The sequence below is a fragment of the Anser anser genome, assembly GCF_964211835.1.
Source record: "Anser anser genome assembly, chromosome: 5".
Classification (NCBI taxonomy): Eukaryota; Metazoa; Chordata; class Aves; order Anseriformes; family Anatidae; genus Anser; species Anser anser.
In genome coordinates this window covers 46,168,929-46,457,286 of record NC_139725.1, presented here as the reverse complement: position 1 = coordinate 46,457,286, position 288,358 = coordinate 46,168,929, and the positions used below count along the sequence as shown (strand labels likewise).

Below are 288,358 nucleotides of genomic sequence, written 5' to 3'. Positions count from 1 at the left end.
GGACAAATTAAGAAATAATGAAGTGTTTAGAAGCTAAGCTATAAGTGACTGATGTATTTCTGGTAACACTCTAAACCTCCTCAACCCTTTTTCTTTCCCCCTCCCAATTTCTCAACAGTGAATTGAGAAGAAAAAAAAAAAAAAAGGAAAAAAAAAGAAAAAAAAAGTGTCCTCTACAGAGATGAATCAAATATCAGTATTAATACTGTTTTAAAGTATTTTAAGTAAGTGTTTTAAGCTAAATAAACGTGGTGGATTTGTTTGTTTGTTTGTTTTAATTTGGGATCTTTCACACAGTGAGGACATAGATAAGGAAATTAATTCCTCCTTCCCATTGCTAGTAAGTAATGTTCTGGAAAATGAAGACCACAAGTTCTAGAAACAGTGAGTAAGTTCAATTTGAAAAGAACATGAAAAACAAACAAACAAACAAACAAACAAAAAAACAACATACTTAAACTCATGAAAGAAAATTTGTTTTCATCAGTCAAGAAGACAGCATTTCCCAGCTCCTTAAATAATAGAGTAGTAGAATAAGCTAAAGTTTTGAAATGCCCAAATATTTATAACTTTAGATTGTCTAACCATTATATTACACCAGATATCTGAAACAGCAGGGTAACACCTTCAGCCTATTCCATCCTATTTTTCTCTACAGATCTCCCACCTATAGGTGAGGAAAAGTCTTCATGCTTCCTTTAAAGCCTTCAGAGTAAATAGGTCAGTTGCTCATAATCAGATCATGCATGTGTCTGAGCCCTGACTCAGAATTAACTCTTGAGGCAGCACATTGTCGCTAGGCTGAAAGTGACTCAACCAAGCTGGTGCTGCTAAAAGAGCACCTGAAAAAAAAAAAAAAATCATCAGGAAATTGCTATTGGATTGGGGTTTACATAAAGCAGTCTTGTAACTAAAACAGTAGTTTTTAAGTGGTGTATAGTTGAAAGCCCCCAAGGTCAAGCCACAAATATCTGATAAAATATTGAGTTTTTAAATCCAATCTTCACCTGTCAGAAAAAAAAAAAAAGAAAAAAAAAAAAAGGTATGTACAGTATGGCCATGGGACAGCCACTGGTCCTGATGAAGTGAGAAATAGCCACCAATCAAGATGTCACTTTCTCTGTGTCAGTTGTCTGCTCAGACCTCACTTGCTAGAAATCAAAGGAAGAGAGAAGTCATTTTATTGGTACCTCTATTCAAGAAATAATACAAGCCAGTCTCATCCAATATTTGTAGTGTTATTCTCAATCTATGACACCTCCAGACAGACATAATTTAGAGTGTTAATAGTACAGCACTTACTATTGCTATTAATCTGCCCATAACGATGTCATGACATAATCAATACACACAGAAATTACACCAGTTACACAGTTTTGTGATGTGAACTCTAAACAAGTTAAATAAAGCTGTCTTTAGATTTTGATTCATGCCCTTTTCATTTATTATTAGGTTTTGAGACAGTTTAAAACATTTTAAAAGTAATAGGAGGGACAAACCTTGTGATGTTCTCTGTGATTATATAGATGGACAGGAGAACATGCTCTAGAGAGTTGGTACCAATTTGTATGAACTGCAACAATGAATTGATGCAGAGATACATTACCTACCATATATTGCTGAAGCACTAATAATTATTCAAGCAGATTTACTGAAGTTTAAAGACCATGTAATAATAGTACCTGTATATTTTATATGCATCTGTTGTTACACCTCATTAAATGGGCTGGTAGATGATCCACTGCTATTTAATTAATATACAATGAATGTGGTATTAAATCTAACATGTAAATTAAAACTCAGCTTGAGTCACTTAAATTTGAAGTGAGCAGGAAAACTTCCTTGGACCTGTAGGGCTTTCTTTTACTTGGCTCTTTTCTGCTGTTCAACTGGTGTTCAGCAGATTCTAGAGAGACAAAGGAGGAAAATTTTATGAAAGTAATTTCAGTACAGCAAATTAAAACTAGCCTTACCCCTGGCATTAAGTGCTGGGCAGAAATTTGGCCAAATCCCAAACATCCAAATATTTCAGAGTGATCATGCTCATCATTCAAGCTCATCTCTAATTCAGAAAGTACCAACAAGATAAACATATAATCAAATGTGACAGATCTTTGGAAATAAAATATCCAAATGCATCTGTCTTGGTCATTATCATTTATTTTCCCAAGTGACTCAAAACTTTAATCACAAGTATATAAATAAGATTAAAAACGAAAACAGTCAGAGGGGCTTATAACTGTTCAAAGGGCAAAGAACTGTTCAGCACTGAATGTTGAACCCATTATTCTTCATAAAAATATATATTCTTTAATTATAACAAAATCAGAAGTAGTAATATTAAGGGATGCTATTACAAGTAAATCATTGTAAACAATGTAAGCAAAGTGACATGAATCATAAGGTCCACTCATCATGGTTAAACATACTGAAAACTAGGGAATTAAATAAGAGAATGAATTACATCTCTTTTTAACCTTAGTTGGATCTATGTAAGTGTTGAACACACCCCAAAACACCTCTACACTAAATATCCTAAACTACATTCATAGGGATTACTTTGTGGAAAGATTGTGCATGAGCTGAGTGCTTTTACAGCATTTTAAAGAAGATTTCATAAGGTTACACAATAAAGTCCTTTAGCCTGTACTGTTTATCCATTTATCTCTGGTATTTTTTTCTATGGAAAGACAGATCTGCCATACACAGCCCCATAAAAAGCTATCGATGACAGTGATAATACAAGGTACTAGTTTTGATCCTTTCTTAGTAGTATTAACAATCCAGATTAATTTGCTAGAATTCAGCAGTGGATCCTATCATTTCTACCTACTATTCCTAAGTAATAAGAATTTTTCAGTCAGAAAAACAACACCACAACTTTATTCAGCTTTAATAATTTTTACTGAATGTAATAATATATATTAACAATAACTGAGGTATCAGAATGCAAGTCTTCTATAAAGAGTGTAATTTGGATCCAAATGCCCATGCCCTGAGTAGAGTGTATGTTGACAAGGCAAAAACTATTACATATATTTGGGGCAGTTCTGTGATACAAGCTGCAAAAGTCATAGCACTGTTAATCAGAAGTCTTGTGTCCTTGCACACTGAAATGTGATTACATCCTAGAAAGATAGTCATGGAAAGGGGAATCAGGAGGTGAGTTTTTTTGTTTGATTTTGTTTGCTTGTTTGTTTGTTTGTTTGTTCATTTTGTATTGTTTTAATTTTGTAGCAGATATCAGCTTTTCTAAAACCATAAGTTGCTAAGCAAACCTTACATATGTGTTTAGAAGGAAACAGCTGCTTTCCAGAGTTAAAATCTAACCATTAAATTCAATTCACTAGAGCTAAATATTACAATTCTAAAATCCTTTACATGGAAGGAAAGACTTGGAGCTGCAACAGGGAAGGTTCAGACTGGATATCAAGAAAAGGTTCTTCAGTGAGAGGGTGGCTGGGTACTGGAACAAGATCCACAGGGAAGTAGTCACGGCATCAAGCCTGCCAGAGTTCAAGAAGCAATTGGGCGATGCTCTCAGCCACATGGTCTGATTTTTTGTGTGGTCCTTTGGGGACCCAGGAGTTGGACTCAACAATCCTTGTAGGTTCCTCCAACTCAAATATTCTATGACTCTATGACATCTGAACTCGTTTCTCAAGCAAAAGCAGTCTTTCAAAAATGTTTGTCTAAACTGCTTAATAGAAGCATCCACTTTTACAATGCAGCTTTTTCTTTCTTCTGCTTCATTTTGGCTCTGATCTTAGTCATCTTCATTACCTAAAAAACTTGCAATTGTATCACAGTTTGTTAGAAAATCATTTCCTTGAAACAAAACCACCCACAATTCTCTGTTTATGGAGTGTGGTAGCTGATGGTCTGTCTGCAACCCTGAATCTCAACGTCAAAAGAGACAGACAGTAGCTTTTTGGTGGAATCAATATCTTAAAACAACTAATGGCAATATTTTCCAGACAAAATAAAGTTTTTTCTAATATTTGAAAGACAATGATTACCATTATTTTACACAAGATTAAGTTGAGCCACAGAGGGCTTTATGATGAAAGTCACACAGCAAGTAAGACATAAAATGGGATCAAGATCCATATGCACTGTAAACATTGGATTGCGCTGCTTAACCTATTAGACAATTTTCAACTTTCCAATAAGCCCATATGAAACAATTCCAGTAAGCATCTTAATTAAAGTGCTTGGCACCAGAAACACTATCCACCACCAGAAGCAGCATCTGTCCTGTGTCATCACTGGTGGCTGCAGGCAGAGCTGAGAATTCTCTGCCTGGGTTCAGCATGGCCAGACATGAACCATACCCAGCTGGACGCCATGCTAGATGCAGCAACGGATCAAACACTTATGCCTCTGCACATCAGTGGTAAAACAGGCTCCAATTGTCCCCTGTAGGAGATCCATCTGTCATTTCTGCATCAGTAATATTCAGCAAACTATTGTTTCTCTACTGACATTCTAGTTTACATTTGCTTCTGACAGTAACAGGGTATCATGTCGTTAAACATATTACCACCGCGGATCTAAAATACTGATAAAACTCTTTAGCTCATTCTATTGCTGATGTCAGCTTGCAAAATTTTCTTTGTTCACCTGTCCTTCAGACCATTTACATCATTGTATTTCTGTCTTTGCTGCCACTCAACCATTCCACGTCTTCCTTTGTCACATGCTGTAATACCCTCATGTGCTTCGTCATTCCTCTACAACATATCTGCTTCATATGGAAATGATTCAAAATAAAAGTAGGAACTACTCAATAAAAAGTAAAATAAATAAAAACCTAAATAAATCTGTCAGCCATTCCCTTCCTAGAGGTATTTTCTAAGGTCTAACTCCAACACTGTATTAAGAGAAACCAATCTTGAGAGATGACAACTGTCTGCAATTTCTTTGAGGTTTAGTCAGATTTGCTGTCAGAAGACAATGTTTACTAATTTGTTGAATTAAGTTAACTGTGTACATACGTTACCTCAAATTTAGTATGATTCAAGAAAACTTGCTTTTACTTATAGAATCCTTTCTACTACTTTCTAGTTGCTTAATCCAGTTATCCTCCTGAATAACAGAAATGGGAGATTCTCAATGTACTCCTGTACACTTCAAAAGAAGTGAGGAAGAGAGGAGGTAAAAATTAACTAATTAATCCGTTCAATTGTACATGAAGACTAGTTAACCCAACTGTAACAATTTTCCACCTTCTAGAATACTATGTTTTACCCAATCAATCCGTTACTGAAATTGACTAAAATATAATAATAATTCTTAAGGCATCATGGAATATAAAAGTGTAACAAGCAGCAGTTCAAGAATAAGGAGACGGTAGTAATATGTTTCAAAAGTTCTTTTTGGAGCTGTTACCATTAGCCAACTTACAGTCAAAATCATCACTCATCAGTTGATCTGTGGCTGCTGTCAGGATCCAAAGGATCAGCAATATCAAATATTTAGACATCTCAACACATAAATCAAAAATGGAATACATAAATCAGAACTTTAATTACTTGCCTGCCTGGTGAGTTCAGTCCTTATATAAATAAATAAATAAACTAATTAATTAATTAATTAATTAAAAAAAGTGAAATCTGGAGGGGCCAAAACAGCGTAAGAAAGAATCATCATACAATCATAGCAGTATTGTGCGACCTACCCTCAGTCTCTCTCTAAACCACATTTATGTCCCCTTTTCCAGTCCCTATTCCATATATATGTGTGTATCCTTGCACACAGAACTGCTTCTTTCCCAGTGCACACAAGTATTAGCAGTCTCTGAAAGGCCACTAGGCTGGCTGATCATTGTTGAAGGACAGCATGTTTCATCCATACTCCTGACTTTCCTCACATGTCCCAAGTGTGTTTCTGCTGCACACAGGCAAAGGGAATCCCCATTTGCTGTTATACATTATTGTTTTTTCAGATGAGAGTGTCAAGAATTTGGAAAAAAGTCCTACAACCAATATTCCCAAATCATATAATGATATCTCCTTAGTTATTGCTATTTGTAATAATATTGAAAACTCATTAAAGTCCAGTTCTTCTATTAATATTTTCATTTCAGTGTGGCTAGATATTTCTAAAGTAATGAAATAGCATAGCCTATTGGTTTTGAATGATTAATTCTTCTTCTTCTGTCCTGAAGCATAAAAAAATCTGTTTTCCCCGAAAAAAAAAAAAAAGATTATTTCCATTCCTCTTCTCCCTGTCAAACTGTTCTTCCTTCTCCCTCTCCCCTCCCTCTCCACACAAATTTCCCAATACTTATGTCAGCTACTATTAATTATTTTGCAATGTGCAGATCAAAATCACAATTGTCTCTTGACTTGCATTTTGTGTTAAAACAGAAAATGAAAAATAAATATAGTGCACAAAAGTTAAAACAAGTGATTGAGATGCAGCTTGTAAAGTTGATGACAGATTATTTTTCAGAATGTAAATGAATTACTTAAATGTAAGTATCTAATTGTTTCATTGCCTTTCACTATCAGCAGTCATTAACTGCCTCTCAAAGTTAGAACAGAGCAGTCAAATCAGATCATGAGCATTTTTGGTATCTTTAATACTCACCTTCCACAGTATAAATGATGCCCACTAGAAGAGCAGAAATCCAAATCTACATAATACCTCAAATAAACCATGTAAGTATCTTCCCAGGAGCTCCAGTTAGATTTACTTTTTTGTCTTTCAACACATTCACCTTATTATTTCTGTTCTTCTCATTTACAAAATATTTCTTTTAACTATTTTAGTGATTTTTTTTTCCTCCTTCTCCCATACTCAGACCTTCAACTCGGGGTTTCAAATTTTTGGCCTTGCGTAGTATAGAAATTATTAGTAAAAACATATAGATATTTTTTCCCTGTTTGAACACACCTGTGCTGTCCCTAAATTAGAATAGCATTCTTAAAAGGTAAGAGAGACTTAAGGACTTGAAACATCTGAAATTAAGAAAAGCCCTGCAGATTCTGCTTAGTTCCTACCATAACAAGTTCACCTTTTGTCAACTTTATATATGAAATAAATGCAACTTTGAAGGCAGTCAGCAGTTTTAGCAATATTTTACTTTTTTGTTGTTGTTGAGCCTAGTATATCTATTAGATTACCAAGATCTTGGGCCAGAAAATTAACTCACATGTTTATGCAATTGGGAAAAAATAATAAAAGGTTAACCATCTACGCTTAAACAAATAAATTTATGCAAGCTCTTTTTTCAGGAGGTACATTTTCCATTAAACAAGCAATTTCAAGACACTTATAAAAGTGCAATTCCATAAATTAATGGAAATACAGTAACAAAGAGCTGTATAAATTGTGTCCTGAGCCATAAAGGGAAATTAAAGGTTATAAATCCAGATCAAGTGTGAAACATAATAGTGATTTTTAAAGGTAGTTACATATGGAATGGGACATATATTTTGACTGACGACATTGCCATAAAGTGAATGTTGCGCTTGTCCATTACTGATACCAGAAGCAATATGTATCAGCAATGGATTGGAAAAATACCAAATACACAAAATAGATGTGTGAGCACTACTTGTTTTGCTATTGTTATAAATAGACACTTATAATCAATCATTGATCTGCTTCTCATACAAGCTTGAGAAAAAAAATGTTATTTTTATTTCCATGCTCAAATATGTAACAAAAGATTTCATGGTTGGGCTAACCTGTACATTCCAAATTATTTGCTCGTATTATCATATATATAATTATACACCTCATCTGATGGTTGCAGATCCTGTTGACAATTTTGAACATGCATGTTCACTTACTCAGATGAGCTTCCATATTTTGTGTGTACAGTTCAAAATAAATGAACTTCAATGTTGAGTTGCTCTACCTTTATTGAAAAGCGATATGGTTGGCATCTAGAAGGTAGATACTGACACAGAGTTAATGATTAATTGCTCCTTTCTGTGCATTGGTATCTCCATTTGCAAAAGCGAGGGATGAGTTTCACCTTTGGAAGGAAATTTAAAAGCTATGGATGAGGAATTGTGCGGAAGTTCAATAAGAACAAAAAATAAAATTCAGAATTGCCATTCACTAATGGCAACTTAATCCACAGAATGATAATATGTACATATGAGGTACGTGAGGACAGTACATTTACATTCTGCTTTTGGAATATTGATAAAATCATCAACACAATATGAAAGCTGCAGTTATTAGAGGACTCTTCCATTAGATTCTCTGGTAAAGAACAGTCCGTTCTGGAAATAAGTGGGGGAATTTTTCACTGAAATAAATAATTGCTTCTTCAGGGTTTTATTCAGCTTAACTTAAAAGGTTCAATGTTACTGAAAATCATTGCTACTACTGCAGAAATATAGGATATAATTGTCCAGAGACATGCTACAAGACCATCAATCCATCAATTTCATATGGATAACTGAATGATGGAACATGATTTTTACTCTCAGTCTTATTAGATGATCACCTCTGCTCAAGCTGTACCTGCTTACTGGAAGAAAGTATGTGTTTTCTGAGTTGGACAAATAGAGAGGAATTTCACTGACATTGCTTTAAGTTCATACTGTTCAAGGAAATAAAGTTTTTCATTTTCACTATTCTAAAAGTGACTTTTTCAGACAACTGTGTAAACAGACAATATTTTTTGCTTGCTTATATTTTTGTCAAATTAGAAATTTCAGCTAGCTGGCTAAAGCCCAGAGAGATTTGCAGCTGTACGTGCAGAGATGTGTTTATAAATGCTTGAATCTTTAAGGCTAGCAGTATTGTGGCATCAATAATTAAAGAAGTGCAAAACATGCTTAGCATCATTAATTTTGTTCCAAAGTTTAACTTTATCTCTGTGATCCCCTTTTGTTTAGCCAAAGGTAAATGACCATTCTTTAAGTGGGAACGTTTCAATCAGTGTTCATTAGTTAATGAGAAGAAATCTATTTTCTTCTCATTTTTCTAAAAAACAGGATGATAAATGCACACTTAAACCTACAAAACACACAGCTTAAGATGCTAGTCAGGAGTAATTGAGTTCATAATTTTCACATTGTTTGAATTGGTTTCTCATGGACATTGTAAGGCTTTCAAGAGCACCCAGACCAATGACAGTCAGGAATTTCAGCCTTGTTCTAGCTTCAGTGATAAACGTTCTGTAATGATTTCAGTCTGTGTTTTCTGTTATGAGTAGGAACTGGTCTGTCTCCTAATCTCTATGTGAAATTAAAATGAAATGAAATGAAATGAATTGAAAATAAATGAAATGAAATGAAATGAAAATAAATAAAATAAAATAAAATAAAATAAAATAAAATAAATAAAATAAAATAAAATAAAATAATAAAATAAAATAAAATAAAATAAAATAAAATAAAATAAAATAAAATAAAATAAAATAAAATAAAATAAAATAAAATAAATAAAATAAAATAAAATAAAATAAAATAAAATAAATAAAGCTTTGTTTAGTAGAGAAGAGCAAGATGTAAAACAGTGTAAAAAGAGCATCAAAAGGTGCAGAACACAACATGCTTGAATCCATAAAATAAGAGCTGATGATTGATAGTCACATTTTTCATTCATAATTACATTTCACATTTTTAAGATGTCATTAACAAAAAGAAAATTCATCCAAGTTATGTCTTTTTCATGATGTTTCTGGAAAGCAGCTGCAGGAGTAGGTCAATGTTTTCCTATAGAAGGACCTTCAAACAGAACTTCCATTTCAGGAGAGCAAATCAGCCAAGACTTAACAAACTGTGCCTTACAGCAGCAAACCTGTACTGCCAAACATTTCCACCTTTGGAAAAAACAAAAGTCGTGTTTTGATCCTATGCACGACTCAAACAACCATGTGGATTCAACTACTTGGTGTCTGTTTGAACTGCTAAGGTGGCTGTTCTGAGTTCTCCTTACCTGAAGCAGGATAGCTGTATCAGTCTAAATTGAAAAAAGTTAATTAGGAAGAAAAGTGTGACTATAGGAATTCATTTGGGAAATGGATGCAAAGAAACACACCTTGAAAAATACTGATGTACTAACAGAGGCATACTTAAGTATCTATAGACTATGGAAGGCTTTGCTATTGAATCCATTCAGCTTCCCAACTGATTAAGTCTCCTTTAAATGTATCCTGTGCTTTCCAGTTCATTGACACCTTACACTTTTCATTTCCACTGCAGAAAATGTGGATGTTTTCCAGCAAATTGCAACAGGCTTTCTAAGTCATCCATTGTTTATATAAAGCCTTTTGGTAATTTAGATCCAACATGTCCAAGCACCATGAAACAATGACTTCAACATTATCTGCTCAGTGACAAATACAAATGTGTTGAGCAATACCTTCACCACTGTGTGGATATTAGAATTTATTTCCCCAGAGAAGAAATACTGGTACTGGTATGTATGCAGGAATTAATATCCATTCTTTATTAAAAGTTCCCCTAGATTGTTTTCTTCCACTTCAGCAATTCCCCAGATAGACATACTTTGCTTTTCTTTCCAACAATTTGAAATACATCAAAATAGAAATGATTGTGACACTGGGAAATGATGGGACATTCTTTTTCTTCATAGAAAAAAAAAATGATTCATTAAAAATGAAACATTTTAAAAGCAGAAAAATGGTTTAAAAATAATCAGCAAGGGACTTCAGACATGACATAGAATTGTTTTCTCAGATGTGAGAGGTGACCTAACTTGAAGTCAAATACTATTACCCCTACCAACTACCACCATTACCACAAGTTTAGGTGTCTTTATAAACAGATTTGCATTAGAGACTAATAATTAATTACCTAACATCTGAGACAACATTGTTAACACTTTACTGTAGAGTGAAAGACAGTTTGGACCAGTGAATGTTTGGTCTCTAAAAGTAAAGTTGTTTCCATAGCATACCTGTCTTCAACCTAGACAAAGAATACTGCTGGAGAAGTTCCAGACTGAACCTATTCCTTGGAGCCTGCAAAACAGGAATTTTAATTTTTTAATTTCTTTGGATTGTCCTGGGTAACGTTGTACTCAACAATCTTTATTTGTTACTCTGTAATCCCTATTTGTTTTGTGTTTCTTTGGTTTGGGTTTTCAGACTATATTGTTTTGATTTTAGCTTCTTCCCCTCACCCCACCCCCTCCACCTCTACCCCCAAAGAAACATAAAAAAAAAAAAGAAAAAAAAATCTTTTTTTTCTGAGTGGAATGAAAATTAATTCCTTTAGGTGAAAGGAAGATTTTATTTTCCAGTGATTATTCCAGTTATTAGGACAAAATGGAATGGCCTCAGTTTGCGTCAGGGGAGGTTTAGGTTGGAAATTAGGAGAAATTTCTTCTCAGAAAGGTATTAGATATGGGTTTCCTATGGAGGTGGTGGTATTCCTGGGCGTGTTTAAGGAAAGGCTGGATGTGATACATGTGGGACATGGTTTAGTAGGTAATATTGGTGGTAGGGGGATGGTGGGACCAGATGATCTTGCAGTTCTTTTCCAACTTTAGTGTGTCACATTAAGGGGTGTAGCTGATTAACCGTTACGGGTCCGGTCAGATTCAGAGCACTGAACTACCACGGTCACGGATTCACCAGTAACGTATAACTGCCCTTACTCTAATCACGTTCAATGAGAACTATCACATCTAGGAACAATGCTGGTAAGTGCAATTTATTACAGCAACAGGTACACAGGTTCTTTGGATTGCTGGCGATAGTTACTGTCTGCAAAAGCAAACTAGCATGCATGAAATGCACAGGTGCGCAGCCCGGAAATTAACGCTTTAAAAGGCACAAAGACTCTATAGAGATTTCTAAGTTTCTGCGGAGACACACAGTATAACCAAGTGTTCAAATTTCACCCAAAGGCGTCCCGATGGGGGGGAAGAGAGGCTCAGCCCGTCGACTGATCCCAGGAGTCAGGAGGTCCTTGGGATGGTGTATTCCCTCGGGATGGTATCTCCCCTGACGGTGATATCTTCCCTGACATCCCCTCTCTCTTAGGCCAATTTATATTATTTTCTATCTTTTAGGTGGAGCTTGAGAGACTCTAGTCAAGCATATCTTAGTTACGATTGGTGAAAAGTTTTCCCATCTCTGTGCAAAGGAATAGGCTCCGAGAAATTCAGAGCACGTGCTCAGTGAGGGGTGGTCGCACTTCGGAGGCGGGTAGCTTTTGGATGGAGGTGTGTTTTGGTATTATAATGATATTATAATGAGCAAAAGTACACTAGAGTACGGCATTTGTCACAACACGACAGGTCGTTGGCTCAGGGTAGCAAAACGTGCGGCTTATCGGTCTCGGTGTGCACAAGAACAATCAAGTCCCCACCTGGTCACAGAGCCTAGCTGTGGTGTCTCCACTCCACTTTACGCTCCATACTATTCCTTAGAGCCAGCACACCAGGTTCCCCCAGTGTGATAGCATCTAAGGTTGGAAGCCTAGGGAACGCCCAGGTAATGCAGCTACACCCTACCCTGAAAGCCTCTTCAATGCTGTACATTTTCTTTAAAATGTGAATGTTAGTTTTATTTTCCTAGTTACTTTAGGCAATTGCACCATGTAGTGATTCTATGATTCTTGAGTTTATATCTGAGATGCACCTTTTTGCACTTTTAATACATTCAATGTCTTTTTAGCTGTTTTTTTGTTTGTTTGTTTTTGTTTTTTAAACAGGAAGCTTAACTAATAAGAACACCCTTTATAAACATTAGTGACAGTGACCAGTATGGAACTTTTGTCTTTGTACTAAATTTACTATGTCTAGTTCAGACATGTTTTAGCCTGCTAAGGGTTAGTCGATTTTCAGAAATGTATGCAGTTTTGCCAGCGCCAACCCCACCATTTTCAGGCCAGAATGTGGTTTTGTTTGCTGAATTCCTTTTCATAAAACTTGTCCATACTCAAAAATGCAGATTAATCACCCGAAAGGATTTGATTGGAAGAGAGGGTTATTATGTTTCTTGGAAAACCTGTATAAGACCTTATCAGACCTATTAATGTGCCTGTTCCTTATTTGTGGACACATGATCATAATGCATTGAGTCCCTAATTTAACACAACCAAGAGCTGAAATTCAAAGGAAAACACCTAATCTCTTAGGAGTGTATTTTTGTTTTGGAAATACAAACTCAAAACTTATTACATTTTTCTTTTTTTTCCCACTGTCCCCCATATAAAGACTAGGACAATATGTAATATTGTAATTCTGTTTCTGGATTGTTGGATTCATGTACAAAAGAAATGTATGTTGAGTTTAGCATAATGACATTTTCAGGTCACATGAGAAGCCCCAGGGGGACCTCCATATCAGGATAATATTTGGCGATGCGTCAGACTTCCCTGCATTCTGGTGTATACATGAAGGCAATCTGGGCAGTACCTTAAAGAACAGCCACGGGCTGCTTCGGGCAGTGCCACGTTTGGACACCAGGTCTGTATGATGCACAATGTGCCTGGCTAGAGATGACTCATCATGACCTGAAATTGTCATTACTCCATGCAGACTACAAATATGACTTGTTCCCCAGAGGATAACCTCTTTCTAAATGGACAGCTCATGGTCACTACCTGAAAAAAAAAAGAATGACTGGGGGGGAAATGGGATACAGAACAATGGTAAACCATTGACGCCAACCTAGGACAAGATCACTATGGAACAGTGAAGACAACTGTAAGAGCAATTAAAGGCCTATGTGTTTAGAAAAAAAAAAAAATATATATATATATAGTTAATAACTCAACTGTTAGAAGAGTCCACAGACTAAGCAGATGGCACACAGGCACAAGAGAGCATCTTGATAACATCACAGCTAAACAACCACCAAACAACAAAGGAGGCTGAGCTATAAATTTTTCATAGGACAAAGTAAGGTCACACACTGATATGGATATAGATTAATGTTGGTAAAAATACAGGCAAAATCCTTTGTTGCAAAAAGTCAAGGAGGTCTGAAAATCATTCTTAATAGTAGGTGAGGGTTTGCAACATTTTACCTATTGCTCTACACCTAGTGGTCTCTTCTTTTAAAGACTACTGAACTCATTCACAGGAGGAATATGAAAACAAAATCCACCTTCTGAGAATTTCTTATTTTCTTCATAAAGCCTCATTGTCTAACCCTTATTTGGATTAGTGAGACACAAGGTCTGTCCGTTGAACTCTGCTTGGAAACAAATATCTCTCACAGTTAAGCCAAGTGAGAGCATGTGATAGAACATGCTATTCTTTTAGTTTTAATAAACCTTAAGTTTTATTTAACCCACTTAATGTAATTTTACAGCAGTTCCAAATTGGCAATGATTTATTTAAATGCCAGGCTTGCTTTTCTTCTCTGGATATAGCAATTGTCAGGATCATAGCCAGCTTTAAACATTATTTAAGTGAAGAATCTATGTTGTTTTTTGGCCTTTCATTTGAAAGTCTCATACAATGGTTTTACTCAGTTATGACTTTTCATTACTACAGAAGACATCTCAAGCTCTCTAATAATGAATTCAAGGAAAGGGAGAAAGTATGAGTGTGAGATATCTTGTAAAAGATGCGCAAAATAAAGTAACAGTTTTACCTTCAGCCACTATCCCACATTGTAAGTTCGGCTAAATTTAATTTGGGTTACTGACATGGTAATTTGCATTGTTACCCATCATGCTTTTCTGCCTTTTATAAAGCATTTCCTTTTCAAATTGACATGACCTATATACATGTATCATTTTGTCCCTGTGGCTAGCATTTGGTTGAAGTAATAGATTCACTGTGAAATTCCTGTAATTATTATTTCATTCTTATCTAGCTGATTATAGAAGCACTTTCAGGGCCTTTTTTAAAGTATGTCATTGACTCTATTCGTTTTGATGATATCTCAAGACTGCTTATCTATAATGGCTTATAAATTGGCAACTTAAACCATACTTCCTTTATTCCTTGTTATATATCTTTAATGTCCAGTTAACTCTAATGAGTGAAAACAGAGCAGCTAAAGCAGAGACACTTGAAGAAGATAAAAGAACTGGGACAATACTGATTGGTCTAGATGCATGACCTACAGGATAAACTCTTATACTGCACATAGATTAGCAATGAAACATAATTTAGAATGAGATCTTCTAGGAAAGGGTATAAAAATGTTTCAGAGAAACAAACAAACAAAAAAAAACAGAACTCTTTGATTTTTCACCAGCTAGATGGAGTCTATTTCCTCATGTGAGATATTATTGTCTCAGAGACAATGTTAGAGATACAAATAAGTGCTGAGGAAAGCACTTACTGTCTGAATTTGAAAGCTCCATGTGTGCTTAACCGTTTAGCAAGGTTGGACTATTTGGAATTTACCAAAGTGCCCTTCAGACAATGAGTTTTTTGATGATATTCCATACTGTATATCTTAAGAGGCTGTTGGCAACAAGAAGTTGTTCATGAAGAAAAATATCTCAGAATGACTATAAGTCAACTCCATGCTTACTATTTCAAAGTGAATATACAATTCCAATTAGAACACGACAGAAGGGTTTGGATTATTTTGCTGGTTTGGTTGGTTGATTGGTTGGTTCATTGTGTTTTTTGTTTTATTTTCATTTTTAACCAAAAATATTGATGCACCAAAATAAAACTTTGGAGAAAAACTTTTGAAAATAAGTTTTGCAGAAAAGTCCCTTAGATCCAGCAAAATTTTGAGAGCATGAATAATGACTCACTTATGACTAGGACATGTACCCAATTTACACTAGAGGAAAAGAAAGTTTTGAAATTTTGGAAAGCTTTTCAGGACAGCAAAACATCTTCTGAACGGTTTTGTTTCCCAGTATTCATTTTTTCTTATGTGCATTAAGAATATATAAGAATATATATGTATTATATATATATTATGTATTATATATTATATATTATAATATATATTATATATTACATATATTATATATATTATATATATAATATAGTCTTATATATATAATATATATAAGAATATATATTTCTTATATAGCATTAAGAATAAAAACCCTTTCCTGTGAATATACATGATGCAGAGATGACTATACTATATATTAGAGGCAGTCAGAACCCTTGGAACTGGTCTATACCATTCAGTCACAGTTTAAGCATCTAAGAGATGCTAGTCTTGATCATCTCTTGTGGAAAAGGTGAAAAGCTTTACTTATGTATATACGAAGGCTGTCCATTAAGGCTTAGAGGTACAGTTTTCTGGAATTCATAATCTGAATGTGATCTAGCTGTTTGAATTCTCTGGGGGAGAAAATAAACAAATAAATAAAATTAAAATTAAAATTAAAATTAATTAAAATTGAATTAGAGAAAACTTGTCCAGGACAGAAATTATGCATCTAGTTTACTATGGAATAATTCCTATTCTGAAAGTGCCTGTTTGTCTTCGTTGTCTATAAAGTGAGTATAAAAGTTTGTTCAAATGTAGACACATATATTCTGTCAGATAAACTATAAATTTTTCATTTACTCTTGAAAAGAAAGAACCAAAACTGATTGGTCAAGAAAAGAAGTCTTGACAAGGCCAATATGTTAGAGGAGAACAACTGTGCATGTGGAGAAAGAAGCTCATATTAAGATTAGCTCATCAGTAATATATGTTCTTGTGATAAACATATCAACATGTATACATATCAGCAGGTAGTGAGAAGAACGCTACCCGTGCTCCTGAGATATCACTGTGGACCCAATTCAATTTTGCAATCCAATTCTTCTGTGAAAAATATTTCTCTATTTGTAGAATTACACCACTAAAGTCAGTCACTTACACCTGCATAACTAAGAAAAGAAAATAAAGTCTGGATATTATTTATGCACAAGTCTGGCACAAAGACTATATCCCTCAAAAATAATGTAAAGGATTATTGTCTTCATATTGTTCTTGTATTGATAATCAAAACAATTGTTACACGTTTTGAACTGCTTGACTGAAATGCAGTAAGATTCACAACTTAGACTCACCGTGTTTTGCAGAATGGAAAGATTTGTTTATCTGGTGTTCTCCATTATATTTCATTCCACCAAAATGTTGACGTAGAACAGAAAACAAAATTAAAATAAAGGGAGTGTAATAAAAGAATGCATGTGATGGAACAGTCCCATGATGTACAGACTGGATCCTGACTGGTGAGGTAGAGACTCCATAGAAAAGGACATAGGGTCCTGGTGCACAACAGGCTCAGCATGAGTCATTGACATACTACTGGAGTGATTATGTCTCGTGCACAAGGACTATTTCAGTGGCAAACAGTGAAAGGATGAGAGGAAATATTTGCATGTTGCAGCATGGGATATTCTAAGTGGACACCAGGAAGGGGAATTTTTGCTAGAAGTGTGATCAAACACACTCCAGCCTCTTAATGAGTTTGTGGAATCTCACTTTTTGGAGTAGACTTGCCTGCACAATGCTCTGAGCAATCCAACAAAACTTCATAGATAGCCTTACTTATAACAGGAGGTTGAATTAGATGACCTCTTGTATGTTATTCCCACACAGTATTTTTTATAATTCTATAACATCAGATTTGAACTCTAATCCCTAAAAAAGTTACAGATAAAATAATTATATATGTAATAACAATGTGATAATTGCTGCAGAAATAATTAAAATAATTATTATAAATATGGACCAACTTAGCAAAACACAAAACTGCCTGCTGCAAATTATCAAACCTAATGTACTTAACTGTAAAAACAAATAAATACAAATTTAGAATCAATCACATATTTCTCTTGCCCATATCCTCTCTCCTTTTCCCTCAGTATGTAGCATAATTCAATCCAGTTGCTTTTGACAGCAACCTTTAAGGTGGTGATTCTTTAGAGGAATTAACTTTGAGAAAATAATTTCATTCTCCAGATATCTTGGCTTCAGGCATTTGTCATCATTTAGAAAAGTAGTTGAAATGTTACCAGAGGATGGGAACCATAAGAGGGTGAATGGATGCTAAATTTGCTCTGAGTCTGTGCTTTTCCCATCATATTGGGAACTGTAGATCTTTTTTAGTCTCCACAGCTATATTCAACATTTATCCATTAATATAGGAACAACTCAATTAGTGGCTCTGTAGGTATCAGAGCATAGCCCTACTATCCACAATTTAATAGCTACCATACATCATCAAGATCTAATTCCCAGGTCGAATAGGATGTAAATGGCAGTAGCCCATAGACACATTTTTTAAAATCTTGAAATTTTTGTGGCTTATTACTCTTCCCCAAGCTCACTTGTATTGTGACTGCAATTTTTCCTACATTTCACACCTGGCATCCTGCAGATTAATGCTGCTGACTGTTCTGTGGTTACATTATCTGATTTCTTGATATATTATTAACATGAACAGGAATTATTTGCCAGCTAGAATTTGTTTGCATTATCAGAGATTCATTGTCCCAGAAAAGTAATGGTTTGAGACTTCGAATGCCCTGTTTTGTGTTCTCAGTGATTTTCCACAGTATTATTTGCTCTTTGGTTCTATGTTCATTTCAGAAAAAGTTGCTGGCAACTACTTACTGAAGTTCAGGATCAGTAATGTAACCTCTTGGATCCAGGGGAACTCTCTTACTCTTATTTATTTATTTATTTATTTTAATTTAGTTCAAGGTAAAAAATAGACTATGCACCATTATGTAGTAGAAGTGCAAGAATTTCTATATTTGTTCAGAAGCATAGCCCAACAACTGTAATCTTGATTATCCTGATTTAGGCTGGATGTCAATCATAATGATCAGCTCATGTGCAACTGAGTAATTTGGGAATGGGAGAATTAAGCCACACATCCAAACTGAGGTCTATTCAATGTATCATATACACGTTTGGCCTCAGCAGGAAGGATAAACAATAGTTTTAAACTCTGACTCTGCTTGCTTTTTCAGAAACCTTGTAGAGGGCTAAAATTCTTTGAGGTAGATGTTGAAACATTAATAAGGAAGTGCAGATGAATTGTATAAACTCTAACAGATTCCATAAACCCATTCTGACATTAAAAAAATAAATAATAAGTAATAAAAAATATATAAAAAATGGGATGGGAAAGTTGTTGAGGAAAAAGGAAAGACACCAATACACTAAATCTTTATGAAAGCCACAGCCCTCAGTACAGCTTCAGCATGCAAGGCAGGACAAGGCAGGACAAGGTGCAGCAAGGTGAAGCGAGGCAAGGAGAGGCAAGGCAAGGCAACACAACGAAAGAAAGGAAAAGCAAGGGTCAAGGCAAGGCAAGGCAAAGGAAAGAAAAGGCAAGGAAAAGCAAGAAAGGCAAGGCAAGGCACCCCCTCAGGATATGTACATAAAGGACACAAGCAATATTTCTCCCATTCTACTGCTCTTGACACAAACAATATTAAAACTTTAACTCAAGTGCTGTAGTTAGTCCAGGACTTTGAATTTCAAAATATATATATATATATAAAATAAATAAATAAATAAATAAAAAGAAGAATCTACTGGATTCTATGATTTTATGTGTGTTCCCTTCTCACGGTTACAATAGGAATCAGGAAAAGTCCAAACACAATTACATTTGAAGAATGATTGAACAAACTGAATAATAAGAGGAAGATTGAAATAAAATATAAGTGTTTAAAAGTTAAAAGGTTGACATAAAAGCAAATGCATAATATTTCTTTTTCAAAATAGAAAGAAGAAAAGCATCTGGGAAAATAGGTACTATCCATTCTCTGGAAGAATCCTGGGACAGTAACAATACAGATACTTGATACTTAAGCATTAGACAGTTGCCATACAAGCTAAAAATAAAACATTGTTGGAGGCTTTTAATAAAAGGTAGCTCACTGGAATGGCTTAAATGTGGCTGAAACACTATTACTCTCCAGTCCAGAAATGAGCTTTCACTGTGAGATTTGGAACAGATACAGATTCTGATTTCTCCATCAAATCCCTTTGGCTAGACTATAACAATAAGGTTGGTTTATTTATTTATTTTATTTCTTTCTTTTCCATTACTTTTTCCCCTCTTATTTTTTCTTTCTGCTTCTGCACTGAAAACTTTGGTTTTGGAAACATTAGGAAGCGGATAGCCTGTGTTCTATAAATAAAATTAATATTAGTATTATTAGTAACAAGTTTTTTTTTTTTTTTTTTATTTTTTACCACAGGGCTTTTAAAAATTTCCTGCTAATAACTATAACCACATCAAGCACAGTTCATTTACTGGCAAATAATATCCTGGAGGTAGAAAAAGAAAAAAAGCAGAAATTTGCAAAATACAGAAAGGCTGTTATGTAAGACCCACTCGGAAACAAAAGGTAGGATCATGAAAGCCACCTTGTATCTCCACACTACCTGAGCTGCTTCAAATCCCACCAATTACACTTCTCAGCAGTGCAACTTCCCAGCTGTGTGACTCCCCATACTACACCTGAACAAATGCCACCTAAAAGACAAAAAATGTCTGTCTACAAGTTATCTTTTGTGCATTTAATGGAGAACCTTTTTCTGTTGGTTTGTTCCTTATCTCTGTTGTTTTCCAAGACCTCAGGAAAACAGACAGCTGCATTTATCAAAATTTATTTTAGAGAAGAGTCATCTGTATTATCCCGCTGGTATTTTGCCAGCTCTTAGAAAGCCTCATCATGGCTGCAACTTGGATGCCAAAGGAAGAATGACTTCTTCAGGGTAACAGCGTTTCAGATCTTGGCATTATTACATTTTGCTTTGTGTACTCCAGCTTATTCTACCACCACATTCATTGGTTCTCACCTAATGGAACAATTTTTAGGACTCCATCAGTTTCATTCCTGAAAATTCACAACTCCTTGTCCATCTTCTCATGGGAATCTTCACATACAAAAAAATCTGTAAGAAGAACAGATGATGAGAGGAAGCATACTGAAAGCTTTTAGCTCTTCTAGAAGTTTTTAAGGCCTGTGGGAAATGGGCATGAGCAGAAAACAGCTGTAATTATGGATGTGGGAAATTACTGCTTGATCATTGGAATATGTGGAACAAATATAACACTTCCACATACTGCTTGACCTGCTGCCTGTGCTCAGTTTGTGTACAACAAGACTGATTGTACTGAACATGCACAGTGAATCCAGTTGTGTGACAGAAGTTGGTGGTATAAGGAAGAACACAGAAAGAATAGATTATGCTTGAACATCTAGTTAAATTGGATGCCATCATCACAGACAATCATTAAAAAATATTAAATGGATGCTTTGCTACACAAAGTCCCTAATTCTGTGGAAAATATTTACATGCATAATCTTTTAACATTATCCTTTCCTATTTCTTGTGTTGTTGATTCAGAAGTTCACAGACCACCCCATCCATTCATGACTATATTTCTCAATAGTCTCAATTTCTCAAACCATAAATAATGAATACTAACAAATGCCCTTACAAGAGAGAAACTTATGCTGCAATGCTATTGACATCTGAAACATTATTGTACAAATATCAAATGTTATATCTGAAGTAGGGAAGCAAAATTGGGACTGTATTTCATACGATACTCATCAGCAGCATGGCTCCAATTCTTTAACTCAGTACAGCATGTGGAATCATTTTTCTGTACATAATTTTCTGTTCCCTATTGGAACAAAGATATATATGTCCACATCTCATATTTCAGACTCTAAATTCTACTTCTACATTCATTACTCTAATATTTCCAGCTGGTTTGATTTGTTACCTACTAAAAGTATCAAGTAATTAGTGTTGTTGATTGGCATAAAGTAAGTTGCAAATTCTGCAATACTGTATTCTACATATTGACATTTCATGTGACATAATCATATTTTTCTCCTTTGTATTATTTACTTTCAGTTGTAGCATATACTCTGGAAAATAATTTGTAGCCAGTTAGATCCCAAAATCACACAATCACAAAATGCTTGAGGTTGGAAGGGATGTCTGGAGGTCATCTTTTCTAAACACCCTACTCAAGCAGGAACACCTAGAGTAGGTTGCCCAGGGCCATGTCCAGATGGCTTTTGCATATCTCCAAGGAGAGAGACTCCACACCCCCTCTGAGAAATCTTTGCTAGGGCTCAGTCACCCACATTTTAATCAAAAATAATTACATTAATTGCTTTGCACATTTTAAAAATCAGAAATTTTATAAACAAGAAGCCTAAGTAGCAAATTACCTTTATTCTCTAGTGTTAGCCAATATTTCTGTGTGCAGAAATCCCTCTCTGCACAACATTATCCACAGCTTTCATTCTTAGTGTCCTTTCATTAGGTCTAAGGTTTCTGTTCACCAGAAAGGTCTGTGAAATGGTATATCACTGTTAGATGTGCAATGAATATCCGATGCTTGGACAAAGTGTTTTTTAAATACTTAATAAGTATTTAATAGTGTTACCAAATGGGTTCCAAAATACATCTTAAAAGAATTTCTCTGAATGGTGTGAGTTATCACAGGACACCTAAAGTACGCAAATTAAGGACTGAAAAATCACAGAAGTGTATGCATACCTGCAAGACAACAGAAAACACAGCAAATGCAAAGCAAGAAGTCAGTCATTAAATCTTAGTCCCATTGAAGTGAATTGCAAAACTGCAATTAATTTTTTGAGGGTACCAGGCTTGTGCTGCAAGCACAGATGGAAAAAAAAGTGTGATTTCCAGATCCCCAAAGCCATTTGCGTAGGTGATGCCATTTGTACACAATGCCAACTCATTTTTCCATATTAAAACTAATGATCCATAATTGTTTCTGGAGTGGCAGACCATAATATGTGTTGTAGTGAGCAAATCTGAAAATGACTGGTTCAGTTTCATGTCCAAATTTCTCATATAATACTTCTCTGGAAACCATGAGGTTAGAAACAGAAGTGTTAAAATGTGTTTTTTTCCTTGTTACGTATAATGTTTGAGTAGTTTATTTAGTGCCTCGAGGAGTTACTTATTACATGCAGCAGGATTTAAAAGCTCCTCCAGTTTCCAGGAGCAAAGTGTGTTCCCTTGATGCGTCCTATTCCCTTTCAAAGTAAAATCCCAACATTCATTATGCTTTCCTGATGCAAGATGGAGATCAAGCATGTGGATCAGAAACTATTGCACTTTCTGTCCAGGTTCCAGTGTGAGTTCTTGAGAGATATTTTGAACCTGAAATATGACCACACAATTCAAATATACACGGAATCTGGTAAGATATTTTCATTTGTGACTTTTTTTTCTTTTAGAAAATCTTTTTCCAAGACTGGTATATCAGAATTATCGTAGTATGTCTCAGAGAAATATCAAAAGGTGGGGGGGGGGGGGGGGGAAGAGAGAGAGAAGCAAAATACATCCAAAATATGACTATTCCATTTTTACAAGAAATATATGTGTGCTTTAAGGTCAGAGGTTCTATTCCAAGCAGACAAGTTACTGCCTGGTTCAGTTTTCACCAGTACTATCTTATTTGGTATATCAACTGGAAAACCTTCCTCTGAGCTAAGAAATAACAATAATAACACTAATAATAATTCTAATAATATTGGTAGCAATTCAAATCATATTGGTGTCAATGATAATCTTCTGATCTATTTAAATGAGCTTGACTAGGGACTGTGGGCAGCTTAGAGAGGTAAAATATACATCTTTTACCTTCTTTAATTATACTACTTTTATACATGAAATACATATTTACTTTTGTGATTACTTATTCAAAATGCACAAATGTAACTTTCCTATGAGAAAAGGCCCACAGAGCACTAAACTGCTCAAGTACCTTTGTTCTCAGCTTCATAATTGTTCTGAATTCAGCACACAGAAAACAAGTATTCATTGCATTTTAAGCAATAATTGCTACCAAATAATTTGCCTTCAAAATGCTACAGATAGTGCAGAGACTACAGATACTTATAACCTAGTAAATTACAGCTAAACCTTATGTGTGCCAAGTACCTTGCATAAGATAAATTGGATAATATCAGGCCACTCACATTATAAAGATCAAACGCAAGGAGAAAAGACATAAAATTTCCTTATGTATCAATGTATCCTCAACTCAGCAGTTGCTGATTATTTAACGGGCATGTAAACAGATGCACCTAATCCTGTTATGAGACCTATTCAGGGAGATAGAAAAAGGAAAAAAAAAAAAAAGAAGAAGAAAAAAAACACTATCCACAGCAGAGAAAAAAATAAAGGGTATAACTTATAAACTCCTGACCAGTCTCAGCTCCTTCTGACTTCAGTGATTACACAGCAACAGACAGACAAGTACATGGGCACGAAATATTATTCTGCCAATTTCCCCACCCTTTTTCTATAAAACATGTCTTGCTATACCAACTCAGAACATGGAATGTCACCAATTCCTTTACTTAAAATAAAAGACAAAGGACTTCCCATTGTTTTAGGTCCACATCCTTACTGTAGGCTTGCTTATAAAATGTGATTTCCACAATAGATTGAAATTTGTCGATTTGGAAATATTTGTGTTATTGCAAACAATACATGGTCAATTTGAATTTATTTTTATCAAGTAATTTATAATTTTCTGTGGCGTAATGACTACACAGACACCAGGGTTCTTTTAGGATCAGTAACTGCTGGCCAAACCTATCTTCATGACGTGATCAATGTCCCTGTTCCTGTCTTGGTTCCTGTTCTGCAAGCCTGTCTCTGTTCATTCCTTTCTTGGTTTTGTCTCTGTTCTGTTAGCCTGCCCTTGTTCCTGTTCTTCATGTCCCTGTTTGTTTTCTTCAGGTCCCTGTTTCGGCGCCATTTGTGGTGTAATGACCACACGAACACCAAGGTTCTTTTAGGATCAGTAACTGCTGCTACTTTATTGATGACATAACTTCATTATTTCATGTTGCATCCCATATTCAGGACAGGCTCCCTTCTTCCATTCGCCCCACAGCAGTACTTTTCCACTAACCATTCATTGGTCAAAAACTTTGCCCGGCAACAGCAAGCACCCAGCAACTTCCATGCCTTAATGGCTGGAAAACAAGCAACCCAAGATGTCTAGGCGTCTCCTGAATCACCCTTTTTTGTTCCCTCTGAACTCTTTACATTCCTGAAGGCCTCATCCTTAAGAGTCCGATGTTATCACCAACCATGAGACTTGTCAAGACCCATGGCCGCACTCCCACACTTCTCCATCACCAAAGTTTTATTATTATTTTGCAACTCCTTCAGGTGTCCACAAGGAATTTTGACCCCCACTCCAAAAAAAAAAAAAAAGAAAGACATTGTGGCATAGAGATATAATTTCAGTTCACACCAGAAGACATTCTTCTCACTGAAGCACAGTTAAGCCCCACAAAGTGCCAAAAAACCTGCCAAAAAGTAATGTATTTACAAGTTAATTTTACATGTTGGCATTATTTACATGTCTGGTCTTGCATTCAGGGCTTGATCTATCTGGGGGAGAACATGTAGTGCCGCGAAAGGTTGTTTGGTTGTATGACTGACAACATGACTTTAAAATTTTGAGCTGTTTGTATAGAAGCAAAATAAAGAAGAGTACACTATCCCCAAGGGAAACATAGAAACTACCTGTTGCTTCTCAGATTTAAAGTTAAAAGGTGTAAGCATCTGTTAAGGTGTAAGAAAAAGTGTAATCAGCTGTTTGAGTACAATTCTTACGTATACGTGAACATTTTCCTCTCCAATTTCCAAACTGGAGTGCAACATTTCTCATCATACTCTTAGATCAGGATTCTGATTCTAACAATGGTTCCTAGTGCAGATTTCCAGAGAAGAGAGAAGCAAACCAGTCCTGACTGCTTTGAGTGAGATGGAGATAGCAAACAAATGTAAATGAAGAAAATAAACCTGTAGGAATGTTTTCAAATAGTTGTCGTTGTCCAAAAGCTTTAAATTGGTTGAATCCTGGAAAGTTAATTAATGTAAACTCAGGTTGCATCACTGAATTTGAAGTAGTAAGATAGACTTGCACCATTGCAGAGCCTCAGTCACGGTTTAAATCGGCACTGCCTCTAACTTCACAAGAATGAGAGAGAAAAGCAAATCTTTCTACCTTGTCAGCTACTGGCAGACCTAGAGAAAGAAAGAACAAAAGTTGTTAGAACTAAACAGTAATGCTTTTTTAGGACATTTCACCGAATATGTAATATTGAGTAGTAACCAGACAACAAATGAAAGGGAAGATGAAACAGTAGAAGGTACTTCCGTGGCCTTAATTTACATGGCAATTGACAACAACCACAATCTGCAATGATTTATAAGTGCCTTACACCATTCACCCTTGAGACAGAAAAACGGGATTCCCATATTATGTAAGGGGAGTGCAATCCCTCTCAAAATACAGGAGTCTGGAGTATGCGACTGAGTACCGACAATCTAAAGACTAGGCAGCACTGAAGTCAATAGAGAAGGGAGGATGAGTCTCTCTGGATGTTCACGTAACAGAAAGGAAACTCAGATTTTAGCCCTAAGCAACTATTGTTAGAGACAGGCTGGGAACTGGTTCTTTTCAAGCCAGGGACCATTTCAGCATCCTCAAAGCAAAAGAAACATTCAACTGCTCTGTCGAACCATGTTCCTAGCAAAAAAATTCTGGGGACCAGGTCTGGGGACCACAGTTCAATACAGGACCATGGCCAAGAACACGGTTCGACAGTGCACAGTCCAAACGCTTCTTAAACTCCAAGAGGCTTGGTGCAGTGACTACTTCCCTGGGGAGCCTATTTCAGTATGCGACCACCCTCGCAGTGAAGAACTTCTTCCTGATGTCTAGCCTAAACCTCCCCTGCCTCAGCTTGACACCATTCCCATGGGCCCTATCACTGGTGACTAAAGAGAATAGATCGATGCCTGTCCCTCCACTCCCCCTCGTGAGGAAGCTGTAGACCGCGATGAGGTCTCCCCTCAGCCTCCTCTTTTCCAGGCTGAACAGGCCAAGTGACCTCAGAAGCTCCTCATACGTCTTCTCCTGTAGGCCCTTCACCATCTTTGTAGCCCAATATCTTACTGACTTGAAGAAGGAAACTTTAATCTATCCTGGCTTGTTTACTAATGAAGGAGCACGAAAAAGACGCATGTCCTTGTCTCTGAAGAGGAGGTGAAGGAACAGCTAGTGCAAGGAACACAAAAATCAGTTGCGCCAGACTAATATGTGGTTGTATCTGAGCTTGGAGACTGCAAACCTCTTCAAACTTCCAGATCTAGAGGAACACTGGCTGCAGCCTAAAAGGCACGTGTACATAAGCTCCCCCAAGCCAGCCAATCTTCTTCCCATGACCTACCAGTAAACAACAATGTAGGCATGTAACCAAATTAAAGCCCAAACCTTCAGCCCAGTCCTTGGCCTGAATAGTGAGTGAGGATCTGGATCCTGGCATTTATACGTGATAGTTTATATGCAGCCGAAGTAAATAGTGTAGTCAGAGGTCATGGGGCTAGATTTTGAAAAGTCCTACATAAAGAAGAGATCTCAGAAAAGCAAATTTAAATAACATTAATGTCAAGAAAAGGAATTCTGATTGCCATATTCTTTATCTGTTGTCACTAAACATATGAAAATCTATGATAGCAATTTTGCCTTTAAGGTCATTTTCTTTTTTCTTTTATTTCTTTTATTCATTTATTTATTTATTTTAACAGGCTCTATACTAATTTTCCTCACAGAATGACTAACAGAAATATGACCCTTGTGCACCTTTTGTAGTTAATTCATTACGTCAACTCTAACCACTAAGTCCCTTGTCAGGTTATTTCTCTTAGTGACAAGGAGCAATTGACCTTAAAAGACTGAAGCCAGGTAGATGAGCCTATTCCACAAGGTCTCTTGGCTCCACCCCTGTTAAGTGAAATCTGCCAGGTATGGATCATTTGACCTTTGCTATATAGGAAGCATGAGGACTTATGGGGCATTGCCTCACTAGGGGAGTTTGAGGCTCAGGTTATCTAGGGTGCTTTTCTACCATGGTGAAATGGACTCAGTGTTCCCTAGTAGGCTGCTTTTTCTTCATGTTTTCTACTATCTCTGTGAAATAGTTTTAGTGACTCTATGAGCTAGCTATGTTGGTGGTGCCTTCTCAGTACAGTAAAGCCCTGGTGGTACAACTTCACTATGAAGTAGTTTGGAAGTGACTCAAGTACAGAAGCTGGCAGGTAAGTGTTCCTGGGTTCTACAGTTGTTTAATGGTGAGGAGTTTGAGTACTTCCTTCACCTTCTCTGTTTTTAGTGAAATTACTTACGTGGATTCTAAGCTCCCTTTCCAGCCCTTAAAAATAAAATAAAATAAAACTTAAAAAAATAAATAAAAATAAAAACACCTCAGAAGCTGAAGTGCTTACAGGTAAACCTGACTTTGAAGAATGTTCTTAAGTATTTGTTAAGATTGAACAACAGCCTGTTGTTCAAAGGTGCCTTAATGTGAACTCAAATTATTCCTTGTGGTAAGTAGAAACAGATTTGGATAAATACCGGTGGTATTATTGTTACTTTCACTAAGTGGAAATTGTGAGAATGTGCTGTTCATAAAAGAAATACTGTTTTCACAATATGCAAGTCAAAAAGCCTTTAGATTACCAGAAGTTATAGCTTCAAGGAGATAACTTTAAAGAAAGAAACTATTGTTGGACACTTCCCCCTGACCTGTCTGTAGATTGGCTTCCTGAAGAAAAAGCATGAAAGGTATAGTTCTTAATAGTTTCTGAGGTAGGGTCAGAGGAAGGTGTTTTTTCCCACTTGTTCACGCTGCCTTTCTTCACCTTCAGGAGTGTTATGGTAGCTTTCCAAAACTTTGACTATCCTTCGGATGTTCAGACCAGCATGTTCTTATTGTTATGTCTCCTGAATACACTTCAGGTTTTGTCTAAAGTTAAACAAATACTTCAGAGTGTCATCCAGAGATCTGTCCTGAGGTGAGACAGGAGTGGCAGATAGAGTGGGAGGCTATGGGCCGGCATCTAGAGCTGTGGCACCTCCACTGGAAAGACCATTAGGAACCCATAGTGGATGAATTGGCTAAACAACCCTGGCAGTACGAAGAAAGTCTCTCCTCTTCCCTACAGGCCTGCATCTCGGCTGTGGAGAAACTTTTGGAAGAGGTCCACCAACTTAGAGAATTTATCTTCCTTCCCCACCTGTACAAACCAGTGTCTGATGTATCAGGCCTTAGTGTCCTTCTGTGCAAGGAAGACAAGAGAGTGGATACACAACTCATGCCACACTGTGGTTCTACCAACGTGACCATGGAGACATAAGGTAAAAGGATGGAAAATCTATGTCAACATTAGAGGCACGGGTACATGAGTTGCAAATAAAAATAAAAAAAAATTGGGGAAAAAAGGGGTTCTGGGAGAAACCTGCTGCTCCAAATGGCAGTGGACAGTCTTCGGTCCCCAGACCTGGTCCCCAGAATTTTTTTGCTAGGAACATGGTTCGACAGAGCAGTTGAATGTTTCTTTTGCTTTGAGGATGCTGAAATGGTCCCTGGCTTGAAAAGAACCAGTTCCCAGCCTGTCTCTAACAATAGTTGCTTAGGGCTAAAATCTGAGTTTCCTTTCTGTTACGTGAACATCCAGAGAGACTCATCCTCCCTTCTCTATTGACTTCAGTGCTGCCTAGTCTTTAGATTGTCGGTACTCAGTCGCATACTCCAGACTCCTGTATTTTGAGAGGGATTGCACTCCCCTTACATAATATGGGAATCCCGTTTTTCTGTCTCAAGGGTGAATGGTGTAAGGCACTTATAAATCATTGCAGATTGTGGTTGTTGTCAATTGCCATGTAAATTAAGGCCACGGAAGTACCTTCTACTGTTTCATCTTCCCTTTCATTTGTTGTCTGGTTACTACTCAATATTACATATTCGGTGAAATGTCCTAAAAAAGCATTACTGTTTAGTTCTAACAACTTTTGTTCTTTCTTTCTCTAGGTCTGCCAGTAGCTGACAAGGTAGAAAGATTTGCTTTTCTCTCTCATTCTTGTGAAGTTAGAGGCAGTGCCGATTTAAACCGTGACTGAGGCTCTGCAATGGTGCAAGTCTATCTTACTACTTCAAATTCAGTGATGCAACCTGAGTTTACATTAATTAACTTTCCAGGATTCAACCAATTTAAAGCTTTTGGACAACGACAACTATTTGAAAACATTCCTACAGGTTTATTTTCTTCATTTACATTTGTTTGCTATCTCCATCTCACTCAAAGCAGTCAGGACTGGTTTGCTTCTCTCTTCTCTGGAAATCTGCACTAGGAACCATTGTTAGAATCAGAATCCTGATCTAAGAGTATGATGAGAAATGTTGCACTCCAGTTTGGAAATTGGAGAGGAAAATGTTCACGTATACGTAAGAATTGTACTCAAACAGCTGATTACACTTTTTCTTACACCTTAACAGATGCTTACACCTTTTAACTTTAAATCTGAGAAGCAACAGGTAGTTTCTATGTTTCCCTTGGGGATAGTGTACTCTTCTTTATTTTGCTTCTATACAAACAGCTCAAAATTTTAAAGTCATGTTGTCAGTCATACAACCAAACAACCTTTCGCGGCACTACATGTTCTCCCCCAGATAGATCAAGCCCTGAATGCAAGACCAGACATGTAAATAATGCCAACATGTAAAATTAACTTGTAAATACATTACTTTTTGGCAGGTTTTTTGGCACTTTGTGGGGCTTAACTGTGCTTCAGTGAGACGAATGTCTTCTGGTGTGAACTGAAATTATATCTCTATGCCACAATGTCTTTCTTTTTTTTTTTTTTTGGAGTGGGGGTCAAAATTCCTTGTGGACACCTGAAGGAGTTGCAAAATAATAATAAAACTTTGGTGATGGAGAAGTGTGGGAGTGCGGCCATGGGTCTTGACAAGTCTCATGGTTGGTGATAACATCGGACTCTTAAGGATGAGGCCTTCAGGAATGTAAAGAGTTCAGAGGGAACAAAAAAGGGTGATTCAGGAGACGCCTAGACATCTTGGGTTGCTTGTTTTCCAGCCATTAAGGCATGGAAGTTGCTGGGTGCTTGCTGTTGCCGGGCAAAGTTTTTGACCAATGAATGGTTAGTGGAAAAGTACTGCTGTGGGGCGAATGGAAGAAGGGAGCCTGTCCTGAATATGGGATGCAACATGAAATAATGAAGTTATGTCATCAATAAAGTAGCAGCAGTTACTGATCCTAAAAGAACCTTGGTGTTCGTGTGGTCATTACACCACAAATGGCGCCGAAACAGGGACCTGAAGAAAACAAACAGGGACATGAAGAACAGGAACAAGGGCAGGCTAACAGAACAGAGACAAAACCAAGAAAGGAATGAACAGGGACAGGCTTGCAGAACAGGAACCAAGACAGGAACAGGGACATTGATCACGTCATGAAGATAGGTTTGGCCAAACTCAACAAACCACTCAAAGAAGCTTCTATTGAAAATTGCTGGAAAGAGGCACACCGGAGCTGGAAAGAGTCTCATAGTGAAAGTTGCTGGTAATAGGCACACCGGAGCTGGAAAGAGGCTCAAGCTGAGATAAGCAGACCCGTGCGCACAACTGCCCCTCACTGGCCGAAGGTAAGCACTTGTGCACTATGGGGAACCATATGTCCTTAGAAACAAAGAATGTCCTGGTAACCTTCCAGCTTATTCCCTTTATTATGAATCAGTTTATGATCCTGAAACACGGGACCAAATTGAGTTCAAGGTTTGGGGCTCTGCTACTAAAAAAAACAAGGTGCAGTGGGATTGCTCAGCACCTGGTGAGCAATATCTGAGGCCTTAAAGAGCCATGTGCAACCACAATCAGAAACATGTGGTTTGCCAGACAGTGAGGGAGCTGCAGGCTCATCCACTGATCCACCTGCTACGCCATCGCCCCCCCCCCACCGGTACTGCCGTCGCAGGCCTTTGCTGTTATGCCCCCTGGTGACCTGGATGTTCCTTTTGATCCAGGCCCTATGGGCCCTGAAAAGGAGCCGGATCTGTTTCCCTTCGATCCAGGAGGGATAGGATACATAAGGCCCAAAGGCTGAGTGGCTTAACAACTTCAAGCGAGACATATTGTTCCTATGACTAGCCCTGGAACTCTCTGGTGTTTGTAATCAAGAAAAGGAATGGAAAATTGAGATTGTTATCTGAGAAAAATTAATGAAGTCATGGAAGATATGGGAGCACTTCAGCTGGGATTGCCATCTCCAACTGTGCTCCCCCTGTCATGGACATTAATAGTAATAGACTTAAAGGATTGTTTGTTAAACACTTGCCAGAATTCAGAAAATTTTGCTATTTTTACGTTTCAACTGATACTTTTTCTGATTATATTTTTGCATCTGTTCATGCAGGAGAAAAGGCAAAGGATGTGTGTAAACATCTTCTGTCAGCTTTTGCAAAATTAGGAGTTCCAAAAATGATTAAAACAGATAATGGTCCAGGATATGCGGCCCATGCAACCCACCTTTTTTTCAACAGTAGGGTATTCAACATCTGACGGGTATACCTCATTCTCCCCATGGGTCAAGCAACTATTGAACAGGCCCATGGTACCCTAAAAGCTAAGCTTCTAAAACAAAAAACGGGGACTGGGAGTGTGACCCCCAGGAAAAGATAGCTAAAGCATGCTATGTTATTAAATTTTTTAATCGATGGACAGAGGAAGGCCCTTGCATCTGTCCACGCAGGAGAAAAGGTGACAGAGATCTGGGAGACAGATCTGGGAGAAACTCAGTTAAAGAAAGGGCACAAGTCTTGGTAAAAAATTAAAGCACCATTCATTGGGAAGGGCCCTTTGCTCTAATAACTTGGGGCTGAGGTTGTGCTTGTGTTTTAACAGGAGCCGGTCCTAGATGGGTGTCAGCACGATGGGTCCATCCGGCTGTCTCATCATCTGCCTTAACACGATCCCAGCGCTCTCCTCCACAGTTTGGACTCCAGCTCAAACAAAAAAGAACGTATGGGAGGGTTCCACTGGCATATGCAGGACCAACAAACCAGGACTCCAGGAGTTGGAGGGGCAGCCAAAGCTGGGCAGCACTCAGTGCCTACCTCTCCTGGGGATGTGGTTACAAAGTTTGTTAAAGATAGAATTAGTATGCCTGGTAGTTTTTCTCTGTGTTTTAGTTTGTGTTAATCGTGCTTTCTTAATTCGTGTTAATCGTGCTTTTTTATGTTAATAAAGAAGGGGGAGATGTGGGAGTGTGGCCATGGGGGTCGACAAGCCCCATGGTTGGTGATAACATCGGACTCTTAAGGATGAGGCCATCAGCAATATAAAGAGTTTAGAGGGAACAAAGAAGGGTGATTCAGGAGACACTCTGTTGTCTCTGCTTGCTTGTTCTCCAGCCATTAAGGCATGGAAGTTGCTGGGTGTTTGCTGTTGCCAGGCAAAGTTTTTGACCAATGAATAGTTAGTGGAAAAGGACAGCTGTGGGGTGAATAGTATAAGAAGGGAGCCTGTCCTCAATATGGGAATGTAACAATAATAATGAAGTTATGTCATCAATAAAGTAGCAGCAGTTACTGATCCTAAAAGAACCCTGGTGTTTGTGTGGTCATTAAACCACAATTTTCTGTCATGATAAATTGGACGCTGGGTATTCCAGCAGTCTCCTTTCAAAAACAATAAAGTAAGTCTTTGAAAATAACAAACTTAAGGGAACTGCCAAATTCAACAGCAAAATTCTACTGATAATCACACTCTTGTATAGTATTATCCTGAAACAAGAACGCAATCTGTAGAAGACTTAGTTCAAACTTGAAGGCTGATTCAAGCCACTTTTTTTTTTTGTCTGTTTATTTCCATAGTGACTGGTTTAGTCTCACATAAAGCTCCTACATCAGACTTCTGTAAGCCTACTGCAGTGTAAACTTGTGGCACTTCCACTGCCATCCCACTGTATTGTGTTTACGTGGCAAGGTTTTGGTACAGAGGGCTTCAGGGGTGGCCTCTATGAGAAGAATCTAGAAGCTGCCCCATGTTAGATAAGGGCCAGTTTCAGCTGGCTCCAAAGGGGCCTGCCACTGGCCAGAGCTGAGCAAGTAAGAGATGTTGTTTGTGCCTCTGGGAGAGCAGATTTAAGAAAGGGAAAAAAAATGCTGTGCAACAGCAGCTGGGATAGTGAGGAGTTAAAAACAGCCCTGCAGACCCCAAGGTCAATGCAGAAAGAGGGCAGGAGGTGCTCCAGGCATGGAGCAAAAGTTCGCCTGTGGAGAGGCCCATCATGGAGCAGGCTGTCCCCCTGCAGCCCATGGGTCCCACGGCGGAGCAGATCTCCACGCTGCAGCCCGTGGAGGAGCCCCCGATGGAGCAGGTGGATGTGGCCTGGAGGAGGCTGCGGCCCATGGAGAGCCCCCGCAGGAGCAGGCCCCAGGCCGGAGCTGCAGCCCGTGGAGAGGAGCCCACGCAGGAGCAGGGGGTCTGGGGGGAGCTGCCACCCGTGGGGGACCTGTGCTGGAGCAGTTTGCTCCTGACGGGTGGACCCCGTGGTAAGGACCCACATTGGAGCAGTTCTTGAAGAGCTGCTGCATGTGGGAAGGCCACGCAGATGAAGCGTTAGGGACTGACCACAGCCCCCATTCCACATTCCCCTGCACTGCTTGGGGGGAGGAGGTAGAAGAGGGTGGATGGGGAGGAAGGTGTTTTTAGTTTGCCTTTAGTTTTTCATTGCTCTGGCTTGTTAGTAATAGGTAATAAATTATATTAATTTCCCTATACTGAGACTGTTTGCCTCTGACGATAGATGTTGAGTGATTTCCCTGGCCGTATGTCAACCTTTCAGCCCTTATCATTGTATTTTCTCTCCCTTTCCCTTTGAGGAGGGGGAGTGAGCGCGGTTGTGGTGGGGTTCAGCTGCCCAGCAAGATAAAACCACCACACCCACCTTTGTACATCTTGACATTTTTTGCAGCCACTCGCCAAGGCGATCGGCTCCAGGGCAGACGCGTGCTGCAGCACAGCCAGGGGTTGGCATTTTTTTCTGGCATCGAGGCCACTTGAGGCGGCTGAGGGAACTACCAGGACCCGGCAGCCCTTGGGAGGGAGGCTGACGTGCAGGCGGAGCCAGCAGTGGCACTGGCGGCCATTTAAAGATGACATGCAGTGCTACAGGCTTGGGGCAGAGTGGCTGGAAAGCTGTGCAGAGGAAAAGGATCTGGGGGTGTTGGTTGATGCTCACCTGAACATGAGCTGGCACTGTGCCCAGGTGGCCAAGAAGGCCAATGGCATCCTGGCTTGTGTCAGGAATAGTGTAGCCAGCAGGAACAGGGAGGTGATCATACCCCTGTACTCAGCTTTGGTGAGGCCGAGCTGAGTACCTCGAGTGCTGTGTTCAGTTTTGGGCCCCTCACTACAAGAAAGACATTGAGGCCCTGGAGCGTGTCCAGAGAAGGGCTACAAAGCTGGTGAGGGTTCTGGAACACAAGTCTTATGAACAGTGGCTGAGAGACCTGGGGTTGTATAGTCTGGAGAAGAGGAGGCTCAGGGGAGACCTTATTGCTCTCTACCACTATCTGAAAGGAAGGTGTGGGGAGCCAGGGGTTGTCCTCTTCTCTCAGATAGCTAACTATAGGACAAGAGGAAATGGCCTCAAGTTGCACCAGGGGAGGTTCAGGTTGGAAATTCAAAGAAATTTCTTATCAGAAAGAGTAGTTAGGCATTGAAATGGGTTGCCCAGGGAGGTGGTGGAGTACCCGTCCCAGGGGGCGTTTAAGGAAAGGTTGGACGTGGTGCTTAGAGACATGGTTTAGTGGGTAATTGTTGTTGTTTAACCCAGCCGGCAGCTAAGCACCACACAGCCATTCGCTCACCCTCCCCCCTCCCTCTCTGGGATGGGGGAGAGAATCAGGAAAATGAAGCCTGTGGGTTGAAATAGAGACAGTTTATTAGGACAGAAAAGAAAGGAAAATAATAATAATAATAATAATAATAATAATAATAATAATAATAATGTGTACAAAACAAATGATGCATAATGCAATTGCTCACCACCAGCTGACCGATGCCCAGCCTATCCCCGAGCAGCCGGTCCCCCCACCCCAGCCAGCCACCCCATATAATTGCTCACCATGACAGAATGGAATGGAATGGAATGGAATGAAATGGAATACCCCTTTGGCCAATTTGGGTCAGCTGTCCTGGGTCTGTCCCCTCCCAGCTCCTGCTGCACCCCTAGCCTGCCCACTGGCAGGACAGTGTGAGAAGCTGAAAAGTCCTTCGCTTAGAGTAAGCACTGCTCTGCATCGATTAAAACATCAGTGGGTTATCACCATTATTCCCATCCAAAATCCAGAACACATCACCATACTAGCTACCAGGAGGAAAATTAACTGTATTCTAGCTGAAACCAGGACAGTAATGTTGGTGGATGGGGGACAGTTGGATTAGATTATCTTGGAGGTTTTTCCAACCTTAACGATTCTATGATTCTATGTATACATAGGATTACTCTTTGCATTATATGAAATCAAGCATTCAGAATTTTTGAATGAAGAAAAATGGTTGGATTGCACATTATACAGAATGTTAATTTTAAGGAATTAGTCCTAGCAATGTACAACTGGTAGTCGTGGAAACTTAGTCTATCACAGGAGAAAGCAAATTGATTTTCTGTGCCCTGATAATTCATGGTTTCCTTGGACTTTTCAAACTGCTGCCTGAACTAAGGAAATTTTAATTTGAGGTAATTGTATAGTGCTTCTATAGATGGTTTATTTTATTTCTGACTTAGTACTGTATAGATGCAAACTGTAAGAAAGGAGTCTGTGCCACTGAGTAAATATGTTCAATTTAATGCTAAGTGTAGACATTACATCTTTTTCCTCTCAGAAGCAGGGCTTATGTAGTACAAAATGTCCTTGTATGGATCTGTATATCATGGCTAAATTTTTCCTCTTTACTGTTAGTCTGTATTGATGTTGCTGACCCCTCATCTACATTCACTTAGAACTTCAATAAGGCAAACTTGCAGCATTTATGAAACTAAATAAACATAAGTTAAACCTCAAATCTACTTTACAATAACCACTGCTCTTAGCTTTGATGGGAATGTGTTTCTCTGAATCCTATTTTACCAGGGAATGTGATAAGAAGCTAAATCTCTATTTTGATTGCTTTACTCTGTCAAGTCCATTCATCATTTCGTTCTTTAATTACTACCCTTGTAAATAGTATATTGTGCTCTGGCCAGGAGCCAGGTTGCTTTGCTCAATTAGCAGGTTGCCAATATGACACTAGTATCTTTCCCTATACAGAGAAGAAGCTATTCAGTTAATTTAACCAATTCCATTTTAATAGTCACACTTTTATGACTGGAATTTACTAGCTACTCAGAGCCTTTTTTTTTTTTTTCTTAGCTGTGTCCAGAAAAACAATACAATATTATGGCCCATCTTCAGGACTTGAAGATAGAAATGTATGGAAAGTTTGGGGTAATATTGTGACTCAGTGCCCAATGTGTTCATACAGTTGCTGTGGATAGAGAATAGAGATGGTTGAGATGACCAAGGAATTTCTTGTACAATATAGCATTTATATCACCTGAACCACAAGTCTTTCACAGAGTTGCTAGTTATTTTTTGACATTTATTTTGCCCAAGTGTCTAATGTAACTCCCTGCTTATGTCAACAGCTGCTCCAAAATCCAAATCCATAACAGTAAGATAAACTAGGTATTTGTAGTGGAATGGGTGGGAGTTTCTGTCTTCATATTGTTAAATACATATATATGTGTACGTACCTACAAAAAAAATAATCTCAGTGAACTCCAAGGAAGCTGCTTTCAACTAATTATGATTAGCTGTAAATCTTACTTTTGCATGTTTAACAGCAGGCATAAGAAATTTAGATCATGTCTTTACATTTCAGATCCATCCCACACATTGATGGTCTCTGACAAAGTCTATTGCTTTTTTAACAAAATAGTGCCTTAAGCACATAAATGAACAGAATTGTAAAATAATTGATCAACTTACTTCAGAATTACTCAAAGCAGAAGGCACAACAGTAAAAAGCGTGTAATATGCAAGCCTATTAAAAATAATTCAATGTCTACTTGTATAGCTGTTTTAATAAAATTTTTTGTAAAATAAATTTTAGCAAGATGGTATCTAAACCAGTTCTTGATACAAAACCAAAAAAAAAAAAAAAACAACAAACAAAATGGTTATGAAATTAGTTCTTGTCAAAGAGACAAATAGATCAGTTTTTTAAAGAATGTGACAGGAGAACAAATGGGAAAGAGAACTTCTGAATTTTGACATAAAGACACATGAATACTTAGGATGCAGCCTCTCTATGAGCTTTCCCTAGAGGAAAATGGCATTCAAATTTTCAAAGGTTTCTGACATTATATTTACATGGTTAAAATAAATAAATAAATAAATAAAACTTGCAGAATAAGCAGGTGTGACTGATGTCTGAACTGAATGGAAACACAGCACCTCACATTTCTTTCATGTAATTTGTTTGGGACTATTCTACATAACTCTGGACATCTGTAGTGTGGATATCCACATCCCAGTTCCATTTCAGGATTCTGTTATAGTCAGTGGGTAGAAGCATGCACTTTAAGGCACTCTAGGCACTAATAATAGTAATCATCATCATCATCATCATCATCATCATCATCTCTATAGAGGTAACCAAAACCGCTAAAGTCAGACCCCTACACATAAAAGGCAAAACATAAAGGGTATCCACTCTTCCAAAATGACTAGGGCTTTTTAACCTGACAAAATTTATAATAAACTGTACTGTCCAGTGATGGTCTAAACTTTCAAATGTCTATGAAATGCTTTCTGCTAGTATCTGCAGAGTATTTAATTCTCAGTCACTATCACCACCTACACTCTCAGATTTCCTCCTGAACCTGGACTCAGTCTGCAAATGAGGCTGTCTCCCAGCTGCAAACTCATGAGATTTCTGTAATTTTTATTTCTGGTAGGTTATTATGGGAATGGATATACCAATGCAAATGGCTCTTCAAATCTGCTTACAGTCCTATCCATAAACCAGGTGGGTTATTCTCAATGCAAGTTAATCTGTTTTGGGAGGAAGAAGGATGGAAGGGTGAGTCATGGCAGTGGAATAAGATAGGGTTTTATATGTTTATAGATTTCTGATTTTATGGTCCATTTCATCAGTCTAAGTTAAAGCAACAGGAGTTAAAGCAACAAAAGGGCTGCTCAAAATTCTACTTAAATGTGGCATCTAAAAATCTATTTTACAATAAAAGGCTGGGTGGCAGAACCAACTAAATCAGTAGGGTCTCTCATGTCTTTCTGATGTCTGATCTCTCATCAAGATGCGAACATCCATACAGGGTTTGGCTCTGCAAAGGCAGCAAAGTTTGTTTGTTTGTTTGTTTGTTTGTTTGTTTGTTTTCCTGGGGGAATAATCAACTAACAAATTAAGGACAGAATATAGAAACCCGAAAGAGATGAAAGGTCAGACTTCACACAAGAATCTGTTACTATAAGCATGGAAACTGAAGTGAAAATGAGTAGCTATAAAAAGTGTATCCCAACCTTTCTAATTTTTGTTTTGGGCAAAAGTTGAGGTACTGCAGTGCTTCAAAATAAAAAGGACCTAACAAATTGACATTCTGGAGGTCAAATTGAGTGAAAAGCTTGGTGGGAACTGAAAAAATCTGCACAATGGATGTAATCAGAAGTTAAACTGAAAATGGAGTGTCAGTAATGGAACCAGACTTTACACACACAGATACAACTAACTCTTACCGTTTGTCAGTGATGGAAACTTACACTAATTTCATTAAGGTAGTCATTACAAATAACATCTAACAAATCTTTTGATGGTTGACTTGTACATTCAATCAGTAGATGATTCAAGATAACATGTGCAGCAGACAGACCAAACAAAATTAATCAAGGGAGATATTAAGACAAAATAAGTTCAGTTAGAAAGAAGTGCTTCTATAGATTTTATATTAACTATCTTGAAAGTGTACCACAAGATTGTTACAAATCTTATCATGATCTAATTTCTATTTATGTAGGTTAACAGAACTTAGCTGTAGTACAAATACACTGGAGTAGAAATGAACTTCCTTATATATCTATACTGTGCTCTACAAAATTAAGGTATCTTGAATTAAATATACATCATTAAATAATGATGTATATATTTTGAGTGGTCTTCTATATAGAGAATTATTATTTTTATTTATCATTGTATTATGAATAAACAAATACACCAAAGCAACATGAGTTTGTTTCACCTAAAAATTCACTCACAATACTTAATGATCCCATTTAACACTACTATATTTCTGATCATATTTCTGCGGTTTTATCCATCTCTCTTATTTCTTTCTCATAAGAAAAAAATGTTCCTTGTAGCTGCAGTAGAGAACCAAACCTGAACAAGAGCAAGAAAGTCATGAACATTTCCGAAGAACATGATCTTGGGAGAATGGACTACTCAGCCAAAATGTCAAGATTATTCTCTGTCTTTCAAAAAAATATATTCTACATAAGTCAATTTGTCACAACATCTCACAAATTCTGCTCTGCTTCCACAGACATCACGGATTCTTGCTGGTTCTGTAGCAATGTCAAGTCAGGAATTCAGTGCTGCTGATCCAGTAGTACATCACAGGGAAGTCACATACACACCTTCACCATCGCAAGGGCAGCTTGATCCTGCTCTGCATATTCACTTACATAAGTTGCAACATTTCTAAAAAAGGAGTCAAAAACAGAGACTTCTAACTACTCCTCTATCTAACCCTCTCCTGGTTTTGGCTGGGATAGAGTTAATTTTCTTCCTAGTAGCTGATACGATGCTGTGTTCTGGATTTAGGGTGAGAATAATGTTGATAACACACCAAAGTTTTAGTTGTTGCAGAGCAGTTCTTGCCCTAAGTCAAGGACTTGGTGACTTTCTTCTGTCTTTACGATTGCCTAGCAGCAATTTAATATTCTTCCAAAGAAATTCCTGCTGGTAAATCTATTTACTGAATTCACCTTTAGTATACAAATAATAATAATAATAATAATAATAGTAAGGATTATCAATAATCTCATGCTAAAGTTCTGAGAATTTATCTAAAGAAAATTTATTAACAATGGAAATAAATTCAAAAGAGTTGTTGGATTATTACTCAGCTCTAGCTGAGACATACCCAGGACATGTGGGTTTTGAAAAGCCAAACACATCAAGCCATGCTTTGCTGCTAATAGTAACAATTACATCACACATCTCCTTTCAAGCATCAGGCTTCTTTAATATACTAAGCAACAGATTTTATTCCAGGGTGAAATACTCAACCTATTAGTATTGCTTTAGATATACAGCTGCAATAGCAACTCAGGCATGAATTTTATTAAGTCTCGTGTATTTTCTGTCACTTCCTGGAGCTGTAGATTTATACCCAATCTTTGTATTCAGACCCACTTAAAAATGAAATATCATTTTAAAAACACATTATTCCTGAAATATGCAATTAATATATGAACCAACATACACTGATCTGGCAAGGATAGAAATGTTCTAAAAATCACTCAACAGCTCAAAGTAAATGTTAACTAAAGAGTCTGTCCTTACTGATTATGTCCCTGAGCTGGTTTGCTTTCAAAATTTTTTAATACCTTACATATTATCAAAACACAGAGAAATGCTTTCCTGATTTATAATCTTTGCTATCATTTTAATTAAAATGGTGTTTTTCTTTTCATTTAATTATTCAAACATAAAGTGGGTGCTGCTTGTGAATGCGCTTGGAAAGTGAGGAGGTGTTTGGCTAAAATGTAGTTTGATAATTCAGTGTGAACTAACTGATTTGATAAAAAAAAATCAGAGAATCAATCAGAGAAAATCAGAGCAGATAATAAAAAAAAAAAAAAGAGAAACTAATGAGAAACTAATCAAAGAATAAGGAATGTGATAAGGAATATGCTTTCCTTTTGGATAGACTAGAGTAACCCATGACATATTCTTCATCTTAACTTTTTAAGGTAAGACAATATCTTGACATTTGTGAAGTATTTAAAGATTAAAAAAAATCAAAAAATAATCATAATTAAAACATAATTTAATCACAGTCTGAAGAATGACTACTGAATCTGGATCAAATTTGCAAAAATTTTGCAGACCTCCCACAAAAAAAAAAAAAAAAAGATGTGAAACCCTTAAACATAACTAAACTCATGCTTACTTTTAAAATGTTCAGAACGTAATGGTTCAATAATTAATTTTGAAATTATATTTGAAAATTGATTTGTCAGTTTAATTTAAAAGGACAGAATAACTGAAAGTTAAAATAAAAAAAAACATTAAATTGTGAAACAAAGTTTGACAGCTTTGTGAACACCGATGTTTTTACGTTAAGCTAAAAAAAAAAGGAAATATTTTCATATTTATTTATTTATTTGTTTATTTTTAAGCCACTGATTTGCCTCTATCTAAATGTTTTGATACATTTAGAAGGGAAGGGAAGGGAAGGGAAGGGAAGGGAAGGGAAGGGAAGGGAAGGGAAGGGAAGGGAAGGGAAGGGAAGGGAAGGGAAGGGAAGGGAAGGGAAGGGAAGGGAAGGGAAGGGAAGGGAAGGGAAGGGAAGGGAAGGGAAGGGAAGGGAAGGGAAGGGAAGGGAAGGGAAGGGAAGGGAAGGGAAGGGAAGGGAAGGGAAGGGAAGAAAAGAGAAGAAAAGAGAAGAAAAGAGAAGAAAGGAAAGGAAAGGAAAGGAAAGGAAAGGAAAGGAAAGGAAAGGAAAGGAAAGGAAAGGAAAGGAAAGGAAAGGAAAGGAAAGGAAAGGAAAGGAAAGGAAAGGAAAGGAAAGGAAAGGAAAGGAGGAAAGGAAAGGAAAGGAAAGGAAAGGAAAGGAAAGGAAAGGAAAGGAAAGGAAAGGAAAGGAAAGGAAAGGAAAGGAAAGGAAAGGAAAGGAAAGGAAAGGAAAGGAAAGGGAAAAGGCAAGGGAAAAGGCAAGGGAAAAGGCAAGGGAAAAGGCAAGGGAAAAGGCAAGGCAAGGGAAAAGGCAAGGCAAGGGAAAAGGCAAGGCAAGGGAAAAGGCAAGGCAAGGGAAAAGGCAAGGCAAGGGAAAAGGCAAGGCAAGGGAAAAGGCAAGGCAAGGGAAAAGGCAAGGCAAGGGAAAAGGCAAGGCAAGGGAAAAGGCAAGGCAAGGGAAAAGGCAAGGCAAGGGAAAAGGCAAGGCAAGGGAAAAGGCAAGGCAAGGGAAAAGGCAAGGCAAGGGAAAAGGCAAGGCAAGGGAAAAGGCAAGGCAAGGGAAAAGGCAAGGCAAGGGAAAAGGCAAGGCAAGGGAAAAGGCAAGGCAAGGGAAAAGGCAAGGCAAGGGAAAAGGCAAGGCAAGGGAAAAGGCAAGGCAAGGGAAAAGGCAAGGCAAGGGAAAAGGCAAGGCAAGGGAAAAGGCAAGGCAAGGGAAAAGGCAAGGCAAGGGAAAAGGCAAGGCAAGGGAAAAGGCAAGGCAAGGGAAAAGGCAAGGCAAGGGAAAAGGCAAGGCAAGGGAAAAGGCAAGGCAAGGGAAAAGGCAAGGCAAGGGAAAAGGCAAGGCAAGGGAAAAGGCAAGGCAAGGGAAAAGGCAAGGCAAGGGAAAAGGCAAGGCAAGGGAAAAGGCAAGGCAAGGGAAAAGGCAAGGCAAGGGAAAAGGCAAGGCAAGGGAAAAGGCAAGGCAAGGGAAAAGGCAAGGCAAGGGAAAAGGCAAGGCAAGGGAAAAGGCAAGGCAAGGGAAAAGGCAAGGCAAGGGAAAAGGCAAGGCAAGGGAAAAGGCAAGGCAAGGGAAAAGGCAAGGCAAGGGAAAAGGCAAGGCAAGGGAAAAGGCAAGGCAAGGGAAAAGGCAAGGCAAGGGAAAAGGCAAGGCAAGGGAAAAGGCAAGGCAAGGGAAAAGGCAAGGCAAGGGAAAAGGCAAGGCAAGGGAAAAGGCAAGGCAAGGGAAAGGCAAGGCAAGGGAAAGGCAAGGCAGGGAAAGGCAAGGCAGGGAAAGGCAAGGAAAGGAAAGGCAAGGAAAGGAAAGGCAAGGAAAGGAAAGGCAAGGAAAGGAAAGGCAAGGAAAGGAAAGGCAAGGCAAGGAAAGGAAAGGCAAGGAAAGGAAAGGCAAGGAAAGGAAAGGCAAGGAAAGGAAAGGCAAGGAAAGGAAAGGCAAGGAAAGGAAAGGCAAGGAAAGGAAAGGCAAGGAAAGGAAAGGCAAGGAAAGGAAAGGCAAGGAAAGGAAAGGCAAGGAATGGAAAGGCAAGGAAAGGAAAGGCAAGGAAAGGAAAGGAAAGGAAAGGAAAGGAAAGGAAAGGAAAGGAAAGGAAAGGAAAGGAAAGGAAAGGAAAGGAAAGGAAAGGAAAGGAAAGGAAAGGAAAGGAAAGGAAAGGAAAGGAAAGGAAAGGAAAGGAAAGGAAAGGAAAGGAAAGGAAAGGAAAGGAAAGGAAAGGAAAGGAAAGGAAAGGAAAGGAAAGGAAAGGAAAGGAAAGGAAAGGAAAGGAAAGGAAAGGAAAGGAAAGGAAAGGAAGGGAAAGGAAAGGAAGGGAAAGGAAAGGAAGGGAAAGGAAAGGAAAGAAAAAAGTGCTAACTGGCTTATTGTACTGTTTTCGTGAAAGGAATTTGATCTTCAGCATAATGATATTTATTTTGAACACCAAAGTAATCTATAAAAGCTGAACAGAGAGGTGAGCAGCTACATACTTTCATGTCTCCTGAGGAGCAGGGTACAAATCAACAATGCAAATGACATAGGATGAAGGGACAGTCTGAAAAAAAAAATAAAAGAAACCTCAAAGAATGCAGCTGAACTTTGTATACTATCACAATGTGCTGAAAGACCATTCTTACTCTTGCTCTCTTACATGGCTATAAATCTGACAGAAATCCACTGCTTGTCCTGTGTTTTGTTTGTTTGTTTGTTTGTTTTGTTTTGTTTTGTTTTGTTTTATTTTGGTGTGGCTATATAACAGACAATTTCAACAGATAGACCAAGATCAATATAAGAGACTCTTAATGCCCTTCCTGTCCTTATACCAAAGAAACCCAATACTAGGAAAGGAACTTCTGGCTCTCTCAGAGCCCTGTCCAGCAGATTTCTATAAGTGCCCAGTACAGTCTTCCCACACAGCTCTCTACACAACAACAGCATGAGTAGGTGCAGAAACCTACAAATGCTTCTACCTTTTACAAAGGCTTTCTACCTAAAAGTCTTTAAGTGTGAACCATTTCAGTCCAAAAATGGGGATCAAAGGTACAAATGCTGACCTGAACTCTATCTCAGCTGCAGTGCCATTTGACTTTCAGGGCAAACTCACGGCATTTATTCCATCTGCCTGTGAAAGACAGTGTGAGAAAGGAATAATTGAAATATATAGGAATCCTAACATTGGAGAGATTTATTTTATTTGAACACAGAAGAAAACAGTTTGATTATTTTAGATATCAAAATTTGAAGGTATTAATATATATTTCAAATGTATACAGTTATGATATGGTCTTTGGTTTCAAACAAAATAGCATAACTCAGCACCATTTCATCTAACAACTTCTAAAGGAAAGAATGCTCCTTCTTTTAGATTCAGATGTTCAAATTAACACTATTTAAACTAATATATGTGCCCTTCATTAAATTGTTTTTGTATGGAGAAAAGTGTTATATAGCACACCAGAGCTGACAAATTTGCAGAAAAGTTTATCACAAGAGCATGATGTTCACATAGAAATATCCTATTTTCTTCTTCTTAAGTATTACTTTTCAGCTGATCCTCTTGTGATTTCTAAAAAGCATCAAGTACCCAACAATTCCCACAGATAGATAATGCTGAATGTGCAGCACTTGTGCAAATCAGGCTATTCATGTGGATCTCTAAAAATAAAATGTTACATGGTAGAAGTGTTTTGGCTTTGTTTTTTTGGGAGGGGGAAGTTGTTTGACGTTTTAGTCTCTAAAAGTTCATAGCAAAATGTCTTTAAGATAGAAATAGCCCAAAAGCTGATGACAAAGGTCACTCACAAGATTAACAGAAATGTGTCAATTTTGAATAATTTTCTTGGGGGGAGAAGATATGTGATAAATTGCAGACATCATGCAGAAAAAATCCATGTTAATGTTTTTAAGAAAAGAACTTTCTAACATTCATAGTGGTATGATGCTTTCAGTTTTATTATACCTTTTTAAACATCAATATCAACATTAATTGCTTCTGCTCTACTAAAATAAAACATTTGTAATTATCTGAAATTTTAAATACTTTTATTTCAAAAGAAACATCAGAGTGTTTGATTTCTTTTCACTGCATAGGAAGAAGAAAACAAGTAAGTTCAAGATGTTTCCACACAAAGAGGAAATCTGCTTCCCTCCCAGAATTGTTATGACTATATAAATTTTAAAATCAAAATTAAATAATATACATATGCAAGCACAATGTAGAAGACAGAACCCTGTGTTTTGACAGCACTTTGCAAAAATGTATACGTCTTTTTTTAATTCAAAGGGCGGAATCTGAATATTCTTGTTTATCTTTTCATATGCGATTTGTCATTGGCTCTCATTAACATAGACACACATTCAAAATTTATTAATTAAATAGAAAAATTTGTGTCTAATTAAACACTAAATTTTTTGTATTGTAAAAATATCATTCAGAACTGTGAAACGTGGAATGGAGGCAGCTCACAGGACTGTATTATCTTGAACATAATTATATTTCATGTATTTCAGTTCTGGAACACCTTTTCTTGAATGAAATACCAGTGTAACCCTTTTTTTTTTTTTTTTTTTAAGTTGGGGACTAAGAACAGCCTTTAGTTGTGCTCACTCTAGTGGAACTACTCATAAAGACCCATATAAATACCTTAATCAATAAATATCTTAACACCAGCTCCAAAACTTAGTTCATGTCTCAATTGGAATTATAGATGGGTACATCAGAATTCATGTATGGAATTAATTCTGATTTTTACGCTAATGTTCATTACTATGCATGCATTAATTAATTAGAGGACAAATAGAGGTTACTGGTAAAACTGTCACTATAGGCCAACCAACACGTCTTAAACTAATTCTATACCTAGGATTGCTGCCTAGAAAGACTGTTTTCTGTTGCGTATTTAACCTTTGCGTATTTATTTGCGTATTTAACCTTTGGATCTGTCAATCTACCTTATACTTCACCCACCTTGCGATTCAGCAGATGTTATCAGAGAGGGTTTCTAGCTGAAAAAATGTATAAAAAAATAAGCAAAATTCAAAAAAGATGCTTTTTTTTTTTTTTCAGTTCTCATTGGATGTAATGGTAGTTCCATCACCTACATTGTCATTAGCCTTGGAGGTGTTATATTTGATGCAAGGGTAAAAGAATCTTCTCCTACAAAGAGAGGCTGAGGAGTTGGAGTTGTTCAGCCTGGAGAAAAGAAGGCTCCAGGGAGACCTTATAGAAGCCTTCTAGTGGTTAAAGGGGGCCTACATGAAAGCTGGGGCTTCCCACGCTATTTGTCAGGGAGTATAGTGATAGGACAAGGGCTAATGGCTTTAAACTAAAAGAGGGTAAGTTTAAATTAGATATTAGGAAGAAATTATTTACTCTGAGCTTGGTGAGGCACTGGAACGGGTTGCCTAGGGAAGCTGTGGATGCCCCATCCCTGGATGTGTTCAAAGCCAGATTGGATGGGGCTTTGAGCAACCCAATCTAAAGGGAAGTCGATCCTCAGTCAGCTGATTGACCTCATCTAGTGGGAGGTGTCCATGACCATGGCAGGTGGGATGGAATTAGATGATCTTTAAGGTCTCTTCCAAACCAAACCAGTCTATGATTCTATTAATCTGCAAGAAAAGTTGAGCAAGCCCCTATGTGTGTAGAATTTTGCACTTCCCCCAGCTCATGTACTTCTGCTCACCTCACTTGGCAGGTTGCACAGTGCATGTCAGGGTCCTGGAGGCACCAATTTACTTTGATGTCCCAGCCATTCCCCCTGCTTCCACCACCACACCTGTCCCAGGCCTCCATTTCAGCATGGGTCTGGCCTGAGCTGTAACATGGGACAATACGGAGTCACCATTAGTGCCAGATTAAAAACTAAGGTGAGTAGGTGTAAATTTTTAACCAGTGGGTTTGGTTTATTTCACCTTCAGTTTTCAGTTGCTGTTTTGGCAAATCTGAAAAGTTGAGAAAAGGAAAAGCAATTGATAAGTAAAGGCATGTTGAAAGCAAGTGAGGAAAAGCAAATTAATTACTTATGTGATTAATTGTGCCCTTGCTATTCACTGGGAATTTTGTGAAACATTCAAAAAAATGTTCCCAGATCATGTTAAATGCTTGCAAAGGATTTAGAATCATGTCAAATAAGAAGCTTTTTGTATTTTTTCTCTCATTATTAATACTAAGTACAAAATGTCACATCACACCTCCCAAGATTTTTTTCCTCATGGAATAAGTATTACATCCCATTAGAAAAGCACCTCTACTCAGAATGTCAAAATGGACATTTTAGATGTTTTCTAGCTGCCAAGATAAAGATGTCCTCATAAGTATGGGCAAATGTCTGGGAATTACATTTGGCAAAGAGATGCTGTAATAGAAATACAAGCATAATTGAGACATTTAAGCTGCCCCAGTGCAAGAAAACCTCTCTGTACATCTGTGCTTCCTGGAACCTTAAACACCAGGGACTTCATTTGCTTAATACCATGCTTCTGCCAGTAATGATGTCTAAGAATTACACTGTTAATCTTTCCAATGTCAATTTCATAGAGAGTGGTCATCACCACTCTATTACATTTCTCCAGGTAAATTCATTTTGCAGGAAAATCCTGCACTGAGTAGACATTACCGTGAACAGAAACTGCACATAGCTAATAAACTCTTCCAGGGCAAGTGCCATAGCATCTCCCCTACAGGTGTGTTGCTCTGTCACACAAGCATATATGAATGAACCAAAGGACCTGAGTGATAACTCTGTTTGTTCACAGAATGGCTGTGGTTGAGTGGGACCTCTGAAGGTCATCTTGTCCAATCACTTTGCTCAGGCATGTACACCTATATCCGCTTGCCCATGACCGTGTCCAGACAACATCTGAATATCTCCAAGGGAGACTCTGCAATATCTCTGGGCAGTCTGTTCCAGTGGTCAGCCACTCACAAAGTGTTTCCTGATGTTTAGATGGAACCTCCTGTGCTTCAGGCTGTGCCCATATTGACAGGTATATCTAAAACAGAAAGTTGCTCAAGGCATTGGGGAAATTCACAGACAATTCCACCACTGGAAGCAAGCCAGTGTTTTGACAACAGTCAAAATTATCAGGAAAACCATTTACACAAAAACTATAAATCCTGCAGTGATAGCATACTAGCTGGTCTGAAGAAGAACTCTACATTTTTGCAGCAATAAAACAGGCACTTTGCCTTCTGGCTAACTACTGGAGTCCAACAGCATGAGATTCCTATATGATATGCGTTTTGCCATCAGCAGTAGAAGTGCTGTCCTGCCTCAGTTAAGACTCAGTGATCTGGGTCTGCAGACCTAATGGTGCAAATCACTTGGGTACATGCCTGACTTCAGATACGTTGAACTCAGCGGAATCATTCATTCACCTAAAATCCCTTAGGGACAAATGATAACTAACTGTCATTATTGTTATTTTCTTCATAAATACTAAAATGACTGGGATTTTTATTTTTTCTTAAATTGTATTGGGGAGGGGCATGGGCTGTTTGATTGGTTGGTTGTTGTTTTTTTTTAAAGTGTCGATATTCATTTCCATTTTTCTGGCTAGATTCCAACTTGTTTTACTAAAATTTCCCCTGTGATATCCTTGCATACATTACTTCCATTCATTTTTGCACTAAATTGTGGTATACTGCTGTGTCCCACTAAAACACTATTATTTTTCTACCCACAGACAATATATTTCTGGTGCAGGGTGGGATCACAAACACCACAATGGGTTTGCTTTGTCAGATAGAGTTCTTGGTCTATAAGGCTTTCTACGTAAGCATGTATATGCATCATCAGTTGTCATTATAACCCATTTTAAAGCATTCAGTATTTTCTAAATTGTTTGCCTTTTAAAAATATTATAAGTGATTAAATTTATATATATCTCACATAAATGTGACTGAGATCACCCAGCATAAGTGTGCCAGTTTATTTTCTGTCTTCTATTTCAGTGACATCTTATAACAAAGCTCTCTTTGTTTTATAGGAAAGCTTTTGAGAAAAAGAAAATGGAAATGCGTGGAAGAAATTAACTGCCTGTCACAAACCTGGCAACCAACAGGGACCAACTACATAGTTCCAACATGAGCACTTAGCCTGACAATATCTGTTTCCTGTCAGTCATATAAATAAACTGAAATTTTCTTACACTTTTATTTTCACAGATACCTTTTTATTAATGCTACTAAGCATTCTTCTGCTAGGGGTCCAAAAGACAGAATGGTGCAGGGAGACATGATAACTCCATCTCACATGAACCAGTTGGCAGCAACCTCAGTCCCAGCTGCTACGGAAAAGAGTATAGATGGATAGCTCATGAGGTCATATGTTGCATTTTCTTGATTAAAGTAAAGAATGAATGCCCAGATACAGGCCATTACTTGAGTATTTTTTAGCTTCGTCTACCCCAAATTATACTGTTTATTGTAAGATAGTTTCTGTCAGTGCTGCTCATTTGGAATATCTTCCACTTTCCTCACTAGAGGAGCTAACATCCATGAGGATTTCAGCTTTGTCTCCATTGAAATTGAAATAAGCCAGACCTTACGTGGACCCTAAGCAAGATGCTCTGTTAAACTTTGGGAAACAAATTAAAAACGCTGTATAGGCACACATGTACCTGCATCACTGTATTTGTCACCATCAAAATAAGTGCAAAAACTGATCATAAATTATTTAGCAGTTTCATGTAAAGGGAATATTATCCAAATGCAAATACTGAATTAGTATAGACTCCGATAGGCAAGTGAAGCTACTCAGCACCAAAATAAACTAAGCTCATAATTCCTGTGTTAGAATCAGTAAGAATGTGGCTAGATATCTGAAGTTTCTTCTTCACAGACATTCTTGCTGTGAATCAGCTTTTTTATAAACCATCTTCCCTGGCTGAAAACACTCAGGGCTAGACAGTAAAGTATATAGTTATTTTCTACTGAGAATTGCCATATTTGCTTGTCACAAGGAAGGAAGTAGCTGAAGCAATTCACTGCTCCGAGGATGTACAAATGCAACCAGCTTTTTCTACCAGGATCTTTTGTGTTTTGGAGAACATGTGACTTCATCACCATGCTTCAGGGCACTACTTACAAGACCTGCATGAAGTGATGATCTTCAATCCTCTACCTAAATACAGCTTCATTGTCATGCGACAGGAAGAGAAATGTAAATTATCAGCTAATGACACTCTAATTATTTATTATTATTTAAAACTTACTCCTTTTGTTGGTGTTTTGTGTGTGTGTGTGTTTGCTGGTGGTTTTTTTTTTTTTTGTAATCTGTAAGAAAATGCAAAAAAATTATTTTTGAGGTGGCTCAAAAAAATGAGAAGTGGTTGATAAAGACAATACATAGAGTGATTCTGATTTCACCTGTACAGACAACTGTACAGACAGCATAAACTTTGATGAAGCAAACGTAAGGTAATATGGGAATTAAGATCATGAGCCAGGCACACAGGACAGAGAACTCTATCCTCAGAAGCAATGGGCAAAATATTCTCAAATCTTGGTAGTTAATGCTGTGATGAAATAAGATAAAGGTTTCTTTACCTGAAAAGCAGGAAGGCCAAAAATTAAATGAAAGGTAACTGATTACATAACACACATATAAAATCTGTTGAGTTTTCTCCTTTTCTTCAATCCTCCGCCAAAAGTATTTTGACTATTTGTCATAGCTTCCCTTCCAGATTATATGAAAATCCTTTATATGTATTAGGGATATTTCATATAAGAGAGACAGGAACATAAAATAAATAAATAAATAATACACCTTAAAATTAAAGATAATGCTAGTGATTTTATTTCTGAAAAGAAAGACTAAAACTTTAGTCAATAATTAGGAAATTAATGTTGAAAAGAGTGGTGTTTTTTTTTTTTCAACCTAATATACAAATGTAAAAAGATCCAAAAGGTGGAATTTATAACTAGATAAAAGCAGATAAGACATTAGATATACATATAGGAAGAAGAAAAAGCATTGCACTAAGTATATTTTATAACTAATCCTGGATATTTCTTTAAAAAGAAAAATAGCTGTAGCTCAACTCCAACGATTACATTTGTAGCATGTAACAACCTGCTCATTAGGTGCCCAGCTTAAATTTCAAACTGACCAACTTATAATGAGTCTAGTCAACTCCTTTAATATTTGCAGTTCTCTAGTATTGGATTTCTCCCTTGACTCTGAAATGTCTCCAATTTTCCAAGCTATTTATTAAAATTAATATCAATGATCTGGATAAATTCTTAGGAAATGTCTTTCTGTTGTTAACAGAGGTGCAATTATTTTAAACTATCTAATCTCATATAGTTATCAATCCTGTGGCCCTGTTTTTGCACTAATTTTTGCAAAGAATTCATAATCACTGTCATCAGTAATGAAGATGTTGTCTCTATTCTGTTTGCATTCAAGATGGACACACACTATTAATTTTCATAGTATTGTGGATACTCCACATCTTTCTGATAAATTAAAAATAATTTTATTCCTATAGGATATACATTACATTCTCTCACTAATTCCCACAACAACTGCTCTATTGTAATGAATAGTGATAATTATTATTTTTTAATTATTACAAATACAGTGATGATACCCAGAAAAAAAAAAATATTGAGCATACATATATTTTTTTATTATGGCAAGATGAAAGATACTTGAAGCATCTCGTAGAAAAGGATATGGACAGCACATTGTTAATTCTCAGCTGAGTGGAGATCTACTGCAAGATAAGATCAAACAGTTAGGTGCTAAAAAAGGTTACTGTCGTGCCCCTTTTAAAATTTTTAGGGAGTAAACATGAAAGCATTTGAGCAGAAACCAATGACTCATCTAGTGATTTTCACTTTGAACAGATCAACAATTCAAATCAAATTCATCATTCCAGCTACAGCAACAGAAAAACTTAAAGCAGAACAGGTCATGAGTTATGCAGTAACAAAGGATCACAGAGGTATTCTCTGACAGCACAATTAACATTAAGAAATTATATTTGGGACATAATAAAATACATTCATCTACAATACATTCATCTCAGTGAAATCTGTTCAATGAACAGGGAATGACTCTGGTTCCAATTACACATCAAAATGCAGTGCTTTTAGATTACTGAACAACTTTATTCCATAGAACTTTAATGTAAGTGAACCTAATACATTCATGAATACATAAAGAAAAACAAACAAAAAAAATGTATTTTCCATTATGTTACTGCCATTAGCTATGGTGAGATTCAGCCCAGAAGAATTCATTATTAATATTTGGGATTACATTTTTGTGCTGTTAGTTTGATTTGGCTTTGGAATTTTGTTTTCTGCTTGGTTTTATCCTTGGTTCTGTGCACTTAATCAGCATTGCTCTAGCATTTGGGTAAGATGTTAGAAAAGCTGGGAACTCAGACACTATTTGTCCCAAGTGCAAGTACATTGTCCTTTCAAAGTACACATGCACAATTAACTCTACTTATTACCCTGGTTCTGTACAAATAGAGTACAGTACTCTCAGCTGTGGATCACAGAATCACAGAATGGCTGAGGTTGGAAGAGACCTACAAAGATCATCTAGCCTAACCCCCCTGCCGAGCAGGATCACCTACAGCACATTGTGCAGGACGGCATCCAGGTGGGTTTTGAATATCTCCAGAGGAGACTCCACAACCTCTCTGGCCAACCTATTCCAGAGCTCTGTCACCCTCACAGGAAAGAAGTGACCTCTCATATTCAGCTGGAACATTTTAAATATTTGAGAAAACAATAATATCAAAAATACATGGCAAAGGAACAGTGATAGTTAACATTCATAATAAATTTCAAGAAAAGTGGTTTGTGTTTGTTTTTTGTTGTTGTTGTTCTTGTTCTTTTCTTTTCCTTGTGTGAATATATGGGACTGTAAAAGTGTATTAGTGTTACTGTGGGCAATTATATACATACCATTACCTGAACATGTACATGCTTAGATTGATAAAATTACATATATCAAAAAAGTATTTGATTCTCACTGTTTGGATCATCTTATGTAACTTCTTAGCAAGGGGCTGGCACCTATCAGATCTTTCTCAATGACTGTATTGTTCTCAAGATCAGTATTGCCTTAGAGTCCAGCCTCTAAAATTGTTCAGTCTACTAAACTTTTATATTTGTTTCTTAGCTGAGATTTATTAGCATGGTTTTCTTTACCGTCTTTGGTCCACTCTGTCAAGGAAAATTCTTATTCCTCTTTTGTATTTGGGTTTATTATTTTCAATATTTCAGTATGTTTTAATCAAAGTATTTGATTACTTCAATCTACTAGCTCCTAAATATGAAGCAGAAGATAATGAATGGAAGGAGTTGGAGAATTCAGCTTCCAAAGTCTGACTCACTGTGAGATCATTATTTCAGGCAGTCAGATTAAAAGCCATCCACTCTCTACATAGTACTGTGAAAATTAGCAAGGTAACAGGTCACTGAAAGATACCTTACATATGTGTCTCTATCGGGTTTATAAGGCTAACTGTAATTCTGGTATCAGCAGCAGGATTAAGACTACAGTACTTACCAGAAAAATGGCATTTAATTTCAGTCTCTCTGATTCTAGCACACCATCCCTTAGCTCATCACCGGCGTAATCTTGTTTACTTCTGGTGGAATCAATCTCTGTCTCTCTGTACCTCTTTGAAATTTTTAGAATTTTAATTCCAAGGGATGTTGCAAAGGCAACTTCCTGGAAGACAAAGGTACTCTCACATGTTCTTTTTAGTATAGTTAATTGACTAATTGAAGGATAAGTATCTTTTGTCATATGTTGTTGTGGTTTAACCCGGCTGGCAGCTAAACACCACACAGCCGTTCGCTCACCCTCCCCCCTCCCTCTCTGGGATGGGGGAGAGAAACGGGAAAGTGAAGCCTGTGAGTTGAGATAAAGACAGTTTATTAAGACAGGAAAATAATAATAACAATAATAATAATAATAGTGATAATGGTAATAGTATTAACAATAATAATGTGTAAGAAACAAGTGATGCACAATGCAATTGCTCACCACCCGCTGACCGATGCCCAGCCTATTCCCGAGCAGCCGGCCCCCCCACCCCGGCCAGCCACCCCTATATATTGTTTAGCATGACGTCAGATGGTATGGAATACCCCTTTGGCCAGTTTGGGTCAGCTGTCCTGGGTCTGTCCCCTCCCAGCTCCTGCTGCACCCCCAGCCTGCTCGCTGGCAGGACAGAGCAAGAAGCCGAAAAGTCCTTGGCCTGGTGTAAACACTGCTCTGCAACAATTAAAACATCAGCATGTTATCAGCGCTCTTCTCATCCTAATCCAAAACATAGCACCCTACCAGCTACTATGAGCTACTTAACTCTGTCCTAACTGGAACCAGGACAGATATCCACCCCTTATTCCATACCATTTATGTCATGCTCAGGTTACACTCTGTCCAATACATTCTAATTAATCACCATTTTCATCTATGATATATAGCAATCATGGTAGTGATGACATACATTATTATATAATAATTAACATACTACAATTCAACTCATGGGCTATTCTCACCCAGTATCAAATCCCCTTGAGGTACACACCGGACCTCCCCATTCTTTTGCATTACCCACCAAGTGCATCCAGGTCCCTGAGCAAAAGCAATTCCACGAATGGGTTTGCCTTTTCCTGAGGCAGGAGTAGCCCAGACTGTTTTACCCAGCATGTTTCTTACGTGCACTACAGGAACTTTATCCCCTTCTACAGTGCGTAACAGGTTTGATTGGGCAGGTCCAGCTCGGTTGGCAGATCCCCTGGTATTGACTAACCAGGTGGCCTTTGCCAAATGTGTATCCCAATTTTTGAATGTCCCAGCACCCATTGCTTTCAGTGTAGTCTTCAACAGTCCATTGTATCGTTCAACTTTTCCAGAGGCTGGTGCATGATAGGGGATGTGATACACCCACTCAATACCATGTTCTTTGGCCCAAGTGTCTATAAGGTTGTTTCGGAAATGAGTCCCGTTGTCTGACTCAATTCTCTCTGGGGTGCCATGTCGCCATAAGACTTGCTTTTCAAGGCCCAGGATAGTGTTCCGGGCGGTGGCATGGGGCACAGGATATGTTTCCAGCCATCCGGTGGTTGCTTCCACCATTGTAAGTACGTGGCGCTTGCCGTTGCGGGTTTGAGGGAGTGTGATGTAATCAATCTGCCAGGCCTCTCCATATTTATATTTCAGCCATCGTCCTCCATACCAAAGAGGTTTTGACCGTTTGGCTTGCTTGATTGCAGCACATGTTTCACAGTCATGAATAACCTGTGCTATAGTGTCCATGGTCAGGTCCACCCCTCGATCACGAGCCCATCTGTAGGTTGCATCTCTACCTTGATGGCCTGAGGTGTCATGGGCCCATCGGGCTATAAATAATTCACCTTTATGTTGCCAGTCCAGGTCCACCTGAGCCACTTCAATCTTAGCAGCCTGATCCACCTGCTGGTTGTTTTGGTGTTCTTCAGTAGCCCGATTCTTGGGCACATGAGCATCTACATGGCGTACCTTTACAACCAGGTTCTCTACCCGGGCAGCAATATCTTGCCACAATGCCGCAGCCCAGATGGGCTTGCCCCTGCGCTGCCAGTTGTTCTGCTTCCATTGCTGTAACCACCCCCACAGGGCATTTGCTACCATCCATGAATCAGTATAGAGATAGAGAACTGGCCACTTTTCTCGTTCAGCAATATCTAAAGCCAGCTGAATGGCTTTTACTTCTGCAAACTGACTCGATTCACCTTCTCCCTCAGCAGCTTCTGCAACTCGTCGTGTAGGACTCCATACAGCAGCTTTCCATCTCCGATGCTTTCCCACAATACGACAGGACCCGTCAGTGAACAAGGCATATTTCTTCTCATTTTCTGGTAGCTTGTTGTACAGGGGGGCTTCTTCAGCACGAACCACCTCCTCCTCTGGTGATATCCCAAAGTATTTGCCTTCTGGCCAGTCCATAATCACCTCCAAGATTCCTGGGCGACTGGGGTTTCCTATTCGAGCCCGCTGAGTAATCAGTGCAACCCACTTGCTCCATGTAGCATCAGTTGCATGATGCGTAGAGGGGACCCTTCCTTTGAACATCCAGCCTAGTACCGGCAGTCGGGGTGCCAGGAGGAGCTGCGCTTCAGTACCGACCACTTCCGAAGCAGATCGAACTCCTTCATATGCTGCCAATATCTCCTTTTCAGTTGGAGTATAGCGGGCTTCAGATCCTCTGTATCCCCGACTCCAAAACCCCAGGGGTCGACCTCGAGTTTCCCCAGGTTCTTTCTGCCAGAGGCTCCAGGTGGGACCATTCTCTCCGGCTGCGGTGTAGAGCACATTCTTTACATCTGGTCCTGTTCGGACTGGCCCGAGGGCTACTGCATGAACTATTTCCTGCTTAATTTGTTCAAAGGCTTGTCGTTGCTCAGGGCCCCATTCAAAAGCATTCTTCTTACGGGTTACTTTGTAGAGCGGGTTTACAATCAGACTGTAATTTGGAATATGCATTCTCCAAAACCCCACGACACCTAGGAAAGTTTGTGTTTCTTTTTTGCTAGTTGGTGGAGACATAGCTGTTATTTTGTTGATCACATCCATTGGGATTTGACGGCGTCCATCTTGCCATTTTATTCCTAAAAACTGGATCTCTCGTGCAGGTCCTTTAACTTTATTCTGTTTTATGGCAAAACCAGCCTTCAGAAGGATTTGGACTATTTTCTTCCCTTTCTCGAAAACTTCTTCTGCAGTGTCACCCCACACAATGATGTCATCGATGTACTGCAGGTGTTCAGGAGCTTCCCCCTGCTCCAGCGCAGACTGGATCAGTCCATGGCAAATGGTAGGGCTGTGTTTCCACCCCTGGGGCAGCCGATTCCAAGTATATTGGACTCCCCTCCAAGTGAAAGCAAACTGTGGCCTGCACTGTGCTGCTAGAGGGATGGAGAAAAATGCATTAGCGATATCAATTGTGGCATACCACTTGGCTGCCTTTGATTCCAGTTCATACTGGAGTTCTAGCATGTCCGGCACTGCAGCACTCAGTGGTGGCGTGACTTCGTTCAGGCCACGATAGTCCACTGTTAGTCTCCACTCACCATTAGACTTTCGCACTGGCCATATGGGACTATTAAAAGGTGAATGAGTCTTGCTGATCACTCCTTGGCTCTCCAGTTGACGAATTAGCTTATGGATGGGACTCAGGGAGTCTCGGTTGGTGCGATATTGCCGCCGGTGCACCGTTGTGGTAGCGATCGGCACTTGCTGTTCTTCAACCCTCAGCAACCCCACAACAGAAGGGTCCTCTGAGAGACCAGGCAAGGTAGACAACTGTTTAATGTCCTCTGTCTCCAAAGCAGCTATGCCAAAAGCCCAGCGGAACCCTTTTGGGTCCTTGAAATATCCTCTTCTAAGATAGTCTATGCCAAGGATGCACGGAGCATCTGGGCCAGTCACAATACGGTGCTTTTGCCACTCATTACCGGTTAGACTCACTTCAGCCTCCAATACAGTTAACTGCTGGGATCCCCCCGTCACACCATAAATACAGATGGGCTCTGGCCCTTTATAGCTTGATGGCATTAGAGTACATTGTGCACCGGTGTCTACCAAAGCCTTATTATTTCCACAAATTTCCCAATTCCCTAAAATTTTCAGTACTTTGTTCTCAGTGTCTATCCCAAAAACAAACTGAAGCCATTAAAGACACACACACACAAGCCTGCCCTATTCTCACTGCAGTCTTGAATAGATGTGGCTTCTAAGATTGTTATTGCAGTTAAAAGGATTATAAATTTCATACGTTCTGATTATGGACTTGTATTTCTTTTTATTGATCCTTTAGGGGAGACTAATTCAATAACCTAGATGAGGATGTATCCACATTTGTTTGGAAAATTTGTTCAGAGTTATGAAAATGACGTTGTGAAATGGCCTGACTGGTCCTTTGCCAACATGCTTCCCATCAGGATGTAAGAAGTAGCATAAGAGAGACCTCAGAATTGTTGCGCAAGGACAAAATAGCAGGTAACCATGTTGTATGGTTTTGCCTTTAAAAGTCTGTCAATATACAGGTTTTTTTTTTCTTTTTTTTTTTTTTCTAATGTTATCATACATTATAAGGCTAACTTTTCAGGACATTAATTTAAAGGGGATGTCAGCATCCAAGACTATTGAGTCTGTAGTTTGTTTTCTTGCAGGTTGTTATATTGAGTTTAATGCAATACAGCATGTGAGAGGATACACTGTCAGCATATGAAAAACTTCTGGAACCAAGTAAATCTGTGAGAGTGTGCTCTGTTCAGATCTGGCTTTTGTTCCCTGCTTTGCCGTTTGAGCTCTGTCCTACCTTTGGCACATCCCTTAATGCTAAGCCAGAAATTACATAGCTGTTTAAATCCAAAACCAATATTCTCAAAGCCCTCAGCCAGGGCTCACTGTAATGTTGAAATTTCCAAAGGTACCTCAAGATGGCCTCTGGACAGGCCTAGCATCACATCAGTTCTATCCCAGTTGAGCAGCTACAGCCTATACATCCCCCTTCTCCAAACAAAGATAATACAACTAGCTCCCTTGAAAAGCAATCTGAAGCAACAGCAGGAAAGATCGAGACACTACTTTTTCTCTCCAGCGTAAGTTGGTCTGGATGACATGAGTTTGGAAAAAGGCAAAAAAGGGTAATGAATCAAGTATTTGTATGAGCGATCTAACAATAAATTTACCGCACAAGAAGAAACTAAGCAACTCTCTCCTCTGACTGTGCCTGCCCACTGTTTCTTACTGGAAAGACTTAGGAACTTGGTAAGGAGATGAAGCTGTCAATCCTATTCACAGAGCACTGGACTACAAAGTCCACTATAAACTACAAAGGACATTGGCCAGTTTTATACTTTCTTCCTTGATTATCTCGCCTATTAAAACAAACAGAAGAACACCCTCTAATTGTGAATTCATGTATGTGGCAAATAAAGTAATTTAAAGCATTCATCTTTCTTAGCAATAATAATTACAGAAACTGGAAGTTTTGTTTCAATTAAATGAACTTATCCTAGAGTACCCATAACTCACAGCCTCATGAGGTAATGCATTTCAGCTGTTCTCATTAATTAGTCCCACCAGGCACAAGTTGCTCTCACTGAGCCCTGCACTGTCTCTACTGCTCAGTGGGAACCTTACACCTTTCTTAGTTGACTGCTGGTTGGAGACATTTAGAATTTAAATCACTAAGATAAAACATTGCATTCTTCAGTTCCACCAAACAACCTTAATATGGACTAGCTCTGAAGCCAAATCAAACTTTTGTGTTGTGAGTGGAAGCTTTTCATAAAGCTATTCAAAAACATTTCCCTCCCTCATCTCTTCTCCCAAAGTATTTGTTTCTAACCATTTTTTTGTTTTGTTTTGTTAAAGGTAACACAATAGAGCCAAAAAAGAAATTAAGGGGTCTAGGGAAGCTTTAGGAAGAACTGGGAAATTTACATGAAAAAGTTAACCGTATAAATCCTAGCTGCAACTCAGTACTCATCTTGTTTCTAACTTTCATGTTCTAAAAGTCACTTTTGTGACTCCAAGGTCACAAATCTTTATGGACCCCCAAAATGTCCCATTTTAAAGAACTAATAAGCTCCTTACCTAATTCACATTGAAATCATTTCAGAATCACAGAATGGATGAGGTTGGAAGTGACCTCTGAAGATCATCTAGTCCAACCCCACTGCTGAGCAGGATCACACAGAGCACATTGTGCAGGATGGCATCCAGCTAGGTTTTGATATCTCCAGAGGAGACTCCACAACCTCTCTGGCCAACCTGTTTCAGTGCTCTTTTACCCTCACAGGAAAGAAATGCCCTCTCATATTCAGATGAACCCTCCTGTGCTACAGTTTGTGCCCGTTGCCTCTCATCCTGTCACTTTTCACAACTGAAAAAAGACTGGCTCCACCCTCTCGACACCCTCCCCTTAGATATTTATACACACTGGCGAGTTCTCCCCTCAGACTCTTTTCCAGGCTAAACAGGCCCAGCTCTCTCAGCCTGTCCTCATACAATAGGTGCTCCAGTCCCCTAATCGTCTTAGTAGTCCTCCTCTGGGGGGCTCCACGTCCCTCTTGCACTGGGGAGCCCAGAACTGGACACAATACTCCAGGTGAGGCCTCACTGGGGCAGAGCAGAGGGGGAGGATCTCCTGCTGGCAACGCTCTTCTGAATGCACCCCAGGATACCGTTGGCCTTGGCCACACGGGCACATTGCTGACTCATGGTCAGCCTGCTGTCCACCCGGACTCCCAGGTCCATCTCTGCAGAGCTGCTCTCCAGCAGGTCAGCCCCCAGCCTGTACTGGTGCTTGGGGTTATTCCTCACAAGGTTCAGGACCCTGCACTTGCCTTTACTGAACTTCATGAGGTTCCTCTCGGCCCAACCCTGCAGCCTGTCGAGGTCCCTCTGAATGGCAGCAGGGCCCCCTGAGGTATCAGTCACTCCTCCCAGCTTTGTGTTGTCAGCAAACTTGCTGAGGGTGCACTCCATTTCATTGTCCAGCTCATGATAAGTTGAACAAGACTGGACCCAGTACTGACCTCTGGGGGACACCGCTAGCTACAGGCCTCCAACTAGACTGCACCACTGAGCACAGTCCTCTGAGCTGTGCCATCCAGCTAATTATCAATCCACTTCACTGTCCACTCATCTAGGCTGTACTTCCTGAACTTGTTTATGACGATGTTATGGGAGACAGTGTCAAAAGCCTTGCTGAAGTCAAGGTAGACCACATTCACTGTTCTCCCCTTCCATTTAGGCCTTGGAAGTCTTGCCTTTGGATTTCATAAGGGCCTGGAACTGATCCCACAAAAGTCTGGACGTTTTTCTAAGGATGCTTAGCATGCACATAAGGCTGAAGTGCCTAGACAGTTTGTTGTGAATTGTGAAGTTTTTCAGAGATGGTTCTGTTTTAAACCAATAGCAATGATACTTCCTTTTCTATAAACTAGATTAGAGCTAGTGTTTGCACCTGAGAGGGAGATTTATTCCCCTCTTTCTAAATTGAGCTGAGTGGTTCTAAACTTGTAATTCTTACTTCACATGTATTCACATATATATATATATTTTTTTTCAGTGGAGCATTTCCAGAATTAATGAGTACTTTGAATTGGAATTTTAAGACTTAGTAAATTCTAAGGTCATTATGTTATGCGTATTTTTCCAGATTCCTTTATAGCCCTTTGCCACAGTAGCAAGCTGAAATGCAAAGCAGTTCTGTTTCCTTGAACTTCTGATTTAGCAACCTTCCTATCTACCCCTGCCCTTTTAAGTATATTACATTCCCATTCCATTACCATATATATACATATATATATATATTTAGGAATAAAAATATTTTTCCTTTATCTTTATATTCTTAATACAATGTCCTCTTTCAGAATTTTCTAAGAATTACAGCATTTATTGATACATACATATAATATTGTGGGTATACATTAGATAAGAATTAAGATTATAAAGACCAGTGCAGAGGAATTTCCTAGATGCTGTTCAGAGACATTTTATCTGCCTACCTAGCTCTGGTGTTATTTACAATGGCACAGCAGCTCAACAATTACATTCTGGGAGAAATATGTTCTATGTCTGCTGCAGGAAGGTTTTGGTTTGATTCTAGCTGCTTTTCCTAGCTGTCAGCCAGCTTCTCTGCTTTTTCCCTTGCATGGATGCAGCAAATCCTTACAAATCTAATTAAAAATGAGTTGGTCACAGCTGTCAGACCTGTAAAAAGACAGATAAGGGTGTACATTTGAAATCTGGTGGCTTAAGTGTAAGTGCACCTAGTGCTTGGACTAAATGAGATAACACAGGTAACACTGTTCAGGTTCCATCTTCTTTCCATACTTGAATGAGATCTAACTATTTCACAGTGATATGAGACTGTGTATGTCTGTTGGTATTTCTAATGCTAAAAACCATTCCATTCCTCAAAACTTTATTTGGAGCAACAAAACCTTCACTGTGTCACAAATATTGGTGTGGGGTATCTACAAGTTGTATCTTTCACAGTGTATTTTCTTAGCATCATTATATCAAACTGATCAACAGGACAGGATGTATCACCAAAGGCTCGATATTGTATTTACACAGTTAATGGAGTAGAAATGAGCAAAGCATGGAGGCCATAAACAAACAAACGATTTGCCCACTCTCATTAATAAAACTGTGCCCCCTTCAAAGCTAATGAAAACCCTAAACATTTGTATCCTTTCTAAAATATGCTTTAAAATTCCCTAAGCCCTTACACATTTCAAAAAGCTTTGCCCTTAGACTAAATAAAAGCAATATATTTTATAGGGTTTTCCACAACAGCCATCAGGAGATTAAAAAATAAAATAATAATAAAAATACAAAATTACTCTCTCATCTATAATTTGTATTACAATGTTATAGGTATGTATTACAGTAAATTCATAAACGAATAGATACCAGGATGCAAGTCCCTCGATGCACACAAATTATTCCAGTAACTGCTAATGAAAGCTGTTTCCTCTACCCAGAGATAAAAAAACAAAACACTCTCTTGGTTCTGACGGATCTTTGTCTTCTGTAAACCATAAGATATTTACATGCCCAAACAGGTTCAGGCTCCACTAGACAGCTGATCGTAGAACTTCTTAAACATGGTAGGCAAAGAGATTGTTGATAAAACTAGTTAGTTCGGAGATACTGGGCAATTTCAAAATACATATATGATTACTCAGTGCTTTATAACATTTGCAATAAGCAATCACAGAGTGATTTAGCTATATTTTTACTACCTCTCTACACATTATGAGGTCCCATATAATTTAATTTTTCTGAATGGATAATTTGTAATTTGAATACAACACATTGTCTTTTTGTTCTTCATAAAAGTAATGCAATCAAACCAAATCACCATCTACAAGGAGTGATATTGATAATAATATTAGGTCTGTGTTTTTTTTATTACAATTATTGCATTCAAGCTGAGATCAAGAGGTTAAGTCTCAATGTGTTCCACAATTGTTCACAATTTCAGCCTATTGACTGAGCTATAGATCAAGGCAGCAGTTTCTCTCTGGCTAAAAAGAAGAGAGTTTTACTTATTTCCTCATCATTGATTAATCCCAAGTGAAATTAATGTTCAATAGCTGCATTGTTCCAGTACATGTACATTTTGACCTCTCTGTTAAAATAAACATGTATTTCAATGCCATTATCAATATCACTTACTTGAAGAATCTTCTTGGGGATAAGGACTGTGTCTCTATTCGCTAACAAATGATTTTTTTTTTATCTCTACCAAAGTAGTTTTTGTGCCTCTGTAAGTACAGCTTTATTATTTATTTAGCAGTTCCCATCAGTACACAAGGAGAAAGAAATGCCACTTCTACATACGAATAAGTAAGAAAAATAATAATGATGTTTGTGTAGTAGTAGAAATTTAAGTATTAATGCATACACAATCTAGAAGAAGGTACAAAATTCTTTAGCATCTCCAAGTCTCAAATAAAATGAAGTAGGTGACCTTCAGCATGCTGAACGACACCAACATTTGGAATTAGTATTGCTCTTCAGCAGCTGGACCCATCACTTCCTCTAGGGTTTGATGAAAACAGGTGAAATCTCTCACAGACAGGACAGCAATGCTAATATCTCACGCTGTCAATAAGAGGCTGTCCTTGGCTGGGACTATGTATGTGCAATGAGTTTAGAAGTTATCTAAAGACATATGAAAGGATCTAAAGACATATGATCAGGATTTCAAAAAGTGACTTTAGACACAGAGCTCAAGATGTCTGAGAAGACAAGGCAGCCAGTATTGTACCATTTATGATGAGAAGAAATTTGTTCTTAATGACAGATTGGATCAGTCTTCCAGAAAGTATATCATACAGAGCAGAATGTAATGAAAGCTGTGGCAATGTAAACTAGGCTCCATCCATTTCTAAAATGATTATTCCAGCTAAGAAGAAACCTGTCTCCCTGTCTGTTCAGCTAGCCCAATATTGCAAGCACAGGTGGCACTTGGAACAGAAGCTAGGTAAAATGTAGCGATGAATCTGTTTCCTCCTGAAGCTCTGGACTAAACTTACCAGCACACTTCGCATCTCTCCCTAATTGTCGTTGCTTTCTCCACAAGCTTGGAAGCAGTCACCTTGGGTGGGAATGAGAAGAGCAGGGTCTGCAAAGCTCTTAGCCCTCCAGTTAGAGCAGGATGATGAAAAATATTTCCAAGCTAGCACAAATGCAGGTCCATTACTGCAGGCATGAGTTTTGCTGTTCCTTCTGTCTTGTAGGAACAGGGCAAAAGCAAATACAAACACCTTCAGAAAACAGTTGGAACAAGTGTTACCTCTGACTTTCCTCCTGGATTTGTTTCTAGGGGTTCAGTCATAAAGGTTTGTTATCACCAAGATATTTTCCTTTTGTGAACTATACATGCTTTATAAATCTATTATTCCTGAAACACTACCACAATCTTAGGAGGTAATTGTGATTGTTCCCATACTACAGATGGAAAATGATGCATAGCTACTGTAATTGACTTTGCCCAGGTCAGGAAATGATTTAGTGGCAGAGCTCAAAATAGCAAATTCCAAGTCCTCTGTTGTAACCACTAATCTCCATTTCCTCTGTTCTGCTATTGCCTCTGGGAGAAAAGAAGATTTGAGGATGTAGGGAAAGGATACATATGAATTTTATAGTCAATACGGATGAAATCAAGTAAAATTCTTTACTCACAGTGCTCTATATGGGTTAGAAAACTTGCTGTGCTTCTCTAGCTGTAATCATCATCTAACATTTATTTCTGGCAATATCTTCTGTCACCTTTCTACTGACAAAGCCTTTATTTCTTATTATTACATTACTTATAATGTGTGTTGCCATCCCACCCAGCATGCTTCTTAATTAGTTACAAGTTGTAATATGTTTCTGGTAGCAGAGACAAAGAACTCTCCTGCTACCAGCAGGAGATTAGCAATCTCTTTCATTAGCAATTGTAAAGAATATTCTATTAATATTAATTATATTTTTATTACTGTTGTTATTATTATTTAACAGCATGCTACACGCATCAGCAAGTTTGAGATGGAAGGACTAATGTTTTCATAGCCTGAGTCGTGAGATAAGAGCATTTCAATGACGGGTGAACATCCCGGTACTTAATACTATCTATTCAGATACATAGATGTACTCTCCACAGCGCTCTGTGAGCACTTAACAACTGCATTCTCTGTGAAGAGCACTTTATCACATACCAATAGCTCCTTTTATTTCCAGGAATATTCTCTCACACCCAGACACACCCCTCTTTTTTATGTATTAATATTTTTGTTTGTTTGTTCCATCTGCAATCCACTTATTTGTAGAACTATAGAATCATAGAATTCTTTGCTCTTTGACAAATTCCACCAAAGACATGAGTTTGCACTTTTCTGTATTTTGTCACCTATGGGTGCTGCAGAAGAGGAGGATGGACTTCAAAAGAGCTTGTTGAAAGATCAAGTTGTCTCCTATTGTTACTACACACCATTGTCACTGAGGGCAGAGTTGCAAAGGCTTTCTTTCTTTGACAGAATAACAACTTGTAGTAGCTACCCACAGAGTCTGTATGCAATTGTAATTCACTCTCAGGGCTGATCATAGCCAGTTCTGAACTGAGGACTGTCATCAAAAAAGTCCTGTGGAGAGAATTGCAACCTTGTATGTGTAGTTAGAGGCCACCTCTTATTTCAGTGTCAAAGGTTTCCTAGAGCTCTGCTTCAGCTGCGAAATTCCTTTACACTCCTCAACAAAGATAGAACAAGGCATATTTGTTTAATATTACGACACTAGATCCTAAAAATTTTCATCACAATTAGGCCCCATTTTCATAAATCCCTCTACCGAACCCTAAAGCAACAGGGCCTATCAGAAGAGGGATATTTACAGAGCTGGATACAGACATAACTAGGGTCCTCTGCCTGTAGTTTGCATGTTGGACACAACACTTCTGATCTAGAAACTCTGTACACCCACCCACAGCAATAGAGATATTTATTTTTATATTTATATCTACTATAGAAACATATGGAGTTTCTATGTACTATAGAAACAGATGGAGTATACAGAACCATGTTACAAAATGTTACAATTTAATAAAATGGGTTTGAGAACACAATACAAATTTAATTGATGAAGATGGAAATCATGATGTTTAACAGACACAGAAGATCCTTAAATGGCTATTAATGGGAGCTAGTTTGTGATGATGGTGATTATGGTTCCAACAGTTGTGGTTGCAATGATTAGAATCTCTTTTCAAAGTGTGGGATCTGAGATAAAGATCGCAAGCAGACACCCAGCAGGAGCAGTAGGAACAGCGTGATAGAAACAGCTGTAAGAGAAACAAAACACTGTAGATACATGAGCTATATTGGATAACCATCTAATCCCAGAGCAACTGTCTTTGGAAAGGATTGTTCATTTGTTTATTTACAAGGTTTTGATTTGATTATCTATCTTTGGTTGATTTCATGGGAATAAGCACAAAAGCAAATCCTGTGATAGAGAATACAATTATTTTCAATGCAGAAATCTGTATTCAGCTTATTAAGTTTTACTATATACAAAGCACTTTGGAAAAGACAGTTTGGAATTTTTGCAATAACAGCAAAGTCACGTCCAATCAGTCTCATTATTCCTCTTTGTTGAGGGTAACCCATGCAAAGTAAAGGGTCAGTCTAGCACCCACAAGCCCCTTAGTCAGAATCTAGGCATAAGAGTTATCAAGACACTTCAGGAAAATTCTCCAAGAGATGTTAGATTTGCAAAGCTTACCCACAGAAACAACATTCTCCAGTATTTTAAAGAAGTGAACATGCTCTGCTACTGAAAAAATTCTGTCACTGCTGAAAGAAGTGAGAAGCTAAGAGGGAAAGAAAAGGTAGGACAACTTCTTTTATTAGCACTGGGGGCCCAAGACAACTTAAAGTGTTTGTGGACAACCACTATCAAAACTTGTAGAGATGAAAAACCTTTCTTCCTAAAGAGTTCAGCATACTCCAGATCTGTTTGACCGCTTTAAGGAGGCCTCGTATATGCAAGCAGAGCTAAGGGACAAGGACCAGAATCTTGGGGTAAGATGGTGGACAAGCACCTCACCAGCTTCTGTGGGAGCACCTGTCACATCATGCAATCTTCAGGAACACCTCCAGTTTGTCAACAGTCTGGTCTCAGGTAAGACAACAGTAAGTCTCTCCTCGATTTCCCCATCACCTGCAAAAAGGGAATGGTAACACCTGCTTACCACATACTGTGTATTTGCTTCTCTTTAGGATTTCATTTATCAGTTAATGGCTACAAAGCATATAGGAGATGTTAACGAATATTCACAGCAATTCAGAGGTGTAAATTGGTGTTTTCTAATAGAATTTTCTCACTGTGCAACACTTTGCTTACTGAAGTCTATCACCTGATGCTATTACAGCTGATAATTGAGTCAGTCTCACCAGGAGTGCTTGAGTGTTTTGGACAGGCTTCCTTGGGAGTCTTTTCATGCTGATATGTTATTTCAAATGTTGCTGGTGAGGCATTTTTTAATCTTTGTATTTCCTAGGTAGTCAAATCATTCAGCAAAGTCTCTTTTGAGCTCAAAGGAGACACTAGCCTAGGCTTCAGATTTTCTGTTTTTAAGTTTTCGTGATGCTAGAAACCTAAATCAAGACTATACTTTGTCACATACATAATTTCCTGCTCCTCGGACCTTATGAGATGATTGATGCAATTTATTTTGTTATTAAATCCTTCTGTATTTTGTGATGCATGCATTAGAACATGGCTATTCCCTCTTCTTACTACAAGGCCAACCAAATTGATTATTGAATCATTCTAACTTTCTCTGTTATGCAAGAAGAAAAAACATGTAATTAATCCTTACAAGTAGCAGCAGAGTCATCAGGGGAAACTGAGTGAGCTCTTTTTAGAATTACGCTGCACTCTTCTAGAAAAATTGTCTTGAGTATCTAAAAATTTTGTGCTACAGAAGATATTTGAACCTCAGTCTGATTGCAGGTTCAGAGGCTTTTTTTATTACCTCATTTTTGTTACATGTACATTTAGAAAATATCTCCTAGATTAGGAATCCAGAGTTCATGAGTATTTTGAATGTTTGTATGGTAAACCATCAAGTTTTTGCCAAGACTCTATAGATAGAGAGTCTCATTAATGAAGAGAAGTAACTCATAGAATCATTAAGGTTGGAAAAGACTTCCAAGATCATCTGGTCCAACTGTCCCCCAACCACCAATATTACCCACTAAACCATGTCTTAAAGCACCACATCCAACATTTCCTTAAACACCCCAGTGCGGTGACTCCATCACCTCCCTGAGCAACCCTAACCACTCTTTCTGAGAAGACATTTCTCCTAATTTCCAACCTGAACCTCCCCTGGTGCAATTTGAGGGCATTCCCTCTAGTCCTATCACTAGTTTTTGGCGAGAAGAGGCCGACTCCCAGCTCCACCCACCTTCCTTTTCAAACGTTGTAAAGAGCAATAAAGTTTCCCTGAGCTTCCTCTTCTTCAGACTAAAAGCACAAGGTGAAAAGGGTTTTAAAAACTTAAATTTGTGAAGTCATGTTCTTACAATGCAGACTATTTTGTGCCACTGCAACGTGAAGGTGCTACTGCTCTCATGTGAAACTCACCTTCTTGTCAGCTTTTTTTTTTTTTTTTTTTTATAAGGGACCTCATTGTAAATCAGAGAGAGGCTGGCTCTCCCTTGAAAAGAAAATGAAACAGTTTATATGTTTTCTGTAAGTCAGAGGATTTTCCCACTCTAGTTCATTACATTGCCCTTCAGACTGTTGTTTCGGTACATGTAGGATACCCAGAATTAATAGACAATGCTGCCGGAGAATACTTTGTCATACTGAGCTATGGTCTAAATCTTCTTGGGAATACAGTTTAAAAAAACTTGCCTAAGACATCTCACAGCATCTTTACAGGCTCCAAGACATGGAACTGATTCTTACTGATTCAAATGTCAGACATTATTCTAATTATTGATCTAGCTTTCCTCTGCATAAAACCATTTATAATAATATCACCAATTATCACAATTTGATTCTAAATGCCATGTTATTAGTGGAATAAATTTCTATCTTATATCCCCAAGATATATTTCCAGTCCTCACTTTTGTGTAGAAGTAATAATTAATAAATAATAGCAATAGCAATAGCAATAGCAATAGTAATAGTAATAGTAATAGTAATAATAATAATAATAAAACAGCTTGGAAATGAAAAAGCAGAATACACTTAGAAAGAGCCCAAATATGTATGCAGCCACTATGGTCTGAAGAAGTTGAAATTTGGAGGGATAGGTGTTGCCTATGGTTTATAACAGATATATTCAAAATCTTGGAACATTTCAGTGTTTGCAATGTTATGCTAGAGCCATTGACGCTCATATTGGTTGGCAACAGCTCAGAACTTCACATAAGCTCAAAGCACTGCTTTTTAGACCTTCTGCAATTATGTCTTCTGCAGCTCTGCAGCACCCAGGGTCAATTCTAACCTTGATTTCACCCTTGTCTTCTCTCCCTATCCTGCAATAAAATGTTTCATCCTATTCACAAAAGGTGTTTTCTTTTCTTTTTTTTTCTTTCTTTCTATATACAATGAATTATATGTGTCCTTCTGGCAGTAAAAATCCCTTTCCTCCAGCCATGTGACTGTGGCCATTAAAAATCATATGTTCCTGAGAAGATAATGTACTTACATTGTTTTAGCGTGAAAATACCAATTGTACCTCAGGTACGTAATACAATCTGCTCTATAGTTTGAAGCCAAAAGACCTTGTTTTCAGGTATTCAGTGCCCATTACACTGATTACCTTCTGCCTCTTTTGTTGTTTCCGTTGATTGTCCTCATCTGTCTAAATTACAAGTGTGGCTATAAAGTTCCTAGGAAATCCTATCTGGATCCTAGCACAGAATTTATTAACATATACTAGCAAGACTGCTGTGAGAAAATCTGATGATACAGGTATGGATTGAAATAGTACTGCATGAACACCCTTCAACATGCTCAGTTTTCTAAACCACTCTAAATTTAGAGTCCCAAAGCTTTGATTTAAAGAGTTGTCTGTGACTGGGGATGCAAGTTTAACCAAAGGAGCTTTAGTTATTGTGCTGGGTCTGGCTGGAAAGGAGTTAATTATATTCTTAGCTCCCTACTCAGCAAGTAGGCTAGGAGTGGGAAAGAACCTGGGAGAGGATATAGCTTGGATATCTGACCTAAAGAGATATTCCATACCATATAATGTCATGCTCAGCAATAAAAATTGAGGCAGAAAAGTGGGTACATTGGCAGGTAGCCACTGCTCGGAGACTGACAGGGCATCAGTCTGCTTGTGAGAACTGGTAAGTGATTGTCTTTGGATCACTTTTTTTCCCTCCTCTTTCCTTCACTTATTAAACTGTCTTTATCTTGCCCCATGAGTTGGTTTTGCCTTTTACTATTCTCTCCTGTATGTAGAGCTTATCTGCTTGCCAGGGTCAACCCACCAAAGTTATATCTGAGAGGCCAGGAAAATAACAATAATAAGGAATTGAAGCCCTTTTCAATCTCCACAAAAATATCAAATTACTTTGTCCATAGCCAGCATTGTTCATAAATGTACATATTATCTCTCTGTAGTGTCCATTGCTAAAATTACATTTAACACAGTTCTGAAAACTAATTCTCTAAGACTGTACATCCCCACACAATGCAGATAAAGTAAAGCAAATATTCATTTGAAAACAGAGAAAAAAATCCTCATGATATTCTATGTTAATCCTCCTCGGTTTTTAAACTATTCAGTCACAATACTGAAGGTTGAAGGGTGCCATCACCCTTCAACCCTCCAGCTCCAACCGTCCTCTTGTTGCCCAGATCCTCATAGGAAGTTTGTGCTCATCTGAGGAACTCTACCACAAATGAGTCTTCTCTGGTGGGCTAAAATCTGTTACTAGATTTTCTTGTCTTCCTTTATTTTACATGCTGTGACTGATCTACTTCAGCAGTATTCAGAGTTTCACACAGAATGAACAGCTTTTTATCCCTAAGATATCCCTTTTTATCCCTAAGATCTGCTCTTTTATGTGGCTTTGGAAATCATTTACAACTCAGACGGTTAGTTTTAATATTTCAACTGTCTATTCAGTTACGCCTGTAGGACTCACTGAGGCATCAAATATCTCTAGGGAGAATCCAGAAGAGGTGAAGTGAGTCAGCAAGAGATAAGCAGGTCCACAACCTTAAAGTCTTCTTTGTCTTCTTTTACAAAAATAAATAAAAAAATAAATAAATAGATCCTCCTAGTATCACAAGGACTTATATATATATATATATATATATATATATATATATTTCTTCCATGAATGGGATAATCCACAGTTATTAGTTAGAAGAAACAGATTTAACATTCAAACCTCTCTTATCTTACAGACTTCCACACCGGGGTTTGAAGATGAACAGTTAAAGGGCTACCCACCATCAACATCTAAATTAAAACAATGCAAGTTTTATTACTAAACACTTATTTGCATAATATGCTAATCCATAGTTATATAATTATCTTTCCTAGCATATACCACTGTTTTGTACAGCATAATCAGCCTCAGATTCTGATTTAATGGGAATAATAATAATTATAGATAAGCAAAACTGGAAACATGGCTCATACATGCAAGTATGTACAAAGTTGGACTGAACAATAATTGAGTTCTGAGAGTTTGCTTATTTGCAGGCTTGTCTAAAAAACTTCTCAAATTCTGTCTAATAACCACAAGACTTATTTAGACCTGCTGTTCCACCATCAGAACATCACTCTTCTTTGACTTATAGCATCCCCTCACTCAGCATTGCATTCTGACATGCAGGATAAAATACAAAAACAATTATTCACGTGACTCTCTGTAAATCTTCATATAAGCTAGAAGTTAACAGATAACAGGGCATTAGAGTGTTGTGACCTACGAGAATACAAAATCAGGTTTTACACTTCTGAATTTTATTCCCAAATTCTCTGGGAGTTTTCAGAAGCTTCATTTACCCAATGGAATAAACAATCCAAAGACTGTCCCCAAGCCCTGAGGCCATATGTCAAGGCTAGACTCACAACAACATATCTACAATTTTCTGCTCCCAGAACTGGGTGGCTGTATGCAAACTGAACAGTAGGAGTAGTCATTGACACACACATCCCATGAAATAAACCTAGTCATTGTCTGTGAGGATAACAGTTTATACAAGCCAAAAATGTATCATGGAATATGTGTAGGAAGTGATTAGGTCATATGCACAGCTGTGTATCAGGGCTTCAGTCTGATCACTGGCTCTTCTTATTTACTTGTAGGAAGAAGTTCATTATAAGACTTGAGGCAATTTGTGTTGTAAGTCCAAACGTTCTGAAGCTAAAGGTACTTGGATACTCAGTACTTACTATCTAGTGAGGTTCTGTTGTGTAATGTGGACATCAAAGCTTGCAACTAACTGTTGGGAGAACTGTACTCTGATGCTACATTCTCATCAACTCTAATGTGTCTTTGGCTATTATTGCCCTCTTTTCTTGTTATTAGTCTTATTATGGAAACTGTTTTCAGAAGAAAAACTGAATTGAGTTTGAGCCAAAAAAAAATTTACAACAGTGTAACTACTGATCTGCATGGAGTTAGATAAGAATCAAGCCCAGGAAGTCAGTGTTGTGGTTATCTAAATCACCTTGCCTGTTATATTACTGTCATTTTCTTTTGCTTATTTATGTGACATTCTTTATCGTTCAAGAATGTTGAACAATTTCTTGTTTGTGTGCAATTCACTACTGAATTATAATATTGTTTCCTAAAAAGTAAGTGTGTGACTAATCCATTGAGGATGTTGCAATACTGTGGAATTAGATTGGGTATTAGCACAAGGAAATAGCAAGGACAATTTAATGGAAGTGTCACAGACATAGAATGTCATATGCATGTGGCTATGGTCAAAGCAAAGAAGAAATGGGAAAAATACAACTCCCATAGTTAACCACTGAGATCACTCTGGGGACTAGATACCCCCTTCTAGAGGAAGGAGTGACAGGAATCTGAGGTTTTGCAGAACACATATGACATTCTTCAAAGTATTTTCTGCTTTGCTTTTTGGAAGAGCTCTGTTGGCTTTTCTGATGCCAAAGGCATGTGATACAGTATAGTTGTTCAGTCTGAGGTTCTCATTCAGTCGTAATTACCTCTCTGTGTGCTCTTCTCTTGGACAAATTTATTCAGAATTTTTTCCCCAGGATTCACTCTCAATAACATATTATTATATATTTAATACACAGACAAGCCAAATGCCTTTGGTCATTGCAAAGTATCACACTGAATTATATAACCAATTTTTTTATTGAGGATTCACATATCACTTTCACCATAGCTCTGCACAAATCTGTCGACTTTCTCCTCATGCTTTCTTATTATCTAAGCTTTTATTTCCTTTCTTACTTTCTTCCTGAATTGCCGTTATTTTTCTAACTTGTTTATTTTACAAATGTTCCTTGTTCATTTGTTTGAAGAATGTCGATTGGTGATAACAGAGCAATATAAAGCTGGGGAAGTTACATTGTCAGATGCTTTTGATTCAGCCCAGGACTGAGCAAGAAGGTGCTTCATTTAATGAGAATGACTTCACTCAGAAAAAGACAGAAGAACAGATTGCAACACCAGGAGGGAAAAGAGCTGTCAGTTATAACACAGGAGGTAAATGAAATGTTTCCCTTGTCTACTGGTAAGACAGTCTGCACGTATGGTTCTGGGATGAATAGAGCCTAATTGCAGACATTTGTTCTTCCTATGCCCCTAAACTCATTCTGCTTTTGGAGAGTCTGTTCTGGTGAGATCTCATTCCCTGAAGAGCATGAACAAGAGGGATGTGCATGTAGTTTACATGCACTACAGCACATGTAGTTTATACAATCCTCATTCACCCTAATGCTGTAAATATACATCTTGGCATGTATGCCCATGTATTATATATGTACATGTGTTTGTACATGCATGGATATTGTGGTGGGTTAGCTTTGGAAATTCCTGCCCAGGCACTCACTCACTCTCCCTCAGTGGGGTGGGGGAGAAGATAAGGAGAACAGGAGCAAGAAAACTTGTGGGTAGAGATAAAGACAGGGTGATTGTTTACCAGTTACTGTTGTAAGTGACAGACCCAACTTGGGGAAAATGAACTAAATAGACAATTAAACACAAAAAGACAAATATGAAAACATCTTGCCTTCCTCTTTCCCAGACTCAATTTCACTCATGTACTACACAGTAGTTTCTCTTTGCCACCTCATCCCTCTCACACTTTTCCTTTGCTCTGGTGCAGGCTCTATATGGCTACAGTTCTTTCAGGAACCTACTCCACTATGGGATCCTCCACGGGCCACAGTGGATACCTGCTCTGCCACAGAGCATCTCCTCCTCCTCTGAGGTTGGTGTTTCCTCTGATGTTCACCACTCTTTCTGTTCCCTCCTCTTTCTCTCTCTCCCTGTGGCATTTTCTGACCTTTCCTAAACGTGTTTTCACGGAGGAGCGAGCCACAAGCTTCTCTGATGGGTTCAGCTGCACCCTACAGTGGAGCTGTTGGAACCAGCTAAAAACAGCTGGAACCAGCTGTGTCTGGCACAGGGCAGGCCCTGATGTCTTCCCTCCCACAGAGGTGGCCCCTGCACCTCCAACCCTGTGGCCACCACATGGACACACAAACCCAATACATACATACATATGTTTTAAACATAAATATACGTGCATGACTATATCTAACATTTACCCGTCCAAATGTTGTACCTCTGTTTCAACTGCGTATATGAACAAACAGTAAAATCACACAGTCGAGCTGCAGGCAGAGCAGTCCACAGAGCACCTATAACACACAAAGGACCAGCATGCTGGGGAAACAAACACACTTCATAGGCAAGCAAAGACCTGTCATTCTCACAAACTTCTGAAGGACTCATTCTCCTCAGTTCACAGCTCTGGCAAATGAGGTTGCTGCCACCATACCTTAAAATCTATTTATTATCTTATGCACACGCTTTTCTTTTAAAAGGTGCTGTGGAGATGAAGAGGGCTATTCATGTATCTTTCTCAGTTAATTCCTTTTTTTTTTTTTCATTTTTTCTCAGTGCATTTTGATTGTTTTCTATTCCTCAAAGGCCAAAATTCAATATGTAAAAATGCTTTTTAAAAGATGAATCAACTTCTAATGTCAAATTCAATAAGCTCAGCTTCCACATTCATATCCCATTACTGTAAAAAGAGAAAAGGCAATGATGCCCCAAATTTCTACTATTTTCAGAGATGCTCCGAATTAAAAATTAAGGGTAAGTTATTGAAGTGCTTAGAAACTAAATTGATATTCAGAAAATGGACCTCACATAATGATTTTTCCATCCAGTTTATTTATTCTGAATCCAATAGCCATTAATACACTCTAAACTCTGGGGAACTGAAGGCACAAATGTAAAGTTATTTTCCTTATCTTGTTTGCAGGGAAAAGCTGAATTTCAAGTCATCAGAAAGTAGCATAATTAGTTACTGTAGAGCTGCTTCTTGCCATAGCCTTAGTACATTGTATGTATATATGGCCCGGAGTGAGGGTCTGCTTGCAGGCGACACCTCTGGGAAGCACTGTCTCTATAATGCAGAGAGGTTCCTCCTCAGGTTCTTCATAACTCAGAAGATGGCTGCAACAACCCTGACCCCATGAGGATTTCAGTGCTGCACAAGCACTCTGCTCTGTTGGTGGCATGTTCCACCCCAGAGATGGCTGGCTGTAATCCTTTACAGGTGAGAAGATCCATCCAGTCTCAATATTACACCCTTGTCAATAAACCAAGGCAAGCAATGAAAGAAAAAGTTCTGAGTGAATTGGAATGGGTTGTAGGTGGAGAAATTGAGAGAAGGAGTTTCGATAAAATGAAGACGGATTAATCTGAGGCTGTCATTCTGTTCTATTTTCAGAATTAATTCATTTAATTTAAGAAGGAGATTGTTTTTTAAACAAAACAAGATCTAATTTTGAAAAAAAAAATCTACAGTTCTTTTTTTTTTTTTTCTCTGTGTTTCCAAAATGAAATTATTCAGGAAGGATTAAATTCTCTGTGCTTTAGACTTAAAAAGATACATGTTAAATACTAAGCTTATAAATGTGCTCATTTTGGGACTAAGAGGATTTGTGAATAAAGTGCTATCTACAAATAATAATAATAATAATAATAATAATAATTTTAAATGTCAAAGGGCAGGATTCATCTAAGTCTAAGTTAGTCTAGAGAAATAGCCTCTTTAGCCACCTGATTTAGAAGGTGATGGATTTTTCTCTAGAGTTCTCTATTTCTTTCTTCAGTGTGTAAAAGGGGAGCCTAGAGTGCAGTACTCTTAAACATGTAGCTGTAAGACATCTTTGTTAGGACAGGTGGTTTCCAGTCCTCAGGATTTCAATATTATTTTCCTTTTTTTTCTAGCATACATTGTTTGCAGCATTTAAATGTTACTTTGTTCGCCTGAATCCCATTTGTAATATATTTGACTTTCCTCGAAAGATGAGTTCATTTTCTCATCTGATGCAGTGAAGCTGTAAGCATCTGTTTAAGTCAAATATTGTGAATATTTCTACTCAAGGAATTTATTAAGTACTGATACTTAATAAAAGGAAATAATAAAAAGGAAATAAAAAGGAAAATAGTCCACATAGTTCATATGTTACGTATACTTTATTCAGCTGTTGCTCTCATATTCTTTATTAATTACCTAACTTGTAGCTTCTTTATGTGTACTGTTCTTTCCTGTAGTGGATACATATTTAGTGCCCCAAAACAGGATGAAGATTCAGTTTGAGAACAAATCATCCAGGCACGAGTTTTGTAAATAATGTCCTTATAACTTTAGAAATAGGTTTTATTTCACTTTCTCAATATATAACCAATATTCCTAATTTGATTGGTCCGAAGTTCTGACTTCATATGAACATGAAAAGTATGAAAAGAATAAAACATAACTATTGTATGCCATAGCAAGAAAAGTTCAGACTAGCCACAGTCCACGCATTTTCTCTGCAAGGAATAGTAGTTTTGTATTCATGTATTCATTTTTTCAGTTCTCCCATTGTTTGACATTTTAAAAAGGGACAGTGTCTACTTTATAGTAGAAAGTCAGAGTTGTTTTTCGTTCATTTGTTTGTTTGTTTTCTCTAATGTATAACATGATAATTGAGCTAATAATGGTTTAGAATGAATCTCCACTAGTCACTTGAGCCTGTCCATTACATATCTTCCTTCATTAATTTTTCAAAATTAATTTTTTTTGTTTAATGAAATAATCAATGTTACAGAACTATGTCCAATCCTTGGGAAATTGCTATTTCCATATCAGCATGTTTGAGCTCAGTGAAAGTCCTACTTCCCCTTGTATTTTTGATTTTAGTGTTTTAGTAGCAGATGTCTTGACAGAGGTAAAGAATTATACAGAGGAAGATCAAATGCTGTAGACAATCAATACAATCCCAGTTTGATTGTTTAAGAGAACATAGACTAAGGCTGAAAATTATGCAAATGATAAATCATCTGGTCATGTAATTAAGTCAGAATTACAATGACAGTAAAGTACAGTTAAATTCTTATTGATACATTAAATTGTGACAAATGTTAATATATTTAATTGGCATTTAACAAGATAGCTGAAGCAAGTTAATTAGATATAAATTTACACACTTCATAAATGTCAGCATTTTTGAAACGAAGCCCACATTTAGAATACAGTTCAATCTTGGATATTCCTGAATACAACAGGTGTGACTGGTAGCACTAGCTATATTAAGGTTATTGTCACTTCTGCTTCTAAGACTTCCCTTGCAGATACTTGTATCATGGTCAGGATGAAATTAGTTAGAATGAAATTGCCTTTCTCCTTCCCTCCAACCACCTTTCCTGTTCTGTCCTCTCCCTTCTTCCTCTTCCCCTGCCCTATTCTCTCCTTCAGCTCCTTCCCCTTTACCCTTCCATTTTCCCCTCCCCTCCCCTCCCCTCCCCTCCCTTCCCCTCCCTTCCCTTCCTTTCCCTTCCCTTCCTCTTTCCACATTAAGTATCAGTACTTAATACATACCAAGTAACTGGTTCCCAAATCTGACACACTGGTAGCTACTGGATGATTTTAATGTCAATATCTCTGTGCCTCACCTTCGCATCTCTGTAATACAGATAACATTTATGTTGATGGTTTACAAATGAAGTTACATATTCACAATGATTATGACTTCATCTGGTAACTCTGTTAGCTCATGATGCTACAAAGGACCAACCAGGGAAATTGAACCCAGAAAATGTGAACCTTTAACCAACCACCATACATAAAAAAGTAAGAATTTAAAAAGTTATGCATAGCAACTTAAAAGAGTCACTTTAAAAAGTCAGTTGCAAGCAGAAAATGTCATAATAGTTTGCCAAGTAAGTTTTGTAATACTTCTTCATTTTCAAAAGTTTCTTAATTATAAGGATGCCTAAAAAAATGGCTATGATTATAAGTGGATCTGACTTTTTTTTTTCTTCTCCCAGACACTAAGATAAAAGAGAAGGCTGACAAGGTTTTTCAAGATGCCATTAAATGAAGAGTGGTGATGATTCTCTTAGATTTGCTTTGATGAAAGTGTTATATAACCTCTGGAATTACAGTGAGAAAGATAAAGACCCTTGGGCAGGAAGATTGGCAGATGGAATGGGAGACAAGGAACAGAGGAAGGCTAAGATGGGGGACAGTTCTCAATTAGTCCCATATTTTTTCTTTTGATTTATTCTCATGTGCCCTATTTGTCTTCCAGAGATGTTCGATATTATGGGCACGATTTCCAGAACTGTAAGTAACTAGATCTATTTGAGATTTTAGTGAAAAGATAGCTAAAGATTTTAAAATAGTATTGTGAAAATATACAAAGTAATTGTCTGCATGTTTCCAATAAGAAAGCTCTTTCATTTATTCTGATATTTTACCTGACCAATCAGAGCCTGTTTTCATTATGCTTGCCTGGTCTGCTTCCAGGAAATATGTCTGCTTCTGGAAAGGATGTGCTCTACCACCCACAGGAGTGCACTGTGCTCCTCTCTAGAGTTTCTAGAATGGCCTCTTGGAGTCATTGTCCTGCTTGGCAAGCAGTTAATGCTGATGAGCATTCAGGAATAGGGGATAAAACTGATTTACTTTGGCATACAGGTGACTCACCAGATGTCTGAAACAAAGCCCAAACACTGTATCTTTTCCAGTAGAATATTTCCAGTAGGCTTCCACTGGCTTTCGCATGTAGACTATTTGGCAACCTAAAGCTGAATTTACAGGATTTATGAGACTAGTAAGATAAAGCACCATGCATATAAATCACTCAGGACACCATATATAATAAACAGTATTCATCTCAGTAGTACTTTCAAAAGCAAAGAAAATGACAACATTTTACTGAAAGTTTCCCAAAGTTCTTTCAGTTTTGCAAGTGTTTTTAAAATCAGATAAACAAATTTCAACAACAGCATTTACTAACATTATGCCAACTACATTCTAATTTTCTGCTTTTGTCTGTTTTGTTTAGCCCCTAGTGTCCCAATGGCTATTTCCCCACTTTCCCTTGGAAAGTATTCTACACACAGACAAATTCCAGCTTTAAGAAACTTCACCTGCTACTTCTTGCATATTTTTTCACTGTTAAGTTACTCAAATGAAAGTGATGGCTCAATTTCTGCTTGGAACATACACTACACTACACCCTTCCTCTACTAAACATTTAGAGACTAAAAATGTTACCAAATAAGCATCATCCTTTCCTGCAGCTGTGTTGTAATAACACCGAGCATGTTGATTTCTGTTAATCTTTCTTTAATGGTTCCCTCAGGCTCATAATAATCTTTAATGTTCTTTCACAAATTTCTCCAGTCTTTCAGTATCATTTATGTATCACAGAAATGACAGAAATTACTATTTGCATTTTAGAAAGTCAAACGAATTCTACTTTCATCTAGAAATCTATACATCTGAACAGAAAGTTATTTACTTTTTGGATTTAGTCCAAATTAAAGCCAGTGTAATTGAGAACAGAATTGCCCCCTAAAACACAACGGAGATAAACAAGAAGTAAATGTACTATATTTCTGTTATTTTTATGCACGACAGTACCAGTTACATTTTCTAAGACAAATTTTAAAACAGCAAAGTCATCAAAACTTTGATATTTTCTTTCCTAAGAAACACCTAAAAATGCCCAGAAGAAAAAGAATTATTTATGGTTTCTAAATTTCATTAGTAAACATTCAGTATAGACTAATTTATACCTAATTCAGAAGAGTGGCATGTTATATATATACATAAACATATGTATTCTTATGTATCTATTTAACGTTTCTAATCCATAAACAGACTTCAAAGGACTTGTGATTGGTGAAGATACCAATTAGACATTAATCTGCATGAAGAATTGGCCCTACGTTTTTCCACCTGTTCAGGTAGGCATGCTGTGCTGTGACTATGGAACTTGAACAAGTGTAAAGTCTAATGCTTTAGGGAAAGTATGGGAACTTGAATACACAAGTGATTCCATGTAGTCTGATGTATCTTTAGAGCACTCAAGAGATCATTTGCCATTGAAAAGTATAGGCAACAAAAAGTTGTAATTTGATGCATGGAAAAAAAAAAAAAAGAAAAAAAAAACAGTATCTGTAGACCAGTATAAATATTTGGCCTTAATTAAAAGAAATACCTCAGAATATTGTCTCTGGAGATTATGTTTGTTTTAGCTATATTTTTCCTTGCACTTTGGAAACAATAGGTGCTTTCAATTACACAGTTTTCTGTAAATTCAGAGGACAACGAGAAAAAGAAAAACAAAAGGTAATCTACAGAGGACAGTTTGTGAGTTCATTCTGAGCTTGTGTGTCATGAGACCTAAAATATATTCTGGAACAAACTGTGGGATAATGGAAGTCTTTAAGAATCTTCCTATTTATTACACTGGAGCTGTAGGTGAACCCAGCAACCTAATAACTAAGAGCTTTTAGAAATATACTGATTAGCTGCACAAGAAACAAAAAGATTCTGTGCCTTGATCCTGTTTGAATTTGTGGGTGTCTAATAATATTGCTGACAAAATGCCTTCCCAAGGTGAATTTTGACTGTCCTGTCCATTGACAGAATAGTTCATATAGCAGAAATTGTCCAATAGACTCAAAAGTTATTGGGCCAGAGAAGAATCTGTCAGATGGGTACACAGCTTGGAGATAGGAAGAAACAACATTTCTGTTCCTGACCATGTATAAAAGACAAGAAAATATTTATGAAACAACAGTACTTATTTACGGCATTCACTGAATCAAAATATTTCACAAGATCACACTGACTAAGGAGATAGTTCTTTATGATGAGGTGTTTATTTAGTTTTTCTTTTTCCTGTGTGCCAGAGAAATAAAATCTTGGGTGTAAATTAGTTAATGAAGTGAGATCAGCATCTTGGGAGAATGAGTAACATCTTAGGCAGAGTCATCAGATTCCCTCCGTTTCCTCCAGTACAGGGAGCTAATAACCAACCAACATACTAAGTTTTTACAGCTAAGTGAAGAGGGATGAGGCTGGGCCAGTAAGCAGGGAAACCACAAGACTGACAGCTTCTCAAGAGCTTTTTCTGCAAAAGTTCCTGGGTCCACTGTAATTTTCCAGGTTCACAGCCTGCAGGTGAGGCAAAAAGTACTTGTTCCACTCTTCAGAAATACATTTAGTTTTCTTACTAAAGTAAAATGGTTTAAAACATTGTTCAATTATGTTGAATAATTGTTTAATAACATTCAACTTATTCATCAATGACCTGGACAATGAAATGGAGTGCACCCTCAGCAAGCTTGCTGACAACACAAAGCTGGGAGGAGTGGCTGATACCCCAGGGGGCTCTGCTGTCATTCAGAGGGACCACAACAGGCTGCAGGGTTGGGCTTCTTGGCAGCAAGAAGCATTCAAAATTCTTGGAGTTTTCTGAGACTACTAGCCAAGACTCTGATGTGATAAGGTTACCATAAAAGCTTTCACTAGTACATTTTTCCTCTCAGATAGCAAGCACTAGCTGTATAGAAATATTGAGAAATCTTCCTCTAAACAATTTAACCCTGAGGAGACCCGGAGACCTTTCATTTTTTATTAGGTGACTTAACTTATTTGGTGGAGAAACCTTCCCCCCCCCAGCCCCCCCCCCCCCAGTTCCTTAATCCCTTTTATGCAACCTCTGTTTTCAGAAAATTCACTTCTGGGAGGGAGAAAAATGCGCATTAGAACTGTTACTACTGTATGCTTCAACTCACTTCTAATGTTCTGATTAAATTTATTATTTTTTCTAATTTGCTTCTAGATTTTTATTTACCATTATTCTATTCACATCACATTAGTAAGTAGAATGAATTATCCACTTTCCAACCCTAATTGGAGAATGGATTAAGAGTTTTGATCTGGTGCCATCAGCATAATTTGAAACCAGGTGGTATTAAACCAATTAGATTTCTTTTAATTGATTTTTGCATTTTATGCAGTAAGGGAAATTCATTGATATTCATTTTTGGAAAAGAGATAACAATGACTTCTGAAACGTTGCCAAAATTTTAAATGACTTTACAAAAATTTAAGTCAATATCAATTCTTTAGGAAATTAATGGGACTGATTTTATTGTAAATAGCTAATAATTGTGCAGCTGGCAGCCCTGAGTTAGTGGTTGTTCAAAGAGCATCACATTAAAGTTCTGAAAGTAACAGAAAAGTTCTGAAATAAATAGAATTTTTAATCAAGCGTTTTATACTGTACTTGCAAGTAAAACATTTTTCACCTTACAAAGAAGTGTGTTACAATGCTTTTATCATATAAGTATGAAAGAGTTTATATTAGAGCTAGTCTAGTCTTTAAATGGAGGCCTAAATACATTTGAATGAGCAACTCTATCTTGGATTGCAAAAAGAAAATTATTTCAGGTTGCTGTCAAATACTCTTTCTTTCCATTTTTTCACACTGGAATGAAGAGCTCTTTAAATTAAATGTTTGAATGAACAGTTTATTTCAAGCTGATAAATAATGCTTTAGTTTGAACTTTTTTGTCTTTTGCAAACAAAGATTTTGTTCTCCTTATTAAACTGAGGTGCATTTGCATTAAAACATCATTTTGACATGCCAAGTCAAAACTCCTAGTGTTTTTCTGATTTTCCACCCTTTTTTTTTTAGCTTAAACGCTGTGAGAAATTTAAAATGAAATTGTGATTTGTTTCCGGCAGAAGCATTTTTCACTAAGAAAAGCTTTTGCCTGGAGTTTCCTTCAGCTACAGTCCTGAATAATACATTGTAGGTAGCTTTGCGCATAAGAGCATAGAAACAATTGTATATTTCACAGATGCTCCTCAGGATACAATCCCTCCAGAGCTCTCTTGAGAAGGAAAACCCACTTTTAGCCTTTAGAAAACCTACCAGATTCTGATTCATCACTGTGTCCAGCTGCTGCACTAGGGAACGACTGAAAGCAAGGCTCTATCTATTCCCTAGTGATTCTTAACCTGTTGTCAATAGCACATATTAGCATGAACAAAATATAACAGAGCTATTCAGCCTCCAATTCTAAACTAGAGTTTTTCCATCCAGCATGACATATTGTTATAAAAACCTGATTCTGCCTCACTTCTCTCTTATAAGCATTGAAAAGTAGTTGAAAGGAAGAAAAATAACGTCAGGAATTTGAAGCAGTGCCCTTCTTACTGCATTTATTTTAATGCATTCATCTGGGGGGTCTCAAATCCTCCTTCCCACCCAAGCCTGGCCAACTCAAGTAGCATCCATTCCAGTGCTTTAATGAAGCTCAGTCATTATCTTTGAAATTTTGTTTGGGTTTGTCCCCTGTGTAATCTGTATCTCATCTTTTTTTCAGAGGATGTGTACAAGTGAAGGCACAATTTAGCTTTTTGATTTGCCTCACATTTCAAAAACTCTTCTGCAGCATGATTGTTATTCTAAAGCAAATGCTTACAAAACTACATAAGACAATCCTGTACAAAGAAAAAAAAAACCAAAAACAAACAAAAAAAACTACACACACATACACAAAAACAACCCTCCATGCATTGAAAAACAACTTATCAAATACTGTAGGGTTATTTATTTGATTGTTGCAACATTGAAATGCTTGCAAAAATAATATTTTTTGATCTATCAAAAAAGAAAAGGTTTAGAAAAGGATAAAGTTGGTATTAATATTTTGAATTCTTCCATTTATCAGTTTTCAGTTCTTAAACATGAAAATATACAATATAGCTAGATTTCTATTCAGTGCCAAGTACCAAACCACCTTATATGTAGGACCTTTTACTTCTAGCACCATACATATTTTTTTCATGTGCCTAAATCTCATTTAGCATCCTCTAGACTGTTCATTAGGTCAGCTTAACCTTAAAACCAAACATAGAATCCACAGCATTAGGTTTCTATCTCAGATCAGCGTTGAAATGTTTTAAAGGCTTTGAGCCCATACACTCAATATGTAGACTACTCCTCCTGAACAACAGAGTGTGTTTTATGTTCCACTTTATTTAGAAAGGGTGTCATGGAGCTGCATTGAAAGGGTTACTACAGAAAGCTGATGGGTGACAGGAAATTCAAGATTTTCCAGCCACATCAAGAATATTGACTTTCTGAAGCTGACTAGATGATGTGAGCTACTTCCAACAATTCAATCTACTCCATTCAGAGTACAGTTAGTTTATAAAGGCATGCAATCTGTAGAGGACTGTTTCAGGGTCACTGTGCTACAGCCCTCTTGACACAGCCAAAAGAAAGTCCTGAATAGAGGATGAGAAGTCTGATTACTGATTAGCTTCAGTAGCTTCAATGTTATTTCAATCAATTCCCAGAAGGAAGTTAGCAATCTGCCCAGCATCCAACAAAAGATTGCTATTAAAGGGCTATTATGATGGGAACACTCAACTCAAAAAGGTAGGGTTTTTGGTGGTGGTGGTGGTGGGTTTTTTTGTTTGTTGGTTGTGGTTTTTTTTATTGTTATTACAATCTGGAGTTCTATATTTAGGACTTCTTTATTGTAAAAATCACTTGTTGAATTTATGCCCAAAAAGCACCTTTGTTTCACTTATATTTATCGTGTCAAACTTTATACTCAAAATAATTGTCTCAGAGGCAGTCCTCCTCCCACAGATCAGGTGATTCTAAATTCATTTAATTAGTGAACGTTAGTGATTTCTTTTTAAGATGAAAGATCACTGAAGTATTTTATCTGTTTTTATGGTAACACAAAGTATATTAAATTGAACATTTTCATAACAGTCCAGGTGTTCCTCACCATTTCAATACACAAAGAAACAAAATCTTCAAATTGAATATATATGTATATATATACACACACCTGAAAAAAGGAATTACAAAAGGATGGACTAACAATTAGATTGTTAATATAGAACATGAAATATGAAGGAAATATTTTGCAATGCATTTTGTTTAACCTTAACGAAAATACTTAATATGTCAGTCTTGTTATTCTCCCAGGAAAATGAAGAGATGTTATTTTCCTTCCCAGGAGTATGATGAGGATTAACACACTAATACGTCAATAACTGAGGCACTCAGATGCTGTGCTAATATAAAAAATGTCTTCCATGATTAGAAAGATTTACAACTTCAAAAATATAACAAAACCTACTAAATATGTAAATGAATTCAGTGTGTGCATAGTCTTAAATGTGTTAATTTGTATGGTTTGTTATTCAGTTTCTCATAGTTACTTTTGGATCAATTTGCACTTTTCAAAAGTAAGAAGTTGACTTCCTAATTATCAGTGATGCAGACCTACCCTGATGGCATCTGAATAGCTACCACACTGGTGATGACTCTGAAATCACTGTTAGTATAAACTCCAATTGAAACACAGTAAATAATTTTGTCAGTGATGTCTATAGCCGCTTTAACAGGTGGTAAGGGCTCTGAGCAGCAAAAAATTTCAATTTAGTTTTTGCCAATACAGGAAGTAACTCTGACTTGAAAGCAGGGGAGCAAATTACATTGAGCTAGAAAGTGCTCTCTTTCCACCACTTCTCTGTTTCAGTTTTTCAATTTTTACTGCTTTTAGCAAGAAAGAAGAATATATGGTCAAACAAGAAAAAAAATGAGAGTACACTGCATGGAGAGAAAGGAGTTTAAGGGGAGCTGCAGTATGAATGTCAATGTATACAGATGAGTTACAGTCATAACTGAGTATCATTGCATATAAATTGCACCACTGAGCCGCAGTGTCTTTTCTACACATTAGTCAGAGAAAAATGCTGTCCCAGGAGGGATGCCTGGCTGTAGGCTCTGTGGAGTCTTGTCCACCTCTAAGCATAGTCAGAAGAGGTATTTGGATGGTTAATGAGTTTTAGTGGTGGTAAAGTGAGTACGATAAGATTTTAAGCACATCCAACACCAGGAAAGAGTTTTTAGTATCTGAATTATGCACATAAGTGCCCAGAAGGGCTAGTAACCCGTATGTGTATCCTTTCCTCCTGTTCAGGCTGTGCAGATGTTAATTTGCACCCAGGAAATATATTCTACGTAGAATGGATAGAGCTTTCTTGGCGGAAAACTAAGGTACATTTGCAACAATAGTTCAATAGTTTTCACTGAGATCTGCACCCTATTGGCAATATAAACATGACTTTGTCAGTCTAGCTCCACAAACATTTCTGTTTCAGTCTTTTCATTTGTCATACAGAAATACTTATTTTTTACTTATAAGACCATAACAAAATTTTGTTCGTTAATATCTGCAGTCTGGTTAGATACCAAGAGTAAAAGTACTAAAACCCCAAATTTTTGAGCCCAAATAAAAAAATATTTCACTATAAATCATTTACAGTAAGTTTTCCATGTTGTTATGGTCAAGAATGGTAAGAGTATTTCTTAATAGCCAAATTTAACAGCTAACTGTCAGATAACAGAAAAATGTCCCCTTGAGGCTTGTCATACTGAGGTCTGTGACAAACCAACACAAAAAGCAGGTATCAAAGCTGTGGGATCCCTTGTTGTAAATGCTGTGGGCATGTGTTTGGAGATATTTTTACATTCCAGAGATTTGTATTATTAATGCTTATTCATCAATAACTGCCAGAAATCTACTTGTTGGGAACATTATGAGCAAGCCAGTATTTGAAAAAATAAAAGCTATTCTTTGTTAATAGTTCATATGAGTTATTCCTCTGGACATAAAGGGTTTGGGAAGGTATTGAAGGTTAATTATAAATTACGCATAAAATTATGTAAAAATGAGTATAAAACTACAATTTAAATTACAATTGAGTAGTATGTTCAAACTGTTTGTTTGAACATCACATGGCTGATTTAGCTACTCCCATTTATGTTCAAATGTAGGTTGTTATATGAAGAAGGGAAAAATTACAGTGGCTTTGGACTGTGTGTTTGGATCAAAAAGAGCATCACAGTCAGTAGGGGAATGAAAGCTGCATCTTCAGTATCTTGCTGTTACTGATTACTCTGGCAATTATGCCACTGCCAAATTAAAATACTCAGACTCTTCATTGTAATTAACACATCTCTGGCGTGTGATAAGTGCTTTGAGAGGAAGAACTTTTAAAACTGGGGAGTTTCACACTTAAGAAAGTGAACTATCATTCTGCTGTCTAGAATTGAGCGCAGTGTAGCAGAGGAAATAATTCTGCCAGTGCCCCAGAAGATCTCAGTGTTACCTCTCCTTCAGAAGAGCAGCAGGTCAAATCTTTTGTAAAGGCACTCTCATTTATCTGGAGAAGAGCTTTAAAGATCAAGGTCACGTTTGTTATCCAATCCTGGCAGCCTTCCAGTAAGCTTTTTCAACTCGTCTCCATCCTGAATTACACCACTGCACATTTAGGATCTCCCTTACAGATTTCAACTGATCTCTGCACACATATTCTATAGTCTCACCATACTTTATAAATCTGAGATATCAGGAGATTGCACACCTAGGAGCTCACAAGGAAATAGAAATACGTAATAAAAATACTATTGTGGACAAAACCATTTTATATTTAATTGAAGAAGCGGATAGCAATCCATTATTTAGAACAACAACAACAAAAAAAGTAATTAGATGCTTTGGGAAAACTGTACTCAAAAACTAAGGTATGCCTAAATCAGCTTTCAACGTTAGTCAATACCAGTTTAGTCAGAAGTGTCACTCTATAGACACTTCTAGTGTCTATAGACTCTCTATAGAGAGGTCATTTTTTCAGACATAATGGCATAACTCTCTAAGCAGTTCTATGCAGAAGAGAGAAAGATAGGTAATCAGAATGGTAGTTTGACAGGGACTGAAAAAAAAAAGAGGTAAGAGAAAGCAAAGAATGAGACTTGCCAGGACTGACATCTGGAAGGAAAGAAGTTTACAACTGTGGCAAAAGTAACTGCAGCCCGCCGTTTTATTTCTTCCCTGTTTACAGAAACTATTTTATATCTTCTTTGAAAATAAATAGTATGATAACAGATACATTCCTGCCTCTGTCATCATTTTATCCCCATGAAATAAACAGTCCATATTTTCTGTTGTTTAGCTATTACCATCAAAATGGTAAATGATACTAAATAAATCTCATGTAGACTGTTTATCCACTGTAAGTGCCTCATGTTCTAGTTTAATTCATGCAGATGACATTTCCCACACTTTAAATGGAATTTTTAAATATTAGTAATTTCAATAAAAATATTTCACTAATTAAAACAATCAAATCTTACTGTAAATGAAAGGATATATTGGACACTTCTCCACATTTAACTATTGAAACTTCAGTAATAAGGACAATTTGTCTACAGTATACATTAAGAAATTATCCCATTTGATAGAAAGTCAATATATAGATAACCAGATGGCTTTCTTTATCTAACACTTGACAACTACGTATGAACATGTGCAGTTAAGGGATAAATTATGTGTTCAGCAGTGTTTCCATAGTATTCTTATTGAGAAACCATTATGTCTGTCAATATTTTTCTTCAGTGCTAAACATGGGGACACGAGCATTGAGTTGCCTTCATTAATAAATCAATGTCTTTCTCAGTTCCTTTTTCTTTGTCTCTATATGTAAAGAACATATGGTCTAACTAGAAATCATCTACTCTCTTTTGGATTTATCATTCTTGGTAATAGTAAAGCTGAGAAAAATGCAGTTTTGCAAATGTGCTGAAGTCTTATAGACAGTAACTTGGTTATTAAGGCCTTCTCATCCATGATATGACTAGAAAGTGATATACATTCTTACTAATTTAAAGAGATAGGACAAGTCATTAGTATAATTTATGGAAATCAAATTGCGTTTGTATACCTATGTACATTTTTGGTTTAATGCCAGTAATAAAGGAAAAAAATCGTTTGATTGTTTGTTTTTAACAGACACCCTTAGGGTTTTGTTTTGTTATTTTAAAGTTTCATTTATTAATAATTGTTGAGTTTAGTTATGAGGATCCAGAACTTCATTAGATGTTTAACATGCCCTTCAGACGGTATTCAGTTAAATACAAGTAATTGAGAATGTCAAATGTTATTCCTTAGTATAATTTGTTTTTCAGCCATTACAAAAATAATTAGATTAATCTTGCCAGACAGCAAAGGCACATTCCATTTGATTTAGGTGACAAATTGCATCTCTTACATACTGAATATCTGAAGTACATATTCAATGAATAATTGTCAATGCAATATCTCAGTGTGTATTCAGGTATTAAAAATTCAGGAATAAAAGAAGAGAGCAAAATGAAAAACAAATATGCTGATAGTTCAGACAGACCAATCTGCTAAATTAAAAAAAAAAAGGGAGGTACTACCAGGAGGCTATAATATGACTCAGTATTACAAGGTTGCTTTAATACAAGTACTTTCATTTAGTGAGATTACACAGTGGGTAATGATGAAAGAGGGACAGATGATTTTACTGGGTATTGATTCTACATTTCCTTTAAGTGATGATACGTGTTTTACATATATCAATACTACATTACATGTGCTTTTGGTCATGAACACCTGTATAAGGTGGTCCTTAGGTAAGGATATATTTGCATCCATTTGTTACCACTCATTCCAAGTAATTGTTCATAAAGCCTGATCAGAAGATGCATTACAATGCCAGGGAAATACTGATTGTCTACAGATTGTGATGTCTCCCTCTCACAGAGGAAATAAAAAAATATGATACCTTATTACAGGGGAACAGAAGTACTAATTCTGCCACCTACCATGCTAATAAAACCATAATTAATATTTTTATGAATATTTAAGTATTTAAAAGCTAACTGCTATAGCAGACTTGCCTATTTCCATGTGTGTTTCTTCATTAAACTTTGACCAAAAAAAAGCAGTGTTATAATCATTTTTCTCTCTCTGACATTTGAGTCCTCAAATTAAAGCAATTTACACAAAATCTTTTTTCCTCTTTTGCCTGTGATGTATACCAAGCCTATCCCAAGGGTTCACTTTCTAGTTTTTCTTTCCCAAGGAACACCTGCCTCACTCAAAGCACACAAAAAAAAGCTGTTATTCATATTTTGTGTGCAACCTTAAGGTCAATATACAATGTGTTATTTACACCCTGCTCTAGTGAGAGAATTCTTAATCTCTTCATATCTTTCTTTGTAGTACTTCCTAGAAGCTTCGTAAGTTTTAATTGATCTCCAGCGACTCTGGTAGGCAGTAAGGGAGTTTGTGAACATTCATACTCTGCATGAAGCCTGGACTTCTGTCCTGGCCCTTGACTTAGACAGCATAATGATTCGTTGACATTACAAGTAAAGACATATTTATGTTGCATAGTGACAATCTCAGTTTGATTATTTTCTTCTACTTCTCTCTGTTCCCAGATCCTACATCAGCCAAAAAGAGGTTGGAAACCCAAGCCACGAAAATAAAGCCCACAGCTGATAACAAGAGATGAAGAACAGAGGGAAAGAAGAGGAAAAATATCTGCTCTTGTCCCCATTCCTGCCCCTCTGCTCCATGCCCCAGGTGGGAACTCAGAAACAGCCTTCTCAGACTGCCTTTCAGCTGTCATTCATTGTTGCCTGTTCAAATTGCAAAGCAGCAAATGTCTGTTTCATATCCCTGAATTTCCCCAGATTACAAGACCAACTCAAAGGCAATGATAGCCTTATGGGCTGTCATAAGGGGCTATCATACAATATATCATATCATATTATGATAGCTTTATGGGCTATCATAATATGGGCTCACTGAATGTTAAAAACAAAAAAAGACTTAGGGATCATCCAGAGTGTTCAGACACCTATAAAGCATACAGTATAAACATAGGCATCAATTCCATTTTGCGGATGAAGACAGAAGAGGTCAAGGTAAAAAGTGTAACCACAAGAACCTGATATATTTTGAGCATCTTTTTTTTTTTTATAATTTTGTTATTATTGGATTTAAATTAATTATTGGATTTAAATAAATCAATTTATGTGAAAAGTAATATTGGTTTTAGGATGTATTTTTGACATTTCAGCTTCACATCCCTACTTTGACTACTCCTGAAAACTTCATGATGGGCACTAGGCAACCCTTGAATAAAAAATATTTTGATTCATGCAACCTACACAGTGACAGGACTGCTGCTTTCATTCTGGGATGCTCTTCGAAATCTCATCTCAGTGTCACCAAAGCAGATGATACCCAGTCTCAGACCATCTCTCTAATGTGCACTGAAGGCATGAGAAGTTTTGGGAAAAGCAAAGGGTTTGTTCTAAGAAAGTGATGATGTAAGCAAGGTTTGGACTTCACAGAGAAGCAATTTAGACATAACTAATCTTTTTTAAAAGGAATAAATAGGAAAAACAATTGTTTCTGGCATCAGACTGACACTTATAAAATCAGCAGTGTAGTGGAAACCAACAGTTTTAAGAGCCTTAGGAAGAAAAACAACATCTCTAAAGCACTGAATAAAAGCAGTAGACATTTTGCCAGAGGTAATAAACTTGAATGAGACATCCTCCTTTAAAGTTGTGACTTGTAACATTATGAATATCACGTAGTTATAAACTCCACTTCAGAGTTGTCAGTGATAATCCCCAAAGAATACTACAGCCATCAGTCTGGAACCTTTAGTATTCAGGGTGATACATAAGGCTGTGGATTTGCCTTAGATATACATTTGACCTCATTAATGTATATAAATATCTGAGGGGAGGGCATCAAGAGGATGGAGCCAGTCTCTTTTCAGTTGTGCCCAGTGACAGGACGAGAGGCAACAGGCACAAACTGAAGCACAGGAAGTTCTGGCCGAATATGAGAGGGAATTTCTTTCCTGTGAGGGTGACAGAGCACTGGAACAGGTTGCCCAGAGAGGCTGTGGAGTCTCCTTCTCTGGAAATATTCCATACCCACTTGGATGCCGTCCTGCACAATGTGCTCTGCATGATCCTGTTCAGCAGGGGGGCTGGACTAGATGATCTTCAGAGTTCTCTTCCAACCTCAGCCATTCTGTGATTCTGCAATTCTTTGATTCATTCATAGGTCTGGCATCCTCTTCGTCTTTACTCTGACCTTTCATGTGTCTTACATCCTAGTTACATTCTACTTCCGCTGGAAGCCCAGTGAAGTTTTTCTTTCAAAGAACAAACGGCAGCAAAATGTAAAATCTTGATTCAATGTTTTGTTTTTCTGCCCATGGAACTGTGTATTATAAGAAATGACAAATTGGCAGGTTACCGTGTTCAGAGGCACCATCCCCACTTTACATCTATCAGCTTTGCACATAAAAAATAAAATAAAAATGTTAATTTTTGGTGGAGGACCTGTATCAGTCTCTTCTTTTTCCTTCCCAACCTGACATGCTCAGCATCTGCTGCCCTCTTACTTCTAGTATGTTTCATGATAAAGCTTGTGGAATGCAGCCAGTTAAATGCTCCTCTTGGAAGTGCATGTACAGGTAATCCTGTAGGTAGCAAAAGGTTTTCTTTAAAGATTCTGCATGGTCCAATGGGTAAATGAAGAATATCATGTATAATTCAAATGCAAGGAACAATTTAGGGAGGAAAACTGGTTAACTATGTGATAGCCTAAGAGTTAACCCATTACTTTCGAGAGAAATGTCTTGGGATCTTCTAAAACCATACGCTGGAATATCTTTTCTTCTTCTCAAGCTGTAGAGGAAAACTCTGCATAGGCAGAGAAAACATGGAACTATGGAAAGGAAAATGAATCTCTTACATTAAAACATAATGGAATAAACATAAGGAAATACTTTACCTAAGAACTCCTTTGCTCCTATTTCTGCTGCAATTTGTGATCTCATGCAATTATTTGCCATGTTTAATATGGCTGTCTTTGTGTCAAAAAGACCAGCACCTTTGACAGGCTGGCAAACATTCAAAATTGAATAGAAGTTGTTTTCTACTTCTGGTTTAGCAAGCTCAGACTGTCTTTTCCATCATTAATCATTATAGTCTTAAATGATACTTTGGAAATATTGGAGAATATTTAAGATTTCATCTAGGAAATGTTTACATAGTTTTACTGAGGGACTCTGTCAAACGATCAGAAGCATTAAAAGGTTTCTGTTGGTATGACCTTTTCATATTCACAAACATTGATCCATTTTTTGTGTAACACATGACAACTCAGGTCAGCAGTAATGCATTTCATAGGACTTGCCATCTTAAATGATGTCAGTCAGCATACTCATTCCTGACAGCTAAAGGAAATGGCTGGGCACTAACTTCAATGCAAATCATCTGTATTATTTTAATTCTCACCACAGCCTCGGTGAAAGGCAATCAGCAGGGATATAGACAGCATGGAGCAGACCATCTTCCCCTGAACTGTGACATTTTGTTTTAATACTTCAGATGCTTCTCCCTGCATTACTGTGATCTTTTATGACTTCACAGGATTACCTAAGGTAATTTAAACTGTTCTGTTTCAGACAAAGAAGTTTCAGAATGCAAACACTTTGATGCAAGGAAAAGAGATAGCACTGTTGGAGTAATTGCTCTGAAAGTTAAGAGTTAATTGCACACGGGAAGAATGAAGGGAAGAAATGCCCTCTCCATAAGGCTATCAAAACAATTCACTGTGTGAGTAATTAAAACTTCTGATAGTGCTCCTCTATTAAGACTGGTTCAGTGCAACATGTCAGAAGCACATCAAGGTAGATGGGATCTTTTTCTTGTTTCACCTGCAGAGCTTGGATAAGGTCACTGACTGCCTCAGTCATTCTTGATCTGCGTTCTAGAATCAGCAAAGTTGTTTAAAGCCTCCACAGAGTACACATTTACAGCGAAATCACTAGGATATGACACAGTTTGTTTGAAAAGGTCAAAAGCAAGCAAACAAACAAAAAGGAGTGACCAGACTACAGTTCCACCAGCAGTATTATAGATAGCATCTATATTCTTCCAAGAGCTTACAGTCTGTTAAAAAATTTTGAGCACACCTTGGTACATCATTATTTATTGTGACAAGCCAACAAAGAAGAAAACAGAGCTTAAATCACAGTTCCTCCCATATTTTTCCTCTATCTACCATATTTTATTGATTTTTATTTATTTAATCTCATAGACAGTCATGTAGACTAGTTTCTTGAGTTAATCAGCAATTCTGGGAAATAAAGAAAACCATGTTTAGGGGCTGTTGTTTGGTTTTCAAAATTTTGAACAGGTCAATATATCAAAAGTAGTTTATGTGAAATCACAAAAAATTGTTTCCTTCTCAGTCTCATTTTGTGAAAGAAACAATTTGAAAAACATGCAATGAACTTAAACCTTTCAGTTCTAAAAAAATGTCTAACAGCAAATATTTCGTGCATGTTTTCAGTTCTAATTATCTCTACTTTGTATATCTCCACTGAAAAGTCTAGCATTACTGTTGACTTACAATATATCTTAACCTTCTATTCGGCCACCAAACTGCATGTAAACAGGTCATCCTTCTTTCTTACCTGAAAGACTACTGAGTCTTTAAAAAGCTTTTGTTAGTTTCCGTGTCTAGTTGTGTCTCCACACTGACATGATGAAACAAGATCACGTTTAGGGTCAAAACATGAGAACTGCCTCAAAAGAGTGATTTACTATCATGACATCACTTGGTGAGCAGACAATTACTAGAACACTATTAACAATTGGATGACTGCACTTGAGTAAGGCTTTGTGTTTACATACAATGAAAGATGTCTAATTCTTGCCTCTATATTCAGTCTATTACCCCACAGAAACTTGAAGACTGGTTTCCTAAGGACTTAGTCTTCCTGTTTATCAACCATACCAAACAGCATTAGGAAATAAGTTGTTACCAGATATACAGTAGATGTGAGAGAAACATGATCTTACTGCAGAAAGTGTTCCAACATTCACCTTATTATACACCAGAAAATTCCATAAAGGGGGAAAGTGATCATGAAACAAACTCTGGCCAGCATTTATCCAACAGTTGAGGTATTTACAGCACTTTGTTCTTTTCCCCACCCCTACATTGATTCTCTGTTGTCCAATAAAGGCTGAGGTCATGCTGAAGTTTCTGTCTTACTGTAAGCACTAACAAGCTCTTTCCTCTGTATGGACACCTTTTTATGAGAGGTATAGCACAACAGTCTTCTGGGATTGACGGCCTGTGTCTGGCTGAATTGAATAGATTCCAGATTTAACAAAGTAAGGCTGAGAGTCATATGTACAAATACATAAATAAATTCTTTCCATGTGGTATCTTAAACTCTGTTTCCTTAAGAAGGAAGGTAAAAGATACTGCAGAGGCTGAATGAAGCAACTAAATGTATCAAAATGAACCAAATTAAGATGCATAGAACAAGATAGATATTAATGTAATATTTAGCTCATTGGATAGCTACTGACATCACAAAAAATGGGAAATCTTTTAGTTCTCATCAACACAAGTGAGAACACAAACTATGATGTATTGATTTCAATGCCTGGTTTAATGGTGTAGGAGAAGAATCAGTCCCCACTATGAATTCTCTCATATCACATCTGACCATTAATTATAACACAAATTACATAACTAAAATTCAAGAGAAGGATTGTTCCCCATATCATATAGACTAATAGAAATTTTACTAAGATACAACCAGTTGCATTCACAGGAAGCACAAACTAGCATAGTTCCATGACTTAATGGAGCTGTACTACTTTGCACCTGGATCTGGCTCATGTTTTTAAATAATCTCTATATTTGCAGCACAAGACCCGCCTGGAATAGAGTTCGCCTTTCCAGCTCATAGCAAGTGAAATGTCATTAGTCCTATCATGTCACCAAGATTGATTACTACCTCAGAATATTCTCTGCACTGCACATTAGGAATTATACATATTCATCTTCTGGCAAATATTTACCAAACCCATACAACACACCTTCATAAACATTTGTCTGCTTCCCATTGCAAAGGTAACCTCTTGCATATGGTAATAGTATCTCTTGAATTAATCCTCCATAAACAAAATGATTTATAATTATGCAAAGCTATAATTATGCCATGCTCCTTGCAAATTTGCACGTGGGTGAAGAGTGGCTCAGGGGGTTCACTAGAGTGGAACCCCCTGTACCATTGTGGTATGCTAATTGGGCTCATGAAAAGTTCAGAGTAATGATTCTGTATGCCAGCATTCATCTGCCAACTAACAATTATGTGTCCCAGCAGGGAGCAAAAACGCTACCAAATGCAGCAAATACACATACACATTCACACACAGCAAAAGGATAAAGATCATGAGGAGCAAACAAAGCAAAGAATATGCTAATGAATGAAATAAGAAAACCACTTGATAGAAATATAGAATTAAGGAAACAATGACACTAAGGAAAAATGCTGACAGAAACCTCAGCTGACACCAGCAACTGGCTACTAGATAAAGAGACTTTTGTATCCCGTATCACAGGGCCAATTATTTGGATACAAATAAAAAATGTTTGCCTCTACCTAATAAAGTTCCTGGGTGGGTAGTGATCTCCAGCCCCCAAATCTCTTGCGTGATTGAAGCTTTCATCAAGTTGAATCAGACTGCTAAGAGCAGCAGCTTTTTAACCCAAGATCAGATTTGATGTTCTGTAAAGCCATTTTTTATTTAGACTAATTATATTTGGCTTTGAGTGGCTTCTTTCACACATGCCTAAATGTAATCTTACCCCAATCTAATTCATTGTATATCAAGATAATTCATAATCTGCATTTCAGCATTTTTTTTTCTGTTACTTTCATCAGTTTTCTATTGTCTTTGCATTACTTCTTAGTTCCCATTGGATCCTATAATGGTATTTCATACCTCATTTTCAAACTATCAAAACACTTAATCACATGCACAAATGTAAGCACCAGAGCTGACCCATTCCCTTTCATGGGATTACTCACCAGAAAACACTTGTGCTGTCTGACTGGATGGATGAGACATATTTCAGTGCAGAAGTTCAATGTGCCTTCAGCTGTTAGGCTGACAGTGTGTGGTATAAGCTTTATTTACCCCACTTACACAATCTGACCTACCCAAGTAATTACGATTAGAGCCAAATGGATACAAATGACCAAAATGTGCCATTGTCTAATCCTTAGAAAAAATATTTCAGGAGTTGCTCTTTTATAGTCAAGCCCTACTGGTTTGATTGCCTTTTCATTTCTGAGATTATATAAAAAACACTTATTATTAATGCTTTGAAGGATTTTGCTGAGTGAGGTGCATATTGTCAGAAAGATCTGAGAGTGCTGAAAGCAGTAATGAAGCAGGCAAGGCTCTGCTTGATCTGTTCTTTATTTCTGTGTTTATCATCAATAGTATTGCCAGGCACCAGCACCAGCAGTAACACAGCCAGAAAAAATCAGGTCCCTTTCACCATCCATCTTTCCGTTACCCACTTTCACCTTTTCTTCCCAAAATTCCAGGTAAAGGAGAACAAAACAGTTTCCACCTGTTGGATCTCCACTTTATGTATAAAGGGTCAGAACTAGCTAAAATTAAATAAACACATACTTTGACTTTATCAATGAAAGGACTGAAATGGGTCATTGGCTAAATAATGAAAACAGATAATTATAGTGCAACTTGTGATTTGGCCAGGATAGACTTTGCAAAGTATCTTACACAATATATATATTTTTTCCTGATTACTAAGCATTAATTGTGGTTTTGTTTGTTGTTGGTTTTTGTTTGTTTGGGGGTTTTGTTTTGTCTTTTTTTTAGTTCTTCTTGCCTACAAGAACTGTTTTTGATTTGATTATCAAAGTAATTTATTCCTAATGCAGAATAATTATTTCCTGATTACCACTATTTGCATCTGCTATTAATCTGACCAGTTTATCAAGTTGGACTGGTTCCAGTGATAGAGACATAGTTGTACTTCGGCTGTCTCCACACACCCACTGACAGAGAGCAAACTGCCCCATACAAGCCAATGACAAATGACATTTTAGAATATCCTATTATATTTAAAAATGTCATGTTCTACTGCAATTTGAACTCAGGACAGAGTTAACTGAGCTCTCCAACACTGGAGATACAAACTAATCTTATTAAATCAAATATTAAAGTGACTTATCAGGAAGTCTTTTTCGCTCAGGACTGCTTTTGGATCACCATATCATCTTGTTTTCTCTGGCTGTCTTTTTTCCCCAAACCATCATAAACTTCACTGATAAATTTAATTGCTAAAATGATAAATTTAATACGCATCACATCACATACAGTTCTGCCTAGGTTAAACAGTCATAAACCAAAAACTAAATTCATCCTGAATATTGATACTTAGCATCTCTATCTTATTTTACAACCTATAAATCAACCGCAAATTTTAATGAAGTCTCAACCACTTTTGTAGGATCATCCATAATTTATGGAAATCCCTAAGCTAGGTGTACTTTCAAGATTTGTTGTAGGAGTACCATAAGTACATTGTACTTCTTAAGCCTTATTTCTCCTTTAGTTGACCCAAATTGTTAAGTGCCTACAAAAAGAACCATGGACAGGTTGTTTCCACATGCATGCGAAAGGTACTATATCAACAAATAGGTGAAGGCATATAGGGTTTTGTTTAATGTCTTATTTACTCTGGAAGGTAACCTCTGTTTGCAGTTTTGCTGTGTGTGGAAGTCGAATATGATCATAAAGCACCTCAACATTCAAAATAGATGGGATATAAAAGCATCTATTGAAATTAAATCAGCTAATTTGTAGCCAAGATGAGAAAAGCAATTCCTGTGTCTGCATTTCTCTCATGCTAGATACCCTGTGGCCTCTCATATTAGTAGTGCCAGTTTCCCAGGGGTATTGGACATTTTTGTTTGCTTGTTTTCCCCTTGCAACTACTACTAGGCTTCATGTCCTGCTATTTTCCCATGTCCTGCTATTTTCCAGACAGTTGGCAATGCTGTGCTGATGTTCTCCTTAACATCAATCAGCATTGCATTGCCTCTGTCCCTGATTTGCTTGCCACTAGCTTGTCTGAAAAATCTGGAGTGGCAAATTGTTTCTCATCTTTAAAGCCTACGAAAAACCACTTCCTTCTAACATTAGAACCTGAATAATATAAATGTTGTTCTGCTCTCCCCATGCTTTTAGTGTATTACTGTTAGCAGTCAAGGGAAAGCAGACAAACAGAGATACCTAAAAAGCCCGCCCCAAAGAATTGTAGTCAATTTCTCTTGAAAAAAATCCACCTGTTTCATTATTATGGCATTTAATCAGGGTGACATGCTAACAGAGATGTTCCTCCAAAAAAATATGTGATTTAAGCTTCAAACACTGTCAAGCTGTTAAAATGTGTGCCCTAAGACAACAGAAACTATTTATTGCCATATATATTTTTCCCGTGTTTATATGCACGTGTGTGCATATGTGCATACATATGTGTGCCATTTCCAAAAGTCTCACTCATTCTCATACTTTTTTTCCTCAGGGCCTCAGCCATGCTTTAGCTTTCTTCTCAGATGTACTTCAAGACACAAAGTCAGGCAACACAAAAAAATAAGGGAATCAAGAAGTACATGTGCTTGCCAGTCGCTTTAATTAATGAAGCTCAATATAATTACACAAATCAGGTGGTATATGGGAATCATTTACTACTTCATGGAGCAATTATGTGAAAAAATTTTTGTTCACTGATTTTGTTAGTAGCCTACTCAGAAGAACAAAGAATGGTTAGTTATTACTTGCCAGAGTAGAATAGTCTTGGATTGACTGAATGGAAATCCACAAGTCTCTGCAGCAAACTATAGTTCCTAGGCTGGTATGTCAGAAGAAAGCAGAACTCTGCCTATCCCCACTGAGAGAATTCGTTACCAGCACACAAAAACCTTCATGTGTGAGAACACTTGCAAGAAAGATCTGTCACAGAATAGGAAATATAGAAAACAAATGTAAGACAACAATCTAAGGAAAAAGGTAAAGAACAGAGAGGAGAAATTCAGTAATGATGAGAAAATAGTAACCTAATCTAGTTCAAAATTAGTTACCTAAAACTTTAGCCTTCCCAGTGATTACATCCTACACACAGGGCAGTGTAGAAACTTTCTTATTACCACTTGTTTTTCAACTACCTCCCTGCTAGAAAAATATATAGGAATAATTCAGCTTTCCACTTTCTCTTTCTGTTCCTCCTTTTTTCCTCTGCGTTGCAAGAAGCACAAGATGTATGACATGCATTAGAAACTTCATAATGCCATTCTAAAGTCTTTAGGGTTACTTTTAAAATAATTAAATTGTAGTGAGACTTCCCCCCCAGAGTACTGATCAGAAAAGGAAAAAATCTTCAGCCTTTAAAATTGAATATGATGTTTTCCTCTCCATACCCTTTACCTATTCATGCATGCACAGCCACTGTATATATACTCAGCATATACTCAGTGAAGAAGGAACAATATAAAAACAATATAAGAATAGAATACATCTCTTATAATTGGGTACATCAAGAAAATAACTTACTTTCTACCCACTAATTTTCTTGCCTGAAAGGCTTTTTTCCACAAATGTTTCCTAATTTTTCCTACTAGTCTGATAAATAAGCTAATTTCCTAAAAAACTGATTTTACATATAATGTTAGGCCATTCTTCAGAATATATGTCAGATCCCATAGAAGATATTTAGAGATCTGAAATGAAAGAGTAATAAATTTATATATATTTATAAAGGAGGATAATGTAAGAAAAATTCCACTTTTTGTCATTTCTGTTCAGAAGGCAAGCTCCATGAGATAGGGTCTTTCTCCACCTATGAAACTTCTGAAGTCTAGAAACACAAGATGGATTTAAGTTCTTCCTACTTATTTAGGCACAAAAATCAAATTTTAAGGTGCCATTCACATTTTCAAGAACCTGCCTATTGATCACCTTCCTGTGTAAAGTGGAAGTGGCCAGAAGTGGAAGTATCAACATAGAAAGAAATCAGAAGAGTAGTGCAATATTCATCATTGTCATGGATTAGTCTCATAACAAGAGGTTTAACAAACAGGACAGCAAGTTCCAATCTGATTTGTACTCTGTAGGTTATAACAAAACATGGCCAACAACATTAAGAAGAAATTGTTTTGTGGACAAGTTTACTCTGATGTTCTCAACTGTCATCTTAGGAACGCAGCTATTAAATACCTAACATTGCAAACATGAAAAAGGTAGAAGAGTGATAACTATCCATGAAGATATAGCTTCACTATGCATGCTTTGTTTACAAATAGCATTATTAACTGAATACTTTTAATACTTAATAGTTACTGAAATTTTCTAGTTTTTGTTTCTTTGTTGTTTAAATCTAGCTAACAAGATTGCAAGTCATGAAGACCCTACAGCTACTGGAGAGGCATTGTAGTCACTAAAGACTGTTTTCACTAAATGAGGGTAAATTCTATAATCAAACCATGTAACAGCTTGAGTTGGAAGGGACCTTATAGACCATCTAGTTCCTACACCCCTACCATGGGCAGGGATGCCACCCACTAGATCAGGTTGCTCAGGGCCCCATCCAACCTGACCTTAAACACCTCCAGGGATGGGGCATCCACAACTTCTCTGGGCAACCTGTGCCAGTGTTTCACCACCCTCATAGTAAAGAATTCCCTCCTAACACCTAATCTCTGTCTCCCCTCTTTTAGTTTAAAACAACTCTTCCTTGTCCCATCACTATCCGCCCATGTAAAAAGTTGCTCTCCAAGTGACTAAATAGCCTATGGTTCCTACAAAGCTTTTGACTATGAATAGCAACTTCTGCCTAGATATAAATCTGAGATTAGTCATTCCAAAACACAAAGAGCTGGTTGTATGAAGAGTGAATCAAGAGATTCTAAGACTTTCTACTATTTTGTAGCTAGCAGTTGCCTTTCAGTGCCTTTCTAAAAATCAACAGTAACTAGCTGTTTCTACTGTAATCTGCCCTTTAAAACAAATGCTTAAGAAGAGTGATGATGAATCAGTAAGCAATGTGAAAGAAACTGTGTGCTTTTCTGAAGAGGCCTGTTCTTTAACAAAGAAAGAAGATGTTATAGTTATTCAGCTTCTTGCCTTTATAAACACTTCCACAAGATAGATAAGATAGGAGTGAAAGAATACAAAGAGAGACATAGATGTAGAGAAAATGGATACGTCAAAAACTTGTAAGTGCTGGAACATACATTGAAAAAAACAGTTACAGCAATTCAACAACTTTAAATCCATGTTGAAAAGCTGTACAGGAAACTGCTAACATCACTTAGTAAGTGACACACCACATTCTGTGTACAATTTTATGTACCTAAGTATGAGAATGTAATGCATGCTCATAAGCATGGGTGCGTTCAGACCAAGGATGCATGTAAAATTACTCTTGTTATGATATTAATTTATCTGAATTTGAGGTTTTGATATTTCACTTTAGTTAAGCACTTCATACAGTTAATTAAAATTTGATTTTTTCCTGGCCAGTTTCAGTACTACGCTACACAACCTTCTTAAAGCCTAACCTATTTAGCCTATCACCTTGTCCATCCCTACACATCACCTACATGATTGTGCAAACACAGAGCCTGTCCTGTTCATCTCAGTCTCATGATAGTATATCTAGCACTCTGTTTCATGAAAAAAATTATTTGCTAATACTTTTAGCCATGCTGTACCAGTATCGTATCAGCTACAGCACAACAGGATCTATGATAAATCTGCACATTCTTAACAGGCTATTAAATGTCACATTCATTCAAGGACATACTTCAAGGTAGTCCTGTGATATGTGAAACAAGTAGCAGTGTAGAAAACTGTGGTATTATAAAATACTTTCAACTGAGATAATAGGCTGCCTCCAAATATGTTTGATATTTCCAAAGAGAAATACCTGTGGAGACAAAGGTACCTCCTTCTGTAGTACAGCAAGATTGGTGCTGTTCCACAAGTTACAAGGAGCCCAAAGAAGCCACAATGCTGGTAGAGCACCCTTTTCTCCATCAAGACCATAGCCCCATATTCCCCAAACAGGTTTAACAAAGCAGTGGTGGTGAGGGTAAACAGGTCAATTGACAGTCTAGAAATCATCACACATAAGTAAGGTGACAAGTCAGATCCAAGACTAGTTCAGGAATTTCTATCAAGTCAGACACCGCAAAGATCACTGAGACCAGGTCTACTTACAACAGAAATCAGACAAAGAGTGAATGCCCAAACCTGAGTTTACATGAAGCTTGTGGGGTGGGGATCTCACATGAAGCTAGTCAGGGCAATTAGATTTTTTTTTTCTTTAAAACTATTTCACTAATGCCAATGGAAATTGATAATCATCACTTTAGGATAAGAAAATCCACTGACATGTGAACTTCATTTCTTCTGCTATGAGTGTTTTGGTGCCAAGGAACAGCAGACACCTAAAGAGAATGAGTCTCTAGGCAGTATCACAGTATCACAGATTTCTAGGTTGGAAGAGACCTCAAGATCATCGAGTCCAACCTCCGACCTAACACTAAGTACTCCACTAAACCATATCGCTAAGTTCTACATGTAAACGTCTTTTAAAGACCTCCAGGGATGGTGACTGCACCACCTCCCTGGGCAGCCCGTTCCAATGCTTAATAACCCTTTCGGTAAAGAAGTACTTCCTAACATCCAACCTAAAACTCCCCTGTCGCAACTTTCGCCCATTCCCCCTCGTCCTGTCACCAGGCACATGGGAGAACAGACCAACCCCCACCTCTCTACAGCCTCCATTAAGGTAACTGTAGAGAGCGATAAGGTCGCCCCTGAGCCTCCTCTTCTCCAGGCTGAACAAGCCCAGCTCCCTCAGCCGCTCCTCGTAAGACTTGTTCTCCAGACCCCTCACCAGCTTGGTCGCCCTTCTCTGGGCTCTCTCAAGCACGTCCATGTCCTTCCTGTAGTGAGGGGCCCAAAACTGAACACAGTACTCAAGGTGCGGCCTCACCAGAGCTGAGTACAGGGGCACAATCACTTCCCTAGACCTGCTGGCCACACTGCTTCTTATACAGGCCAGGATGCTGTCGGCCTTCTTGGCCACCTGGGCACACTGCTGGCTCATATTCAGCCAACTATCAACCAATACTCCCAGGCCCTTCTCGGCCAGGCAGCTTTCCAGCCACTCATCTCCCAGCCTGTAGCTCTGCTTGGGGTTGTTGCGCCCCAGGTGCAGGACCCGGCACTTGGCCTTGTTGAACTTCATACAGTTGACCTCAGCCCATCGCTCCAGCCTATCCAGAGTTTAGGCACTTTATGGATACTAAGGTTTGTCCAGGCATTGATTGTTTTAATACTCTAAAACCAAGTAGGGTCCTCTGCCATTTGAAGCCCTGCTAAGACAGATTGCCACATGGTGTAATATGTGGACACAGTAATCTGCTGTCACAGCAATGTGGAATGCTGCTTCCTGAAATTCATATTCACCCTCTTCCTCAGATTAGTCATATATTATTTGCTAGCATGCAGCCCCATCTCCCAAGACAGTGAGCTTAATTAAGCCTCATCCTCTCTTTCTTACTTTTCTTCTGTCTCCAAACTACTGCTGCAAGGAGGAGGCACCGTAGCTGCTTATAGATTCAGTTACCAAGGAATGACACTTGGAAATGGTACAAAAACGGTCAGATTTCTTCACCAATTTTTAATCAACACATTCTGGCTGCCTACATTTACCTTCAAATTGTCTTCCATTATCAACCTGAAGGGTCTACTTTTTTAGTTTTCCATTCAAATTTTCCTTGCAGATCTGTCATAACAAGGGACTGGAAAGATTGCATCATCACACTTAATCCTTTAAGTATTTATATTGTTTTTAATTCTAAGCTGTCTTCTTTCACAGATTGTTAAAGTAAAATAAAATAAACCACACAGTTTTAAAGCTTTCTCTTACATTTTTCCATATGAAAATATCCCTTTGTGACATGGTGTTTGTTGTATAAATTTGAAACTTTTCTCCTGAAAGCTGATTAATAAAGTGTTAACTCAGATTTGCACCAATGTTTAGCAAACACTTTTTATCATAGTAAAAAAAATCTTTATTTTGAATATTCACAAGATGTTTTTAACTGAAACAATGTCTGAGGAAAAAATAATTAACTGGTCAAATATTTTATATTTATCTATTTTTAATAAATAAAAAACATATTTAGAGATTCCCTTCTCCCCCCCCCAAAAAAAATAGTATTTCAGTTAAAAAAGACACATTAGAAAGTCTCCCACTTATTTCAGTTATTCAACAAGAAGGGCCACAGCAAAGAAATACTGAAGTTCTGAAATGCAGGAACACAACATTGTTGAAATACAGTTTCCATTTATCTTCAAAGACTAACAGACAGTGGATAATGGTCACATGATAAAGCTGACACTGAAATTTAGGTCCTTCTCAGAACAATATTTTGGCCATAAGAACAGTTTTAACATTTCAGAACACTGGAGTCACTGAACCTAAAAAGACGGAGTTTAAAATGCTTTAGCACTGATCAAACTGTTTGGCACTATTTCTTTCAGTCCTAAAATAAGCTTCTAAAATCTCATGATCTGTAAGACTAAGCTTCTGCTTTTCATTAAGATACCCCTTCCAGTCAAAACTGAATGCTATGTCAGCAATAGATACCAAGTTGAAAGCTGTGCTTCAGTATGTTTGCCCTGCATTGTCTGTGACAAAATTGAGTAATTCCATTTCCAGGACTCACTGGCTTATATTTTAACAGACCTTAAACAACCTGAAAAGACTGAACAAAATAAGGGAAGAAAAGTAAATACAGTAGTTTAGACCACCTGATACAAAATCACCTTTGTTTAACACAGTTTATGGCTTTTATTGACTTTCTAACATCCCAATAAACCTAGGTAAAGTATTTATCTTAGATATACATAAATCCTTTTAATTTTACCTTAAATATAAATAAATAAGGTGTTTAGATTTGGTGGTCTTATCACTTAAAAGAGAAGCAGAGAGAGAGAGGGGCAGATAGATAGTTGCTTTAGAAAGTATGTAGGAGAGTAATAAAAACATCATTGTCTCTCTTTATAGAAAACATGAATCACCAGCAGGAGAAAGAAAGGACAGAATTTATTTTGAAAAGACCATAAAGAAGAAAATGGTTTCTTATGCAGTTCAAGACAACTGCTACATCTCCTAGGTTTACTATGGACAAAATCCCAAAGTTCTTGTTAAAGGCAATGGGCCTTTGCTGTCATGACTAAATAAATCTGACAGCTAACTCACTCTGTGACAGCAAATTTATTACAAGGTTTAAAGAACCTATAGCAATTCCTCCTGTCCCACAGTTAGCACAACTAATGCATCAGATGTTCAGCAGCTGCTGTGTGAAACTAATGACATCCATCATGATAACACATAAGAGTTCATCTTTTCCCTTATTATGCTCACGAAAGATAATACAGATTCAGAGAAGGCAGTGTGCCACATCCTCAGTATAGGTAAAATGCCATATCTCCTCCGAAGTAAATGGAGTTATACTGAATTGTCTTGCTGAGAGCCATAAACTAACTGACTTTGTTTAAAGTCAGATAATGCATTCTCAGGGGCATTTTTTGTTGTTTGTGTTCTGGTGGGTTTTGTTGGTCTGGGGATAGATTTTTTGTTTTGTTTTGGTTGGTCTGTCATAGAGAATGAACCATGACCATTCATGTTTTAGAAACTAGTCTTCCCCCCCCCCCCCCCACTTCTGATTAAATTTTCCTATATTGATTCTAAAAAGTGTGGTTATGTAAATCCTTTACAGAATTTCTTACTGGTTGTCATCCCTTTCTCATTTCCTCAGTAATCTCTCTTTGTCTTTCCAACATCAATGAATTTGACTTTAGGACAGAGAAATGCTAGCCATTTTCAATTTCCCCTATAATCAAAGAGCTTATGCTAGGCAGAAAACCTAACTTCTGGGTTGAACCACTACCTTTTTATCCTAGTTCCCATAGCTTGTACCATGTACGAAATTCAATCTGTTAGCTTAAATTATCTTTAGAGAGAATTCTCCTGAGCAACAGCATTTTCTCAAGACAAAGTCTAAACCAGGAAATTGTTACTTTAGTTACTTTACATATTAGCAGTGGAAAGGAAAGTAAATTGCTCACCTCATTGCCACAAAAACAGTGAATTAAAAGGGGAAGAGTGGAATAACATGTACAAATTTTTCATACCCTACTCTAGAATGAAAGGGGGAAAATACCTGGATTAAATTCATTTATTTTAAATTTTTGTCCCTAACCAATCCTCAAAGACTTAAAGAAATAGACCTTCCTAATCCACAGCTCTTTAGCAACAGGATAGCATTGCTGGTACATAATCAATAAGCAAGCAGTGAGTCAGAAGGGCATACCACATGCAGTAATAAGTTACTGAATTTCTTATATAACCAAAGCAATCATTTCTCTTCCTGGGCAGCTTAGTCACTTCTTATAGCAAAATCTCCCAGGAGTACATGAAGTTACATTTTGGTTTGCTAAAATAGTACATAATTAGTCAAATGATCAATTACTATTAAAACTACATCATAACTTTTGCTGTTTCTTTACTCTATGATGCATCTAATTGTCTTGTGTCTCCAACCCACCAACTTATACACTTGTGCCAGGGAACAATGCAAAGTTGTCTGAAATGTCTTTGGACCAAAAAAGAAGTTTTGGTGCTGTTTAAGTAAATCCCAAATAATATTAAGAGAAAGAACTGTATGGGTTTATCAGTTTTGCAGTATCACGAAACCCTTCCCAAGAGCAATTGATGCTCCTTTAAGACACAGAACATTACTTGAGCTCAAATGTTGCTGGGTTCAGGTTCCTCAGAAAAGACACGTTGGGGTGAAGGCTTCAAAAAAACAACAAAAAGGAAAGGCTTCTGATACAAAAATCATGTAGTGAAAAATAGAACAAGTGAAAATTAAAAATAAATGCAAGGAGACAGAACAAACACTAGATGGAAAAGTCACATGAAAAAAATAAACAAATACACTTGTTCAAACTTGAGAGTGACAGAAATAGTCCTGTATATTCTATGGTGGGTGTACATAAGAAATGAACAAACTTCATAGAAGATTTTAACTTCTGTAACACAGCATAATTGTAAAACGGACTTGCAAAATGAGATGGAAGAAAGCAAATTAGTTATCTCATGAATATGCTCAGTATGAATGACTTCCATACATAGAGAAAACTCTGAAATATCAAAAGGAACTTTTGTTTCCCTCAAAAAGACAAAAGGATCAGGATTGCAGATAGCATTTCCTCTATCATCCTAGTTGGAGAATGGGACCCAAGAAGGGAGATGACTAGATCGAGTGAATGAGTTAGCTCTTGGGTTTCTTTACCATGAAAGGTTTAGTTCAACCACTGTAACTTGAATAACACTTACTTGAGGACTTTTCAGTGGTCTGGATTACTGCAGAAAGTTATACTAGATAACAGTATTCCCTTTTTAGAAATAGCAGAGGATTGTCTGGTTATTTCCCCATTGGGCAAGGCACTCCATAAACTCAAGACAGTGGGCAGTTTTGGCCTTGAACTGCTTACCAAGGTGTCATTCTTTTTTCCATGACAGTGGGCAGTTCAATACCAATCCAAACAATTCTGTTGGCAAAACAACAAAAAATCGTGATTGTGTGCCTGAGAGAGTTAAGCCTCCCCAGACTGTTCACCATGTGGAACAGTCTACTGTCTGTTACTATACAGGAACAGTAATAAAGGTAAATAAGATAAGACAACTTTTATAGAAAACCCCACAGACTACTCTCAGGCAAAGGCAGAACAAACCATGTGAGATCTGTTTGCAGACTGGATGTCTTCTACCAGGGTAAGTTAACCCAGCTCACAGATTTTGGACTTGAATCAGAAAACAAGGAAAGACAGAATGAAAATACTCTAAATAGTAAGTTTATGAAAGGAAATAATCTACCAAAGGAAAATTTTTGTAGCAATTAGATGGAAAACCTTATGCATGTGGCTTCTTCAGAACTAGATGCACTTCTTTGTGAACTTATTTTTCATTAAATAAGTTGTTACACTGCACAAAGCTGTACTTTTCTACCGTTTTTAAAAGTTGGAATTGATCTGATAATAGTGTAAAATGTTCTTCAAATGCATATTTTCTGTTAATACAAGGAAGTTTCTGCTATAGGGTTCTGAAGAAAAAAACAAACACCTAACAGTAACTTACTAACAAGTAACTTGTATTTTTTAAAAAGCATTTGAAAATATGTAGATCACAGTATTCTATAATAAGGGTTCTGAAATGGGCTTACAAATGGTAATTTTCATGTGAACTGAATAACTAAATTTAATTTTCTTGTGAGCTGAAGATCCACACCTACTCCGTTACCTTTAATTAGGAAAAAGATCCTGATCCTCCTATTTGCTTCCTAGGCTGAAACACAGACAGTGCTGCCTCTTCCTTAAATGGCTTTCTTGAATAGCATCTACATTTCAGAAGTCAGAAAGAAGAGAAACAGGATAGCCTCAGAAAGGAGTCTATAACCCAAAGACAGAAAAGATATCTGACCCTACTGGATTTGAAGTGCTAAAATAAACAAGACAGCTTGACCCAGGGCTGAAAACTGTGCTCCTTTTTAGATGACAAAGAGCTTTAATCTCCCCTACTGGCCATTAAAGTGAACAAAAAGGAGTCTTTTTAATGTTTGACAGAATGAAAATCCCAGGAAATAAAAAACAAAAGGCAGCAACAAGGAGTATCGGTTGTCAAAAACAATCTTCACAGGGCAGATGAATAGGATTTCACTGGAGACAAGATACCATATATTTCAGTGATGTTTAATCTCTTCATCCCCCTATTTAAGGATATTTTTTATGTTTTCAAAAACAGCAGGATGTTATGTTTTACAGGATATTCAGAACAGTGGACAAATAAAAGCAGTCTAGCCTACAGCAGAGGTTTACTTACAATCACTGAATTTTATCCTTGTCAGAGCAAATACATAAGCATTCACTTTACTGCTTACAAGAAAACATTAATATATTATGAAATGAGTATTGGTTTGGAAATTAAATAATTAAAGCAAAACTGCAGCTTTTATGGAGAAAGAGGTGTTACTATGTGTCAATCAAATGAATTACACCAATGCACACTTGTTGGCAATAAAAAAACTACTGTTGGGTCATTTCTCACATATTGCTACTGCCTGGCTCCAAGGATCAGATGTCTGACAATACAGAGGAAGGCTGTGAAATAAACAGTTGCTTTTGTTAGGGTTCAATATGAAGAGGATTTTTTAAATTCTAATTCAGTTAGGTGTGCTTCTTCAGAAATTTAACTACAATTAAAACCTGAAGTGACATTTAGCTAGTTGACTTACAGACTCACTGCCTGTAAAATGACTTCAGGAATAGAAATGGATTTCTATATCCCAAAAGTTATTTTCCCATTCTTCATCAGCAATCACCTGGAGTGGGTCAGTTCCTCATGTTAAAGAAAAAGACAAAAGTTCCTGTTCCATTTACTACTCAGAAACTCTCCTGTATAAAACAGAAGAGCTCATATTTCTCAGACAGCTTTTTTGTGATGAAGAATGTTTCTTAGTCTCTTGTCTTTACATATAGTTGGAGAAAAAAATAAAAGCTCTTCAGAAAATTTCTAACTATTTGTATCCAAAACTGTCTCCTGTCTGTCTTCAGACTTTCTTGCTTGGTCTTTCGGACTGTGGCCTATACACAAACCGATTTGCTTGGAACTTACTCAAGAGCCCTTCACTTCAAAAGACAGGCCTGATAGCTAACTAGAAAATCAGCTCCAGGCGGAGTGAAAATCCAAACTACGGTTTTGAAAACTCCATTAAGATTTTAACAGTATATAGTTGACATTTTTCTAATTCTGATCAGATTTGGCCTGATTATAGGTCAATCAATTCAACTGAGATCAAAGTATTGGAAGTACCTTGAAAAGACTATCAGAAGGTATGTAGGAAAAAAAACTAGAAACAGTAACATTAAACACTACTGGTGCATCTCAGGTAGACACACAGACAGAACACTCCTTTCAGAGACTATTTGAAAGAACCTGCTGCTTGTATGTTATGCAAATGTGATCTCACTGTTTAAATTACCTATCGCAAACTTCAGCCAACAGTGAATAAAATCTGGTAATTATATCATGTTGATATACACAGTCCAAGAGCAAGTGTTATTTTTAAAGGTTATTTACTTAACCCTTCTCTCTTCCTCTTTCATAGTCACACAAACTCAATCTATGCAAAGACCACACAATAAGGTTTTCTTTACTTAACTGCTAAAGTTACTGCATCCAAGAATACAATGTGTTGCATTCCACAAAACAGGTACCATAAGTCTAAGGACGACTGTTGAACTCGCATGAAATATATTTAAAATAATGCAGGCAGGAACAGTAGTCCAATCTGTACATAACCTAGATAACCATCATAACCAACATAAGATTTTGAAATTAACTGATTTTTTAAACTATCTATTAGTGTATCTGTGAATGTATGTTGAATTTTGCATGCACTTTTCTGACACTGCTCTGAAATAGTATTTAGAAAAGTGATGACAGGAAAAGTGCTATTTAGGAAGCTAGAATTCAGAATTCATTTAAGTAAAACAAGTATTAAAATTTTATTTCCACAAATGAAGGTTTGATATTTAAAGTACAGTCTTGATTGAAAATCAGTAAAGTCTTATTAATTAATGTTCTTCTGAGGATTAAGTTTCTTAGTGTATATGATGACATATAGGTCACGGAAGAAGGCAAACAAAAGAAATTTTTAAAACAAAGAGGGAAGACTTAGAAATGTTTGAAACATTTCAGACCTATTTCTATGATATCCAGTGAATGGACATACATGAAATTTGTTTCTCATGGAAAAAATAAACAAGGAAAATGTACATACCTTGCTCAAGTTTCAGAGAAGGATAAAAAATATACGGTTTTCATTCCCAGAACCTAAGAAGAAGCAGCATGAAACCATTCACAATGTTTTTACTTGCACTCCCAGAGGGTTACAAGAGAGAATTTGTCAGTAGTTTCAGGGGAAATAAATCTTTTTTTCCTGTTTCTTTTGAGAAAGTCAGCATTTTTTTTTCTAATGTCCTACATCTTTTTCACTCTATTTAGGAGATGACAAAAGAATAGCTGTTCAGACCTTCTTCTCCTGGTTCAGCATGGTACCAATGTTCTTTAATATCATTTTTTACAATTACTACTCAAAGCAGAATAAAATCTAAAATTCCTTCTTTATCTTTTAAGTATGTTGACAAATAGAGCTGAGGCATTCTGAAACTGAGTTACATGCTAGAATTTCAAAAGCAGAAGTAGCATTTAGGCACTTCACTTTCACTGAAAGTCAGTAGGAGTTTGTTACCCAAGTGCCATTTGAATGTCTATCCTAAAATCTTAATAGAGAGAAACTACAGCATGTAACCTGTCCACTTTTTCTGATCACACAGATCTTTTTCTTCCAGGTCATTAACTTCAAACCTTTGAAGTACTACTGATGCAATATATATGCGTGTGAAAAAATGTGCCACTTTTTATAAATTTCAGGTTGGCTAATTTAATGTTTAATCATTTCTAAGCAAAACAAAAATAAGTGCATTGATATTATTTATAAACGTTTCCTGAAGTACTATCCAAACTTCCGGGAAGAATCTCTTCTTCCTTCTGAATAAACTTTTTTTTTTTCCCCACTTATGGGCATGAAGGTCAGCAAGTAATACCCTTAAGAAATTTGATTTGGTTTTCACTTTTTAAGGAAACTAGGTAGAAATTACGCAGAAAATCCATGACAACATGACCTTCCAACTCTCATATAACCAACAAAAGTTTTGACTCACTGAGACACGCATCATACTAAAGTTTGAAAACTTCTGAACTTGACTAAAGCAGATTAAATATATTGCAGAAATAGTGTTATATCTTCTAGAAACCTACTAAACTAAGCTGCATTAATTCAACCAGATTTGTTAGAGAAGGAAACTTTCTGATGAGTGAAAAGCCTCCAGAATAAGTGACTCTAACAGTAACTAGTGATCTTTTGATTGTGTAACTATGAGTTATATGGCAGAGTAGTTGTACAGGGAAGACCTCAAAATGTAAACAAAGTGCACACTCCAGGCTAGGATTTAAAAAGCAATCTAGTCCAATATTTGTTCATTTTCCTTAAATAGATAGGCCACCGACTACAGAGAATCTTGCCAGGAGACAGTTACAGAAACTAACAAAAATGAAGTATAATTGTTTTGCTTTTCAGAGAGAGAAGAGCTTCATCATTTATTGTCTCTGGACCAAAGCCAGAATTAGAAGAAAACTGAATTCATACTATAATGGCACCTGCAAGTAATAAGGAAATCCTTACCATCAAGACAGATCCTCGGGCCACAGTACTAAATGTGAAGAACTGTCTCTGAACTTCAATAATTATGGTAAAAGCATATAAGGACTGTATTAAGAGATTTTTAGCCCAAAGAATTAAAGGAATATGTTTGTGGAAAAAAAAAAGCTTTTATGTTGCTGTATTCTTAAAGTATTGCTACCTCTGAATTTGCAAATAAGAAGGCAGCTACCAGAATAATTTATCAATTACTAGATTTTACAGAGTAAAATACAATTAATGAAGATCTATTTAATGTATCTTCTGCTCTCATGACCTCTAAAGTTCAAGAATTCAAAATTTTCTTCTTAAAAAAAAAAAGAAATTTCTTTAGTAAAATGGAAGGTCAGTCAGTTAATCACACAAACCCTTTAATTTGAGCAATAAGGCTTTAAGAAACCCTAGTGAAATATATCAAATCCATGTCTTCACAAGCAAACCCAAATTTAAGATCCCAGGGATTAACTTGCCTGGGGATTAAATACTGATGAATGTAGTCAGAATGCTAAAGTATTTTTACATGTGTATTAAGCCCATTGACACCACAAGTGACACTCACTGTTCTAGTAACACGCTTCCCCTTCCATCACCCCTCACAGTAATTTGCTGACAAATTTGTCTTTTGGGCTTTTAAAAATATGACAAATTTAATGTATTCAATATACAATTGTTGTTTAAAAATAATCATAAGCAACTCACAGAGAAACAGACCCACACTATTGGTGGAGGACAGGGCAGCATTAAAGTCATGCCACAGAATCACAGAACCATTAGGGTTGGAAAAGACCTCCAAGATCATCTGGTCCAACCATCCCCCTACTACCAATGTTATCCATTAAACCATGTCCCTAAGGACCAAGTCCAACCTTTCTGTAAACACCCCCAGGGATAGTGACTCCATCACCTCTCTGGGCAACCCGTTCCAATGCCTGACTGCTCTTTCTGAGAAAAGATGTCTCAGAATTTCCAACCTAAATCTCTCCTGGCACAACTTGAGGCCATTCCTTCTAGTCCTATCACTAGAACAAACACAATCAGACTGACAAACACAATCAGACACCACCTGTCCCAGGCCTGTGCCCAAGATGCTTGCAAATAATCTGTCATTTTCTTTGTGAGAAATCTGACTTTATATCAAAGGACATTGGTATTTATGACAAGTTTTTATTTCTTTATATTAACATGCAACTTGATATACAATATTTCAGATCTTACCCAGTCTGGACTAAAGTTCCTGGAAGTACAATGCTCAAGAACAAGATGTGACTAAAGTGGCTAAGCAGGGTAGGAAAACATGAAGTATGACATGTAATTACATAAGACATCTTTGGGATTATATGGAGGAGCATAAAGAAAACAAAAATAGCTCTGAAAGCCATTTCACTTTAACCAAATAGAGTGGTATTCATGGCCACACTTGCATGTATGCTTGATTAAAGGACAACAATAAAGAATAAGATGAAAACATCACTGCAAAAAGGTGATATCCATCCAGAGAATGCATTATATAGTAGATGTTGAGAAAATGGGAAACCACAATAAGGAGTAAGACTGCAGAACAGATGTAGATTCTTAGGCAACTATTACACTTGATCCCTATCTGAGGAAAAGAACAAAGAAACGTAGTGGAAAAATGCTGAATAAAATCAAGATAACATTTAGAAAAGATGAGTAAGTCTATTTCCTGAAAGCCATAAAAACTATCTAGGGAGCACAAGGGTTATAAGTAACAGAGAGACAAAGCCTACAGCTCTAGGTAGAGTGGGTCCAAAAAAAGCAACAACAGGCTACACTAAAACTTCTCTCAGGACAGCTGCTTCCTCACAAATATGAAAAGGGATCTCAGGCTAAATTTCAGCCTACCCTAACACTTAGGTTAAGATTAGGATTAAGACTAGGAGCGAGGCAAAGCCTAGAGTTCCAGGTACAGTGAGATGAGGGGGACAAACAGAAGAAGGACAGACTGTACCAAGAAGGCATTCTGATAACTTCTTACTCTAGATAAGGGATTTAGACTTCAGACTAAGCCTCAGCTCATCCTAAGGGTTAGGGTTAGCATTAGCTGAGGGACAAACTGAGAGCTGCAGGTGGGGTGGAGCTGTAAAGCAAATGCTAAAGGATAGATTGGACTACATCCAGAATGGTTCCAATCAACAGCTTCTGGGCTGTGGCTTAAGTATCAACTCTTTCCTCCAAAAACACTTTTTCAGTTCCACTGCATGTTGAGATCCTAGTTTTTCTCTTCCCCAAAAAATAAATCTAAACCTAAGCCTAGGCATAGGCAAAGTTTTATACTGAAACTACCAGATGTGGCCCAGAGGAAGAAGCTGCCAGGATAGAATTCTTGGGGCTGTCCACCTCTTCCTCTGGCACCCCTCTTCAGCCCCACTCCATTTGGAGCTGCAGTCTTTGTCTCTCTACTAACACTTAATGCCAAGACAGGGTAAGCCTTAAATCAGCACTCTCACCCATATCCTCAAAGAAGTTGTCCAAGCATTGTTGTGCCCATGCCTTCCTTTTTAAGTCCTTTTGCAAACTCACTCCACCTGGAGCAGGAGACTTTGTTTCTGTCTCCCCATATTGCCATCAGGTGTGCAGCTGAAGCCTTGAATTTCTCGAACGGCTGTTGGACCACAGCCAACTGGGGACTTATTTGCCAGCAGGACCAAAAGATAGTTTTGAACACATTAATGTACTTTCTGGATCTTAAGAGCATGCTAAACAGTTCACTAAGAACCATCACAGACATGGCTAAAAATACCTCTTGCAAAGAGGTACAGACAGATAACAAACCATTCAGACTTTTGAAGCATACTGAAGTGTTACTAGACTTACCAAAGCAAGGGCCTCCTTTGTGCTTTATGTTTCCTCATTTCTCATTAAGACCTAAGAAGCAAAACAATGAAAGAAGAGTCACACAGTGCATTCAACTAAGCTTAAACAAGGAAAGGGGAAGAATCCAGGACAGGATGTCCCTGTGATTTGTGAGTTTCCCTGAGGTGCCCAGTGATAGATGGGAGGTTTATGGTTATCAGGGTAGGGCAGGCCTTGTTTCCTGAATATTGATTCCCACTTGCTGAAGAATGAACTGTGCTATAAATCCCTAGCTTCTCTTCCTTCTGCATGCTCAGCAAAGACATGCATTGAGGGGAGTAAGAATGAATAGGAGCAGTGGAGTTTAGAGACAGGACAGAAGCATCTGAATTGAAAGAACTGCTTGGAAATCATTTTGAGCAGCTTACCCAGCTAAGCTCCCCTCTAACCATTTTTAGTGTATTATTGTAGCAATTAACATCAGGGAAAGAGTAGAATGTTCCCAAATCATATGAGACAAACTATTCACATTACAGAACAGACAGGGGAAGAAAAGATGCTCTAGCATGCTCTTAAATGGCCTTTCTGTTTCTGTCTCATAAGACAACTTTCAAACCTATATTTATTTTACATCAAAGCCTTTACAGATGTTAGTCTCCACTTGCAAGTGAATTCAGTTAGAAGTTTTATTTCAATAAGTTTTTATTCAAGAATTTTTATTTATTGGAGACCTGCTGGTTGTTTTTTTTTTTGTTTTGTTTTAGTTTTGTTTGTTTGCTTGTTTGTTGTTTTTTTGTTTTGTTTTGTTTGTTGGTTGTTGGTTTGTTTTTATGTTTGTGTTTTTTTGTTGTTGTATGTTTCTTTTTTCCTGAAGGAGAAAGTTAGTGAAAGAGGCAATATGTGTATGAAATTAATAGACTTGGGAGCTGTCTATGATGTGTTATTGTCTGTGTTGTAGGCATACATGTCTTTGTTTTTACTGTTGAGTTCTTTCAATAAAATAGCCAAATAAGAGATATCAGGATAGTAAAGTGTGTTCCCAGAAAAATAATTCACATTAAAGAGCTAAAGGGAAAGATTTTTTTTTTAAGCTGGGCAAGCAAAATGCTTAATCTTGGGGTCTGCACCCAAGCAGGAATTTATTTAATAGGTTAGTTCCGTTCTATGATTGTGAGAAATTCACTTTGAATAGTGACAAAAAGGTTTCACAGTAAACTATGATCTTTCAAAATAGAAACAGAAATACACTATGTGACAGAACTGAACAGCTACCTGACTAGAGCAGCAAATGGAGAAAAACAAAGGTGCTGCCTGTTATAAGCAACTTATTGGCAAGGTGCTGACACAAATAATCATTGAAGAACATTAACTGACTAAAAATATATAAAAAATTTGATCAGCTCAAAAAAAAAATAAATTGCAAATATATTATCAGTGTTTGGGATGTAAACAGACTTTCAATCTTCAGGAAATGGAGGAGAGAGCTGCCTAACACTTGTTTTCCCTCTGCCAGTCTAGGTCCGCATATCTCACAATATTTCAAACAAGCAGCTGGTGGAAGCACTCCTTACCCTGCCTTCAGTCCCGCTATCCTGAATTGGCACGGCCTATTACTTGAATAAAGCCAAACAATACAGAAACTTACTTGTTAGTGTTCACTGACAGGATTGTTTCTGGCACCGCAGCACCATGCCTCTGCAAAGATGAACAGATCTGTCAAGGCAGCAGTGCTGAGACATCAGATATGGTCCAAGGACAGTAACATCTTACAGCCTGTCTAAATCTTTTATAAAGCATAATTCCAGCTCTACACTTAATTTCATCCTAGACATAATTTCACCTACAGAATCTACATCACAACTCCTTCCCATGATTAAATTTTACTGGAAATCTCAGTCAGTCAGATTTAATTCAAAAGCCACGGAGACCTCTTACCTACTTTTAAAGACAACAACAGACAATTTCTCAGGAGATGTATAAGGATTTCTTTCTCATCATTTGTAAGCACCTGACTTCCAGGCAATAGTTATTCTGACATTTTCTAGAGAAAGCATTTTGATTTTTATGATTCTTTAAAATGATGGTTTCATTTAGGTTAATAAGTGTGTGAGACAAAACAAATGCCAGAATTTCATTTCTAAATTGTACAAACATTTCTTTCGTGACAAAAGGAATTCTGAGGAGCCAAGAGGAGGGGAAGAGAGGAAAGGAATAGCTATTTTGGCTAGCAAATTGAAAGAACTACTATATATTGAATAAGTATGATAAATAGCAATAGGGGGAAAAATGTAATTTCTTGGCACTCTAATATAATCTGGGGAAAAATAAAGGCAATGAAAAACATAATGTTGAAAAAAATTATGAAGTACAGCTGCCAGTGTCCCACCCATGGAGTAAAATTTTTAACAGTATTTACAGGAACTTGAAGAATACAGAGAACTACCTCTGAAATTCCTTTACACTCCAGAATTAGTGGACAAGGCTTTAGAGACTTTTACAAGCCAGGCAGCGGAAATTTGCTATTTTTCAGAAGTATTTCCAAGCTCCTATTTATGTTTGATTCAAACAGTACTTCCTATCAGTCAATATCAGTAGCTAATCAAAGCTTTTCTAATGTAGTATGAGTTGAGTTATTCTAGGAAAATATTTGGAGAGAACATAAAAGTGAAAATGCAGAAATTTTCATTTCTAAGGCACTAAAGACTGGCAGATATTTATTAATTTAATTTATGTATTTACTGTGACAACACTTAATATATCCATTGGTTAGTTGTATGAAAATCCTTCAAGTCCCTGTACTTTTAAAAGATGTTTCTTCTTATTGATTTCCTGCAGTCATCTATAAGACAAACTCTGTGATTCCTAATAATATACACACTGAGAAAACTTGGGCAATAAAAGTGTTTATTATGTCATAGCATGAGGAATGAGAGTAAAAGGATCTCAATTCAGTCATAAGGGTATTCCCAACACAACAGCTGTGGTAAATCCAGAGATGAAATGAAAGATTAATTCACGGAGAGTACAGTTTGGCAGCAGCATGTTAACGTCAGATTGTTATTCTTGTAATAATATTTTTTCTTTTGCACATGCTTTCATTTGCATTGGATTTCTGCATGGCAAACAGCCTCCCTGTTCTACCTATACATTTACTATTGACTTCCTCTTCTGCAAGATTAATACTGATAACAATTATGATAATAACAATAATAAAAATCCAATACGTTTATATTGCCCCTTTCATACAGAAAGTTATCAAGATACTTTTCTCCAACAGTGTGGAATGGAAAATTAATATATCATTCTGCAGAGAAACAGAGAATAATTTAGGTCAGATGAGACTCTGGCTTCCTTCTCAAAACACATCTAATAAATTAGGATATCATAGAAGCAAAATCAGAGCCTGCAATACCAGCCATGTAGCCAGGTGACCTTCTAGATACGTCTACTTCTGCTGAAACACTGCCTTCTTGCTGTAAGGACTGAGGAGACACCACCTTGCCTTCCCTGCTTGCCACCCTCACCTCACAGGACCAGGTTTCCCTAACACACCCAGGTTTCCGGTGGCAGTTGCCCTCTGCTGCCCACGTGACTACAGCTTCTAGTGTCCCTCCCTTATTTTGTATGGCTCTGCTTCTGTCTCTGCATATTTTCCACAAAGACCCTCTAAATATTCCCTTCTTTCTCCTCTCCCTGTGATTCAGGGCCTCGACCAGAACACCCCCTGCAGGAGAGGCCCAGCCTAACCCATGGCCCCGCGGCCCAGGCAGTGGCATCCTCCCTGGAGCCCCCAGTGTCCAGGCATCACTGTGCTTTGGGCGCCAGCCCCAGTAAGTGAAGTGCAGCTCTGAAAACCGTGAAGGCACGATCCCCAAGCAGCCCTGTTCAGAAGAGCTGCCCTGCTGGAGCGCTGACTGCTGTGAGGCCTGCAGGGCCCTGCCTGCAGCCCCTCCTTGGAACCAGTACTGGATCCACCATTCAGAAGCAGACAAGACTACAAACCCACCTCAACAGCCACTTGCCCAGGCCATCTGCACCCTCTGTGGACCCTGCTACCCTCACAAGAACTGTGAGATTCTGCCCAGTTTTTCCAGGCTGTGGACATCCTTATAGTACTGTTCCTTTTCTGCTTCCCTGGGGTATCAAAAATACTAAGTCATTGTAGGCAAAGAGTGAGTGGCCTGTCTGGACTTGCCACCAGGAGCTCCAGTGGTCTGGGTTAATGCTCCTGAGCACAGCTCTGCTTCCCAGCATCAGGTTCAAGCAGCTGCACACCCACCAGACATGTTCCCACCACATCCTTCCTTCCACAGCACACCTTCCCGTGAGACAGTTCAGTCTGTGTGCACGCAGCAGGTTTCACAGCTGTGTGTGCATTCTCCAGGAAATCTGGTAAAAAGCTAGTCTCTGTCAGCCTTAGCTTGTGGTGTTTTCAGCTTCACAGGGTTTTCATGTGCAGGGTAAGTCAAGCTCAAACTTCCCTAATGCTTCTCCGTGGCACTGCTGAGCACTGCCAGTGAGCAAGGAGCTGGGAAGCAGACCAGGAGTTCAGGTGTGACAGCTTGAGCAGGTCAGGTGCTCATAAGGCATTGCAGGGAGAGTGGATGGCAGAATAGTATGTTAGGGTGTACTCCTGACCTTCACGTCTTCCTACTCACTTCCGTTCCTATTTCTTATCCAGCTCAGTAATGTCATAGCATTCCAGATAACTGAAGTGAGCTTCCAAACAGAAGGAGTCAATGGTGGAAGTGAAAACGGGGCAGCAATTGCCCAAATCTCAGCATGCATTTGAATGCAGAAGGAGAACAAGAGAGGCCTTGATCATAGTTAAAATCTCTCTGACACTATAAAAGATGGAAAAATCGGAGATGAGGAATTTGCAACAAAAATACAGCAACATACTTAATGTGAACATCTCTTTCCCTGAAAGATAGGAAGGAGATGAAAGGCAGCTGCTCTTTAGTGACCTCCTCCGTTTCTTCCCTTCCATCATTATGTAGATAGAGGAGGAATTGAAGGATAGTAGGTGTCGGGCAGCAGGGGTGGGTGGAGCAAGGAAACATCCTCCCACATTAATGCATTCACAGATGGAAGAAATATACATGTAGGGGCAGAAAGATAAGAGCAGCAAACACACAGATGACCTCTCCCACTGATGGGGGCAGTTCAAAGCAGACTAAAGATGCAATCAGGAGTACCACTCAGGTTTTGGGAGAAGAGGAGGGAGACGTAGGGGAGCCCTCACTGCTTTCCACTTCACACACAGCTGTGTATGTGTGAGCTACCAGGGAGCATTATGAACCAGAAGAAAGGTTGCTCCTGCAAGCCTTGCTGTCATGAAAGAAGGATTAGATCTGGAGTTAGACACAGTAAATTATATGCCATTAATCCTCTACATGGATGTCAAGACATCCTTACACAGAGGTTATATGTTCTGAGCTGGAATTTTTTCTGAGGTGGAATATTTCCATTGGAGGAGAGTTGGGAAACAAACCTTGGTCTGATGCAAGACTTGATACTCAACATGCTTGAGAGAAGTGTCAGCAACTTTCTGCCCTCAGAACTTCTGTAGTGTTGTAAAGGTCTGGGCTTTTTATACAGAAGCCACAATGTGACTCATCCTGTCTACAGCTTGGAGATGCTTCTTTGGTTATTGTTAGAACTACTAAGCCAGCAAGAGAACTAGCAGAATGGGCTTGTAAAATAAACCAGCACAGATACACCTCTCTAACAGTCACAAAATATACTTTTCTTGAAATGGCCCTGCAGACATCTGTGAGTGTTAGCCCATGGTAAGGAATGTGCAGATCCGATAAAAAGCTAGAGGTAAAAATGTAATTAGAAGATTTAAAGTTAAAGGTTACAGATATTCAGCCTTTGAGTTATTGCTGGTTGAGGAGAGTATTGGTATCAAATATAACATTTCAGAAGTATTTCTGAGGTGGAAGATTAGTGGGGGTACTGGGTACTCTTCTTCTTTCTTTCAAATTATTTAACTGCACAAACAGAGCAAATCTGTTTCTTTAGGTGGTACTGTAGCTGCTGCGGTCATGAACACTAGATTCAACAGTAACAGTAACCAGTCCTTGGGTTTCTTAATAAGAAACGTATTTCATTGGGTTTGATCTTTAATCATATTTGTCTTTCTTCATGATGACTCTGAGCTTGACTCAACAGTTCTCTTAAGCTTTCTCACTTACCTAAATAAACATGGGGTGGGACTGTGTGCAAAAGTCTTTTTTCAGTTTGGAGCTTTTCCTTACCATCTCTATGGATCTGACAAAGGTGACAGCTTAGCCTAAGGTTTGAAAATGTCCCTCTGACTAAGTAAAAACTTAATTTTTCCTGACAAGGATAAACTGATGTATTGGATTTTAGCCTATTTGAATCTGTAACATTTTGTGAGTTTTAAAATAGATACATTTAGGAAATTTAAGTGAGAGATGAAAAAAAAAAATATATATATATATATACTTCCAAGCATTATAAACCTCCCTAACTTTTCTTTATTTTTCCCCTTTTTTATTATACATTCAAAGGCATCCCATGTCATGTTGATGTAGAAATACCTTTGCTCTCCGTGAAATGTCTATTGATGATACCTTAATTATCTTTTCAAAGAAGTACGTTTTGCTGAGATAATATTTTGAAAAAGCCCAACATTTCACTTTGTGTCCAGCACTCATTGACAAAGCTGGTTAAAATAACAGGTATGTGAAACCTTGAGATAATCTTCAGAAGACATTATTGTTGGCAAGATGCTCACTAACATTGTCAGTGCACTTTATGTAACAAACTGATTTAAACCAGTCTCTGCTAAAACAAATTCTATATAATTAGTTCTTTAGGTGGATAGAAAGGACTGTATCTTTGGAAGAACATAGTCTTAGCTGTCAGTTATCCCGCTAATTCCCTAATGATAATCAGCAACGTAAGAGCAACCTGTTTTCTTGACATCTCAACATTTTAGGACATTTTGCGGATGGGTGGATAGTCCCTTTACCATTCCATGAGCATTTCTGAGATTTCAGAATTTCATGATGGCTTGTATAGCAACGATCAATAAATACCAAATCTGTGTTCTGCTGCGTCACATACCTGAAAAGATGCTATGTGTCTGGGTCAGGTGTAGGCAAACAACTGAATTTTTTTCAGGTTGGCCATGTTCTAGGGATTTTATGCTGGTTTTATGATGGATACAGGAGGTCAGAAGACACTTTATGTGGTTTCATTATAATCTGGCATAAGGAATGTTAAAATCTGGATTTATTGTACCATTAATTACAGCCTAAATTTCACAGGGGAAAAAAAAAATGTCTTACCTAAGATAGCCATGCTGCAGAATAGCTAATAGTGATTATATCACATAGTCTAGCTCAAATCTAGCTCTTTTATGCCTAGTGCTGAACAAGAATTTGATCCTCCTCATTTCCACACAAACAAGCTGAATACATTACCATCAAACACATTTGTTATTACGAAATACAATTTTTCAAGCACCTCTGCTAAAGTTGTTCCAATTTGTATAAATATAAATTAATTGAACCCAACAGAGTCAGAAAAGAAGGACGTGAAATTACCTACATATCCTAGTGATTATAGTACCAAGAATTATGGAAAGTCATGGTTTAAGCCTTTGTTTCAGAAAACAATTATTCAATGGAAAATGAAAACATTTCAGTGCTTGCTGGAAATTTCCAACCAGCTTAGATTACTATTTCTGTTTTCTATAATGTAACAATTTAACATTGCTCTGTTAAGATTAAAAAGCTTTTTTTTTTTTTTAAATAACACCCTTATCTACATTGCTTATCATAGTTTGGATTAGCAACACTTAGCAAGATGTTAAAAATATAATTCTATCTCATGTTACTACTGTTTATACTGCAGAGGAAGATGTCTGGTGTGTAAGGCTGCAAAAGGATTTTGGAGATGCTCATTCATCCACTGGAACTGCCAAGACCCTATCTCAATCATATATGCTCAAGATCTGGCCTTCAAAAGTGGAATCTAAAAATCTTATTGTTCACTTAGGCCATGTACAGATACGTCGTGCTGGAATCCAGGAAAACAAGGACATTATGGCAGCAATTGCAGGTTTTAAGCACTATGAGATATAAATCCTAACCTCCCTCCCTAGCAGTAGGTTTCCATAATCATTCTTTCATCTGAAAGGATTTTTCCTCTCAGCCCAGAGAGGGACTGGGGTCAGACTGAAAGATGTTAAGCCTATAGCAAAACCATGTTCAGTTATTCATTATTATATTATTCCCCAAAGAATATCCAAGTGATGAGCTGGTGAAGAAAAGGTGCAGTTGCATGAATCCACTGAACTGTCCTACCTCTGAGTGCTGTTCACAGAATGCCACCAGTCTGAGACATTCACCCACTTTCCAGGTAAGGTACTCTACATCTCACTCCCAAGGTTTCCTCTCTTTCTAGCCTAGAAGAGCCACACTTTTTCATGAGCTGAGATTAATTCTCCAGGTGGCAATATCATACCCTCTTGAACTGGATTTTCTTCCCACAGCTAAATGTAACAATGTGTTACAGCAAAGAATTAGGAGCACCACTGAATGTCTACGCTCACTTATTTTAGTCCTCCCTGCTCCTGAAAAGAGCCAGCCTCCTACTGACCCAGAAATCCCAAACCCAGCACACTCCCTGATCACTGAGTCAGAATGCTTCATTTGCTCAGTGCATTGCTATAAGTCCAAAACTTCAAGCTGCTTTTAATTGATATCCAAGTAAAAATATCATCTCCTTCCTTTCCTTGCAGCCAGGGGTTTATGTTTTGATTTTTTTCCACCCAATAAAATGAAATAGAAGTCTTGTTTAGAACCCTGTATCCCGTAGACTGGATTAGTATTATACAATGTATTTGTGAACTGCAGACACTTTGAGATCTTTTGGGGGGTTATTTTTAATGCATAAAATAGTTATACTTTTGATGGGATTTGTGTGACACGGAAACATTTTAAATTGTTCCAAGGTCTGTAAAAATGTGTTTATACAACATGCATGTCGGAGGCTAAATTTGCTCTTTTCACTGAAATCATTAGTTTTAATCCTTCAGCTTTGAATTCATTGTTGGTTTCCTTCCAGAACTGCATTCTTCCATTGTAGACTGGAAATAATAATGCTTGGTATTTATAGAGCACTTTATATTCTCAAATCTCTGTGTAAGCATTCATTATTTCATCACTATAGATTTAAAATAATTCAGTCCTATTTTAGAGGAGTGAAATGGAAGGCATGGAAACACTGAGGACTTCAGTCTTGAAGCAAGTCAGTGACAGAAGTAGGGTAAAAATCATGAAGTTCTGACTTCTGGGATCATGGTACATGCCAACTCATAGCACTTATCAAATAGGTAAAAAAAAAAAAAACATTTACAAAGACCAACATGTGTTACAGATTAAACCACATCATTATTATAGATATCTCAGCATACATAATAATGGACTTGGAAAGTTTGTGACATTTATTTTGGATAAAGATAAAAATAGAAGTTGTGATTCTGAAAGACATTCAGTCAATACTGGGGTATTGGGTCACATTGTTGAGAAATAATTTCATCAAATGATTTCATCACTTTTTCTAGGACTAGGGACATTTTCTCAAATAAAACAATTTATTTAGTTATTCTTCCCCTCTTTCTTTTTTTCCAGTAATACTGAAATATTCTTTCACGTGGGATTAGACCTCTAGCTAATTTTTATCCAAACTGTAGCCTAAAGTTGTAATATTCAATGCAAGAAAAAATGGAAATATATAAAATATACCAAGCTAATTTTGAATTGTTTTCCAAGAAAGTTATACTCCCCATTTGTTCTGCAAAGGTAATTTCCAATAGTATATTTTCATGAAGTAAAATCAATCTGTTGACATTTCATTGTCTTGGAGAAGTGAGTTGAATCTGAGCATTACAAAACACTCAGAAAATTAGGAAATAAATCTGGAGAGTTTAATGCTATCCCCTTCTCCCTGTCTTCCTCATTAGAAAAAGAAAGAGACACTAGCAGTTGGTTAACCCTCTGAAGGTCAAAAATCTTTAGGAAAGACACCAGTGATTACAAATAACCAAGTAACCACGTCTTAACAAATTACTTTTTTTCTGAGCTGACTTTTTCTAATTGATTCCTAACACACCCCTACACTTCTGTATTTGCAAAGCAATTTATTTTCAGTGGGCTGGAAGTGGATAGATAAAATAGTCTGAAGTGCTGAATCCTATACCACAGTAGCCTGTCTGTCTGAGCAACGGCTCTGTAAGGGCACTGAGTGCATCCTGGGGATTTGCCTGCTTGAGCTCAGGATGAACTAAGACACAGCACAGCTGGAGACTGTTCCTCTTCCTTCTGGTGACTGGGGAGGGGCCACCAGAAAAGTCTACAGGGAGGCTTCAGGAAGGGCTTACCCATGGGAGCTGATTTCAAGCACAAGCTCTTGCACTTGGCAGGTGCCTGGCCATGAACCCTCTGCTCTGGGCCCCAAACAGTAGCCAGACTTTCCAGATGGACTTCAGTTTTATTTAATGCCCTGGGCTGTGGTGTCCTTTCCATTTGTACAGTAAATAGTACAATAGAGCTCTAAACTTTTGGGTGTAGCATTTTATCATGTTTAGAAACATGTTGGGCAGTAAGACGTGATCCAGATGAAGCTCCAACTGATTCAACTTTGTACTACTGATCAACAAGGAAATACAAATGTTTTTTAACACTGCAACATAGAAATAACTCATTTAAAGTAACAAAATGGCAAATAATGAATATTTTTATTTCTGAATATGGAGTTAATGTTACCTTCCCATACATCAGAGTGAGGAAACATCCACCTGAATATTTCTAATCACCATCAGAAAAGGAATGGAAATACAGCTGAATTGAACAGTAGTTCAGACTGGAAAAGAGGTTTCAGTGGATTGTGAGGATATTAGAAAACTTTGATTCTCCTTCTCAAAATGATCTCTCCAAAGTTTCTGATGGTCTGCTCTAGAATCTGTGGAGAAAACCCTGCAATAGTATGGCATTTTATTGTTATTATCTGGATTTTCAGGTTAGTTCTTCATTCACAGCATTCACAAGAACATCTGTCTCTCTCCTGTATTATCGCATATCAGACTCTCTTAGGTATTTTAACTCTGAAGAAAAATCAAAGCAAAATTAGCAGCACAATAGCAGGGAAGCTGGATGGCCTCAAAGGTAAAGACTCTGTTTTGTGGTTTGAAGGCCTCTGTGGAGTTTCAGCTCACAGACCGAGATCAGGTGTTAGTCTCAGCTTAGCTTCTCATGGACTACAATGCACTGTACAAGATGGTTGCTATGCTATTTGACATGCATCTGGGATTTTCTGCAAAAAGAAATAGATTGAAAACCGCAATTAGATTTCTACCCTGGAGAAATTTGTCAGTATAGAAAATAGCCATCTCCATGTCTGTGCCCCCTGACTTTGTTGGAAGGCTCCCACATGTCCTGTCACTACCATAAAAGCTCTCTGAGAACTCTGGGCATTGCTACCATTCATGTGTGTGGCTGAATGTTCACTATTGAAATGTCATGCCATGGAAGAAATCTTATGGTCAAAGAGCTTTGGTTGCTGGTGCCTGCTCTCCTGTAGCTGAGACTAGCTTTCAGTGACTCAGATGAAATGAGTGTCTGTATAAGTGTTCCTCGTCCTTCATCCTTCATCTGTGGTTCTCGCTGGAGCAGGGCAGATGAGTTCTCACAGAGGAATATCCTATCAGACACTCACCTCAGCAGTGATAACAAAGCATTACCTTTAACACTAGCACTGAATTTTACCACAATCAGTAAGAAAGGAATGAAATTCTTAGGAAAATCTTTTTCTATTTTTTCCATCTGGAGGTGGAAGAACTCAGTATCTCATGATACATCTCTTCTTACAGGTATTCCAGACCAGGTTGGCTGACTGAAGAGACACGGGTAGTTATGGTGCAGTTCTGTACTTTACGAGGAAAACCTTTATACTAGCCCATGTTACAGGAATAAAGCTCTTAAAATAATTTTTTTTAGTGACTTTTATTTGAGGTTCTCACGGGGTATCAGGTAATGAATTAAGTCCTAGTCCTACAAAGGTCTGATTTCACTTTACTGGTCCACCTGATGCAAAATGATCTATCTAGATGAGCTTGATGCATCACTAAATAGAGCTCTGAGCATTTCCTGTGAATGAGTCAGTAACTTCAAATCATGCAGAGTTGTGGATGTTCAGATACCTTGCTGCATTAGACCTTTAGTGACGCTGGTAATTATTACTGCTTACATTTTAATGATCTGTAATCTGAGATGTAAATGGCAAAGTGACTTCTCTGCAAACATCAGCTGCAGACACAAAAGTCCTGATACCCAGATTATTTAAACTTTACTTAGGTTTTTGCTTTGTGTAAATTGAGGTCAGAGTTGTAACACAGATGAAGCAACTACACTGTGTTTCCTCATACTGTGGTAAAGCTTATGATACTCAGTATTTGCAATTAAATTGCTCTTTTCATCTTTAATAACTCTCCTTCCTCCTTAACTGTTTTTTGATCAGCATGTTCTTCCCAAGCACATATGAGTCAATTCTCCCTAGTACAAGAAAGGGTCCTTTCTGGCATCAACAAATTTGTGACTGGCATAAATGCTAATACAAAAACACATTTATAAAGAAAAAAAAGAAAAAGCCTGCTGACTGTAAATGATTTGCTTCCTCATCCCAAGGTGATAGATGATAATTTTGATGAAGGATTCAGAGTCAGGGATCATCAAGTGAGTTCACTCCAGATTAATTTCCCTTTAAAAAAGTGCAAAATGGTTACTTCCAGAGTATGGAGCTGCATTCTATCTGTCCCATTCAGGGTAGAATGAGTAGGTCATATCTTTCTTAGCCATTTAATTCAATCAATGCAATTTAATTATGTTTCCATGCAAAACCACCTGTGACTTTCCGTCTACTAACAAAATCCACCCATATGCATCCACAATCTTCAAAGAAAGGAAGAGTATGCTCCTGGAGGTATATAAGAAATATGGATTGTGACTCTTGTAGCCAGAAGCATCTGCTAATACTGCCTTTTTAGAGAGTTGGTGGACAGGAGCTTGCCACCTGGGTTGCCTTTGAAGGAATGGAGATGAAAACCATCCATTCAAAGAAAAAGAGAATTACATAGGTGAGCTGATAGAAGCCAAAATGATATATTGCTCATGGTCCTTCACAGAAACAGAAACGTATTAAATGTGGTTTCAGGAGTATAAATCACATTTTGTACTTTTTAAAATTTGGGGAAAAAAATGCTAAGGAGGAAAAAAAGAAGTTTTGTATGCTTTGCTTTATTTTGTCTTTTATCTGAAAAAAATGATGAAAGGAATCAAGGTGTGTTAGATTTCTGGAAGGGAGAGGTTGGTACAAATTTCACCTGTTTGATATAAGGCATATGCTTTGCGCTACATGAAATTAATACCTCTTACTGTATGGCTTCCCTACCCGCTAACAGATACCAACAGGACAATTTCGTGACAAACCAAGAGATACAGTAGTTATCAGGCTGCACCAGGTAGGCAAAGCTTGGAACTAATGACCTGACCTCTCTAGCCCACAGTCAATCTTGATTCTCAAGTGCAGTTCTTAATGATAATAGAAATGGTAATTAGCCATTTAAAATATAGACTTTAATTTCTTCAGAAAATAGCAAGGTTTCAAAGCCATTTCCTATTCCAATCCTAATAAGAGTCAAAATAAGGAGAATCTGGATGGGATGAAAAGTAATGTATATTTCATACTGGCAATCTCCAAAAGAAAATATTGCTATTTGTAATCTCAGTGAAATGATTTGATAATTTCAGAAGACATTTCACATCTAAATCAACTGAGTTACAGGGTTCTTTGTAATCAGTGTTTTTCCTGTATCAAATATTTCATTAAAAATATTTCCTAATTTACATACTTGATTTTATCAACAGGTAATCTAATAGTTTGGCATGTATCATGTTGTTACTGTTAAGGAAGATTACAATATAAGGATCTTTTGTAAGATCTCATAGAAAAGTTGTGACCAAGCGAAGAAGAAAATCTGAGTTTCCTATGAGACAGTCCTGATACTTACAGCCAAAGATTCTAAATTTGGAACAGAAGCTAAAAAGAGGATTGAGATCTCAATTGATATTCCTTTCCCCAGTATTAAATAGGAAGGAAGTCCAGGCTCCTCTGGGTGCAGACTGAAGGGGCTTTTTTTTTTATTACTGAAACAGAATTGTGCTAGACTGCAGTTTCTTTCCTGGAAAAGTCTTTTCAACAAGGTGTATGTAGAGCTCTGCCAATTAAAGAAAGTCTTTTCTTATTTCCAAGTTAGTGTTATAACTCCTATTTTTTCTTCACCAAACAAGTGGAAATATTCCATAGCCAGTTCTTATTGTGTATCTCCTCAGGCATATGACTGCCTCTTTCAACTAGAGAACCTGTAAGATCTTTCAAAAGTATGTGTAACTTACAAGCTGAAATAAAAAGGAAGAAAAAAATCTCCACACCTTTCAACACAAAGGTTTATAAATATCAGCTTCTCCTGATAAAAGAAATGAAGCCTTGGAATTGAATGAGGCATTGAAACTGAATGATGGTTTGCTTCTCTCTCCCCCTCTCCCCCTCCCCCCCCCCCCCCCCCCCCTCTCTCTCTCCTTTTTGTTATTTTTTAGTTCTTTTTCACATTTGAAGGAACCATTTAGTGATGAGTCTAGCTAGATGAATTGAAAAGGTAAATGCCTTTAGTGGCAAAGTAAGAGATGAAGAGATCAACTTTGTGATCTTAGCAATAGTTTTTAATTCTATGTTCTGCATTAGAAAAAGAATAGGTTTCATGCTTATGAGATAAATTTATGAATTCATCTGGAGCTGTTTTCCTCTGAAGCTTATGTATTTTCATATATTGGTGTAATCTGGAGCTATGGTCTAATCATAATTCAGGTTTTGTCTTTAGTAAAAGCATGTGCTTCTAATTTGCAATCAATTTCTGTGCTCAACACATGGAAATAATGAATGTCCTCATCTACAGCTGTAGACAAAGGGAGAAATGAGCGTGCAGCATTTTGCAGGATGGACTATTTGGATACTTCATTTACCTAGATATTAGAACTTGGGCATCCAAATCATGTTAATGTCATGCTATAATCATTTGGCGAACAACAATTTTCTATTAAAATTTTCCCTCCCCTTATTTTAATTTACAACTTGAGTAATTGCATAACATAATTTAGAATTTGATGGCACCTTGTGTTGTGGGATCTACCATAGTATAAAGCATATCATTTTTACCTCGTTTTTTTGTTTGTTTGTTTGTTTTAATCAAATGTTGTGCAGTTTCCAAAAGCTGATATTTGTTGACATGTTCATATCTATGTGTATGTCATAGATACTATTATTTTTCCCTAATGACATGCTTACCTTTTTCTGAACAAAAGATGGAAATATTCATTTTCAACAGTAAATGTTTAGTTTAAAATCCCTCCCTTTCCAAGAAGTCTCATGCACAATTTTCAGGTGTAGCTGTAAAACTAATTTTCCAATGTGTAGTGATTTTGCTGAAGATTTTCTGTTTTAAACCACTGAATTTGAGAAGAACATATGACACTGCATTATAAAGAAATTATCTTATTGTTGCACTTCCCTATATTGGATAAAATGAGACTTGCTCAAGCTCTGTCACAGCTTATCTATCTATTTATTTATTTATTTATTTTCATAGTGTCTGAGATCTTCAGACGTGATCAGAGTCTTGTTCTGCTAAATAATATGGAAATAAAGAATACAAAGATAGGTCTTCCTTCAAAAAGCTTTCACCCAAGGATGTCAGGAGAAAAAATAAGTGACATAGGAAACAGATGAAAAGAACACAGTGTAATAGTGACAATTCCATACCAGAAATCAGAACCAATAAAAAAAACATTTGCAATTCTGGGACAAGATTATCTGTTTTCTTACTTGCAGTTGTGAATGTCTAAATGGCTACTGAAGAGAGGAAAGACAAAGATGGTACTTATTGATTGTTTCATCTATCACTAATGAAATCACTGCTAGTTTGGAACATGGAACCTGCTTAACAGCAACACAGAATGATAGCAGTGAAAAAGAGAAATGCTCCAAGATGCTGCTGCAAGGCACTGAAACTTCACATACATTTTATTAAGACAATTGCATCCAGCTCCTCTGAGATTTGGCCAACTCCGTAGAACAGAAATCGCTATATTTGCAGTTTTAAGATTTCCTCTAATCACTATAATGATAATAACAAAATATTATGAATCAAGAATATTCTGTAGTCAAAGTATTGGTCAATAGTAAGGGTATTAAAAAATTCTCCACAGCTAGTACAGTGTCATGACAATTTAGATTTTAACAAAGATGATTTAAAATGGTAATGAATATTCAAGAAGAGTTTAGCAAGAAGAATTCTTAGGCCTTTCTGGATCATTTTTCCTATTGTGATATAAATAATCTGCTAATTTTTCCCCCTATGAAATATGTATATGTTAATTAAGCAAAAGCTTGCAGCTCACTATATATGCAATTATTTCTTTTTTTTTAATAAGCAAGGTTACTGGCTGGGGCTGGATTCAATGGGAAATAATTAATAGCCATAGAATCCATTTCCAACAAAAACTAGTTGAGAGAAAGGGAGCAGAGCTAGTCATAAAGGTGATGTATTATAACATTAATAAAGAAAATGGATGCTGTAGAAAACCAAAAGGCCAGCTACTGTGAAAAGTAGGGAAAAATAGTGAATATAGGAGATTAACATTTTAGACAACACTTTGGCAGCCACTGCCTTTCCAGCAAAAATTTCCTGAAAGAATTTATAAAAAGTGTGTGAGTGAATGGTAACCAATTCAGTAAATTAGTCAGCTCTAGAATGATACAAGACAGACTTACTGTACTACCAACGAGGGCAGGTGGATCCCTTTTGTTAATCTCATGCTTGAAGAGGGAACTTTATTAGTAACAAGCAAATAACTTTAAATGACATGCGATTAAGGAATGCATACATTTTTGTTCACAAATACTTTCAGTATATGAGATATTATTTTTTCCCCAAAGGGCAACAAATTCTGTTAGTAACAGCAATTCAAGATAGTATTAGTGATATAGCAAGGACAAGAAGTATGAATCAAATAGAAGTTTGATGTGTGATCATATACTCACAGTCACTGATTTGTAGCCACTGCTTAGGACATGTTTATGTGATAAGAGGAACGCTGCAGGAAAATCTTATTAGTTTTGTTTTTCTCTTTAAGATGGCTTACCTTTGCTGGGATATCTTACTATATTTGAATACAATAGTGGGTAGATATGATATCTGCAACAATGATGATTATAGGCAACAGTTCAACATAAAAAATGTCAAATCCTGGTTATGTCAGCTAATTCTATGTTTCTCAGTCATTGCAATTTCCAAGTACTGTGTTTCATTTTGTTTTTTAAATAAACCCTGCAAAAATCAACTTCAGCATGTCTTCAAGGATTGTCTCTTCTGTTCTCTGAGTTAGATTTTCCATTCTCTGCCTGCCTATTCTGATTCCTTCTCTCAGCTCCTGTCTCTAAATCTGCATTTATTTTGGTGCTTCCACACTCTTTTCTTCAGCCCACTGTGTTGTACTTCCTTGGACTAATCTTCTACTCACTACCTCTTGTCCTTTCACAACAAACCCAATTTCACTGCCAAGATACTTGCCTCTATGTTCTCCTTGGCATACATCCTCCAAGCAGTTTCTACCTCATGCATTGTCTGTCAGTCATGACTTTTGAAGATGACAGTAATACTCCAAATGGCAACACCAGCCAGTGAGGAAATCTATTTCCCTTCACTAGAGAAAATTGGTGAAAACCCTTTATTGTTCTTTATCATTAACTTTCAGTACACAAAATGCTTTAAACGGATTATTAGCAGTTCTTTCCTAGTTATTTATCTCCTAGGGTTTGGCTACTTATTTACTTATTTACTGCAACGACAACACTTATTTACTGGCACCAAGTAATTCTACCTAACCTTCAGGGATTTTTGTTTGCTATCATTTCAGAGGGGAAGAAAGAGAGACAAGTTTAAAAATGCATATGTTGTCCTTACTGTGCTGTAACAAGATTGGCATGGTACCAGTGATGTTTGAATTTCTCTCTTAGGAAGACTAAGATAGTTCAACCAGCTGCACAGAAATTGCATTGAAAATGGATACTTTGCAAATTTGCTCCGTAAATGAAAGTTTAAATTACAAAAAGCCGTCTGACCAGTTATCTCTTAGTAAAGTGCTTTACAATTTGCATATAAACTTCATTTCTTTTTCTAATTACACAGAGTAAAATGCATTCATTTTGCTTTTGATTACAAGCTGGTCTTGCCAAACACCTGTGACTGCCACAAATTCTAATTTGTTATTTATTTACTTCAAAGCAATCTTATTATCTAAATGATTCAAAGCATCAAAGACCTTAATTATTGATAGTCAATTCGATAGGGCTGCAGTTTCCATGTCCTTGGGCTGAAGGCACTTTTCTGCTTTCTTTTCCTCAAGTACACACTTGGCTGAGCAAGATGACATATGATTCTGCTATTAAGTGTATTGGAAATCACATTCTTGCTTAATTGTAACTAGATTTAGGCAATATCAAAGAGCCAAGATTGACAGCTACAATGTGTTGGCTAATGGAACTTAAAAAAGAAAAAAAAATTAAAATAATAAAATAAAATATAAAATAAAATACCCTCCTTTCTACTTCAGTAGTCAAAACAACTTGTTGCATGTGTAGCACAGTTATTCTGTAGGTTTGATACTAGTCTCCACAATACAAATGTTGCATGAGTATCTTTCATTTATTCCAGGCAGCAATACTCCACATTTACATTGCTGCAATAAATGTGCACATGGTATGTCCTGTATGCATGTTGAAACCTTTATGCTTTCTGACAGTTTAATTAGAACATTATATGTGTATAAATGCCCTTATATGTGTCAGAAGTGAAAGGGTGAAGAAAGTCCTCAGTACAAATGAGACATACCTATCTGTTAGGCATGTTTTAGTGTGCAGAGGCGCATACTCCTACTGAATGCCTGAACATGAGTATCACAATGCAAACCACTGCACAAAGGCACAAAACCACTGCAAAAAGCTGCCTCTGTCTGCAAACTGTATCTTTGTCTTGGACAATCAAAACTACCATACTGTCATAATTCCTTGAAGGTATGTTGTATCACACTCATTTCTAAAAGCTGAGATCACCCAGAGCTTCATTCAGATATTTAGTCATAGTATTCTCCTTTAGCCTCCATAACTTTCTGCCTCACCTTTAACATTTAAGATCTGCAGATATAAGAAGGGTCATACTGAGTCTGAGGCTTTCATTAAAGTGATCTTGGAGCTTCCAGTATGCATGGATCTTAGCCTAACTTACTTCTCTGTATGCTTTTATTTTACTTTTTGACAAATAGTCAAAAATATAGATTACATTTCAGCTATGTTTTTTCCAGGGATGGTAGAATTTTCTAGTTGCACTCTTCTTCTAAAAATATCCATAGGTTATCTTGTGATTTGACTGAAAGTACTCCTTTACCCTGTCTCATTTCTCTCACCCTGGGCTAGCATCTGTTATTTCATTATTTGACTGTTAAAACAAAGGTTGTCCAGCTTGAATGCGTATCGTACTACACAGTCCACTCAGGTACAATAGGCTTGGTGTTGCGTAATGTTATGAAGATTTGCAGAGAATCCTGCTCCACAGGAATTAAGGTGCAAATTAAGGAGGAAATGCACAATATCTTATATAACACAAATGCATGGATACAAGATTGATAAAGAAACTCAGTATAGATATATATATACACAGTACATGAACCCACACTGCAGCATAGACTTTTGCCTTTATAAACCTTCAGTTCCAGTGGCTGAGGGGTAAAGCAAATCTAGGAAGACATTATTTGTGTCCCAACCGCATTGTGGTATCTCTTCAGAATCTGTTCTGTATATGTAATGTTGATGTGTTTATATGTTGTTTATGTATTCCTTAAATGAGTTGTTAATCCATGAATTCAAGGCTCACCTTCTTCAGTAATATGAGATGCCAGTGGAAACTCTTTCACATCTAGACTTCTTTGATTCTTGTTTTCTTTTCTTATTTTCATGATATCATTGCCTACTGCAAAAGAACCACCAAACCAGCTGTTCTGTTCTTGGCAAGTTAAAGGAAACTGATTTTCAATAATTTCATTGAAGTAAATAAGTATGCAATATCTTAAATTGAATATTTAATACTGTTTGGATACTTACAATTAATATGTTTTCATTCTGTTTCCTTTTTTAAAAAAATAAAAATTTATGTTAGAAAGCCAGAAGTAATATCTCCACACCAACATTCTACACAACTGGGAAGATACTAAACAATAATAATCTGCCTGGAGATACAAAAGTGATACAGAAAAATTGCAAGCACTTGATCTGTGAATGCTCTCAAAATCAGTAGTAGGAGACTAAAAATGACAGAAACTGTAATGCACTTCATTGTTCGACTAACTCTTGACCTCCTAAGCAGCACCATTTCTGAACAGTAACAGTTTAATGTTGTTGATGTCTTATAAGGGCAAAGAGAATATGACAACCATAATCATACGATGACCCCAGAGAAGATGTAGATCCCCTTATTACATCATGAATTTTAAAACAAAGATATCTCATAACCAATGGAACATAGCAATATACAAATTTTGAGGTCAAACTACAAAATATAGAACAATGTTGTGCCTGCTATTTTTAGGGCTTAATCAGAGGCAATATATGAAATGGTGGAGAGAATACTTCAATCTTCAGGCTAAATAAGATTGATCAGAGACAAATACAGAACAGGATAATGGACAAATTCCTTTAAGATCCTGAATGTAAATTTTAGCGCAGCCACCAAAACATGATTTTGCAATTTTATTTTAAATTTTTTAAAAAGTTTCTCATTATGTTAAAAAAAAAAAAAAAAAACACAATCTAATTTATCTTTTACAAAGTAATCTCTTAAACATTTTGAAATAACTACAAATCTGCAAGCTTGATCTGAGGAAAGTAAAATGTACAGGTCAGGTTTTCCTGCTGAAGTTAACATGAACAATCAAACAGCATGGATAATGAAAAGCATATTAGATTCTTAAATGATTTTCAACTTAACAACCTAATGTGTTATTGTTAACTGAATGAAATAAAATTATTTAACTCCAGTGCTTTCCACTTCTTTAAATCACTAGTTAATTGGATCTTCTAGGTAATTGGTAAAAGCATACTTTCAGTCTCTCTCTTCCTTTCTCATTATCTTACCTATGGCTTTTCAAATATTGCAGCAGTACTGTTTTGACTAAGAAACAGTAAACACCTGATGCAAAGCTCCCTGAAGTTAAAGATTTCCACTAACTTTAGTAGAATTTGGATCAAGCCCTTAATAAACTGCATTAAATGTCTACCCTTATAACTGAGTACCCAAGCAAGAGAAATTACTGGATGGCCATTTCAGGATTTTCATCTAATCTGAAAACAGTTTTCTTTACTGACCTCTATAGTGTATCCTGGGCTGTATCAACAGAGGAGTGGGCAGCAGGTCGAGGGAGATGATTGCCCCCTCTACTCTGCCCTTGTGAGGCCCCACTTGGAGTACTGCATCCAGGTCCGGGGCCCCCAGCACAAGAAGGATGTTGATCTGTTGGAGTGGGTGCAGAAGAGGGCCACAAAGATGATCAAGGGGCCGGAGCGCTTCTCCTACGAAGAAAGGCTGAGGGAGCTAGGGCTGTTCAGCCTACAAAAGAGAAGGCTCCAGGGTGATCAAATTGTGACCTTTCAGTACTTAAAGAGGACTTCTAAAAAGGATGGAGAGCGACTCTTTGCTCAATCCGATAATGACAGGATGAAGGGGCATGGTTTTAAACTAAAACAGGGGAGATTTAGATTAGGGATTAGGAGAAAATTCTTCACTCAGAGGGTGGTGAGGCATTGGCACAGGTTGCCCAGAGAGGTTGGGGATGCCCCATCCCTGGAGGTGGTCAAGACCAGGTTAGATGAGCAACCTGATCTAGTGGGTGGCATCCCTGCCTATGGCAAAGGGGCTGGAACTAGATGATCCCTGAGGTCCCTTCCAACCCAAGCCATTCTAAGGTTCCCCCAGGAATTGTAAGGTGTGGTATGATTGCAAGCAGTCGAGGCACTAGAAGTGAGATTACCCACAGAGATCGGCTGTCTGGGGGAACTCCCGCAAGGACCACTCAACCCACTGACCCTCTAAAGCTCCGAGTCGTAAAGGAGTCATGAACTATAGTGACCAATGAGGAACATACACATTTTGATAGACTGCGAGATGTCATAACTTTTGGTAAGCAGCATAATTTGTTTATTGCCATGAAGCACTTTCTAATAACTATAAGCATGCTTGTTTGTACATCCCCAAAGCAAACAAAAGCAGAGCACCAGCAAAATAACCCGGCTGTTAAATGGATGCAGGCAATTGCCACTGAAAGAAATGAAACATTTCAGGTGTTGTTTCCATGTCCCCAGGATGGCACGAGGAAGCTTTCACTAGCAGCAGTGCCCTTGAACCTGGATGCAGAGCTACAAAACTTACCAAGAGGTTTTTTAGGCCATTCTCACATTCCTCCTTTTAGGAGACAAGCCACCCTAGCTTTACACAAATTCAAAGGCAAACAGCCATTGGCACAGAGAAAAGGTGAGGGACGGGATGTGCACATGATTTCCTTAGTGTCCAGACCAATTGCAGCCTCACTAGAACTGATATTAATTTCAACCCAAGAGTTTTAATTAACAAAAACACTACTTTAGAAATCAAAATGGGCTGGTATGGACAGAAAACAATGAATGAATGGGGAATATTCTTGTACTCGCACAATACTTTGGGTTTTGAATAGAACAATAGCATACATGTAGTAGCCATGCTGTTGCGAAAGGGTACTTTTGGCTAGGTGGAAACAACGCTTCCAAAGCCCTGGAATGCAGCTGTGAAGGTACATAAACACTGAGGATGTTGCTCCTGCGACTCACACCACCACAACCCTCTCAGAAGAAATCCTCCAGCAACATCAGCCACAGCCAAAAAGGCAAAGGCAAAACTATAGCAATAAGCCACCAGTCAAGCAACTGCCATAAACTCAGCAGAACCTCCCAGCCGTGTCCAGGAAAAGCAGCGCTATCAAAGTCAGGAGCAGGTATTGCCAGGCAGAGAGGTGCTTCAGTTTGAGGAAGTGTTTTAAACTAGTGCCTTGAGGCTCCTGGAACCTTCAGGGTGGTGAAACGCACTGCTTCCTCGGTCTTACTGCCCTCTCCTGACAGCTACGAACGGCCCTCCCCAGCCAGCAGGGCCTGGCCTACCCCAGCCTCCTGCCCAGGGGCTCCCTGCAGAGCCCCCAGCCCCTGGCCCTGCTGGGTGCCCCTCTCTGGTCCTGCGTCTGCGCCCTCCGCCTGGGCTCTCTGATGCGCTCAGCGGTGTCACAGAGCTGGCGGTGACCTCACAGTCTCACTCCTGCCCTTATCCCCCGGTGGCAGCAGCCACCGAGGCCTGTGTCGCACGGAGCAGCGTCTCCAGAGGATGGCACAGACACTCGTCTCTGGTCCCAGCATGCTGGATACCCTGGGGCTGGCACTTCACGGCTGCCTCTGCCTCGGCCCCGGCCTCGTCCTGCTCCTGGTGGCCTGGGCCACCCTGCGCTGCTGCCGCAGCACTTCAGGCAAATGCCACCAGGTAGGAGGGAGGCTCCAGGCCAGCCTTTCTCAGGAAGCCTGGCAGGGCAGGGGGGCTGGGGATTCGGGGGGGGTCCCACTGCACCGTGGGATGGGACACGAGGCCTCTCGGGGGGCTCAGCTGGGGCCAGGCTCACTGGGGTTCTGCTCTCTGCCAGCAGGTCTGTGATGGGAGCCGAGGCAGGGGAAGGCGCAGCAAGGTTCATGAAACAGGTAGAGCTCTCCTCGGCCCTGGCGCTGGCTCCTGCAGGCGCCGGGGTCCCCTAGGGCCCCGCTGCCGCCCAGGGCTGGGCCACATCCAAGCCGCGGGCAGCCGGGCCCCACCTTCAGAGGCCAGCCGGCCACCTGGGCCAGGCGCAGGGCCCGTCCCAGCAGACACTTGCTCACGGCGCTCCGTGTCCCCCATCTCTTACAGATGCTGAGGCGCGCGCTCACGGCTGCGGGAGCAGCCCGTTCTGGATCGGCAGCAGACCCTTAGGCCAGCTTCTGTGTTACGACCTCGACTGTGAACGCTGCAGCCAGGCTGTCAGGGAGAGGCAGCAGCGGCTCCTTGCCAGGAAGGCCAGAGCCTCCTGCTGTTCACACTCCTCTTCCTCTTCAGACTCCAGAGACTCCTGCCAGCACAGGGCCATGGCCAGATCATTCCGCCCAGCCAAGCTAACATCCGTCAGATCCTGGTGGCAGCCAGTGTTGCGGAACAGAAAGTGGAGGAGACCCTTTCCCCAGCATGCAGCGATGCCCCAAACAGCGCTGAAAACCCATGGGGCAACCACACTCCCCCGCGATGCTGGGCCTCTCAGACAGGCCGAGGAGCTTGCCAAGACATCTCCCAGGCACCATGAGGCTGGCTTGCCCCCCACCTCAGGCTCTGACATGGCTGACAAGGATGGCAGCCTGCCCGCTGGTGTGGATCTTCATCCTGTGAAAAGGCTGGAGCAAGGACTGGGCTTCTGGAAGCTCCTGCAGATGCACACCCTGAGGAAGTCCATAGAGATGCAGCTGGGAGCCCTCCCCACCATGGTGCAGCAATCCCACAGGAGGTACACATACAGGATGTCACGCCGCACAGCTCCCGCGCTGCTGCACTCCCGTCCTGCCCCCTCCTACTTCTGCTCAGCGGAGGCCCTGTTCCTGCCTGAGGACGTGCGGGAGTTCCTGGAGATGCACATCCGTGAGAAGAAGCTGCGCCACCAATGGGGCTTGCCTGCAGGGTCGCTGGGAGGACCCCAGGCACTGCCATGAGTCCCCTAACAGCAGCGCGCAGGGCTCCACGTTCAGCGCCACCCTCAAGATCCAGGGTTGGGCACCAGAAAAGCGGGTGTCCGATGGAAAACATCCCCTGCTGCCTGTGCTGTGAGGGACAGAAGCTGTGAGGGAACGTGGAGGCCTCCCCATCACTGACTCTTCCTACTCCTGTTAAATCCATTAAACCCATTCCTATTAAAACTCTACCTCTTCTGGGTAGCTGCACTGATACGAGCAGAGATGGAGGATCTGGGAAACTACAGGCCAGTCAGTCTCACCTCTGTCCCTGGAAAGGTGTTGGAATAGTTTGTTCTGGATGCCATCTCCAAGCAATTGGAAGAGAATAATATTATGAGGAGTAGTCAGCATGGATTCACCAAGGGGAAATCATGCTTGACCAACCTCATTGCTTTCTATGATGGCATCACTAGCTCGGTAGATGGGGGGAAAGCAGTGGATGTCATCTACCTTGACTTCAGCAAGGCATTTGATACTGTCTCCCACGACATCCTGCTAACAAAGCTGAGAAAGAGTGCGATAGATGAGTGGACAGTAAGGTGGGTTGAGAACTGGCTGACTGGCCGAGCTCAGAGGGTGGTGATCAGTGGTGCAGAGTCTGGTTGGAGACCTGTGACAAGTGGTGTTCTGCAGGGGTTGGTGCTGGGTCAGGTCTTGTTCAACACCTTCATCAACGACCTTAATGAGGGAATAGTGTCCACCTTCAGCAAGTACACCGATGATACAAAGCTGGGAGGAGTGGCCGACATGCCAGAAGGCTGTGCTGCCATTCAGCGAGACCTGGACAGGCTGGAGAGCTGGGCAGGAAGAAACCAAATGAAGTTTAACAAGAGCAGGTGTAGAGTCCTGCACCTGGGAAGGAACAACCGCATATATCAGTACAGGCTGGGGGATGACCTGCTGGAGAGGAGCTCTGTGGAGAAGGACCTGGGGGTCCTGGTGGACAACAGGTTGGCCATGAGCCAGCAGTGTGCCCTGGTGGCCAAGAAGGCCAATGGCATTCTGGTGTGCATTAAAAGGAGTATGGCCAGCAGGTCAAGGGAGGTGATCCTCCCCCTCTACTCTGCCCTGGTCAGGCCTCACCTGAAGTATTGTGTCCAGTTCTTGGCTCCCCGGTACAAAAAAAGACAGGGATCTCCTGGAAAGAGTCCAGCGGAGGGCCACAAAGATGATACGGGGCCTGGAGCATCTCCCCTGTGAGGAAAGGCTAAGAGACCTGGGTCTGTTCAGCCTTGAAAAAAGACTGAGAGGGGATCTTATTAATGCTTATAAATAGTTGAAGTGTGGGAGACAGTGGTATTTGGCCAACCTCTTTTCAGTGGTTTGTGGAGACAGGACAAGGGGCAATGGCCACAAAATGGATCACAGGAAGTTCCGCACCAACATGAGAAAGAACTTCACAGTGAGGGTGACGGAGCACTGGAACAGGCTGCCCAGGGAGGTTGTGGAGTCTCCTTCTCTGGAGATATTCAAGGCCCATCTGCACACCTACCTGGGCAACTTGCTCTAGGGAACCTGCTTTGGCAGGGGAGTTGGACCCGATGATCTTTTGAGGTCCCTTCCAGCCCCTGCAATTCTGTGATTCTGTGATTCTGTAACTATGAAATTCTTTTCAGGTTATTAAGTGTTATGTGGGCAGCTGGGCACATAGTAATGTCAAGATGTAACTCACAGGACATGATACAATTCAAACTCAGAAATGAGGTTTTAATTTGCTGCAGAATTTAACACTATTAAGCAGGAATTAAGATTGAGGAAATTAAAGTACATTTGGAAAAGCTTGTAAAGCTCCTGCTTATGGAGGTGGGAAAGGATCAATTACCTTTAGGCAAACACCAGGAAGCTTTGAGAGAATGAAAGAAAACAGTGGCACAGGAGAGAGCACACAATTTCAAAATCCCTTCCTGAATAGGTAAACTCTCTTGACTAATAGAAGCCTCAGGTAAATATTTTGGACGTCGATCTACACAAATACAGCAATACTTAAATTCTGTCAGCCTCAAAGTCAGAAATAAAGGGGCTATTTCTGACATTTCTGTTCAAGCTGGGTCTAGAGACATTCTCCTCCTTCATCTGACAGACCATTTACAAGCAGAACCAGAAAACGGCTTTTGAAGTTTTGGATTTTTGTCCGAAGGACTGTTTTCATGAACGTACCAATTCATGCCTGTATACATCTTTTATTATTCTTAAAGAAGTTATTGAAACAGTTTTGTTCAACTGTCATTATTTTATACCTCTTCATATTGCAAAGGGTGGCTCCGTAATACCTGTCTTAACTTCTGGGTTTTCTTCCTTACTTTTCCTTACGCTTTTGGCTTTCTACTATTTGTTAGCTTCCAGTGTTTCACCACTGCATTTTTTGCTTTTCACAATCCCCAGATTTTATTTTTATTTTCTTTGCACTCTTTTCGTTTATTTAACACTTTCAGATTTCCTAATTGGTTAAATCTAGCTGATGATTCTATACCAAAGCAACAGAAGGCTTTCTTTGACCTACTATTTCTTTATCAAAAATGTCTTTAACTCTTTTTTTTTTTTTCTTTCCCCATGGAAGATCATTCCATTGTTGTTTATGGCAATGGTTCTAAATGTTCTTATAGATGATGAGGTTTATTCTTCTCTGCTAGCAAAATAATAGCTTTCATTTGCTATCGTGTTAGTAAGCAATCTCCAGGCAACCTTATGTGTACATCTGTGTGGAAGCAAAGATCCAGAGGAAAATCCTGCTGGCAAGTATTAAGCATCTAAAATAATAAAGTTACCTCAGAATACTTCTATAGTTGGGGCCACTGAAAGAGGGACAGATAAGGAAGGAGATAAAGAGATCAAGACCCACAGGCTCTGCATTCTTGAAGGGATAGAGTTTCAGTGAAGACATGAAAAAGACTGGGAACTGGAAGCCAAGATCAATTCTCCACTGAAAATGAAAACAGTGCAGAGTAGCTTTCTTTGTGAGAGAGAAGTTTCAGGGCCAGGAGACCCTTTTCCCCCTCCTAGGTGTTCAGCTGCCTGAGCTCAAGGCCATCTCTTTGATTTGGCACAGCTGTCTTATCTGAGCTTAGACTGTCGTGAAGAAGACAGCCATATAGAAATGGTTTACTTTTAATTTGAGACTCCAGGCCTTGGTCCTTGTCTCTTTGTATTCCAAACTGGTATTCTTACCAGACTCCAGGCTTTGTTTCTATCCTTTGCAGATACCATGTGGCTCCATTTATTTGAAGAGGGAAATTGCTGTTAATCCATTAGTCTAATTCTACCAATTCTATAACAAAAATTGAACCTTTTTTTTTTTTTTTTCATCCTACATATGGTGAGAGTGCAGATTACAGGAGACAAGAAGTGTGCTAATGAAAATGGAATACAATTCAGACTTGCCTCTTGTCTAACATGCATAACAAACCACTGTTTTTCTGTTCCTGTTGAAGCAATTCCCACATAAAATAAGCTGAAAAATAAGCTGAAATTCTGCAGAAAAACTTGAAATATAATAAATTTCCTTTACAGAATGCTGGTCCTTCTCTGGCTAAGAGGGTTTTCATATTAATAGGTGGAGAATGCATTTCTGAAGGTATCACCATAATGACAGGCAGGTTCAGTATAGCAGAGTTCACATAAAGGGACACTACAAAGGCCCTGCTTGGTTTTGTTTTAATTTATGGAGTCTGCAGTGCTTTCCTGGAAATCATCTAGGAAATGATTTTTTCCCTAAGATTTCACAAATTAAAAATACCTGAATAATATTTCATGATTACATTTCATAATTAAAATATTTTTTTTCTAGTAATACAGTGAGCAGCATCACAGAAATTAGATCAGTCAACAGATGAACAGCTGCTCTCTATTTTCAGTCCTTCTCTCTGGGTAGCACTAGAGGCAGGAAAACCTGAGTCCCAACTCAAATATAAAACTAACTCCTCTCAGTAACTTTGACAGGAACACCAAATGGAGTACACTTTCCATAGGAAAACTCTAGAGATACATCATGAAAACTTTTAAAAATGAAAAATAGAAATTTAAAAAATGAAAATAAAACAATACATCCTGATTGTTAGGGTTCTGTGACTTGCATGCCTTACAGTGACATTGTTTATGTGGAACCGTATGGATTCAGCCTGTAGAGAACATAAATACCACAGCCTGAGCCCTTGGAGCTTTGTTCAGAATCTATAGACTCTGTATGAAATCATGATTTCAATTCCTTGCTGCAGTCTTTCAAGTCACGGAGATCTTGCATGGATAGGTTCCCGGATTCTTCTAAATGAAGTCTCCCAGGTGAGAACAGCAGATACAGAGGTAGCATGGAGAGGATTATTGTGCCACAGTTTCACAGGAAACTTTTTCCATGACACCAAAGCATTTCAAATTATCAAAATATTCCCATCTCAAAATAGGATGAACACTAACAAATAAAAAGGTTCAAGACTGAAAAGATATATTTTCAGATGCTTTGGGACCATGTAAGAAAATTATTTCAACCATCCTAAAATGCTTCTTTTAATTACAAAAGTTTTAAAAGCTGTGAAGTTTTTCTTCATTTGCTTAGGAAAAATATTTTTAATCTGGAAAACTGATTAAAAAAAATCCAAATGAGACACTGAAACTAATTTTGAAGCACTTTTCAAAGCAGCTGCTGGGCTGTAATTTCACTGATACCAGTCTTTTGCCCCAAGAAGTCTTGCTTCAATAAATCAACACTTTTAGTGGGAACAGTGTCATTACCCAAATCTGACCAGTGATATTTCCTGTTACTGAATTCTGAAGTATGCTTGGCTGCTATGTAATTTACTTTTTTATGTCCTGTTCTTAACATATTTGACTTACCTTCATTTTTAAAGTCCTAATAATTGATCTTTGTATAGAAATAGTTCCCTTTTCCGTTAATTCTTTCTCTCAGATACATCCAGCACATTTTCTTGCATGCCAATTTTACACTGAAAAAGGCATCCATATATACAAAGATGTGAATTCTGTAGCACTTCCTAAAAGGAAACTTTCTTCCTCTTTCCCATTATGCAGCAAGTATAAAAATTCAGAGCTCCAGTTGCTCTTTCCCCTGAGGATTTTCATTCTATATCATTTAACTTTTCCTGACATCTTTCTTCCCTCACTTTTATATTACAATTTTCCCCTAAGCAATGCAAACCTGTATTTGCATCTTTGACAGCAAAGGGGAGACTGATGGATGGAAGCAATGCTTTCTTTGAATAATGCAAGATGTTGTGACACTGACAGTAATAAGGAGTCCTACATAATAGGTCCTCCTTGATACAACTTAAAAATGTGCAGCCTATTGTCTCAGCCACCAGCAAACCATCTCATAACTAGTGCCTCCATAGTAAGGCTGAGTTTCATCCACCTCAATGACAGCTGACAACAGGAGACAAATCTCTTTTAAAAATACTTCCCAATCACTTTTTGCTGTAATTAAACAACCAGTGTTCAGCCACACACACATACAAGAAAATGGTTCTCTGTTCTATGATATTTCAGAGCAAGCAATGTGCTTACGAGTTACTCATCGCTGCCCTGGGGGAAGTGACTGGCAATTAGAGTAGTTTGTGTCACCTAATCACAGTCAAGACCCTGTTCTCTTTTGTATTTTTTTTCCCCAGCAGTGCCCACATATATTAACAAACAGGAATGAAATGGTGATAGAATTGTAGAGCCTTACAGGCTTATATCATCCACAGGCATAAAAATTCCAGAATCCTATCAGGCTGGCACCACTGATACCATTGATCTAGTGCTGACACAGATTCCTATTCTCAGGATTTTATCTGTGTCTTACTCAGTGTCTGTCATTTTATTTGGTACATTATTTGCCACATTAAATGAAGTCAGAAGGGACTTGGAAGATGTTCAAAAGGTGAAAAATTGGTTAGTTTCAGTTGTACTTTTAATTATGCTTATAAATTGATACAACTTATGCCATTAGAGAGGTTTTATTAACTTGTACAGATTTTGAACTGCAGTTTCAGTGACAGAATTCGGTAATTAGTGAGTTACAGACTTTCATTAAGGTATTTCTGGAAAATGCTGTCAAAGTTAGGAAGAGGGAAAAACATAAAGAGGGCAAACAGAATATGGTTAATTTTATAGAGAGACTTAGGCCCTATGACAGTCAATGAAACTTGCATTTATGCTAATAGCTGTGTGCTAAAGTTCTGAGTTGTGTGAAAGATTGTTTGTGTAATAAAAGTTTAAACCAGTAGCAAATAAACGTACAACTATCACAAGAAAAAAGGTAATCGAGACTGAAATTCTCCAACCTACCCAAGGTACGTTGCAGAATCACTGGCAGGGAAAATACACTATATAGTTTTATATCTTTGGCTGAGTGAGGTCTTGGATATCTGAGACAGCATGTCCAGTATGTCTACACAGCAGACTTAAGCACATTATAGCTACACCCAAACTAAGTGTTAGCAGTTACAGTGCAGCCATAGCAAAATGAAATTCAGCATGAGATTTGCTAAGTCCTATATTCACTAAGCTACTGACACCAGAGAGGCTTTTTAAAGCCTGCTTTGGTATCTCTCTCTAACATTGACATTGACAGTGCAGTCAGACTTTTAAGTTATAGCTGCCGTTCTAATCCTGTCTTTGGCTGCTGTTGCTCAAAATAACTGCATGCCACTTGCACTGAACAAACCCTTCCCCTGCCACAGCCATGGTTTTTATGGTTGTACCTTATCACATCAGCCTTATTAGCTGGAGTGTAATGACCAACACAGCAGCAGAGATGTCATCTTAAAATCATTTTCCATCACAAAAGTTCCAGTATTACCAATCACAAATTTCTGTACCATAGTTTCAAGAACTTTCTCTTTTGCAACAGATTTCCACTCTATCATTAACCAAATCAGAACAAATGTATTTCGGCTTAAACTAGATAGAGGTATGCAAAACAAATACAGCCAGTTGGCTAAAGCTGTTTTGTACTTTCAAAGAAATATGAAAAACATTCAATTTTCCTTTTACTTCTAAGAAAGTTGCATGAAGGAAGACACCAAGGTTATATTTTTCCTTCTATGGGAAACAGAACACCTAGCTGGGAGGTTAAAGTGATCTTTTGTTGAGCTTATGATAGAAGTGGATATATGGATTAAGAGTTTGGCAAAATTGCCCTCAGTTGAAGCATATTCACTTTGAAACCAGTATTGCATATATACTCAAGATAATCTGAATATATGTGGGAAAAATCCTTTGATTTTTAGAATCCTTAGAATAATAGGATAAAAAAGGCAAATAGAGGCAAAATGAAATTTCATACAATTGCACTCATGGGTAAAATCTACCTGTGGTTCTGGAGTTTGCATGCCTTTGTCTGAAATTGTAGCAAAGAAAGATTCAGAAATAACCTTATACCCATCTTCTACCATCTCTGCAGTGCTTGTGTATTGGCAAAGATATGTATTAATATGCAGTCATTTGCTTAGAAGGAGTGTGGACTTCTGACTTCTGAGTCATCTGTGAGTGCCTGGAGAAATCAATTCAGGCAAATTCTCCATGGGTCTTAAAAGATTTTTGAGCACTTAATGGAGATCAAAACTACTTCTGGTACTGTTTGAAAGCACCATTCCAAGGTCAAGGGAGAGCTGGCGGTGCAACTCTTTCTATGATGACACAGAAGAGCACTGCCTCCTTCCTTCTCTTGCTTTTCAGCAGCAGTAGAGATAAGTGACCCTGTATGTCGCAGGTCATTCCAATTTTCCTTTATTCATACAATATATCAACAAAGTACAGTTCTGCTACTCAAGACTAACAGACATAAGAAAACAGCCTAAGGAAACTAGATAAAGGAAGCTTCTTCTTATTATACATATATACTCACAGCTGGGCTGGTGAAAAAGGGTCTGCAGTTTCTTCTATTGATTCAAGCTATTCCATAAACATCTGGCATGCAGTGTCTCATTCCATCTGCCTGTTGAAGGGCAGCAAAATTGCTATTGAAAATAGTAAGAAATAACAAAAAAACAAAAAAAAATATATAAAAAACAGCTCTGACAAGATGAAAAGAAATATACCAGAGACTTTGTCATTTAAGTAAAAGAGAAAACATTATTTTCCATTTAAAACCAGTGAAAAAAGAGTTGTTTGCACATCTGTCACTGATTTCCCAACACTGATTTAATTCTAATAGTTGCATCGTACTCAAAGTGACCCCAACAGATGTTTGATAATCAATCTGCTTTGAACGTCATCCAGAGAAGGAAAATCTGTTCAGGGAATCCAGAATCCAGTGCTCTAGCTCAAAGGGAATAACTTCAGATCTGCCTGGAGCCACTTAATACAATTAAACTTGTACAGTTCTTTACTTGGAATGTAAGTGTCATAGGGCAAAAAATGAACAAGAATGGGCTAAGCATAACCTTAAATCCATTTCCCACCTGCCTGTGAGCTAAAGTGTAACAACTTTTGCTGCCTCTGAGGAGAGGGGAGATTTGTGACTGTAGATTTGTAATTTCAAAGGGACACTTTTTTGACCTAAAATTTCAGTTTAAAATTGTGACAGCTGCCTCTGACTGAGAAATTCTTTAAGTTCATCCACTGAGACTGTATTTTTTCAATTCTGTATTTGTTCCACCAAATATCTCCCAGTTCTCTAGAAGGTTTTTTCATCCTCTCCACCAGTTAAGAATGCTACTGTGATTCCACTTGCTTTGTTGACCACTGATGACTACTAATGCAAATGCTAAAGGGGTTCAGAAGGCATTTTACTATCACCCAGCTGAGGCACCATGCTATCATCCTATTATGGAACTGCCTGAACAAACAGGAAACAAGCAAGCATACAAGGAAACAAATATATATATATATATATATAAAAGGGGAGGGGGGAGGGAAGGGAAAGGAAGGGAAGGGAAGGGAAGGGAAGGGAAGGGAAGGGAAGGGAAGGGAAGGGAAGAATACAACCAGCTATTTTTTTCAATATTTTTTGAAAAACTTTTTTCTATCAGAAGTCACATTCATATCATAGAAAATTCCTGGTCTCTGCAGGACAGAGAGGGAGAACTCTGTTTTACCATTCTTAATTTTAATGTTTTTATAACTCACTATTCTATCTAAGTTTCAATCAGAACTGATAAGGGCTTAACCAAAATCATTTGTCCCCACACCACTGTTCAGGCTACTGAAATGTCCAGACAGCCTTTGCATGCAAACTTGCCCACCTTACTGAAATCCTGACAAGTGCAGAACAATCCTCCTCATCTGGTATGGCAGCCAAAGCCCATTGCTTGTCACTGCACATCAAAGAGAAAGCAATGCCGAATTAAATGTGGCTGCTGAGCTGGCTGAGCTCTACAAGAGCAGGAGCACTCTTCTTTTGAGAGCTCCAATGGAAAAGACAGTAGGAATTTAATCAACTTTTCAACATATACTTTTGAAGTAATTGGACAGCTTTCTGACTAGGATAATTTTATTTATAAAGACAGTGCAGTTTACAGTGTTTGTTTAGAGTAAAACATTCCAACTCAGCCCTGGTAATGAGACTCCTCAGGGATTGTGCAAGCAGCATATACAATCCATGGTACAGCAGGCAGGCAGGAACTGGAGTAAAGCTCTTTGGGGGAGTTATCAGGCCTGCTTTGATAGCTGGTAAGTGCCTAGCAGCATGTTGTGTGTTTTTCTTTGTTGTGTGTTTTTTTTGTGTGTTACATGTTTTTGGAACTTGAAAGCCTGAGATTAACAAGCAGGTAGGGCAGTAGTTAGCTACAAAACAGTTTGTAGAACAATTTGCACATTGGAAAATCAGTTTTTAACCATATATACATAGTATTCTCCTTAAAAATCGTCTTTCTTATATTATTTTGCTATCCCTATTTCAATTTTGCAACAACTTTCTGGTGCCCTAGAACTTGAGATTTTCAGAGCAATGTTGGCAACATGGAATGAAACTTACTTTTTACTTCTTTTCCAAAACTCTGTTGTAAAACAGGCTAAAAGCCACAGATGTGTCTTTTGAAGGTCAGATTAAATAACCCTCTTCCAGTAGCGAATAAAGTTCTTATGAAGGAGATTCTCAATTGATAAATCTTGACAGTGGCAAGATATATTGGTATGATGGTTTGGAGTTATTTTAAACAGTTTGTATTGTCTAGTACCAGACCAGCAAAAATGACTCCATGAAGGCCTGGTTTTATCCATCTATTGGGACTATTGATGAGGTTTTGATATTAAAGACAAGTATCATGAGAAAAATAAACAACATACCTGTTATCTAAAATCAATACTATAAAAATATAGTGCTTATAAAATATGAATGCTTTTACATTATTCCCTAGTCCTCATGCATGAAAAATACATGTTTGTCATGCTTTTCATGTTTTCATTTCATAATTTGTTTTGATTCAAGCTATGAGTTTGCCTACTGCCAAGTAATACAGCCAAGGGGGTTGGACACGATGATTTCTTGAGGTCCCTTTCAACCCCTACAATTCTGTGATTCTGTGATTCTGTAATTCTGTGAAACTGTGCAAACTCTTCAAATAACAGAAAACTCAGCTTCTACCCTCATTTCACAAGAGCTATGTGATTAAGAAATTATTCCAGTTATGAAGTTGCTAAAAATAAAAAAATACATGAACTGAAATAGCGTTATGGAAATAAATTGGTGAAACAAAGAGTCAAAGGTTTTCTTTATACATCCAGTTATTTATACAAAAAGAAAATATTACACTTGGACTTCAGGATTAAAGGATTGAAAATAAACATTAAGAAATTTGAGATTAAAAAAAATAATACGTATTTGTTCAAAATGTTTAAAAATGCTGAAACTGTCATAATTTTTCTTTCTGCTCTGATAAACTCAATAAAATAGAAAAAAAAAATTCACTAAACTTTATACATTCTAGAATCTCTCTAGGCATCCCAAAGGAACTGCTGCTAGAATTTACCATATATATGGTTGTTATCTATACAATGATTTTCTTAATGTCTGAAGGGGATTTCAATCCTCATATTTATGAGGAAATAAATATCAGCTATATTGGCCATACTACTAGTATCTATTGGTCCACCGAGACCACAGAAAAGATGATGATCCTGACCTAAGCTTGATTCTTGACTGATTAATTTTGAATTGGTTTAGATACATTCAAGATAGTGATTGGCGTTGTGATAATCTATCAAAGTCAAGGCTCACTCCCTGAAACAAAGAAATAACTTTTCAAACAAGTAGGAAAAAAAAAATGTTTACTGATTCCTAAAGACAGCAACAGTTGCAAAAGATTTGATTTAATTTACATAGAAACAATTTATCTGTTTCCACCAGATTGTCAAGGATAAGAAACACATGAAATAAGCCTAGTGTAAACAGTGAGAACACCAGTCTTGTAATTTGGTTTCTGTATAGATGGTGATTGCAGCTGAAAAAGCAAAAATGTGACAATCTCTATCTACAGTCATTCATACAAATCACTTTGTGGTAATAGAAGATGAAACAGTGTTGTTTTCATGATTTCACCATAGCCAAAATCATAGAAGGCAGAATAAAACTTTAGTGTTTTGTGATCAATATATCAGCTTAATTTTTAATTCAGTAAATAATATAAAAGGAAATAAGCCTTTGCACATTCTCTCTGTCCATCCATCTCTGTTCTATAGAGCATGGCAAGCAATTTTGCTACAACTTTCAACATGATAGGAGAGGGTTTAGTGCTTCTGCTATAGAAAAAGCTGATGCATGAGTTTTAAAGTTCTATGTTCTGTTGCCTATTTAGCTAAATAGGCAATATATGCACTGTAATGTATGCTAGGCCTTCAGCATAAATGCTAGTCAAAAATCAGCTTTACCCTACTGCTTGTCACTATCTACAGTCCATAAGCTATTCGGGAGATTTTGAAAGCATTGGGAAAAGGAAAAGGAAGAAACTGTTTGCGTTGCAATGAGTGGCAGCGTAGGGACATGGAACACAAATCCTTCCGAATTTCAATTTCATTAACATTGATAGAACACTATGAACTTTAACTGTTCAAAGAACAGCTTGTTCTCTGTAGCAACTAATACTCTAAGTCTATACAATTATCAACATTTTTGGTTATTGTCTGATTGAATTGAGCTGACTTCAGAGTGATTTTGTTCAAAAAAGCAAGTGAATGATTAGAAAGATCAAACACTTGATTTTGAAGGCTGTGAATGATTTTATTTTTTTTTCCAGTACTTTTCTTCATTTGCTAAAATACAGAATCACAAGTATTTCATTATGTCAGCACTTCATTTATGAAAATGCTGATGCATGTCCGTACAGGACAATTATATTCTGGTCTTGATTTTAGAATGTCTTGATATGTTCCTTAGCTAGTGGAAACTATTTTAACAATAAGTTTTAAGTGTGTTTGTTTGTTTGTTTGTTGTTTTTAAGGATGAAAATTATGGGAATTTTAGACCTGCATTTTTAGTGTCTGAATACTAGTTATATTTCTGTCACAACACATAGTTTCTTTCTTGAATCACTGCCAAAGCTATAAAATCTGGTCTTGACACAGATTACAGAAGCCCTTGAAATATTATTGACTGTCTTCAGACTAGGCATAAAATTATGATTAATTTGGAGTGTACACATAAAAGATCTGTGAACGGGTTAAAAAAGATCTACTTGAAGTAAAATAAAGGTGATAATGGGGGACTTTTAAAACAGTGCATTGCAATTCATTATAATTGTTCTTTTGAGTGGAAATGGAGTATACATAAGAGAAGATACATCCCATTCCAGGAAGAGTGATTTTTCTTTAAAGATACTTCAGATAAAGTGTGTTTTTTTATTCTGTTTGAGAGAGTTGTTCACTACATGAACAGTAGAAGAGGAGTTGCCTTCCTTTGTGTTAATGATACATGGTCTGCTCTCAGTTTGCATTTGTGCGGCCTTTTAGGGGGATTTGATTGCTTCTGCTGAACTCCCAAGAGAGAAAAAAAAAAAATCATATTTCAACTACAGGCAACTGCAGGGTCCTAGTGCTTCCTAATCAGTAGTACTAGTGGTAGTAATAGTCCTAGTACAATACTGTTAACTGTAACAACCTAACTTTTGCTAATGGGATGCTAAACAGGGTTACTCAAAGTCATAGCAAGGGACATGTTTAGTAAGCAACATCAAATAAGACAAAGTTTATAGTTCTAAACATTGCCTTAGGTTGCTGAACCACTATCTCATCTGGTGTGTAAACTTATAAAATTTTAAAACAAGCATAAGATAATTAATCTTATATATTCTCTGTATAAAGAGGAGCCAGACATTTTTTTTAGTCTAATATTACTTACATTACTTCTACTTCAGGGAGTTAAAAAAAAAAAGAACAAGGGTAAGATCTCTTGCAGAAGCTGCAACAAATCTAGACCATAGATGAATAGACCATAGATAATATCTATTGTACACACAGTTTGGAAGCATGTTTTCCCCATTTCTATTGCACCCCTGATAATAATGAGATTTGATAATTATAATTCATCCTTTCCTATACTTTGAGCTGCTTAATTAGCCCCCCCCCCCCCCCCCGATTATATCCTGAATCTGAATTTGTTTAAAACAATCAAAAACTAAAAACTTTGACAGCACTCAGCTAACACTGTTTGCTGATGCTTTTTCTGGTGTACAGACTGTAAATATAGCAGGCGGGAAAATAGCCAACATTACTTTACTGGAGACCTGTGTCTCTACTCATTTGATGCTCATCAGTGTCTTGTAAACAGAGATGAAAGGAAGGAAGCAGTTGAACAATCAACCCTTAATCTAAACACTTTGAAATTTTCTTCAAAAGGTGTCTTCACTGATGAAGGCTTTAGCTATTAACGATATTTTGATGTAGGTTGTATGCATTTGTGAGACATTGACACAAACCCCAGGAAGACAGCAAGTGGAATTTCCCTTTCCAGAAATCTCAGATGTCCAGCAAGACTTGAACTAAGTCATTTCACTACTTTGTTCAGTAGTTGCTCTCTTCTGGATATTCAGATTGTAAATTCTCTGGAGAGAAGGGACTTGGTATCATTCAGCACCTGCAAAAGGGACCACTTTGATGATTAATTGTCCTGGTTTCAGTTAGGACAGAGTTAATTTTCCTCCTAGTAGCTGGTAGGGTGCTATGTTTTGGATTAGGATGAGAAGAGCGCTGATAACATGCTGATGTTTTAATTGTTGCAGAGCAGTGCTTACACCAAGCCAAGGACTTTTCAGCTTCTCACTCTGTCCTGCCAGCGAGCAGGCTAGGGGTGCAGCAGGAGCTGGGAGGGGACAGACCCAGGACAGCTGACCCAAACTGGCCAAAGGGGTATTCCATACCATCTGACGTCATGCTAAACAATATATAGGGGTGGCTGGCCGGGGTGGGGGGGCCGGCTGCTCGGGGATAGGCTGGGCATCGGTCAGCGGGTGGTGAGCAATTGCATTGTGCATCACTTGTTTCGTACACATTATTATTAGTAATGCTATTATCATTATTATTATTATTATTGTTATTATTGTTTTCCTGTCTTAATAAACTGTCTTTATCTCAACTCACAGGCTTCACTTTCCTGTTGCTCTCCCCCATCCCAGAGAGGGAGGGGGGAGGGTGAGCGAACGGCTGTGTGGTATTTAGCTGCTGGCCAGGTTAAACCACAACATTAATAAACAGTAAAGACACATGATTTAAAAGTAGGTTCAAAGGCACTGAAAGTTTCACTCTCAGCACTGTTTGTCCATGGACCATCACCCTGAGTCTGATCTGCATTGGTCATTGTAGTCTCGAACATCAATAATGAAATTCCTTCATTGTGCCTTTCTCATGACCTGCTATGCCATTTCTAATATGCTAGTCTGTATGTAGTAAAGACTGATGGAGGAAGACTGGATTTTGGAAATTCATCCCTTGTGATCAGATGTTCAGAGGTAGAAGTCCAGTATATCTTCATTTTGTCTCTGTCACCTAACATGTTAAAGAGCTACGGAATGTGTCCTATTTGCAAACTGAAAACAATGTCATGTGTTAATGAACACTGAGGGCTCTGTGTAAAGCTGATGATTTAGCATTTTTAGAGGGTTTAATGCCACACTGAGAAGTCTGAAAGCTGCTGGCCTCCACTTATCACCTTCTACCATCCCTGCAATGTGTCCAGAGGCATTGCATCTCAGAACTGGATGGATGCTCATTGTCTGGGCTATGCAGACCATGATGATTTGACTAAGACTGCCAGAGGCATCTCAGTTATTAACACTAAGCTCAGTATTTCATCTCGACAACAGATCTACCAGTATCATGGATAGTATCAGTGCTGAGGAACTACCTTGATAACCAGCAGTAAACACTGTCAAAAAGTAGTTGGATTTATATTTAAGTTCCAGGATTGAGGAAGATGTCCTGAGCAGATAATTCTTTAGAAAACTTGCCTTTTCTTTGCAAGCAGATGAGTGAAATGATAGGAATAAATTCAGCAACCATGTTACACAACTGTGAACAAATGTGCAAAGTGTAAAAAGAGAAAAAAAAAAGGTTGGAAACAAAACACTGTATTTATATAAAAAGTAGATGCAATTGAAAAAAAATAAGTGGCTGGTAGAGCCCAACACAGTCTGCATGTGGAAGCAGAAGGCAGAGAGGGCAGAGGAGGGAGAGTGAGAGAAACAAAGAGTGGAAAAAAAATATCTTTGTGTATCATATAAACATCTTCACATGGTCACATGCACTGTCTGAATTTTTTGTTTTTTCTTGCTCCACTGCACTGATGCATTTTGACAGGATATTTTGTTCTGCCTCCAGGGTTTTTTTAGGGAAAAGGGACTCATGGGTTATTACTGTTCCAGTGAAGAGTTTGAAATTTTTTGGCTCATTTCCTTGAGCTATGCCTTAGCCAGATGGTTTGATGCATGTACCATGCTACCCTGTTTGATCCTGCTGTTGGACTTCAGAGCCTGTTCTACAGTCAAAGGGAAGGATTATTATTCTCATTAATATTCGCACTGAAGAGTGATCTGACTGCCACTTCACTCATACTGCAGGTTAAGTGAAGGTGTCCTGTCAAAACAGAGAAAGGTCTTTAGCTCTTCTAATACAAACCAGTCTGAGAGACAGTTTCAAGCAGAAAATTAGATTTCAGTACTCAGGATGTCCATCTTCTCTGACAGTGATTTACTGTGTCAGAATCTCTTCTTCTTTAGTAAATTAGGAGAGGAATACCTGAGTCTTTGAAAGAGAGGAAAAATATATTTTACATGATTTTATGATAAAAATTTATAAACAGTGAAATTATTTATAACACAAATAACTTTGAGGCAGTACTTTAAATGCTTCCTTGTGTATTGGACCTCACCATGCTATATATCACCTCCAACAGAACAGCAGTCACTTCAGATCCTACATATGAATCTCAGTGTGAAAAAAATTTAGGGATGTGATGACTGCAGCTGAGTGTGATGTCTCTTCAAGTGCAGAAGCATGGGTCTGAAGACCCAAGATATTTTCCTATCCTTTCTATTTCATGTTGGCTGGTCTAGAAAGCCCTTTTATTAAGAAAGTTGCTTTGTTGTTTAGTTTTTTGTTTTGTTTTGTTTTGTTTTGATTTGTTTTGTTTTGTTTTGTTTTTTTGGTGAATATTATATTTTTTTTGGTGTATATTATAAAAGGAACTTGAAGCTGTATGATCAGAATCATAAAGTCAAAATGTTGTGGTTCTGAACCCTGGATACTTAAGATTTTGAGTGTCCCGAGGAATGAAATTCCCTGAGTAATAAAAGTGGTTGTAAAAATAAGTTGTTCTGCCCTTAAAATATATAGAACTTCGAAACTTCAGAAGCATTTTAAGCAGTCCTGAACTCTGAGAGAGTTTAAATGCATTTCTGTCTTTAATATGCAAAAATATAATACGTAGTGATTTTCATAATAAAATGAAAAGTAGACCTGTTTCTTTCTGTTTATGGGGATGGTCTTTTTTCTTACTTTTTTTTTTTGGGGGGGGGGGGTAGTCAGATCTGACAAAGTTGGATTGTAATTCTCTGTCTACCGAAAAGTAGTAGACAGAGAAGACAGAGAAGACTCCTCCTGGGGATAGTTACACTTCATACTATGCTACAGAAGTTTGTCTTTCTTCATATAGTTTATGAGAGTAAGCTTCACATCAGAAGGTTAAATAATTGTTTTATTTCAAGCCTTAAATATTTTGGGATATGTCTAGAGTTTGTCAGCCAGATTATGTAAAACATGGGTTGCTAAAAAAAACAGCATATTTTTCTCAATAAATTTTTCTTGACATTATGTCAAAATATTCCTATAGTTCCTGACCATTACTCTTTGATGATTACCTCCTTCAAAAGTAATAACAAACCAGCTATAAAAGGCAGAAAGTTTTAAAGTTATTTTTTAAAGCACCAGGTTCCCAGAGCAAGAATTAAATGGAAAAAGAGATTCTGCCATGTCTACTTCTACTGGACATACTGCCAGAACAAAGCCAGCAGCAAAGAGCCTTGCTCAAAGTGTAGCAAGGAGAGGTGAATTTAATGTCAATGGCTCATTCAGTGTTTATGCCTCTCTGCCAATGCTTCCAGCAAATGCCCAATTAGCAGCGACAGCAGTGGTGGTGTTTATGAGAAACTAGCCTGAGACTGTCATTTCTTTAAATTTGAAACTGCAGAGCAGACACAGGGTGGTAAAGCTTTTAAGTCCCTATTGACATGCACCAGAATCTGACCTTGAGCTGGTGACTTAGAGGTGAAAGTCTTTATTTGCTAAGTCAGTCTGTCTCCCATAGAATGAATTTGTAACACACATCTCATTCCAGCCTACTTTATTTTGTTAGAGACAAGTAAAGTCCTGCCCTGTACAATATCTGGAGCAGTACCTCTTCCATGCCCTGCCACTCCGTTCTGCCCAAAAGACAATAGTTTTTTCATAGGCAGTCAGGTCTCTGGTGAACAAGTGGATTGGTGCATCCAGCACTGATAAGTGAACAGAAGGAGGGCTGCAATAAATATGAAAAGTGTAAGGTTCTAACTTATAAACATGATAGATTGTCACAGGAGAAATTATCCAGAGGTGATAATGAACATGATATTTCAGAAAATTACACCCAGAAGTTACTAAAAGGAATCTGAATGAGAGCGGAGAAGAAGGAGTAATATGTGAGGGAGCTTTTGGAAAGGCTGAAGCAAACACAAAACCTGAAAATTACTGGAATGTCCCCCTAAGGGACAGTCTGCTAATTTGTTGTCATGTCTTGCCTGCTGTAAACTTCTGCACACACTGATGAGCTATTCAGTAAATAATAGTACACATTAATTTTAAGCACACGGGCTAAACTGCAGCCAGAGTTTGTGGTTTTCAAAAATCTTACAATGCTGCTGTGTCTATTTCAAAGTCTGAATCCCATTTCACTAGAATTTTTAAAAATATCTGACTCCTGTGTAGGGTCTGAATGCCCAGCATGGAGGTTTTTGGTTTACTTTGGTATGAGAACTCAGGGCTTGATTCTCCTCTAGCTACTGTTCGTTGCTTGGAACACCTGGGCAAATTATTGTTATTTGCATCTCTTTTTTCTATTCTCTTTCTTAAAGCCTTCTGAACTAAAATGAATCCATGATTAGACTGTTTTTGATCTGACATGGAGAAGTCCTTCTTCTCTAATGCATTGTAGAGAGCCATTCCCTTTTGATATTAAAGGAATACAGACTTCTGATCTGACATTATGGGTGCTTTACAATCTCTTTCTACAGGTGCAGAAGAAAAAGTGAGTTACAAAATACCGGGGAATAGGACTTTCATGGTGTGCCTGAATTGTGGACCCAAGGTTATTGTTTGTGTTGTTCTCCTTTACTGGCTTAGCTGTATGGCAGAAAGTCACTTATCCATCTACATGCTATTCTTTTCCAGCTCCTGATCTCCTGATAATAAAGGACATATTGAGAGGTGATATGGCTGAGCTCCTGCCAGCCAAGGTTGGCATAACAGTGCCTTTGTGAGCTATCATGAATCAGAGCAACCCACAAAGATAATCCAATATATTCTGGGACTAAGATAGCCTTGGAGACTAGATCATCACAAAGTTATTATAAAAACATTGTTGACAGCTCTCCCACTGTTCAAAATTCTGTGTTGAACTGAGCAAAGCTTAGCAAGACTAAAGAATTGAATCTTTCACTTGGAGACCCATGAAAATTTAAATTGACATAAACTGACAATACTGTCCAGATGTTTTTTAAGAATATGGAAGAGCTGGAAAATAAAGGTAGAGTATAATAAATCAGCACTATAGACGCAGGAGAGGTGATGCATACTCAAATGCCTCACTCATCTGTACCTGGGTGGTCATACCTCCTATCCTTCAGACAGTAAGGCCTTGGTTCCCACCATATATTCTGTGATGTTTTACTGAGCTCAGTTGACAAGCTCTAACTGAGTTTTTGTATTTTCAGAGATTCATTTTACACCCCATCTGACCCAAATGCTAAAAAAATGTTTTTTAATATTCACTTTCAGTTGTGTTATTCAACTAATTCATGGTCCTATATTTTTAAATACTACAAAATTGCTACAAAAACATCCCTCTCATGTACACACACCTTCCAGAGTATTACAAAATTTGTAGTTATTGGCTTCAGTGTGTCTTTATATGCACAATAAAAAATTTGTGGAAGGCAAGTCTCTCCTGTGTTTGTTTCTGCTCTTCTCTACAGTTAAAAAGTTTGTTTCTTTTCATTTAACCACACTGGAGCCAAATGATTACTGGGGTGTTTCATCTTGTTGTCATAACAGTTTGAAATTTAATAATCATTTTCGAAACAAAATTCTTCTTCTGACTTCTAAGTATATATACATTTTCAGTGATAGTCATCTAATTAATCAAGAATGTTTGAACAATCCCTTTGGTATCATTAACTAAGCCCATCTTATCTCATTAAGCATAATTGAGGGAAAAAATAGACACCCACTGTAGTATTGTGTACTGGTCTTAATTACAGTGATTTGACAAACTTAAAGCCCCGTTTTGATTATTTGGCTTTAGCATTTTCTTTGTTACTTAATAGTCTTCTAGGGAGTCTGAATGGTTGCTCTGTCCTTGCTGAAAAGAATTATTTAAAACTGATTTGATTAAGTATCTTTTTCCTCGATACTTAGTCATGACAACAACTGTGCTGGGCTTTGGATTCTTGTTTACACTAGAAGAAATAGAAGCTGGAAGGCAAATGTGATGGAGTTTTCTGCTTAGTTTTGAGATGGGCAACATCTGAATAAACCAGTACAGGTTGCAGAAAAGAATGCTTCAGAAGGTCTTTAAAAATAAAATAGTCTGTAAAGGAAACATCAAAGTTCTTATGCTTAGGGGTTTTTTAGTGCTGTACTCATTAGAAATAGTAAACAGATCCTACAGAGAACTTCCTGCAACTGTATGTAAATATCCAAAGTGATGCAATGCAGATATCTGCAGTAGGTCAAATAAGCATCAAAAGGTTTCTTTTTCTGTCCTCTGAAAATGGACTCTTAGGTGACTAATTCCACAGAGGACTATGGTACAAAGTACCTGAAATTATGTGAGATAAACTTCTCCTAGAGTGTGAAGTTCAGAGACTAGAACTGAATTAACTAGTTAATTAATTTGTAAGGTAATACCCAGAAATCTTGTTTGTTTGTTTGTTTTTAACTTACCCCTGCAAGCAAGCCATCTTTTACTCTATGTATTATACCCCAGTAGTAAACTGATACATTATCTTTTTAGGAGAAATGATCAATGTTTTCTGCTTTCTAAGTTTAATGTTCTGGGCTCCTAAAAGGAGTTTCCTTGCAGGTTCTTTTGTTCAGGGCTTGTTTGTTTGTTTTTGTGTTTTTCAGTTTAAGAATTTAGTTTACTCCAAGAGCTCTCTTCATAAGAGCTGGCAGCAGAAAAACAACAACCATAAATTCCCTTAGGGAATTATATGTCACTGCTAGTGCCCTATGCAAGGAGAGGCTTTGCATACACCTTGTACGTATACCTAGCTGCTGGTCTGCCCAGGCAGAAATCCATAGACAGCCTGCAGCTAGAGAGACTGAACTTACTCATGTGGAGCCAGTTTTCACTAAACTAATATCTTACTTAGTGATCATCAATCCCATATGACACTGAAGTCTTCAAAAGAAGCCTGTGCATTCAGCCAGAGCTGTGTTTGCAGCTTCCCTCACTGAAAGGAAACGGAAACAAAAAACCTCTTGGGAGCTTCAGGACACCTTTCAACATATAATAAGGAACTAAGCAGTAACAGCTTCGTGACAGTTGATTTTCACCTTCTGAGGTTCCAGTGATGCTCTCTACGATCTTTTTAAACCACCAATTCAACAAACAAGTAATTTACCATCTAATTTTTCCACTTCCTCCCTTAATCTCAATCCCCCACCTCTGGAATCTTCAGATCACTGTGATCACTGCTGTAGCACTGCTCTGCCTGTCAGACTACACTACTGGTGGGAAAAAAAGACATGAATACCTGTACACCAGGCTTCACATTTATCAGGAGGATAGTTTGAAGCAGTTTCCAAGCCTTTACAGAAAAATCAAGACTTATTTACAAACCACAAACTTTAGTGCTGTATTAGAGCTTCCTAAATCTTTGTTTGGTACTGAATGTACTCTATAATTCATTATGAAGGCAAAAGAGACAGGTGCTAGAGATGTAAGCTTTTCCTTAAAAACTGCCCTGAAGATCAAGTTTCATATTTCCCCTTGAATGGAGGGATAGAAAATACAGCAGTTCCAAAAAGTAGTTGCCTGAGGCAATAGTAGGACTAATGGGAACTGGACATCTGTGAAGGAGATCTTCAGGACGTAGAGAAATGTGGGACATCCAGCTTTGGAATTATGAAAGGTTCTAACAAACCTGTAGAGATACCTGGCCCCTCAAAAGCAAATTCAGAAGAGTTGCTGAGCTTCCCAGGGTTCTTTTCTTGCCACCCAGGGCAAGAATATTGATGTAAATTGATGATAAATTCCCTTCCAGGAGCTGCAGCAAGCCTCAGCTCCTGGCTCCCAAGGGGTTTTGCTGTTCCAAGGAAAGCTAAAAAAGCACAATACATTTGCTTCTTATATTATGCTCATAAGCAGCAAAAAGCAACAAGAGCCTTTTAACGTAAATAAATAAATAAACAAACAAATAAATAAAAACCCCATATCTTGCATCTGAATATAGCTTTGGGGGGATAGTAAATTAAGTACACTCATTTTTGCAGAGAAAAGCCTAGTGGTAATCATTGTGTTTCATGTTCTTTTTTTTTTAACCTTTATTTTTTATCTCATGTTTTATTTTTATCATAATTTTTATTTTAATAAAAGTGTAAAAATAAAGCCCCCAAACATCAATCTGCATTTTATTTCTTTACATATCTTGTGCTGTCCTATATACCCTACAGAAAGCATTCTTGAGATTTGTGGGAAAATGTCCTGACATCTGTCTGCTCTCCTCAGCCAAACTCAGGTAGTCACCCTTTTCACAAGGTTCCTGGCTGCTGGTGGATTGAACTGAACTTTGCAATAGGCCACAGCTGTCATTGAACAATCTCACCATCTATGAGACAATGAATTGCTACACTGCATCATAAAAGCTAGAGGAAATGGGCACTTGGGAGTCAAAAAATAAGCAAACACAGCAGAGCCCTGTGGTTACTTGTCATTCTATGTGGGTCCTTTTATCAAGAAAATATTCGACTGACAAAATATGCTCCACTCTCAGAAACACACAGAAATGGACCTGGTTCATTTTTACTACTTTCTCTCTCCCTCTTTCTCACACACACATGCACACCTTTTCACTGGACATTGGGAAAACTAGGGTAAATGGAAAATGTTCTCTGCTTATACAGTTTAATGCTATAAAAATAGCGACTATAGAAGAATACAAGCAACACCTTACATCTTTCTATTTCCATGCAATGACATGAAGGAAAGGCCACATCTTATCTATTTTTCTTAAAGGTAAGGCAGCAATAGAAGAGATCCATCTCCCGCTTGCAGCCACCATATCTAGGAAGATAAAGATTTCCCCGCAATGTTTTCTTCTCTATGTATGTCACTGCTAGAACCTGCACATGCTGGCTCTTTGTTGTAACTGAAGATGATGTTGCACTCTGCCTAATCATTGGCATTTCCCAGACAATACAAAAGTACATTTTGGAAATTATACCAAGCAAAGACAATAAAAGCTTTGTTCTATGTAACCAGTCTTTTGAAGATAGTTTGATGTACAAACAGAATCCTCTGTCTCTGTCCCACCAGACATCAGAATTTCTTTTTCCTTAGTATACCTGGGGCTTCTCAAGGGCATGTGCAGATCATATGCAACAGTTTTAGAAGAACAGTTCTAGGGATGATAGATTCTTAACTTCAGCTGCTTGTGGTTTTAGAACTGATTTATAGAAGTCAAAATGACTTACCCAAATGTCATACAAAGGGGCAATTGAATATAAAATGTGACTGCCTCAAAGGTGCCAGAGCCATTCTAATTGCCTTTCCAATGATTCCATCTCATCTCAAATAAAAGCACTTTAAAGACTCTGGTTATGGCAGCTGCTGCCTGATAGACCAGTGGAGCAGAAATAAATTTTAAAAATGTTATAAAAATAAACCAAGAGTATGATTCCATTAACTAAATGAGACTCAAGAAATGGCTACCATTACTCATTGTTACTGCCCTGTTGAAAGAGAGGAAGACTAATTATGAATGGATTTGTTTGTGTCTATAATCCTTTCATTTACAGACTTCTGCTTCTAAAAGAATAATTGCAAACTCAAAGTAGGTCTTCCTGAAATTCATTACTCACAAGGACAAAATCAGTCCAGAATTCCAGCTAATGACAAAATGTTCCTCAGAATTAAAAATCAAGTTAATAGGCTCACAGTTATTTGTCTCGGATTATTGATTAATATTACTTTTGGTTTTACTTCCCTTGGTGAAATCAATCCTATTCTTCAAACCAGATGGCTTACACCTTGTCACTTCAATGTAATGAAATCAACTATTAGATTCTGCATGCTCAGTCCTGATAATGATTTATTGATGGCTCTATTGGTTGCCCTTTATCCAGACTCAAGACTTCAGAGGGCAGTGACACCTGGAGGAAAGCAGTGGCCCTACATCTGGCTTTCTTCACTAAGTATCACTGAGAAAGGGATTCCTTATTAACATGAAGGACTTTACAAAAATACCAGTAGGAACACAGAGCTGTTGGTGGCTTCTAACCTGCAACCTACTCTGAGGCATATGAACACACTGCCATAGGCACTAATTTTGCTTTCCTGCGTCTCAGCCACAAAGCCCCTCTTAGTTATTTTGAGATAGATGTTTGGGATTCACATTATTTTTTATTCCAATAGAGAGTGTGTCTTTTGCCAGAGTCATCAGTGAGAAAACAGGATGAGAAATGGAAAACATTAATAAAAGCCATGGAGGCAGCTGTGTGAAGTGCAGGGTGCAGCCGCCAGGAGTGCCTCCAGCTGCTACTGCATTGAGAAAACAGGAAATAATCCAAGAAGTGGATACAAAAAAGGGGGATGTAATTCTGGGAGCTGTGCACATTTCAGTGATAGTTTCCCAAGCTACAGAGTGAAAATCCTGAGCCCAATTAAAACTTTCTCAGTTGAATATTCAGTTGAAAGGGATTAAATATTTCATCACTTATGGTTGGGGGTTTTTAGATAAGGACACTGAGTACAAATCCATCTCATCAGGTGGAATGAACAATGGCTAAGTATATTCAAGAGTATATCATGCACCATCATGCATGGCCCTTCAAAGGCATGTGAAAATGGCATAAAATTTAGCCTGCATCCCGTATAGGATGTAGGTGGATTCCTGAACAAAATTCAGAACTTTCTGAATCTCAATCTAATCTAAACTGTCTACAAATCCTAATACCATTTCCTATTATTATTATTTTATTATTACTATTGTTATTTTCCCTATTATTATTTGTAAAAATGGACTTCATAAAATGGGATCATCAGACTCCATGACTTTTGCTCACTTCAAGCTGTATGTGCTTTATCAAAGAGAAGTTGGTGGAGATACTTACAAGCATGAGATGCTACCCCTGATGGCTGAATATGTCTTGACTAGTTTGACCCATAGATGCAGGCAGGATGAAGACAGTTGCAATTGCCATCCAGTAAAAAAAAAAAAAAAAAAAAGTAGATTTTATTCCAAAGTAATTAATTCATTGCCTTCCCCTTTATCTTCCCACTTTCCACTAAGGAAAGAATGGGTGATCACTGATACCCTTACTGTGCAAGCATTTGCACATTTTACAATATTTTAAGTATTTGTAACCTAAAATTCAGTTATGATTTTAGCTTTTTAACTCTTTCTACTCTGATATGGTAACCATAGTGTAACTTCCACTGTCTATCTGCTAGATTCCCTCTTGCTGCTGGAAAATGTACCTCTGTGGCTTTTTGGTTTTAGTGGCAGCTGTTTTGCAATACAGATAACAGATGTTCTGTGGACTGTTCTGGGCTTATGCCTAGGTCAATTGTAAATTACTGATGACCGAACATTTAGATTTAATTTCTTCCTTGTAGCTTTGGGTTCACATGCTCCTACATGCTCCAAAAAGAAATAACTGTCTCAAAATCTGAAAGGAATGAAGAAAACAAACGGTTGTTGAAAAGTTTATATATAGTAATGATTTTCAGTGGCACAAATTCAGTTATTCAGCTTCCTTCCATTTGTAACTTCGTATTTACACTAATGTGGCCAAGATTATAATTTGATTTCAAAACTTTAAATTTCCTACAGGTACTTCTGTACACAAGAAGGTGCAGAGGGCTTTCACAGACAACCAAGTAGTTGAAATAAAAAAAAAATAATAATAAAATAAATAAATAAATAAAAGAATTTCACTCAGAACTCCTAGTAGTTGAGGAGTCTTGATGATCTGAACACCTGGAATAAAGCTGCAGTCAAACGTTTAGGGAAGCTAAAGGGCTTTCCTCGCTACAGAAAGCTGCAGAGCACTATACACCCTCACAGCTTGCCACTGATCATGGTGCCAAATCTTTCCCCGAGGTAACTTGAGCATTTCCAGGGGATTTACTCTAGAAGTTAAACGGTCCCCCAAACAAATAGAAACCTGCTCACAGAGACAAGCAGAAAAACATAAGAAAGAAACATAAACCTTCAGCTACTGAACTATCATTGCATGGTTCCTAACAGGATTATTTTTCATGCAGAAGTTTTGCCCCTTGCAAATTGGTGTTTCTCCTGCCCCCACACTGTCCCTATGCCACTCAGTGACACTCAGTACCCCTGCATGAGCAGTGCTGCCAGGAGCCCTTCAGGATCCTCCAGACCTAGTGGTCTGAGCAAGCTTGGGCAGCCTTTTTTCAGCTGGGGGCATGGAGCAAAGAAAACTAGACTGCAGCCAGCACTGGAAGCACTCCTGTCACCTCTACACAGTCTTACACCTCTCCTAGTTAACCCACAAGAGAGCATCTGCTGCTCTGAGGCAATGGTGTTTTTTTTAAGGGATGCCAAGTCACCCTTCCCTCCCAGAGTCTGCAGGAGCTCCTCTGCAGATGTCTGAGGCACGGGCCAGTGCTGTGTAAGCAGCTCCTGGGGAGTGTCTGGCAGGTTGCTTCATGTTTTTCCTGGGGTGGTATTCTGTAAGAACCACTACCTGGCTTCCCAGGTGTTGTGAGGTTTGTTAATAGACATTTTCAAGGCTTTTTGGATGACAGGAAATATCCAATTTCATATGATTTTGCAGTAGCCATCTTGAGTATATTTTTAAAACTCTGACCTTATTGAAAACATACTTTACAACAAAGCCTTACCAGAAAGAAAGCATCCCAAAAAGAGGGCTCTTTTTTACCTCAGGATAATTAGTTATAGTATTGCTACAAATAAATTTATCTGCTTGACGTGTAAATTCAACTGATTTGCAGAATTTATTCAGCTACATTTTTTATATATTAGATGCATTTTATTGATTTTTGGTTTATATTATACTGAATTTGGCACTGAAACAGTCATTATATTTTAACATCTCAGCAGGATATGCTGCTTCATGTAGCACTGTTGTAGTAAATCACGCTTAGTGTTGACAATTAGTTTTGATGCTTGTTTAGTTGTGCAAGAGCACATAGGGGGGTTCACAAATTAGCGTATTTTGAAACTAATGGGACTGATCTCCTCCCAGCATCATACAAATTTACCACAACTTAAACTAGATGTCATCCACTGTTACTTTGTTTCCCCCGCAAAGAAGCAACTAATGAGAACTACAGCCATCTAAACAAAGCTAATTTGTGGATACAACTATTTTACCAGTTGTTATGAAGTAAAATAAAAGGTGAAAGAGGAGAGAAATCAGTTGCTGACTTTTTTTATTTATTTATATTATTTTCCTTTGCTTTCCTACGAAGATTCTAGGGTCACTGCAAGCCAGATATTCATTATGTTGTTTCCCTAGGTAATTCTGAAAAGGGCGCAGAATGTCAGTAATCATCCCTTTTATGTCTTACTGGCAAGTTTATGATTGAAGGATTACCTTGCTAATACATGTTTAAATGAGGCTCTCACAATGTTAGTGGTATTTAAAAGAACTCTGGCATTTGAAACAGTCAACAACAAGAGATTGTGCTGATAAACAGAATTGTGTTAGTGTTTGGCTGGTTCTGAGAGTGAAGGCTTTGTTCTGACACTTTGCTTTTTTAATCCACAGCAGAACTGTTTCATACCAAATACTGAACGGAACATCACAAAAGCTGAAAGTAATTCAAAAATTCAAAAAGATTCAAAAAAGATTCAAAAATGTTGCCATATGAAAAAAAAAAAAAGGCAAAAATAACTCATACTTAGTAGCTGGCATTATTTCTTATTACTACATATCACAGATATATTTAAACAATTTTTTGCTATAGTAATTCTTTGAAATTCGTAGGAAGAAATACAGAATGTAAACAGTGCAGTATCTGGTCATTTTCATTTACATTTTTGACAGATCTTGGAACTATAAATAATATATAGCTCAATTAATAACATGGGCAGGATAATATAAGTCATATCTATCTGTACTAGAAGGAACTTTCTAAACTCAATTAACTACCTCTCTTCTTCCATTATTGCTGAAAATCCCACGTCTCCCATGTTATGTGGGTTCACTTGTTGGTGTGACATTTGACACTTCTATTTCCTCCCTTCGATTAGATTATTAAATGATATGTAGTAACTGCAAAAAGCTGCATTTCTCTATGTCACTACCAAAAAACTCTGAGATAAGATTTGATTACTTCAGAAACTCAAATCAGTCTCCATTCTGCCTTTCTCAATTCTCATATCCTCAGATGTACATCAGCACTCCTCAATCTGTAGATGCCACCTTGATGAGAGGAAAAGTCAGGTCCAGTGCCAGCCATAAAGTAACTGAACCATGAATTTGCTAGTCATACGCAACTCTTTCTTCAAAGAGTCGACAAAGGCAGGCAAATTTTGTACCTCAGGAATGTTGGGCTATCTAACAGTAATTGAGGGAATGCTAATATTTTGGTTGTACCCCAGCTTGCTGTGCAGATTAAAAAAAAAAAAAAAAAAGCCAGATCTGGAATCCAAAAGTCACTGGTTCTAGCACAAAAGAAGCATAACCAAGTCTAGTATAAAAATGAAGGTTCAATGCATGATAATTTCTCACTTGGCTTTATCATAAAAATCAGTGAGAAATGCCTTTCTGTTCTGGGTGAAAATCCTGTAGCTAGACAAGTGATCAGAGATGAAAAAGTGTTTGCATGACCAAATGCCATCAGAATGTAGATAAGGGGTTTCAGATTCCAAAATCTAGCTAGACCCTTGAGGTTACTTGGAGCAAAAGGTTACAGAGGAGTTATACAGTATTTTCTATCCAATTGTCAATTAGTTTCCATTTGACAGACTTGACAGTAACTCCTGAAAAAAGTGCAACCTTGGCAATGCAATAGGTGAGGTACCTATTTTTAATAGCTTTGGATTTGCAGGCAGAATGTCACTCAAAGACTGATTTGTCAAAGATCTTGCATGTCAGTAACTGTTTCTTAAAAGGGTTTAATATATTTAACACAGTCAAAAGGTTCAGTGCTTTTCATTTTAAGACATGGGTGGAAAACAGTTTGCTTCCTTTACTACAACTTTTGAATTAAAAGAAAGATATTTAAAAATATGTATTTATTGACACTTAACAGCTCCCATTGAGGCATTCAACATTTACTAGCAAAGGACATGTAACTAAATTTTGCTTCAGGATATGGAATCCACTTCTGCTCCACAAAACTGGACTATTTTGCTGGGGAGAGCCATATCATGGGCTGTATCTTTTGTTAGTGAAGTATGTGTTCACTCCGGAGAAATAAGCTGTTGATTAACCACATTGACATTGATTACAATTTCAGCGACTCTTCCCTATGAAAAAGTAGCCTTCTCAAACCAAGTCAGTAGGTTTTTTTTGTTGTTTGTTTGTGGGTGTTTTTTTGTTGTTGTTGTTGTTTTGGTTTGGTTTGGTTTTTGTTTTGGTTTGTTTTGGTTTGTTTTGGTTTGGTTTGGTTTGGTTTGGTTTGGTTTGGTTTGGTTTGGTTTGGTTTGACGGGGGGCAGGTGAGGTTCTTAAAGCAGCATTGAATGTAATGTTCCATTTTTGTTAATGACATGAGTAAATCCATATACCTCTATCCTTTGTTTCCTATTCAACCTACTTAATATTTCCTGAACCATTTTCTATTAGCAAGTGGCAAACACTTTCTTTTCCAAATTAAAAAAGCAGAAACAAAATGTCAATACTGCAACTGACACATAATGATTTCACTGTAGACTGCTGAGAATAAGAAAATTATAGGGTTAGAACACAAGAATAATCTAATGATATCTTTTAAAATACTTTATGAACAAAATCATTTATTTAACTGGATTTTGTGCTGAGTTCAAACGTTTCACAATAAATTCATTGTGAAATTAATTGCAGAATTATAAATAATTTTTTAAAGGAATAAGCAAGAATGTAAAAGTGGGATCTTTTCTCATAATATCTTCTGCTTGTAAAAGTTGTATACATGAGCATGCTTTCCAAATGAGTACTGCTTTAAACACCACATTTTTGAAAATGGCATTCTCTCCTGATGTAATATGAAGAGAAGAGTAGTTCAAGGAAACAAAATATAAGATATAGGCATCAGTCCTAAGAATGCAGACTACAGATATCTTTACCTGAAACCACCATTCCTTGCTGAATTAATCTTTACTGGTTCAGGCTAAGGAACTTGAGATAGCAAAAATCAAAAGCTGCTAACTCATATACGGTTGACCTGTTCTTACATTCTCTGCAAGACACTAATTGAGATGGATCTTTAGGCTGACTCACAACAAGAATGAATATATGCTTAGGCTGCTATTTGCTTATGACTTAATCCTAATGCCATTTAAATTTAAGTGAAGATATTATTGATATTAAATATCTCAGGAAGAAACTTTGTGACAGCAAAGCAGTCAAAGCTATTGCTATTTAAAAAAAAAAAAAATCTTTGATTTTTGTCTGAAAGCCCCAATATAAATGATTTAATTCCTTTAAACTACACTTTCAGTGTCTAATATATATGAGTTAAATTTTCTTTATTCACAGGGTGGTGAGGCACTGGCAGAGGTTGCCCAGAGAAACTGTGGATGTCCCATCCCTGGAGGTTTTCAATGTCAGGTTGAATGGGGGTTTGAACAACCTTGTCTAGTAGGACATGTCCCTGCCCATGGCAGAGGGGTTGGAACTAAATAGTCTTCAAGGTCCCTTCCAACCCAAACCATTCTATGATTCTATGATTCTATATTTGGGTCCAATTTTTGACCACCTTGAAACCACATACTAAGCCTTACCTTTTTCTCATCTCATCTATTCAGCAACCTGCCCACAAACTCGCTTCTTTCTCCTTGCCTGATATCTCTGTTAGAAATGTTGTTATAAGTCTGAAGTAGCATAATGCATAAAAATGTTGCTTAGAGAGGATGCTTCTAAAGCTTGTTTGTAAGAAAAACAAGTAACCAAATTTCCCCTGTCTAAAATGACTTTTCGAAAATTCAACTGTTTCTTTTTCATCTACAAGTAATTGAACTGAACATCTTTGCTGCCTAGTCTTTTCCTTTTTGCTTTAGTCTTTTCTTCTTTTTTTTATATTCTAATTGTGTGTCACTATATTTTCCTTTTTAAACCTTTTACAGCCAGCATCAGTTTAAGAGCATTAAGACAGATAAGAACAGGAACAGCTCATTACTGCTGGTATGGATCATTTTAAACTCACCGTGTACTTCAGCAAAGGTGAATATCTTCCATACCATTTCACCTTTCAATCTGGTGCTTAAAACAACATTTTAATGACTTATCTACAGTGTAAACAGAGGAGAACAGTTTGGGGTATAGGTCAGTGATTATATTTTTTCAGCTCAGTGGAAAAAAAATGAATGTTTGATGCCCATACAGGGCACTGTTAATTATTTTCAGACTGTGATTCTTCCTTTCATTGTTGTTTCACAGCCAAACAAAGGTGGAAGAACAAGGGTAATCAGGTGGAGATGCAAGTTCTTACTTTTTTATCTGTCCTACCCTAAACCTTTTCCCTTTCTTTCTGTGTACAGAAAGAGGAAGTGAGTGGCCAATAGCCATGTGTGGCAAATAACTATATATAAACATACATTACTGTGTTTCAGAGGGGATCATTTACCCTGTTTAGTATCTGCTCAGTTCCACTATATTTATTTGTGTTTTTCCCAATAAGTGGGAAGTGTACATGTCTGGCATTGTGTCTTCAATGTCCATGTTATCCTGAAAACAGGGCAACCACCTAATTCCTACAGGCTTGAGGAGTGTAGGAAAGAGCCTGCGGGATGCGATTTCCTCAGAGAAATTCTGTTGCTCTCAGGTGCCACCCACTGCCAACGGGATTTTGCTGTGTTTCTCTGCCAGCATTGCCTCTAAAGTAATTAATGCAAACCATGCAATTACATGAGCTAAGGGATGGGGTACCTTATCTGAAAGTCATTCTTCATAGCTTCTCACTCATCCATCTGAGAAAATGTTTGCAGTCTCTTTGCACAAGTGCATTGTTTCAAGGCAATCAGGGGAGATGGAGAGACAGAATAAATGGAAGCACTTTGAAGTGCCATCTACATGCACATGAAAGGCTAGGTCATGAAGCAGATTTGAACTTTTCTTGGAAGATGATGTTAACTAATTCATCTTTCCTGAAGTAGTTAATGCACCTTATGCTTTTGTTTATTGCAGTGTATTACAAACACCTCCCTAGAAACCTTCTAGTTCCCTTCCTGGAAACAGAGATTGGCACCAAAAGAAAATTCAAAGTATATCAGAAGCATAAAATGTAAGAACAGAGAAAGACCTTTGGGACCAAACCATACATAGACTGATTAAAGATGCATTATTCACACCCTGGGGAGCTGAGATAGACTTGTAAACCAGACAGTGTTTTCAGCCTCAGGAGGAGATTGGGTACAAGTGCTGTCACTTTTTCACTGGGCCTGCTTTTACAATTCGGTTCCTGTTTCCTGACAGTGGAAAGGCAATGTCTTGTTCTTCATGTCTACATCTGGATAGAAAGTTGCTTGTAAATAAATAAATAAACAAATAAATTTACAGAACAACAATAAAAGGAGCAGTATGTACATTCCACTCCACCTTCCTCCTGTATTGCTTGCATTTAAACAGAAAGACTCTTAGAGCCAAATTCATACTCTGTAATAAATTGTTGAGATCAAGCCGTTTATCATCAAGCTGGAGGATGAACACAACCATTTGGATTTGTTTTCTATATGAAAGCAGAAAGCCCCTCACTGCCTGATGCAATTATCTGGTTCGATTTGCTTTGCTTTCTGGTGCTGTCTCACACAAAAGACATATCTCCGGAAAAGGCCGCATACATATCTCCTCTGGTCACTGGCAGAGGAAGATGAATAGGATTTGATTGCAATCCTGTGTTGGGCTCTGGCTCCCTTACACTCACAATGTATCATAATGGCATTCCTGACTGGAGGGGAAATTAAACTGAGCTTACCTCAGTCAGCATAGCTTGCTTACACAGGAGCTGTAGAAAGTGTTGGGTAGGATATCTTTTTATCCTAGGAACAACACAACTTTTATCCTAGGCAAAAAAAAAAAAAAAAAAAAAAAAAAAAAACAATCCATAGGCTACATGTGAGTAACTTCAGCCTCTGGGTTTGGTGGATGCTGGCTTCTCCTGTGAGGAGGATATTTTGGGCTTTCATGGGGTGTATCATATTTATTACATGGGTCAAGATGGGGTGAGTTGAACAGTGGTAAGTGGGTGTGAATGAGTCTAAGTGAGTGTGAAGGAGCCTGAAGTTGGCTGATCTTACTTGGCAAAGGTGCAGGTTAATATAGGAGACTTCTTTAATTTACACCTTCACACTTCTTCACGTCCCCTTGTGTGCTGCAAAAGAGCAGCTTCTACAGCTCTTTTAACTGACACCTTGCCTACGATCGTGTAATTCACAATGGTTCAGACACTGGCCTGGGCTGCGGCCTGCAGTCATGCGGCAGAGCAAGGCCAGTCCACCGCTCCCAGCTCACCGATAACAGCTCATACACTCCCCACGCTCCAGCACCACAGTAACGGGAGATCATTAAGAGCAGGAAGTGTAATATTCTTTTTTCTTATGCATTCCTTGTAAGCCACAGCACTGATACTTGAATTGGAGCACAGCTTTGGATACAGTCAGTAAAGCAGCCCCCTGTGCCCACAGCAATGTGGAAGAGAGAGTAAAGGTGAAATCATGACAATCTGCTCTTGTGTCAGGTGAAACTATGAGTAAATACATTTCTTCCTCCGCATCCCTTTTTCTATTTTTTATTCCTTCCACAGTAGCTGTATCAAAATCCCACCCTGACAATCACAGGCCAGTATGTTTGTCTTGTCTTTTTTCCATGACCATCAAAACAGCCACTGATTAATAAAAGTCTTGGCAAACAGAACTTCTGTCAGTGTTGCTAAAGGGAACACTATTAGGTTCAGGGATGACAGACTGCTTAGCAGAGGGGAAAAGTGGTTATTTTTTATTTATCTTTTTTACTTTTAAAGTACATTTTGCTTTGGACAGGTCTCCACAAGGTGTAAAGATGCACCAGCACAGAAAGTTTCTGCTTCACTTCACCAGGTACTTTGCCATGGTATTGAGTGGCTTTTTTCTTACCTCATGGTGTCTCAGCTTCACAGGACAGTAGAAAAAAATAGAACTAGAGCATGTGAATTACAGAGACCATTGCGGTGAACTATAGTACCTTTGTAGGGGAATAAGAGGTAAAGGCAACATTAAACATTGCCCTGAAGGCAATTCTTTCATTTTGCAAAATGATTGGCTTTTGTTTGTTTGTTTGTTTGTCTTCTGATGCTATGGAAGTGTAATTACAGATCCCACCTACTTTTAAAAATGTATTCACTTCTACTGGGATAATAATATTTTAAACTTACTATACCTTTCATACCAGAGTCTCAAGGCACGTTGTAATCACAAAACAAACATGCATATGCACTCTTTTGAGACAGTTAAGTTCTATTATCCTTCCTTGTAGATAAATTGAAGCACAAAATGTTTATAAAGTTTGCCGATCACAAATCAAGTGTGTCTCAGACCTCGGAATAGGACCCAGAGGCCTCTTGTGCTAGTGTCTTGCCACTGTGTAACTATTATATTTTGTTCATTTTAAAAAGCAAAAGAAAGGAAAACACATACAGCATAATGAAATTCTGATTCATATTTCAGCAAATTCAGTAATAAAGGGCTGATGATGAATAACATCTTTTTCTCCTTGCTCTATTGAATTATTTTCAGTGTTTCCTCCATTTGTGCAGCAAATTCTGACAGCAAGTTCTTTAGAAAGCGATCACTCTAATCCAATTTACATCATTCATTTGATATGCCTTTCTTTGTCCATCAAATCTGCGCCTTCTGATTCACTTCCTGACTCACTGCAGTTTTATGCTGGTGCCACTCAATTGAAATCAATTTTTTCTGGGTGGGATTTTACTGCCTTTCAATGAAAAGCTGCATTTACTTGCCCAAAATAGAGCCTAAGGAGGGTGGGGGTGGGAGGTGTACAAGAAAGAAGGGAAAGAAAAGAGGAAGGTCCTTGTATCAGGTTCAGGCATTTTCAATAAATTGTTAACGCGGAAGTTATTTATAGACTAAGATTTGTTTGTTCTGAGGAGCTGGCTTTAAATTCAGGTCAGGTTAAGCTCAAAACTGACTTGATGGACACCTTGAAAAATGATTATTTGTATGGTTTCATTCATCTGGCAAGAAACAACATTTCCTTGTTCTCTTAATCTTCCCCTAGTTTTTCTTTGAAAGATCAGCAGCTACAGAAGTCCAGCCCTTGCACTTGCTGAAGATCCATTTGGAAGGACTGACCCTTAGCTTTGAATTGAGATCCTGCTGTTGCTCATAATGAAGAAGTAAAAGTAGAATGAACAACTGCTGGCAAGACCTTAACTCACTGGTCACTCCACTGATGAGAATCTGTACTCATCTTAAAACTACAGTTAGCCTGGCCCTTTGCAGTGACAATTGGAAGGGGGTCTCCCATCTCCCATCAGCTCAAATTTAAAATCTGAGCTTTTCTGCATCAACAGAATTCACTTGTGAATCCATTTCATGTCACCACCTGAAATAAAACTCTGGAACCAGACATCTCTGAACATTGCGTTTTGGTTCCCTTGAAGGTAGTCTTAGCGGGAATGTGTTGATTTTTAAACTGAATGAAGGCTGAAAAGTGAGGGGGAAGAGGAACAAGTAATCTGGAATGGGACAGGGGGACCAGTTTATGAGGTATTTTCCAGTCTATTGAGGTTTGGTGTATAGGGTTCTTCCTCTCTGTTTTGCAGGAAATTATTTCATTTGCTTGTTTAAACACATTTGAGGAGAGATTTGTAATTGATAGTTCCATATCTGGGGATAACTTATCTGATTCTCATTTGTACTGCTTTGACTCTTTTCTGACTTACATAAATAAATAAGTAAAATCTACGAATGGTAGTTAACCTGAGCTATCTACAGGGAAAAAAAAAAAAAAAAGAAAAAAAAAAAACTTCTAACCCCACTATACAATATTTTAATCTTATACATTCCCTAATCTGGGGTTCAAGTTCATAGAATCATAGAATGTTTTGGGTTGGAAAAGAGCTTAAAGATCATTTAGTTCCAACCCCCTTGCCATGGGCAGAGACACCTATCACTAGATCAAGTTGCTCAAATCCCCATCCAGTCTGGCCTTGAACACCTCCAGGGATGGGGCATCCACAACTGCTCTGGGTAATCTTTTTCTGTGCCTCACCAGCCTCTGAGTAAAGAAATTCTTTCTTATATCTAATCTAAATCCTCCCACTTTTAGTTTAAAACCATTACCCGTTGTTCTATCACTACACTCCCTGATGAAGAGTCCCTCTCCATTTCTTGTATGTAATACCCAGTTTGTAGTAAGACTGCAGGCAAAACTGCTCAAGTCCTGTGCACTGGTGCTTTTCCATACTTACCATCAAAAGTAAAATGTCTTGCAAAACATAAGAAGTGAAAAAAAAAAAAAAGAATAAATGAAAAGCGAATTCTTCGTTCTGTGTTCTTCAAGGCACAGGTATGTGCAGAGGTAGGAATGAGCAGCACAAACATGTCTACTACCACAGGTAGTAGTCTAATCCAGATTCTCAGATTAAATTGTAAAGGAAAGCTTTACTCTAAAGAGAACTAGTTCCCCTCAGCACTGAAAGCACAAAATAAAGAGGCTTTTGTGTAAATGAAAAAATGAAAAAATAAAAATAAAAATCTGATCACACATTATCTTCCAAAAACTTATAAAACATGAGGCAGGCATGGCAGAGTACTAAAGAAAACCGAAAAGCTTTGTAAATATTTTCACAGCACATTAGGATCTCTGCTACCACCATGATGACAGTAACAATGAAATACAAGATTGGTGTATATGCAGTGAGTCAGTCATATCAGCAGTCACATAAGACTTGAAAATAAAAAAATTAAAAAAAAGTTGAATATTCGTGGAAATGTTCCTAAGCTTTTGATTCCTGATAAAGTTGAGCATCAGTGTTTGTTAATGTAAAATTTTATTTTAGAAGCACAGGACATGCTGATCTTTTTCATGTTATTCAGTACATTACAGATCAAACACCACTAAGCATGGATAGAAATTGGTGGTGTGTTTGTTAATGTAAAATTTTATTTTCGAAGCACAGGACATGCTGATCTTTTTCATGTTATTCAATACATTACAGATCAAACACCACTAAGCATGGATAGAAATTGGTGGTGGTAGAGGCAAGGAATGTCAGTGTTTTTTTCTTAAGCAAACATTTAAATTTTAATAAAATATTTAGCATTTTTGATCAAGTCAATGTTATTGTTAATAATTATTTGCCATTATTCTGCTGTTTTAACCGTACAACCAAAGAACAGAAGTATCGCACGATCTCCTACTTAAAGCCTAAGATGAACTGAAACTAATTAAAATGAATAATTCAAAAGCTATGCATCCTAAAACATTTTAAAGTCCACATGAACAGTTCAAAATTAAAAACAAGGAAAAAAACACAATAGTAATCATGACTAACTCAAATGTCTTCAGTGATTTTTTTCAATCCTGAACAGTCATTAAAAGTTTTAGAATATTTATCAACATCTATGTTATTTTAAAAATAAGTGAACAGATTTCTAACTGCTGCAACAGCATTTAAACAGTCAATCCAGACAGGATTCCCCTTGCTGTAAAAGCTGACAGGGCATTTTCTGTGAGATTTCCATGAAACAGCTCTCCATTGTGGCTTGAGTAATCTAAATTTGGCAATATTGCAATGACACTGCAAAGGCATGAGTCAGGGAAGTAACCTGAAATACCAGTAGCTTTAAAGTTTCCTCAATGAATTAAAATAACTATAGAAAAATGTATAATCAACTCAATAAGTAATTTAGAGTTCAAAGTTTTGCTTGCAAGCTAGCAAGGGCTTATTGTGTTTATTGGCACAACTGTGATAGCCCTTTGGAACTGTGACCTTGCCTTCTTGTATCCTACCAACAATTAATGTAGGAATTAGCTGCAGTTCACAAGAGGAAAGGTAGTAGCAACTAATTGCCCTCCACTATTGTCCAGTATTATCAGTACTCTATCCAAAAATGCTAACTATATGCCTGTCTACACAGCACAAATCTTATGCATATGTGTAGGTAACCAGCCAGTATTTCTAAATGATAGTCTTGATGGTGTGATTGCTGCATAACAGGGAAGCATCTTTACAGGTTGCCAATCGACACTGCACTTACTAGTTCATCCCTGCATTGTGGCTTCCTCTTGGATAGGACTCCATGACAGCTGGCTCCTCTGGCATGAAAAGAGGAGGCTATTATGAGAATGCTATGACTGCAAACATCACTTAAGCACCTGGCAAAGTCATCAGGGATTTTCAGTTAGTGACCACTAACTCCATTTTTCTTATTAACATATAAATCAGAAACCATGAGAAGGAAGGGTTGTGCTAGAAGTCTTTGTGCCAGCTGGACTCTCAGATACAAAAGAAAAAAAATAGTAATGTGTTTTAGAAGATTTGGGTTGAGGGACTTGTCTAAAACATCCAGAAACTTTATGGCATGGGCAAAGACAGCATACAGTTTGACATCAGCTTTCAGGTGCAGAAACTGGAGAAGTCAAGTTCTACAACTTGCAATCCAACCAGATACAGATGCCTTCATTTGGTCTTCAATAACTTTCCATCTTTTTTTTTTTTTATGATTATATTTTATTTTTAGCCTGAATCACCCACTTCTGAGTGCTCTTGAGGTAATATATGAAGACACTTTGTATAGGTGTTTAATTGTTTAGGAATGCCCTACAAAGTTTTCCATTACACTTCAGAGAAGTAGCAAAATAAGGTCAGAACCAGAAAATACAGCCAGACAAGGTACCAAGGAGGCAGGAATCATTGGTTCTGTAGTTGGTCAGCTCCTCAGCTGCTATGAAATGAGCAACTAAAGCCTTAACAAAGAAGGTACTGAAGTAACTCTTGGTACTGTGATAAAGCAAAATGTCAGAAAAAGAAAAAGAAAGAAAGAAAAAGAAAAAGGAAAAACCCTTTCTAAACTTAGCAAATGCTGCCATCTTTTGTGGCTGCAGCTTTAGGAGAAAGGATATTTTAGATTGGAATTGCACTATGGGGAGGAAAAGAACAGGTCTGATAACTAAAGCAGCTGAATCCTAGATAAAACTAAGTGAAGTTTTGATTTCAGATGTCCTCAGGCTTATAGTTGTCAAGGAAAGGACTGAATTACTGTGTATAAAGGTCAGTAACAGTGTATAAAAAGGGTTATAATGTCATTACCACAAACTGTGACAATCAGCTTATGTTCCTTTGCTGTTTTGTTTTGTTGTTGATGTTGTTTTTTTGTTTTGTTTTGTTTTTGTTTGCTTGCTTTTGTTTTGTTGTTTTGGTGGGGGGAGGGTCTTGTTTAGTCTTTGTTTTTCTGAGATTTCTCTTGGCCCTTGGAATGACTTGTTTCCTTTCAACATTAGTAGAGCCGTACTAGTAGCTCATACACAGATTTTGAAAAATGATATCAGTTGAAGTTTATTCTTCTCTACTAGATTTCAGGGTACAATAGATTACTGCAACCAGATAGTAAAAATAAATACATACATACATACATAAATCTGTTCTACAAATGCAGAAATGAGGCATGAGGATTGCTTCTACACCATGCCTTTTCTCTACTGCATTATTTGGCGTCTCTGAAAATTGAGCTTGGCTCACTGTAGAGTGAGATAGTGATAAAGTAGGAATAAGCAGGTAGTTTATATCACTGATTAACACTGCGCTTTCTGTCTGTGTTATATTTCTTGATAGCTCTAAGTTCCATCTCCACTGCAGCCCTGAGGCTGATAACTGTGAGCTTTTCCCCCGATAAAAAAACAAAAAAACAAACAAAAAAACCCACTCCTTTCTGTGGTCACCGATCAGGAATTCCATTTGCTTTCAGGATGCATCAGGGCAGATTAGTCATCTACCACATCAAAAGAGTCAGCACTCAGATCATTACTCATTTTGTTCTGTCATAGCTTCCACTTCCAGTCATCTAGTGTGAATAATGTGTGAATGTATAAGAGAAGGCACAAGCAGGTCATTGCCTATACCTGGCATTCAGGCCATATCCAGCACCAGACAAGTCAACAAACCACATTTACTGTACACTCCTTAGCTGTACACATACAGAAACTGGATCTAGATTTTTTGAAAAAATAAATAAATAAATAGAGTCCCAGGAATAAGAATAAATAAATAAAGACCCACTGGCAAAAAGAAGTGGCAACTGGGCCATATTCTGAAAAGATTAATTGCTTTTTATTTAGCCTACTTTATGGCTCCTCTCCCACTGAAATCAGGAAGTTTTCCTGTGAAAGCATTAGTTGAATAAATAAGGCCCAGAGTTCCCTGCCTCTAAGGCTGCCTGGCTACCACCTTATCTTCTCCCCTCACCATCTGTCTACTTCAGGGGTACTGGCCTGATGAGAGAAATGAAACAGCTCACCCAGCCAGCCCAGGAAAGTTATCCTAGCAGTAACTGTCTTTCTTTTCCCTAGCCATGCTGAAAAGGATTTGAATCCCAGCTGCAATTAGAAAACGAGTGTTTCCCTGAGAAGCATCAGACAACTTAGAAGGGCAAGTGACAGACCCAGAAGACCCTGGGATGCTCTCAGCTGTTAAAACCATTTAAAAGACTTAAGGAGAGCACTGCTTACCTCAATGAGCACAGCCAGGTCTCCCAGCTTCAAACAGACATGCAGTCATCAATTTTCAGGAGAGTGGGAAGCAATCTAGGACCCTGCAGTGGCAGCAACAAGGAAAGGACAGAGGTAGATAGAAATTTAATGTAAATAGATCACAAAATGTAGGAGGGTTTTGGGGAAGGTTTAGAGTCTCTTAGCATTTGTTTTTCTGTCACTTCTGAAGGGTTTTTAAGCATCCATGAAGAGAAATCTTTCCAGCGATGGCCCAGCCAGTCAATTAAAGATATGATTCATTGCCATGGAGCTTATCTTGATGTTATCATCACAAGTCTCTGGTATGTTCAATGACTGCCTCCAGAGGAAAAGGATACACTGATTGGACATAATTAGTACTGCACCATAAATTCATGTAGGGCTTTAAAAACATTAAGAAACAGTATGTCTCCTCCCCAGAGAGCAACTGCCTATAAATAAGTCATTTTCTCAGACATAGCACAAGCATGATTAATTTAGCTAATAGCCACCAAGGACATGTTAATTATTTCTCTCTGACTACCACTGACCCAAGTCACTGTGAGAAAACGCAACGTCTGGACACACAATTTTGAGGACAAGGCTAAAAGAAAGATGCAAGCTTGGAATCTGTAGGTCCAGCTGCAGTTGATAAAGAGAGTACATGTATCAGTGTCACCAACAGAGGAAGCCAAATTAACAATATTTGGTAATTTGCCATGAGACATCTAAATGTCTAAGACTGAAAAAAAGTTGGTCAGCTCTAGATTTGAGGTTTATAAGATAAAACAGTAAATTATGTTAAGTTACAGGGGAGTAGGGGAAGAGAAAAAAATGACTCACTATCTTTCTCTAGAAACATACTCTATACACAACTACATCATTAAAAAAAAAAAAGAAAAATCACAAAAAATGTACTATTTTGCTAGAATATAATCTAGACAGCCCTCAGCAACTTCAGTCTTTTATCAACTCTTTGCTATTAATATATTTTTTAAACTCTAAACTAGCACACCACAGCCTTTGTTATCTAAGATAACAGTCTCTATTTTATTTCCTAATCCCATATGGCTTCCTGGCAAAGATGTCGATCTTACCCTTTCATCCCAATTACTGTTATTACAACACTGATTCTGCCACTCATTAATTTACACATCATTGCTTGGCTGAATTCCAGCTCTACCTTACCCATTGCAAGACACTAGGTCAAATTAAATTTTGCTTCAGAAAAGATAGAACTAACTCATGCCCAAGTTTAGAGCCTCAGAATTCCTAGAGCACAGCTCTTGAGAAGTGAGCAGAGGAAGAACCCTTCACTTTTAAAGATGTTTCTGTGTTCCTCAGTTCCCTGCTTTCCTTCAAAGGCAATTCTCTTTTAGCTTAGTAAGAAGGTTCTTGCAGTTTAGAGTGAAGGGTAAGGATCAGTTCAATTTCTTAGATATATTCTTAAGCCTCATGGCTGCCTGAGGTATTGTGTGGTGAAAGCAAACTACAAAGATGGAGACCTGTGGTTTATCAGCATTCTGTACCTCTTCATTCTGAAACTGGGCCGATCAAGAGATCCTACACATAACTACTGCTCTGATACAAGAGCTGAAAAAGAGCTGCCTTTTATCTGCAATTAGGGACAAGCATTGAACACCAGAAAGCTTGTGCAAACTGGAATCTGGCTGGAAAAAAAATGGTTTTCTGTCAGCATAATACAGGCTCAGCAGTCTTCTGATTATTAATGAGCCTCAGAAACCTGTGGGGGCTGATTAAACATAACCAATGGCTTACTTGGCTTTCACTTTCTTGGGAGATTGGACACGCCGTACCTCTGGAGCCATCCAGCTTTCAGCACTTAGTGAAGGCAAAAAAAATGTAGTATGCACACAACCATAACTTCATGGCAAGATTATGCCTCTGAAAACTATCCCATCAGATATTCGGAAGTCACCAATCCTCACATTCGCTGAAGGCAGAAGGACTGCATTTTGCAAGCTTTGTTGAATGCTAAGGTTACTAGAGTGTGAGAATTTTCCTGCCAGGAGTTTTTTATGAAATCATGTTGACTTTTTTTTTTTTTAATTCTTGCTTTAAAAAAATATAAATATATATATTATTATATATATATAGTTTGAGAAGATATGTATATATAATAATAATATATATATTATATATACATATCCTCTCAAACTGCCTGTGGCTGCCTCATCCTCCTTTGTTTCAGAGCTCAAAAGTCTGTCCTCCAGGTCTTTCTCCTCTAACCGTAGAAGACAAATTCCAGAGCAGATTTGAGAGGCTTCTCAGGGTTTTCCCTTTGCTAGTTTATTCTAACTTTATTTGACCACAGCAGGGTTCCACTAGTAGAAAACTGTTTCTTGTTTTTCACTTACTCCAGTTCTGGAGCTTGCTTGGTCCCGTAGAACCCATGCACCACAAAGCCAATAGATTTCTGAACAGTACTTTACTTAACTTCATAATAGTGAGTCCTCAAGAGTGTTTGACCCTTTGTGATTTGAAGCCCTTCTGGCTGATGGACATCTGCTTTGTCTAAGTTACTCTAAGGTACTTTGCAGGGTGGTCAACTTCAATTTGAGCCCCCTCACTGTTTAACATGCTAAACTTTCTAGGGCAAGAACTGTCTGCTTACATGTTTGCCCATATTAGTCCACAGCTGGATCCTCTAAGGTGACGTCACAAAACTTTAGCTAAATTTTCATGTGGTGTTCTTTGGTTTCTCATTTATATATTTTAGGAATAAATGCCTCTGATACAATATTCAGAACCACCAGGTAGTCTCACCTCCCAGTAAAAACAGGAACAAGACATATAAAGTATCACTGTTGAAGTGGATGCAGATGATTCAGAGGCAATGGCTAATACCCCACCATGAGTAATAACAACCAAGGTTGATCTCTCACCTGATTCTCTTTTCAATTACAATGATCATTTATCAGTGAACAAATTACTTAAAATCAATAACATGTGTGGAAATGGTAAACCAACAGGGAAAAAAGATATATATATAATTACATTATTCCCCTGTTTCCCTTTATTTGCAAGGAGTACCTCAAAGCCCACTGTGACCAGACAGAACGGACATTATTTTAATAGTGGTGGACTGAAAACATATTGAAAACAACAGGGAACCCTTACATATTGATCTAAAGGAAATTAGCTTTAACTATTAGAGACTTAAAGATTATGTAACACAACTCAACAATTCTTGTTTTTTTCTCTAGAGACCAGTGGCAATCAAAAACATAGCTTTTTTTTTTTAACATATTCATTTAACACAGTGATTTATCCACAATAATTAAGGATTGGGGTGAGCAGAGAAGGAATAGAGAAGAGGCATAAGTAATTCTTTACCATGGGATAATTTAGGTTAATTTTCTCAATGGGATTTCCATTTCAAAGACCATCCCAAGGAGACAACATATATTTGTCAGGCTGAATTATTTTACTGGTATAGAATCAAATAAAATAAAACTATATCCTCTAAAGAATCTAGAAAATGACTGCATACACTTGTGTTTTCAGTTTTTTTTTTCCCAAAGACCTCAGCCAGTTTGAAAAAAGACTGGAAAGAACTATGTGCTTCTCAGCTAAATCTCAGCTGAAAGCCCAGTGGGCCAGCCAGAACAGCTGGCCAACATCAACATATTGCAGTCAGCTTAGGACATCACAGGACAGAAGAAGAACGCAAGGAGAGGTTGCTTTTTGGTGGGGAAGCACTTTGAATTGGAGGGGAAAATTATTCTCTAAGTAACTTTTGTTAGAAGTCAAATGCAAAGTATTTTTCCAACTGGAAGTATGCAAAACTTGATTGACTGAACCAGTTGCCTGATGCAGGAGGTTAATTATTACTAGTATGGGTTAAAGATACTAGACCAAGTCTTAGTTATAAATTAATGTATCTCTGCTAATGGTGAAGGCATTGGATTGACCACTGGAATTATTAATTGTAAAGCTGAGGAAAATCATGGCAAATAATCTGAATCAGGAGAGCATTGTTTAGTGTAAAATTAAAGAGGCAGAGGTTGTTTTTGGCACTCTTTACACTTCTCTTTTTTTTTATTGGCAACCTTTACACTTCTCTTATCTTACTAATTGATTGGAGAGTAATTCAAATCTATATTAAAGCATCAGTCGAGCAAGACTGGATTAAATAAGGATCCTGTAGCAAGGTATCCACAAAATTTAGCTTGTTTCCAAGTCTGTGACTTTACTTTAGCTATGTACAGAACATTAAAGCCTGTCTGGGAATTGTTTTCCCATGTAAAAAATAAAGGAAAAAATATATAGCAAGCTTTTCACACTATCACTTTAAAAATTCCAAGATTAAAAAATTACAGATAATGCTTCCAAAGCCTACTGCCACAGTGGTGTTGCGTGAGCTGGATGTTAACACTGAAGCTGTTAATTTCAGTGCAGTTCATGAGACCTTCTGCAGGGACTGAATCATTTAAATACCCCTGTGGAGATGGGGAGAAAGGGCTAGGTCCACAACCTGCCATATCAGGAAAAGTGCTCTAATTGCGGAATATAAAAGGTCAGTTATTGAGACCAATATGCTGAAAGCAACAGTCTCACCCACACTGCTCTTAAAGCCTATTTGTTTGCAAAGTATTAGGAGACCTTTTTGTTTTATATGCAACAGATGGGAAGAAAAGAGATACTACAGAATGGAAAGTCAACTACACATTCCTAGAAAACTGTCTTGGTAAGGGGTGGGTTTTCATTGTGGGTTTGCATATTCCTGTAACATTCCTCAAAAAAAATCAGGTTAATTTTATTTCTCTCTGCTGTTTTTTTTCCTCTCTTTTTCGTTCTACCCCATCTTTTATCTGAAAATTCCACTCTTATGATTTTTGTTTTTCTGAAGAGGAGTAAATGAAAGGTCATCACTTCCCTTCCATCAAAGCTTCCCTCTCACAGTGATATTCTGCCACATCACATTCCAATAAGCATAATTGTGCAGCCATTGTGAGGAGGGAGAACAAGGAGATGGAAGAAAGCAAAAAAAACCCTCAGTGATGAGATTAAAATAACACAAGGAAGTGAATTTTATTCTGAATCCTGCATCAGTTTTAGTGGAAGCTCCTCCAGTACATGCCTTGTTTCCACACTGCATTTAGACTGGGCATAATCCATGCAGAATTGGTACCTGATTAAAAAGGAAGAGTGATTTTTTTGTACACCAAGAGTGAAGTTGTAGGGTACAAGTCACATAAACTGTGTCACTGTACTGAGACAGATCAGGGTAGAAAAGCTAGGGAGGATCTGTGTGTTTCATCAGTAGAAGGAAATACTGGGATGAAGCCATAGGAGAAGGACAGTTGGGACAGCTCAGATATCCATTAACTCCTTCTGAATCGGGAAGGACATCATCTAGGAACTGTATGGGAGTAGCTGGGATTCACTTGTGGTCAGGAATCAGAACTTCACTAATCTTGTGTCCAACAGGGAATATGGGATAGTGCCTTCACAGTACTTCTGCTGGAGGAAAATGAAAACTCTCACTAGCTGTTGCTACTAGTGTGAAAAATAGCAACTAAATCGCAAGGCCTTGATAAGGATCTGGAGAAAGACATAAGGGGCAGTACTGGGAGAAAATACTAATACCATTGAACTTAAAGATTGTTCTGAGGAGTTCATTTAATAAGTACCTATGTTTCATGAAGGCATAGGCAAAGACGGCCAACTGATAGCTACTTTGTATGGAGGGAAGGCAATACCCAGAGACTGATTACAAATAAATCACTCTTGGAGATGGAAATTCTGAGAATCCCTTGTTAAAATACAAGCTGTTCTTCCCTGTGCAAAGCCATGACTTTCATTTGAAAGAAGGATCAGCGCATAATAATGGAAGAAGAAGCTAATGTTTTTCTAACAGGTCTGACCTTACACCTTTACTTATATTAAATCTGAGCAGCAGTGATGGAACCTGCTGCATTGCGCTAATACACTGCTGTATTTTGTTTACTTGGATAGAGGCAGTAGAGCCATGAAGACTGTTATACACATGTGAGGGGTTATTCCTCTTCTTTTTCTCTTTTTAATTCAATATGTAGTGAAGGAATTAATATATCAAATCAATGGCTTAAATTCAGGCACACCAGATATATGAAGCAAGTGACTGCAAACTGACCTGCCACTTCACTTCAGCCTTGCCTTTTGGTGCCCACTCCCCTGCCATTCTGCATGTCTCCTACCTCCTATCTCCACTGACATCTGACTACACACCATGTGCTGCTTCCTCACCTCCCCCTCAAATCTCCAGCTGTCATCTAAATCCTTCCTCCCTCCTCCCTTCAATTCAACATTTTTATAAACACATTTTAATGTTTAACAATGACAACATTTTTATAAAGCATAATTTTGGACTTAAAATACATGAGATAAAAAATATTTAGGAATGTGGCATTAATTAAAAGCAAAATGAGATAAGTGCAGAAGTGTTCATTTCTATAAAAAAAGATTAAATGAATTAAAAAAAGATAAAAGGTTATTATTAAAGTCAAAATCTCACAATGTAATTATTTGGATATTGAACCAGAATAAACAGTGAAGTGACAGAAAGGGTCACCAAGAGTTTAGACAAAAATCTGACCAGTGGCTCTACGGATTATTGTTTTTATGACCAGGAAAGTCTTTTTGACTTACTTCCCACGCAAAATAAAATAAAATAAAATAAAAAATCAGACACATTTTCTTATTTGTCCTTGCAGAACCTCCCAGATGAGAGTTTCAAAAATTACTAATGCTTTGATTCAGAGATGAGCAACAGAGACATTTTAGTGTACAGAGATTACAGAAGTGGATCATTTTAACTAATGTTACATATATACAATGTCTCAGAGTGTGCCAAAAATATACTCTAGCAACTTAAAATTGCTATCTTGCCTTTAACTTTCTTGATTTTCTTTCTAAGTTTAGGATAGTGTCTTAAAGTCTTGGCTTGTTCCAGATCAGTCCCTTGGCTATTTAGATTCACACCATCTCTATATACATTCTCCACGAAAGATTTGCTCTTTGAAATTCAAACAGCTTGTAGCATGACTTTTTTTTAGGGAAAACATCTCTATAAAGTAATTTCTTCATGTTATTGATAAAGTGCATTCTATAAAATCCATGCAAATTATGAGACAACAATGATTTTAACATCTTTTCCTTTCTTTGGCTCACTGATTTCAACCACCTTACATCACTTGCCCCTCTAATGCTGACTCAGTACCTGAAAATTAGTTTCAACTTCTGTTCCTGTCAGCTGAGGAAACCAAATTCAGTAACAAATGTGAAATCAATTGCACTAAGGACATATTTAGCACAGGTTAGCAAACAGAGCAGCATACAGTCATATCTGGTTATACAAAGAGAAATACATGAGGAAAGTATGAGCTGGAGCTCGTTCACTCTGATGTAAAGCAGAAGTAAGTCTCTAGGTGAGTGGAGGTTTTAAGAAAGCAAGATCTGAATCGACCCCTCCACCTGAGGAAAGCAGGCATTTAAGATGTTTGTGACTGATGGAATAGTTACCAGGCGTTCAGTTATGATAAAGGTGAGTAATGATTTGTATGTCATTCTTCATGGACTGTTCCTATCTTCCTTCATCCTGTCCAAACAAGAGATCTACTATTCCATATAGCACCCAAATGCCTCAGTGATTTAGTAATAAAGTGATATGAACTCATGCTACCCCTGTCAGCCTGTGAAAGGCTGGCTCCAGAGCATGTGTGGGTTTCTCTGGCAGAGATCTTGGCCACTGTTAATAACAGCAGCAGGAAACCCTGAATGGCATGTTCTGTCAACAGCAGGCCCCTTAATAACCTCGAAGGGTTTTTACCCCTCCCCCGTAGCTCTATTTTATGTGGACTGACAGGAAAAAATCACCTCTTTCACCTTGTCTCCCTGTCTAAATAGAAATGAGTGATAAAATATTCATGAAACGAGAGGGTAAAAAAAAAAAAAAAAAAAAAGGAAAAAGAAAATGAGAGAGAAAAAAATCTCAAGTTATAATAATGTTAATAAAACAGTCAAAAGAACAGAATTCAGGGAAGGCAGAGATAACGGCATGTAGCTTATCTCAGCTGCCTCCTGGTCTGGCTTGTCCCTATGAATGTACAGAGTGATGGAGACTGAAAGAATAATGCTAAATACAGTCAAGCTCTGTGCCAATTGGTATTAAACAGGAGCAAAACACTGGGTTGGTAACCATGCCTCTGAAGTTGTCTCAGCCCACACCTGTACCTCTTACAGAGGAGATGCCCTTTGACGATTTGGTAAATGACAAAATATTGCATTTACTCATCTTGTAAACCTTCCAGTTTCTAAAGCTGCTGTGTATGGAAAAGTGCATACAAATGTGTACTATAGTGACAATATGATGTAATCTTTCAGTTTACAGGAGGATTTTGGATGAAAATTTGCTTAAAAAGTCCCCACTGTAAGGTACACATATGATATATGTAGTAAGGTAAATCTCGTATTTCTCAGTCAGTAAATTGGTGTTAACATCAGTGCTATCTTGAAGTTACTAAGTACACTGAAAGATTAGGTGTCCTGTATGTGTTATGCGAGTTGATTTAAATTCATTCATATTCATTCATGAATGAATAGAATTTGCAGATTAATACATTTGTTTTTCATAAATCAACCACATAACACTTTAGTTTACTTATAGTCTATCTACAAATAATTGCTCCTTTGAGTCTGACATAAAATTACAACAGGAACTCCGTATTTCTGAAAAGACATGAAACTTGGCTTTGAAATTTCAACAGAGGTGCTGACATGACTGTGGTACAGATTTTGCCAAGAAACCTACTATAACCATACAACAGTGGTGTCCCTGGTTCAAAATGCATTTGTTAAAAAGTCAGTGGCTAAATCTTTTAAATTTTCCTCTGTGCTGAGCATGCTCCATCATCTCACAAATCCTCTATATCACTACAGACAGTAGAGAAAAGCGCACATTTTCAGAGAGTAGCTGGGCCTGTTTCAGAGGTGAGCAGAACTTCCCCTCTAATTGTGCTTCTGCACAATTCGTTACGATGTAAGGGTGCCAGATCTGAAAGTAAGAAAACTGCTTCCCCTTATTCTCATTATTTCTCCCCTTGAGACACATCTTCATAGAGGGTAAAAAAAAAAAAAAAAAAAAGAGGAACAATGCAATTAGACTGTGAGATCTGTAATATCTTACATGGACTGGATGGATGGGGGAGAAAAGGAGAAAAGGTGAAGGAAATATGGTTGCTGGAGAAGTCAGGGATAGAAAGGAAAGGAAAGACTATTCAACACCTCAGCAGCACTCTGCTGTCAGCAACAGCTTTGAAAGCCACACTCAGAATGGGTCTAAGAGATGAAAAAACCATGTAGCAGACAATAGTGAATGCCAATAGATACAGAAGAGGTCCATGTTATGAATGTGAAATATCTAGTTGGGCATTTCTGGTTGGTTTTGTTTTCCTGACAAAGGCCAATTTGTTGAATAGAATATCTTTCACAGGAACAGGACTTGCTTTCAGAGGATTCCTACAAAGCAAAAAGTTTGGGGAAAAAAGCTTCAGAATGATAAATGCCCATACTGACATTTTCAAAATTGAAAATCTTGGTTTTACGGAATGTAACAAGCTTTCATTTGAAAATGCAAGCTAACTATGATTAAAAAGAGACTAAAATGATCAGAAATAAAATGAAACAGAAAATTATATAGAAGGCCTACTTCAATTGAATAAGAATCATGCATTTAACTTTCAGACTATGACAAATGTGACATTTTAACTTCTAAGCCTTATTTGTGGTGAATATTTTCTTTTAATTGGGACAATTTTCCTAAGAGGGAAAAAACATCTGTTTCCCCCTCCTTCCAGCTGCAGCTTTGCTCTTTTACATTTCTGTGTCTCAGATCTTTATACACTGGGTAGCATTTCAATGGGAAATAAGGGAGGATGGAATTCAAAGTCTTCATTTTCTTTTTAATAGGAAAATCCTTCTAAAAATCTATTAAATGCTATAGTCATAAAATCAGAGCTCATAATACATGAAATGCCAGAATCTGATTGCCCTTTCAACCTTAGCTCAGTCATCTTCTGCTTATAGACTACAATATAGTTTTTCATTTTATGATAACCTCACTTTTTCCCTAGGGCCTCGTGCCACATAAATAGGTATTTTCTGAGTGAATAGGGTTTTTTTGTTTGTTTGTTGGTTTTTTTTTTTGCTATTGTGCACTACCACCATCATTTCACATGTTTGCTTTGACACTTTGTCTGGACTGATGCCCCAAGGTCCTATTTATGCAGTCTTTCCTTTGAAACATAGCTATTTGCTATTTGTTGTTTGTATACTTTTTAGTACTCCAAAATCAAAAGGTCATATTCTGAAAGAATAACATTTCCTTATAAATTTGCAATCAACTGTCATCAAATTTACCTTGAATTCTGACATTTGAATTGTAGACACCATTCCAACTATTTATGTTTGCATCTCATGCAACTAAACATACAAGCCAAGAAATTAAATCATTCTGTAAATAAATAAATAAAAAAAAAAATAAATAAATAAAAAGGTTTGTTTCTGCCTGCTAAAGAAGACAACTACAACATTTTGGTTTTGGTGGTGGTGCTGCTGAACCCTCATTATGCTAACTGGAATCAGCATCAAAATAGTTTTGCTTTGAACTTCTGTTTTTCCTTTTCTTGGCCAATAGTGTCAGGAAATTTTACCTTCCTTTTATTCCTTCCAAAGGAATGAAATATCCAAGAAGAATTCTATAAATGCACATCCAAGAGAAGCAAACAGACTTTTCAAGTAAAAACAAAGCAGAGAATTTCAAACAAAAGAAAGAAAATACACAAAAATCTGTGTTTTCATAGTGGGAAAGATTTTACATAGCATTCTCACAACTTGTATATATGCCCACCTCCTCCTTCACTGTTTCCTTTTTCCAAAACTAAGCTGTATTTCATTCAGGTTGTTTTGGAGGTTTCCAGATAATGTTGCCCACAATTCCATTGCATTTGGAATTCAGTGGTTCATGAATGACCTTTTCCTTATGTTCACTAAGCAGCATCTTGATCCAAGCAAAGTCTTTGGTTTTGGCTCAGTACACCCTCCCCTGTGCTTTAAACAAACCACTTCCCCAGGCTCAGAGGGCCATAAATTTAGCTGTTTGAAAAATACATTTAACACAATTGATTGTAACATTCTCCCTCTCTTTTTCCCCAGTCATAACTTCCTGATTGCTGTTCATCTGTACCAGATGTGTGCTTTACATTTCCAAATTATATAAATATATTTCCCCAAATGGTTCTCCTCTCTTCCCGTCTGCTGTATATTTATATTTACAGTAGCAAGCTAACTTGTACACTACAGCATATATTTAATTTCAGGTCTAGAAAAGAAATGGGGAAGTCCCACCTGAGAGCTACAGCTCTTGCTGCTGGTAGCCATATTGGTTTTGTCTTCAAAAATATCTGAGTACGTAAACTACCTAAAGATGAGTTAGAGCAATCTCCAAGGAAAAACTGAGGTACTGCAGAGAGTAATAGTACCGACTAAGCAGATGTCACCATTTGCTCTGAATCAGTACTAAAGCCGTACCATGATTCAAAGGTGAACTGTGTCAACCTGGATTTCACTCTTCTAATGAGATAAATGAGTGACAGTTGAAAATTATCAGTGCAGTCTGCAGCTCATTGTAGAACTGAGAGTATAAATGGGTTTGTGTGTGCACATCTACTTTCTATAGCATTTCTTCTGAGAAATGTTAACTGGAAACAAAAAATGTTTGGTAATTTAACCAAAATAAGGATATATTCTGCAAAATCCACCTCCTTCATGTTCCTGTCTAGTAAAAAAGGAAAGGTAACTATTTTTCCTATCAAGAGACAAAATTTAATGTATTTGCATGTGCCGAAAAATGATGTACCTGTCAGTGAAGAAGCTGCCTGTGCATGCATTAAGATTGTGTGTAAGTACAAGGACAATTTGTCCATTATGTAGTCTTTAGAACTTATCCCTACATTCATTATGGTATTTTTTATAAGTGCGAGGGAAAATACCAATCTTATGCACAATTCAGAACTGAAAATAATAACTCTTTACTGCGTAAAACTGCTTAAGAAAATAAGAAGCTTTAAGAACTATTTCCAACAAAATTGTCTCCAAAAGTCTTTAATACATTTGTTCTGAAAACAAAGAAAGAAACAAACAAAAAATGCCTTTCAATTTCTAGCTAAAACATACACTTTTTTATGGTTTTTTTTCTCTTGTACAACTTCATACATTTCCAGTCTTGGCACTAGTGCTGTTTTTGTTATAGGATTAGGCATACTTATGTATCGTCTCAAACCCAAGGCTTAAACACAATACAATAACAGGGCTATGATAACACTTTTGACTTTCTAGGTGCATTTATTCCATTAAAAGTCAAACGGTATTGTGTGTACCTCTGTGTGTGGCTGTACTTCTGGGTTTATATCCCTTGAATCCATTAAGCTGCTCTGATCTGGAATTGGAATGTGGCAGCTACAGGAAAAGGTAGATTGTGTAGAAGAGAAACTCCTGTAGAAAAAAAAACATAGCAAAAGACCAAAACTTAGAAAAGTCATATTAGCTCACGAGCATTTTGCTGTTTTGACTGGGTTCCTGTCACCTCCTGTCCCTGATTGCCACAGAGTTTTACAAACCATTTTTAAGTAGATGTCCTATTTCTTTATGGATAATGCATTTTAATAATCTATGCCCTTTAGTAGGTAAAGAGACTATGACAGAAATCAAATAATTAATTGCAAATTTACCATAATCCTTATCCATAGGTAAAGTGACGGGATTTATGTTTTTTATTGTTGTTGTTAGTGCTGTGGGCTGTTCATTTATTTTGTTGTTTGTTTGTTTTGTAGTTTATTAATTTTGTAGAAATATCTGTAAAAATCAGAAAATAGTGAAGAAAATGAGGAAAAGAAACACTTGGCTAGCTTAACAGAGATTGCTGCTGCCAAGGAATTTTATCATAAACTACATATCAAGGGTTATTTGCTGAAGCCATCTGAATGTGAGATAACTATAAACTTCTCACTAACACTATCCCAAAAGAAAAAAAAAAAAAGGGGGAAATTTGCTGAGATCCCTACTGAATTACAGCACCTCTTTGGAACAGAGATCTCAGGAGAAATGTACTCAAAGATGCTTACAGAAGAAACTACAATTTATCGGGCTTTTTGCTTTGTTTATTTTTTTCCCTAGGAACCCGAGCTAAAAGAGGGAGAAATCATCATACATTTCACAGACGTGTTTAGCTTTATCTGCTTAGAATGACACCCCATGAATGTTTCTGAGTGTCCTGTGGCTCAGCAGTAACTCTACCAGCTTCTACACTGCCTGCAGGGTGCTCTTGTGATAAAGTTTTCAACCAGTTAGAATGCCCAGTAAGAACTGGAGATGTTCAGCACTAAGAAAGCCCTGACTGTAAACTCTATAAAGCCACCTTTTATACATATCTGCACTCTTCTTTGTAAGCCTTCTCTTAGCATATCTTCAGGAATGCCGAAAGAGAGCTCAGAGAGAGTGGCTTTTTATAGCTTGTATTTGTCACATTTCTGGACAGCTGAATTTGTTGGAGCTCCCTGTAGGTAAAGCAAATCCTTCATTTATATATAGCATTATTCTATTCAGATTACAATAGAGACTTCATCACCATAAGGCTAAGCACAATAATGAACAAACTCATATTTTTCTCTTCCCCCAGAGGATTTTTGTGAAACCACAGTACAAAAAGGATGTGAAACTATTGGAGAGTGTCCAGAAAAGGGCTACAAAAATGGTGAAGGGCCTAGAGGGGAAGACACACAAGAAGTGGCTGAAGTCACTTGGTCTCTTCAGTCTGGAAAAAAGGAGGCTGAGGGGAGACCTCATTGCAGTCTGCAGCTTCCTCACGAGGGGCAGTGGAGGGGCAGACACCAATCTATTCTCTCTGGTGACCAGCAGTAGGACCTGAGGGAATGGAGTCAAGCTATGGCAAGGAGAGGTTCAGGCTGGATATAAAGAAAAGGTTCTTCACCAAGAGGGTCTTTGCGCACTGGAACAGGTTCCCCAGGGATGTAGGCATGGCACCAAGCCTATTGGAGTTTAAGAAGCGTTTGGACTGTGCTCTCAGTCATATGGTCTGAATTCTGATTTTTGGGTAGACCTGTGTGGAGCCAGGAGTTGGACTCAATGATACTTGTGGGTCCCTTCCAACTCAGGATATTCTATGATTTATTCTTGTGTTACATATCAAAGGGTAACTACATGAACACATAAATCAAATCATCTTACATGGCTTAAAATTTAAATCAAAACAGAAATTTGCTGTTCTGGATGATTTCTGTACTCTCTAAGTTGTACTGCATTTAGAAATCAGGTCTCTCACCAGGTTCAGGAAATGGATGTTGTAGTTCTCATTTTGCACAGAGAAAAACAAGACTCAAAGCAGTGACTCGAGCCACATTATCAAGTACTTCTTTTGTAATAGGACAGTAAAGAATGTGCAAACCCACTATCAAAAAAAAAAAAAAAACTATCCTCTATCTTCTCCCCAAAGATGAAAAATTATTTGCTTCCTTACTCCTTCAAGTCCACTCTTGCATACCATAGTGTTTCTACACTGAGATGTTCAAACAGTATTATATTGAAACATATTTGGCAATATCAAACTTAAACCTTAAGATTAGCCTAAGAGACTAATCGCCTTCTACTGCCCATAGAAAGCTGCTTCCCACCAGCTTGGCTTACCTTCTCAGTTACCTCTTGTCAAACTTCTCTCTCTCTTTCCACCACCACTGACCTGCTGGTCAGTGAGTCCTAAAAAGACTTGGGACTTAGGCCTATCACCAAGGTTATGCCCACAATCTGGAGGTTGTGTCTGACTGGGGCGATGGAAGGCGACTTAGCTGTTATTTTCCCTGCCCCTTCATCCACACCTGTGCACCTCTGAAAATCAGAACACACAGCTCCATTGAATAACTGGATATTCTCTGCTTCTTGAAGAAAGAATAGAGTCATTTTTATTTTAAATGTTAGTGTTAAGTTTTTCTCATAGCCCAGGATTCCGTGCTACTGATGAAAGACAAAAGCTGAGTTCTGTCCTCTGCCTTTCTTTTTATACATTCATTCTTAAGCAGTATAAAACATCTGCATACTTTGTATGCAGAGATGAGCAATAATTTATTCTAAGTACTTCACCTCCTCTTCTATTTCTGAACTAACTGTGGGTAAGTTAGCATTCAAGTAGATTTGGCAAATAAATCTGGCAATTGTTTCATGGAGAAACTGGAGCAAGTGTGGAATATTTGAAAAGGGAAATTGTTAATGCTGTGCCAGTGTCGTGAAAAGGCACATGATTTAGGTCACTTCATTTTAGTTATTCTAGTATCGTTCATGAGCAAAAATATGAAAGAAAAAGAGAGAGAAAGAGAAGGGTAGAGATGGACTTTAATCAGTAAAGAATTACAGATTGTTAAAATATTTATTTTTTCAATTATTCTCCCTGAAAACTTGTGGAAAAGGGAGAACTTTGTGGGGAGAGGGATTACTTCTTTGGCTAATCAACTTAAATGCAGAGATATATGTTATATAATTCTGTAAGGGGGTTGACTTTGTACAGCATGGACTTCTGATTTAAAAACTCACAATATCCAGTTATCAGCAGAGCACACAGCAGATTAATAATTAGCTAAGTGACACGTCTAAACTTGACTAGTTAATATAGAATTCTCATCAAAGGCAGTATCCCCAGTGAGTTTCTGTAAGGCCTTTTTTCTAGGGAGAAACATGAAGCTCTTTATGGCTAAATTTTCAGATGACACAATGAGAGGCAAAGCAAGAAGTAATGAGAAGCACTTTGTATCATACAGTAAGTTGGACACAGTCTGTTAAAATGGACTGTAGAAAGTCTGAATGCTGTATAGATTGGCAGAATGTCCTTGTCTCTGTTATTTATTAGGGAAAGTAACCTCAAAGCTGGACACCACCACACTAGAGGACACCACCTCTAGTATTTATTCTTTAAATGTTTCATTTTGAAGAGATCTAAATTAGTTCTTTCTACCCAGAGAAGAATAGATTTACATAATCTGCCTTTTTTTTTTTTTTTTTTTTCTTCAAGAAAGGCCCTAAAATGCAAGAATGGTAAAATCAATTAAAGCAATGTTTACTTTCTGTTTATACCACAACATAGTTATCTAATTACCTTTTCCAGCTGGGCTTACTACTGATGTTGAATGGCATCAGTTTTTAAAACTAAATTCTCTGTCCAAACACCTACCACCCCAAATTCAGTTTGTCCTTCTTGAATAAAATAAAGCTTTAGAAAAGGGCATTTTTCAAATCTGAATTTTTGTTAAAGGTCAAACAGCTATTCAAACATCTTAGTGATCTATTCACAACTTCTATGGTCCTTTAAAATAATTTTTATTTTTATTTTTTTCCACCAAAAATAAGTCACTTAGAAAAAAAATGGATAACAATGTGTTTTTTTTTGGTGGGAGGGGGAATAATGACTGTAAAATGATCACAATTAAAAGGAATTTATTTAAAACCTGCCGACAACATTGCTACTTTATTAAAGAAAATTGATAATATATCTCTGTAACTATTGTTTAAGCAGTCTGATACAATATTACATTGGTTTTATACAATTGGGAAATGAAATGCTTCTGCGTCATTTCTTTTAGTGCTCTCAAGTGGTCCTTCAGTATTTATTGCAATTTACTAGTCTTTCAAGGACTGTAATGGAATTTAAAGCTTATTGGCATGGTTCAAATAAGCTGTTTGCTCTTCTTCCATAACCTGGAGACTTCCTGCTACTGGCTACACATTGCAGAAATAAATGGCAATTTCACTTTACTATTATTCATAGGGTCATAACGCTCAAGGTTAATGGGTGCTGTGATGGCTTATTCATGAAACATGCTCACAAAACCTGAAAGTTTCATAAATTTTAACACATGTAATCTGTCCAAAAATTCCTACCAGAAAGCATGGTTGGTCTTTATTCATTCTTCATCATTTGTTTCTCTTTTAATATATTTCATTCTGCCAATGTGGAAACAAACAATACAGCATTTGCCAAAGTGACCAGTCACATGTTTATGACTACATAAAAATTTCAGTTCTTTTATAAACCTATCAACTAATATGTTCTATACACTACAAAATAAGATTAATATTTACAAATTAGTAATTACCAACACAGCTCACTTTGAAAATTATTCTACAAGAAAAAGAAAATGCTAAGTGTACCATACTATTTATTCCAAGCAAATAATTCATATGATTCTATTTAACATATCCCAAGAAGTAGAATGTGGATAAGTGGAAATATGCATTAAATTTCTTGACTATGGTCATGGGAGCTCTAACTTTTATAAAGCACAGCTACTTATTTTTTGTAGTACGAAAGGACCTAACAGACTTCATAGTCATACAAATTTGCTGTATAAATCTGTATACCCCAAATATATTTTCCTTCTTAATCATCACAGCCAATGGTGACATTGTCTTAGTGGAGATACTCAGTTACGATCACCATTGCTGAAAAGGTCTCATTTCTAAACTGTCTTTTCTGTTTCCTGAAATGAAATGTTCACATACATGTTTTGAATGTTTTTTCCTTGTCTTTAAGTTTTGTTTAGGAACTTAAAGTGGAAGCTAAGGATTCCTTTCCTATTGTATTATTCAAAGTGAGACAATCTCAGATTCTCACCTATATGCTTTTGTAACTCTTGCCTTTTTTCTTATATATTTTCTGTTGTTTTAAAGCTGCTATAAGACCATAAATAATTCTTCATTTGTCTATGGAAATGCTCTGCTACTAGAATCTGATTAATTTTTTCAAGAAATTGGAGGCACCTTTATTTTAAGCAGTAGCAGCCAGACTGTATTCAGTATGTCCAGACAGCGCAGAACTTCTGCAACAGCCAAACACTTAATGTATATCTTCTATTTATTCAGATTTATTTAAAGTACTACTGAGATATTATTTCTTCTTTTTACTTAGTTGGTGTCCGTCATGCCAGACTCTTGCACACACAAGCAGTAGTGCATATGCATGAGTACATTTGCAAAGACCTGTAGATTGCATACTTAAAATGGCTTAGCATTTATGTGCTTCCTCTCCCATTAAAGTCAATGATGAATGCTTTGGAGAATATCCACCCAACAGTTTGGTGTGTTTTCCATTCTTCTAATTGGCAAGTCATGGGCAAGCAAGCCCAGAGAAAAACAATCTTCTGCTGCATCCACATAATGCAGCCTAGTACTCTTTCAAATCAAATGGCAGAAGCCTCTGCTCTGTTTTTCAAGGTCCCAGGTTCAGTTGCCTGCAAATTGCTTATTATGAGGCTCATTAGTTACAAGATTATTTTTCTGAGATGAATACAAAATAAAATGTATCTGTTCAAACTCATTAACTCAATTATTTTCTTAGAGAATTGTACTTTGGCAGCTGAACTGTGGGAAGAAAAAAAAAAAAGAAAAAAAAAAAAAGTAGGGCTTTCAGAAGCTAGGCCCCTTGTTTTTAAATGAGTCAAAGACCTCTGAAAATGCCACACCAGAACCCTCTGGAGGGAAGGAGACACAGCCAGTGCAGAAAACCGTGGGCAGGCACATTGTCTTCGAGATTCAAGAGACCAGCCCAATAGCACCATCTTTTCCAACAGGCAATAAGGAAAAAATTGTATATTACTACCAGCTGCAGTGGGAGGTTTCTCACTGTTATAGAATTCCACCTAAATTTCTGAATAACATACCACATCTGTTGTTTAAGAACTTTTTTTTTTTTTTTTTTTTAAGAATAATTTTATAGCAAAAGTGTTTGTGCAAAACCAGAACAATCAACTACTGAGAGAACTTTATCATGGACAAATTTTAATTATCCCCTTCCCAATATTTTTCTGCCTTTCATCCTTCAGTGTTTGTTTCACTCTAGTTGCTTATGTGCAATGTTTTGTTTAGTCTGGATACTGTCAGGCCAACCTGATTTTCCTGTGGGAGGTCATTGAAGTACCTAAGTTGGTGCCTATTGCTATGATTTTGAATTCTATCTCTGTTATAGACTGACTACGGTATACAGTACTAGAGCTCTTTACTCAAGAGATGATTGCTGAAATTGTAGTAATAACATTTTTAACAAGAGCTTTTTTATTTCAGAGCCTCAGAAAATGGTCCACATAATAAGAGACGCTGTAGGAACATGTCATACAATATTTCATTTCTAACATAGCTGTACAAATTTTTTCTGCTATGTCACTTTTATATAATGAATGTTTATCTTTACTGATGGCATCTCAGGGGATACTTTCATCAAAGGACAGTTATAAATAAAGTTACATTCCAATTGTATTTTAAAAGGCTAAAATGTAAAAGCACCCATATATTATAGGCAATGACATGATGTAATTATATTCATTTTGTAACTTGTTTACAGTTGAAGAATGTTTACCTTATAGATATATGAAGGCAGAAGTTCTCATTTCCATAAGGAGACTTATGCATGGAATTTATGCAAGTGGATATATTAATACTATTACAGGGTACTGAAAAGTACTAAAGGAGACGCATTTTTAAGAATAGGTTGCCACAGAAGGGGAAATATTAAGCAGTTATTTTTCCTGCAGCTCTTGGTTACTCTTGACATATAAGTTTTACAGCATGTTCTTCACTTCCTCTATAACTGTTGTGCAACATAAACGTGCCAAGGTGTGAGCCCATATGATTGTCATTTTTGACCTTTTCCTCCTCCCTCTTCCCATTCATCTTTCTCCTAATATCATCTGTATACAAGGAAATGAAGCAGAAAGTCATAGTCTAAAAATCCGTGTATTCACATCTTGGAAGGCACATCTGCCTTCCCCAGCACTAGCAGATGGATTCATTTACCAAAATCATAGTTGGTTTCAGTTCTCAGCCTGTCTGTCAAAACATGTTCAGCTTTACAGAAAGGGAACCCTGCATAATGTATTTTGTTCATGTAAACTGAATGAAAGGGTACTTAGCATTCTCTCACTAAAATCCAACAATTTTTCCCTGCTGATGACCACACGGGTGTGGGATATTATATAGCTCCACCCCTTGTCCTGTTTATTTGTGGATCAGGAGGCAGAGAGCAGTATATTCTACAGTTATTCCCCCAAAATCACAATTAACCATTACACAAATTTGAATACGAAAGAGTGGCACACAGTCTGCAGACTCTCTGGGAGGAATCAGGGTAGATCAAAAGCAAGGTTACGGGTCTATTGACAGCAGTGGATTTAGGTAGAAGAAAATAAAATGTTTGCAGGTTTTATTTGTACTACGAGGAAAGAACTGACGGAAAATAACATTGCCAGAAGGCAGCTCAGAGTAGCAATGAAATTACAATACTTGTGATTTTTTAAAAGAAGAATATAAAGAAATTAATGTCATGACCTTCAGGAAAATAGACTTTACTGAACTACATGACTGGTAGGTAACCTTCCATAAAGAGTTTGGTCTGAAAAAAAAAAAAAGTTAAGGAAAGCTGGACATTCAGTAAAGAAAAAATATTGGAGCCACAAGTGCACTATAAGTTTGTCTCATCTCAAGTGAGAAACTGGAATCATAACACAACCATCTGGAAAAATTAGAAGTTTTTCATTGACCTGACTTCAAGAGACACACATGCACTGAAAATTAGATGAGGTTACAAAGGAAGAGTACAAAATTGCAGCAGAAACATATATGGGAAAATTCAGAAAGATAAAGACAGAAGATGAAGGTACTACAAAGAACACTAAAAGCAACAAGAAATCATTCTAAGTATTTATTTATTAAGACGAAGGCCCAGGAAGGGATTGCTCTCTTATTCTCCAAAGACTATTTTGCTCTCATGGACGGTTGCAATCAGGTGACTATCACTATATCCATGATAAAAGAGTAGTATCTCAAACTTAAATATTCAAAGGAACAATTTAGATAGCTGTTAGATATGTGAGAAGTTTTATATCAATTGGGATTGAAAAAAAAATGACAGAAATCTCTAAAACATTATCATTAATCTGTGGAATGTTTTGAAGGATGGGGAAATTTTTGAAGGATTGGTGAGCTGTGAAAACCCTGGCAAATGGCAAATTCTGTTTAACTGGTCTTTTTAAACAAACAATCCAAAGAAGAAAATGTAGGTGAAGATTTATAGATTAGTCAGCTTAATTTTGATTCACAGGAAATTTATCCGAGCAAAGCTAAAAACTCCTGAGTATGTAGATGTTAATAAGCAAAGGTTTAATGGTCAATGTGGATTTGTCAAGAGCAAATTACGTGCAGGGAATTTAATTTTCTTTCCAAAACAAAATAAAAATAAAACAAAAGAGATGGCAGGGTGTTCCTTCCTATCATAAGGTGCTGTTTAACACAGCAGGCAGCTAAGTACCACACAGTTCACACACTTCTCACACACACACCCCACACCCTCCACACATACAGTGAGATGGAAACAAACAAACAAACAAACAAAAGGATTAAAAAAAAAAAAAAAGAACAAAGAATTCAGTGGTTGAGATAAAGACAGTTTAATAGGACTGAAGAGGAAGGGAAGATACTAATAACAATAATGATGATCACAGAATCACTTTTATCACATGATCCAAGCGAAGAATATACAAAGCAAGTGATGCACAATGCAACTGCTTCCCACCTGCTGAACAATGCCCAGCAAGTCCCCAAGCAGTAGCAACACTCTTCCACCCACTCTTCTCCCCAGCCAACTCTTCCAGTTTATTGTTCACCACAACACCATATGGTATGGGATATCCCTACGGTCAGTCTGGGTCAGCTGTCCTGGTTCTGTCCCCTCGTGGTTCCTTGTGCACCCCTAGCCTCCTCACTGGCAGGGCAGCATAAGTATGAAAGTCCTTTGCTTAGTCACTGCTCTGAAACACCTAAAACATCTTTGTGTTATCGATATTATTTTCATCCTAAAACCAAAACACAGCACCATACCAGCTACTGGAAAGAGAATGAACTATAGCCCAGCAGAAACCAGGAATTAAGGTTACTTCCATAAAAGTAAGTGGCATCTTTAACGTGGACCGAGTCACTAAAAAAATATAGACCAATGAGAGCTGCAGCAATGTGGTAGGATTTGAATGCCAGAGGGTATGTTTAGCCAACTGGCAATATTAGCATCTGCTCCAACCATAAGTATGAATAGGCAAATGGAGAGAGTTTAAATGTATCTTCTCTCCACAATAGGCAAACCCAACAGTAACAGATCTGCCAATGGAAACCGAGACACTTCTAAACTAAAAGCATTGTTTAATTCTATAGGTAAAAGATCTGAGCCATGGAAAAATCACACATAACCAAACTCAGCAGAGATATACTGGTATGAAAACAAAGAATGTCCAAAGGAAACCAAGTCTAAGCCATACTGTAACCAAAATAGAGATATGTAAACCTGTGAATTCAAAATGTATTAATCAGGATTTAATTAATATTTACTCACTTTGAACCCAAATACAAATGACGTAAATAGTGTAACTATCAATAGTATGCAAGTATTTTATAACAATGTGATGGCAATATCAGACACAATAAATAAGCTTTTTACGTAAGCATGCAAGCAATGGGATCACCAAAGGGACGAGCATGGGTGTAATTGCACTAGAAACCATCCAAGAAACAAAAAGTTGCCAGACAGGATAAGGTAAGTACAAGAGACTGCAAATCCTCCAGAATACACAAGAAGGATGACAGGCAGGACCAAAGAAAACAATATAAACAGTAACAAGAGCAGAGGAGAACCCTTTATTTGGGAGGGTACAACATTAAAACATCAAGCAAGGAAAAAACAAGGAGATGAAAGAAGACAAGTCCACTTGAGTTTCAACTTGACCTGTAGACAATCACACTGAGCTGATCACCTTCCTCGGCAGCCACGAGCCACCAAGGACCACAGCTGTCAATGGTAACTGTACAGCATCAGCTCCGTGGCATTGTGTAGTTATAGCTAATTTGGAAGATCATTGTTAACAGTTTTCTATACATAGGATGATCAATATTGTGTGAGATTTAACTATTAGCACAATGTGATTTTAGTGATAAAATTTAGGAAATATCAGTTTTAACCTTTATAATCGGCCAGATTTTTCAGTCCTCCAAATATTGCCATCACAGTAACCTCTTATTATCTGACTATAGGTATACATACATACATATACATATATGTATGTATGCATTTTCAATAAGATCCAGCTTCTCCTACAAGCAGGCTTCTTCCAAATCATTATTCAGCTGCATTATTAGGAAAGAGTGCAATGTTTGTTAATGTCTATGATAACAGAATATGTTTCAATATTGAGTTTTCTCCATTTATATCTGTGGCTTTGCATTTGAATTTCTGCACATGCCTCACCACCTTGTTTGCTGTGGCCCACAGTGTAGAACAAAGTTTTGTGCCACTTTGCAAATACACAAGAAAGCATCAAATTTGCCTCCATCTCCAGCTGAACTATCAGTTCCAGTCTGTGCTCATCATTACCCTCAGAAGCTGTGACTGACAGGCTGGGCTGACGTTTGGCAGAGAAGCTATAGAGAAACTAGGCAGCTTGATGTACAGGGTGGGAACTCTCCATGTGACAATTTCTCAGATGGTCAGGTCTGCATATTCTCCCTAAAGATAGCTAGCTGGAGTTAAAAAATAAATAAATAAATCCAAGAATCCACTTCATATACAATCAAAAGCAATACCTCCTGTCAGACTATCACACTTTCTCTCATTAGCTTGCCACTGACAGAGGAGCTCAGCAGCAATATACAATCTGTACCTACTGCTTGTGTTTATTTTCCTTTTGTTTGAACAATGAGAGGATATACATTACACCAAGACTTGACTTTGTAGTGCTGCTAAATCACACATGAGGGAACAATGAAAACAGTGCCTGTTTAATAAATATATGTTGATATTTCATATCTAATTGCTTCCAATGGGATCCTAAATGCATCCCATGGAGGAGAGGGAGTACATAAGTCACAAAATATAGTCAACATCTGAGTGATGCATATATTTCTCCTGAGTCATGGATAAAGCTCTGGAGCAACAGTTTTTCTTGTCACTTTGCTACCTACAGCTGCTGCCAGCTGGATGAGAGAACAAGAGGAATGAGGGACAAGCCCAAGGAGCAGCTGGCAAAAGAAAAATCAGTAGGAATTAAAATGCTACAAATTAAAGCATAAAGACGTTTTAAATTTCCAAACCACTTGATAAATAACTCATTTGCATAGATATATATGGACAGAAAGGGTTATAGTTCCCACATTTCTTACAGAAACACATTTACTCATACTAGATCCATTCAGCTTTTTGTTTATTTAGTTAGTTATTTACACACAGACACCAAAATAAATAAATAACTAAGAAAATAAATAAATTATAAATTATCAGATTCTATATCTACAAATGACAGGTAATGCCATGTCACAGGCTTCTGTAAATGTACCAAGTCCCAGGAGTCTGGTCTTATTTCAAGGCTAATGCGTTCAGTTTTTTGACTGCTTAATGATATTTGTGTTTCTCTCTATTGTAACATGTGAAACCTCTGCTATATTCCCAAGTTAACTGATATAGCCTGAGACTTTCACAGTTCTTCACAGAATTGATAAATATAAGCCCCTCACAGCTTCCTGACTCCAGTAGCTGTACAAAATAGGCTTGTAGTGGGAGCTGAATCATGGAGATAGGCTTGGTGTTTTAAAGGGAAAGAGACTGACATCCATTTTGAATTCTTTCGGGAATGTCACAGTTAAGCCATATGAAGACAAGCCACAGTTCAGTCTCCCATCAGTAGCAGAAGTCTTTTTCCTCCAAGGGAGAGTATAGAAGATAGTTATGAGGTCGACTGCCAGAGAGCTTGTGCTGTACAGGGCTGAGGTATTTACCATAATAGGGTTCACCTGGGAAATAAGGCCAGAAACAAAGCTGATGCATGCCTGGCATTTGCATGGTCCTCTCTAAGTGTGCTGGATCCTGGGAGAGACATTTTAAAGTTTGGAAGTCCTATTTCTGGAAAGGTCCTTTGTTGCAGTTACAAATGCTCGGGCTCTGTGAATGTGAGGCTTACCCTAATTCTGAGATCCTCCATGAAAGAAGCTGAATGCTAAAGACTTGTAACTTTTTCATACCAATTCGCTATCTTTCCAAAGAAAGTTTCGAAAGAATTTCTGAGACAGAAAACTATGAAACCAGTAGTTCCAGTCTTGAGGATTCCTTTTTCCTTATCTCATATCAGGGACTTAAGACCCTCTTAGGACTATAAAAAGTAGTCAGTCCTATATCATTATTTCTTTCTGTTATTGTTCTCATTCCCTTTCTCACTTACCGCATGTCATTTGCCAGCTTGAATTAATGAACACAAAGCTAGCAACTGAACTTCTTCACCGGGAGGTTTTGTTCTCAAGACCTCTCAAATCATGTAGCACAGGCTTGTTTGTAGTTGAGCAAATATATAGTTTGGTACCCCATTTATCTTCATTTGACAGCATGCAAATTCTACCAAAGGAATACAGTATTACACTGATCAGTAAGAATGATGCTATCATTATGTTGTTCCAGTGGCTACAAGATAATTAATGTTTAGTTATAGACACATTCAAAATAACATTAATTATGTTATTAATTATTTTAATTAACTTCAAATGCTTCTGTGTTTTCCAATAAGTTCCCCACATCTAGAAATAAAGCTGCACACACTTTTCAGCTCTCATCTTCTTCCTGCTGTTTGTTTACCTCAAAGATTTAGCCTGAGCTGTGAAAATGCACCTCTGGAAGTTCATTTGAGTTCTGTTTTATTAATTATCTAGTTCTTTTTATTTTGGCTTTTTGTTTCTTTCTTTTAACTATATGACTGTAAAAGTTAATAACAAAATAATTATATGCATTTGTTTCAATATGTTTCACCATATGTCTTGTCTCCTGCATTAAATCAGCCTTGAACTGAGTTTTCACCATGAGCAGAGAATGAAGCTAAATGATGCCTCTCTAATAGCTTTAAAAAGTCATTTAATGATCTCGGGGAATTTTGTTTTTTGGTATTTTTTTCTTTCTTTTTTATCTTTTTTTCCTAGTGTTGCAAGAATCAGGCTGAAATTGCAGTAGTCTTACCATATTATCTGCCTTTTGGGAAAGAAACTAGAGACAATTTTTCTTCTTGTCTTCCCATCACTTCTCATTTAGAAGTATACTTTTCTTTTTAAACAAAAATTTGTGTTGATTAAAATGGCTCTACTGACAGCACTGTGGTGGTTCTTTATTGATACACAAAGGAGAACAGAGCTCCTAGGTAGTCCAAGCTACTTTAAAACATATGCTTCAAACATGAGAGAAAAACTCTGTTGCTATATGTTCTGATTATGGTTTCTCTAGCTATTAAGGCAGTATTTAAGTCACTGTGGTAATGGTGAGTGAGTCCGTGTTTTAGCAGCATTACAGACAGATTTGTCAAAATATACAAACAGCTGAATTTCATATTCCTTAGGACCAGCTCTGAGCTGAACTGAATTTAGTAACCTGAATTACAGAGACTTCCTCTTCTACTGCTGTTCATCCCTCTATTTCATCTAGTTAGATAAAAGATTATGTCTGATGTTCTACATGGCATCACAACTCAATGAAGATGGACTTACCCTGTTTGAAATTGATAAGGTATGGAGATCAGCTGCAAGATGGTGCTGGCTTCAGTAAGATCCTGTGCACCACAATTTCAGTTCTGCACAGTAAAAAGGAAGAGCTAAATACCTGAGAATAAAGATCCAGCATCATGACCAAAAGTAATCTCAATGTAATATACAACAGAGCAGAGAGAGAACCTCAAATTTTGCCCTTCTTGCTCTCACTCAAATGATTTTTCAGGATTTTAGAAAAGTGTCTATCTACACACAGAATGCAACATCTAGAACTTTATTCCAACTAAAATGTTTAATTATTCATATGGATTAAGTAGCAAAGATAAAGCATACATGTATCCAAAGCAGTCTAAAGCTGATGGTGAGAGATGTCAGAGACATGTTTGCTGTAGTAAGAAACAATGCTCTGAAAGGGCCCTGGACCAGATCCCACAGTTATTCAAAGTGTGCACAGTGACAAAGTGTGCTCAGCACAAAAAGTGAACAGCAACCTGATTCCCCAACCAGAAAAGATCTGAAATCGAGATGAAAGCTAGAACTGTGGCTTGTTTGTCAATTCTAGTTAGGCTTAGGCATGTACTATATATCACAGGCTGCTTGGTTTGTCAAACTGAAGAGGTTTTGTACAAAAAAAAGAAGCAAGACTTTCAAGTGCCATAAAACTACTGCCTGTAGTATTTATAAGATATAAGAATATCCCAGGGGCAACAGAGCTGAATAAGCCCAAATTTGAAATAGTATACCTAAAACAGCCTTTACAGGGTAAGTGAAGTGTCCATGTCCTTCATCAAATCCCCTGAAAGGACAGATGTTAGGTTCATTTAGGTATCAGGCTAAAGTTCCCAAAATAGTTTCTGTTCCACTGGTGAACAGTTTCCAGGAAAGTACTAATTTCAAACTAGAGAAGACAAAATAGTGGAAACCATCCCACAAGGAATAGAATTGTGTTGGCAGGGACCTGAACTATTGTACATGTTTCTTTGAGATGTGTGTGAAATCACAATGTATAGAGAAAAGTTCGTCACAGAGGATGTCACACACCAAAAGAGGTTTCCTTCTTCAGAGGTTTTGCTCTAACTGCAAAGCCTTACCTAGGCTCAGGGTCTGCTGTCTCTTTCGAAAAATGGAAGCTCTTGAGATAAGGAGCTGCTTCCATTTTTTGTAAATGATCAGAGTATGAGGCAGGAAGAACATAAAGGAAAACTAAACTGCTGACACCCAGCTACACCAGTAGTTCAGTAATCACAAGCTCAAAGACACTAAAAATGCCACTGCCTCCTTTTTATCTGCAACCCCCCAGACTCAAGCAGGATACCACTTTCCTCTTGTGTCTAACTAAATACAAAAACGTTGTAAGTACAGCTGCCTCACACCACCTTGATCATTTTGGATGCAAGTTACATGTAAGTGCTCTTCAACACCTAGTCCAGGGCCAAACTGATGCTCTAGGGGTACCTTTCCTTTCCCAGCAGAACAATTCAACAAGCCTTAGAATGAAATACTTGACTTATTAATTTAGTGATCTTAGATGTGTAGGAGAGAACTACAGGTTAAATCCCAAAAGGAAAGTATAAATCATGAAAACTATTATCTTTTTTTTTCTTTTTTTTTTTTTTCCTGTAATAATATTTTGTTCTCCAACAGAACCTACAGTTTTCTACTGTGCACAGCTAACAGCTGTGTTAGGGAACCTAGGTTTTCATAGCCACTCCCCATGTTTTTTCTTAAATTAAGTCCTGATTCTTCAGATTTTCCCCTGTAAATATAGTTTTGCATGGAATTCCACTGAAACTGAATTCATTTATATAAAATGAAGAGGCAACATCTATGATCTTTAACTGTTGGGAGGCAAAAATCTTCATTTTCAGATAGATCTGTACAAGGCCACACAGAGAAACTCAGGACATGAATTTTACAATAACGTAACTAATGAATAACAAAAAAGAAAGAAAAAAAAAGTTTGAAACCTCGTTTAACAATGTTGGCCAGGTATTTATATTTTTCAGGTTAGCCATGAAAACAGATGAAATCACTGCTTGTTTTTCTCTTTAATAGATTTATTCCTAGTTTTTTATTTATTTGGTTAGCCTTGTATTTTGGCACACAGAATAGAAGCAGAAGAGTTTGTAATTCCATCCTGATACATTTTCAATGTTATTTTAATGTGTCTATTTCAGTGCTATCAACCTCAATATGTTCAGATTTCAGAAACCTTAGTTTTGCTTCAGAGTTACAAAAGCAACATTTTGATGCTTTTGTCTGAAAAACTTACTCAGCTGTTTTAGTTCAACAGTGTATGGTTAAGTGAGATTGAAATCATAAGTCATTTCCTGGTTTCAGCAAACATAGGTTTTGCTCTAATGTAAGCAGACAATGTACATTTCCCATAGACTTAACAGTGCACTTCAGTGTTCTTCTACAGATTTGCTGGCTGCACAAAACCTGGAATTCCTAACCACTTTATCAATTATAACCTGCACCCGCAAATGCTGGGTTTGTAATGCAACTTCCTCTGGTTCCTCTTAAACCATACTCCTCTTCTAATGTCCACACAACTTAACTTTCATGACAGAATCCATTGCTGTTCTAATCTTGGGACTCTGCAAAAGATTATTTCTTGAATATGGCAATTACCATATGGCAATCTTTTTTACTAGTCCAACCAAAAGCTAAACATGGATCCTTGCTGAGTTACTAGGACAATCCTGTTACCTTTGGTTCCTCTAAGACTTTCTTTCCCTTCCAGGTTCCAGGGTCTTTCTTCACCTCTGATTAAGGTCCATGTTAGGCTGCTTTGTTAAACTGAGTGCATGAGTTCATTTAAGGTGTCCCATTTCATTACACACAACATTGTTTGAATAAAAATATCCATATCACAAAGGGACCAACTTTCATGGCATCTTTCAAGGCATCCATGTCTCCAGTGCTTGTCTATCACCCCCCCCCCCCCCCCCAGCTTTTGGCTGACAAACAATGGGATCTCAGGGGAGACAAAATTGACAGATAATAAAAGTTTAATTATTATAAGCAATGATGGTATTTAATAATTGTGATCTCACTGGGAACAATTTCCAAGAAGATTCATTTTTGCTTCATTACAACGTGTGAGTGATGATACTAATAAAGGTTCACATGAGGAACTTCGCAGTTCTCAGTCTGGTTCCCCCAACAAATTAATTATAGTTCCACACAACACACTGGGAAGCCAGTGAGCAAGGATTTCAGTTGGATCAACCATGCACTGTAACATAGGAGATAATGAAGAAAATCAGATGCCAATACCTACAGGATGAGTGAGAGAGATGGCCCATGCTTTCTTAAGTTTCTTAGTTAGGGAAACAAAAGCAACCTAAACAAACTTATTTGCTGGAGGTGAAGAAAGTAGCAAATTTGGGAAATCCATTGCCTTTACAATGAACAATTTCAGACTTCCTGTAAATCTTTCCTTTTCTTCTTTTCCAGCTGAGCAGACATGTGACTAACATTGCTTTCTCTTCGATCAAATGGGAGAATAAACATATGAGTCTATTCAGTATGAGATGTAATCTGGAAAATAAAGCCTGCTGTTGTGAGTCCTGAAGGCTGGGAAACGAGCCAAATGGGAACAGATCAGACCTAAACTTATATCAGGGACTGATTCAGATGTCCTGTTCAGTAAAGTGGAAGCTAACTGTTTTATTTTCTTGATTGTATGTAAATTTTCCTTTCTGGATAGGTAGCAGTATGAAGCTGCTGTTATTGGACTTAAAAAAATGTATGCATGGTGCCTTAAAAATATGTAGCAGGGACACTTCTCAATGCACTAACGGTTTTGTTCTTTTTGAAATGTCTGGCTGCTTCTCTGCATATTTTTGAACTCCTTTGTGGAAAAAGACTGATGTAAAATCCTCTGCCAAAGCATTTTAAATGAGAACAAAATATGTTAATCAACATCTAGCCTGCAGGATTTCAGCTCAAAGAGAAAAAGTGAAAGATTGCTGTTGACCTGACTGTATAAAACTTTTCCATGGCTTTTATGGGAAGAGGCTGGTCTAGGCTCGTACAATTGAAAAAAAAAAAAAATAAAAAAATTAAAAAAAACATATTTAAGAATGAACAGGGCCTGAAAGAAGAAAGAAACAGACAAATGAAAAAAAAAAAAAAAAAGATGAGCTTTAAGATTGGTGTTAAATTTATATTCACAACCAAATTTTGTTGCTAATCGGACCTGGTCTTTTTGTTCAGTAAAAATAGACATTACTATCATAAGAAGATGGACTAAACTGAAGGAAGGTATGCTTCAGAGATGAACTGAGTGGGAAGAAGAGGAGACAGGATGCTTTTCTTCAGAGAATACAGGTTGGAGGAACTGGGCAATGGTGAATCTACTCTGAATAAAAATGGACAGCCTACATGCCACAAGTCAATTGAATCAAAAGCTATGAGATCCAGTATCAGAAAAGCACATTTTTAATCCAGGGCATAAGCCAGGCTCCGGCATAGAAAATTACATTTACAAGCAGAAGAGTTTTTTAATTTCCTGTTAAATAGATGTTTGTTGCAGAAAGAAGCCATTTCAAACATTCTGAGCACATGCTGCATGTTGACCATTTTAAAATCAGCCATCTTGACATAAGCTGTGAAGGAGAGCCATGTAGGAACTGGCCAGGCACACACGGAGCCAAAAAGCTGGCAACAGGACTATCCAGAGACTATGTTTATACCTATATCCAACTTTCTAAAAAGAACAAAAAATAAAGCAAATTACACACATTGAACCACATGGAGACATTTAAGCTTTTTGCTAAGAAATATGAAAGAAAGTGAAATAGTAAATGAGGGTGAACTCACTGGCTCAAAAGCATTCTCAAAAAGAGCTTTGTGATGTTTTTGTTTTTTATTTATGTTTTTGTGTTTGTTTTCCAGAGGATAAGGGAGTAACTATGATAATTTTCTGCAACAGTAAAAGCACTTTCAGTGAGTACTGCAGCTTTTATTCTTCTTTAAGACACAACAAAGGAAAATAAAGTTTTATACAACGGATGGATTTTCTTCTGAGTTGGAGAAACAATGAAAAGAGAGAAGACCAATTTTCCAAGAGTGAACATAAAGTGTGTGAGACAGAAAGTTGCTCATGGAGAAAGCTGACCAAAGAGGCAGTTGATAAATGCCAACAAACAAACAAACAAACAAACAAAAAAAAAAACCCTAAAGAACTAAATCATTATGACAATGAGAAAAACCCATGTTTGGGGCCATGTAGACCACATGGGCTTGTGTGAATGAATTTTCTGAGCAGCGTAAACCTTTCCTACTTCTCTTCCTACTACTCTTAATTAGCTGTTTCATTAATTCCCACACTAACAATTATCATGTGCTTCAGAAACACTTCCAGGTCATTTCTCAGTTCTTGTTTTCTTTATCAGATTAAGGATGAACTAAAGGACTAAATCTCTTTTTTGTTGTTTTTGTTTGGGTTTTGTTTGATTGCTTTGACAGCTGTTTTCACAGGTAAAATGCACATATATGCACATATAATGCACATATATATGAAATTATTCTTAAAAATATTTATTTGTCTGAGTCACAGCATTGCAAAAATGTAATGGGTCTGACCCCATAAAACAGTGCTCTGTGTAGATATTTACATTTTTCAAATCACAACACATGAAGTAGACAATTATCTAAATTAGCTGAAATTAACAGATGAGAGGAATGTAATAGATATATTGCAATATATTCTCAAGATCATAAAAGGCCAGCTTTTGTTTCAGTGGCTCAAGAAATCTTGCAAGAAAGATTAATTTCAATTGCTCTGGATTAGAAGCACTTCCATGTGTACTGGAAACTGGCAGAAAGGCCATAAACAAAGGTCAGTGATAATTCAGATAAACATCAGTACATCACAATGAGCAGGATGGATCTAGCAATTACTTCATTGATCACTATTAGTACTTTTCTCATTTAGCAACTTCATCAGCACAGGGAAAACAAGGCCAGGCATGTTCTGTATTTGTTTTCATTTTTAAGTAAACTTGTCTGTATACTTTTCATGACCCTGTTGCATTTGCCTCCTGCAAACATTCTAGGAAATGAGTTTACTGCAAGAAATATTCATGTAAATAGAGAATTTTAAATGGATATAAATGTTTACAGAATGCAAATCAGAATAAAAAATTCTGAGTGCTTGCACCAGCAAACAATTTCTAAAATCATTAATACCACAGACAAAATAAAAAACAATCTGACCTCTGAAAACAGCTTGCCAAATAATTCACCAAATATTTAAATGGAAATATTTAAATGGAAAACTGATCTTCGAGCAGTTTAATTCTCCTCAAAAACTTAAGAACAACAAATTACTAGAAATCTGTGTCTGAGAAAATATTGTTCTGCTGGTTCCAAGCACTGGATTTTGTAATTCTGCTAAGTCATTCCTATTCACATGAAAAAAACAGAAGACAGTCAAAATATTGTTCAGTACAGACCTGTTACTTTACAACATTCTTACACTTCCAAACTAAAGGTAAAAAGAAATAGCACAGTCTTATTTATCACAACTTCAAAGCCTACCAACTAATAAATTGGGCAGAAATTACTTCTATTCCTTCACAAGGGCCCACTCTTCTTTGCCTTTAACTTCTAGTACATTCCTTTCTTACTATATTTTTTTTCCATAGTATTTGTCAAACATTACATACCGCCCAAGTTTGGACATTTGCTTGCTACTTCGGATGGTGCCTTCCAGAGTTTTACTCTATCTCTACTTAAGCAGTTTAACTGATCCTCCAACGATCCTGAAAGAAAGCTGCCTAGCACATTTTTCAGCTTTAACCAGGTCTGTAACTGTGAATAAATCAAAGGCCCATACTATGACAGTCATTACCATCTTCCAGAACAATGTTGTGTTCATGGATAATTCAGAGCAGAGAAAAAGGCAAAAATCATCCAATAAATTATTCACTTCAAATTATTCCCCCAGATGTTTTCACCAGTGACTAAACAGATCTGTCTATATAAGTCATTTTTCTAAACCTGTTGCTGTAGTACTTAAGAACTACAACAAACGATGATAGTTTAGCAAATTAAAGAACGAATTATGCCACCTGTGGTCACACTGAATTCTATCTGGCTGAACATAATGGCTTGGATTCATCCCATTTCACTTCCTTTTCTTAGCTGAAATACTCACATCAGAAGCTTAGCCACTCGCTATAATCAATGGGGGGTGGAATAGCAGTTCCAGATTATTCCACCTACCGAGTCTCACAAAAAATGCTCCCTAACGCCTCCTTCTCAGCCTAAAATCTCCGCATTGCCTGCATTGTGAGGGCTCCCCATCCCTCAATAACATTTTCAACTAGTCTTTCTGATAGATTTGTGAAAGGAGATGTTAAGTCAACAATTTTCACTATCTGCTCAGGTAGGCTGGATCCTTCGTACCACTATATTTTTTCCTAAGAAAGATTACACTGAGATCATTACTTATATCTAGTCAAGAGCAGAAAGTGCCTTAGATTTTCTTTCTCAGACATGGACTTTCATAGACTTGATCCTGTCCACTGAGGTCAAAGGTGACTTCTGGTGGCAAGCTTTAGCTACAGTATACTCCACTAAAATGTGCGCTGACTCAGGTACCATGTGGTACCATCTCTTCCTCTGAATATCACAGTTTGCCTCCATTCACAGTAGCCTGTAGGCCTTAGTTCTTTCAATCTTTACTAAATACAGTAGGAAATTATCTTCAGACATGTTTTGGAAACACCATGTTAGTTGTTAATCACTCATAGTAAGGAACAATACAGTTTTGGTCCATTCCAGCAGGAATTTTGAATGGACATTCAACAGCTGGGATTAATGCTGTGGTATTCACTTACATTGTACTGAGGCAGAAGCATCTGACTTCTGGTTTGCCATTCACAGTTTAAGTATGTGAGAATTCAGATACAGCCAAGCCAGATACTTCCTTCTGGTAATTCAATATCAGCTTCCATTTGGAATCAAATACATTTGCCAATAAAATTTTATTTTAAAATTTATCTGCTAATAAGTCTGTTCTCAAGACAAAATCTGCACTGAATTCTTTTGCAGCTGTATTATTTCCCTTTTCCTTCCAAAAATTTTATGTCTTTGTTTTTAAACAGAGACAGGTTTTTCCATAGTTAAGGTTAGATCTGCTTGAACAATTCACTCTCAGACTTTTACCTACCACTTTAAGTGAATAGAATTTGCAAAAGAATGAAGAGAAGAATGTTTTTTACTAACAATTTTTATTAAAAACTGTTCAACAAATAGTTTCTATTTTCACTTCTAAGGTAAAATATGAGCCCTACCAACTATTCCATGAGCTGCTTGAAAGCTGGAATTCATATTTTTCACTTGTTGTGGTAGGCCCCATATTTCTTTTCAGCTTTACCCTGAATTCGAAAAACATAATCCTCTACTATCATCCCTCTACATAAAATAGGCAGTACCAAAATAATCTTCAAGTTTCAACACACAAAGAACACATTGTTTTAACTACACCAGTCAGTTAAATGGCAATATTCTCACTCCCAGCATGGGTACAGCTGTAATGGTGCAAAGACAGGTAGCCCATCATAACACTTTCCCCATGGTAAGCAGAATATATTGCAGCAGCATAAGAAACCTTTCTACTGTGGTACATTCACAGTAAGATTTGTAGTGATCTAGTTACTTTAGCAGTCAACACACAAAATTGAAATACCCCCCACTTAACAACCAGTGAAGACTGACTGTTCATGAATATTAGGTCCTTCATGTTTAAATGTCTGTAAAAGAAATCAAAAGATCATTCAAAATAGAACTGGATGTTCAGGGAGGGAGGGAAACTGGGAGGATATTTTGTCTCTTTGTTCTTTGAAGGGTCAACCATCCCCAAACCATTCCCAATACAAGTTAGTTCAACATGTTCCTAATGATGTCCAATGTTCAATTATGCTGTCTCCTTAAGAAATCCATTCTGATTTTAATCTTTGCAGTTAGAGAGGTCTTATCTAAACCAATATTTAAACCTCATCTCAAGACATGGTAGACACTTCTTTGCAACATCTTGCTAGATACTTGAAGAATATATATTCTCAAGTATATGAAAGCTGAAACTTTTCTATCACTTTTTTTTCTGGTCTTTACTCCTCTAGTTTACACAGACCTGTCTCATTCCTCGACCTCTGCCTCACTGTTCTCTGGACTCTGTCAGTTGGTCTATCATCTAGAGATTGACTGCTAAAAGTAGGTATTGTTATGTATTTTACAGTGTTATAAATTCAGTTATAATTCTGTTAGGTAATACTCTTTAGGTAAATATATAGCATCCATAAGTACAGTTTACTTGCATATATGTTAATTTAAACACTACTAATATAAACATCTTTTACAGATTAGTGAGAATGAATTTCTTTATTGTCGACAAGCTTTCAAGTGTAGCAGTAGGAGGGGGAAGAAAGAATCTGGCAAACAATATGGGTCTATAAAAAGTGACTTATGGTCTGGAAAGCATGTTTCTGAAAATGCTGCTGAAGTTCTCCAGAATCAATTGAGAAGGTTGTTGTGGTTTGAAGCTAAATAATTTCCTTGTGTAATCAGGGCCCTACAAATTCAATAATACTTAAAGATATTATTTGCTTTTTCTGTCTTTGCTATTAAGAGACTGTGGAGAAAGCTCCAGTGCCTTTTAAATGCCATGAAATAATCATGTAAGAAAATGGTTGGAGTTGCTTTACTTAAGTTACTTAGAACTAAATATTGGTCTCTATGCAATATAGAAGAATTGGCAGATAGACATATCTTATGTCCTAACTGATTGTTTCTACCTCTTGGATACATGAGTAAACACTAATATTAATAATTCAAGCATGAAAAATCTAATGCCAGATAACAGTTGTGTTAAAGGGAGGCAGTACAGTTTAGTCTAATAGTTATGTCTGGCTTTAAATAGTAGTTGCCTTCTTAGAAAAAGGCTTCCCAACGTGTTGCCTGCACGTAAGGGTTTTTTTCATAGCCTGATACTTAAGACTTTTGGGTCTAGAACCTGAACGTTGTCTTTTGGGATCCAGATCACTGGTCATTTGACAAAGATTTGGAGCTATCAGTTTGCTGAAGAAGCTGCCAAACAAGTAAGTCTAATTTTGAGCTGTCATCCTGCCTAAGTAAGATTGATAGTATCATCAATAAGTCTGTAAGGTAAAAACAGAAATATGCCAATTGGTAGTTCCTGTGACAAAAAGACAGAATTGAGAACTGCAGGCAAGAGCCACTAAGGCATCTTATGAATGACATTGCTGATAAATGTTATCTCTGGCACTAAAATAGAACAAACTATGCACAAAACTACAATTCCCTTCCTTAAAAAATGTGGATATCAATGACAGTTCTTCTTGGGAAGACTAAAGGGTGTGAGGGGCATGTTACTTTGTATGTGATAAATTAAAAAGTTTAAAATTAAGACAAGAGAACTGGTAACTCCCTTTCACACAAAATGCAATAGAATCCTCAGCAGCTCATCAGTAAAGACTAGACATGCCTACAAAATTAAAGAGTGTTCCTACACAGTAAGTAAATATTAAGTAACACCTGTACGAGTCCTGGACCTGTAGGTCCTGTTTCACATTGAAACATGTGAAACTGTCGTTGAGTTAACTAGATTTGCTGACAGCCTCGTCTTGCTGGTTCAGACATAAGGAGGTTTCACTAACATGGCTGACTCTGAGCACAAAAAAATGTTTTGTTGCAAAGGATGTGGATGTTCCAGACTTTTTAATATGGATCACTGCACCAAGTTCCAGGTGAAGCATGTAGACATGCCCACAAATTAGATCAGCTTTAGTCCCATCCAGAAGAATGACAGGTTGTAAAGTCTTTACCCTTGGAGATCTGGACATGGTCCTGAGCAACCTGCTCTGGATGTCCCTGCTTGAGCAGGGGGGTTGGATCAGATGGCCTCCAGAGGTCAACCTCAACCATTCTGTAATTTCAGTGTGATTTTGTCTCATCCCTTTTAAATTTAAACTCCAAACTGCATACAGCATGTCAACAAACATCCTTATTCCTACACACAATATATGGCTCGGCGTAGGTGTAAGTTTCAGTATTGTACAGTGCTAGAGGAAGACAATAAGGAATCAAGTTGCCTGTTCTCTTGGTTAGGCTGCCTGAGCTCCAAGTAATGACAATATGATATTCACATGATTTCTACACATCATATGTCAGCAAAGCAGTAAAATGAAAAGCAATCCCTGAAGTTTGAGGCCAATTAAGTTCTTCTAACAAGGTCACTGGCTGATTACACAAGCAGCACACTACCTCTGAGACCCCTTTCACAGTAAGGCGGTCAGCACCTAACACTGCTCTGCATTGGAAGCTCCTACTTCATCAGCATCCCTCTCACCTGTCTCAATGTTTCCTGCAGAACACACTGTCCAGAACAACAACACAGAGAACTGGCTGTTTTAATCCTTTCAAACTGAAATGTTAGGTGATTTCACTTAGGCCAAAATGCTCTGCTCAATGTACAGACACCTTCTCTGCCCATTTAACTCCTCATGGCCTCTCTTAGCTAGTTGTGATACACATATATAAAACAAAAATATTCACCTCTTAATGTTCTAAACCACCTACAGCTAAAATAAAGCACAACAAAACAGTGACATCACACCAACTGCTTCACTGTGTACAGGGGTAAGGCTACAATATCTTGTATCTTTGTTTCTCTCTTCTCTGCTCTTGGATGCCTTCTTTTGTCATGTTGTGAGAAGAGAGATAAAAAGCACCGGTATCCTGGAGAAATTCCGGATCAGAAAACTACAGTCCGACTACCTATATTCCCCAGGTGGCTTAAACTGGACAAGCTTTTTTTTACCCACTGTGAAGAAATTTTGCTGTACTGCTCACTGAGGGAAGACCTTCAGGAAGAATGCATGAGGGACAGTTATAGATCAGAAAAGCTAGCAGACCATTATGCTGAGGAAGGAGAAATAAGAAGGCAATTCTTAATTAATTCTTAATGTCAATTTATTTGAAAAATGTGGATCTTTTTCTTTCCCAGTTTTCCCAGGAACAGTTGATGATTTTTTCAAATGTATCTGTTGTGTAGGTTTATTCGCTGCAGACTTAATATGACTATTTCATGTACTTTAACTCATTTGTAAGCACTCAAGTTTACAAAGCTGTAGAAGCGTTGGCTGGTTTTGACTAAGCCTACAATTACTGTTTTTTTCTGTTCCTTCATTATAGAGGAGTTTTAAAATCTGGTTTCTAGGGCTAATGTTCATATTCACAATGACATCATTTGCCTTTTGTGTGTTACCTTCCGTTTTTCCACCACGAAAATAATAATTTCCCATACATCCCTGTTTGCAAGCTCATTTACAAGAATATCTAAAAGAAACAAATGTTTCAAGAATGCCTTGGGCTGTGTTTGTTCCTGTGGTCTGCACCTAGCTCTGAGAAAGCAAACAGAAAGAAAGATTCTGTACAATGGAAAAAAAAAAAAAAGAGTAAAAAAGTAAGAGGGCAAGCATGGCAGGCTGGGATGTTACCTTAAGAGGTCCGTGTCAATAGTTTCATTTTTTGACTGTATAGTTTAAGAGAAGACACTGAGTGGAACTTGATATTATAGGCTATTTAATATTTAGCCTGATTCTGCAAAAGACAGAAAACACCACATGTTTTTTTCTGCATCTAAAGACAGCAGTAAGGAAACCACTTCACTGCTCATTACAGATGCTTTCTATCTCTGTTACCATGTAGGGGTGGTCCATGGTCCTGCTCCAAAGATTGTGATTACATTTGGATAACCTGGGGATTTAATGCAGGGAACTGTATGACACTTTGATAAAAGATTGTCCAAGGTTTCTTGAAAACATTGATCTGTGGATGAGAGTCACAAAGTCAGAGGTCACAAGAATAAGTTAATTGTGATTAGCAAATTGTTATAGTTGGGAAAGGAGCCACCATTCAGAAGGTACTGTTAATGCAGAAAGCAGCAGCCCAAGCCATACTAGACAGCAACGTCACCTACATCTCCACCTCCCCAACAGAAAACAGCATGATCACCAAAATCTTGGCTCCGCTTTCCAAAATTCTCCATAATCTTGGACAACCTAAAGGACCAGCATTACCAGGGCTCCTTACACAAACTATACTTCCTCAAACAGTGGCTCTATGATTAGAAAAGCATCTCTATTCCTTTATAATTTAGAAATAAAACAAGTTGCGAGGTGTGGAAGGCATTTATGATTGAGAGCATTTTGCTTATCCACTTTATAGCATGCTTTGCCAACATTGTTGTCAGCCTAACTGAAAGGGCAGCAAACTGAGTGCAGAGCAGCTAGCAGACAGGAAGGGCTGAAACATCTCAATCTAGCTTTGCTATGAAGAAAGGACAGAAAATGTAAAATGAGGCCAGCTCCAGTTGATCATATTAGTACTGCTCCAGTGTCACTACTAGTACCTTGCCACCTGTTTTTTCACTGAACACTATTTCAGAAGTCAGCTAGAAGCGACCACACCTACAGACGCCCTGTCTGTACCAGGATTTTAACCTGGGTTAGTGTTAGTTAACCTTTGTTAATTTTTTCCCAGTAAAAGGGTCATATTACAATTTACATGAATAGCAGACAAACAAAATCTGCCTTCCCAACTTTGGTGGTGCAAAACATTAAACTGTTCTCAGAGGAATAACTGTGCTATTTTGAGGAAAATGAAACCTGCCTGAAACAGAGCTCCAGACCTAAGTCACCATTTTGCAAAGCAGAAAGGTTTATCATGTCAGCTGAAAACAAGGGTGGAAGTTCACTCTAACTAACACCTTATTTCTCCATTACATCTGTGCCTACATGTAGTCAGTCATGTTTATTTTCAGAGTTGTTGACTACATATATAGTCCTGACTACATATGTAGTCCTAAAGAGAGGACTGTGTGCAATTGGTAGACCAGACCATGTAAATTGCTTCTCCCAAGCTTGGAATGCAGCTACTGAGATGCAAAAAGACAGCAGCTCTCGGCCAGCAACCTGGAGCACTACACAAAAGTTTGGGAAAGGAAAAAACAAACAACAACAAAAAATATGCCATATCTCTCACCAGATGCACAGGGAATCTGAAAGACAGGTTTTTGGCAACTCCACTGAGAATTTAGCCTGGCACGTGAGGTCAAATGATCTTGCAAAATCAGAGCCAAAACTAGTTTTACATATCATCTAAAAGATAAAGATCTAAATTTATCCATTCCTGGAGATGAGCTTGGCATTTTGACTGAGGAGTGACTGATGTAGGTTTTCTGGAGAGATAACACAGCCTCTAGCTCCTCTTACAGCTGTCTGCTTATATTTTTGATCTAATGGATACATTATTGTATATACTGAGCCAAGCAGCAAGCTGAGAAGTAGAGAGACCTTGTCTGGTCCATTACATTTCCTGAAATCCCTTCTGTCTCACAGACAGCTGCTTGTGCTAGACAGAGGATTTTGTGATCACATTACATCAATTCTGCTGACAAACTGACTGCATTGTGCTTTGAATTCTTCTGAATATCACCACAAATGAGTGGTATGTGCAGTCCTGGATGTTTTTCATTCTTCTGTTTTCCTATGGCAGTCAAAGGGCCTTACATTTGGAGTATGAAAAATATTAGAATCTCTGCTCTGTATGTCCCATGTCTGTGCAACATCATTAAATGTGTAAACTATCTTTCTTTCTGAGTGTTTTTATCACAGTAGCTTGTGCTAACCGGTCTTATGGCTTCTACCAGCCAGATCATACCTACAGCCTCATTTCAGCAAGGGACTAAGATATTATACAAGGTTTATGAGTAATGATTTATACTGAGAATTGAATCCAGCAAAAGGGATATTTAAGAAGGGAAATGAAGCTGTCAAAAAGAGTTCCAGTGTTCGATGAAAAATGAAATGGTAACATTATAGCCTCATGACCTGTCTTCTGAGGGTGAAAAAAGGACTGCTGTTGACATCAGCGTGTCTTCTCTGAAATTCTGAGTCAAATGAAAAATACATGACAAATTCATTTGACATTACAACAGAAATAAAGTTAAATACACTCCTGGCCTTTTGAAATCTGAACATGTCAGTTTGTAAACCATATTGACTTTGTCTTATTTAGGAAAGAATTTTTTGTTCCAAGGATCCTTCTTGTGCTACCTACAAGATTTTCCTATTAATCGGATTAAAAAATAATATTAATAAAAAAATCTTACATTTAATTTTGTCAGAAATCTCCTTATAAATAGAGACATACATGAAAAACATACATGGTGATAAAGAGACATGCATGCCTAAATTTGCTTTACTAATCTAGATTATCAGTGAAAAATCTATGGCACATCAGGAGAGAATAAATGGGTAAGATCATTTAAATTATCAGAATTTCATGTCACCTTTATTCTTTTTTTCTTTAAAAATATGAAAGGCAAAGTAATAAGATCACTCTCTGCAGCAAAACCGGGATCACAGTTTCAGGCAGCACATGCTGTCATTTAGCTTAACCCACAGTATTAAATGTGAGATTGCTCCTATCTTTAGCAGTGCAACATAACAGCTCCTCATTAGACCCTTAAAATACACAGCCACAGTCTGAGTCAAGGTAGGTCATACAGTTCATAAGAGATTTTGACAGCCATGTCAGTCACTGAAATTGAAAGAATGGCCACTTCAAATTCCTATATCCAACACCAGATTCTCTTTCAGGGGTGGGGGATTAGAGAGAGAGAGGGAGGGGGGAGAGAGATCTGAGACCTCTAAAACTACCACCGGTGGGAGACTAGGAGAGGGTAGCCTCAGGCCGAACTACGGACATGCAGGACTGTTATGAGCCTCTGGGAAACTGCAGTCAGGTGGTGGTAGTCTTTGCTAGACAGCCCACAGACAACTTCAGATCCCTAACTGACTCTGGACTGCACATGTACCAGCCCCTCATATGCTCCTTTCTGCTTCTGGCAAGACTCCTGTGCGAGACTTATGCTGAAATGGTAAGAGCTAGCAGCTCTGTGAGTCCCTGTTCAGGGGAAGCAGTAACACACAGTTATCCTCTGTCCTTCTCACACAAGACAGGTACAGCAGACATACTCAATGGCTAATACCATCTTCTTCGTTGTTCTCTTGTTTTTCCAGGGCTGATCTTTCCAGCTTTATGAGCATACAAATTGTGTGAGTTTTGCACGCAAATTGATGAAAGTTACTGCGTTGTTCTATTTACACTAGCTTAGGACAGTTTACATCCCATGCTGGCTTGAATCTAACAAAGGAAGCACTTGGGTGATAAAGAAAAGGTGCTGAGTCAAGCCCTGGAACAAAGAATCTTCTCTGTTTTTCAATATTAGATTATTTGGATAAACATATACACATACCAGATAAAGCAAGACATCTTAAAATGAAAGGCAGCTGTTCCTTCTCATCCTGATAGGACCCCTTTGTAATCTAACATTTCCTTTCACATTTGAAAACACCTGGAAATACCTGCACCTGCAGCTGATGATATTTAGGTTCTTGAAAAAGTAGTGGGGGTGTGAATTAAAGAGACATGTAGAAGGTCACCGTCTTCTGTAAATGATCTGTGTACAGTTCTGCTTCCTCTATAGCAGGATGGGGACCCAGTGATCTATGTCGTTCAGGAAAATTAGTGGGAAATACCCTACGGCATGCATAGTTCACTCACATGTAACTAAGTTATAGGTGTCTCAATGACCCCGCAGAATGTAGGAAGACCCCAGATCATCTGTGGTAACTGATGTTACCTGGCACTCTCCATCTCCACATTTAACTGATCAGAAATTAGAATATTTAATTACTTAAGGATAAAGACACTCAGAATCCAGACAATTGCTTAGATTAGGTAGGAGGGAAAAAAAAAAAAAGAAGAAGAAAAAAAGAAAAGGAAAATATGGACACTGATGGTCAAAGAAAGGTTTCTTTCAGTATTTGGACTATTTTCCTGGAGTTAAACAAGCTTAAACTTGTGAATGTCTAATATAAGCAAAATCCATAGGAAAAACAGAATAAGGACCACTAATGTTGTCAGAAGCCCAGTGCCTAAAGTGTTCCAAAGTGCATGTATGTGTTCAAATGCAGGCACCTCCAGCACTCCCAAGAAAGTACACTAAAAACCAAAGTTTAAGGGCATTAAACTATTGAGCAAATCTCTAGCATTTAGAGATCTGTGTTCCTATAGTGTCAGACATACTGGCTACATGTAAAGCATTTGGGAATATTCCCAAGCACTGGAACTCAACCATCCACACTAGAAAACTATTAAAACATTCCCTGTTACAATTCTGGCAGGTCATAACTAACTCTCTCCCAAGGATAGCTCATTCCAGGGACATTTCCCAATAGGCAGTTTGCATGCAGCCAGCCTGTTTTGGAGTTTACAGGAGTTTGTTAGCATGGTCAATGGGCCATTGTGTGCCAGTTGGCCTAATTGTCTGGGAATGTTCCTGGGAATGTTTAATATAATGGTTTATTTGTACCCATTATTTCTAAGCCAATGTAGCAGTTCAGCACTGTCAAAAAGGGGAGTACCTGTTCCTTCTCTTGACTATATGATTCAATGCCCTCCTTTATACCAGTTCTGGTCCTTGTCAAGGCCTTTTTTGAGGCAATTAAACTCTGTAACCTGCAGAACTCCTTTTTTTTTTTTTTTTTTTTTTTTTTTTTGTGCGCAGGTGACTGTTGGTTTAGGAATTCAAATCAGCTCACTGCTGAGTCTGGCAAGAACCGAAGCCAGCTCAAGAAAGTGGCATGGCTGGGCCTGGGAGGAAGAAAAGGGTGAAGCAGCAGGGTGGAGTAGGATTCCTCCCTAGCAATGCCAATGATGCATTAGGCTGTGCCTTATAACTGTGCTTCATGTGACTTACTGAAATTAATTTAGACTGTAGTTCCAAGAGTTTGAGCTGATATTTGCCATCACTGCTGCTGCAAGAGAAGGGTCTTTCTGGCTGCCTTTTTTCCAATTGTTCATTCCCATATCTTCTTCTCTTGTGCCAGCACAGCAGTGTGTATAGCAGTGAGTGAGCTGGACCGAGGAAATGAGCCTCAGGAAAAAAAGTTAATCATAACTTGCTCTAGTTCACTGCATGGCCACAAATGCTAATGCCAGAATGGGATCACAAGGGAGTGGGGGGGAAGGATGCAGAAATAAGACAGAGTACCCAGGATGAAGTAAAAGGTAGGACAGCAGTTTCAGAGTTTATTAACTTAATCTGCTGATGAAACAGCAGTGTTGGTTAGCTAGAGGCACATGCATATCCAACAACTTAAAGGTATTCAGATTATACAGTAGCAGAGAAGTGTTTAGTGGGGAAAGGGTCTTACTGGTACTCTAAATAAACATAAGGGTTCAAATACCATTGTAAAACCAAAGACAACATGTACAGATTTTCTTCTGTTTATTTTCTTCTGTCATAATAGCTGTTATCCCAACAGTGTTAGCTGTCAACTCTTTTTTTATCTATAACTGAATTTAAAATCATATGTAAAAAAAAAAAAAAAAAAAAGCAGCTTTAAAGTTGTTTCGTTCATTATGACAATTGAGAAATACTGAATTCAAACAGCTTTGTGCTGCAATAACTGAATTCAGCCTCATGTGTTGTTATAACCTTTTTATTGTCAGTATGCCTTCTTTCAAAGTCTATTCCGAAAACACAAGTGGCAAGAGGCAGTGGAGGAGAAGCATTAACTTTCTGTTGCTGTCAGACTGATCTAATTTTTAGTATCCCTTACCACTAATTGCTTAAATAAATTGCATTTTGCAGCACAGACAGGAGCCATATTAGATTTTTGGAATTCTGATCCAACTCCAGAATGTCTCATGGAGCAGTTTTCATTACACTCTTGTGTAGGCTTTTTAATGGCTCTAAACAGTTAATTAAGTTATTCTAACAGGCATAACATCTTCCACAGAAAAAGCTTTTTAGTGCTTTTTCTTGCTGTTAAGTCTCCCATATAGCTTTTCCACTGGGAGTTTTAAAACTTGGGAAAATTATGATATTGCTATTTGATGACTTAACTCTTCAATTTTTTCCCCAGTCCCTTTCCTCTCAAAGAACTTACCAGGCCATTTAAAATATTAGTCAGTGCAAATTGTTATAGTTCTGTTGATCTAACTATCACTGTGCTGATTTACGCCACTTGGGAAATATTAAGGACAATCTTCCAGTGCTTGCCACCCAGTGGTGTGCCATCAGTTGTGTCATTCACTACAACTGCAACTGCAACTGTGATGCAACTGCTTCAGAAATGGAGCACAGCTCAGGGCTTGAACAACACTGACAAACGTGCACATCAATTACCTTTACCAGTTATAAGTGATTTGAGCAAGGCAGGATCTGTAGGCAGAGGCAATATCTTTTTTTAATCCTCCCAATAAACCCTGGGAAATGTGGAAAAGGGAAACAATAAAGTTTTCAGGCACCCAAGCTTTCTTCAAGCTGATCTTTTACATGGTTTAGATATGTGACTAGATTTGAATGAGATTTCTCCATACTAAGCCTTCTCTACCAGAGCATAAATCAGTTGAGATACAGATATCCCATTGCACAATGATAACATTTATGGATTTGAGACTGCATACCAACACGGAGTGTAATTCTACTGTAAAAACAATAAAAATTACAGAATCAGTGTTTGCTTTTATATTTTTGATATCAGAAACTAACACAATTCCTTTTCTATGTTTATTTTTCTTCCCTTCCCTTCCCTTCCCTTCCCTTCCCTTCCCTTCCCTTCCCTTCCCTTCCCTTCCCTTCCCTTCCCTTCCCTTCCCTTCCCTTCCCTTCCCTTCCCTTCCCTTCCCTTCCCTTCCCTTCCCTTCCCTTCCCTTCCCTTCCCTTCCCTTCCCTTCCCTTCCCTTCCCTTCCCTTCCCTTCCCTTCCCTTCCCTTCCCTTCCCCTCCCCTCCCCTCCCCTCCCCTCCCCTCCCCTCCCCTCCCCTCCCCTCCCTTCCCTTCCCTTCCCTTCCCTTCCCGTCCCGTTTCTGAAGTTCCCTACTTTCCCTCCATTTCAGAGATTATTTGTCAACATCTGTCTTCCTCTTTGGGCATCTACATGCACCAGTCCAGCTGAGTGTACACCCAGTGTGCTCCTATACATAGCATAGGAGAGAGTGGTCCTGCAAACAGATCCAAAGATGGCCTCAGCAGCCAGACATGATCAGTTTTGTCGTTGTGCACACATTGCCTTCCTGCCGAAATAATTTCTCTTCATTATTTATTCAGATAAAAATAACCTGTGCAAGTACCTCTAGCAGTTCCCCCAGAAAGCACCACTTGGAAGCCTGTCTCAACACAGCTCACCAGATGTTCTATAGCAGCACCTGCTGAGCCCTTCAGTCGCTGTCTGCACTCCTGCTGCTGTGAAGGTTCAGATGAGGGTGAAGGATAACATCATATCAATTCACTTGCTTTGATCCAAGAGAATGGCAAGGCAAGCACTAGCAGATTTACAGACTTTAGGTGAGAACTGGTTTATCTGTTGCTGAAACGTAGTCATATCTGTGTTGGTGCAGAAGCAACTCTTTAACCACAAACAACATAACTACAGATTAAGCCAGGAAGATAAATAATATGATAGATGCCTTGAATGAATAGGAGAATTTCACTTGGTACAGATCAGCTCTCCAAGCTGGAATTGACCCAGGACACTAGATTTAACATCTGTGTTTTAAGAAAAATAATAATAATAATAATAAAAAGTCAACAGATCCTTACTTGCTGGTTTTATCTAGCTATCCACTATTTTATCTCACTATCCAGCACATCATCTGATGTCAATGCATAAAAACATATGCTAAGCATACATAGTTAGAGAGCACACAAAATGTAACTGTAGTGATAATCATACAATTTTGTGACAACCAAAAATAAAAAAATAGAATACAAAATCATTCTACATTTCCCTATTATTAAAAATGTTGCAGTAAATTTAAACCTAATTAAAATATCTGGTCTATCAAGCAAAACAGTTCCAGGTTGATTCCAATGTGAATTCACACATTCATTCACCCCTTCAAGCAAATTTGAATTCAGAGTCTTGCTGCTGTCCTTGAAAGGGAAAAGGCAATGCCTTTTTCCCTTCTGAGGCCAATAAATGCTGCCTTGTCAGTATCAGCAGGAAAGCAAGATGCACACAAACCAAGAGAAAAAAAAAAAAAAAAAAAGTGTTCCAACTTCTGCAGAACCCGAACTAAATTCAATTCAGCAGTTGAGAATGGCAGAGAAAGTAAAACTTGCATCTGTTACAGTTGCTACAGTTGGAGGTGTGAGTTACAAAGGAGATTTGCCAGACTCCTAGGCCTATGAGCAAACCAGAAGGGAGCAAGATGAACCGATGCCAAAGCATGAGCTTTTTCCAAATGCAGCAACCTGTGCAGAACCAGAAGGTCACAGACTGCAGCTGGCCCAACTGCAAGCGAGGCAGAGGGAACAGTCTTAACAAGCACCGAAGTGCCAGACAGGAAAAAGAGGTTTGGGTGCTAATCTGTTCAAAATGAAGAGCTGGCCTGGGATAAGCTGAAGGAAAGGGTGAAGAACATGTGGGAACTGTTTTTGTCCCTCTACCTGATAGACACCCTTCTTCAGCTTTCTGGTAGACTACTTAGTCTGCTCTATACATCTGGGATAGATTCGTCCTATGCTTCCTCTAATCAGGGGTGGGGGCAGGGCATGAGATGATAAGCATGGACATTGTCTTGTTTCCCGGAATGCTTTCTTCTGTTTTCTCCAGCATGGCTCCTTATCTGAGGTTTTGGCCCCAGTCTGACTTCAGCATCGTACCAACTGCCACTGGCATCACTGCCTAGCAAACTATGGTCTCTGTGAATTTCCCAGGGCACTGCCTCTATTTGTCTATTATTCCTGTAAAACACTTTGAAATTACACTAAAATTTTAGGAAACTAGAAAGTGTCTTCCAATTCCAGAGGTTGGAATAGGAGTGTCTCCTCTAAATATTTGCCAGAAGTAGAAGCTACAACTCCTAGTGAATTGGATGTTTTGCAAATTTCCCTCTAGTGATTCATCTTTAGAATTAGACTATGCTTGTTTTTCAAAGATAGCTGAAGTTCAAGAAAATAGATTTTACTCTCTCAAGGCCCTTGCTAAAATGTTAGTAACAGATCATTTAACTCACAAGAACCAGAATTTTTAAAAAGACAGAAAAAATCTTTAAAGGAAACTGTTTTTCTTCCTCTTTAGGGAAGTTGTATACTGAATCCCAAGCATTCTTCAAAAGACTGGTAATAATGTTAGGTTTTAAAAATCTGTGTAATATATCTCACTCTTGGGGAAGTCTTAGTCCTGAAGCATAGTTATACCTTGCTTCTTTTCAAACGTAGTTCTGTGCCACACTTTCAGGTTGATCAGACCTACATTCTTTGGGTTGATAATCATCCTCTGTTGGTCTGAAAAGTTAAGTGATACCTTTGGGAAACAATTCTGCCTCACTAAAACTAGTGTGAGTTTGGCTGATTACCTGTGGGAACAGAACCATATGCTCAAGAAACATCCTGAGATCCACTTAGTAGCTGGTAAGTAGATACCATACAATCCTTTTGCCTGTGAGGACACCAGGAATGTAAATGAATCAAGGGTCAATTGTTGTAAGAAACAAGCAGTTTGGTTTGAGGAACAATAAGATTAAATTACAGCAACAAATAAGGATTGAAGAAGTAAAGGAAGAGACAATGGATTTATGAATAAAGGCACATGTCTAAATGAGCTACATAATAATGATTCAACATTCTTTCAAGTAGCAATTAGACCTTGTCCTTTAATAAAAAATGCAATCAAAATTCACGGACACAAGAAGAAAAGGAGAGGCAAAGCTGAATCCTACCAAATGTCCCAGTGAATGGAATGCAGAATTCTCCACCAAGACTCTCCTTTGGGACCTTCACTGTGGGAAAAACCTCACATTGAGCAGGTCCTTTTTTGTCTATCCTAATTTGAAAGGTAGAGGTCTAACATCTGACATTTGCTGACAGCCTTAGTCTTCTGTATACAGTATGATTTCTTGGCCCTATCAATGGAAGCTATGGAAGCAATGAAAGCTATAGGATTAAAGGACTAGGTTTCACCAGCAAAGCCTAAGTGTCCAATTTTTCCCACTAAGTCTATCTATTACAAACAATATTTTGGCTGGAGAAGCAGTCCCCTCTGTCTGCACAAGACTTTCCACAAAGGCTGTTAGAGAGACAGATGGCAGAGTGCAATATCACTGTGAGCCTGGAGTGGGATGGAACTCTTTTGTCTACTGCTGAAAGCTTACGACTGCCAATGGGCACATTCCCCTGAGCAATTTACTGATATTCAGTGAAAACATCCAGGGCATTATAATAAGGTGCAGGGGTTTATTTGGTTTCCCTGCCTCAACAGCCAGACTTTGGAGTATCTCTTAATTTCCTCTTTTACCCTAACCCCATCTGCAACCAGTGGTTGGTGCAGGGCTTTTAATCATAGGCTCACTGCTTGTGTACGGTGCTGAGGCATGTATATGTCAGAGTTCTTCCCTAAGGGTGGAGAGGTTGCCCATAGATTCAGGGTTTGATAATTAGAGATTTCTGAGAATGGCTCAGATTGCAAATACATATTATTTTGCAGAAAATACATCACATCTACGTGCTGAGAAAAGACACCTCTGCAGCAGCAACAAGCAATCCGTTCAAATCAAAAGCAAAGAGTGTATGTAATCCTCAGTTACACACAGTCAAGCTCAGTTCTTTTGTTATACCAGATGTATGCCATTGCACCTCTACTTAACATGGCAGAGTCATTTCTACAATAATATAGAGAACTAAAGCCAAACTCCAAGTAAAACAACTCAAGAATAGTTTGAGTGACCAGGATATAAACATCTCCCTCTCTCCAACCACTGATAGAAGATTAGATATCACTAATATCTAATGATATTAGTGACTGAGCTCAGCATGATCAGAAGAAGGCTGTAGATCTCTTATCCAAACACTTCTCACCTTCTTGCACCTGTCCCAGAAGCAACATGTTCTCACTGCAATTCTTTACAAACCTGTTATTTTTCACTTGAAAACTTAAACAATTTGTGAGTTCTCATTTTCTTACTGAGATCCAAGCTCTACATTTTAATAAGTAAGATGTGTCCTAAGCAATGCCCTTCACCTGTTTGCTGTAGTTCCCTATGAATATAAATCAGGTTATGAGATTTACCAAGCCTTGTTTTGGGCTACCTTGCTGGAGTTTTGCTTTTCTAATCAGTTCTATGTCTTTTATCCATGTCCTCTTTTTTTAATTTTTTTTCTTTTATTTTTTTTTTTAATCCTAGTCCGCTTTTTTGTCCATTGGCCTGGTTGGTACACCTAACACATCCTGCCTTTTAGCCAGTTTTCTGGAATAGAAGCTTTGTTACTTAACTGTAAAATTCCTGACACAACAGAGTGCCTTGACTGATTTCTGAAGTATCATGATAATGTCAGTAGCAAAACCTATAAATGAATGATATCATATGAAATATTAACAAAATGCTACCTGACTATTATTTATGTAATGCACTAGTTAATAAATAAATAAATAAAAACATCCTAAACGGAGCCTCGTATTTCCTTTCAGATTAAAAAGAAAGCAGGTTGCTCACTGTTTCTTCTGTTGTTCGCTGATTTGCAAGCATCACCACCTTCTCAAACACTCACAGCTTCTAAGGGTGATGGACCTCGTCAGGAAAGCGCAATCTGATATCGAGCTGCATAAATTGCTTTCTGCTTCCCCTCCCCGAATGTGTACAAGTTACAGAGGGGAAAAAAAATGATGAGAAAATGCTAAAAAATGTGCCTTTGCTGGGCACCCTCCATAGCACATTTCCGCTGTGCAGGCTTCTTTCACTCAAACAAACTCCTCATTTTCTCCATTTCCTTGGTATATCATTATTTTTCTCCCTACCCATTTTAATTCCTTTTCTTCCTACAGAGCTGTTTTTAACAGCTGCATCTCCAGCTGTCAAGTGAATAATTCAAGGGAAATTTCTCACTATTGCAAGAATTGTTCTACAAAATACTTTAAGCAGTCTTCAAGATTGTTAAAAAAAGCTTCATGGGACAGCCGCATGTATGGAGTGCTTTATTAGCGGACAATACAGCTCTTTACAATGTACACTTAACCTAGCAGTACTTTGAGCAGGCAGTTTATTGTGGACACATTTACCCTTGCTGACAAAGGTCCTGTCCTTGAAGGCTTTGGTTTTCAAAGCCTTCTTTCCAAAGGCTATTTGTCACTTGTCTGACTCTGGTTAAAATTTTCAAAATAGACCAGCCAGCACTATACACAGTGTTGCAATGTAAATAAATCTGAGCACTCTCTAAGCAAGGTATTATGGCGGACCATGGCTGTCTAATCATGGGGAATCTGCTCTCAGAACTCAGTAGCTAGAAGGCTACTTCCAGTACCCTGTGAGTTTGTTCAGAGCTTGCATGGTTATGCGGCAGTACTCTGAACAGCAGACATGCATGCTAGATGTTTCCCATGCATATTATATGGTTTAAAAAATAACTTATTTTAACAGTTGAAATATCCCAGAGATATTCAAACCCAAGATACTCAGATGGATAGAAATGCATCAGAAAAGAAGCTCTCATCACTTAGCAGAGAAGCATGGTGCATATGTAAACAGCATAGGTAAGAGATATCATGTAACATGAACATTTTTTGAATGATTGGAATATGGTGTGAGTGTCAAATATGACACGTTTTTCCTTTATTCATGATAAAGCTGATCCTCAGACACTGACACTTACCCAATTGTAGAGGCTTTTATTTTAAGTTTGACAAATCTGTGAAACTGTCTTTCAGTCTTCTTCCCAGCCACATCAAATGCTGTATCAAACAGGTAAAAATTCAGGATCTGTAATGATTGATGCCTTTTTCCTGAAATCAAATGCAAATAAAACTTAGTAAAAACAAAATTCAAACTGATCTCAGGTCAATTCCATCAACCATTGAATATGATATGCTAGCCAGATCATGAAGGACTCTATTTAGTGATCCTTTCTAGTCTTCATTTTTTGAGATAGTGATGTGACGCTTGTTAGCTGAACCTTTTAAATACATAAAGTTCTTTTGCTAGATCTCTTTCTCTTGTCGATGCTTAGCCTGATAATCCTGACCTTTATGTCTGAATATGAGTTCCTTCAGCGATAGCTTGCTCATCTTGGGCTAGCTATTCCAGAAGTTCTATTCTGTCAGTGATGGTGTAGACTCCTATTTCAGCAGTTATTTTAAAGCTGCACTGCTATCAAAGGCTCCTAAAGAAACACAGAGACATATAGGCCTTTTTTGTTCTTAAATATTTTCTGTAGCTATCATATAACACTGATCCGCAAGGCTGACAGTGATATGTCACCTTACTGCAGGTGATAAAGTATGCCTTGGAAGAGGGACTTTCAGCTACTTTTCAAAAAACAGTGAGCAATAGGTACTCTAAGGAAAACATTCTGCAGCATCTAAGGCCAACCTTAACAATCCTCAGCTATAACATGGATGGTGACCAAAGGGAAAATCTATAAATAACTTCTTTTCTGCCCCTCTTCTCCAACCCCACATTGAGGCAAAAGCTGATCATTATCGTATTGATTTTGGCCAGCGATGGTGTAGAGTAAATCACAAAATCAGATAACCTTGTTTCCCAGCCTTTGTAAACTAATTATGTCTATTAATCACAGAAACCTCAGAACTTGTCCCTCACATTAAAAAAAATCCTGCAACAAAAACATCTTCCATTTTCTTTACACATTACTATTTCCTTGCTAAAGCAAAAGATACTTCATTATCTTTTCTCAGCAAGTTAATGAGACTAGCCAATCTGCTCCTTGGATTAATTAAGAAACACATGAAAAAGTTTTGAGAAATCAAAAATCACAGTAGAGTTACCTTTTTTTGACAACAAGTAAATTCACAAGAATCCACTGAAAATCAGAAGCAAATGTCTAGGTAATATAGGGAAGGGGAAACAATTACAAAATCTCAACTCTGTTGATTTCACACTATGAGTGAAGTGATCCTTAATGAGGTCATGAGGATGATTCATGTCTGTCCTCAACTGCTAGATGACATTGATTAGTCCTGTATGAGAAATTCCACTTCAGAAAAGACATTGTTTCGAAGCAAGCTGAAACACCTTGAGATGAGCAGAGCAGAGAGGGAAGGGAAGGGAAGGGAAGGGAAGGGAAGGGAAGGGAAGGGAAGGGAAGGGAAGGGAAGGGAAGGGAAGGGAAGGGAAGGGAAGGGAAGGGAAGGGAAGGGAAGGGAAGGGAAGGGAAGGGAAGGGAAGGGAAGGGAAGGGAAGGGAAGGGAAGGGAAGGGAAGGGAAGGGAAGGGAAGGGAAGGGAAGGGAAGGGAAGGGAAGGGAAGGGAAGGGAAGGGAAGGGAAGGGAAGGGAAGGGAAGGGAAGGGAAGGGAAGGGAAGGGAAGGGAAGGGAAAAAGAGAGGATTTCTCTGTACACATGTCCCAAGGTTTATCTTATATGTGGGAGTCCATATTTTCCACCTCTTAGCTTTCGCAGATTCTGTCCCTTTCCCTGTAACAAAGTGCTGCCCAAAAGGAAAAATGCTAAAGTTCTTTACTAGTCCTCCAAGCCTGACCAGCTGTTCCAGTCAGGCTGTGGAGGTACAGTTTGACGATGCCTGGTATAAGGAATGAAGTAGGTGACTCTTCAGAACCCTTTCCGGAGTTTCTTTGTTTTGTTTTGTTTGTTTAATACAACACCTATTAATATAACACATAAGTTCCTGTCTTTTTCAGTTGGGCCCTTAACATAGATAAGATTATAATACACTGTCAGAAGTATCAGCGATTTCTTGTGTTTAGATTATGTGCTTTATTCAGTCTGTGATATTTATCATCAATGTGTCTAAGAACAAAGCAGACATTACTTAGCTTCCTTTCACTAAAAGCCTTTTTTTCTCTTTTAAATATCAGTGGAGTATATCTCAGTTCTTGTGTTCAGCATCCAGAAATATTTCAATTCAAGTGATATATGATAATTTTTTTCCAGAAGTTGCTAAAGCTATTACCAAAGTAAAACGGCATCCTACAACATAAATCCAGTTATTTTACAACCATAAAGCAAGTGAAGGTTATTGTGTTTTTTCTAATACACTCAGAAGTATAATTCAAAATGAAATAAAATAATAAATAAAATAAAATAAAATAAAATAAAATAAAATAAAATAAAATAAAATAAAATAAAATAAAATAAAATAAAATAAAATAAAATAATAAAACAAAATAAAACTAAGCTAGAGCTTTTAAGACAGTGATGCAAGTTTTTGCCTAGCAGTATCATTTGCAGGAATACAAATATAATCCTGGAAATAAGTCAGTACACCATATGTGGTATAAAGGCATACAGATAAAATTTGAATTGTGTACTTTAGATACATTCCTATTTTAATAGAAATGGCTGTAATGTGGGAAAAGAAACAGACTACAGAAACTTCTTTATATCTAGTGATTGATTACAAGTCCAAATAAGTAAGAAGTGTTGATAATTTGGAATTTGTTTGGCCATTCATCCTAACGTGTAGTAAAGATTTTCATTAACTATGAGCCTTATATTAAATTGTTATAATTTATTTAAATCACTAAGGTTGTTTTTGTGTAAAACTGGTATCAGTGAACTCTATATGTCTGTCCTTAGTACTGTGTAGACTTGGTCCGAAATGCTCTTGGACCTCATAGAATTCCAAAGAAATAATATTAATAACTCACATCAGGTCCTTTACACAGCACCTTTGAATGACAGTCGCTCCTAGGCCATCCACAGGTTCTTGAAGTCTTCCATAGATAAAAAAGGAGTGATTATATTTGTTTTCCTTCTGGTTTAGAACAACACCAGGATCTTCCAAGTGTTTTCATGACAAGAACAAAGAACACAGAAAGACAAAAATAGCCACGTGAAAAGTTGGAAAACATGAACCTGCTTTGCCAATCCCGATGACAAAGCTAGGTGACCAAAAGATGCAAATATGTTGAAAAGAGCTGGTTGTTGGAGAGGGAACAAGAAGGTCACTGCAAGCTGTCACACGCTGACTGAGAGGCAGAGTCTGCAACAAACAGGCTGTAATTAATTCTCAAGAGAATCAAGCTGCCTTGGAGAAATCATATCAAATTAGAGCCTTGAGGTGAACACCAGGTGTACCTGTAGGTCTCTTTGGTATTTCACTGCAGGTGTGTAGCACATAAATAATCATACTAACTTTAAAGTAGCTTTTAAATCTGTTTTTCCAAAGGATATGAATTCTTCAGGGAAAATTATTTTGAAAATCATATTCTCTGCAAAGCCTATCCCAAGGCTGTTGAGGGAAAACTTCAGAAAGTACAAAGCTTTCTGGACTTGCCTATTTGCTTGTATTAACAGCCAATTACATCCTATATTGTTAATGTCTTTACCTCAATTGTAGGATTGCAAAATATCTGTATGCCTCCATGCAGATCGAAGCATTATATTGTGTTTTTACTGAAGCTCACTATGATGTGATAACACACTTGGACTAGAGCTTTCTTGCACTTTCTTGTACTGCATGTGCAACCTTAGCATTCATCTGCATAAGGCAGAGGCTTTAGGGAAGAATTAGTTGTAGATGAGAGTGAAAAATATATGTGAAATATATTGCTTATTATTAGAAAAAGTCTAGTTTAATAATAAAAAATAATAATAATAAAAAATCCAGAATGGACTAATGCCTGTAGTTGCTATTTTTTTTACAGTTGGCTTATGAGGTTTGGCTTTGTTGGGTTGGGGAGAGGTTGGTATACTACTGAATAGCAGAAAGCACATACTTCAACAGTTTGTTCTGCTAAATACAAGAAAAGATCAGATTTACAAGATTCAGGAGCAGGAAAGTATGCTTTCTCTTTTCTCACCCTTCATTTCACAGCTCCATTAATACTGTGTCTGGATGCAGCCTCACAAACACGTGTGATGTTCTTGTTGTTTGTTAAAATGCTTTAAGCATGCTGAGGGAAGGCATTGAAGGACAGGTGGTCAGAGCAGAGCCATGTGTGCAAAGAACAATTTAGACATAATCTCTTCCGTAAATAGTCTCCCTCATTACACTGAAAATGTATACCTTGGAAGAACTTGACTGGACTTGGAACTACTGTGCAGACCAGGCATTTAGTTATTTCCCCTCCTGCACCCACACATAAGGTGCAAGAAATCTGTATCATTTCCAGCTCCCTACATCTCACTCCTTCGTAGGCAAGATACAGGACCATTTTACATTCTTTCTGTCCAACTGGAGTGTAAGGAATATTATTAATCTACAGGGGACACTGCGTTGCCTTGTTTGGCTGTTAGCCAGAAAAACAATCCAAAATTTTCACAGTGTGGTAAAGGGAAGGGTTTTGTGAGAGAAGATGGGACCAAGCTCAGGAAAAAAAATGAACTAAGACAGAAACAAGAATCACAGTCTGGAAGCAAAAGTCAGGCAGTAAAGAAAAAGGCAAGGCATGGGATGCAAAATCCAGGATCCAGGCAGAACAGTATGCACCAGCCAGAAGGCTAGAGTAGGGCAAGAAGGGCATCTAGCATTTACTAGAGACGCTCATTAGCTAAAGCTATACTGGAAATTTTTCTTGCTGAGCATTAAAAGCCTAATTCCAGTGTAACAAATGCCTGGCAAGGAATTGATCTACAGAAGACTATAAAGATATGTTGGCAGCAGAGCAATTGTCAACTAATTGTCAACTAGCTTATGGAAATTACTTTTACCCAGCTTCCTGAATCTAAAATCTCATAAATTAACAGTTAATTTAGGAAAAGAAAATATCATTTGCACCTATTTAAAAAAAAAAAAAAAAAAAAAAAGGAGAGACAGAAAAAGAAAAAAAAAGGAAAGAAAGAAAGAAAAAAAAAAAAGGAGAGATCATAGTGATATTGCCTGTTTCAAAGAAGGGCTCTTCACCCCTGTATAATAGCATCTTCATAGGCTGTGATCCAAGCAAATGTTATTCAAATAGGTTTTAGCAGCTCAGATAACTTTTGTTCAACTAAATATCCATAGCACTTTTGAAAAGAACAAGGATATTCATTCACCTTCTTAGTATATGAGCAGCCAAGGTAGTTATAGTGTACTCTTGGCCCAAATTGCTCCCATGGTTTAAACTGCTATTTTTCATTCTGTCATGAACAGTTGTGCACAGTTATACTCTTATGAATTGCTATAGCAGTAGCTAAGTTTCAGTAACAAAAAAGAAGCACACAAATTTTGTATCATTGTTATCAGAACGCATGTGAGTGCTGTGCAGTTTGTATGTCTGGTCGACATTGTCCTGGTAGAAACAGCCATGGCCTCCTTGGCACATGCTTATGTGTGCACGAGTGTAGGAAGTATACCAGATCCTGTCCTGGTTCCTGCTGCAAGCCACACCCTTACCGGTGCTGTTCAGAAAAGGTTGCAATTTGCTTTTAGGACAGATTTAGCCTACCATTTTGGAATGTAATTATCTACTACAGTTGTATTAAATCTGTTTTGAAACACACAAAAATACTAATTTTTCGTACAAGAATCAAGACTAACAAATTGTTAGATTAGAGAGGCTTGGTAGATAAATTTTTTTCAACTGCTGTTTCTTCCCATGTTATAAAACCACAGAACAAGGTATACAAGGAAAGCTACCTGAAATTTCTTTGCATTTACTGTACAGAGAAGCTTGTTATTCTTACCACTCAAATGTACCCTCTTATCTTGCTGTAATACAAGGTGATTTATGGAGTCATGCCCTGCAGTGAAAGGCTATCCACCTGCTGCTGACAGCATGTTTTTGCCCCACTATAAGTCTGGGATAATTTCAAGTTTTTTACTCCTGGATGAGAACTTAAGATTTAAAATCTGCTAAGGACAGAGTAAAGGGAATGATTTTAGATGATGGGAAATATGGCATAGGTCAGCTAACAGTCTCACACTGAATTCTGTCACATAAAAAAAAGAACAGGAGATGTGAGTTTGTTCATTTATAGCTGACAAAGCCTCCTACAGAAAACACAGAGTCCTGCAGACAGAAGGAACTTTAAAGAGGAAGATAGTACTCGATAATTTAATTTTAGCTTAACATCATATCACTTTGGTTACTGGCTTAGACAGATCTGTATGTCAGCAGACAGTGAATCCCAGACAACCTAGCCTCAGAAAACCTGTGGACTCATACCAGTTCTGGATACTCCATACTCTTAACAGTGGATTCCCAAAGGACTTCTAAGACGTCTGCAGCTCAAGTGAAAAATTAGGCTATAGTGAAATACAGTGATGAAAGAATCGAAATTTAATAATTAATTTGTTGAATTCTGCTTCTTTTTTGTGTAGATTCACATAGTTGTTCATTCTTCAGAATCCACGGTGAACAATTTCTTATAAAGCTCCTTTTCATGCACGTGACTATTAGCTAACTTTAATGTCTGCATTCTGCTGCATTTCACTAGTGTTTTCACTCCCAGAATATGAACAAAGTTCTCTCCTTTCCTCTCGTACCAGAAGACAAGCAGAAGGACACCTGATACTAAATCAGATACACAGCTGAACAGTGGTTTCACCAAAAGGATCACTCTTCTGCTAAAATACTTGTGTTTATATTTTTATTTCAGTTATTTATATTGTTATGACTCTCAACTGAAACAGTTTATCAGAAACTCCTCAAACTCCTTGGCTTTTCTTGTTCTTTCCTGGAATCTGAAAATTATCTTTTAACTAAGTTCATTATGTCAAAATAGAGTGTGTTTGGCCTCTACTCCATGCTCAGCCATGGCTAGTGGTCTAGTACATCCCTAGCAGAGGAGACAATGTCAGACACAGCTCCAGCACAGGAAGGCAAAATTGTATTTGCCTGCATGTGAGTAATGATAGTTGTTTCCACACCTTTCAGGTGATATCTCAAGGAGCTTCAGTATAATTCATGCAGGCATGGAACTCCTTCTGTTCTCACTTGTCAGGTTTCAGATGGTACTTTTGACTATGTGGTGCCAGCAGTTTGACTACCAAGCACTTGCTGAATTCTGCACACCATGTCTCCAGCTGGTATCAAGGGTCGTTGGCAGACGAGATCACAGGAGAAATCTGGTTCCCTATACCTACTCTTGCAGTTGATGAGTGCTTTCATGTCAACACCAATCTCACTTCGCTAAATGTGTTTACTTAGTAATGCCAGTTTCTTTTTACAAATTTCCTTAACTATTTATTGTGTCCGCTTTATGACTGTGATGCACACTGTGATGAAGGATAGAATATCACTGCTGCATGGAAAAAGGATAATTACTGCTTTAATCTAAAACAAGCAGTCCGGGGTCATTTGGATATTTCAGATTTAGAGATTAAAACTGTCTCATGTTGTGAAATGTAGTGTAAAAATAGCTGTCTCTGTCTTCCAGAGCTCATTTCCAAGGGATCTCATGACACATGCCCAATACAGGCAAAGTCCCTCTTTCCAACTTATAATCATAGTAAGAAGACATGTGTTCGTGCTGTTTGCACACTGACAGTTACTGAAAATTAAATATATAATGTCTGTCAAATATAAAATAAAATATATAAGTAAATGTATATGTATTAAATATATAATTCATGTATACAAATATATATGAAAAGCAGCTGAGAATCTTTATTTGATGTCTAATACATGCTCACTGAGGAAGTATGTGGGGAAGACAGGGTAAAAGAGAGGGAACTGTGAGCTATACAAGAATGTTTATATATTTTAGCACCCTGAGGTCATTAGAATAACTGCAAAGTAGGAACATCTCAAATAACTTGCCAGCAGCACCACCAAAATCTAACTAAATGCAGTCTAAGCCTGAAAGCGGTTCATCCATTTCAACAGGCTTTTGATATTTCCAGCCTTCATCTACAAGGAATAGCTAGTGGCTGGTGCCAGTTGTGGTTTAAAAGGAGAGAACATTCAGCAGATTTTTATTCCAGTTCTTCTCACCATTGTGTGTGAAGGACAGTTACAGACCCAGCCTTTAAATGCTCTGGGCTATGAGAAGATTTTCAGCTGAAGTAACTTGGTATTGTGCCAGTGACTTTAATGAAGCTATTCTGATTTCTACCAGATGACAATTTGGCTCAGAAAAATCAAAGTCAGTGAAAGTCCCAGCACTTTCATAAGGAGGTGAGAAATCATGACTGGCAGGTTCAAGCTGGCGCAGTGAGGACTGCATGCATGCTGCACTCCTTTGATGGATGATTTCCGTATCACTCTGACTGACACATATCCAAATTATTTGGTGAGCAGAGGCAGTTCTGCCTAAATACTCAGATGATCACCCTGACTCACATCCAGTTGATTGGGATGGGAGGGAGGTCTGTCTAAATTCTAAAATGATGACGATGCCTCCCAAACTGCTTTTCTTTGCATCCTTATGCTTCCCAAAAATCTATCGCTGAGCTTCAAATAGAAGTGTTCTTACCAGATACTTGGAATTGCTCTATGTAAGTACAAGTATCTCATAACTATTATTTGCTGAGGAGAAGGAAGGTCATTTCCTCTGTCCTTTGCACTGAATTAGCTGTAGGAAGGCAGTCAAAGTCAAGAAAGCCATATGAAAAAGACCCCCTTGTCTTTCTCTATGCTTGAAGGACTTGGCTTTTGTTTTACTTTTTCTAAAGGATGAAGCTCGTTGCTACCTGTGGTGAATATAGCAGGGACTCTACTCATACCAAGTGCATTTTGCTTAAGCACATAATCTTCTTAAGCATGGTAGTTTCACATGTCTTTACTCTGTCCCATCAAATGCATGTGCTATTACAGGAATAAGCTTTGTATCAGTTGGTTGCATAATTCAGTAATTAGACCAGACTGAGGTTCAAAGGCAGTTTTATTTCATAATCAAAAACAGTAAATGAGAGAGTTTTGCCTATCCACAAATTTTTTTTTAAAACAGTAATAATCTGCTAATACATGCAGTAAAACATGAGAACAAAAATGTTGCTTGAAAAAGAGGTTGAGAGTTGGAAACAGTTGTTGGGTGTACTTGGAAAGCTTCCTGACAAATGCACATTCCACTGAAAAATCAAAGCATGTGTATGCACTACAGGCTGGATCCTAGTGCCACCATCAGCCAGCCTAGCTCTGGTACTGAGTTACACCAGAGAGCCCAGAGGAGGTGGTGCCATCTGACTTTGGCACAGTAAAGCAACTCTTCTGTTGATAGGACTCAGTCTCTCTGCAAATTTGTACGTATTCCAGCTTACTCGGATCAGGCTGGGGTACTGCAAATAGTGAAGTGTATTGGTCTGTAGAGACATAACAACAAGATTCATGTCTCTAGTCACTTAAGGTCAGGGTCTGATTTTTCATGCCCCTGAAGTCATTAATTCCAATTGAAATAAAAACAAGTTATGTTTTGAATATTTTAAAATATATGTGATTCTTCTTCCAATGAAAAATCTTATTTGCAATATTATGCAATATTATTTGTAATTCAACGAATAATATTTCAAATATTATGATTCTGCAGCCTAAAAGAAAACATAAATACTAAAGCAACAAACTCAAGAAAGATCACAGAATTGCATTTGTCAACTCTTGAGGAGAGCCTTTACAAGTCCTAGCGTTGAAAATGGGAAAATTGAGTGTTTCCATTATATGAACAGGTCTCATACCGTTTGTTGTTGAAGTATGCATCAGACTGATGTCTGGAGAACGCAGTGGACAACTGAAGGCCTGCAACCCTTTGAATTCAACCTCTCCCAAAGCTTGATGAAAGTTAGGAAGATCTTCATCCACCTAAGATACAAAATTGCCAATCACTAAAGAATGTATTGAACAAGTATGTAAGGAAGTCAGACAGGAAGGAACTACTGAAGCAAAAAAATCATCAAAAAAGAAAGTCTTGAAGGTCTTGAAAGTCCACAAATATCTGCTGTTCATAAACCCAGAATGCATTTCCACCCTTCCTCTAACAAAATCTAGAATTATAGTAAAAGTTTAAAAGGTGTAACCAAGCCATGAAGAGAAAACACAAGAATCTCGTCCCCTGTATTCCTACACTACGAGAGACAGTCGATTTCCCAGATGGCTTTAACAAAAAACAACACTATAGGGGAAAGCAAAACAAAATTACCTGAGTTATGCCAGCCAGCCTGACTTTGGAGAAAGTGATGTGTTAACCCTCAACACACAAATGAAAAATATTATCCAGACAACCAAGATATAATAATACAAAAAGAGTAACAGTGTTTCTCATTTTAGCTTATCTCTAGTTGTGTTCAATTTTTAGTGACTTAAAACAAGTCCAGAGCTGAGTTACACAACATGTGTAGCAAAGAACTCCTACCTTGCTTTTGGCAGGCAATCTAAGCCTACGCTACCATTTCAGTCTTTGTGCATTCCTTATTTACACACACCAAAGCCATCACCAGCTGTGGTTCATTTTCCTACTGTAAAGTGGACTTCAGGTGTAATAACTTGAATTGCAGACTGCAGAAAAAGTAATTGAAGACTGCACTTTATTCTCTTTCATTCAATATTTTTAAACTGTACTGATTTGTCCCAATTTAATTTGTGTTTACTGCGAATTGAACTCCACTCAGGTTAATTTTTATTCTCTGTGGTTTTTTATTACTATGTTTGGTCTAGACACAATATGGATCTTTGGCAATAAACTTTCTAAGCCCTTCTTCTTTATGTCATTGGGAAGTTTACGTCATTTACAAAGCCTTAATAACACATCCATCATAATAAAATCAAAGAAAATGTATGACCCTCATGCCACTCTAGCACCGATGTCATAAAAAAGATTAATATTAAAGAACTCATCGGCGATCATATGAAGAAAGTAGTTTCTCGTCACCAAAAAATTATCAGTTGCTACTGAGGTTTGCTGTATATTAATCCTAAATATGCATACTGAGTTTAAAACATAATTGTCAAAAAATATGAATTTTGGAACTTGACCTGAAAATAAATTACTACTTGTGTTGAAGAGTATTATCTGTTTCACTCTTTTGTTCCCAGAATACCCTCTGGTTACTAAGAGTTTTCTTTGGGAGGTTGCAGAGAAGAGAAAGACATTGAGTCAGGGATATCCTCAGGTTGCTCCACCAAAGGACCAGATGAGGATTCTGGACAGAGTTGAAAGAGAAGATGTACATGCAGCAGGTTCACCAGGACTAGGAGTCTCCTAAGACTGGGAAGAACATAAATTTGGGGTGTCACCTGGAAAAGGAACTTTTCTTCAGGACCCAGAGTGGCCTCATGAACATTATCACAATGGGAAAGCTCCTGAAAGCAAGTGCGTGGCTGAAAAAAATAGGTCCAAATAACAAGGACACAGACAGAAGGGGAAACATGGATTCTCAGATCCTCTAGTTATGCCTGTCTCATCCCCTCAAACCTGAAAACTTTATTTCTTCTTCCAAGAATTTCTGTGTTGTGTTTTAGTTCACTGGTTTGTATTCTACTAAAATTTATGTTTAGAGATTGAAACACCATCTTTTATTTCTGGTTGTCCCATTTTAAGAAAAACATTTACTTCAGAACTCTTGCTGACTTGTGGTATTATCACACAACTCAAAATTTATTTTGACAAGGAGGCTGGGAAAAATGAAGTAAAATTTTCAGACAAGTGACCTCATTAAAACACTGATCAGTGTACACTCTAAACAAACCACTTTGCATGCCTAGGGTGTTCTTGCTCTAACCAAATCCAAAGTATTTTGCAAATTTTACATTAGACAGACACTTCACCTACTAAATAAAATTGCCAGACGCATGACACTTGGAGAAGGAACACAGAGCTTAGTAACACTGAATATAGACAAAGTCAGCTGAACCTAGGTGTTACTTATCTTTATCAGTCCAGAAAACAATAGATGGAACATCTTTGCCATCTTCTTGCTCCCATCACTGTTTCTCCATACAAACCCAGCTTTATTGTCAGCCTCGGGCTCCTACAAAGAGAGATTCCAAAGTTGCGAATCGCAGTTTCCTTTCAGGCTTCACATTTCTCTTGCACAAAAGACTCTATTATTTTAAATATCAATATTTGCATTTTAAAAGGCTTGTTTATTCTCTTGACAGGGAGGGTGGAGAAGAAAGAAGACAGGGAGAAATGAGTTGTAAACACAGGGACTATAATGTGTCAGGAAAACTCAAGTAATAATATATTTTCACATGTATCTGGTTAAAAGCCCTGGAAGGATAACATAAAGGAGATTGACTCTAATAAGAATATCTACTTACAAAAAAAATGAAGTGCACAATATATAAATAAGCTTTCAGGAAATGCTAAGAAATGATCTTTGAGCTGCTTTTCTCTAATAAACTTAATGTCATACTTGCTATCATGACCACACCATGACCAGCTAACCATAAAAAGTCCAAAACTCACCAAACATATTATAGTTTTAATAAATACCATATCAAAATCAGAAGTGGAACATAAGCTGTGTGTGGGCTGAAATTTAACTAAATAAGTCACCAATGAAGTAGAAGCCATAGGTGATACATTTGAAGGGATGAACTAGAAATCTTGCAAAAATCATACAGTTATATCTTTCCTTTAAGAGCATTGTTTAGATACAGCTAGGAGTTGCAACGGAGACACAGGTTCATATTTTTATTGGTATTACATTCAGATTCTTTGCTACTAATTATTTCTACAGAAGTGAAAACAGTGACTTATTTTGTATACTTAGTGGCTATTCCTTAGGCACTAATGAAGTTGTTATAATAAGAAAGGAAACAGAAATATTTTGCCTTTTAGGAGAGACAGCTTGACTTTTTTGATCCTTAAATTACAAATGACTTTCTTCTTCAGATATTTTTGTAAAGTTAATTCAATACTATAACTACTTAATCACAAAAACTAACCTTCTGAAATGTCCAGGGTAGAGATCTCCAATTAATTAGTATAAAGTAAATGGAGCTCATAAAAAATAAAATAGATATTTTAGACAGGAAAAATAGTTTAGTGGGTAATACAGACACAGACACTTTGCTGCCAGTATTCCCAGATTTTGTGCTTAGCTTTATTAAAGATTAACAATATAACTCACATCACTTCATTTTTGCTATCCAAAAGTATACACCTCTTCTAACCTAGCTGCCAAACGTCTCAGTACTCAATAGAAGTAAGAAGGTACTTGTATCAGCCATAGAAGGATGGCAGACTCATCCCATCCTAAAATACAATGCCCTCTGGAGATGGCTATTTGCTATAGAGGACGTTTAGGTGATTATTGATAGGAGTTGTGAATTTCATATGCATGGTATAACCACTGAAGTTATTCACCTCCTCTGTGCTTGTTTTCCATCACTAGAAGGGAGTAGTAGTATTCTTTGCTTTACAAGCATGAGAGTTAGTCAGTGGTTTTTTTTGTGTGTGTTTTTTTTTTTTTCCTATTTGTTGTTCCAAAGCCTTGTAATAAAACAGCTATTCAAGCATGAGGTTTCATTTTCCTTTATTTCATCTCTTTATTAAATTCAGTTGACATATCTCACGTAGTCCTATGACTACTTCTGCAGTGCTAGACTTTCATTTTCACACAGTCTTTAGCCTTGCTAACAGGCGTATGAGTATGTATTCCAACAAAAACTTTTTCAAAAAAGGAATCCGATAATATTATCATAATACACATAATATGCTGTAAAATGCCAAAAAGATACAGAATTATTCCAGGTCCCATCAAAACCAACGGCTGTCTTTTCATTATCTTCCACAGGTACTGACTCAAATTTGTGGGAACGCTTTATAAATTGACTTTTAATTTCCACTGCCAAAAACAACAACAACAACAACTTAGTAAGTTCTTGCCCAGGCAAAAGACAAAATGAACAAGAATAAACAAGTAAAAAAAAAAAAAAACCTGCAATAATTTGTTTTACCATTTTTACACTCAATGAAACTTAATTTACTGGTAACTTCTTGCATTTCAAATACTGTACAAATAATAAAATATCTTTTCCTAGAACGTGTAGAATCTACCGGGAGATTGAAAGGGAAGAGACTGTTGTTGCTCTTCCTCTTTCTCTGTCTAAAGGAGGAGCTACCGTCACTTCCTTCAGCTATAAGTAATTTGCAGACAAGCAGTAGGAATTAATTGCTGTGTTTTAGACTTTTACTCACTTAGAGTGTTAAAACAGTCATAAAGCTAAAAAAGGTGTAAAAGCCAAAGAACAGTCAAAGAAAATTTATATGCATTTCTAGGACTAGAGTATTTAGAAAGTGTAAAACAATATTTTATTTTCCCTAAGGAGAAGCTCAGTAAAAGGAATCGATTATTCCCTCAGTTCTGAGGTCAGTAGAGACTGACAAGATGGTATTCAGGCCCGTGGTCTCAAGTTCATCCTAAATTAAAAAATAATAACAATAATTATAATATCCTGATATGGCAGCAGCAATAGAAGCCTATCCAAATTCTGCATTGGTCCAGATTGATTTGGTAACTTAGCTTGGAAAGTAGAATGCTCAGAAGAGACTATTTTAATGCTTTGATACATCTCCAAAAGTAAAGAAGATGATGATGTTTTTCTCCCAAGTATTTTCCAGTCTACTAAAAGCATGTGGCCCACTTGCTTTTGTATTCCACCAGCTTTAGAAGATGTCTGATTTCAAATTCTCAGTTGCCTCATCAGCTGAGCAAGATTTCACAATCAAGAAACAAAACAAATATATTCAGATATGGAGCCTGCTAGTGTGTTGGCCACTTATGATTTGATTCTGTGCCCTTTGGTACACAAATGTATTTCCCATACATATATTCCCATTATTCCCCATTGCTAAGGTCTCAGGATTCATATCATCCTCAACTAAGATTGATTATATAGCTTTTGCTTTGTACTTACTTCACACTGATATTGTTAGTGCTCCATACTACTTGTTATTGTCATAATTATAAATTTAAAAAAAAATGGGAAGAAATGAAACCAAAGTAACTTTTATCCCTATGCTGAACCAACACCTTCCCCCCACACACACACCCAACAAAACAGAATCAAACAAAACATAATCAAACAAAAACAACATCATCAAATACTTATTCTGCAGCAAGATAGCTGGTCTCATCTTTGGAACATCACAGAGATAAATGTACTTCTTGTTCTTGACATTGCTACAAAAAGTATGCATTAAAATGCAATTGTACAGAAGTGCTGAAAGGAAGAGTAGTATCTTGCTGTTGGTCATCCCTGAAACATAAAGACCAGAGGTGAAGTAGCAATTCATGCTGACAACCAAAAATTCATCCCACCTGTATGGACTTTGGTTGTGACGATAGTATGGTACAGGTGTAATATGGAAGAACTCTCTGTGTGATGTTTAACAGCCTTATCACTTTCAAAACAGCAGAGATCTAAAGATCAACAACTTGCTCTCTCCTCTGTTGCTCTCCCTAGCAAAAAATAAAAATAAAAATGAACAGTTTCTTACTGCACACAAGGCCAACCTGACAATGAAAAAGAAAACTAGTAAAACTACTGTATGACAAATAACCACATTTCAGCAAACATTTTTTATGTGTATGGGCGTATATGGACATCCCAGAGTATAGGTGCATATTTGCAGCCTTGCTTGCTTGGATCCATTTAAAATAAACAAACATTATTGGAGATGACGATAGTAAGCTGAAGTGATTTGACCAAAACAGAAAGGGGGATATGTGAGAATGTGAGACACCAGGGAAAAATAGAGGAGGTTTGGGTTTATATCCCTGAATAGCAATGCTTCTTGTGCTATTCAACATTTTTTTTTCTGTGCTAAAAGGCCACCCTAGATGCATAGCATATAAGGGTGTTTATAGCACACACTATAAACTGCTCTCAGAAACATTCACCACAAATGTATTTCCAAAAATGAAAAATGGCTTAGGACCAAAAAGAAATTTAGGGATTTGAGATCATTGTTTTTACATACCTCATAGTATCCTTGGCTTTATCTAAGCATGGGCTTGTGAGAAAACACTGAGGAAAAGCATATCAAATTTTAACTCTAAAAAATGATTTCTATCAGCTCATTCTTCACTCTTCTTCAGTTCTATTTCTTTCTAGAAAGAAAAATAAAAACTGTACAATTCTGTCTTCTATTTTTAGCTCCTGCAAATCACAGACCATAGAGGCTCAAGGAATGAACAGAGGAACTTCCCACGCTTGTTCTGGGAACAATTAAGCACCAAATATTGAACTAACACTGTTCAATTTAAGCACAGAACCGTTCAGCTGAAGAGTTTTTCAAAGATCGGTAAATGATGGCTCCATTAGGTCTAGAACTTCTGGCAAACCCAGAGTGAGATGTATTCTGGGTGGGGGCAGAGTCATGCAGTCTGAAATGAAAAACTGGACTATATTTGTGCTGGTGTGATGCTTGTGAAGAGCTGTGCTTTTAGCACTGATTCCTTTTCATAAGGTTCTGTACTTGAGAGGATTTACCTAGTCGTATAAAGGCAAATAATGTGTACTATTGGGATAGCCATAAAAAACTTCTTAGAACTTTTCATTCCAGAATTCCTGAAAGCTCTCAATGACTTTGAAGACTGGTCGTCAGATGCCTTCCACAAACAATAGCCTCAGGGATAAAATGCAGCAAGTACTTAGCAGACCCAGGAGTTTGGAACAGGAGATAAAACACACAAACTAGAGGGCCAGGGTAGATGGCTGCTGCTCTGTGACTTTATTCAGAACCTAAGATTTGACCCCCAGCTGTTGCTGAAATGCCATGGGCTTCCATCAAAAACTCAGTGCCTTTCTTCCTGTTGTTAACAGCTCAGGATCATGCCACTAAGAAAAGCAGATTCTTTTCTATCTATACATCATCCATGTGTTTTGTATTTCACTTTAGAGTACTGTGGCCAGACTGCTTTTCTTACTAATACACTACCATACTCATTAAAAATAAAATTTAAAAAAAAATAGATAAAATAACAGCAAAGTCTTTGGAAGTTCCTTGTATGAGGCTTCAACAACCACTGTTTTGATAAAATTCTAGTGGATACCAGATTATCCCACAGTCCCAACCTGGTGACTCATTTCACCATTGTTGCACATCAAAGTGCACCCTTATTAATCAGGCTAACCAAATTAATGCAGTTGTGTTATGACTTGCCAAGTCTGGAATCTTTTTTATTTTTAATATATAGTGTTGTATTTATTGTGATTGAGTCTGTAGAATGCTTTTATTGTCCAAATACACAGAGTATTCATGAAATACGAAGAAAGAACCTACATGAATATTAAAATTTATGATATTAAGAAGGAGAGGAGAATTAACATAGCAAATTCACTGTAGTAAAAATTTTTATGGACCAGTTTAAAACTGCATGTTATTTCATATTTAGAGTTGTCCAGAAATGTACATGAAATGCCAAGCTCCTAGATATTAATATTCTTAACAGTCAAGATTTTCATTTCTCAGAGCTGCTGTGTTGGTATAAAGAAATAATAAAGAAACAGTTGGTACTGTTGACATAATTCTTGGGTAATGTTATATCTAAAGATTCTAAAACTTCATAAGGCTGATCTCGGGACAGGCAGATATCGATCCTCTAAGGAGCCTAGGCAGTTTCTGTTCCCCCCCATATGATTATAAAAAGGATCTCTCTGCAAACTTACCCTTTTGACATTTTTACTCTTTTGGGGAATTGTGGATCTGACAGAGGGTCACACTCAGTAAGCTGTACACCAGATGATCCAATTAATGCTGCCCCTAATGTTGCCTGACTGTTTACCCCTGTTTGCACGATATGATAAGTATTTGAGTACACCATAGCCACACAACCCTAAATACATAACCAATATTGGTGCGGGCCAGAGCTCACTCCACATTATGTGAGCAGGTTATGTTTCCTAAATAACTACAGCCCAACCCTGATTTCTCCAAAGACAGCTTTCTTCTCTACCAGCATGATGGCTTTCAGCTTCAGGACCAGAAGCGCATTGGAGAAGCTGGATTATAATTGTTGATAAATGTATGTTGCTGTCACTGAGTTGTGAATCAGAAGCTATCAAATGAAACACTTTGAAGGAAATTAGGCTCCCAAGCATAAACTCAAAAGTAATTCACGTGACCATCAGATTAATCAAAAGTTTTTCCATCTCACTGTCTGTTTCGGGCTGAATTTAATCTCTCCAGGTTTTCTCAACACCAGTGTTTGTTCAAGCCACATAGAGTGATACTTTCTCAGTAACTTTAATTTATCCTGGATCCTACTTACAGGCAAATGAAACTTGTCTAAACAGTAGGTACTGGAAAGCTGTCTGACCGTGCCCAGGTAGCATACTTCATTTTCAGCAGGGAGATGCGTTAGCTGAGAGAGGAGTTTGCGTATTTCTTAAGATGATAAGAAGAGTAGGTTTAAGACCCAGTTTACCAGCCAGTAAGCCAGTACACCATAGTACTTACAAGAAGAGTAGGTTTACATGACCCAGTTTACCAACCAGTCGGTTTCATTTAGTGCCGTCCTTTTCAATAATAAAACCATTATTTTTTCAAACAGCAATGTGATATTTTCAAGTACTTCATTCTCTTCGTTTTGAAGATATCTCTTCAGCTGCCAGTCAACATCAGTAAGAATGCTAAGGCAGTAGGACATCTCACCCTGAAAAATGTTACAGAAGAGTCTTTAAACTCCTGGACATGCAAATTTGAATTCTGGAATACTTCATGTAATAGTGCAGGGGAAAGCATTGTGCTAATCCCTAGTGAAATGAAAACCCCATATGAAAAAGAATCAACAGGAAAAATCCTTTTGTTTTCTAAATATATTATGAAAATCTTAATTCAATGATATTTGACTAGGCATATTTTGTCTCCATTTCTGCTGAATATAGTCTCAGTAGACTCCACATAGTTTCACAATAACTCCATCATGATTTCTCTGCTATGGTTTAATATTTTATCCCATTTATTAAATACAGTATTAATTTCTGCTCATGTAAAATCTTATGCACAGTCTCTGTTTTTGTCCATCTGCTAGCACAGGAACACTGATGCAATTTGACAGTGTTGTAATCAATATTTTGTTTTTCCATATACCTGTAAAAGCTCAGACTTGAGCTTAAACCAAGATGGTAGATGGCTGGAATCAGAGGAAAGGAGGAGAAAGGAAGAATTCTATATTTGAAATCAGAACTAGATTAAATACATAAAAGGCATTTTCATTTCTTTATTACAGCCAATGGTTATTCTTGATGCTGATCACACACAAACTCTGCCCTATGCAAAAAAACACAGCCAGGCCAGAATTTGATCTGGCACTAGTACAGCACTTACAAGTAATTGAATAATCATTGTCATATAATACACTGTATTATTACCATTCATTAAGGGTGGATTCCCATTCAAGTTTTTGATGTAGTTAATTTTAGTGCTAGAACACAATGCTTCATTTTAAAGGCATTTCAGGTGGGGTGATTTGTGTACTATTTTTGTTTCCTTTGCCGCAATTATATACCCCAGAAGCCACCTACCCAATTTGACAGGCTGAAATGTGCAGTTCCCTGTGATGTTTTACTCTGACAAAGGTAGTCAAAATGCATTTCAATTTGTAGAAACAATCTGCCAGTGTCTAATTGTGGAGGTAAATTTTTCAAGTTATGGAAACTGGGAAAGACCAATACATGTCTTAATGCATTCACACAGGACACTTTGAAGACTTGGTGTTTGGAAGATTAGCATAGCAGATGTCAAACATATATTTTTAAAATATGCTTCCTAATTTGTAAATATAATTTTTCCCTTGGTCTTCAGTATACTAAACAAAACATTTATGAAGCTGGAATAAGAAAAAAAAAAAAATCTGAGCTGCATAGTTTCTGCTTTGCTGTTATTTAATTACCTGATCTCACTGAGCTTAAAATTATGGTTGCTGGATTTTGACCAAGATCACATAAAGGTCATTACATTTTAAGCTTTCAGGCATCTATGAAATGTACTAAAATACACAGTTTAAAGATTATCTTCCAAAAACCTTAAACCAAACAAGACAAAATAGGAAGCAGGTACCTGATCTAAACCTACCTTATATCCCCACCATCCCAAGACCATCAGCACCAGGCTCAGGGCTGTCAGGATAAACCCTTGTCTTTTCCAGAGTGTAAAATTTGTTTTGCAGCAGGGCAATATGTATTTTCAGACAACAGGGGAGATGGACTTGCACAAGACAGTCAATGGGGCCATAGTTTTAGTCAGTTGCTGAAAAGCATTCATTCAGACAAAAAAGCCTCATTAGACAACCCAGGTTCCTTTTTCAGGAGTGCAGTCAGCTCCTCACATGAGATACAGGGTACAAGCTTTTCTGACAGAGGTTAAATTTTTCTGTGTAACTGTATCACTAGTGGATTAAAATGGAAAAAGGAAAGGTATGTGAAATGTGACAGCGGCAGAGATTTCCCAGGCCACTACCTATTCCTCAGTAATAGCAACAGTTTATGTTTTCAGTCGGAGCTGTTCTAGTCAGATTTGTTCCCATTTTTCTTTCACACAGGGAATTATTTTTCCTAAATACTTGAAGATATAACATAAAATGTTAAGAGCTCCAGATTTAGTGTCCTCCAATTTGTTCTCCCAATGAACTTGTAACCCAGATAATAAAATATTATGACTTTTCCCAAAAGGAAGAATTCTGAATGAGTCAAAATATTATCCATGTATAAGAAAGAGAAATGGCTGAGCAGCATTCAGAAATGGACAATAGGCTATCGTCTAATGTTTTTCTTGAGTACACTGTTTTGTTCCTAATGCTTGATGCCTACCAAAAGAAAATGGGAGGACTGGTTTAGATAAGACAAAAATAAGTCTAAGTCTGTCCTCACTGTTGAACATAAAATAAGATGAAATTCTTAAGGTTTAGAAAATATTGGAATAATGTTTAAAAAAAAAAATGTTCTAGTAATGTGCTCCATGTTGGAAAGGAAAACAATGTTTTGGGTTTTTTCATTACTACAGCACAGTCCATTATTTTGTATGGATGGGAAGGGTTCAAAAAGCCCGAAATACAAAAAAGAATGTTTTAAAGCAATCCAAAGTATGTTTAAAGAGTGGGGTGGCACTCAAAAACAAGGGTAAAAAATTGATAAATCAGACATTACACTAAAACGGGGACTGAAAGGGTAAGAGGGTGGACCATTGGGAAACTGGGAAAAGTGATCAGAACCAAAAGCAATTCTTGGAGGATCCTTTGGTGATGACACAACTGGTTTATCACTTTTCTCAATACTATATGTACTCAAAAGTCTTAAGAAAAAAAATCTAAACCACTAAGATACTGAAGACCCCTGATAACCTTCATCAAAGAATAAGGATGAAATGCATCCTAATTTGTCTTCCTTTCTATTTCTTTCTTTGTTCTTCTCCATGTATCTTCTTCATGTCCTCTTTTTTTATTTTATCAAGTAAGATTTTTCCTTTTTCTTTCTTTCTTTTTTTTTCTTTTTTTTTCTTTTTTTATTATTTTTTTTACACTGTTTTGAGAACAATTGCAAGGCATAAGACAAGCCTTCTTGAATGAGAATGTCCACTTCAGCCTAAAAATGCCCTCTAAAGGACAAGCATCCCAGTCAGCTAGGATGTCCTACAATGGGAAGGTTTGGACCTACTGTGTTTGTTCTATTTTGATGATCTCTACTTGTCCAGTAAATTCAATGTTTTGGGGAAATATTATAGTTGGTTTCTATTTTACACTTGCCTCACACCATTAAGCTGATGTATGTATGATAATGCAGGCATCTGAGACCTTCAGATGGGCTAGAACTATTCTGCAGTAATTATAGATCTAGAAATCCTGGATAAATAAATAAATAAATAAATAAATAAATAAATAAATAAATAAAGGTCAAATTCCTTCAGACAGCATTTCCCATCAGGGAAAGAGAACACATCCAGTGCTATTGCACTTACTTCTCTCCCTGGTTTGTCAGAAGCTGGAAAGTATTCTTACACTCAGATGTCTGCAATAGAAATAATCCTCTGGTTTCCACAGAGAAAGATTCCTAGTTAAACAGGGAACTATTTTTGAACACTCTCTCTCTCTCTCTCTCAAAAAAAAAAAAAAAAAGGCTCTAAGATGTTTTGATAAAATTTCTTGTAGAGAAACTGTGTGTCTGTCATGTTCTTAAGACAGAGAATTTGTGGCGTTACATTTTTTTGTGTGTGTGTGATATAGAAACACCAATTACCACATAAAAATTGAATTTTCTCTAACATTTTCCCAATTAGTTTTTCTATAGCTAAGACCCAGAATTAGCTTTTTTTTTGTGACTACAAAAAGCAAATGTCAACATCATTTCAGGCAGCTCAACAGAACTGTTCTTTATCCTTCATCTTTCCTCTTTATTTTTTTTAACTTCTAAAATATATATCAGCCAGAATTTTAAAAATAATATGGTTTCTCCTGCTCTTAATATTATTTAATATTTTTGCTTTGTTCAGACAAGCACATGAGAAATTTTCTATAAAGTTCTCCAAATAGGCTTACTGACTAAAAGTAACTGTGAATTTGACTCTTCACATTTACAAAATGCTTGACATAAAGCACAGAAGGCTGTATCCTGATGTGGTTTTTAGACTGAAGAAAGCAGCTGCAGGGGCTGCAGCTCTGGTTTGGAGTTTTTTTCCAGCAAGGAAACCTGTATCACTGAGAATCTATAGGACAGTACCAGTTTCCTACTTGACTTGAATGAGTTCAGCTTCTTCTTATAAACTTTTACTTCCTATAAAGGGATTTTAGCAATGGTCTCACTTACTAAAACCTGACCAATCCTGTGCTTTTTCAGCGTAGTGTATCACTGTAAAACCGTAAAAACAAACAAACTGACAGACACATGAGGAAAAGCACTTTAAAAGAACAGATTCATAATGCTTATAATGCTTGAGGTTTGGGGAGTTGTTCTGTTCTCCTTCCAAGGCTTTAAATGACATTTTCAGGCCAGAAGGGTTATTAACAACTTAGTTCTAAAGCTCTTAAAAATCTAAACACTGACTGGATTAACTACAAGGGTGCAAAGGACACGTTTCTGTTTCTGACTCCAGCCCCTCCCATGTCTGTCAGCATGTCTGAATTAGAGCTGAATCTGATTATTGTGTTAAAATGTAGAGTACCAATAGAAGCAGATGAACTGGTGGCTCCAGGTAGTCTCTGGAGTTATGTATACATCCACAGTCCTGCCATTGCATCTCTGTTTTTACAAAGCTCGGGCAATGTGAAAGAATCAAAAGTTCTGGGCCTACAACAATAGCAGTATCAGTGTCTTGTTTATGCTGATGCTCTCCTCTGACAGCTAGGTAAATCACAAATATCAGCAGCACTACCATTTGTCCAGTGATGGGATCAGATAGAGAAAAGGCACCCTTCCTATCACCAGCTTTTAGCACATTGTGTGCAGTGTCTCACAGAGTTATTAAATTATAAGCCAGTATGATGGGTTTGGGTTTTTTTTCAGGAGGTTTTAATACTTCTTAACTAGTCTTTCTAAGTATACTGTAAGAGTACATTTACACTGAAAAGAAAAAAATAGCAGGAATTTGAAGTTTTATTGCATGCTAAAATCAGCACAGATTGGTATGTAAGAGGTAACCCTGTACTCCATTCCTGCAGTGGAGAAGTAAATTTGGATTAGAAATTAGCAAGGCAGGACAGCTAAAGAAAAAAAAAAAAAAAAGAAAAAAAAACTTTCTGACATTCTGGCAAATGTGATAAACCATCGGGTACCATAGGGTAAGCTTTTTTTTTTTTTCCTTTTAAGTACTGAACTGTGCCTATGTACACGTAAGCAAGATAAGATTTTGTAAGGAGAAGTGATATTAGATCAGCAAAATGCAGAAAGGACAGACATTTTCAGGTATACAAAACCCCCTTTTCAGGTCTGAAACAGCAAAGAGTTGAGGACTGTGAAGATATAATATATGTGAAGATATATAATTGGGAACAACTTCTAATGTGGTTATGTTACTTAATGAGGCAGGCTGACACAAAAAGATGTCTGGCACCTAGGGGGAAGAGGATGGTGTTATTTAGAGAAGAAATGATAGGGTAGGAAGCTACTGTGTGCCTGGGAGACTTAGGCTGTGCACAGATATTAAAAACAAAACGCTTAATAGGCAAAAACTTTAAAGTGGATAGAAACTCAGAATTTGATTCGGTTGCTTGACTGGACCTAGTAATCCAGAAAATGGGCCGTAACCAAAATCCCTATACAAATACCCTTTTAGTTTATTCAAGGTCCTGGACGTATACACATATTTGGTGACTTACAACGCCTCTATTGAAAATAGAAGAAGGAAGATAAGCATCTAAACGACCATTAAAATTCACATTGGTGTCTTAATGTCAAGCGTGGGATTAATTGCAAACACTGTGGGTTAGATTAGACAAGATTAATTCTCTGGATTTGAAACATCAGTGAGGTCTCCCCACTGCTGGTTTCTTTGTGATCTAAGAGAGAGGAACAAATCTGTGCAGGAAGCTTTGGGGATAAACTGCACCTAAACTAGACTTTGAAAAATATGCTTGTTTCCCCTTGTTCCCACCCCCTCTGACAATTTGTGACAAGATGATATAAAGCAGCATTTACCAACAACTTGTAAGAGATTAGGCAGTTGTCAAAAGAGATGTCAATACAGGCTTCAGCAATTGCTTCCTGAGAGATTTCAGAGAGAACCAGTAAGCTGCAGTTGGGTTTTGATAGCTCTCTACAGCTGTGCACAGCTGGTCAGATGTTATGTTTACCTGTATCTTTAGTTCTGGCTTGGTAAGTGATGGCTGGGGTGACAGTGAGGTATAATAACCATTCTTTATCTCTGTATATTATGAATTAGATGTCATCCATTATGAACCACCTCATCCCTCTCTCTAATTTTTCTTCATAACCGTATGTCGTGATTCCCACAAATAAAACCGTAATTACTGCTGCTTTTGTTTAACGTGATTTATAATTGCCATAATAGTAAGGTCTCCCCTGGTAACAGTAAGTGCTCACCGCTGACTTGCAGTACAGTTTTTCTGCAGCAAGATTTCCCTGCTTGAGACTCATTGTCTCTAAAACAAACCTTTTTCTATTGTATGACAACACCAAAAAAAGTAGATGACCAATGCAGTCTAATTTTTCCAGATGATGACAATAGTCTCATAAATACTTTGGTTTAAGCAATTAGTCAGAACATGGGATTGTTTGAAGTGAATGATACAAGATACTCTTTGAGAGAAGGACAGTTATTTACAAGGGAAGCACACCAGGTTCCATTTCCCCCAAAACAGTAGCAAAGAAGGCCAGTGTGGGGCTTACTTTCTGATTTTTACTCTTTTATTTATGTCTTGCTTATGATTTTGAGCTCTGCACAAGCTTGTGCCTAAGGAGGTCTGGACACACATAGGATCACGTGTACGTCTGTAACTTCAAATTGTCTGCTACCTTTCTTTCCAGTTTCCTAGTTCCTAGTATTCACAGCTCGCCAAGCACTCCCCAAATTCTGGGATTCTCAGCCAGTCCCAGGAAAAAAAAAATGCATCTGGAAAACACAGCTAGGCTGATATAACTAACAGTTAGCTGCCATCAAAAGGAGGTCCTATTTCGCTCACTTCCAGCTTCCAGCTGTCTGTTCTCATCCCTCCTTTACACTCAATCCATCACTCATCCAACCACACTGTGAGACTGTTCAAGGAGTCAAACCAGTACAAAACTCTCTTTACTTTCCTCGTCTACTTTTCTGCCATTTTGGATTCCTGAATCAGTTTACAGCATGGCTAGATAACCATCAACGGTGGCAAAAGGGAATCCATGGGAACACATGGTTACAGTTTGAGGGTAGACAGGCTCAAATTTAACATAAGTAGTATTGCCCCCCTGGGCAATAGACATTTTGTAGCTTTCCCATTCCACAACACTCATTTCATTTAACAGAAAGAATATTTACCACTCTTCTCCGTTTCTGAAAAAGCACATTGGAGGTCAATTGGTTTTGTTGTTGCTGCATTATTTTTTGGCCAGCTCAGTTCTCAGCCTGGTTCACCACTACTCCACACCAATGTGCTGTCCTAGGACAACAGAGAAGGTGAAGCAATAGAGGTAGTCAGTGGGAAGGAGGACAGAGGGAAGGGACTCATCTTTTCATCAGTGCAGCCCAGGAGAATTAAAGGTGAAGTATTATACCCAACAAGGCAAGTGATAGTATGAAAAGAAAATTTAAGAAATAGTTTGGAAAGTTCACTGTAATTCAAAATTTTTGGTGTTGAGTATAGGTGGGACCAGACAAAATCACCACATTTGCAGGAAGAAAAGTAAATTTTATGATTCAAGCATGGATACAAAGCCTTTTTTTTTTTTTTAGCCTGTTTTTATTATATACCCAACCAATATCCTTAAATTTCTCATTCTCTGTGTACAGAAGCTTGAAAGTCTACCAGTGAGCAAAGAGACACAGAAAGGAAACATCAAAGAAAAAAAAAAAAAAAAAAGAAGGGTGGAGGGAAGGTGTAAGATTCTTTGTCACAACACTAATCATCAATACAATTGCATCATCATATGATGCAATTCCATAAATTTCTTTGGAAGTATGGCTATGGATAAGCTAAATGGGAAACTGACACATGCTGAGGCTTTGTCATTGCTGTACCTCATTTTCAGTAACTCTTGACTTGAGTAAGATTTCAAAGAACAAATTAGATCCCACCTTTTCAGAGGATGTATTAGCAGTATTTAAATTGTAGGACATTAGAACTTTTTAGCATATAGCCCTAGTTTTATTTCTTCACATTTTTAGTTTCCCTCTTAAAGTATTTTACCACCCTACTTGGAGGAGATAATGATGAAATTAATCCTGTTATTGAGTTGCCACTCTCTGGAAAGATCATTTCACATTTGGGGAGGAGTGGGAACAAATCAATCTGCTTATCGATTGATTAAAGGTGGGTTTTTGTAAGCAGCATTTTTAGAGGGCAGAGAAGATCAGAAGGACCTTGGGGAAGTCAGCATCTTCATCGCTGTCAAAGAGTCTACTCTTGTACCCTGACAGAGCTGAACTGTTAAGGAGCCAGTGTTCCTGTTCATTTATAATTTTTTTTAAATGTCAGTGTTTCCTATTCTTTTATTATAGTTGTGGGTTAATACATTAAAATTAAATGTATCTGATTTTTTTTCCCAGAAAAGACAAATTTTCTACTGAACAGACTTACAAAGTATTTTTTTTATTTCAGCAGAAATTCATCATTTAAAGAGAAACTGAATTTTAAACACCTAGGCTCTGTCTATAGTCATAGAAAGAGACAAACAGTCCATAAGTTCTCTAAGACCTTCAGTGAAATTTATTAATCTTTGGAAGGGCATTATTAATTTTTTTCCTTTCAAAATGTGAAAGAAAGTTAACTCAGATTAGCATGGCTCTTATAAATGCTCTAGTAAAATATTTAATTCTGATGAATTGGTACTTCATGATTTGGCGTCACCTCTTCCTTTTCTCCTCATTAGTAAATTATTTTCTATTTCTAAAATGTGATTGCTACAAGATGCCTGAGCATGTGTATCATTTTAAAGGACTCCACAACAGTCATTTTGATGCCATGCTGTACCTGTTATCGACTGCAATTTTTTGTCTGTGGAATTTTAATTAACTTCTCAGAAAACTGGACAGTAATTTTATTCTCAAAGAACTAAATTTACAAAATATTTAACATCAAGTTTTATAACTAAGTTTAACAAATGAAAAAAACTTGGGTTTTGGACTGTTCTATAATGATCCTCAACTGATACTATGGTGATGTTGGCATTTTTGTCTCAGTCTTGTACAGATTGTTAATGTACCTTGAAAATGAATGATTTGGTGAACAACCAAGATGAAGAATTGCTTGCTGAGTAATGAATTGAGTAGAATTGTTTTGGTCTGTGAAACCAAGGTAAATTTCAAGGATAATATTATTTTCAACAGAGGACAGCCTATGTTGCACATAATCAATGCTCACAGGAAAACTTCACAGAATCACAGAATCAAAGGGGTTGGAAGGGACCTCAAAAGATCATCGGGTCCAACCCCCCTGCCAAAGCAGGCTCCTTAGAGCAGGCTGCCCAGGTAGGCGTCCAGACGTGCCTTGAATATCTCCAGAGGGAGACTCCACAACCTCCCCGGGCAGCCTGTTCCAGTGCTCTGTCACCCTCACCGTGAAGAAGTTCTTTCACATGCTGGTGCGGAATTTCCTGTGCTCTATCTTGTGGCCATTGCCCCTTGTCCTATCCCCACAAACCACTGAGAAGAGGTTGGCCAAATCCCTCTGTCTCCCACACCTCAGGTATTTATACACGTCGATAAGATCCCCTCTCAGTCTTCTCCAGGCTGAACAGACCCAGGTCTCTCAGCCTTTCCTCACAGGGAAGATGCTCCAGGCCCCGTATCATCTTTGTGGCCCTCTGCTGGACTCTTTCCAGGAGTTCCCTGTCTTTTTTGTACCGATAAACTTTGGATAAAATACTTAGCTTGTTGCAGCCAGTGAGACGTTTTCTACAAAGTTCTGAGATGCATTCATTCCCTGAATCTACCACAGACTTCTAAGGCAATTCTTCAATAAGTCACTGAAGCTCATTCAGTATAAAGCAGACGTTTAGCTGCAGCAACACGAAACTTCCATTATCTTCCTCCAGTACTGTTGTTTGTTTATGTTGCTCTTACTTGTACACGATGAAACAGATTAGAATACTGATCAAAGAGAAAAATAGTATCTCTCCTCAAAAAAAAAAAAAATCCATATGTGTGAAAAACACAGAGCTGATTCATGACACGGGTGCCCAAATTACTGTGCTAGCACAGTGAAGACTTTGATGTAAAGGGAGAAGGGGAGTGCTTATACTAGGAATGTTATCTTCAAAAGCAGGTAAAACTATAACCTGATTTTCTCAAGGATAGCTTTGTTCTTGTCCTGATTTGAGGTCGTCTAGCCTGTCAATAGGAGCTTCAATTTTTACCCATTCTGGATGGCATTTGAGCTCACACTTATCTTTCAATATGTGGCTAAATACTATTACATTCAAATCATGAGCCTTACTCCTCAACAGATCTTAAGCATGTGCTTTAAATATTGTCATATTTACAAATACTGTCTTGAGAGGAAATGTTTTTCTTAACTGTCAGTTGTAAGAGAAGAGATTTTTTTTTCCCTGTCATCTTTGTAGAATGCTTTGCAAAAGGCAACTGATAACTGTATTTGGACTTTGGACATCTATGCAGTGCAGACTGAAATATGAGTAACACCACTGTTAGCAATCAGCAACAATAAGAAATTTTAAAAAACATACAATTAATATTACAGCTTAATATAAAGTATTGTAATCTTCAGAACTAGACCTGTCTTCCTAAAATGCACAGCAAATATTCTGTCAAGAAGAAAATATATTACAGAAGACATAAAGGGAATATGCAGAGAAAGAACTGAGAATTACTGATCAAAGCAAAAGGCTTTACCTGGAAGTTGATGACTGGTAGGAAAATCTGAATGCTGGAAGCTTTGCCCCAGGCCAGCAACCTCCTCCAAGCATTATTTCCCTCAGGAAAGGTCCTGTTCCAGAGGATGTCATTCCTAGAGTACACTTGGGGTTGCTTTTTTGATCTAGGATAAAAAATTTATATGACTGTCTTTGAGTTGGTAATGGCAGTGACACAAGGTCGCCCACTCATGACATGAAGTTTCTGGGGAAAAATTTTATCTGAGAACACATCACTTCTCTTTATACAAAAATTAGCAAAATCGATTGTTTCAAATAGAATGAAATAAAAGAAAACTAAACATTTATCAATGTCTAAACATTATCAGAATCCTTCTGGTGACGGAAGAGGATGTGTCGTTGATTTTACTTTGAAGTAAATGTGATCAGAATTTCTAACTTCTGCACAACAAATCTGGAATCCTGCTTTCACCAACTGTGGCTTTGAAAATATGTGTGTGTATATATATATATGTATATATGTATAGAGGTTCCATTTTATAGAACAAAGTGCACAGTTCTGAACTAATTCCGCTATGTAATAAGAGGTCAAACATCCTTTCGTAATTTCAATAAATGATCAGTTGGCTGCAAAGGGCTTTTTCTCCTTTTATCTTTCACAGCTTCTCCACTAATGACTCTGATAGTGCCTTTTCATGGAAGAATGCTGCAATACGATGGGTAACAGTAAATTTAGATTACTCCTGCAGAAATATACTGCTTGGGAACAGAATTGAATTACGGTTTTGGATTCTGATCCAAATTTGCCAGTGGAAATATTTTTTATATAAAACCAATACTTTTTGACACAGAGTTTTCATATGTCTCTATTTAAAAATAAAACAAATCTGTATTTAGTCTCAATACATTACTTCAAAATGAATGGCCAGAAGATTTTGCCTTGAAAATGTAAATTCATTATACAACCCTTTTTTTTAGCCAAGTTTTAGTAACTAATTCAATGAACTGCTAATGCCATAAGTTCCAGTCATTAACTATAAATCATTAAATGAACAGGCTAACAATGTTTTGAACCTGAGCTTCAAACGTACTTATAGCATTTCAACAACTATAAGTTTCAGCTGCTATTGAGAAGGGGAAAAGTTGTGGTGGGCAAGCAAGACAGAACAACAAAGATCTTTTCATCTCATTTTCAGATTTCTCTCTTTTTTTTAAGTTACTTAGAGTATGGTTTTTTTTTCTCATTAGAATAAAATAAAGCAGAATTTACTACCTAAAAAAAATAAACTGACAACTGGAAAAAAAAATGCTGAGAAAAGATAAAAATAAAAGGATATAAAAGCTGTAGGTACCTCATGTAAGTACTGTTAGCAAGAACTGCTAAGAAGTGTTATTAGCAGAGGTAATATTAGCCAAAAAAGTATTATGACTAAATTATTTTATTAAGATATGAAATACATACTAAAACTCACAGTATTTTTTTTGTAAAGCATTAAGAATCATTATATAGATGTAAGTTATTGTTTATTGTAGCAACATAGTCTCTTTTAAAGCTCACTTTTAAAAATATTTTCTATTTTAAATAGAAAAATCTTGCCAGAAAATTTTTAGTGGTTAATATTAAAAAGTAGAAAACCATCTCCCCACACTGGCTATAACATAGAATTAACTTTGGATATTATTGTGTTTAAATAGCTTTTTCCTAGGATTTTATGTTTCTTTTGCTCCACTAAACCTGGACCATATGCTGGATGCAATTAAAATATAACGCACTTCAAACTGAGACCTAACAACTGGAATTTAGTCACTGACAATATGGGATGGTGTTACTTCTATTTGATGAGGCATTTTGTTTTAATTTCAAGTCACCTGTATACAGGTGAAGCATTTTTTATGGATAGTCCTGGAGAGGGAAAGCTTCTCTCTTTTGCCAGACCAGACACAATATATGTAAGTGCAGTATAAACATTTTCCACATCATCATGTTTCCCAACAGGACCACTTCTGAGTTGAGAAATTTTATCTTTTGGTCTTGATCTTGATTTTTATGCCAGAGTTTCCTGAAAAAAAAGCATTGCCTGCTGGATGCTATGTACGGGTGGGGTCCCTTCTTCCCGTATGGATCAAGAGCACCAGTTCCTAGTTCTTCTCAAATTAACATGCCTCAGGCTACACCTCCCTCTTCTTTCAAATCCATCCCAAGGAGAGCACTGAAAGAAAAGAAGACCCTCACTATCGAGAATATGGAACATACTTTGTTCCTGCCTCATTTAGATAGTAAATGTTTTCAGAAAGGACTATCTTTAAATGTCTTGTTTACTATTTAGCATGTTAGCAGAGCTTAAGCCCAAGTATTTATCCTATATCAATTACCCACCACGTAATCATGAATATGGAATAGTGGACTTGGTTACTTGTCCACCGGACAGGACAGCTTTAGTCATGCTGTTTTAGGACTCTGCTGTCTTCCTCTTCTGGAGGCCACTGGGTCACTTTCTGATATGTATGAGAAGATTTCAGCAGGTCTCTGTAAGATTATATTTCTTCCTGTGTAAATCTTGAATATCACCAGCTGCATATGGCAAAAGATCATTTATAGTGTTAGGCATCAACATAGTCTGACTTACGTTGCTCTGGAAGAAAACAGAATAATCCCCAGTTCTTTGGGACTACAGATGCCCACACTGCAGTGGAAAGGGAGGTAAACTCCCTCAGGAAAACTTCATAAGTATTTTCAAGGATTAGATTTTAAACTTTGTTGCCTAAATCAGATATAAATTTCATGTGAATGTTCTTGCAAATCTATGTCAGAGTCCACCTATGTTACCTAGGGACTCTACTGCACAGCCAGTAATTAAATCCAAAGCTTCTAAAAACTGTATGGAGATACTGGATATAGTAGCTGGAAAATTGAACATATTTTTTAGTTTATCCTGATAGCAAAAATAGTTATTAAAGACTTCCAGGGAAACAGAGGGGTGTGCAGCATGTATGTTGAGATGGAGCATATCTTTCATTGACCTAAACCTTTCTCTCAATGAAAGACAAATTTTTCTGCCAAAGAAAAAGCTATTTACCATATTTTATGACTTCAGCTAATTTTAAATTCAAAACAAAAATACCATTTTAAAATGCCAAAACATTTTGTTTGAAAATTGTCAGAATGAAATATTTTGATTTTTTTTTTAAATTTTGTGAAAACCTATTAAAACAGGAAGCTGTACCCACAAACACTCTCATTTCCTAAAACTGATTAATCATTAATTTGGTATTCTCTAAAGAAAATTCACTGTTCTGTGAGTCCAAAGACAGGTTCCTAGCCATTGAACCATTCTTCCTGTCTAACAAGTTGTTGATATTACAGTTATCCTCCCCTCAAAAAAGTTCAGCTGTACTTCCATCGCTAATATTGGCCTTAAAGGTCTTTTAACTTTTAAATTAAAGAGAAGCTTTTTGAAATGAACAAGAAAATCACTCTTTAATGCATTTGAAATTTTCTCGAGGAAGTCTTATATTAACTAAGAGGAAAGAGTTTTTGGGTTTTTTTTTAAGTTAAACCTGATTATAGTATCTGAAAGTATAGCTTCTTTGAACTCCCATTTCATACAGGAAGGGAGGAGGAGATCCTTAGTATTTTTTTCATGGGAAAACAAGTCTTGATCTATACACGTTTGGTTAACCAATTTTAATGGAGTCTGTGTTTCCTGTGTGTTCCTAAAGAGGCTCAAGAGAAAAATATTTGTGTAGCGCAAATGCCATCGAGGTGTATTATCCTAGGGTAAAGGGGAAGAAGTGCAGTATCTATGAACTTTAAGGACTAAAATACTGTATTCAAACAAGTATTCTAAAGTTTTAGCAGACTTCTTTGGCTGGATATTAAGGGGATTATCTCAAAGAAAACATGGTTACTCTTATCTGAAACTTCCAGATCTAGTCAGAATTCAGAGGTGATTGGAGACTTCTTCTGCTGATACTGCACTGTGTTTACAATGGACATTATCTTGGCTTGCAGCTCCCCACACCACACAATGTGAGTTTTCATTGTTGTTCCAATGAAAAGGGAAATTTCAGGGACAATGGCTGTGGTGCTGTGCAGTTTGCCCACCTCTGTAGAACAATTACTGCACTCAGAGCTCTACTGCAGCACCAGGCAGCAGCGAGAAGGTGTTTTATGATCATCTACAAAACTAGTTTTCTTACATTCAGCGCCAGAGCAATACCCCATCTGCACAGTTCTTTGTCCCTGCTAAATAGCCCATCTTACCACTTCCTAGCCCCAGTGCAGTGAAGCCTGTCTCCCTCCCAGGCAGGGATGTTCTATAGCCACCAGGGCAAAGAGCTTCACACAGATTTCTCAGGAACCACCACGCGTTTATAATAACATCTACATTTCTTATCTGTTAACATTGTGGGAGAAAGCTATTACTGAAAGCCAAAGAGTTCCACAGGAAGGAGCTCTGTGTTGAAACCCAAAAGGTGCTGAATGAAATGAACAACTGAGTCTGAAACATTCTGCTGAGCAGGAGGTGCACTCAGTGGCAGAGGAGACCCTGCACTGCTGAAAGCTGGTGGAGTCCTTCGGCTCCTGTGCCTGACACATTCAAAAGTCACCTCAGATCAAGGCAGCAATCTGTGTTCCTAGAGTGCCAACAGCTACAGCCCAGACAAGAATTTAAAAGAGAAAACGCAGGGCAATCTGTATAAGAATTTATAAGCTAGGAAGAAGCAAAGTGTGCTCAAGAAGTAGACTGTATGTAATTCTCAATATGTCAACATGTCATTACCTCAACAGGCCAACACGACTGTGCCATAGTTCTGCTCTTGCTCTGGGTGAAGGCTGGAAAACCAAGGTACTGTTAGCAAAACCATTGTAGACAGTGGGGTTTTGGGGGTGGCTACACACCTGGGCTTTCAGTGATGTTTCTGCGGGTGTCCCCATCTCCTGTCCCACCACCAGCCAGGTCTGCAGCAGGGACGTGCCTGCATCCACCAACAGTGAGGATCCTCCTGTGAACTGCAGATAGGAGTTCAGTGAGTAACACAGAGAGATGCTGGAATAGCCTTCAAATTACAGACTTATGTTATTAATGAACTTGAAAGGTAATTAACTTATTTCAGGCCTGGACGAAAATGTTACATTTGAGTTGGGAAGTCCCTAGATGAATTCTTTCAGTGTCTTTATCTGCTGTAAGTGTGCTGTTAATTCATGTATGCTTGAGTTTACTCATCTGTGTCATGAGGTTGATGGTACTTAGAAATATATCCCCCAACAGCTTGGCAAGGGTCTTTTAAAATGGCACAATGCTGAAAAATGCTAATTATAATCATCCCCATCACTGTGCCCACCCCAAGTAATTATTACATTGCAGAAAAAAAGTAATTCTACTGGAATAATGGCACAATCTATTTATGTAGGGATTGTTTTCTACATATGTCTCAATCTTCTCCACATATAAAAATAATGTGAGCTGAAATTATTCCTTATTTATCCAGTTTTGAATTTTAATGAGCAAGAATGCCACAAGTTTATGAAATTTTTAAAACCAAAAGATGAATTAGATTAATAGGCTTCATAACCCACCATATTCTGGCAAAAGGTACTGTGGAAACTTTTAGGTAAATAGCATTTAATTTAATTTAATTATTTAACGGTATAGTGCATCCATTTCAGCTCAAAAGGGATAGTGGTTAAAATACGGAGGCTGGGAATTCTAATATCCCCATGCAAATTTTCAATATATTCTTAAGCAATTCAATTTTTAAAAGGGTATAAACCAACATAATTTTGCTGCAAAGCCTGATTTTATGCCAATTTGTAGATGCTGAAGCTGGTCTTGCAACACATGCATAGTTCTTTTTTCTTTAGCGTTGTCCTGGAGAGACATGAAACTAAACTAATATTGTAGCTTTCATAAGTTCATCATTTAGAAGAATTGTGAGCAGATTCAGTTGCTGATAAAAGGAAAAAAGCTGCAGATAAGGGGACAAATTCACTGCCTGGGCTGTGTGCAGACCCTACAGCTGGAATAGGAGAAGATACTGAAGGTTAGAAGCACTCTAGTCCATTAAATGTGTCTGCAGCCTGACGGTCAAAATAACCTGTGCTTCCAACTAGTACCAAATGTGGGTTTACTGGGCGAAACGTGATGGGACTGCAACTACCACTGGTACTGCCCAGTGCGGTGAAGATGCTGTACCACGTCCAAGGTGCAGCTGCTCACTGTCTGCCCGCTACTGATATACATACACCATGGACATGAGCAGCAGGCAGGCTGCCACACTCATTGCCTTGTGCACCAGTGGGAGCATTTAGCATGAATCTGCTGTAGAAAAGCTGTTTCAGGGAAAGGGGTTGTGAAATGCCTGGGGTCTTGTGCAGGAGGTCTGAGCTGCTGGGGAAGGTGGGTAAACAAAACTTTCCACTTTTTGTCTGCTGTCACTGTAACTGCCTCTGCTCAGTCCTTTGCTTTCATAAGCATAATGCCAACTCATTAAATTCTAATTAGAATTAAATGCTTTAACTCCTTCCTCACCACTCTGACCCTCCAGCTGTCTGGTTCTCATGTTGTTTTCAGCCCTTCCTGGCTCCTCCTTGGATCCTCATCTTCTCCTCAGCAAGGTGAAAGGCCAGCAGGCTTTGCTGTTGAAAGCACTCTACCAGAACACTTCTAATAATCTTCTCTTGTGCTGGTATTTTTAGATGCCAAACCAGAAGTTTCACTGCACAAGAAAAGAAAGTAATTTACAGCTTCGTGTAGAAACACAGCCACTTCCAGTTCATTTGTTTTTCATCTTGATTATCAACACGTTTGTCATATCTCTGTAATTTATTCATTATCTTTAGTCGAGGAATGTGAAAGGGAGGGGTAGGAGTGAAGGAGGAGATAAGTGCACTTGTCAAAATGTGAAACAGATGCTCTAACAATGATTGGAGACAATTAATGTTCTCAGTGAGCATCAACAAGCAAGGTCCGTGGATTGCCTCAAATTTCTGCAGCAAACAGCCTTTTGGAAAATGCAAATACGGAGCCTTTATTTTTCCAGGCACGTGAGAGGATGCCTTGTTGGTAATGAGCTGTCCTAAGGAACTTCGCATTGCTGCTTGACAGTGCGGCTGTTCTGATCACTGCCGGCCTGGATACGAGCGCAGCACCAGGAGGGGTCTGTAGGGCTGGTATCAGAACTAACGAACCTGTCACCACTCCCTCCCCCTGGTTCAGGCTCAGCATGTAAAGCAAAGCACTTAGCACGTGTTTAACCTTGGGTTACTCAAAGTCAATAGCACCTAAGAAGCAGGTAAAGCCGGGCACGTGCACTGTGATTGCCAGGGTAGGCAGGCAGCTAGCAAAGGTCTTTGCTGTGCTCAGGTCTTCTGTTACTCACTGGGGAATGTCCCCATTTTTAGAGAGCTCTAAAGGGAAGGTCGCTCATTTGGTCTTGCATCCAGCACCAGAGAAAAATCGGTACAGCCAAGGAGTCAGAGTCAGACTTCAGCCTGTATCACTTTGGGGAATTGGCAATGAATTCCAATCAAAATAAATAACTGTAACAAGAAAGGGGAAAAAAAATCAATAACAAATAGATGTGATCTAATTACTAACATCTGTAGTAATAGTTTATTGTTCCACGCCACACGTAACTTTCATCTTCCCTCTCTGCACTCTGTCAATTTAATTTTCCCTTCTGCTGTTCTGCTATCTAAAATGATCAAACACCTACCATGCCCTGGAAAGTACACCAATTAAAAGCTGCATTTAAATCTGCCTGAATTTGCCTGTCATAAAGTTAATTGGAATAAACACATATTTGATATGATATTGTTTGAATTCTGCTCCAAGCCAGAGTATTGCCCATCACAAACTTTCTTTTTATTGATTTATATTCTTATTCTTCTCAGTTTTCCTCCTTTTATTTCATTCTTCCTATTCAAAAGATTTTTTTCCATCATTCCACAGCCCATAGATAACATCTGCATTTTGAAGGAGCTTATAAAAGGACGCTTTTAAAACCTGAGTAATGGTTTATTTATAATACATTCAGTTACTTCTCTGCTAAATTTATTTGTAGTTGGGTCAGTAGAAAATGGATGTGTTTTTGTTGTTGTTGTTGTTGTTTGTTTGTTTTGTTTTTTTTGGTTTTTTTTTTCATAGGAAAATAGTGCAAATGTAAGGTAACTCAGGCAGGGACCAAGGGTGAGAGGCACAATTTAATAGCATCTCCCTAGGGACTGAAGGGGGAACCCCTGGTCATGCTTCTTCTGCCTACTCCTCCACAGCACAGGAGCATGCACGGAGCCACTCATGCCATCCTGTATCCTCTCACGTACCCACATTGCTTAGGGAACGAAAGGGGTTTCTTCACCAAGGGCCCACACTCAGGCCCTCATATAACAGCCAGCAGGGGGCCTGTCCTCCAATGGCCTGTTACACACAGTATATGGCAATGGCTTCTGGGTCATACATAAACCAGCATATTTTTACATGCCATGTAAAAGAACACTTTATTTCTGTTTGCCTCAAGCCTGCTACCATGTCTATTATGAGCAGGAAAAAAAACATACATCATCCAGCTAAAACTATAACCAGAGTTTACTTAATGGCTGTCATTCGTAATTTTCTTTTCAGTGTTCAATGACTTCAGTCCAGCGAAGTACCAACATTACAGGGATTTAAGGCAGCACGTATGTTAGCCTATGGCCACCATTGCATAAACTGTGGATAGATGCACAGCCAACTGATAAGAGAAATTGATGCCTGCAGCAATGGGAGCACACAGATTTGATCAGCAAGCAAATCAATCGTTGCATGAGAAAAACATGTCAAAAAGAAATCCTCGTCCCTCTACTGCTACTGGGTTTTGAGTCTTGGGTGTTTCATAAGCTTACATGATTCAACCAATTTAAAAGGAGACAGCACACTAATTTTTCTCTTCAGCACCTTATCTTCTGGAATGAATCAGCTATCTGAATGCATGGATTAAGCTGCATTGTTATCACTGGACCTATATTAGGAACAAATTTGATTCAGGTATGAATCGTTCATGTAAATGATGGGGTATGACATTTTTAATCATGCAGATGTGACTTTAAAATACGTATTGGGAAACTGTCTAGGAAAGAGTACAGGTTTCCCCAGTCATCAGGTGTATGTAGCAACTAGGCATGACATGCAGCATGAATTCAGTGTGAAAAAAAACACCTCATCATTCTCAAAGGGCATGGCAGTTCCAGTGCATGCATGAAATGTATATTTCTTCTCTAGTAGTAGCTCACGTTGAGGTAATCTATTTATCCTTTCCAGCACAGGCACATTTATTAGCAGAGTTAATAAGACAGTCTTTATCAGAACATATTGTCTGTTGTCAAAAAATTTAAGGATTAACACTGTATTGCATGTCTGAATAGAATTGCTTTCCCATAAGATTTGTTATACCAAGTTAGTTACATGGTCCAGCAGGTCTGGTGCCCTGCCAGATGGCAATAAATAAATGGCAAACAAAATTTCACAGAAAAGTTTAATTCTGGGACACCATCTCACTCCAACGTGTGTTATGTACCCTGATAACTGTTGCAGCACAGCACATGGGAGGAAACATTTCCTTCCGACCTCCACAGGCAGTTAGTTTAAGCCCTGAAACCTGGCATTTGATTACCCTTATCATAGCTACAAGGACCATTATCAGAGATTCTTCCAGGATTTCTACAGCCTTATCACATCTCCGATTATGATAAGGCAACAGTAAAGCATTCAGAAGCCTCTGTAGTAAGATGAATTAGATGAAGTAGATTTCAGTACTAAGAGCTTGATAAAGGAATATGTTCTCCTACCCCTGATCATTTGTAAATACGTAGACTCTAATAACTAATTATATTTGATTTTCAGGAGATTATTTTTCTGGGATTCTGTCAACAAAGATTTTCTTTCAGATGTGCTCCTAACTTCTCGGAAACATTCAGTTCATGGTTTCCAGACATTCGGTAAATGCCCGGAGGAAGGTCTTTTTTATGTGATGCGTCGTCCCTCAGTCTGAACTAATTAACTGATACAAATGTGGAAAATATCCATTTTGCCATGGTGTTGAACTTTTCAAATCTTTCCATTTAGAAGATCAGAAACAATCCAATCAAACTGCTTGCCACCTGGCTTCTCCTCATCACTTTTGCAGTGGAATTAAATAAAATTATCATTTCCAATTTGAAAATAGAAATGGAAACTAATTATTCAACAGTGACCTGGATGGCCCTTTAATTAATGCTCTATGTTCGCCCAAAACACAACTGGTTTGAATTTTATGCTGGGTTTCTTCTCCTAAAAGCGCTTTGTGCTCTCATGCAGAGGCCGGGAGGGAGCTTGGGGGGGGTGGGAAGCAGGGAGGATTGTTTTTTTACCCCACAGCATCCCCTACTGTTGCTTTTAGGAATGGTATTGATTCATTTAAAAGGCAATTTCACGCGGTTCTCATCCAGGAGGAAGGCAGCCCAGACCGGTCACAGGCTTTTCAGCCGAACTGCAGGAGCGGGAGTGGAAAAATAGAAACACTTAGTGTCCCCAAGAGACTCACAGGTGGTGCTTCAAGGGAAAACTACTGCCCCAAAAAGTTATGTTTCACTAACAGAAAATCTCAGTGGCTAACTGGAGCAGCAATTTCCTAAGGAACCCTGACCTCAATGACAAGGGACAATTTTTTGCTTTGTTTTGTAAGTACCTCTACGGCTATTCAAAAATTTGGAACATTCCTGAATGCTTTAAAACTGAAATGTACTCTCAGTAAATCCTTTTCTCCCAAAGGAACCAGTAAATACAACTTTTAATTTTCATTTCTAGGGATATCTTTTTTTCTATATGTATGAACAAAAATTTGAAAAAATATACATGCAGGTGGAGGCAGGGGTCTGAATATGCAACTGCTGATTTCTCTGCATCTTTCTTTCCTTATCTATTAAATTGGGTTAACAGTACTTCTGCACCTCCCAGGAGTGTTGTAAAGCCCTACTCATTAAAGTTTGTAAAGTATTTTGAGATCCTTGATTGCTGATGCTACACAAGTGCAGAAATACATCACTTGATAGATATGAACGGCAATTCACCCTCAGACTCAACAGTGTTCAGTAAGGGAGCAACTGAAGAATATCAAATGCTGCAGGCTCAGATGAAAGTGAGCTCATCAAAATAAACGTTTTACCAGAGGCTTCCAAGCACCTTGCTTCCTACAGATCAGACGAAGAGTTCATCCCCTTCTCTGCTTGACAACAGAGAATAAGCCACAGCACTGCACATCACAAACAGTGGCTGTAGCATTCTTCTCTGCTGGAGAGTTTCACTTTATTGTAGAGCCCCATTAACTGATGAATTGAGGTCAGAATGGTTCATGTTATCCCTGTGAGTATAGAAAAGAGCTAGGCCCAAACATGGAAACAAAACAGACTTTCACTATGAAAAAGGAATCAGGTATAGTGATATCTGTGAATACTGCCTTGTAAAAGGGTCCTTTTCCGCCATTTGCTATTCTAATCAAAGGAAGAAGCTTGTGAAGAAAACACTTTTGAATATGGCTGGAGAGCTCACATACATTTCTATCTGATCTACAGAAGAGAGATTTCTGCATCTTCAGTTCTAGGAAAAGCAACACAAATCCATGAACTCTTCTCTAATTTTAGAATTTTATATTGTCACAGTAACCTGTGCCCCTTCTGGAGATAATCTAGATGTCTGGAACAACAAAGTCTCTAGTGCATTCATGAGTTCCCAGTAATCCTCAGTCTCTGGAATAAAAGGTGTTCATGAGATAGGACTTCTTGTTTTTGACCAACCTATTCAGATTTTCTGTACCTGCAAACTTGAAACCTAGACCACACAAACTGACCCAATTTGGTTTTGGTCAAAAGAAGTCTGATGATGAAATCTCTTGCACATACTTCAGCTGGACAAGAACTAGTTCAATCATAGCTTATTTCAAGACAAGCCAACTGTCTTACACTTGAGTTCAAAGAAGCCTAAAGGAAGCAGAAGCAGCTAGTTCAGCTTCAGATCAGCCCTGACTTCCTCCTCATACTGAGCACTACTGCACCTATCTAAGAGGGAAAATGCCATTCTATACCTTAAATAAAGATGCTGTGCCTAAAACCTGATCCAAACTACTTTTACATCTGAAGCAACATTTCAAACACTTTTGAATCAGCACTTCAGCTTGTAACAAGTTTGCTAAGCCTATGGAGGTTTAGAAGGCAAACTGACAGATGAGAGGCACAACTTATCTGCTAAGCACCTTCTACTCCATTGATTTACCAGGCCAGACTGAACGAATGCTTTTAGCTTGATTCTTACTCAAAATGCAAGTTGTCTGAATGATGGTTTAACCAGCAAGTTGACAGAAATGATTTGTAAACAAAAGAAAGTAATCTTGAAAACTGAGGAGGAAGATAGTATTTCCTTTCCCTTCTAGCTTTATTTTTGAGCCTGTTATTTATTTTCTTTCTTTCTTTCTTTTTTTGTTTGATTCAAACAATACATGAGCAAGCGAACTATTCCTTTCTAGTCCTTTCTTTAAAAGAGATTAATTATTTCCATTGTTAACTAAAAGGCTTTCTTCTAATTAAATGAAATTATAAGGCATTCACCAGTGGCATTACAGTAGTCAATAAACTAATTAGGGTTGTGGCAAATTAGGGAAAAGTCATCAACCGATCTTAGGACCATGATTTAGAAAACTCTAAGAATGTGATTTTCTCATTCTTTGAGAAAGCAAGGAAGAGCTTGCACATACTTTTAGTCACTGTTTAGAATGCACAGAAAAAATATTTGTCCTTTGAAATGAGCAGAGTGGCTCCAGAAATTTCTGGCTGCATTACCTACATTCACTTGGTATATCTTTATGTCATTTGCTTTTTTCAATTGGAGTAGAAGGAAAAGAAAGGGTAGAATTTTCTTTTTCTATTTTTTTTAATTGCACTATTGCCCTCTAAAATTCTATTTCAGTTGAATCAAAATCATTCCAAATACTAAAAGTAGTATTTTTTCCTTTCATAATAATACAAAAAAAAAAAGTGCTGTGAAGAGTTCCAAGATTTCTCACTTAGAAACAATATCATTACCCTCATCATCTTTACAGCAATGAAACAGATTCTTCACAACTCAGTGACGGGCTAAGAAAGTTGCATTAACTAGTTTTCTCCTGTTTTTGTCCATCTTCAAGACATTTTTGGCACAAGATGAATGAATGAGAACAGATTACATTATATAAGAACTTGTGATTCAATTCAACAGAGATTCATCAGCTGCTCAGACATAGGCTTGTAGTCCACTGCCATGTACAGCAGAACTGGCTAACTGCTGGGCTGTGGAAATGCATTATTTTCCTGTATTGTAGTGCAAATGCCAGCCTAGTCTACTACTGCCTCTCATTTGTGGTGGTACTTCCTGTTTAAAGTCATTTTGGAAGGGTTACAAGTTCTGACCTGATCATACTGTCAACCCTGGGGAAAGAAATAACTTTAAAAAAAGATGTGATGGAATAATAGAGTAGAAAATATCTAGTCTGCATTTTCAAGACAGACACTACAACCCAAATTATTCCTCATAATCCAAAGTATTTCAGCCATGCCACTAATACTTTTGTCTCCCTTTTTGATAGCTTACCTTCTCCATGACCTCATGAAAAAGTGAACTGCATTGAAAGGTATTTTAAGGTCATTTAAATTTCTGTCAGAGAACAGTAATAATATTTGAAATCATCAATAACATTTAATTTCTATTTAGTAATTTATGTCATCAAAGCAACTTTCACATGTATCATTGGGGTTTTCTGCTGAAGTTTTAGAATTTCATTTTGAGACAACCAGATAGTAAGAATGAGGCTCTAAGGTTGTTAAAGCATTTCTGAAAATCTTTCAGGTTATCTAGCACAGTCTTTGACCCACTAACTGACTCTTCATTCCTGTGCAAATGCATGGAATTTTTTCTGCAGTCATTATCTAAATTCTACAGTCTCACTCACCTCAGCTCCTGTGTTCGTGGGTAGAGAGGGAGATTTGCTGCTGGTTGGCAGTGGACAGCTGGGCTGGACTGCTAGGGAGATCCTGGCAAACACAAAAGATGCAGTCCTGAACTTCTGGAGTCCCAGATTTCTCCTCCTCCTCCTCATATAGCCACCCCTCCCTGGTTGACCCACTGCCTTCCAAGTCTCTCTGGGGTAGTGATCAGAAGGGAAAGATGGAATGGGACACGAAGAGAAGAAAAAGAGGTCATTACATTGGGATAACAGTGAAGGGATAGAGAGAGAAAGTGAAAGAGATTATGGAACTCTTGCTGGACTAATGCAAAACAAAAAGAGTGCAGTAGAGAGGAAACCCAAACAGTTACTAGCTGAAGATGCTATTTATAATAGCAACATTTACATTTTGCTGAATTTTCCAGAAAATGGAAAGGAACAGAACTTTCCTTCAGCCCATTTTCCTCCATCCCCTTCAGTTTTTCACTGCATTTGTCTTTCATGTTGTGTGGATTAATCCTTTCAACATTTATCTTATGCACATCAAACTTGCAGCAATGTTACAGTGTCTTTTCTGAAGCTGTTCATGTTGCTCTCAAGGTTATCTTTTCTTAAGTGGACCAAGGCCTGTAATTTCAGCCTAGATTACTGGCCTTATTTATGGGGCAATGCCACACAACGTGGCCTTTGATAGTAAGTAACCCCTTTGGAATGCTGTCAGTGAAAGTCTTTCTCCATATTTATTGACTTTCCTGTTTTCCTTCTACCTTCAAGTTAGAGCTCAGTTCTGACCTTTTCTGTACCTCAGCTCTCATCTATGTTTTTCTACTCCTTCCTACTGTTTGCTCACTTATTGTTAATCCTTAGTCTCTTCTTATTCACAATCTCTCACATCTTACTTTTTATACAGTCTCTCTGACCCTTTGACAAAAACCCGTCAACTCTGTCCTCAGGAGTTACAACTTTAAATCCCATCTAATCTAGTTCCCACTGACATAGCAGATCTCACCCCTGTTCTGACACAGTCGCCATTCCTCTCCCTGTTGTGTCTTGATTATTTCATTCTTGACTTCAGGGGGGAAGTGCAAGGACCTCACATGCAGGCAGAGAAGATTAGTGGGGATTTACATGTTTAAATTCAGACATGCTTCCCAAAATACCCAGCCAGTTTGGACTGAACTTTGGAAGAACACAGTCTCCTTTGGTGCCTCTGAATTAAACTGTGGAGATTCCCAGTAATTTCAAGCTTCATGCTACTCAGCTGAGTGGACTTGTCAAAAACTCTCAGGTAAGTTTAGGAAGATTCGCATACTGGATTTCTTGTCTTACCTTTCTTCCTCAAGCAATTCTGATCTACTTGAATTTCTGAGGGTCTACTGACCAGATCACAAATTCCAGGTTGTAATACTTTATCTTAAATAAAGAAATTCTGACTTCTCCTAGCTTTTATATAATACCATCAGGTGGAAGAAGTAAATTTAGCTTTGTACTCCACCTCAAGGAATCCAAAGCTACATTTCCCAGCCCTCAGAGACTGCCCTTACAGAGTTTAGCATATTCAGAGTTGAAGAGAAATTAATTCCTGCCATTGTGTCAATCTGTTACACAATTTAAGAGATGATTCAAAACTTTTCCAAACAAAGCCTGAAAAGGCAAAGATGGAGATTGTTTTGAATACTGGTCCTGTTTGCAATGCAGCCTCATTGCAGTGCAGCCCCTTAGCATATCCAGCTGAGCAAGACAGACCCTTGTGCTGCAGAAATGAAAAGGAAATGGTGGAGAAGTGAGAAACTCCTGAAGCCCTGACACCCCAGAGCTATGGTTTGAGTTATACTTGCACAATGCCAGATATCCTTTAAGGTCTTTTATGTATATATTGACCAATTAATTTGATTTTCCAGCCTCAGTTCTCTGCCCGCGTTTGTGTATGAGATTTCCGGTAGGCATCAGAGCGAGTATGAAACTGAAAGAAGGCTGTAACAGCAAAGGATCTGCTGACTGCTTGAATTGTTCTGTGGAAGAGTAGGAGAGTAAATGAAAGCACAGATGATTTTTTGTGGTTAAAAATCGGACAATCAAACCAGCATTAAGGAGCTATGCAAACTAGTAACAGGTAAGATGGGTGACAGGGCAAAAGCAAAATGGGTTTCAAAGGTTAGGACAAGAGGCTTAAAATCACACTGGAATATGGCCAGTCAGTGAAGGGTGTGAAGAAATTACATGATCTGAAAGACAGCACAGCCAAAATGTCCTGGCTTCTCAGAAACATTGTTATTTGTATCACACTCCCACCCAGAGGCTCCATGTAAGTATCAGGGCCCCATTGTGCTACATATTGCACAGACACAGCAAATGACAGTCAAAGCCAAAATCACAGGAATAGCAGAGAAAAAGCATCAGCACTGCAGCATATAGGAGGCAGAGCTCTAGTTGAGTGGGGAGCAAAGTGAAAAGGTTTCATGCCAGAATGACTCTGGGTTTGCTCCAAAGGATCATGAACCTCTGAATGAACTTGCAGCCCGGTGAGTTCTGTGTAGTTCCAGGTGCTGTAATGAATGTTTCACAGAGAGATAATTAACCCCCCTCACCCCAAAGCTCCACAGAGCTGATGCTTTCCAGCACAATCTGTCCGTGACACCATAGTAGAGTGCAGAGCCAGCTTTATTATTTCAGTTTGTTCTGTTCCTTTTTACTGCTACTGCTCTCTAAGGTTAATTGTATTCCCTGTGCTGATGCACAGTGGTATCTATACATAGACCTTGCTGTATGGATTCTTCTTTTTTTTTTTTTTTCTTTTCTGATTTTTAATCAATAAGAAGTTCAAACACTACGCAGCTTTCTCAATAAAATGCCAGGAGTCAACCAGTGAAGTGGGAGAGGGCAAAAGTAAAGAAACAAACCCTTGACCCGTTCCCACTCAGCCCACTCTTTTCTTGGTTTAGAAGAGGATTCAAAGGAGATGAAAAGCAAACAAACAAACAAACAAATAAATAAAAGAATCACCCAAATGAAAACTTTTTTCTTTCTGGAAGATAGGAAGCAGTAAATTGTAGCATGTGTCCTTGCCCTTGTTCCTGTATCTCAGTCTGTTTTCAGACTGAAATCTGAAGAACAGATTGCCCAGAGAAGCAGTGGATGCCCCATCCCTGAAAATGTTTAAGGCCAGGTTGAATGGGGCTTTGAGCACCTTGGTCTAGTGGAATGTGTCCCTGCCCATGGCAAGGGGGTTGGAACTAGACAATCTTTGAAAGTCCTTTCCAACCCAAACCATTCTATGATTCTATGATCCAGCTAAGTAGTTAGGCCATTCCTTCCTTTTTCAGACTCCTAAGTTCATATTCACTTCAGAGCTATTTTGGGAGACCAGACTGGTGGAAGCCTAAAAGAGTGACTAGGCACTGTATTGTTTCTGGGATGGACTGTGACTACATCCATACCAGCAGTAACACACAGACATGATCTTCCTCTGCCCCAACTAATCCTGCAACCAGAAGTATGGATAAACACAAAGGACAAACTAGGTCCCTTACAAATGTGTTTCTGTTACATTAGCTCAGTGAAATTCCAGCCCTGTGTCTAAGGTAGAAGTTAACGTTCATCACATGCTAATGTAACATGCTAATGTAACTTACCCAGTTGAGTCTCTGCTGGCTCAGCTATCTTCTTGCAGTGATCTCATGAATGTGCATACATGATCATAGTATACAAGATTACAAGATGAAAGAGAACGAATAGTGTCTCAAGATTATAGGCATGAAAAACACAGAAGGACAAACAAGTTCACATGCCAGCATGCAATGTTATTTGGAAGTCCAAAAATGTAAAGATTATGGCAGATCCTCTTCAGCACAGTGACTACTAGAGTACTTTTATGTGTCCTGTTTGGTCAGGAAAAATATCTTCCTCTTACTGATATAGCCCAAGAAGGTGCATTGTGAGAAATTTACTCCAGTCTCTAATAAAACTATCACTAGGGTCTGATGGAGGCTAAATGGACCATTACGCTGTTCTACTCTGATAACTGTTACAGTATATTTCCAAGATAATTATTTAACACTGTTCACCATTAGCAAGAACCTTTGATTTATATTTTAATTTCATTTTTGTGGGGGAGAAGATGATTGTAATTTAACAGAGATCCATAACATATTCATGGTGGTAAGTGGAGAAGAGATAAATCAGATGATTCATTTCATACTGAAATCAACCCAAGCTGAAAGTAAATAACCACCCTTGCCCCCTTTTGGATGATCAAGCTCCTTTGTTTTGGAATAGTTAATACTGAACTTGAACAAATCTCTCCTTGTTTAAAAGTTTAGATTTGAGGAACAGACCAAGATAGATGGTTTCTTTCTCTGTAAGGTATTGATTAATGGATTGTACTAAATGGTGTGACATGCCCTTTAAATGGAATTTACAAGTAATATATCGTATGGCAACTGCATTATTAATGATTTTGATACCCAGTATTTGTGTCTTCCTACTCTGAGCTCTTCTTATTTATACTGGCAAAGGTGGAGGGCAAAAGCTGGCTCTCCTAGTTTGCTGGGCTTTGTTCTCACAATCATATATATTCGTAGGCTTATTCTCATTATTCACATTACATCTAGGCTGACAGCTTTACTGACTATATGCCAGCACTAGAAGGAGGAGAAAAAAAAATTAAAAAAAAAATCTTTTTCGAGAGAATCACCAAACCCTTTAGATAAATATATATATCAGTAAGAATTGAAGATGGCTGTAGAGCTCATTCCCCTCATTATTAAAAGATGTTTTCAGTCACAAATAAAGGAATCAGAGAGAATCAAATTTTACTATACCTTTTTTTTTAGTTTATAAATTTCTCTGCTTATTTTTCCTGCACTTTGAGAGGCAGCCTGCACCGCATATGTACTGATGTGTTTACCAAGAGGTAGACTTGTGCATGGAAAACTGAAATGAAGAGCAAAGGGAAATTAAAAAGCAATTATACAAGAAGGCAAAGTCAAACAACAGTATTGTTCACTTCATATTATTCAGTCTATCAAGAACCAAAGAATCATGAACTCCCAGAAATAGAGGGATAATTTACAGAAAATGAAGACATTGCAGAATTATTTTTTTTTTTTTAGTCCTTGCCAGAGGAGGCATCAGGGAGATGTTTATGTCAGACATTTTCCTTTCATAACAGTGAAAGATGCTGTTAGCAGCTGAGATTTTAGAAAAGAAAATATACTATCAAACTGAAAAATTAAACAACAATGAATCATCACAATTTAGTAGAACAGAACTGCTGAGGAAACTGGCAAAAACTGACTGAAGTATCTGGCAAAAATATCAGGGGCATAACCTTCTCATTAAGAGATTTTATTGTCACCCCATCAAAATCAAGAACCTGGCTTGCAACCAGTTGGCAGTTTTACTGAATACTGACTGATATCAGACATTGAAATCTGTCTTTGATGCTAAGAATGACAGATTAGAGTTGCCCCTTGTTCAAAGCATCCTAAGTTCAGCATAGGTATCAAGAGGAACAGGATGTTATAAGAACTAGAGGTAACTGAAAATCACAAGTTCCATTTTTGGAAAGCTGTGGACTTGTAAAAATACCTTATCTAACTTCAGAATGAATGTTATAGCTTCCAGAATGAGAGAAATGGAAGTGAAGTCCACAACCAATGGTTTGAAATAATCAAACCACTCAGTGATACAGTTTTCCAGGGCGACCCAGATTCGTACTCGGGCACTCTCAGTTCACTGCCATTTCCCAGTTTCATCCCCATTGGACCTAGGGAACAGACTGGGACCCAGGTGTGCACAAACTCAGGGAGCTGTATCCAAAGATGGATACCACAGTCAGGAAGTCAGAGCTCATCTCTGTGACAGGGAGCCAAGAAACCCTAGGCCTTGAGCCAGTTTGGCAGTGACTCTGCCTCAGAATGAAAGGTGCTTGAGGCTCCAGGTAAAGAAGCCAGACAAACTACTTTTTTTTTTTTTTTAATGAAAACAATTTTTCAAAAAAAAAAATCAACAAATTATTTTAGATGGAAATAGCAAGTGTTATTGAACAACATGGCATTTTTTCACCTTTGCCAACCTCCCTGCAGTGCTTCTCTTGTTTTTTCAATAGAAAAAGGGATAATGAGGAGAGAAATAATTACCATTTGTGACCACCTAGTGTGGAAGTATGAGTGTGCTTTCTGCTGAGCACGTCAGTATACAAACTTACATCCTATGTAATAATTACGTTGTTCTATCTTTTGACATGGTGTGACATAAAAAATCTCAGGACGTCAAAAGACCGCTAGAAGAAGAATAAATATTGAACAGGTCTGAAAAAGCTTTGAACAAGACAGTAAAAGTAGGTACAATTCAACATTCATCAAAGTAATTTCAGGAACAATTGCTGCATTCCAAGAATAAATATTACTTACAAGCATTTAATTTGTCTAGTGAGAATTTTTCAACATTTTAAGTCTTAGCAAAACTCATTGAAATTAAATCATTTAAAAATTAATTCAGAGAAGCTAGATTTCTCTCAACCAGTTCTTCTGCCTCCAATAGGTTGAACAGTCTACTGAAGACACTGGAAATGTTTCTATGAACTTTGGTGTGCTTCTTTACCATTTATGTGCCACTGCAAACAAAGAAAGTTTGATAGCTAAACTAGAGGAAGATGTCTTTTTAAATCTAATTGGATTCCCAGGTACATTCATGCAAATTTGAATTTTCTTGAATCCATTTATTGAGTGGTATGTATTGAATTTTCTTAAATTAGAGATTATTTTGGTCTTTGTTTTTGCATCATTAAGCGGGTTTCTTTTTTTTCTGTTTAACATAGATTTTATGTCACTTTCAACAGCATTTTAAATGTCCTCTTTGTTCTAGTGCAACGTCAAACTGCCTGAGACATTAACTGTGTTTAGGTTCACAAAACCTGATCTTTAAGAGATATACACACCATCACAGTCAAAATGAAGTGTTATCCCCAAAGCCACACTGTACATGTGGTTATAGAGAAAAAAAGTCAAATTTGAAAGAAAGTTACTCTTCTTGTAGACTCTGTAAGCACTGGGTAAAATAAGAAATTATCTCATATGTATGCCTAGAACTCAGAAACTGTTCAGAAACTGACCCAAACCCTTCTTTGAGGTTTGAAATATTAGTTAATATCTATCTGCAAATTATTTTAATTGGTCATTTGTTTACTTATCTATAAAGAAAAAAAAAATCTTAGGATATTTTCATTCTTTTTGGAGACAGTAGGTACGAGAAGTCTTAAAAAAATCATGGAGAGGAGAGGAGAGGAGAGGAGAGGAGAGGAGAGGAGAGGAGAGGAGAGGAGAGGAGAGGAGAGGAGAGGAGAGGAGAGGAGAGGAGAGGAGAGGAGAGGAGAGGAGAGGAGAGGAGAGGAGAGGAGAGGAGAGGAGAGGAGAGGAGAGGAGAGGAGAGGAGAGGAGAGGAGAGGAGAGGAGAGGAGAGGAGAGGAGAGGAGAGGAGAGGAGAGGAGAGGAGAGGAGAGGAGAGGAGAGGAGAGGAGAGGAGAGGAGAGGAGAGGAGAGGAGAGGAGAGGAGAGGGCCTAAATGTCTAAACTTCTTGACAAGCATGTGAGTTTTTTAGAGTTTATCTACTTATCTGCATTTTTTACAGTAACTCATTATTTTGAATAGATTTCATTGATCTCTGAATAAAGATAAATAGTGAAGTTGGAAACCTTCTTTTCCCTTCTTACATTGAGGTAATAATACTAATTGAGGACCATGATCATTTTCCAAAAGTGTGTTATTTCTTTTTTATTCAAAAGAATGGTATAATACGAACTAAGCTGACAAAGAAAAACATTGCAAAGCAATAAAGTAAAATTGCCAATGGAATCACTTTCTGAAAGAAGCATAAACAGTCAGGTGTTTCTAATTGCTTTTTTCAGAGTCAGATAACGGAATGAAGAAATTTCTTTCATTTACCTAGCCAGTCCTACACTGCAGATTACACCTAAACAGAGGCTACTGTAAGTATATGTGTATGTTGATTTTACAGCTTACAAATGGCTGCACAGAAAGACAAGAAATAGTCTCCTCTACCTGAAGTTTTCTCATTTGCTTATCAAAACAATATGTGAAAAGTCAAACAATTGTCTTTAATGAGTTACCTGTTTAAAATTATTTCTAATGCTCCTGGTATAGCAGCAAGTTAAACATGCATGCAAATAAAACAAAATGAAGTTTACTATAGATCTCACTGTGATCACATTTCCATTCACCTATAATCCACTCCTTTGACCCAAATGGCCTCTTTCCAAACTGTTTTTCTACAAACTATCTAAATGCTTCTTTTTGAAGGAACTATACCTGTAAGGAAATGAAGTTTCAGAGGCTAAGATTACACAGCACAATAATATAAATGCTACACATATATATATACAAAACCACATACATATACAGTCCCTCTGTGGACAAAGTCAATGGCTGTGAAAACGGAAACCCCACCATCATCACACCACTGGTAAATGTGGCACAGAGTAACCACAGGTCTCACCCCCAGATAATCTTTGGTGGAATGTATGAAATGTGTCATACTATCATAGTACTATTCCCACTATACAGGTATATATCATAGTAAAGCATGACCATTTGTCAGCACCCTGGTGACAAGCCATTCTACACTGTGAAATGGCTGTCACAACTGGACTATCTTTCCAATTCTTCCTTTTACTTTGTCAAAAAAAATCTCATTAAAGCATTTAGCAGAAAATGTTGTTCTGTGATACTTTTTTCTTGATAAAAATGTTGATTTCAATAGGGTTTCATTTTGAAAGGAAAAGAACCGACACAGTTTGATGTGAGAATACCCCATTTCTTTCAGCATCTCCAGAGGGAAAAAGTTCATAATTAATATATTTTTGTGTACATTTAAAAGAAAAGAAAAAAAAAACTAC

The 288,358-nt window shown here is 37.7% G+C and overlaps 1 protein-coding gene and 5 long non-coding RNA genes across 6 annotated transcripts; 2 read left to right on the top strand and 4 right to left on the bottom strand.

The window, feature by feature from the left end:
- The first annotated feature begins 27,815 nt into the window (after positions 1 to 27,815).
- LOC310900672 lies at positions 27,816 to 30,476 on the top strand. Its single transcript, XR_014585333.1, has 3 exons — positions 27,816 to 28,027; positions 28,934 to 29,126; positions 29,800 to 30,476. It is a non-coding gene; the product is annotated as an uncharacterized lncRNA (long non-coding RNA).
- A 35,499-nt stretch (positions 30,477 to 65,975) lies between these two features.
- On the bottom strand, positions 65,976 to 70,802 carry LOC310900515. Its single transcript, XR_014585177.1, has 3 exons — positions 70,761 to 70,802; positions 68,140 to 68,253; positions 65,976 to 67,372 (listed from the first exon to the last, which is right to left on the bottom strand). It is a non-coding gene; the product is annotated as an uncharacterized lncRNA (long non-coding RNA).
- A 20,190-nt stretch (positions 70,803 to 90,992) lies between these two features.
- LOC310900514 lies at positions 90,993 to 117,314 on the bottom strand. The gene is made up of 3 exons (XR_014585176.1): positions 117,301 to 117,314; positions 113,354 to 113,406; positions 90,993 to 94,003 (listed from the first exon to the last, which is right to left on the bottom strand). It is a non-coding gene; the product is annotated as an uncharacterized lncRNA (long non-coding RNA).
- A 10,188-nt stretch (positions 117,315 to 127,502) lies between these two features.
- Positions 127,503 to 187,329, bottom strand: LOC310900516. The gene is made up of 3 exons (XR_014585178.1): positions 183,421 to 187,329; positions 150,501 to 150,612; positions 127,503 to 128,998 (listed from the first exon to the last, which is right to left on the bottom strand). It is a non-coding gene; the product is annotated as an uncharacterized lncRNA (long non-coding RNA).
- LOC310899833 lies at positions 129,780 to 135,431 on the top strand. Its single transcript, XR_014584703.1, has 3 exons — positions 129,780 to 130,817; positions 131,142 to 131,201; positions 133,625 to 135,431. It is a non-coding gene; the product is annotated as an uncharacterized lncRNA (long non-coding RNA).
- Positions 187,330 to 227,765: 40,436 nt separating the features above from the next.
- LOC310899983 (uncharacterized protein) lies at positions 227,766 to 280,636 on the bottom strand. Its single transcript, XM_083837157.1, has 10 exons — positions 279,450 to 280,636; positions 270,361 to 270,471; positions 270,242 to 270,294; positions 265,477 to 265,621; positions 251,959 to 254,635; positions 251,297 to 251,437; positions 245,708 to 247,996; positions 235,849 to 235,978; positions 230,084 to 230,276; positions 227,766 to 229,688 (listed from the first exon to the last, which is right to left on the bottom strand). Exons 1-5 carry the CDS (start codon positions 279,594 to 279,596, stop codon positions 254,453 to 254,455), a joined length of 639 nt encoding a protein of 212 aa, XP_083693283.1. The 5' UTR covers positions 279,597 to 280,636; the 3' UTR covers positions 227,766 to 229,688; positions 230,084 to 230,276; positions 235,849 to 235,978; positions 245,708 to 247,996; positions 251,297 to 251,437; positions 251,959 to 254,452.
- Positions 280,637 to 288,358: the final 7,722 nt, after the last annotated feature.

Bases quoted from the DNA above. Each gene is read 5' to 3' on its own strand.
- LOC310899983 (XM_083837157.1), bottom strand. From the start codon at position 279,596: ATGAGGAGGAGGAGGAGAAATCTGGGACTCCAGAAGTTCAGGACTGCA. The intron at 270,472-279,449 runs GTGAGTGAGACT...TCCTATCTGCAG, and splicing joins CCACGAACACAGGAGCTGAG to TTCACAGGAGGATCCTCACT. The intron at 254,636-265,476 runs GTAAAGCCTTTT...AACATTTTTCAG, and splicing joins TACCAGTCATCAACTTCCAG to GGTGAGATGTCCTACTGCCT.